We start from the raw sequence: 247073 nt of genomic DNA on the forward strand, positions 1-247073 counted from the left end.
ATTTGTATTTGTGTATACTTTCTTTCTTGTTCCTTTGTTCTGTCTTAATGGTTTAATGTTTTGTACTGTTTAATTATAAAAAAAAAAAGGGAAAAAAAAGATTGAAGTATGATCAGGACTTCTGATCTAAATGAAGTTCCGATCTAAATCAAATGATTCGCGATCGGCGCTCCGAAGTTCCATCTGAATAATGATTCGCGAACCATTATTTCTAATCGTGACTTCGGAGCGGATTGCGAATCATTCATTTCGCAAAATGATTCGCGAACCCGCTCCGAGTTCCGATTTAGCCTACATCAAACGAAATAATTTACGACACGCGTAGTTCCGATCTAAATCAAATAATTCGCAATTGGAAGTCCCGATCTGAATCAAATGATTTGAGATACGGGATCCGATTGGAACGATTCAAAACAGTGAATCATTTCTTGACGCAATGGTTTAACTGATTCGGAGTTTCGAAAAGTTTCACCCATCACTATACGTGCTTTTTAAAACAATTACACGCGATTTCGAAATTCGAAAATGAATGTTTTATAAGCTGGTTTTTGCTAGTGAATCGCTTGAACTGATTGATCGAAGTCCCAAGTTTGAATCAATCGGAGAGGTTCCAGCGTAAATGACTCACTCAATTGATTCGGTTGGTCTGTTCCTCCGCTTTTCGCGTCTTTAGCCATGTTCACATGACAGCGTCAGTACTACTACTGGCTTAGCTTGCTAGTTTTATGACATTAATTGAAATAAGAGAAAAAAGTATTATGTTTACATCAATTTTCCATTCCAAATATAACATTCAACACAAATATAACAACATATTCAGGTGAGGTAACAGGTTAACTGTCTGTTAAATAGTGAAACATTGTGCATTATGATAGAGTTTGTAGCTTAATTCACCATATTTTAAACATTTTGACCACCGCAATTCAGTTGGTGACAGTTCAATAGGACATCAGTTGATCAGTAGTAGCTATAGCATCCAGTCATCTCTCACCAATTGAGTAAGTATTTATTGTAATAAATATTTGAAAATGGTTGTACCTGATTGCATTTGTTTATAAAGAGTGATAGTTAATGTATAAAGAGCAAATGGGAGCAGCAGATGAATACAAAGTAACATAACAACAAAAAGTGGCATTTATGTTTTAAACACTTTGACTACCTTATATGTTCTTACTCTGCCAATGTATTAAATGTGGGCCCTTGAAGGTACACTATTTTCTAGTGTATGTACTCGAACTTCTCAGGTATTATCATTGGACCTATTTCAGATGCGGTTACACATATTTAATTGTTTGATCAAAATTATCGCTAGGGACAATTTAGTAGTTGCTGAATGTTGTTAGGGACATCATAGTGTCTCTATTAAATTCTACACCCTTGTTAATTTGATCTGCAAAAAGTACTTCTCATCAGCACCTTTGTGGAGAAAAGCAAATGAAAAGGGTTCAAGAGCCCATCCTTCATCTTGCTTCTTTCTGTAAATCTGGGACATACATCACCTGCTTTTATAAATTAATTTTGTGCATGTTTATCTGATTGCATGTTTATATGCATATTCACATAGATCATCTCCATTCATTCATTATACATCATTTCTGATTGTGCCGCAAAGATCTGTCTCCCAGGAGTTCATCTCGCATTTCCATTTTAATGCACTGTCAACTTTAAACTACCTGTTTATACTGACAGTGCTTATTGACTTACTCTCAACTAAAAAGCTTTTTATTTCAGATTGATGCTGATCTTCGGATCTTCTTATTCATCAAAGAATCCTGAAAAAAATACTCAACTGTTTTAAATATTGATAATAATAATAATAATAATAATAATAATAAATGTTCCTTGAACAGCATATCAGTATATCAGAATGATTTCTGAAGGATCATGTGACACTGAAGACTGGAGTAATGATGCTGAAAATGCAGCTTTGATCAGAGGAATAAATTACATTTTAAAATATATTCAAATAGACTTATTATTTATTTGAAATAGTAAAAATTTTGCTGTATTTTAGATCAAATAAATGCTGACTTGGTGAACATAAGAGAATTCTTAAAAAAAAAAAAAAACATTAAAAATCGTACTGTTCAAAAACTTTTGACTGGTAGTATATATCCATTATATAATGGATATATTATTAGTATTAATGGGATTCAGTTTTTGAAATAACATGCACTTATAGAGCATAAGCATAACAGTTATAATAGCACTGCAATATGCGATGCAATATAAAACTTCACATTATACCCACTGTAATGAGGCTTTAACATTCCCCAAAAAAGAAGTGATAACCTTTACACAAAAAACATGTATTTCCTTATTATGTTATTGAATTTATATTGAAAATATACAAAATAAAATACTGTTTTACTTACTGTTTTGTTGGTTTTTCCCTCCTGTGTCCTTATTTGGTCTTTCCTGTTCCGTTGCTTGTTATTACGTCATTGGTTAATTGCTCACACCTGTCCTTGTCTCATCAGCACTCCTATATAAGTTTGATTCAGTTCCTTGTTCAGTGTCCGTTCTTATGTTGTCACTAATGTCATTTATGTTAGTTTCGTCGTGTTGGATTGTGTTTTCCCTGCTGTTCCAGTTTGTTCCTGTTCCCATTTGGATTATCTCATTAAACTACATTTTGGAAGTTCAAAATCGGGGGCACAATTGAAGTCCATTATATGAAGAAAAATCCTGAAATGCGTTCCTCAAAAAACATAATTTCTTTACCACTGAAGGCAGAAAGATATGAACATCTTGGATGACAAGGGGGTGAGTAAATTGTTTGTGAATTGTTCTGGAAGTGGACTTCTCCTTTAATAACTTGCAATTGGCAATTTATATTACACAATTCTGACTTCATTTCTTAGAATTGGAACTTTATAACTCATAATTGCAAGTTTATATTATGCAATTGTGACTTTTTCTCAGAATTGTGAATTTATATCACGCAATTCTAAGAAAAAAGTCAGAACTGTGAGATAACAAGCAATAATCCACATTATGTAAACCCATGCACTCATTAAAGATAAATTAATTGGGTGTTACATGCTGTTGCAATGTGCAGAAAATTTCTCAGAGCCATATATACGATATACTATAGCATATATGGAAATGTATTATCTAATATGTTCCATTATAATTTCCAGTATTTTCCCATATAGGCAAACCCCTGTCCCACCAGAACGGTGATCCATCAGTGTGGGCCTCTCTGTGACCGATTCATAAATTCTTAGATTTGTTTCGTCCAGTCTTGATCATTTGATTACACCCTGCTTCAATGTGTCTCACCCAGCAGCCTTCAGGACGCATCCAAGTCACTTGATTCTCACTCATGTAAAATCAATCAAATTAAATTAGGTTAGAAATCAGCGTGAGAAAAGCTTCGAAAGCCACTTCCCAGGAAAAAGTGATGGATTACATGCCGCATTTCAGACATATTTTGAGATAAATGGGGGTGCATTCAGAAGCTTTTTCACATTTTCTCTCCCTGTCATTCTCACTAGCTGCTTACACACACATTTAAGATGTTCACTTGTTTGTAACCAGTTTTGCCCACACCAAAAGTGTGCACCCGCCTGAACTGATTCAGTCATTCCAGTGACTGATGTGGCCTTGGCCGACAGAAAAGAAAAGCACTATTTGATGTATCAAACAGCAGCCCCATAAAAAAGACAAAAGTGAGATATGAAGAAAAACTGCTGCGTCACAGACTCTGAAAGCTTTTCAAGCGCAGGTCAAAGTTATAAACCTTCGAGAGGATAACAACCGCCTATTCGCTTTCCATTGCCCATGTGGCATGCGGCTTACTCTTCCTGGAAAAACACCACATTTATTCAGAAAGCACTGAACGGAGGACAATATCTCAAACACTACTCACAAGACAAGTCCTTTATGTCCGTCCGATTCATTACGAGTCCAGAACAAAGGGCAAACACCATGTGCTTTGTCTAAAACGAGGCTAACGGCCTGACATTCCCTCGTAAATCATCTCATTACAGACTTTCTCCACACACTTCCATCTACCTCCAGTGACTTCTTCAACTCTTCACTCAGTGAGTTAAGACTCGGGCTTAAGGCCTAAATTTCTCCCTACGTTTAAAGGTTAGATTCATTATTAGCATCCCACGAGGGACATGAAAGCTTCAAATATGCAAAAAAGGCCAACACGAATGAGCAGAGGTCCCACAAGCACATTAAGAGGGGGGGAAATAAGCAAAATAACCTCATCGCTAAGTTGCATTAAAAATTAAAAAGCTGCAAAGCAAACGGAGAGGGCTTCACACGGAATCGCTAGTCTGTGTGTTCGAGTGCTAATTGCTACGTTCGATTTCCCACCGGCCGGTCGGCCCGAGCTCGCTTAGACTTTGATTAAGCGAGAGCTCACCGAGCACAAAGGCCATTATCACACTTGACATTTGAGTTGTGTAAATGAAGCATTTTGAGAATTTCCCCTAAAAACCGCCAAAGTCTGTTCTCCAGGGCTGATGAGGGAGCACTTAACTCAGCAAGTCACTCTAAAATGCAATCAGGGGAAAAGACATTCCTCAGCCCTTCCTGTGATCAACCGCAAAGCCGAAACAGGCTCTCGGGTCACTCGGATTTAGCGATAATGGCCCGAGTGATGTTTTTAAGACGGTGCTTGAGTTTGCGACTCAATTGCGTCATTATATCTGTCAAAGTCTGAGAAAAACGGCCTGTTCTACAATCCAGAGAGAAGCTTTCCATCCCATTTAAACCTGACAGCACACCGACTTGGAAACGTTGACGCACGCTCGTGAAAAATATCGATAGACGCAATAATGCCAGGGTGAAAGTTCAGAGAATGTGACGCGGGAGGTTATTGGGAGAGCTTTTAAAGCAGTTTATGGTCCATCAAATTGGTAAAGGGAAATGAGCTCTGGCACCGGTAAAGGTGAGTGTGGAGTTGCACGCTCTGCTGGGAGTAAAGCTGAGCAGTCTGAACCTCATTACTGCAGGGCTCACTGCCAGTCTGCTGTTTTTCACAATGATGAATAATTAAATGCTGGGCGTCCTTCTCTCAACAAGAAAAAAGGTACGTAGGGGGAGAATGTCAACATCTTAATGTACAGTAAGCCACAGAATGATTAAGGATGTTAGGCATCTAAAAGAAAATGAAATGATGTGGATGCATAAATATGAGAAGTTAAAATGTCTGGAATATCATACAACATTTCGACACTGGTAAATTTTTTTTTTTTTTTTTTTTTTTGCACTGTAATACAACAGAATAGCATTGAATTTGGCATGAACAAGTTTAAATAAATAAAAAGTATTTGTAGTTCTCAAAAAGATCACCAAGACTGCTCTTATTTCATTAAAACAGTAAAACTAATATTGTGAAATATTTTTACAATTTAACTGTTTTCTATAAGTTTTTATTATGTTTTATTGGGTTAGTTAGCTGTATTTTTTAGTTATTTTTACTTAATCAAAATAACCCAACTGCACTTTGATTGAGATTAACTGGAATGCACAATGAAAAAAGATAATTAAAAAAAAAGTAAATAAAAAAAATGGAGTTATTACTGTTTTTAAAAATGAACTCTTCATTTTAAAACATAATAAAAATAGAATATTTGATGTAAATATCTTTACTGATACTTTTGACCAATTTAATGGGTCTGTGCTGAATACAAGTATTAGTTTCCAAGTATTAAATTCTTAATTAATGTAAAAAAAAAGAGACTTATTTAATACACACACATATATATATATATATATATATATATAAGCATTTAATTATAAGGTTTTTTTAATGTTTAATGTTTTTTAACAAAGTCTTTTCTGCTCATCAAGGCTACATTTATTTGATTTAGAAAAAACAGTAATATTGTGAAATTTTATTACGATGTAAAATTCAGTTTTTCTATTTTAATATACATTAAAATCTAATTTATTCCTGTGATCAAAGCTGATTTTTTTTTTTTTTGCATCATTACTCCAGTCTTCAGTGTCACATGATTCTTTAGAAATTCTGATATGCTGATTTATCATCAGTGTTGGATACAGTTGTGCTGCTTAATATTTATTTATTTATTTATTATTATTATTGGAACCTGTGATACTTTTTTCAGGATTCTCTGATGAATAAAACGTTAAAAAGAACAGAATTTATTTAAAATATAAATATTTTGTAAAAATATACACTACTGTTCAAAGATTGGGGTAAGTAATTTTTTTCTTTCTTTCTTTCTTTGAAAGAAATTAATACTTTTATTCAGCAAGGATGTGTTAAATTGATAAAAAGTGACAGTAAAGACTTACATTGTTATAAAAGATTTCTATTTTAAACAAATGCTATTCTTTTTAATTTTTTATATATCACAGGTTCCAAAAAAATATAAAGCAGCACAACTGTTTCCAACACTGATAATAAATCAGTATATCAGAATGATTTCTGAAGAATCATGTGACACTGGAGTAATGGCTGATGAAAAGTCAGCTTTTGTCAAACAAATGTATTGTTTAACAGCTGTTTCTAATCAGCATCATGTGAAAAATTCCAGTGTACAAATTCTTATTTAGTCTACTGTGCACATGTGGAAAACAAGATGTTTCCCCTACAAGTGGATCATATCTGTCAACATCTGCAAAAAAAGAAACAGCCATGTGGAGAAGAGTTTTATTCATGCCATAATCACTCTCAGACTTCACAAATGTTTCCAAAAACATCATTCACCTTAGTCTGTATCTCTGTCCTTTTAAAGGGGTCATCGGATGCTAAGTTGACTTTTACATGTTGTTTGAACATTAATGTGTGTTGGCAGTGTATGTATACATCTACCATATAATGATAAAAATCCATGCAGTGTTTTTTAATTAATCTGTAAAAATGTGTGGCGTCATACCAACAGAGGCCGCTCCCACGATAGTTGATTGACATGAGCATCTTAAATCAGCTGTAACAGTCCGACCTCCATTGTTTCGATGCTGGAGCAGGGATGTTAGACAAGAAAATCTCCGATTGAGGTGTTGTGTTGTTGGATGTAATAATGAACATAGTGGTCGTCATTTACTCCCGACATCTGAGCCGCTGAAGATGCAGTAGATTACGTTTGTTTGTGAAGGGAATGAGCCTCCCGATCTACATAAATGCGTCTATGTTCGCACAAATTTGTGATCCAGCTTCACCTACAGCAGATGTAAGTATAAGGTTTTTTTTTTAAATAAATTTCTGCAATCACCTTTCCTAATAACGTGCTAGTTAGCATGTTTCACAGATAAACATGGCTAAAGTAAACAGGCTCGTCACTCCACAGACAGAAGAGAGAGGCGGGGCGAGCAGAGCTCATTTGCATTTAAAGGAACAGTCCCTCAGATTGCGTTGATTTTTGCAGAGCAGATTTTGACAAGGTAAAAAGGGTGTTGTTTTACACAACCATTGAGAATTTTTAACCAAAGTACATTATAGACTTTTCATTAATATCCTAAAGAATCATATCAACTTGTTGAAAATGGGCATCCGATGACCCCTTTACATAGAACATACAAGGATTGTACACTGTAAAAAAACAATTTGTTGAGTCAGCTTAAAATAATTTGTTACCTGGCTGCCTTTACAATTTTAAGTTCAGTCAACTCAAGAAAGTTTAGTCAACTTGAAATGTTAAGTGGTACTAAGCGACAACTTTTATATTTGAGTTGATTCAACTTAAAATCTTAAGGCAGCTGGGTAACAAGCCTAGCTTTTAAGTTTAACAAACCAAATTTAACATTTCAACATTTCAAGTTGACTAAACTTATCTGAGTTGACTGAACTTAAAATTGTAAAGGCAGCCAGGTAACAAATTATTTTAAGCTGACTATGTGTATGTATGTTAGTGTGCAAATCTGACAAGATGTTTAGAATAAAACACAAAACACATAAGGATTAATAACATCTCGTAGTCTTTAATTATTATTTTTTAGAGCTGTCACATAGCAACAGAAAAAGTAATACACATAGCTCCCTGAAAGAGAAGCCTTACATGAAAATATCAATCTTAAATCCACCAAAATAAATACTGAGTTTACAAAAGTTCTACAACTTGTTGGGAGATTTACAACACATTCATGCTTAGAACTTCTGCCTTCAGGCCCTCGAGGTGTTCGATCACACATGTGAGGTTAAGGGACCGGGAATCATTATTTCGCATGAAATCCTGACGGTAATGACTGCCCTGAAGGTCCGTGAAGGTTCGGGGAGAGTTATTTCGGACGTAAATCGTTTCGAAGGAACAACTCAGGGCTCATGTAGGGGTGTTTTTGGTTCTGTCATGGCTATGGAGTACCAGCATTTCCCCAAATCCATCCTTCCTTCCACATCCGTCGGCGCTCAAAGCGGCATGTTAAGCTCCAACCATTGCAAAATCTCCATCTTCAAACAACATAATGACATCCAAAGAACACAGGTAGGAAATTGTGCAAGTTTTACTGTTAAATAACGGCAGAGTACCTCTGAATTTAAAGGTGCTACATAAGTGTACAAATGAAAACCGAAGATGGATCATTTGGACGAGTCGTCGGCTGGTTTGCCTTTGATTGTACATTATAACCTCTTTAAAGGAAACATTTTCAACTACTACCAGCATGAACTTGCACAGTTTCACAATGCTCTGTACATCCGTAAGATGGCTGTGAAGGCACGACCATGTACATGATTGTAAAAAAACAAGTAGCCTGGCGTACAGCTTCAATCTGGACATTGCTTCCGATGGCACGGTCATACACCAGACTGGAAGAAGAAACGCGTTCGACTAAAGCATTTAAAGGAACACACGGACCACTATCAAATCGTTTGCATAAAAATACTCCTATGTACAATAAAATCAAACTAAGCTCTACCTTTAGAAATTAAATATCGGTTGATAAAAAGATGAGAAAGGAAAAGCTAAAGTGGGCATTCCCTGGAGCTAGGTAATGTAGCTAGCTCGGTTCAAACTGGAACAAATAAAGCCAAAATAGACTCGTCCGTCGGTCGATCAAATCTCAGTGTGTTCCTTCACCACGGCGTTTATCAAAACTGATCACGAGAGTCAAATTCGTTCATCAGCTTTCATATTCCTCACACATTAGTTTGGTCTGCGATAACATAACTCGTGACCGGAATACTGAACGACTTGTGGGTGCAATAATCTTCATGTTATAAAAGTGCTACAAGTGCTTTATTTGCAGGATGGTTTTCATTTTAAAATCAGGAAACTGACGCACGAGGACAGTGCTGAGCTCTACACGTTTGATATTTTCAGTCGTCCGCGTGTCGCTGTCAGTACATCCCTGCAAATAAGACCAAACCTGTTTTTCTGATGGCTGACACATGAAATGTGAGATATTTAAAAATATTTACATCTCTTAGACCAATTCACACGATTGGTGCTCCCGAAGGTAATTCGTTTTAGGCACGCTTCAGCCGTCTGGCAAGTGCTGGAGATTGTTCTGGGTCAGGTCTGCTATATCCAGGCTCTCGGAGGAGCATGTTTATTGGGGTCCTCGGCTCTGGAAGCCAGCTTTATTATGGCACATCATTGCTTTGGGAGGTTTTAGTTATAAATGTCAAGGAACGAAAATGCATCTGCATGGTTTTTCCATGAAATTTGTTTTCTCGAGACAAACTCATGCAGCAGCTGTATTTTCCCTCCTCGTATTCTTAAAGGAATAGGTCAGCCCAAAATGAAAATTCTGTCATTTACTCGCCCTCATGTTGTTCCAAACCTCTCTGGATTTCATTTCTTCAATGGAAATAAAAGGAGAATTGTTTCACTTATTTTTTTATGGTTCTTCTGTAATTTTATCCTTGGAAACTTGCTTTCCAAGGATGAGAACACTGTAGAAGTTCAATAATAAATAAAATAACTGTGACTTTTTATCTTAGAATTCTTTATACTTTTTCCCCCCACAATTGCTAGTTTACATCTCACAATTATGACTTTTTCATCAGAACCATGAGATATGAACCCACAGTCGTGAATTATAAAGTCTGAATTATAGGATATGAAGTTACAAATGTGTGTTATAAAGTCAGAATTGCGAGATATAAATCCAAAATTCTGAGAAATTACGTCAAATGTGACATGAACTCACAATTTTTTTTCTCAGAAATGTGTGATATAAACTCTGAGTATAAAATTATTAAATTATAAGTTTCTATCTTGCAATTAAGACTTTTTTTCTTGCAATTCTGACTTCTGAGTTGTAAACTTGCAATTCAGAGTAATAAAGTCAAATTCTGATGGGATAAAGACTGATATTTTGTACAATTTTGAGTGTATAAACTCACAATTCTGACTTGACTTGCAATTATGTTATGAACGCAGAATTGCAAAAAAGACGTTCAATAAATAAAATTAAAAAAAGGTAATTGCAACTTTTTATCTCACAATTCTAAGTTTTTTTTCTCACGATTGCGAGTTTACATCTTGCAATTCTGAGATATAAACTCAGTATTGAGTTAGAAAAGTCAGAATTAGGAGATATAAAGTCGCAATTGCTTGTTATAAAATCTGAATTGCAAGATATAAACTCTTCTGAGAAATGAAGTCAGAAATGTGAGATATTTTACTTTTTTTCCTCAGAACTCTGAGTTTTAAACTAAATCGATAAATTGAGATTTTGTATCTTGCAATTCTGATGTTTTTTCTTGTAATTCTGACTTCTTTTCTCAAAACTGTGAGTTATAAAGTTAAATTATGAGAAAAAAAATATTTAGGTCAGGTACATTTTAAAATACATTTTTTGGCAGATAAATTAGGTAATTTTTTTGTACTTTTTTTTCTGGATGGGAACATCCTAGAAGTGTATTCTGTAACATTCCAAAACATTGTGGAAGTAGTTAGAAAAGAAAAAAAATATCCAAAAGTACAGTTGCACTTCTGATGTTTTGGATGACTCACTTTTGACAAATGTTTATGTTAAACTGTTGTTGTTAGCTCAGAATTATGCATGTAGCATGTCATTTTTATAAATAACAGATTCAGCTTGTCAAACCTTATTTATGAAAATAAAATTTGTTTTTATGATGCATCTCCTCTAATATTTCCACTAGAGAAATTTGGGTTTATTTTCAGGAAAATAGCTTCATTGTCTATTGTCAACAGATTTCTGTTGGTCACTGTGGTAAATTAGCTTGAGCAATGCAAAATTTCTCAATTCCTATTGAAGTGACTGCAAAAATTCACTGCACAACAGTAAACGTGATCATACTTTAAAATCGTCACTTAAAATATTTTAAATACAAATGGTATTTTGCTTTTGTTTCACTAACACAGTTTGAAATATCATGAGGCTGAATAAATAACGCAAGTAAATTGTCATTATTGGATAAACTATCCCTTTTGCAAGAACGACTTCAGCTCATTTCAGTCTTGCAGGAAGCGACGGTCATCTTCGGTAAGGCTGAAACATTTTAAGACACGGCATCTGGGAGAACCGGCCCTGCTTGCTGTCAGCAGAGGTTTTGTTTGGAGTGGCCTGACACATTCTCAGTCAGCAGGCATCGTGTCGTTTTAGCGCTCTCAGAAAAACACTGCGCTGTTTATGCCAGTGAATCACGTCAGAGGAGATCCTTGCAGCGGAAGCCGTCGTGGAAATGGATGCATTTAGTGATACATGTGAAGCGCAGAGCTGACCTGACTGAGAACGGTCACCCGTGGGTCTGAGACATCTGTGTATTCAGAGAGGTTTACACAGAGCCAAATGACATCAGCTAGCCTGTGAGCAGTACGTCTCATTCCACAAAGAACTCCTGAACTCTTAGAGCACATAAATGAGATTTCAGTTCACAATAAGAAAATGGAGACATTATGTTTTCCTCAAGCCAGATTTTATGGCTAGAAGAAAACAAAAACTCATTTCCTGTCAAAATCCTTTGTATATAGATGGAAGTCTTAAAAGTAATGTTTTAATGAAATCATTTTGAAGAATTTTGGGGCATATTTTTATGGAAGGCCCTTTCCGCTACTGAATAAAAAATAAAAAAGGTACTTTTTGTCCATTAGAACTGAGAGATATAAACCTGCAGTTGCAAGTTAAAAAGTCAAAATTACGGGATAAAAAGTCACAATCATGCTTTATGAAGTCAAAGTTGTGAGATATGAACTTACAATTCTAAGAAATGAAGTCAGTTGATGTTAAGTTGACTTTTTTTAGAACTGTGATATCAACTGTGAGTAGATAAATTGCAATTTTTGTATCTTGCAATTCTGACTTTTTTCAGAATTGCGAGATATGAACTTCTTACAACTGCAAGTGTATAACTCAGTTTTGACTTTATATCTCACAATTCTGACTTTATTTCTCAGAATTGCAACTTTCTCAAAATTGTGACTACTTCTCAAAATTGTGGCTTTATTTCTTAGAATTGCGAGTTGAAATCTTGCAATTCTGATTTTCTTGCAATTCTAAATTTATTTCTCAATATTGCAACTTTATTTCTCAGAATTAAGAGTTGAAATCTTGTAGTTCTAAATTTTCTGGAAATTCTGAATATTTCTTTCTTTAAAGTCACAACAGAATTGTGATTTTATTTCTTAGAATTACAAATTGAAATTCTGAGCTTTATTCTTGCAATTCTGAATTTATTTCTCAGAACTGGAACTTTATTTCTCAGAATTGCGACTTTATTTCTTAGAAATAACTTTATTTTAGAATTCAAATTGCGCACAATTCTTAGGTTTTTCTTAGAAATACAACTATTTCACAGAATTGCAACTTTATTTCGCAGAATTGCGAGTTGAAATCTTGCAGTTCTGAGTTTTTTCTGGCAATTCTGAATATTTTTTAGAATTGTGACTATTTCTTAGAATTACAAATTGAAATCGCACAATTCTGAGGTTTATTCTTGCAATTCTGAATTTATTTCTGAGAATTGCAACTTTATTTCTCAGAATTGCGACTTTATTTTTTAGAACTTCAACTTTATTTCTCAGAATTGCAACTTTATTTCTTAGAAATAACTTTATTTCTTAGAATTGCGACTATTTCTTAAAAATACAACTTTATTTCTCAGAACTGCAACTTTATTTCACAGAATTGCAACTTTATTTCACAGAATTGCGAGTTGAAATCTTGCAGTTCTGAGTTTTTTCTGGCAGTGCTGAATATTTCTTAGAATTGTGACTATTTCTTAGAATTACAAATTGAAATCGCACAATTCTGAGCTTTATTCTTGCAATTCTGAATTTATTTCTCAGAATTTCAACTTTATTTCTCAGAATTGTGACTTTATTTCTTAGAAATACAACTTTACACCTCAGAATTGCGACTTTATTCCTCAGAATTGAGTTTATATCATGCAATTCTGACATAAATCACAACTGCGGACTTATATCACACAATTCTGAGAAACAAAGTCATAATTGTGAGATAAGTCACAATTACCCTTTCTTTAAAAAATGTTTTATTTAGTGGCGGAAATGGGCTTCCATATATTTTTTTTTTAAATAGGATGTATTAGAAATGTTCTGCAACATTATTTGTGTTGTACTTAAAAAATGTGCACATAGATGCTGTTATAGTCTTGGAAACAAATCCTTTCATACTTCTTAGAAAAAAAACATAAAGGGTAAATATTTTATGTATAACAAATATTATATATATGTTTATTAAAGGCCTGTTGTCTTCGACGCTTTAAATTTAAATTCATGTGACACTGCTATAACTGTTGATTTAAGAAATTAATGAAACGATTAAAAACTAAAAAATTGGAGAAATCGCTTAGCAATGCTGCCAGCTCTACCTCTTAATACTGTGGTGTGAATTTACTTATTCATTTACGGAACAAAAATAAATCTTTCTTTTAATAAAGTGTCATCTTAGCTATTCAGCATTTGTGCCGTACCTTCAGGAAGCGTTATCCTGACTGCAGAGCAGAAAAAAAAGCCTCTCTGGATAAAGCTTGAAAGTTGTGTTTTTGGTTTGGAAGTTGTATTCCCAGGAGAACCAAAAAGGAACCAAACGCGTTGGGAAAAACCTTAGCAACATTCCTTTGCAATGGAAATTCGTATTCTAAAATACAGACCAGACACCTTTGGCAACATTGTTCTTTCCTTCATTGTTCAGCAGCTCTTTGAGCAAACAGTTCAGTCCAGCTCCCTGTACTCGACTCCTGAAAGGCTCTGGTCGGGTCTGAGCTGCAGGCAGGGCGGTAAGAAATGGCACCTTCCAGTGAAGCTCCTCATTAGAGAACGGCCTGTGTCAGAAACATGACTCCTGGGACTCTGTGTCGTTCTGTATTGACAGTTTCTCCTGTTCAGTGTGGTTTCCATTGTGAAGAACTGAATACCTGTAAGGACAAAAGAAACCAGGACACTGTTTCAATGACACTGTCACAATCTCATATTCATCTCTTTATAAGCTTTTAGATGAATGCTCAAGCAATAGCTCAAGGAACTATCATATAAAGCCACTTTATGAATGCCTCTGATATGTACACTTGATTTGACAGAAGAGTTATTGTTGGTCTTTTCACAAATATTAAAAATGTTTATTTAACAAGGGCACAATCTTTACAGCACCTACTGCTAGTGGTGAGTGACAAAAACAGCACAGATTTAAATGTCAAAATTTAGTTTTTTGAGGCCAGATAGTATGTTTTTTCTTTAAGTTGCCAGCCACTTCCAGCATTTTTTAAAAATAATTTTCACAAATATTTAATGACCCCCAGAATATTCTGTTTTATGAATATCTAAATATGCAACGTACCAAAACAAAGAAATCACATTTTTAAAATTGTGACTTTATTTCTTAGAATTGCAAGTTCTAATTCACAATTCTGTGGGGTTTTTTTTCTCACAATTCTGGACTTATTTCTCAGAATTGCAACTTTATTTCTCAAAATTGCAACTTATTTTTTAGAATTGGGACTTTATTTCTTAGCATTGCACCTTTATTTCTCCAAATTGTGACTTTTTCTCAGAATTGCAACTTTATTTCTCAAACTTGTGAGTTTCTATCATGCAATTCTGACATTATTAATGACAACTGCAAGAAAGACTTCATCTGGATATGATTCAGATTGATGAACAAAACAAAGATGCCGTCTTTTTGTTTATTTTCATTTCATTCATTCAAAATGTACTTTCAGTCTACAAGACTTATGACTCATCTTGCACTCACTCTTTTCATCCAATCAAATGCTTTCTGAAATAAGAAGTTCTCTCCCCTTTTCAATGACCAGTGATAGCAAGCAGATTTGTTTTTTAAAAATCATTTAAAATTTCCATTCAAAAACTCATATACATGTAGTTCAAACTGTGAAGAATGGTGCAAAGGTCAGAATCCCAGGAAATGCAAGGAGTGATAAAATGTATACCGTAAATGAAAGTCACTTCAGATAAAAGTTCTGGCAGATGCATTAAAATGCATGAACAGGAGGGTTACTGAGATAAAGCAATATGTCCAGGCCCAACTTCCTGTTTTAAGCCACTTCATGTAAAACAAGCCTTTACAGATATCTACATTCTGCACTTGCAGAAAAGAAGGTACAAAGCTGTTGCAGTGCAGTATCCTAAGGTACAAAAGCTAAGAAGTACATCTTTGTATCTTATTTACCCCTAAATTATACATATTAGCAGCTTAAAGATAAATATTAGTACTTTAAAAGCCCATATTAGTACATAAAGTGTACATATTAGTAAATTTTGAAAAGACGCCTCCCCATTGACAGTTTCGTATTTTTCCTGAAGGTGTTTGTAGAATTTTATAATTATTTTTATATAGAACAATCAAATATTCAGCACAGAAATCCTCTCGAAAACAAAACATCTTCTGGATTTAAGCATCTTTAAAATTGTAGCCTCATAAAATGGTTTGCAACCAGCCAGAAAAAAACCTGTGCACTTCATGTAAAACTTAGAATTACAAGTTGAAATCTTAAAATTCTCACAAACTTCACTTCTCAGAATTACAACTTTATTTCTCAGGATTGGGACTTTATTTCTTAGAATTGCGAGTCTTTTTTCTGGCAATTCTGAACATTTCTTAGAACTGTGACCTTATTTCTTAGAATTTCAAGTTCAAATGTCAAAATTCTTTTTTTTTCTTGCAATTCTGAGTTTTTTCTTGCAATTCTAAACATTACTTAGAATTGTGAATTTATTTCTCAGTTGCAACTTTATTTCTCAGAATTGTGAGTTTCTATCATGCAATTCTGACATTACAGATCACCATTGTGAGTTTATATCACAATTCTGAGGGAAAAAGTCAGAATTGTGAGATAAATCACAATTACCCTTTCTTTTTTAAAATGGGCTTCCATATATTTTTGACACAGGCTGTATTAGAAATTTTCTGCAAGGTGTTGCACTGAAAAATGCACACTGATACTGGAATAGTCTTGGAAACAAATCCTTTCATACTTCTTACAAAAAAAGCATAAAAGGTATATTTTTTATATATAATAAATATTATATATATATTAAAGCCCTGTTATCTTCGACACTTTAAATTTAAAATTCATATGACGATGCTATATTATAACTGTACAGAAATCCTCTGGAAATCTCAACATCTTCTGGATTTAAGCATCTTTAAAATTGTAACCTCATGAAATGGATTGAAACCAGCCAGAAAAAAAAACCTGTGCATTTGTGCATCTACAGTACAACCTCTTGCTTTGGTAAATTACTGAAGCAAAACACATTGCCCTGCGATTGCTTGAGCCATGAACCCCCTTTTCTTCCAGTACAAAAAAAAAAAAAAAAATTCATTACAATCTCTATTCATAAACAAGCAAACTAAAGTCAATTCCTGCAGAGCAATTGGGCATGAAATTTACCTGAAAAAAAGGAAAACACACAAAAGAAAATCTCTCGAAACCTCACCAATGTTCCGGGATTTAGAAAGGAAACATGCAACAGGTTTTCAATGAAGCAGAACTCAAAATTGCTGCCACATTGGTGCTTTGTAAATGTACTGTTGGCCCTGAACAGCCAGAGACATCTGTCAAATTAACATGATCTAGTGCAAACATACAATACTCCCCAATACACTGCAGTAATAATGTCTTGATCATGCTGGTACATCCAGTCTAGACATTAGCTGGCCGGATTAGAGGCAGAGCTCATTAATTTACATGAACATCATCTTTGGGTCTCTCACACACACACACACACACACACACACAGAGGCAGGATCTGCATCACTCATTCTGACAACTTCATTCTTAATTATGTGTGCCGGACATCAGGGCACTGCAGTGCTAGTCACTAAACAGACCCTGAAGACTGATGGGAGAGACAGCAGCACCACAGGGTTTGTTTTAACCCATGGAATGTATTTCAGGAAGCCATCGGTTTTAAAAGTAGCAATGTTTTGTTGCCTTCACAGAAAACACGTTTAAACTGTGGTCTACAGCAGTTGCCTTTACTTTTCTAAATGACAAGAAGGCTGAAACTTCAGTGTATGTTTATTACACAACATAAACTATTTGAAATATGGCCGAGATCCAACTGTTTGAAAATCTGGAATCTGAGGGTGCAAAAAAATGAAAAGATTGAGAAAATCGCCTTTAAAGTTGTCCAAATGAAGTTTTTAGCAATGCATATTACTAATCAAAAATTAGGTTTTGATACAGTTATGATAGGAAATTTACTAAATATCTTCATGGAACATGATCTTTACATAATATTCTAATGATTTTTGGCATAAAAGAAAAATTAATAATTTCAACCTATACAATATATTGTTGCCTATTGCTACAAATATGCCCATGCTACTTAAGACTGGTTTTGTGGTCCTGGGTCACATATACATTTTTAAAGTGTACAATACTGTTCAAAGGTTTTTAAAAATCATATTCTCAGAGTAAAAACAAAGATAGTGTAAAATATTATTACAATTTAAAATACCAGTTTGTTTGTTTGTATGTTTTAATATATAATTTATTTGTGTGATGCAACACTGAATTTTCAGCAGCAATTACTGTTATTATCGTATTATGTATCAATGTTGAATCAATTCTTTGATTAACTTAACATTCAAATTCACACCATTTATTTAAAATACAGTACCAGTCAAAACTTTTTGAACAGTAAGATTTTTAAGTTTTTTTTTTTTAAGTCTCTTTTGCTCACCGAGCCTGCATTTATTTGATCCAAAGTACAGCAAAAACAGTAAAATTTTGAAATATTTTTAATATTTAAAATAACAGTTTTCTATATGAATATATTTTAAAATGCAATTTATATTTGTAATTTCAAAGCTGAAATTTTAGCATCATTATTCCAGGCTTCAGTGTCACATGATCTTTCAGAAATCATTCTAATATGCTGATTTGCTGTTCAAGAAACATTTATTATTATTATTATTATTATTATTATTATATTTTTTTTTTTTTTTTTTTTTTGATGAATAGAAAGATCCAAAGATCAGCATTTCAAAGACTAAAACTTTAAGGCAGTTTAATTGTATTATTTGTTTATTATAGAAATTAATTAATTTCTATAAGAAATTATAGAAATTAATACTTTTATTTAGCAAGGATGCTTTAAATTGATCAAAAGTCATGACAAAATCATTTATAATGTATAAAAGATTTCTATTTCAGATAAATGCTGTTCTTCTGAACTTTCTATTCATCAAAGAAACCTGAAAAAAAAATCTACTCAGTTACTTTTACATAGTTACATAGTTATAATAAATGTTTTTTGAGCAGCAAATCAGAATATCAGATAATGATACTGATACTGATTCTGAAGGATCTGGAGTAATGATGATAAAAATTCAGCTTCGAAATCACAGGAATAAAAACATTAAAAATCTTACTGTTTGAAAACTTTTGACTGGTATTGTATGTATCTTTTGTAACATTATTAATATGTTTACCATCACATTTGATTCATTTAAAGCATCCTTCTTGAACAAAAGTATTCCTTATTCCCCATATACATGAAATGACATAAATACTATATATATGAAAGTTTTATTCGCATAAATGCCACTGTATATTGCATTGTGGTTTATTAAAACATTTATCCAGCTGGTGTTTTTTCTGCTTGTACTTGCTTTATGTGACAAACCGAATATTTACACGTTATATTAACCTAATTTTTAATACTTGCATTTTAATGACATGCCATTGAAATATCATTTCATAACTGCGATAATCTCTAAATCACCACCTGTCTGCTTGTTGTGCCATCTGCACTGTTTGCTTTGATGGTCTTGCTCTAATTTATTAAGCAATAAATCTCCTAATAAATGTATGCATGCTGTTTGCATTATTTATATGACTTTTTAATTTGCACAATATTTGGCTGTTAGCCAGGAGACACAAAGTTCTCCTAGTTCCCGAGCCATGGGGTTTGCACCTAGACTTCATCCAGCGGTAAACATCTGGAGCAGGATTTCCAATAAGTGTAACAACAATGCGATCAGCAAACGTGACAGACAGATCCAGACGGGTGAGCCACAGCGACAACTTTCAAGGCATCGGCGCTTCTCCACGCTCACTGACGTATGAAATTGGCAGCAGCTTAAAATGCCTATGAATTCAGATCTGAGTCGTACCATTAGCTCAGTCATGAAGAGCCGAGGAACTGGAGTAACCACAGCAACCAGAGCAAAGAAATGACCAGCCAACAGTGACAAAATATGTTCAAGTTCATCACAAATACAGGATTTTTTTGACAGTGATATGTGCATGATCCCACTGTTGGGATGCACGCTTCTGATGCTCCTGCTGCTGCAGACTAGACTAAAAACGGCAGACTCTGAAACCGTTCATTTCCTGAAAAATAGATGGCATTTCAACTGGAGTCCATTTCGACGTGCATTGATTTTCAGTACGGAACTGAATCTGTCAGAAATGTCATGCACGGAAATATGCAGAGCTGATTAAATTGCGACACATCCTAGAACAGAAGTTCACAGAAGCAATAAACAAAATAACAGCCGAATGATAAATAGGTAAATAAAGAAAGGAACGGCCCTGCATTTGATGACTAATATAGAAAGCTGTCGTAAATAGTAGGATAGGCCGGATCAGTCTTGAAATATTAACATTTATGATACTGACGCTGTATTAGGAGGATGTGATTTATAATGATTTCTTTCTTTACATTAATGCATACCATGTACATATTCAATTGATCAAAAGTGACAGTAAATACATTTTTAATGCTAAAAAGATTTCTATTTCAAACAAAGGCTGTTATTTTGAACTTTGTTCATCAAAGAATCCTGAAGAAATGTATCACTGTTTCCACAAAAATATGAAAGGTGTTTCTTGAGCAGCAAATCAGCCTACTAGAATGATTTCTGAAGGATCATGTGACACTTAAGTCTAAAGTAATGATGCTGAAAATTCAGCTTTGATCACAGGAATAAATTACATTTTAATATATATTCACATAGAAAGCAGTTATTTTATATTGCAATATTTTTTTACAATTTAACTGTATTTTTTCTCAAATAAATGTAGTCTTGGTGAGCAGAACAGACTTATTTCCTTAAACTTTGGAATAGTATTTTTAAAAGTGAAACACTGAATCTCTCCTTACAATCAACTGACCACGAACAGAAATACTGGCAAGTTTAAGCAGTTCAAGCAATTACTGGCATCAATATTTTTATCCTGATAGCACTTGGTAACAAATCAAAATGAAAATAAGTGCCCATCCCCATGAGAAATAGATATTGCTTAGCAAAAACTAAACTAGAGGGAATACTGGTCCCAACTGCCCACTCCAAATCTACACTCAAGACAGAGAGAGAGATTTGTTAATTCTCACTTCTATTCCACTGTTTCCTGACATCATTAAAGTCAGAACGCACTGTTTAGCTGTGCAAGTCACAGTCACACCAATCCATGGCCATCTGGAGTGAAGAAACGCAAAAGTGCAAAGCGACAAATATTGTAGTGGCGAAGAAATGATGATCACATCCGTCAAAAGAATTGACTTATTAAAGCTAGACAACACTTGCATTACAAGGTTTCTTTTTAATAAATAAAAGGAAAGTAGATAAAACAGAAATAGAATAGAGATTGATAGTGATAAAGGATCAAGTTTTTTAAAAATGTCTAATAAAAAAAACTAAAATAGAAATAGAATAGAGATTGATAGTGATAAAGGTTCAAGTTTTTAATATATAAAATAATTTAAAATAAAAAAATAGAAGTAAAAAATAGAATAAAGGGTCATTTTTTAAAATATATAATAAATAAAATAGAAACTGAATAGAAATTGATAGTGATAAAGGGTCAAGTTTTTAATATATAAAATAATTTAAAATAAAAAAATAGAATAGAAGTAAAATAGAGATTGATAGTGATAAAGGGTCATTTTTTAAAATATATAATAAATAAAAGAAAAAATGAGAATAGAAACTGAATAGAAATTGATAGTGATAAAGGGTCAAGTTTTTTATATATAGTAAATAAAAATAGAATAGAAATAGAACAGAGATTGATAGTGATAAAAGGTCAAGTTGTTTTTAAAATATATAATAAATAAAAGAAAAAATGAGAATAGAATCTGAAAAGAGATTGACAGTGATAAAGGCTCAGGTTTTTTAATACATAATAAATAAAAGAAAACAATTAGAATAGAAATAGAATAGAGACTGATAGTGATAAAGGGTCAAGTTTTTTTTAATGTATCATAAATAAAAGAAAAAGTTAGAATAGAAATAGAATAGAGATTGATAGTGAAAAAAGGTCAAGTTTTTTTTATATATAATAAATAAAATAAAAAATAGATAGAAGTAGAATAGAGACTGATAGTGATAAGCCAAGTTTTTTTTAATGTATCATAAATAAAAGAAAAAATTAGAAATAGAATAAAGATTGATAGTGATTAAAGGGTCAAGTTTTTAACATAATAAATCAAAGAGAAAATTAGAATTTAGAAATTAGAAATTTTTAAAAAATATATAATAAATAAAAGAAAAAAATAGATAGAAAAGAAATAGAGAGTGTTAGTGTTACAGAGGGTCAAGGTTTTATATAATAAATAAAATGAAAAATTTGTATGTATATATTATTATTTTTATGCCTGATTCAGGGGTTTAATGAATGTAATGGACACCGTTATCATGGTAATGAAGTTTAATGAATGTACAGGGACTCACATGTCTCTTCAGTGAATAATTTTGTTTCTAGGGATAATTCAATGTTATGCGTCTGTTTTTCCTTCTTCAGTCAGTAATGTTGTGTCTGGCACCATACTGAAGGGAGGGTTTTTACTCTTAATTTATATTGTTACTGTAAATTATATAACACATAATTTACACATATTGATAAACTACATTTGGCATTATCATAAGTGACATTTTCACATACTTGTTGCCAGATATACTGGCCATTTTCCAAAGCTGAAATCTGAGCGCATGAGGAATTTATGTAGGCTAATGTTGGCACAAAAAAACAAGACATGAAAGTTTCATCTGACTGCTGATACAACAGGGCCGCTTAATTAAAATCCACTTTTGTCAGAATCACAGGAGCACTGCCAAAAATTAATGCTTCCAATAAATAACAGGCCTGTATCTCCACAATAGATCACTATAAGCAGAGAGCTGAAAGACAAACTATTCTTCTGTTTAAAACACATACGTCTCATGCAGGTCCTGATAACAGAAGACTCATTTAATTGGAGCCCTAAAGCCTGTTTATCAAGCTCCTTATCTGATAAAATGACCTTTCTGTGCTGTAGTTTGCGACATGCGCTGGAGAAAGAGGAGGCAATCCAGGGAAATATCCCCTCGCTGAACTGTTTAGGATTAACCGGCAAAGGCAGGGCAAGATAACTTTCTTTCGTGTCTGATACCATCTGCAATTCCAGGCCACTTCACAGGAAGAGCAGCTAGGCAATCTATTACCAACTTATCTATTCAGACATATTCCAGTTCACATCAGGTCAGGCAGGGCACTGCAAAATGAGTCCAATCTCAGCAGCTCTCATTCAGTGACAGACTGTGAGAGTCCTCACGAAGTGCATTAGAAACACTCTTGATGTCAACTGAACTCTCTCTAAAACTTGTTACCATTCCTTCAGCGTTTATCTTTTACCATTCGAGTAGTGTAGGCGTCAGACGCTTTTTTTCCCAATAAGAATGTACTAAATTAATCAGAAGTGACAGTAAAGATATTTATGTTACAAAGGTTTTTTTATATATGAAAAATGAAATGCTGAAAAAAAGTTTGCATTACAGAAACAAATTGTATTATAAAAATGTAGTTTTTTTTAAAGATGGTAATAATTAATGTTTTTTTCTGTATTTTTAAGTGTTTTAAATGTGACCCTACACTTTTAGACGGTAGTGTGTTTTTCAAATTCCTTTATGAATAAATACATTTTATACTGTTATCCATTCATATAAAAAACTATAATATATATGTATTTATATACTACTATACTATACTATACTATACTATTATATGCTATGCCGTTCAAAAGTTTGGGATTTAATGTTGTTGTTTTTTTAAAGAATTTATATATATATATATATGGTCAAGGTTCCTTTTTAATAAAAGTAGATAGAAATATAAGTTTAATAAATAGAAGTAAATAGTAGAAAAGAAATAATAAATAGAATTCAAATACAAATTCATAGTGATAAAGGGAGATAGTAGAATAGAAATAAATAGAATTCAAATACTGATTCACAGCGATAAAGGGTCAAGGTTTTTTATATATAATAAATAAAAGAAAAATTAGAATAGAAATAGAATAGAGATTGATAGTAATGAAGGGTCAATTTTTTATTATATAATAAATAAAAGAAAAAAACAGAATAGAAATAGAATATAGATTCAAAGTGATAAAAGGTAAATATTTTATTATATAATAAATAAAAGAAAAAAATTAGAATAGAAATAGAATAGAAATTAATAGTGAATGAGGGTCAAGTTTTAAAATATATAATAAATATATGAAATATTAGAATAGAAATAAAATAGAGATTGATAGTGATAAAGGGTCAAGTTTTAATATATAATAAAAGAAAAAATAGAATAGAAATAGGATAGAAATTGATAGTGATAAAGGGTCAAGTTTTTTAATATATAATAAATAAAAGAAAAATTAGAATACAAATAGGATAGAGTTTAATAGTGATAAATACTCAAGTTTTTAATATATAATAAATAAAAGAAAAATTAGAACATAAATAGAATAGAGATTGATAGTGATAAAGGGTCAATTTTATTATATAATAAAATAAAAAAACGGAATAGAAATAGAATAGAAATTAATAGTGATAAATGGTCAAGTTTTTTAATATACAATAAATAAAAGAAAAAATAGAATAGAGATTGATAGAATAAAATTTAAAATATTGGTTTTCTATTTTAACACTTTAAAATAGAATTTGTTTCTGTGATGCAAAGCTGAATTTTCAGCATCATTACTCTAGTTGTCAGTATCACTTTTAGAGAAAGAAAAAAAAAAACAGTCAAGAGATTTGTCTACAAGTGCAATGTCGAAGTTTAAAAGCTATTGATGACCACCAATTAAAGTAAGTCCAAATGTGGATTTCTGTCCAAACATACGCTGCAATGTGAACCAAACGCTACGTCTGAAGTCAAACGTCTGGCTACGTGACTCTAGACCTCTGCTGTCGGCCAGATGGTAATGTCAATCCATGCCAGATCATGCCATTTCCTCTGCCGGCACGTATATGTGTGTGTGTGTTTGTCTTCCCAGAACTGTCTGAGGCTCCTCAAACACACGCGCACAGATAGGAGACCTGATTATTGTGGAGCTGAGTGGCACCAGAACAGGACCATGACCTGATTGTTTTCTAAAAGAAATCAGACACAGATATGCCGTGGAGGAGGTTGGTGGCAAGATCGAGAATAAGATGGACAGAATGTCAAAAAAAAAAACAGTGAAGGAAAGAATCAGCGTCAACATTTACCACACAAGAACAACCTGTACGTGTGCAGACTTTGCCCACATTGTGGAAACCAAATTACATAACACACTAATGATCCTACCAGGACAGAAAACCTATAATCATCTGTGGCCCACAAGAAAATGAGAGGTTTTTTTTTATTTTTTTATTTTAAATATATATTTTTTTTATTTAAAAATATGAATGTACTATATTTTAGTTTCGATAATGTTATTTATTATTTTGTGTTTTAGGGATTAAATTATATTTATCAAATAGTTCTGATCCATTTATTACCTGGTAACCACTTTTTGAACATAGACCTGAAAATGAAATTTTTAACATAAATTTTACTTACGTTTTACTTAATTTTTGACTTACGTTTGGTCTGAAAACCAAAATGAAAATCAAGGGCATAAATCCAAACAAGTTGTGTTCCAAATTTGAGGTTGATATCTCAAAAAAAAAAAAAAAAAAAAAAAAAAAGAAAAAAGTTTTTCTTTATTTCAATTATATATATACATATATATATATATATATATATATATATATATATATATATATATATATACATATTAGTGATTTTATGGTGATTTTACACTAAATTATATTTCTAGAATAGTCATGATCTATTTATTATCCATCATAAACCTGAAAATTAAATTTCCAACTTTTTGAATGCTTTAAAACACTTCAGTTTGGTCTCTTTTTAAAAACCAAAACCAAAATAATACTTTAAACGTTTATATAAAGTATTTTTGTTTTTCTAAAACTGCATGAAAATCAAAATCTAAAGTTGTGTTCCAAATTTGAGGTTGATATCTCAAAAATTAATGTTTTTGTTTATTTCAGTGAAATGACTGTACTATTTTTTAGTCAAATAATGTTTTTTATATGGTAATTTTATACTAAATGATATATATATGGATTAGTTATGATCCATGTATTACCTGTCATAAACCTGAAAATGAAATTTCCAACTTAAACTGGTAAATCTTGAATGCTTTGAAATACAGACTTAAGTTTGGTCTCTTTTTAAAAAAGATCAAAGAAAAAGTGAGATTAGAAAGGTTATAGAAGTTTAAGTTTATTATTATGAAAAATACTATTTTAAAATTTAATTTGACGTCTACATTTTCCAGAAATCTAAACAAGTTGTGTTCCACATTTAAGGTTGATATCACCAAAAAAGTAAGAAAAAAAGTAAGATTTCAACTAGATGAAATTCGATTCCCATTTTTGTGCTCACAGCAAGTTTACCAAGTTTTGTACCATTCCAATGAAGTAAAGGAAAAACCGAAACAAAAAACAAAACATGACATAAAAATTATATAATCTGAAAACGTACAAACAGAACTACATTCAATCGGTATAAAAACACTAGAAATCTGTGTATATTTTAGAGTAAGTCTGTCAAAACTCACTGAAAGAACCAAGACCAGAAATGAGTGCCAATCCATCAAGGTCAAAGTCCGATTCAATTTTCCATGATATAAACCAGAGCAAAATCTGTTAATAAAATTTCAAGTGTCCCTCTGGCTAAAGCGAAGGCTGAATCTAGCAGAAAGACAGCGTCAATGCAGAACTCATAATACCACACTACATGGATGGGATTGATCTCCTCTTCCAATCCCAGCAGGCCTCTCTTTACATACACAGGATTATCCAGCAAAAGCACCAGGTAAAAACGGACGAACAGCGCATGAATAATGGAAACGGCTAGACTAGTGTGTTATCAGTGAGAAAAGCCCTGTAAGCGGGAGAGAAAGAGACAGGAGCTGGTGTTTACCTGTCTGCAGCGTCTCAGGTGATGGCTTATTCTTAGCATTCACAATTCAGAATCATCAACACCAATGTTTGTTCTGCATTTTGTAATGTAAATTAACCAATAAACACTCAATCTTCCATTGTTCTTTATTCCATTTTTCATCCAGTGTTCATTTTTTGCCTGAAAGACCTACTCAGCCCTAGAGATGTTTCTTTCCATTCATTCAATATCATACATGTAGGCACTAAAATAAGACCGCTGCCATATGAAAAACCTCTAATGCAATCGCTTCAGTACCTCAGTTGTTTCTCCTACACGGTAATGAAAATAAATACATTTCTGCAAGTCTCCTGATTTTCCGATTTTTCTCTCTCCAGAAAAATAAACAGCAATCAGATGTGTTTCCTCTAGAGCTTCAGATAAATATTCTCAAACATGTCTCATCAATTCTCTCTAAAATCTAGTTATGCTGTGTGTATACATTTAAAACTCTGTTTGTCCAAAACTGACTCATTTGTTTCTATTTTTATCAGGCCTGTTAAAGTTACTGCATTAATGGTTGGATGTGAATAAAATGTGTTTACAATGGGCATTTATGACACAGTTAATGCATTTATTCCATTAGACATTATAGTGAATCATTCTGTTGTGTGATTTATAAACACTGATCAGAACTGTCAGCGTTGACTGACAATGACCAGAGCCACAGTGCAATGTTTTGTATGTAATCCCAGCTACAACAAAATATGTTCTAGTTTTTAAAAAGTTATTTATGAATGTTCTCTGAATGTTTAAACCCCCACCCAATCTCCCACACCGGAAAGTTCCAACATTCCAAAATGGAACATTCCATTTCATCATTTTGGAAACATTGTAAATGTTACTTTAGAATGTTAATGTTCTCTGAACATTTGCATACAGAACATTCTGAGATCACCATTCCTTGAAAGAAGCATAAATAATGTTTTGAAAACATTATTAAAGGGGTCATCGGATGCCCATTTTCCACAAGTTGATATGATTCTTTAAGGTCTTAATGAAAAGTCTAGTGTAAAAGTAGTGGTAGTGTAAAACAACAGCCTTTTTACCTTGTCAAAATCAGCTCTGCAAAAATCATCCCGTTCAGGAGCGATTGTTCCTTTAAATGCAAATGAGCTCTGCTCGCCCCGCCCCTCTCTTCTGTCTGTGGAGTGACGAGCCTGTTTACTTTAGCCACATTTAGCTGCATTTAGTCGCTAAACTTGCTAACTAGCACTTTACTAAGAAAGGCGATTGCAAAGATTCATAAAAAAAAAACGTATACTCACTTCTGCTGTAAGTGAAGCTGGATCAAGAATGATTTGCGCGAACATAGACGGATATATGTAGATCGGGAGGTGAATTCCCTTCACAAACAAACTTAATCCACCGCATCTTCAGCAGCTCAGATGTCAGGAGTACATGACGACCACTACGTTCATTATTACATCCAACAACACAACACCTCAATTGGAGATACTCTTGTCTAACTTATTTCCCTGCTCTGGCATCAAAACAATGGAGGTCGGACTGTTACAGCTGATTTAAGGCAGGTCTGAGGTAAAACACTCATGTCAATCAACTATCGTGGGAGCGGCCTCCGTCGGTGTGACGCCACACTGACAGGCATCTGAGAAAGGCTCGATTTGAAAAAGGGGATATTATTTTTACAGATGAATTAAAAACCACTGCATGGAGTTTTTTCATTATAGGGTAGATGTGTACATACACTGCCAACACACATTAATGTTCAAACAACATGTAAAAGTCAACTTTGCATCCGATGACCACTTTAAAGCCCAGACAACTTTTCAGTTCATCTGAATGGATGCGCTGCGTACCTCTAGTGTGAAGGCACATGACTAGCTGTTGCTGTCTCACAGACGCAAAGAAAGATACAAAGCGAGAGAGTCTTATACCATACAAAATTAACAAGCTACATGTAAACGACATTCTTTGTTGTATTTCCTGTCAAAATAACAGAGTTCCCTTAGAATTCTTTAACTTTTAAGAACTGCCGGTTACCCTTGTAGTAGGCGGAACTAATGCTCAAACGGCAATCTCATTGGCTGGCGCTCACCTATTATCTTCCCTGTTTTGATTTCAGCAAATCAGTTTGAGCGAACGCAGACATCGTGATTAATATTCATGAACCCAGCAGCTCATTAATCCTTAGTGCATTTTAAATTGTTATTAGTAGTAGAATTCGTAGTAGTTTTGATCTTAGCAGTATTATTATAATTTTTTATAGAAACACTCAATTACAATATCTTAAGTACCACCACCAGTTCTAAGTTAAGTCAACATGACAAATATGCATTCATACATGGTTATTCTAATTACTAAAGTTCTAATTACTAAAGTTTAATGCTAAATTATCAAAAATTTACTAGCCAATGGTGATTCTATTGCCAAGGTGTCCGTAGGGGGATGATAATATGTGACCCTGGACCACAAAACCAGTCATAAGGGTCATTTTTTGAATAATTAAGCTGAATAAATAAGCTTTCCATTGATGTATGGTTTGTTAGGATAGGACAATATTTGGCCGAGATACAACTATTTGAAAATCTGAAGAGTGCAAAAAAAAAAAAAATTCTGAGAGTGCAAAAAAAACAAAATATTGAGAAAATCGCCTTTAAAGTTGTCCAAATGAAGTTCTTAGCAATGCATATTACTAATCAAAAATTACGTTTTGATAGATTTACGATAGGAAATTTACAAAATATCTTCATGGAACAATGATTTTTGGCATAAAAGAAAAATCGATAAATTTGACCCATACAAAGTATTTTTGGCTATTGCTACAAATATACCAAATATACAGTGTACAACGTTGTATAGTAATAATTTATTCCATTTAGCGTCTATTCATTTAACATTTTTAATACTGGGGACATTCAAGTTATTTGACATATTTAAACATTTCTTTAAAAAGTAACACAATAGTTACTTTTCCTTGTAATTAGTTACTTTTATAATGATGTAACTCTATTTGTGAGTAGTAACTAGTACTTTTTTTAAAGTAACATGCCCATCACTGCTGTTAAAGGAAGAATGTTTGTTTGTAGGTTTGAGAGTTCCTGTTAGCTGGCATATCGCCCAGGAGTCAAACACTGTAATTCAGGGAAATGTTCATTTGATGTCTGATCCTGATTTCTAGGAATTTAAGAAGAAACGTTTTAGACAAAACTGGTATTCACATCAAAAGGAGCAACTTTGAAGCGAAAAGGTTTTCCCGTCATATATGAAAATATAAACAATATATTCTCAGTCATAACTCAGATGTAGCAAAAACATTTTTGTAATACAGAATATATGATTTAAGAGTTCAGTTCTATTCTTGGAATTATGATTTCATCAAGTCTTTCTATTCTTGGCCTTTCAAAAGGAATAAAAAATAAAGTGACATCAGAAAAACCTTCACATGACCAGCTCTGTTTCTAAGAAGCGTTTGTGTTTTAACCATCAGTCAAATATAATTTATATGCTATACTGTATGGTATTTCATTCATCTGATGTGAATGCCAGTCTTCGGCTTACACAAAAGCCAGTGATGCAGACGACAAAATTGCTTGCCACTTTCTACAGCGATTTTCATTTATTTAAAAGAAATATTACATGAAAGCAGCAAAAATAATCCCCGTACACTGTATTCTTCTTTTGCTATTCATAAGGCCTTTGAGCTTTATGACTGAATCAACTAAAAAGTCATCTTTATCTAAGATCCCTTTATCTAAAGGATTTGCTTGAGACTATAACATCTATTATGTTTCAGTAAAATAGTTATTAGAAATGCATGCCTTTACAGATTTCCCTTTAAGCCAAATTAAGCTTAATGAATCTATTGTAGCAAACTGAAAGTATTTTTCATATGAGCTCTAATAAATACAAAAGCACAGGATGGAAGTATTAAATACAGCAGCAAAGATTAATCAAAAGAGAATATATAAAGATATTTACTTTACAGTGACCTGCAGGGAGTCTAGGACTCCAAATGAGAGAAACCGAACTAATAACAATAAAAAAAGGAAAATTGGTTATTTGCAGAATTATGCTACATGCTTGTTATTTCCTAGCTTTGAGCTAAATTGTCATCAAACACAGATCATCTTAAAATGGCTTGTTTATTCTGGTTGTGTTTTATGGCACAGCAGGACAGAGGGACTCTATTGACCAACCACCGCCACATTATTACAACACTCACAGACCACAAACCAGTCAGACTATAAACACATCAGCGCTCAAAACTTTATATCTTACAGCTGTGGGCAGAGGGTAAAATAAAATTACTGAGATTATAAAAGTGCAGTGTATGCAAAATGTAAACAAGTTTGGAAAAGCATATTCCAAATGCATATTTTAGCATACGAAGGATCATGTGGCACTGAAGACCACAGTAATGATGCTGAAAATTCAGCTTTGCATCACAGAAATAAATTATATTTTAACATATAGTAAAACAGAGAACAGATATTTTAAATTGTAATAATATATCACAATATTACTGATTTTTTTTTGCATTTTTTATCAAATAAATGCAACCTTTGTGAACATTATTAAAACAAACAAAGATTAGTTGTTTGTAACTTTTCTGTTAGTGTCAAAATATCATGTGGTGAGACCATCCGGCCATAACTGTTGTTTCGGAAACATCTTTTTTGGAAACATCTTTTTAAAATTAGATTAATTTTCTGCATTATTTGGCATGATTTCCAAAGTGTTTTGTAATCTAGTATAAAACTGCAAAGCATTTATATTTATATTTGCATCATAATATAAAAACTAACTTTGTCCGATGATTTCTATTTTATGAAATATCATGTAGTGCGACATTCCAGAAATGACCATTTTGGGACTTTTATGTAGAAATTCATTCAAAGATTGGACTTTGCATCATATAGCAATTTGTCAATGACCCATGATAGCCTCAAGCAGGTTTGTAACTCTCTTTCAAATTTGGAAAAAAAAATATCCGTTTTAATGGTATGCACTGACCACATTTGGATATCGTGTTGTATGACCTCAAAAAAAACAATGAATATTAAGTTATTTTTACAAATATTTATTTTTATTATAAATTTCATGGTGACCTTTTGTGGGGAGCTAGCTTGTTTTGTTCAGGTGGCCAATTCTGTGCTTGTAAATTTTGACTGAATCTGAAATATCACGTGGTGCGACCAAATATCATGCGGTGCGACCACGGTGCGATGTCCCAGATTTTTGTGCTTTTATATTCAATTGATGGTTTATACATATGAAAATACTTTATTTTAGTATCATTTGAAATATGCTATTTTTATGCAATTTGGGCCATTTCAGACAGTTTATGTTTAATCTTTATATAATATGAGAAAAAAATGTGAAAAAAAAAAATGTAGAGCATGTAATATGAGTTTGGTAATTCTACATTTATTAGTATATTTATTATATATTTATTAATTTGTCTAACAAAAATGACGGATCGCCTGTTAATCCAACTTCCGGCGAAGGGTCAATTGAGCAGCCAAGATTGGGCAAATATCAGAAATAACTGAGTCTAAAGAAATGCCTGCAGTTAATGCCATGTGCTGCTTTTTTCACACACATCTCTTTAAATAGGATTTTAATATTATATAGGGCCTTTGTGTCATTTGGAGCGACCACTCATCATGTGGTCCAACCAATAAAAAAATAAAACATCTAATTTCTGTGGTTGAAATATGAATCACTGCTACAGTTTACATAAGTGAATGGTATTTTTAAACCATTTTGATCAGTTTTATGCAATTCACAGGAAAAATAATTTGCTTACAACTACATGTAAAGAAGGCAACTGTGAAGCTGTAGAACAAAAATATTAATCAATATTTACAAAAACTCAAAAGAAATGTAAATACTTTGTTTCTAAACACTTTAATTACTAAGAACATCTAAAAAATGTTAAGCATAATAAGGAAATTAATTAATTTTAATATAAATCATGGTCACACCATATGACATTTTTTAAGGCTAAGACCATTTCATCTAGACGAAAAAACACTAAAATCACTTAATTTAAAATTTTTTATATGAAATCGTGTCTTAATGCTTGAACAATTACAACAGATATTATTATTTTTGTTTTTTAAAACTGGCCTGTTGAAAATCCCTAAACGTTAATGACCCATATATATCTATATATGTATATACACACATATACTTTTAAATTTTTGGCTGGTAGCATATATTTTAAAAGGCTTTAGACACTAAGAAACAGATTGTGAAGTTAAATAGCAGGCGGTGTGATCATGAGAACTGCAGTTTGAAGCAAAACAGTGGTTTACGAGAGCAAGAGAGCACTAAGGATAATGCAACTTTTAGAAAACAAACAATCAGCATTCTTAAAAGTTTGGCTCCAACTCCTTGTGCTGTGAAAAATACTGCTGGATAGAAACGAGGAATGCCGGGCACGGCTGGACTCCTCCAAGTGCCCCATTATTCTCATGCAATGATTGCTGTTACATAACTTATAAGGGCTAATAATAGAGCTACCTCTTTGTTTTTACTTTATGACCTGATATAGAAACAGCACTCCACCACAAAAACTTTATCAGGGCTCGCCTTATTCTGCCGGAGTTAATGGGCTCAGGGGAGACGCACGGCAATGAACATTATCCACAAGTTTACTTTTAACTGCAGAGATTTGAGAACACTTTAAGCTGTTTACTGTGAACAATTGATTCGCTCCTCGAATACTTATTTGTTTGCATTAGGGAGCAAAAGGAAACTTTTTACAAACAGAGGAGGTGCCTCTTTGACTGGTCTAAGTTTTAAAAGGGCCTCTGAGTACGATACATTTGTATATGAGGGAGAGCGGGGTAAGCTGTACCGCATTTTACCTAAGCTGTTGTCTGCCTAAGAAAAAATCCATACATTCTAATTATAAATGCACAATTATACAGTAAGGTGTCTGCTATCAGCATTAATTATGAGAAAGCACCTAGAACACAGGGTCATTTAAGTATGACATAACGTGAGGATAAACAGCAGTGTGTCAAGGGGTAAGTTGAATCATTTGGGAATATGTGAATAATTTACATAAAAATCAGTTAGCTAATCATGTGTGATACATATTTTTAGATGTAGATACATTTCTTTTGTTTTCCCTGAAATGTAGAAATTAGCTTGACCTGCAAAAAAGCATAAGTCTGAGGTCAGATTTGTTTTGTTTGAAGGAAATTAATACTTTTATGTACTTTTCAAGAATGCATTAAATTGATGAACAGTGACTAAATAGCGATTTAAAAGATTTCTTTCAAATAACTTTCTACTCGTCAATTCTCAAAAATATATCATGGTTTCTACAAAATATTAAGCAGCACAGCTGTTTTCAACATTTTCAACAGTTTATTTTATTGTATTTATTTTATTTTTAATAACATTTCTTGAGCAGCAAATCAATATGATTTTGATTTAAAAAATAGAAAATAAATAACTTTTATTCAGCAAGGATGTAATACACTGATCAAATGTTTTTTATTGGTAATAATGTTTCTTGAGCAGCAAATCAATATAATTTTGATTAAAAAAAAGAAATACCTTTTATTCAGCAAGGATGCATTATATTGATCATTTGTTTTTATTTTATTTTATTTATTTTATTTTACTTTATTTTATTGTTAATAATGTTTCTTTAGCAGCAAATCAGTATAATTTTGATTAAAAATGAGAAAATAAATAACTTTTATTTAGCAAAGATGCATTACATTGATCAAATGTTTTTATTTTATTATTTTATTTTATTATTAATGTTTCTTGAGCAGCAGATCAGTATGATTTTGATTAAAAAATGAGAAAAGAAATAACTTTTATTCAGCAAAAATGTATTTTATTGATCAAATGTTTTTATTTTATTTTATTGTTAATTTTTCTTGAGCAGCAAATCAGTATGATTTTGATTAAAAATGAGAAAAAAAACTTTTATTATGCAAGGATGTGTTACATTGATCAGATGTTTTAATTTAATTTAATTTAATTTGATTGTTAATGTTTCTTGAGCAGAAAATCTGTATGATTTTGATAAAAGAAAAATCAGAAAATAACTTTTATTCAGCAAAAATGCATTTTATTGATCAAATGTTTTTATTTCATTTTTTTGTTAATATTTCTTGAGCAGCAAATTGATTTTGATTAAAAAGGTGAAAATAACGACATAATTTTTGCACAAAAAATCTATTACAACTAAATACTCCACAAAAATACACAAAAATATTTTGCAGCAAAAACTCTTAAACTCTGATGATAATAAGAACCATTATTAATAATTAAGCAGCAAATCAGCATATTAGAATGATTTCTGAAGGATCATGTGACACTCAAGACTGAAGTAATGATGCTGAAAATTCAGCTTTGATCACAGGAATCAATTACATTTTAATATTAATATAGAATTTTTTTTTTATAATATTTCACAATATTAATATTTTTACTGTATAATTGATTAAATAAGGTAAAGCATAAGATAATTCTTTCAAAAACATTACAAAAACTGTCCAGCCCTAAATTTTTAAATAACAGTGTAAGTCCATGTGACAAAATTGTGCACATTTTGTGAGATCAAGGGTGCGGCACATCTTACCCCACTTTGTCCTACGAGCGCATGTGCTCATTAGGGAAAAACACAAGCTTTTCCCATGAAAACAAGCAAACTACACAAACACTCACACCTCTTCTAATGGTCAGTTTCAGTGCTGTCGTCCCTGCCAAAATGTTACTGACAAGATCCAGTGGACATGTAATTTTCCTCTGCATAATAAATGTTCAGCCTTTATTAAAACCCAGTTAGAGAAGAGTAACTCCAATTAGAGGGCATCGACTCGAGCTAACAGACATTTCAACTTAACTTGACATTGCAGGAAACTAAACAGTTCATTAAACTAAACTTTTGCATTTTCCGTAGCAAATGTGAGTGGTGTTTGCAAAACTCAGCCAGGGTATTGCTAATGTGCTTAGAGTGGTTGTTAATGTGCTGCTGTGCAGTTGCTAGGGTGATGTGAGCGGTTGCTAGGGTGTTCTGAGGTAAGTGAGTTTATGTTTGCACAAGGCGCTCTGAGAAATGTTACAACTGGATATGAAAAACACAAATTTCAAATGAATAAAAGAAACAAGGACAGTGCTTAAATGAAAGAAGAGACTTACAAAACCTTTGGAAAGAGATAGTAGGAGCGAGATGCTGATAGTTCAGTGCATATGGCAGTACCATTCAAAGAGCTATGACAACCATGATGCTTATAGCTCTGTAAATGGCGCTGCTATCTGCACCACACAAGATCTTCCTGACCCTCTTCCTGTGGGTCTTTGCCGTGTCTTGGCCGTGAAATAAAAACACAAATCAAATACGGGACACCAAGATCGCATTGGCTTTTAAGAGCAACGGGGTAACAGTTGACTCCTGAAAGCTGGACTATTTCCATCTGACGGGGTGGAAGTGAACATTTGTGTTGGCAGACGGGGTTATGCGTACTCCATGTGTTCCCAAAATCCACTCTTTTATCCAGCTGTTTATGGATGTAAACGCACTGAACCGAGTGACATAATTTTCTCAAGGGTAATAATATTCCTGCCAGAAGCCACTCTCAGTGAGCTTGTGTTAAAATAAATGAAACATTAAATAATCAAATAGTTTCAGCTCTCTTACCACTGTATATATATTTATATTTTATCAGGCAAATCCAATTATTTCACCAAACACCACCCACCGTTGAAAGACATTACGGCACGACAGTCATTTTCCCTGTTCAAACAAGAGCGACACGTTTTGAGATTAGTTTAAGCAGGCTCGCTCATTTGAACGAATCTCTCAAAGTAAAGTTAAGCGCAAATAAGAAAGGCATTTATGCTTATTTAAATTTAAAAATATATAAAATAAAAAATGTAATCACTGTACTCATACTTTGTAGTGCAGTAAGAATAATTCCTGTGTTAATGAAAATAAAAAAAACGGGATACTTGTGGAAGAAATGTGCTTACCTGTCATAAAAATAATATCACAAAGCACACATAAGAAAGTCATTTGTGCCTTTTTGAATAAAAGAAACTTATAAAATAAATAAAATGAAATTTCTGAGAAAAATATATATATATACACATGTATTTAGTGCACTAAATATAATCAAATGTGCTTGTCATAAATAATTGGTCATAAAAATAATATTACAAAAGAAAAAAGTAATTTGTGATGTATATATATATATATATATATATATATATATATATATGGCAAAGTCATTTATGCTTAAAGATGTATATAATTATATATTACAAAACTAAGTAGTGTAATAATGTTTTTAACTGTCATAAAAATACATACATAACACAAAAAAAAAAAATATATATATATATAATGCTTTTTAGTACACTAACAATAATTGGTGTAATAATAAAATTAAAAATGGTGATATTTATGGGGAAAATGTGCTTAAATACAAAAAAAAAAAACAAAAAAAACAACATATCACAAATAAGTCATTTATGCTTATTTAAATATATTAAATAAAAATCTCTAATATTACACACACACACATATCTGGCTTATTATCCTTGTGGGGACTCTCCATAGGTGCAATGGTTTTTATACTGTCCACACTGTATTTTCTATCCCCTTACCCTAACCCTACCCCTAAACCTAACCCTTACAGAAAACTTTCTGCATTTTTACTTTCTCAAAAAAAACTCATTCTGTATGATTTATAAGCTTTTGTACCTTTGGACCTCAAGCCAGTCCCCACAATGTCAAAAATTTCAGGTTTTACTATCCTTGTGGGGACATTTGGTCCCCACAATGTAGCAAAAACAAGTACACACACACACACACACACACATATATATATATATATATATTTGTGTTTAAATAAAAAATCTAAAATAATACATATAAGAAATAAAAATAAGACAGATATATCTAAAAATATATAAAATAAAAATATATAAAAATATCTAAGTTTTTATATATATATATATATATATATATCTATATATATATATATAAATAAATAAATGGTGATACTTGTGGGGAAAATAAACAATAAACAAGTAATTTATGCTTATTTAAATATACAAAATAAAAATCTATATGTTACAGCAATGATTTTTAGTGCACTTAAAAGCATATATTTCTTTTTGACATATATATATATATATATATATATATATATCTACTGTCATAAAAACACATATATAATAATATATATATTGTTATAAAAATACATATATAATAATATATATGTTAATAAAAGAGCTTTTTATTGCACTAAAAATCATTGGTGTAACAATAAAAGTTCTATAAAACATGCTTTATTGTCAAAAAAAATTTATATTACAGCACAAATAAGACAAAGTCATTTATGCTTATTTAAAAAAAAAAAAAAAAAATATATATATATATATATATATATATATATATTATATGTATATATATATATATATATATTTTTTTTTTTTTAAATGAAAATGAAAAAATAAAAATAAAAAAATTGTCAAAGATGCCACAAAAGAAGCTGCAAAACAGTGATTGCAGTAATTAGACTGTATTTTGATCATTTGGGTTTTCAGACTCAGTTTTTCACAACCTCAAAGAAACATAAAGTGTAGAGCTCTTGCTGTTTACACTTAATTACTACAGCACTTGATACAAAACACAGCTCCTCTACATAAAAAGATAAAACTATCTCACGGTCAAAGCTGTCTTCATAAACAAGTTTCGAGGACTATGGGTCAAAGACGAGTCAAATAAAATTTACTGAAGTGATTTTATATACACAGGAATCATTAAATGCAAGTAAAGTGTCAACTTTAATGTTTCAAATAACTTTCGTTCCATCGTCATTCAGCAAAACAGATAAAACTGAAACAACATACTTATTCTGACTTAGAAAATATAATATGTGCACATCCAGAAAGTCTTCTGCAAATCATGGTATAAATGTAGGAAAGTCAATATTTTGGGGTCATAAATACCTAATAACACACGCCAAACGTCTTATTAGACGCAGTGGTCTCTCGGCTCCAGTTTAGACCCTTTGTCTTCAGTAACCTGGGCTGCTTGGCCATTGATTTGCTATAATAACAGTCAAATTACCAGAAGCTCAAGGCTCTGAGCATTTCATAGCTCTGGATACATCAGCCCAGACAATTAGAAGAATATTGATGCGTGTTGCGGGTTCACCGACGGCCCTGCGCGACGCTCCTCTGAGGTACGTTTCTGCATGTCACGTTGAACAAAGTCAGCTCGGCCAGCACAGGGAGGAAATCATTCACTCTCAATGCTGAATAATAATGTCGTCTTATGCTAACACAGAACCAGCTGCCCCTGACTTGCTGTTTAAAAGCCGTCTTCTCAATTTATCACACCTATTGATCTTTACAAAGTTGTGAACTGAGAAGAAAGCCTCAAAACTTTCCGAGGTGATGAGGCATCAACGCGGCATGTAAACACGAGCGAAACTGCAATTATTGGCAAAGGATAATTTAGCGAAACCTGCATGAGAGGAGTGCGCTCGTCACATGCTGCTCCCGCGAGCTTGTGCTCATTAGGAGGAAAGCGGGAGTCTGTCTCATGGAAACAAGCCACGAGCATACAGCACCTCAATCATAACACTCAGAGCTGTTTTTAATGCTTTGATATAGAGGTGGGCGATAAGAGCAAATTCTTTTATCGTCACGTATGAGTAATTTGAAAACACGACAGGCTATAGACTATGATATAGTTCTAGATATTCTGCAGGAAATTGATAAAAAATAGTTTGTAAAGTTTGTTGTATTTAATAAATATACATTAACAGTCAAGTTTTTGAACAGTAAGATTTGACATGTTTTTTAAATTAGTCTCTTCTGCTCACGATACACAGCCAGTAAAATTTTGAAATATTTTTACTATTTAAAATAACTGCTTTCTATTTAAATATATTTTAAAATGTAATTTATTCCTGTGATCAAAGTTGAATTTTCAGCATCATTACTAAAGTCTTCAGTGTCACACGATCCTTCAGAAATCATTCTAATATGCTGACTTGCTGTTCAAGAAACATTTATTATTATTATCAATATTTAAAATTTAATTACATGTTTTTTCAGGACAAAGATCCAAAGATGAGCATTTATTTAAAATAAAAAGCTTTTGTAACATTATACACTGTACCATTCAAATGTTTGGATCTGAACTTTCTATTCATCAAAGAAACCTGAAAAAAATCTACTCAGCGTTTTCAACATAATAATAATAAATGTTTTTTTGAGCAGCAAATCACAATATTACATTGATTTTTGAAGGATCATGTAATTAAATTGTGAATAAATTAAATTTCAAAATACATTCAAATAGAAAAGTTATTTTAAATATTAAAAATATTTCAAAATTGTAATGTTTTTGCTGTACTTTGTATCAAACACATGCAGACTTCTTTAAAAAAATATAATAAAAATCTTATTGTTCAAAAACTTTTGACTGGTAGTGTACATTATATTTATTATTCATTGTTAATTTAATTACAAACAATAAAAAAGTGTATAAAACATATTACAACTAAATATGTACACTACCGTTTGAAAGTTTAGAGTTAGTAATATTTTTTCATGTTTTTGAAAGTTATTTAAATTGATGAAAAATACCGTAAAATCTTGTGCAATAGTATTACAGTTTAAAATGTGGGTATATTTTAAAATATAATTTATTTATCTGATGCAAAGTTGAATTTTCAGCATCATTTCTGCAGGCATCAGTGTCACATGATCCTTCAGAAATCATATTAATATGTTGATTTGCTCTTCAAAAACATTTCCGATTATTATCAATATTGAAAACAGTTGCTTCATAGTTTTGTTAAAATTTTTTCAGAATTTTTTTGATGAATAAAAAGTACAAAGGCTTTCACTTTTGATCAATTTAAAGCATCCTCGCCAAATAAAATGATTAATTTAAAAAAAGTAAATAAATTATACTAACCCAATACTATTAAAATAGTTCTGTACATGTAGAGCTACACATTAACAGAAATAAAGAATAATATATGTATTAATGTATATATTAAGTATTAAGAATTGTATATATTATTGTATGTATTAAATATTAACTATTAAAAGCATTAAAATCCATAATATATCTGTAAACACGCATTAATTAATGTTAACAAATTAAACCATATTGTAGTTTCATTAACATTTTATGTATTATTTAAAATGTTAATATTTTACAATAATCCAGTCAATTAAATATTTACAAATGAAAGCCACTCCAACTCATTTCTGAACTTGATGCACAAAACAAAAGAAGATTATTCATAATAAACAAATAAATGAAGTCTGGCATTAAAAACAAAAGATTAATATGAAACAGACAGTGGCAACTCCAAAATCTAACCATCTCATGTAACCATGCCATCATTTTACAGTAAAGCAGGCAGTTCTGATGTTGCTTGTTTCTCACGTGTAAATAAGGTGAAGCAGTCTTACGCTGAAAGCAGTGCACTTACAGCATATTTACTGATCTATAAACACACTTAGAAAAATAGGCTACACCTGTGGAGGAGACATTCAAGGTCTCACATCTTCTGAGGTGTTATTAGCAGTTTGTTCAAATCCCTAACTCTCAGCATCAATAATGTTAGAAGTGATGTTTACCTTTCGTAATTAATGGAGAGTTTCTAAAACGAACATATTATTTCAACCTTTTGAATGCACCGTAAAGAACACAATAACTGGGTTGCGTGATTAGCGACTGTGACACTCGCGTATAAGCATACTGAATGAACCTCCATTCACAGCACGATGGTAAACAAAAAGCTGACTAATGAAAGCGCCACTATTTTCCAGCATGAAGACGTACCTAATGTAGAATAAATCTGCGTATACAAGGACATGCACAAAAACAGACACGTGCATTACAAACCATTAAGCCTTTTAAATGTATGAGGGCACGGTGAAAGAATGAGGCGAAGTCAGACGCTGAAGTGATGAGAAAAGAAAAGAGTGTGTGTGAGTGTGACAAGGACTCACTTGAAAACTCCCCACGCAGCACTAGACAGGAACGGGCCTAGTGTTGCAGAACCAGAGGAGCAGTTTGGAGGCAGAGGAGCAGCCGCTGGAGCAGAGGAGGACAGGGGGCAGCAGAGGGCAGCACACAGAGAGGAAGAACAGGAGGAAGAGGAGGAGAGAAGAGGACAAGCAGGTTATTTCGGTCCTGATTGATTCATTGCATACTTTCAAACAACAACAAACACTGTAGGAGAGAGGATTAGAAATGTTTACAAAAGGTTTAAGAGCCATATATAGGCCATATAGACACACATGCTTGTATGCATTTATCTTCTAACAGTTTCATTTTGACTTTGAGTCAAAGTAAGTCTAAAAATCACACAGTAATCTATTGAGCCATTCACACAGGATACATTCTTGCATCAGTCTGCAGTTTCTCAATGTTTTTCTTGCCACAGGCAAGACTGACTGTTCTTAATCTCAAACGCATTGTGTTTTTGTCTATTCCATTACACCTTGTAAGCGTTTTATGTGTGAACAGCCCCTAAATAACAAGCTGAAGGTCTGCGCTTTTGTTCAGGTGGACGTCTACCATTCAGTAGTTTATCGTCAGTTATTTATTTAAGGCGAGACACTGCAAATTAACTAATAGTTCACCTTACTTACCCAGTTGATTGATTACACTGATAATTGCAAACAATTTTGTACTGCAAGTTTTCTAAAATTTTTGGTTTAAATACGCAAATAAGGCATTATTTAATTAAATATGTGCTAATTTGCATACATTTCTAGTGCAAAAATCTAAAGTCAGTTTCAAAATTCTTAATTTTGTTGACATATGTGACCCTGGACCACAAAACCAGTCATAAGGGTCAGTTTTCTGAAATTGAGATTTATAAATCATCTGAAAGCTGAATAAATAAAAAAATTTTACATAGGACAATATTTGGCCGAGATAGAACCTAAATCTGGAATCTGAGGGTACAAAAAATCAAAATATTGAGAAAGTCGCCTCTAAAGTTGTCCAAATAAAGTTCTTACCAATGCATATTACTAATTAAAAATTACATTCTGATATATTTAAAGTAGGAATTTTACAAAATATCTTTATGGAATATGATCTTTACTTAATGTGCCAATGATTTTTGGCATAAAAGAAAAATTTATAATTTTGACCCATACAGTGTATTTTTTGGCTATTGCTACAAATATACCCCAGCGACTTAAGACTTGTTTTGTGGTCCAGGGTCACATATTAGTCAAATGTTTTTACAGAGGGAATTTTGGGTATCTCATTTTGTCATTCCATAATTCAGAAAACAATATATTTTTAATTTTTTGACAGAATAAATTTGTTTTATAAAATCAAGCAAATTATATTTACTGTAACCAAATCCCTCTGTAAAAACCTTCAGGATATAGACAGGAATCAAAAACAGATGTCACATCTTCCTCTAAACTTTGTACATAAACATTACAATATCCACCCAGGTTCAATAAAACACTATATGTTAAGAATATTAAGAATTTATGGTAGACATTACATAGGCAGATCTCACAAACCCTATCAAAGCATTTCTTTAACCTCAAAACTATATAAAAGAAATAAGTTATTAAGTTAGAAATTATATTTTACCTGTAAATAAGACTAGTTTTGTGGTCCAGGGTCATATATTAGAGTCAAATGTTTTTACAGAGGGAATTTTGGGCATCTCGTTTTGTTACTCCACAATTCAGAAAATACGTAGAACAGACAGAAATCCCTCTGTAAAAACCTTCAGGATAATGACAGGAATAAAAATGTACAGTTTGGTGTGTGTAAGTGCTACTGAAGTTGAGATTTATGGCTCAGTGTAGGAGAAAAAAACTCATTTTGAGAAAACGGCCTTTAAAAATATGTATTGTAATTGAAATCTATTGACACAAATAGATAAAGTGCTATAAAAGAATTTAACAGTGTCTTTTGGATGTTTTCTTTCCACTAGTCTGAAAACACACACACACACACACACACACAAAAAAAAATCATTTCATTCACCAAGGATGCAATAAACCGATCAAACATAGCAGAAAAGACCTGTTACAAAAGATTCTCTTTCAAACAAATGCTGTTCTTTTGAACATTCTATTTATCAAAAAATGTATCACTGCACAAAACAGGGTTGCCAAGTCCATGGTTTTTCAGTGGATTTGGGCTGCTTTTACACTTTTGCAACGTGTTGTTTTTGAAGTCCACAGGTTAAACTGATCTCCTCAGAATGCGATTTTGAAGAAGCGGACCACTGACAGAAGGAAAAACTGTGGAAAAAAACACGATTGGGCTGGTTTGGTCTTGTAGACCTGGCAACCCTGGCACAAAAACTGTTTTCAAGTCAACATATTAGAATGATTCTGAAGGATTATATGACTCCGAACACCAGAGTAATGATGCTGAAAATTCAGCTTTGCATTGTAGGAATAAATTAAATTTTACAACTTATTCAAATAGAAAACAATTATTTTAAATAGTAATAATATTTCACAATATTTCTGTTTTTACTGTAATTTTGATCCAATAAACGCAGCCTTGGTGAGCATAAGAGATTGTTAAAAAAAACTAAAAATATCCTAACCCAAAGTGTGTACATTAACAGTATGAGCCTTTAAAATAAGACAGAGAAAAAGAGTTTTTGACAGAAAACAGGAGATAGAAAGAGAAATATGTTATAATTTGGAAAATCTGTTTCACTGTAACAGAACGCAAGCGTTATTCTTAGGGGCGTCGTAAATAATGTCGTATCGCACGTTTATTAGCCGAGAAAGTCTAAGGTTACTGTAATAAATTAAGAAATTGGCAAGAAACACACAACGAAACACGTGCGAGTTGAGCAATGACAATGAACACATTGGGACAACTTAGACACGTCACCACATGAGGTCAAAACTGAGGTTTTTTTCAATGCACACAAAGAATTTGAGTGCTACTGTATGTTTCAATAAGATACAAGTTTAACCCACTTTATACAAAGTAAACACCTCTCGCTGAATGAGGACTTCAAAACTCACGGGTCACCAGGTTGACAGATTGCCACGGTTTTTATGTACCATGTAAACACAGCTCTTTTCCTGGTTTTAAGTAGGTGACACTTAAAATACACAGTAGGCCTATCTATGGTTCCTCGTTTGTTGGCTTCATAATAGGCTCATAACATAAATTACTCAAACACAGATGCTCGCAGTGGACCCGAGGATGACTGCATGACTCACCGCGCCGCCTCTCATAAAGGTTACGGATCAACATTCACTCTCCAAGCTGGCGATAAGGACACCATTTATATATGTGTGTGTTAAAGCAAACAGTGCTGACGCAGAAACTTGCAGAGCTCTGTAATGAAATCCTAACCCCTGTCCTTAAAAAGTCTGCCGTCAATAAATACAAGTGCAAATCAACTATCCCCGCAGACACCTTAAGTCAGACATAATAAAAAGTAGGCAGATGCACACCGCCAGTCTGAGTATGAGAACCGACCGCGCACTGCGAATGAACTTCTCAATGTCAGACGTCATGTCTTCCGGTAAACTTCACTTTACTGTCTTTGCACTGTAAGGGTGGCTAAATAGTGAAAGTGATAGAAATGATGTAAGGTAAACATTACAGACTGTACATAAATATTACAATATCCACCCAGGTTCAATAAAAGCACTGTCTATTAAGAATATTAAGAATTTATGGTAGACATTACATAGGCAAATCTCACAAAACTTGTCAAAAACATATCTTTTACCTCAAAACTATATGAAAGAAATAAGTTATTAAGTTAGAAATTATATTTTACCTGTAAATAGAGCCTACAATTAGAACAATTTTGTATCGTGATATTTTTTCATGACAATCATGCACATTTCGTCTATATTTTCATTAAAGTAATGGGAACAAAAATAACTATTATTATTATCAATACTGTTAAGTAGCCTATACATTTTTATTTTTAATTTATTGTATACAATAACAACAGCATTACATTTGTTGTTCTCTTTTTTACTTTTCGATTCATTATTTAATTATTGTATACAATAAAATAGCATTATAATATTTGTACTCTATTTTTAATTTTTAATTTAATTATCATATACAATTTTAAAAATTATAATTTTTATATTTGTTGTACTGTATTTTTTATTCTTAATTTAGTTGTTGCATACAATAAAAAGTGTTACAATATTTGTTGTACTCTTTTTTTTATTGTATACAATAAAAACAGTACAATAAAAAGAATGTTATAATATTTGTTGTACTCTGTTTCTTACCCAAATTATTGCATAAAAAAATGGCATCATAATATTTGTTGTACTCTATTTTTTTTTCTCTTTTTAATTACTGTATACAATAAAAATGGCATTATAATATTTATTGCACTTTATTTTTTCTCAATTTAAATAATGCATACAAAAAATAGCATTATAATATTTGTGGCTCTCTATTTTTTATTCTTAATTTAATTTTTGCATACAATAAAAATAACGTTATAATATTTGTTGTAACCTAGTTTTTCTTAATTTAATTAATGCATACAAAAATAGCATTATAATATTTGCTGTATTGTATTTTTGTTCTTAACTACTGCATACAAAAATTGCATTCTTATTTCATATTTGTTGTACTCTATTTTTTTCTCAATTTAATTATTGTATTCAATAAAAATAGCATTATAATATATATATTATACTCTATTTTTTCTTAATTTAGTTACTGTATACAATTAAAATTGTATTACAACATATTTTCTTAACTTAATTATTGTATACAATAAAAATTGTGTCATAAGACATTACTGAATCATTACTAAGAATAATGAAACAATAATGGAACAAAAAGTCAGTAGGAAAATACTGGGACTCATTATGGTAATGAGAATTTGATGGGAATTAGGCTTAATTGTGATGCAGATAAAGTCCTAAAATAGGTCATAACAGAATTAATTTCTTTCTTGTTTGTCTTTTTGGATGGAAAGTGACCACAGTCAAGCTCTTTTCCTAAACCATATTTATTAATAAATCAGAATCCATCCAAACATTTACCAAATTCGGACAAACTTACTGTCATAACCACACCGGTTTAATCATTCACTGTAAAAGTCATAGAGCGTGTGTTAAAGTGTGCGTACAGTTAATCTCAATTCTTGCTAGCGCAAGCACCCTGCCAGCACCAATCAGAATAAAACTTCCTAAAAATGACAGATACTATTTCCTTCTCACTGGGCATTTTGTTTGATCTGCCTGTCAGTCCTTGTTTCATTTCGAGGAAGTTTATTTTCAAAGAGCAAAGCACTCGAGGCATGCCGCTCGCGCTGGTAAGAGCTGACATATGTGCGGTGTTGTTCGGTCTGAGGTTTGTTGAAGAAAACATCCTGTCCCGAGCGAGACAGTGGTGCGAGATCGCTCATGCAAGATAACATATGCTTATCATCAAAATCCAGAGCCAAGAGCGGGAAAGCGCTTCATCAAGTGCAAAACCAATGCGTTGGCCCGAAGATAAGCCCATGTACATGACCCTCTGTGACTTATACAACACTGATGAAGATTTTATGGTCTTCTCTAGTTGTAATCGGTTGAGGGCTGTTCACCCCAAACATAAAAACTGTAACAATAAACTTTTAATAATTGGTCAAATTCTGAGTATGGACAAATCCACACTACAATCGTAATGATAACAGCATAACAGCACAGAACGATATTGCTGGAATCACTTTTAGTGACTGAATAATAAAACCACTGACAGCCATTCAGACCCATCCGACTTTATAGAAATAATTTCACTCTAAAATGAAAATTTGCTAAAGATTTACTCATTCTCAGGCCGTCCAAGATGTAGATGTTTGTTTCTTTGTCAGAACAGATTTGGAGAAATATAGCATTACATCACTTGCCGTCAGAATGAGAATCCAAACAGTTTATAACAACCTAAATATAATCCACAAGTAATCCACACCACTCCAGTCCATCAATTACAATCCTGTGAAGTGAAAAGCTGTGTGTTTGTAACAAACAAATCTACCATTAAAAGAGATGTAATGATATCACGATATGAAGTCCACAATACGATATTTACTGCAATATTTAAAAAAAAAAAAAAACAAATGAAATTTGAAAACATTTAAAATTGTGTACATTTTAAATTAAATTATTTTATCTAATTCACTTTGACAGTTCAAAACCCATGTTCTTAACTATTTTTTTCTTAATTTAATTAGTGCATACCAAAAATAGCATTATAATATTTGTTGTACTTCATTTTTTTCTTAATTTAATTATTACATACAAAAATAGCTCTTTTTTATTTTTTGACTCTTAATTTAATTATTGTACACTATAAAAACTGTGTAATAATATTGTTGCACTATTTTTTCTTAATTTAATTCTTGTATACGAAAAACATTTAAATATATGTTGTGCTCTTTTTTTTCTCATTTTAATTATTGCATACAATAATTAATTAATATCAAATTAATTATTGCATACAATAAAAAGATAATATCACGATATGAAGTCCACATGATATTCATTGCAAAAAATTCTAAAAACAAAGACAAAAAGACAAATGAAGAATTGGAATTGAATTTTAAAGTTAAATTATTTGATCTAATGCACTTTGACAGTTCAAAACAACAGCTCCAACCCAAGAAAACTTAAGTCATAAAAACGTCAGTGATATTCTTTTTAGTTGTGATATACTGTCTCAGTCTATATTACATTCACACTGGTGTTTTAGTAAGCCAAACAAGTTAGAAAATAATAATAACAACAACAATGACAGTAATAGATACATTACTGTTATATTGTAAAGCAATTGCACTGCAAAATAAATTAAAATGAATAGTTTATAGGTATATTATTTTTGCTTTACAATACAGTAGGGAAATCACAACACTCCTTTCCTAGTTTCTACACTTGAAAGAGATATTTTGAAGTTGGACTACAGTAACAAGTTGGACTGTCAGCAATTCATTCTGCACTTTTAAGCTTTTATTTTGACAGAAACTGCAGTAGAGCTAGTGTTGCCAAGTCCGCAGTTTTCCCGCATAATTGGGCTACTTCTACACTGTTGCTGTAGGCTGAGGTGACCCCAATAACGTCATATTTAGTCCCTGAAATGCGAATTTACCAGGAGAGCCCCAACGAAAAAAAGTGTATTTTATCCTCATGAATGTGATTTTTAATGGGGGCCCCCCTCAAAACACGATTGTGCTAGTTTTCAGTAGCAATTGGGTGTGTTTTGTTGTGAAAACCTGGCAACCCTGAGTACAGCTTTTATTTTGACAGAAAACTCCAACTTCAGTGAAAACAGGCTTAAAAAACACATCACTACAAATCTACTGAAATGCTGTAATCATCTGCCGTGAAAATAAAGCATAACTGGTGGCTGTTGCGCTCCTAAACGCACACTAAACTCACAGCACATGCAATAAACAAGTTCACTGCATTTACTGTGAACTGAGACGAGACGTTCTGAGGCACGGAAATCACCGGATCAAGAGCTGATCGCCTGAATGAAGTGTGTGCTTTGCTTTGAAAAGTGCAGCGAAAACAGACTTGATGAAGGGATTAGCCTAAGCCATATTGTGCTTTCGGTTTTAGTTAATTTGACAAAGCATGCTGACCCAAAACACAACTTTAAAGACCTTTCATGTTAGAACAAGAAGTTTAAATATTATATAAAAGACCTATCATTTCATATCGTCATGTGATCACAATAATATCGAGACAGTTTTCTAATGCAATATCACAATATTGATAATATCGTTACATTCTTAATCATTAAAGTTTTTTTTTTTAACTTTTAACTGTCGCTTCTGGCTAAAATGAGAGTCTATAGTCCAATAAAAAACCCATCTTGCCTGAATCAGGAGAGAAATATGCACAGATCAAGCATTGTTTACAAGTCAAAATGGTCCAAAATGCTCTTGAACAGATATGCTGTTTCATTTTGATATGAAAAAAACAGGGGATGGACTTTTTAACTTGAAGAAATGTTATTATGGATTATAGATGCATATTTTAGCTGGAAGCACAGTTTTAAAGTTAAAAAGTCTTAATGATGAATTTGTTTCTTACAAACACACAGCTTTTGGCTTCACAAGCTGTTAACTGATGGACTGGAGTGTTGTGGATAATTGTGGATTATTGTGATGTTTTTACCGGCTGTTTGGACTGTTTCATTCTGACGGCACCCATTCACTGCAATGGTGAGCAAATAATGCGATGCTAAATTTCTCAAAATTTGTTCTGATGAAGAAACAAACTCATCTACATCTTGGATATCCTGAGGGTATGTACTCAACATTCTTAGCAAATTGTAATTTTTGGGTGAAATATTCCTTTAATAAGCTCGAGCATTTAAAGTGGGAAAACTACAGCACACGCTTCTATTAAACAGAACAGCTTATATGGTTATCTTACAGTTATCATTCGTGGTGTGAACAAGCCTTTATGCAATCCACGGCTAAAGTAATCAAAAACACCTTTAACGATTTCCCTTCATAAAATCCATGGGTCATACCTCAGTATTAACGTTAAAAAAATGTACAGGCAAAACACTGCAAGCTGGAAGTTTTTATAGGAGTTGGAGACAAGAATCATAACTTTAAAATATGAGGCATGAGTTTGAACTGGCATTGGTTTGAGCGTAATGCTCAATTAGATCGAGTCTTGAGTTCACTTCTGAACGGCTGATGACGCGCACAAAAGCCGGCTGTCATCGCGACGGCTGCGTGTCGTGCCGTGAAACGCACGTCCATCATTGCCGACAGGACTCAGTCACGCAGACATGCATGTAATCTGTCTCTCACACAAACTCATATATCACTGCAGCTCAAGCGCAGCTAATGTGTAAAACTCCTGTTGGTTTTAGTAGCACCACCCGGGTGTTATCTAGCTAACGTTTGCTTCGCACGCACACTGTGTGCTAAAGTTTGCACAGGAAAAGCTTCTCCAAACTTAAACCTTTGTAGTGTGCATGTGGGAGATTCAACTCACAACCGCTACCAATTGAGCCTGGCATTAGCGTAATGCTAAGCTAACAACACTACAATTATGTGACCCACCATTTGGAACAGCTTTCTACGTAGGAAGTCAATGCATTCTGTTCAAGTCAATGCATCTAAAGCTTGTAGCGTAAACCATTTTGCTCGCTCTAGTTTTGTCATCTAGATAGGTTGTCAGGGTGAGGATAGGTCTAATCTTTAAACTGAAATGTGCTGACTGCTTTATCGTGATGTGCCCTCAGATGTCTGAGGGATTGATATCTCAAGAGAAAACAGCAGACTGCGCTGAGGCCTGTGTGTAATATGTAGGTTTTGTGCCTCCCCAGACCTCATTTCAGATCCAGCTCAATGCCCACATCTCTCACAAACCACTAATGTGCTGAGTGCATAATGTGTTTATGGGTCAATGACAAATAAGGATGTCCAGGACACTAGCAAGGTGAAATCCTTCAGAAATCTCCTTAAAAGCATGCATGTGCCAAGATATCAGGAACTGAATCTTTGTTTTCATGCTGGTTTCATAAATATTAATTGATCACCCAGTAAAAATTAATAAAATATTTTCCATGCACCTTGAAAATATCACCAAACACACACAAACATATTATATATATATATATATATATATATATATATTCCTGTGTTGCAAAGCTGAATTTTCAGCATTTTTTCAGCATTTTTGGAGGTGGGGGTGCAAATTCAACTTTGCACCACAGAAACAAAATTTTAAAGTATATTAATAAAAAATTAATTGCAATAGTATTTCATAATATTGTTTTTTTCTATATTTTTGATCAAATAAATGGAACTTAACTAAACAAATTTTATATATGAATTAAGTTTACTTTCTATGCACATTAAATATACTTACAGCGTGTATAAAACAGTAATATTGTGAAATATTATTGCAATTTAAATAGTGGTTTTCTGTTTTAATAGGCTTTTTTATTTCCTGTAATGCAAATATGAAACATTTGTAATTTTATATATATATAATTTTTATAATTAATTTTAAATATTAATTAATTAATATCTATCTATACTAAAATCTATCTATATCTATCAGCATTTTCTTTTTTGGGCTGATGAAAATTAAACTTTGCACCACAGAAATAAATAATATTTCAAAGTATATTTTAAAAATAAAATTACAAGATTTATATCATAATATTTTCTATATTTTTGATCAAATAAATGGAGCTTAACAAAATTAATTTTAGATATTAATTAAGATTACTTTCCATGCACACTAAATATACTTCAGTGTGTGTGTGTGTTCATTTTATATAATTATGCATTTATATTAATTTTATATATTAATTAATATCTATCTGTACTAATTCTGCCATGTGATAATGAATGAAATGAATATCCATACTGACTATTATTAGGCAGGCAAAAGATTATCATTTACTAATATGTAATATTTGGGGAAAAGAAGTTCTAATGCATTTTTCAAATAAATAAATACAAACACATACATACTAATAATAACATATCATGTCAAGCTATTTTTGCCTATTTATTAAGTTTTTTTTTTTCAGGATTTTTTTTTTTTTTGTGAGATTTGTTTGTTTATTTGTTTGTTTTTTACAAAAGCGTATGAGTTACACCACTCAGACATTTCAACACTAAGCTCCCTAAAAAACAAAAAAATGACCTCTAATTCAGAAACTGAAAACATGTTCATCATAAAAAGACGGCTGTATTCATCTGCCTGTGCGAATTAAATTTTTCATGCATTTTTGAATAATGCAAAGACAAATACAAAATGAGCGTCACATCTCTGGCTCACATAATAGCTCTGCGTGTTTATTTTAGGAGTACTGTAGATTTTGACGCACACTGTCAGTAATGATTGGGCTTCCTCGTTAAGCCAATAATAATTTCACATATAAATCTTAATAGTGGTGATTTATGGCTCGCTGTTAGAGCCAGAGACCTCAGCCCAACACAAACAGCCTCTCTCCGAGCAGCAGATATTACACGCACTTCTCTGCCTGGCCTCCATAAAATCACCCTCACAAAAACTGCAATATGTTTCGAATCAGGTGTGTGTGCCACTGTCCTCAGAGAGCCATACTTAAAGAACAATTAAGAATCCTCTAGATCAAGCATATTGCTGATGTTACATCAGGACCCTGAAGCACTCATGACTCTGCGTTTCTCCAATAGCAAGTGCTAACTCAGTGAATATTTCTGCTTTCCATGTGCTTCATCAGTTTAACAGCAGAATCAAATTTACACAACGGGGGGAAAAACTTTCCAAACGTCATTTCACAAGTAAATGTGGCTGAACTATATGTTTGAGGTCCTTTAAATTTAAAATAATGACAAATAATGATTTCATATCTCACAGGCTATCACATTAAGACAATGCACAATTTCTGAACTTTGCATTTGACACTGTTGAACTAGGATTTACAAACAAAAGCCACTATTAATCCATCAGAGCTCACAGAACAAGCAATAACTGATAAGAAACAGTGGCGTCATGAATGTGATCATTAATGACTGCCCTACATTTTTACTGGTAATCATTTCAAGCAATGCAGCTGATGCCCATTATTAAACATACCACAAAACAATGAGAGCCTTAATGTATGCATACGTACAGTATATATAATAAATTATATGCAATACTGTATCTCAGCATATAGTAGTCTTGTGTGTGTGTGTGTGTGTGTGTGTTTTGTACACTGGATAAATATTCAGTGCCCTCAGTGCATATTATTATAATTCATAATATGCAATGCCTGTTGTGGATTCTTGCATAATGGCAGGATTTGGGAGTTTAAGACAGTGTGAAACAAAATATTGTGACAGTTTTTAACAACCTACCCTAAGGGGATGCTGGGGTGCACTGCTGTATTATTGTTTCTGCACCAATATTTGAGAAGAAGAAAAAAAAAAACAGCTTAAATTACATTTGTCAAGTTAGAAATGGGCTTTTTGTATTCATGTTATTTTCATGTTTTCATTTGTATTCTTATTTTCATTAAAAATAAAAAATAAAAAATTAAATTACATTTGTCAAGTTAGAAATGGGCTTTTTGTATTCATGTTATTTTCATGTTTTCATTTGTATTCTTATTTTCATTAAAAATAAAAAAAATAAAAAATTAAGACCAAAACTTATTTCATTTTCTACACTGTAAGAATGTTTTCTCCAGTTTCAACATAAAAACTTTAAGTTCAGCAGCTGCCTTAAGAGTTTTAAGTTAAATCATCTTAAAAGTACAAGTCATTTCAACTCACTACAATAAAATGTTAAATGACTTGTACTTTTAAGTTGATTTAACTTTTTTAGACAATTTTAGGCAGCTGCTAAACTTAAGTTTTTAAGCTGAAACTGGTAAAAACTTTTTACAGTGTACTTAAGTGTCAAAGTAAATAATATTTAAAAAGTAATAAATTTCTGCTAGATAATTTCTTCATTATAATAATAATAATTATTATTATTATCATCATCATTATTATTATTACTATTATATAGACATTAATAATGATAGTAATAATAATTATTATTATTATTTTTATTTTTTGTTGCTGTTGTTCAATTATTTTTATTATTATTATAGGTAGTAGTAGTAGTAGTAGTTGTGGTTGTTTCGATAATAATAATTGAACAACAACAAATAATAACAATAATAATAATAATAATAATAATTATTATTATTATTATTACTATTATTATTATTATTATTATGCCGGATAATTTCTAACTGAATTATTATTATAATTATATTATATTATATTATATTATAATTTATTTATAATAATAGTAATAATTATTATTATCATCATCATCATCATTACTATTATTATTACTATATTTTATGGATATAATAATAATAATAATAATAATAATTAGGGATGCACCTATACCACTTTTTCCAGTACTCACCCAATACCGATACTTTTATTTTTGGTACTTGCCAATTCCGAGTACCGATACCGATATTTTAAAATTTACCGGTAGATTTGTAAAATATAGGGTACAGAAACTAAAAGAATATGTATAATGTTAGTTGGTCAACTTTATTTATCAAATAGATACAGTCAAACCGAAATGTATCTAGAACCCATTATCATAAACTGTGTCCTGCACCCACTAGTAAAAAATAAATAAATCAATCAATCAAAAATTATCAAAAGATAGTGTATATCTGCTGTATGAATAATTTTTGGGTTGACTATATATCCTTAAATTATTTTTACACTTCATTATGCCCATTAAAATGTGTTTTGTTACTTTCACTGTTTGTTTGTTTTTTTTCTTGCTCTATGGTACATCATCTTCAATTTAATAGCATTAAACTGCTCAACTGCAGCGGCTCAGTACTGTAATCAGGCGAACCACTCATTATGAATCTCCTAACTCTGATATTTTCAGAAATATAAGTCGCGTTTTTTCATCTGAAATATGCTGCTATTTGGGCTATAATCCAAAGCGACTCAAATAATGCAGAAACACTCGTGAAGCAAGCAAAACATGCACAAGTACAGTACTGCCTATGGCATTTCACACGGGCTGCTACAGTTTCACTTTCGCCGGACAGTCGTGTATGCTTAAGGTTGAAAAAAAAAACGATGTTTATAGCGAATGCCCCTATAATTTTTTTTTTTATATCTACGAATTTGTTTGTCTCGCTCTCTCTCTCTCGCTCCCTCTCTCTCTATACCGTTAAATAACTTGTGCATTGATTTACTTCAATTGTTTTTGACATATCTCACCGAACTACAAACTTTCCAGTGATGTCAAGGCGGGATATTAACTCGACAAGCCCGCACATCTTGGCTGCCGCGCGCTCAATCCAATCTGCGTGCTTTGCCTGTCAGCTGACGCGCACCAGTTATACAAGCTTAATACTGAATGTTTAACATTATATTACTGCATACATGTACTTCGTAGACATCCTTAATCTCTAATGACTCCATTCTGCTGACTGCTGTTTTGTTGTCGGTGTTTCTTTGCCTGTGTAACGTGGAGAGGGAGACGAGAGACGAGCGGATCCATTTGCATACTTTTATTAACGGGATTGGACATAGACATGGTCAGGCAGGCAGGGTCAGACAACGGCAGGCAGGTGTATGGACGACGAGACAAGAGTAATCCTAAATCCAGGCAGGGGTCAATACAGCGGCGAACGAAATCAGAGAAGGGCTAGGCAGAGAGTAATCCGTGAAGACAGGCGAGAGTTTAAACAACAAGAAAACAAAACACAGAATGGCAAGGGGAAACGCTTTGTATGAACGATAGTAACAATTCAATACTCGGCGAGGAGTGACAGGAAGACCGGGGTATTTATACTGTCTCTGATTGGACGGGGGTGAAGTGCAATGGCTGATGGGGAGTGTAGTCCGGGGTGTAGTGTGACAGTCCGTGCGTGACAAAAAGGCGAGAGCGACGTCTGGTGGTGAGCAGTCCGCAGCTCACCGACCAGATCATAACATAGCCCCCCCCCAAAGAGCGGCTTCCAGACGCTCCAAACAAACCATAGTCCAGGGGAGCGGTGGGGCAGGGGTTAGACAGAGCAAGGGCCGGAAGGCCAGGTCCCTGCGGGGGACCCGGTGATTGAGGCAGGACCGGCAGGGCAGGAGCCCTCCAGGGCGGAGCCGGAGGCGGAGCAGGCAATGCAAGAGCCCTCCAGGACAGAGCCGGAGGCGGAGCAGGCGACGCTAGAGCCCTCCAGGGCGGAGCCGGAGGCAGAGCAGGCGACGCTAGAGCCCTCCAGGGCGGAGCCGGAGGCAGAGCAGGCGACGCTAGAGCCCTCCAGGGCGGAGCCGGAGGCAGAGCAGGCAATGCAAGAGCCCTCCAGGACAGAGCCGGTGGAGCCCTCCAGGGCGGAGCCGGAGGCAGAGCAGGCAATGCAAGAGCCCTCCAGGACAGAGCCGGTGGAGCCCTCCAGGGCGGAGCCGGAGGCTGAGCAGGCGGGGCTAGAGCCCTCCAGGGCGGAGCCGGAGGCAGAGCAGGCGGCGCTAGACCCCTCCAGGGCGGAGCCGAAGGCAGAGCAGGCGGCGCCAGCGCCCTCCAGGGTGGAGCAGGAGGCACCGCAGTCCTCCGGGGCGGAGCAGGAGGCTGCGTCATGGACTGGGACCTGGGGAGAACAGTGACAGAGGAGGCAGACAGAATGAGAGGAGAAGCAGAGAGTTTGAGGCAGAACGCCGCCTCCCTAGGAGGACCTACAGCCGAAGCTGACACCTCAGGAGGCATTGGCGCGGCTTCTCCAACTGGTGAGGCCTCTGGGTCGGTCTCGTGGTCAGACGAGGCATCGGGAACAGACTTGAAACTAGACGGGACCTCTGGAGCAGGCTTGTGGTCTGGCGCAGGCTTGTGATCAGACGGGAGCTCTGGCGCAGGCTTGTGATCAGAAGGGAGCTCTGGCGCAGGCTTGGGAACAGGCGTGACCTCAGGAGCGCAGTGTGCAGCCCACACACACCAAATGGCGACCGCCATGACAGGAAGAGCAGCAGCTGGGGGCAGAACCTCACTAACAGTTGGTCTAGGAGACGCTGAAGCCGCCGAGATGTTAGCTGCCCTTACTAGCACTGGGGGTGGACCCAGTACGCTGGCCATCATGAAAGGCCGCGACCCAGGGATGTCGAACGGGGCGTGACTTAGCTCTGGACCGTCAGGTGATGCATGGCGGGACTCTGGGTGGTCAGACGAGACGTGACTTGGTCCTGGATGGACAGACGAGTCGTGACTGGGCTCGTGAAGTTCAGTAGTGGGTTGACTTGGTTGGTGGTGACCAACTGTGATTTGGCTGGACTTTTGGAGACCACCTGTGACCTTGCTAGGCGCAGGGACGACGGCTGTGACATTACTGGACTTGTGACTTGGGAGCGTGAGCTCTGGGAGTTCAGAGGAGACGTGAGGAGGCTCTGGCCAGACGTGACTTGGACCTGAAGGAGCGACTGTGACTCGACTTGGCTTATGGAGGTCAGCTAAGGATTGACTTGGCTTGGGAATAACTGTAGCAACTTGACCTGGCTCATGAAGGTCTGCTGTAGCTTGGCTTGATTCGGGAACAACATCTGTGTCTTGGCTTGACTCGTGGGGAACAGCTGTGTCCTTGTTTGACTCATGAAGAACAACAGCTGTATCTTGGCTTGGCGCGTGGAACACAGCTGTGACTTGGCTTGACTCTGAAGCTTGACCGGATTCTGATGCTTGGCCGGACTCTGAAGCTTGGCCGGACTCCGAAGCTGCAGATGCAGCTCGACTTGGTTCAGCAGCTTGACTAGGTTCTGCAGCCTGACTTGACACAGGAAAAGTAGCTGTAGTCTTGCTTGGCTCGGGGGTGGCAGCTGTGACTTTACTTGACTTAGGAAACGCAGCTGCGACTTGACTGGAATCAGGAGTAGCTGCCACTTTTGCTGCCCATACAGCCATTAGGGGTGAGTCCAGCACGTGGGCCATCATGATAGGCAGTGATCTTGGGATGTCAGGCGGGACGTGACTTGACTCAAGAACCACGGCTGTGACCTTGCTTAACTCAGGAACCACTTCAGGAAGGGCGGCCATGATAGGTGCAGACTCCGGGGCAGGAAACACGACGTGAAGAGGCTGTGGCTTGACTGAGATGGCCTGAGCAGGCTGTGGCTTGGCTGACGTGGCGTTAGCTGGCACTGGCTTGGCTGGCGATGCGTTAGCAGGCTCTGACGTGGCAGCCATCTTGTGCTGTGGCTCTGACGTGGCAGCCATCTTGTGCAGTGGCTCTGGTGTGGCAGCCATCTTGTGCAGTGCTGGCTCTGGCGTGGCAGCCATCTTGTGCAGTGCTGGCTCTGGCGTGGCAGCCATCTTGTGCAGTGCTGGCTCTGGCGCGGCAGCCATTTTGACAGTGCTTGGCTCAGGAGTGATGTCTGTACCTTGACTTGAGACAGAAGCGACAGATGTAATTTGATCTAACACAGGAACCACAGTTCTGACTTGACTTGACACAGAAAACACCGTTTTAACTTGACTTGCCTTAGGAAGAGCAGCTCTGACTTGACTTGACGCAGGAAATGCAGCTGTAACCTCATATTGCTCTGGTACGGCAGCTGTGATGTGACGAAGCTCTGTTTTCGCCGCCATTTTGTGAGCGCGCACCGGCGCGGCCGCCATCTTGCGCACGGGTTCTGCTGTCGGCGTCATAGCATAGACGCGCTCCGGAGCGCTATCCGTAGTCGCCGTCATAGCACGAGCGTGCTCTAGTGTGGCCGCCATTTCACGAACGAGCCAGGCGGCCAGTGTGTCTGTGGCGTCGCGCTTCGGCGCGGCCGCCATTCTGTGAGCGGGGTGAGCGGCCGCCGTTACCGTGTTGTCGTGTTCCTCCTCCGCGACCCCCACAGTAAACGACGAGCCCACACACAACAATGCAAAGTCCATAAATGCAGCTAGAGATGAGCGCGGTCCCTTGCGTCTCAGCCTAGCCTTTAAAGGCTCATTTACGCCATCACAAAAGATCTCACATAAGACACAGTCCGGGAGGGAGGAGTGATTTGATACAGCCAGAAATTCACATATGTATTGTTCAAGTGTCTGTGGTCCTTGTCTGATTCTGAAGAGGATGCTATCTAAGTCCATACCTGATGAATGTCCGGATGAAAAGTTGCTGGATCCTTTTGTGGCCGAGTATTCTGTAACGTGGAGAGGGAGACGAGAGACGAGCGGATCCATTTGCATACTTTTATTAACGGGATTGGACATAGACATGGTCAGGCAGGCAGGGTCAGACAACGGCAGGCAGGTGTATGGACGACGAGACAAGAGTAATCCTAAATCCAGGCAGGGGTCAATACAGCGGCGAACGAAATCAGAGAAGGGCTAGGCAGAGAGTAATCCGTGAAGACAGGCGAGAGTTTAAACAACAAGAAAACAAAACACAGAATGGCAAGGGGAAACGCTTTGTATGAACGATAGTAACAATTCAATACTCGGCGAGGAGTGACAGGAAGACCGGGGTATTTATACTGTCTCTGATTGGACGGGGGTGAAGTGCAATGGCTGATGGGGAGTGTAGTCCGGGGTGTAGTGTGACAGTCCGTGCGTGACAAAAAGGCGAGAGCGACGTCTGGTGGTGAGCAGTCCGCAGCTCACCGACCAGATCATAACAGCCTGCATACGCACTTGCCACATGATGTGGTATCGGCATTTGGTATCGGGGCATTTTAATGAGTACGAGTACGAGTACGAGTACAGGAGCTCAGTATCGGGCCGATACCGATACCAGTATCGGTGTATTGGTGCATCCCTAATAATAATGTTTAATTGTAATGAATAATTGTTCAATTAATTAATTAATTATTATTATTAGTTGTTGTTCAATAATACTAATTGAACAATAATAATAACAATAATAATAAATATTATTATTACTATATCCATACATTATTATTATTATAATTGTTTAAAATTATTATTATATTGAGGTTTGACCATTTCTGCCAGATAGTTTCTCCATTCTTTATTATTATAATTAATTACATTATTTATATTGTATTAATTAATTAATTAATTAATTATAATTTCTCCAAGTATTATTATTATTAGATTTTTTAAAAAATGAAATAATAATAATATTTAATTATAATAATAAAATATAAAGTACTATATTTAAATTATACTTTTTTCCACTCGAATTTAAGCCTTTTATTTTCACATCTCACTTAGTTGTGATCTCTGGGTTGGCTGGCACAGCTACATTTTTCTTTTTGATAAATATATTAATCAAAATGTATTTTAAATATAGGTATAAAACGTGTTTTCCAGTCACAGTTTTAACTGTTGACATATTTTTGAATGAACTAATAAGGCATTACATCATTGAATCATTTACCTTACAGTGCTGACCTTTAACAGCAATCATTTTAGGCAAGACCTGAACCCACGTTTGACGCGTCTAATTTTAACCGCAAAGACACGCAGACAGAACCCAGAGGAGTTTTCAATACCCAGATGAGCTGAACATCTCCATGTTGAGCTGCGGGTGAATTACTAAATAATTAAGACGGAAGACAGCAGGCCTGTGTTTAGATGTGTGTGTCGTCTGTGTTAATCCGCCTGGATCCCTCAACTCATCGGCCTGTCCCACAGCTCCTGCCTCCAGCGTCTCCGGCAGAGCCCCGGCTCTCCGAAGCAGCTGCCCCTGAGATCCCAGCATACTTCACTCCAATGTTTATCAGTCAGATTAACATGTTGACAGCCCCACCATTTGGAAACAGTTCCACGATTTATGTCCCAGGCAGGTTTCCAAAGGGCTGCGGAAAACAAAGAGCGGTAGGACACGCTGAAGAGCCTTTACGGTCATTTGCGCAGCCCGATCTGGAGCCGTTTTCAGTGGGACATGTTTAGACAACAACTTCTGTGGTGGAGAGGCCTTTGAAGGCTTTCAAACATGTGCGGGTTCGTTGTTCAAGCCAGGCGAACAGCCTGTGTCTCTGTTCCTGTGTGTTTGTATACTGGAAGGCTATGATATCTTGTTGTTTTAACATCATAGTGAACAGTTTATGCAGAAAAGAGTTTTAGTAAAGTATGAAAAAGTGTGGTGTGTCAGTGCAGTTGATTTGACGTTTGATGAACTGCTTTACTTGTTTATTTAAAGGTCCATTCATGATTTTCGGTTTATAATATGATCAGGGAAACAATAAAAGCTGTTAAGTTCACACATCTCGCAGTAGACCAGCAGTCTCCACCAGTTTAAGCAAACATCCTGTTTGCATTGTTTGTAGCTGATGAAGCAATTGAAGCAGCTGCTTTTACATGAAGATGGATGAACAAGTAATCCAAAGATATGTCTTTTTGATTCATATTCAGTTTAATAAAAGCATGAAGTAATATGTGCATCATTTCAATTGATAGTACTACACTACCGTTCAAAAGTTTGGGATCAGGAAGATTTTTAATGTTTTTAAGAAGTCTGCTATGCTCATCAAGGCTGCATTTATCAGGGTTGCGTACAGATAATGTAAAATGAAATTCCAAAACTTTAAAGGAGTTTTCAAACACTATTTTTTTATTTTTAAGGACAATCAGATATCTCACTTATCGAACAATGACTTCTTTTGAGGTGGAGTATGAAACGAATGATTCGCCATACGTGCTCTGAAGTCCCGAACTGAATCAAATGATTCGTAAACCTGCACCAAAGTGCCAAACTGACTCAAATGATTTGTGAAGCTGCACCGAAGTCCCAAACTGAATCATATGATTTGAGAACTGCACCAAAGTCCCAAACTGAATCAAATGATTCGCAAACCCGCACCAAAGTCCTAAACTGAATTAAATTATTTGCGAACCTGCAACAAAGTCCCAGTCTGAATCAAATTATTTGTGAACCTGCACCGAAGTCCCAGTCTGAATCAAATTATTTGTGAACCTGCACCGAAGTCCCAAACTGATTCAAATGAATTGTGAACCTACACCAAAGTCCCAAACTGAATTAAATTATTTGCGAACCTGCAACGAAGTCCCAATCTGAATTAAATGATTCGTAAATCGCACCGAAGTGCCAAACTGATTCAAATGATTTGTGAAACTGCACCGAAGTCACAAACTGAATTAAATGATTCGCAAACCCGCACCAAAGTCCCAAACTGAATTAAATTATTTGCGAACATGCACCGAACTCCCAACCTCAATCAAATGATTTGTGAACCTGCACCAAAGTCCCAAACTGATTCAAATGAATTTCGAACCTACACCAAAGTCCCAAACTGAATTAAATTATTTGCGAACATGCACCGAACTCCCAACCTCAATCAAATGATTTGTGAACCTGCACCAAAGTCCCAAACTGATTCAAATGAATTTTGAACCTACACCAAAGTCCCAAACTGAATTAAATTATTTGCGAACCTGCAACGAAGTCCCGATCTGAATCAAATGATTCGTAAACCCGCACCGAAGTGCCAAACTGATTCAAATGATTTGTGAACCTGCACCGAAGTCCCAAACTGAATCAAATGATTCGCAAACCCGCACCAAAGTCCCAAACTGAATTAAATTATTTGCGAACCTGCACCGAAGTCCCAACCTCAATCAAATGATTTGTGAACCTGCACCAAAGTCCCAAACTGATTCAAATGAATTTTGAACCTATACCAAAGTCCCAAACTGAATTAAATTATTTGTGAACCTGCAACAAAGTCCCGATCTGAATCAAATGATTCGCAAACCCGCACTGAAGTCCCGATTTTGAATCAAATGATTCACGAACCCGCATCGAAGTCCCGATCTGAATCAAATGATTTGTGAACCCGCACCGAAGTCCCAAAGTGAATCAAATGATTTGCAAACCCACACCGAAGTCCCCATCTGAATGAAATTGTTTGCAAACCATGCTCCAAAGTTCCGATCTAAATAAAATAATTCGCGATCCATGCTCCAATGTCCTGATTTGAATAATGATTCGTGAATTATTTGACTTAGATTGGGACTTCACATCGCGTATCGCAATTTTTTTTTTAGATCAGGATTTCAAATCGCGCATCGTGAATCATTTGATTTGAATCATTTAATTTGCGAAACGATTAATTTCCATTCAAATGATTTGCGATCTGCAAAGTCCCGATCTGAATTAAGTGATTTATGACACACGAAGTCCCAATCTGAAACAAATGATTTGTGATACATGATCTGATTGAAGAGCTTCGAAAGAGTGAATCATTTTGCAATGCATTGGTTTAACCGATTCAAAGTTTCGAAAAGCTCCCTTTTATCAATCACTACATGCTTTTTAAAATCATTACAAGCAATGTCGAAATTTGAAAATGAATGGCTCTTTTAATTTAATTTGGCTTTTGCTAATGAATCACTTAAAATGAATGATCGAAGTCAGTTTAAATCCATAGGAGTGGATCCAGTGTAAATGACTCGGTTGATTGACTTGGTTCATCTGTTCCTCTTTTTGCATCTGCAGCCATGTTTACACAACATTGTCAGTACAACTACTGGCTAAGCTTGCTAGTTTTATGCCATTAACTGAAATAAGCAAAAAAGGCATGATGTTTTTTTTTTTAATTGCACGAAAAAAATATGTGCTTATTAAAAAAAAAAGAAGAAACACTTATTTCATAGCTACATCTTTTTTAATAATTCAAGCACTTTTTCAGGAATATTGTTATTTTCAAGGGTTTTACAGGCAAAAAGTCAAATTCAAGAACTTCAGTCACTTTAAGTACCTTGTAAAAACCCTGATTTATTTGATTAAAATACAGTAAATAATGTAATATTGTGAAATATTATTATAATTTAAAATAACTAATTTCTATGAGAATATATTGCAAAATGTAATTTATTTCTGTGATGCAAAGCTGAATTTTCAGCATCATTACTCCAGTCTTCAGTGTCACATGATCCTTCAGAAATCATTCTGTTCTGCTGATTTATTATCAGTGTTGGTAAAACTTTGGAAAAAATTACTTGCATCCTTCATTTATCAAGACTGAGAATGCCAAAAAATGACACGGAGAAAAGCAATGGCAGTAAATTGCGACATGACAGCTGTGACATGTAAATGACAGTGACATGCCACTCTGTAATTGCTGTTCCTCTAACACCCACACTGTTGACAGCGCAGTGTGTCTCATTCCCATGAATCATTTGGTCAGAGTGGTCATGGAGAGACCTGGAGCAGAAAGGACACTGGACACTGTCAAAACACATTATTCTGACAATCTCAAACTAAGGTGTCACAGATAAGGGAAATGGCAAATTTCTGGGCATACGTATTGTGTGGGCGAATCTCACAAAGAAATGCTCAGGTCATACTCCATCTCAAAATCAAAAGAAAAAACTATAAAATAGATTCTGCACAAGGAAAATTAAGATTCTTTGCACTGTGACATTATTTACATGACATTTCCCTCAGATAATGATAATCAGGAGAATCTAAAAGATTTGAAAGGAGAAAAAAAGCACAAGAAAATCAAATTCAATACAGCAAATTCACTGTGATGCACACTATTATTCAAAAGTTTGGGGTCAGTAATTTTATTTATTTTATTTTATTTTATTCAGAAAGCATGAACGATAAATGCTGTTTCTTTAAATGATCTATTCTTTAAAAAATCCTGAAAAAAAAAACCCCACATGATTTACATAAAAATATTGAACTGTTTTTAACATTGTTAATAATAAGAAATGTTCCTTCATACTGCAGTAATGATGCTGAAAATTCAGTTTTGCATTACAGAAATAAATAATATTTTAAAATATATTATAATAGAAATAGAAATTATTTTAAATTGCAAAAATATTTTAAAATATTGCTGCTTTTGCTGTATTTTGAATTAAATAAATGCAGGCTTGGTGAGCAGAAAATACTTACTGTCCAAAAACGTTTGACTGGTAGTGTATATTGATATATTTTTAGCATTTTTATATTAAATAAAAATAATACATTGAATTATATAACTATTATATATATAAAACAGTATTTACTATTTTAATAATAGTAAATAATAATAATTTATTATTTTAATAATAAATAATTTACAACAACAACAACAACCATAACAATAATAATAATAATAATAATAATAATAATATACTGTATTTTTAATGTACTTTACTGTATTTTTAATTAAATAAATGCAGCCTTGGTTAGCATAAGAGACTTTTCAAGAACATTAAAAAATCTTACTGACCCCAAACTTTTGCTTGGTAGTGTACAAGCACAATCATACTCACAATTCTGTGTTAAATCATAATTACAATCATAATTTACAATTTAAAACTGTATTACAGATTGCCATATTAAAGAGAATGAGCTTTTGATGCATTAAAGTACACCAATTACATACAGTATATAAATGTACTTAAATGTCATGAAAACAATGTCAAGACGCAACGAAAACTTAAAATAGCTTAATTTTCATTTCTTTACCTTAAATAAAATATGAAACATGACCGTTTTCAGACCTGCTGACCAAATTCCATTTAGTCAGGGAACTAATTTCCATTACATCTGGGAACAACTTCCATCTCACTCATCCTCTTTAAAATGCAAAAACTAAATACTAGATTAACAAATGCATTATGGCTGCCTCGCCGCGCCAAAGTGTACAGTGAGATGGCCAAATACAAAGCCATTGTCTGAATGGAGGAAATCCATTGGTGTTTCCATGGAAACAGAATCCACAGATGTCTTTTTGAGAAAGTGATTTAAAAGACGTGTAACATATGATTAGAATGAGAAGAAACAGCACACCAATATTCACAGTGTGCTCATTATTACCGCCACTACAGCGACCGTCAGAACTGTCTGTGAGCAAGAGGCCAAACCGAAACAGACTCAAATTAAACTCTGGACCTGTGGATCTCAAATCATTATTTTTTTAAAAACAATGACAAAAACTCACAGCAGACATCTAAGGTTTTAAAATGACCCCTTGTAATTGGCAGAACAGGCAGTGTTTAATAGTTTCCAGCAAATGAAATATAAGAGAAGCTCAACAAAGTTGAGCTGCTGACATCAGAATATTTTTATTTGCCCTCTGAGAAAGTTTTTCTACTCATCCCAGCAGGCTGCCTTCCACTAAATGTCACCAACAAACCATGCATAAAAGCAGTGTTACTTAAAAACAAAATGCCAAACTCTAAGCATGAATTATTGAAAAAATAAATCATATATTATTGATAACGGCTTTTGCTTTCTTTACACTGCTTTGAATTTAGTCCCAAATACTGCATTGCAAAAATTCACAATAACCGATCAGGACGTCCAGTTAACACATCTGATAATAAAGTAATAAAGTGAAATGAAGGGTTAGGATCTGCAGAGTGCAATTAGCATCACATCCTTATATAATGCTGTACATATTGCTTGAAAAAACAAACAAATGTGTAACAGTTCATGCCAGGTCTGAAAAATCTACTCATAAGAAAAAAAAACATATTTGAAATGAAAAATGGTCAGTTGCTTTCACACTGCCACTATGTGATGTACCCCCCCTTAACAACACAATATGTTACATCATCATAATGTCTATTATATACGCCCTTCGCTCAGCACGTAGTATGACTTTTTTTTTTTCCATGTCTGGTTGCATTAATAACAACAGTCACATCTTTGCATTCTAGATTTCCCTTGAGGGATTTGACCAGCTGGCTTAAATCTTTAATCTCAGCTGTATTAAAAATAACATGTTAGGTTGTGGTTAGAGCCTGAGAGCTGCCCTCCATAGACCACAGAAGTAGTCATCTGAATTAGGAGAGAAATATGCACAGATCAACCACCGATTACAAGTGAAAGCAATCCAAAACTGGTCTAAACAAATGAATCTGTGGATTTTGATGTGAAAAGACAACAGGAGATGGACTTTTTCATTGGAGGAAGAGTTATTGTGGATTACGGATGCATATTTGGGCCGGGAACAATGGTTTAAAGAGCAGGTCATGGGTTTTCAAAAATATATATTTTTTGCCGTTTTTATTTTTCACATAGCTATCCTTCAATGTAAACAGTCTGCAAAGTTGTTCATCAAAAAAGTGCATGGTAAACAATGAGCAGGCGCAATGATATTACACAGCCATCAACACGGCTGCAACTCTGCATCTAAACAAACTGCCGGTCACTTTCAGGCACTGTGTAATATCATTGCGCCTGCTGCACCCATGGTACAAAAAATGGAGTGTTCCTTTAACAAGTTGTTGTATTTTCGAATCATGTCAAGAAGACACTGTGTTCTGCGCTGTCAAAGCGAGCTTGTTTTGTTTTCATTGCAGAAAGATGATGAATCAGTGGTTAAAATTCATTTTTTCCTCAATACCAGAGCAAAACAATTGGAACCTTTTGTTGTGCTCATCATTGTACCAAGGACTGCTTCTCTAATCTTGGCTTTTATCTTCATTGGCTTCTAATCTTCTGTATTTGGACTAACAAGCATCTCTGAATCATAACCTGTACGTACATTTGATACATTATGTGTTCATTTTCAACTGAGTGCTGGAAATAGTTTGTTCTATATGTGATGTATACCCAGTGGAGCTTTAGGTTTCCAGGTAAACCACGATATTACTGCTGAAATAGTTATAATAATTCGCTGTGTACCCATTATTTCCTAAGAATGTGTCGATTAATGTAGACTGTCATTCCAATTACTTCATTTAATAATAGAGAATGTAACTTGTGATATATTTTGGTTTACAAACTATACTGTTTCATCAGTTAGTCACGTTAGCATTTGTCAATGGTAGCTAGGGTTGCCAGGATTTCACAACAAAACCCACCCAATTGCTACTGCGTTTCAAGGGGGTCCCCCAAGTACTGCTTTCTGTACCAATGACAACAGGCTTGGCCAGCTGGCCAATCAGAGCAGAGTATGCTTATGGAAGGGAGGGGTTTACAGACATTATGCTCAGAACTGATCGAACAAATCGTTTTGAAATCGAGAAATGACTGTATAAATGTATAATCTGAACAAATTACAATGTTTTCTGACCTTAGATGCATTTAAACCTGTTGTAGGGGACTCCAACACAATATTAGGACAGTTTAAAATACCATATGACCTACTGTTTAAAGTAAAAATGCCTTGATGGATTTGTTTCTTACAAATAGATGTTAATTGATGTACTGGAGTGGTGTGGATTACTTGTGGATTATTGTGATGTTTTTAATCAGCTCTTTGGACTAACGGCACCCATTCACTGCAATGGTAAGCAAATAATGTGATGCCAAATTTCTCCAAATCTGGTCGCATGAACAAACAAACTCATCCACATCTTGGATGGCTTGATGATGACTACTTCAGCAAATTTTCTTTTCCTTTAAAAGGGTCTTGTTTACTTCTAGTGAGAAAGTGGAAAATGGGCATAAATACTATGAATGGACCCTTGCAAAATAATAATAATAATAATTATGATCCTTTAATAAATGGAACAACTACGAACAACACTTTCAGAAAATATTTACATCAAAATCTTGCAGGACAGACAAACTCTGTTTCAGTGAAACGACAACCCTTCTCTGTCAAGATGTATCTGAAAATAGTTCAAAAATAAAGCAGATGGAAGCAAAAGAGTTTTAAGAGTTCTAGCAGATGTGTAGTCTAACTGAGATGACCAACGCTCGGTTTTATGTTCCCATGTGACACGTAACAGCAGAAGCTTCAATACACAGATGTTCACGGTGTGCTCTTTTCTGAGTAAATGCTGTTAGGTCAAGGAGGTGAGCAATCTAGAAAGGTCAGATGAAGTAGTACGAAGGAAGAAAATTACACCTGACAGTGAATGTAAAAGGTGTACAAAGCAAGACATGGACTTAGGCTTTGCTGCCCGTTGCTCTGAGTACAAATGACCATCAGACATCAAATACAAGTCAAGCAAACAACCTAAAAGCATTAGAATATGAGAATGAATCAATTCTACATTACATAACTGAAAGTGAACACCTTTAGGAAGCTTTCACACTCCTGCTGCTCTTGCTCCCACTGGACTCCTGTTTTTATATTTGCGTCATCAAAAGAAAACAGTCTTCACATCATCTAAACAAAAATGGGTACACACCAAAAGTGCTAGCGTAAATCAAAGATGGAACCAGGAAATTTGTCTTTTTGCATGAAAATATCTGTTGTGTTGAAACAGAAGTAGTGGCAAATTTTTACACCCTTATTGTGATGTACATCCAAGTGTACAGGTTATCGAAAAAGAAAAATGTAGTACAAAGACCTTGTTTTATGCATCGCTTTGTTGATTGGATTTTTAAATTTCCAACAGCAATTCCAAAAATTCCAAACTGCAATTTTTCTCAACAGCTTTACTAAACAACTGCGGTTAAGTAAATGTGCATTTATTCAGCAACCACATTCGCAAACAAAATAGTTGAGATCTCATGACAGAACACAGACAGGCTGAATGACACTTTCATTTAAGCTGAACATCTCATATGGAGATCGCTAAAGTTCAGCTTTTTTGTTTGTCGTAATAAAGCTGGTTGCCAGATTGCACAAAATAAAATACCAGACAGAAAATACAGCATACATACACCTTGCAGAATCTGCGAAATGTTAATTATTTAAACAAAATTGAAAAAAAGGTTTCAAACGGTTCAAACTGATGCTCCAGAAGGAAAAAACAATGCATTAAGAGCCGGGGTGAAAACTTTTGAACAGAATGAAGATGTGCATTTTTCTTATTGTGCCTAATGTCATTTAGTATTGCCCTTCAGAAGCTACAGAAGATACTTACATGTTTGTCAGAAGACAAAATAAGTAAAATTTACCCTGATCTTAATGCACGATTTTTCCTTCTGAAGCATCAGTGAGCGTTTGATCCTTCTGTAATAGTTGCATATGAGTTCCTCAATTGCCCTCAGTGTGAAAAGACGGATCTCAAAATCATACAGTCACTGTTGGAAATGGTTCAAATACACAAAAATGCTAAAAAAAAATCTAAGACTTTGTAGGACCTGAAGGATTTTTCTGAAGAACAGCAGGCAGTTTAACCATTCAGAACAAACAAGGAGCTCATGAACAACTATCACTAAAAAAAAAAAAAAAAAAAAAAAAACCCAGCTGTGGATCATTCAGGTAAAAACACAGTATTAAGAATCAAATGTATGTAAACTTTTGAATGGCATAATTTTAATAAATTCAACAATTATTTTTTCTTGTCTTTAGTATAGTAGAGGCATGTACAGCAGTTGTATGATCTCTATATTGCATGTTGATATAGTCATAGTTATCGTTTATCGACCTTACTGACGCCTCGTCATTGTCTCATTTTAGTCATGGGAAAAAGCACAGTTTTGGTTCGCAAAATTAACACTAATCAGAAACACATTAGACAAAAATCTCACTTACTTCAGGACGTGTGTTGAGCCGTTGATCTGCGTGGCCGTGCAGGTCGTTCCAGGGCCCAGGATGGAAGGTCGGCGGTAGCGCTTGTGTCCGCAGCAGAGAATGATGAGGAAGGCACGACGAAAGGACTTGTTGAGGAAGGCGTAGAGGATGGGGTTGAGCATGGAGTTGATGTAGCCCAGCCAGAGGCAGGCCGCCCACAGCTGCTCAGGAACACTGTAGTCTATGAAGGGGTCCACCACGTTCGTGATGAAGAAAGGGGCCCAGCACAGGCAGAAGCAGCCCATGATGATGCACAGAGTCTTGGCTGCCTTGGTCTCGGTCCGCATGCGGTGGTTGCGTTGGTGGTCCGCGCTGTCCGCGTTTCCCGCTCCTCCGGCTCGCTGCAGCATGCTGATCTGTCGAGCGTGTTCCCGTGCCGTGACGTAGATGCGCTGGTACGCCAGCACCATCAGGATCAGCGGTACGTAGAAGGCCACAACCGAGCAGGTCAGCGCATATGGCTTGTTCACCATGAACACACACACCGTGGAGTTGCCGGAGAACTTCCGCTTCTCTATCTGTCAAGAGGGGGATGTTGACATGTTCAGATTACACAAACACTAAAGAATGTACACTCTGAAAAACAACGTTTCCAAAAGAAGGTTTTCACAGCAGTGCAACAGAGCAACCATTTTTAGTTATCTTATCAGTTGTTAAAAGAACTTTTCCTTGTTTCTTTAAAACTCTTAAAGAGGTCATCGGATGCAAAATTCACTTTTACATGTTGTTTGAACATTAATGTGTGTTGGCAGTGTGTGTACAAATCTACCCTATAATGATTAAAATCCACCCAGTGATTTTTTTTTTAAATCTCTATAAATCATTAGCACTTTCTCAGATCAAGCCATTCTTAGATTCTTGGCTGTTCTGTCACACAGGCAGGCCCCTCCCACGACTGTTGGCCCCTCCCACGACCCGCCCTGAGTGAGCTGTAAACAGTCCGCCATTGTTTCGACGCTGGAGCAGAAGTAGACGAGAATGTCTCCTAAGCGATTGAGGTGTTGTTGGATATAATAACAATCATAACAGTTGTCATTTACTACCGACATCTGAGCCGCTGAAGACGCAGTGAATTACAACATGCTAATCATGCTAGAAACATGTTAACATGCTAGTAACTTGCCAATCATGCTAACAACATGCTAGTAACTTTCTAATCATGCTAACAACATGCAAATCATGTTAAAACATGTTAGAAACATGCTAACTATATACTAATCATGTTAAAACATGCTAATAACAAGCTAGCAACATGCTAATCGTGCTAGAAACATGCTAGTAACTTGCCAATCATGTTAGAAACATGCTAGAAACATGATAATCATGCTAGAAACATGTTAACAACATGCTAATTATGTGTTAATCATGTTAATAACTTGCTAGCAACACACTAGTAAATTGTTAATCATGCTAAAAACATGATAGCAACATGTTAATCATGCTAGTAACAACTAGCTTAAGACATGTTATAAATGTACTAAATCAAGCTAGCAACATAATAATCATGGTGTCAATGTGCAAAAACATACTAAAACATGCTATCAATATGCTAATCATGGTAAAAACAAGCTAACATGTTAATCATGCTAACAACATGCTAAAAACATGTTAATCATGCAAAAAACATCAGCAACATGTTAACTACATGTTAATGATGTTAAAAAATGCTGACAATATGCTAGTAACTTGCTAATCATGTTAGCAACAGGCAATCATGCTAAAACATTTTAGAAATATGTTAACTACATACTAATCATGTTAAAATATGCTAATAACAAGCTAGCAACATGCTGATCATGCTAAAAACATGTTATCACAACATGCTAATAATTTGCCAATCATGTTAGAAACATGCTCACTAGCCTAGCAACTATCTTAAGACATGCTATAAATGTACTAAATCAAGCTAGCAACATGATAATCATGGTGTCAATGTGCTAAAACATGCTATCAATATACTAATCATAGTAAAAACAAGCTAACGCGTTAATCTTGCTAGCAACATGCTAATAACATGCTAATCATCCAAGAAATATATCAACAACATGCTAACTACATGTTAATGATGTTAGAAACATGCTGACAATATTCTAGTTACCTGCTAATCATATTAGCAACATGCTAGTAGCTTGCTAATCATGCTAGAAACATGCTAGTAGCTTGCTAATTATGTTAGCGACATGCTCCTCACATTAAAAACATGCTAGCAACATGCTAGCATGCAATCATGTTAACAAAATGCTAGTAACTTGTTAATCATGCTAGCAACATGCAAATCATGCTAAAACAAGAAACATGCTAACTACATACTAATCATGTTAAAACATGCTAATAACATGCTAGCAAAATGTTAAACATGCTATCAGCATGCTAGTAACTTGCCAATCATGTTAGAAACATGCTAGCAACATGCTAACAACGTGTTAATCATGCTAATAACTTGCTAGCAACATGCTAGTAACATGTTTATCATGCTATAAACATTCTGGTAACATGCTAGTAACATGCTATGTGTCTATCTGTTTATCTATCTATCTGACAGACTGTATTGCCTTCAAAACACTCAAGCTTCAAGCTTTAAAACTACTTTAATCTTCAATCTACTTCAGACTGACAACCGACAAACTTTAAAAATCTTTAAAAACTTTCTAAAACTTGTAAAACTTTCTGGTCAGTCTTTCTCAAGCCAACATCAAAGTTTGTTTCGACGAATTTTTTAATCTAGCTTAAAGTTGCTTTACAGCCGAATTTGTCTCATATTTGAAGACATTTGCATCAGTTTTTTTCCCCAGTTCATTACAGTAAAGCTGATTTGAAACAAAACACTTTATTCTGATAGTCCACTTTAGACATTCTATACTAACAACTAGTAACTTTGCCATAGGTAACTACATTTCAACTAACCATCATTAGAGTTTTAGTAGACTGTAAGGGTTAGGAGAATAAGTTGAGTTGCACTTGCAAAGTTACTTATAGTCAGTAAAATTTCTGTTGATGGAGCAACAAAATAAGGTTCTATCAGATACTGAGCAGACAGTCTTCTAATACACTGAATGCAGCTGCAAAGTAACTTAGTTTGTCTAAAGTGGACTGAAAATAATATTCTATAAAGCGTTACATAAATAACTTGACTTCACTTTAAAAAAATCAAAAGAACCTATTTCCACTATAAAGAACCTTTTGTAAAATAGAATGTTAAAAGTTCTTTCACAGATTCCAATAAAGAACTTTTGTTTTTAAAAGTGTAGGACATTCTTTTACTAGTTTTAAATGCTCAGCAGCTTCTCCCTCTGTGTCCGTTCATTAATATTCAACCCAGTGTGTCTCTGGCTTCAGGGAACAGTCATTTGAGGAGACGTTTTAAGAGCAGAGGTGACTACTTACAATACTTCATCTGGTCAAACACAAGCACCTTCAGGTGTGGAAGAGACCTTAGCTAGAGGGCATGAGTCTGTAAATATCCCGTTCCCAAAATACACCTCTCCAGTTCATATTAATAAAATATGCTTGACATTCAAATCCAGTGACGTGAGGCACTATATTAAGCGCATTAAGTTTGTAACTAGTGAATTAATTACACTCCCCTACAATTAAATTCGGCCTCTGATGCATGATGTCGTCTAGTGTGGAAAGATTTTGTAAAGTCATTCAGGGTGTGATAATGCATTCAAACTATCATGAGTGATGACCTTTGACCTTTACCCTTAATTGTATATGAATGTCATCTTCATGGCCACATACACACGACGGCTGTCACTCATCACACATTTACTAGTATTTTTGGGACTGACATGCACATTCAACTCATTAAATCCACCTAGTGTGAACAGACAGTGACGTCACTCTTTCTTGAACAATGACAGCTTGTCTGAGGAAAATCACAGAGACAGAGCTACGTGTCTTGACTCATTTGCAGTCTGTCTTTCTGTAGCATATAGCTGCTCTCATCAGCTCTAGGCTCTTAAAGTAATCCATACTGTATAGTACAGACCATAAAGTGTCTGCTTTAAAAAAGGCAGCTTTGATTTAGCAAAAGATTGGCGGCAGCAAGATTTATGTATTTATAAAAGAAGTTAATACTTTCTTTTAGCAAGCATGCATTTTGCAGTATTACTGTCTTTATTGTATTTTGATGCCTTAGTGAGCATGAGATGATTTAAAAAATATAAAAATATTCTACTGACCCAAAATTGCACATCTTACACACAAACATTTAAATATAAAGAGCATACTTCATATATTTTGTTATTTTTGGCTGTATAAGCCATAAAAATCCCCACAGAGAACCATTTCAGACTGTTATCCCATCAAAGCATGTTCCAATTAGAAATGTTATTGTATTTAATTATTGTGCAATTAGTGACATACATTAGAAACATAATGGTTAACCCCACAATTAACATGAACAATAGCAAAGACTAAATGGCGAGTCATTGTAAGCAAAGAGAGCTTGATGAGAGAAATTAACACTCATGTTTTTTTTAAATCTCATCTAGAGCAGTGAGCATCATAAATTAAACATATACAGATACATACTGTTTACAAACAGGCTAGTACTGATTTGATCCACAGAGGGAAGTGTCTTGATGAGAGCTATTAATCACTGTTCATTTGCGTCTCTCTCCTGTCTGCTCCTCCCAACACCCTCAAATCATAACGCTGAACCCTCCAAGCTCTAAACCCAACACTATCAATAATAAAAAAAACACTTATGAACTGCAAGCATATTTGGCATCAGTGTAGAGCTTTTTTTTTTAGTAAGCTGGACTTTGGCCCACGCTATCATTGATATTCAATATCAAACCGCTAATTAGTTCCTTTGAGAAGAGCTTCTGGCAGAACGGGAAGCTTGACTCATTCACATCTGTGAAAATGTGAAGTAAAGGTAGCCATTAATGTAATGCCTGTGAACCAACACAAGAGACTCCAGACAGCAGAACGCCAACTATTTACTTTGAATAGAATGCTAATTCATTCTTTTATTATTTTTTTTTCTTGAAAAGCAGTTTGAAGGAAGCTACAAACTTGGGCAGAGAAACCACTTTAAGTCTTGATTATTTCTGACATATATTAGCTCAGGGGTTCCCAAGCTTTTTTGCAAGCTGAACCCCTTAGATGTAAAATTTCTTGGCCAGAAAAATATTTAATTGTTTTCAGTAAGTGTTTTATTTTGATTGTTTATATTTTATAATTATTTATATATAGGGCTGCAAATGAAGAGTTTATTTGCAAAAACTGAGCAAATACTGAGCGTTATTCTCCACACATAGAGCGATATGAACTCTAAACACGTTGTGTCAATAAAGCTGGTATTCTCTACTTCCAAGGCATTGTGAGTTCACGTTTTACTGCAGAAGTCGACAAGCGCCCTTGTTGTTTGTGAACAGAAGCCGATAAGTCCATTTTAGCGAATGTATGCGCTGTATTCAGGTCAGGTGACAAGGCTGCCAATCACTGAAAAGACGCACTAGATGAGAGGAGTATCGTCAAAGTTGACTAAAAGTGATCAAGGACTGATCATTTAGATGAACTTCTTCAGAGCATAAAAGGAAAATGAAAGTTTTTTCATGGAACCCTGCTAAAGCAGTATGTTACAATGGAAAGGGAAAAGCTGCTCCCTGTATTGCATGTAATCACAACCATATAGTCTGTGATCACAACAACAAAGCTTGTCAGGTGTCTACATTGTCAGCTGATGAGATCACAAAGATAAAACGAGTGTTTTTGTTTCAACTTTGAAACTTGAAGTGGAGTTGTCTGCTTTTGCTACAAAACAAACATTTAATACATAAAAAACATACTTTGAATGAACTTTAATTTTGTTAAGTTACCTGTATTTGTTTAAGTTATCATTACTTATTACTTAATTGATATTTCTTGGAATCCACAATAAAAAACATGATTTCTGAAAATAAAAAAAAAATGGAGTTATCTGTTTTTGCAAATAAACTCTTCACATATAACATTGGGCATATTATTATTATTATTATTATTATTATTATTATTGCTGTTGTTGTTGTTGTTTTAACTATTTAAAATATATATATATATATATATATATATATATATATATATATATCACAATTGCCCTGTAAAATAAAAGAAATATATATAGTATATATTAATTATAGGCCTAATAATTGTCATTTTACACTGCAAGTTAGAATATAATTCTTAACTTTCACATTTTTAATCTTTGAGTTGTTATCTCAGTGGAATTTTACTGAAATGCTGTAAACTTCTATCCACAGAAATTTTGAAAAATTGTGCAAACGTGTAAAAAAAAAAAAAAAAAAAAAGTGAATCTAACACACACTGTGCTCCCAAGACACAAGTTAAAGGAGAAGTTTACTTCCAGAACAATAATGTATAGATAATTTACTTTCGTAAAGAAATATATTTTTTTTTTAAGACGACATTTCAGGAATTATCTCCATATAGTGGACTTTTATGGTGTACGGTATGGTAACTGCAGTTTCAAAGCAGCTTCAAAGGGCTCTAAACGATCCCAGCCAAGGAACAAGGGTCTTATCTTGCAAAAAGAAAAGAAAAAAAAGAAAAAAAAAATTCAATTTATATACTTTTTAAGCTGAAATGCTCGTCTCGTTCAGCTCTGTGTAAACTCTCTGCATTCCGATTCAACACAGTTAGGGTATGTCAAAAAACACCCATCTCATTTTCTCCTCCAACTTCAAAATCATCCTACAACACTGCAGATGTAATGACAAAAAAAGTTAAAACAGCGAGGTAGGACAATTTTGAATTTGGAGAAGAAAATGAGATGGGAGTTTTTTGACCTTCCCTAAGTGTCTTGAACCGTAATACACAGAATACACGCAGAGCTAGACAAGATGAGCATTTGAAGTTTAAAAAGTATATAAATTATCAATTTTTGCTAGATAAGACCCTTATTCTTTGGCTGGGATTGTTTAGAGCCCTTTATGTTTAGAAGTCCACTATATGGAGAGAAATCCTGAAAAGTTTTCCTCAAAAAACATAATTTCTTTACGACTGGAGAAAGAAAGACATGAACATTTTGGATGACAAAAGGTTGAGGACATCATCTGTAATTTTTTTGTTCTGGAAGTGAACTACTCCTTTAAATGAGTTTGTGAGGAGCAGCGTTTACTGTGAACCAACCTGCATTAAGATGTTGAAAATCGCATGAAGCTATATCACGATTTAAATTAATTGTGCAAAAACATTTATTTGTTTTAACTTTGTACTAAATTTAAATATTATCTTTTCATATGGGAAAGCCTGTATCAGATACAGCCCATCCTGAAAACAGCAGAGTAAAACAGAAATGGTGTCACATGAAACATTACATTTACGACAAGCACGTGGAAACCACAGAGAAAACCATTTCCTTTCTCCAGCGTGACTTAATTATGGTGCATCAGTCTTCACCCAGGGCCATTTTTGTTTGTTTACTGCTAAGTAATGGATTAAGTTCCCTACCTGAGACTATGGCATTTAATTTTCTCCTCAATCATCCCAACCCTCAAAGCTGGTTTTTATGAGAGCCCCTGTGTACTGCAATTGCTTTCCTAGAAACACGGACAGTAGCTTGGCTTCTATGCATGGATGCCTAATTGCATTTTGTAAAATGTATAGAAAGCCAAGAAGATGCCTGATAAAAACCTTGCATGCGTCACAAGTTTCCCTTATAATCGCTTCCTGCACTTTTTATAGAGCATTTTAATAATCTACGCATGCCCTGATTGCAAGGTGAGAGAGAATGAAAGAAACATCATTATTACAAGAATCAAAGTCAGACTGCCTTCGCAAACCTTATCAGCGCAAACAGTCGAGCATCTGATGGATGTGACTCACCAAATCATTTATACCAATACTGTTCCAGCCTTGCATTATGGGTAGGAAGGAAATAACGGTTGGGATTATCCAGCATCCTCCGATCATTAGAGCCACTCTCAGCGGTGTCATCTTATTCCTGTAAACCAGCGGCTGGCAACAGATGGCATAGTACCTGGAAGGAAAGGTAAAGATGTTGAATATTCATCATTTGTCCTGCCATATAGTACATTCAAAATGATTAACATTAATTAATTGCACTACCAGTCAAAGATTTTTGAACAGTAAGATTTTTAATGTTTTTTAAAGTCTCTTCTGCTCACCAAGCCTGCATTTATTTGATCCAACATACAGCAAAAGCAGTACAATTTTGAAATATTTTTATTATTTAAAATAACAGATTTTTATTTGAATATATTTTAAAATGTAATTTATTCCTGCGATCAAAGCTAAATTTTCAGCATCATCACTCCAGTCTTTAGTGTCACATGATCCTTAAGAAATCATTCTAAAATGCTGATTTGCCATTCCAAAATTTATTATTATTATTATTATCAATATTTAAAACAGTTGAGTACATTTTTTCATCAAATAAATGCAGGCTTGGTGAGCAGAAGAGACTTCTTTAAAAAAAAAAACATTAAAAACCTTACTGTTCAACAACGTTTGAGTGGTAGTGTAAATGTTGCTAGAAATATTAATATGCAACCACAGGTATACATTGTCTTGGAAAATGCATTTTCAATATGCATGTGAAAGACAACAACCTTGAAAAGCCTGAAGGATGTTGACCTGTCAGTGGCCCTGACTGACAAAACGTCAACCTATCAAGCATCTGGAAGACTGAAAAAAAAAACACTTTCTGTCAAGCTGCTATGGATTCTTAACCTTTCTGATCCGCCATTCTAACCAGCTCAAGGTTGTTGGTTAAATGACACTGCTCACATTAAAGGTGCAGTATGGAAAAATGCAGCGGGTTGCCAGATTGAGGACATGCGACAGGAATGCAAATGACAATGGAAGGTGATTTATCCACATTTTAATATTCCTCTGATCACAGAGTTTTTTAGATGGATGCTGAGGCTTTTTAGGTCACACAGAATCTGTGATCTTTGACTCAGTTCATTGCTGGCTTCCATGGCTGCAGATGCTGTGTTTTCTACAAACTGGCAACCGGACTGTTGAAATACTATTTGGTAAACTGGCAGTGGGCGGAGTCACACAGATCAAAACAAAAACAGCCATTCCGACACAGAACGTACATTTTAAAGTAGAATAACTGGCTGTAGTATCGTTTTGGGGAGAAAAAATATATGCAAACATATGGTATTTTTATACTTTAGCACAGTACAGTCAAAAAACTACATACAGCACCTTTATCTATAGCATTCTGAGCTCTGTTCTTATTCTTTATACATTATAAATGTCTGTACTTATACTTCTGATCCATTTAATGCACTCTTTGCTGAATAAAAGTATTAATTTATTTTTAAGTGTATACTGTATAGTCTATGACTGGTCTCTGTAAAAAACATAAATAGGGTTACGGGAAAAACAAAAACTCCTGACTGATAAATAAATGCCACTCACTTAACAAAACTACTTTCAGTTTGAGAGAGGAAAGTTTAAAAGGTGAAGTAATCAAGTTGTAACTTCGTGACTCACAAAAGTGTCATAAAAATTTATAAAAAAATGTAACTGCACAACAAAAGCCCTCAAAGAAACACCTGGCTGCTGCTAAAACTCAAAAGTTAAACTATTTTCTTTGAGAGAAACAATCTCTGACTTGTTGAAGAACAGAAGATTTAAGGACCATGCCCCGAAAGGTCTTTACCCCTTGCACAACCTTTCGCCATTCACTTCCCATCACGTTCTAAGCCTCACACTTTGCCATCGACTGCACATTGTGAGATGAGCCGCGGATGTTGTGCCTTGTGGCTGTGAAGGATGCGTGTTTGGAGATGTCTGGTATTTCAAAGAGTGAGAAAAAGCCACAGAGGACAGACTTTACTCACAATCCCTTCGACTGAACGGGACAGGTCTCTCTTTTTCTCTCTCCTTAACCCAGATGTGTCAAAGCTTCAGTCTGTGTGTGTCGAGGTTCCTGTTTACATCCATGCCTCTGGCCAAGGAGTCTGCTAACCCAACCATGTGTTCACCAAAGCATGTTTAGAGCTACAACATGCGCTACCCCAATGCATTAATATCGCCTGTGCCCCTACAGGTCAGAGTTTGGGTTGCATTTGGCTTGAAGGCATTGATGCTTGTCCAAATTTTTTTTAATTCCATTTGGTGGTGCAGAATTGACACATTTCACCTTGCTGGAAACAAAACAGGTGTCCTGAGTCATCTGTTGTGTCTAATTGACAACACAACTCCACTGAAATGCCTACGTTAGGTCCCCAAATAACATCCTGATGCAATTTATTGACTCTTTATATGGGGGAGTTTGAACAGGAACCACATATCATTCATCTGTAACAAATTTGGAAAGGTTTGGGCTTGGGAGATTTGCAGCAGCGAGAGGGAGTATTGTTAGCAGGTCAGAAGCACTGAGCAAGCATTACTCACAGTCTTAAATCATTCCCAGCTAGTGTCAGACGACTTTGCTGCAATCCAGCACTCTTTGTGAATTAGACATTTGGTCGTTTTTCAGTTGTAGTTGAGTCAGTTAACCAATTTTTAAGGTTCTGTGTTTTAAGATATTTGAATGTTTTTAATGCTACATTTATTATATAAAAAAATACACTAATATTGTAAAAATTACAATTAAAAATAACTGTTTTCTATTAGAATATATTTTAAAAATGTAATTTATTTCTGTGATGCAAAGCTGAATTTTCTGCTTTATATCAGAACTTCGGAGCAGGTCTATGAATCATTTGATTTAGATTGGGACTTTGGTGTGGCTTTGTGAATCATTTGATTCAGATTGGAACTTCGGAGCGGCTTCGCAAATAATTATACTTAGATGAGGACTTCAGAGCGGGTTCACAAATCATTTGATTCAGATCGGAACTTTAGTGCAGCTTTGCAAATCATTTAATTCAGATCAGAACTTCAGAGTGGCTTTGTGAATCATTTGATTCAGATCGGAACTTCAGAGTGGGTTCACAAGTCATTTCATTTAGATCGGGACTTTAGTGCGACTTAGCGAATTATTTGATTCAAATTGGTACTTCGGTGTGACTTTGTGAATCATCTGATTCAGATCGGAACTTCGGAGAGGCTTCGCAAATCATTTGATTCAGATCGGGACTTTGGAGTGGGTTCTTGAATCATTTCACAAATTAAATAATTAACGGTTCAAGTCCAAGTCCAGTAATTTCAATGCTACATTTATTTAATCAAAAATACAGTAATAATTGTAAAATAAACTGTTTTCTGTTAGAACATATTTTAAAATGTAATTTATTTCTGTGATGCAAAGCTGAATTTTCAGGATCATTACTGTCACGTGATCCTTCAGAAATCATTCTAATGAAATTCTTGTGATTTGCTGCTCAAAAAAACATTTCCGATTATTAATATCGAAAACAGCTGCTTAATATTTTTGTACAAACCAAAATTTCTTTCAAGAATTGTTAATGAATAGAACATTTATAAGAACAGCTTTTGTAACATTCTAAATGTTACTGTCACACTTTGTTAATTTAATATAATTTCTTTAAAAAAATAAATACTGACCACCAAAGTATTGAACAGTAGTGCAGTTCACTTTGTTTTTTATTGGTTTGCAACTTTGAAGGTTGTAAGCACCAGCTTCTTTTTGTTTTAATTAAAGTGCCTGTTTTAAATTGGATCAATTTGGCCCACAATAAAAGTCATGCTCTTTTTAGAGTATTCCCATTTCTCTAAACAGCTGAATTGGGACAGCATAACTAAGGCTACGCATAAGCATAATGGGCTTAATGTTCTCTCATTGTTCTGGCTGCATTTACTTCAGCCAGTGTTAATAAAACCAAACATAATTAAAATGAGGTGACACAATTACAGCAATTGCTTTATTGCATAAAGAACAATATGCAAGACGCTCATTAAAATCATCACATGCCCAAGATGTCCTCAGGGACTTGGGCCTTATATTTTAACGTGTCTTTGGCTGATATTAGCGAGCAATAAACAAATTACCACCGCTTGGCCTTTCACACCTACACCCAGTCTGCTGTGAAGAAATTCTGGCTGGAAGACTTGCAATTCTTGGGCTGACTGTCAGCCATGGTCTGTTGCTGCTTATGCCAACCACAGCCCTGTCAATGATGGATGTCACAGAGCCACTTCTGTGTACGTGCTCAACCAGCGTATTGATTTTTCACCGTGGCACCTGTAAGCGCTATCTAAAGGGATGAAAGCAATCGTGGTGGAAAAAAAGCAGGCGAGCTTGAGACAACACCACAGTTCCAACAGTAGTGGCTCTGACTCATATGGTGCCCGAGGCAAGGGATAAACAGCCTTTATTTTAATAACTACACAGTGAGATTCAAAGCACTGTGATAAAATGTAAATAATGGCTTGTTTGATTGTTTTTTTTAACTGATAAATTGAACATTCACTTCTATGTTATGAGGTGGCTGGATGCTTTCAACCGATTTCCCATAGAACTGTCACAAACTGAACTGCAGTGGTCAAACTTTTTAAAATATAGTGAATTAAGCTACAAACTCAACCATAATGCACAACGTTTCCAGATCAGAACTTCATCAAAATCATTTGATTTGATTCAGATCAGAACTCTGGTGCAGCTTTGCAAATCATTTGATTTAGATCGAAACGTCGGTGCGGTTTGGTGAATCATTTGATTCAGATCAGAACTTCAGAGTGGGTTCACAAATCATTTGATTCAGATCGAAACTTTGGTGCGGCTTTGCAAATCATTAGATTCAGATCAGGGTCAGATCGAGACTTCGGAGCATGGATCTCGAATCATTTGTTCTGATTTCTTTTTTTAATTTAAAAAAAATAAAATAAAAATCTGTGTGAGACAATAAGTAATCACAAAGATTACATTATTAATTATATTACAAGATTTAGCCACATAAAACAATGACAGTGTATACTGTACCTTTTACTGGGATAACTTATATGCGTTCCCTACATTAAAAATATTTATAATATTAAAGTCAAATAAAATAATAGAAAAAAATAGTAATATTAATGAAAAATTACCCAATTATCAGAAAACAAACCTAAAATTATATGTTTTTGAAAATAAAAACAGGCTAATTATAAAAAGCAAACTATAAAAAATCTCAGTAAAAACCTTCAGAAAATAGACAGGAATAAAACTAAAGTTTGGTGTGTAAGTAGACTTGAAATGGAGATTTCTGGCTCAGTGCAGTAGAAAAAAACACTTTTAAACGTTTAAAGATGTGTATTGCAATCGAAACCTACTGACGTAAATAGATAAAGTGTAATAAAATAAACACTTAAAGGTGTATTTTGGATGTTTTAATTCCAGGAGCCTGAAATGTTATAAAATCCAAACAGATCTTGCCTTAAGCAATAAATATAAATTTCAGTAATGTCAAACAGCTCAGTGGTCATATATGTGACTGTCTGTAGTCATAGAGTTCAAATTTTTAGGTAAAACATGACACCATGAATTATCGATCATCTGTATACACCAGCAAGTCCCATCAGGCCACACATGGCTTTCCTCTGAAAACACACAGTGAATTTCAAGAAGCACTGAAGCACTGTCCATATGGTGCTCATTGGTTTTCTATTTGATCAGAGACATGAAATCAGACCTGTGATCAGAATCGGCAATGTGCTGTGAGTTTTTGCACAACTCCCGAAGCATGTACGAACGATCAGTCATGCAAACAGGTTTCCCTGCGGGTCCAGGGCCTTGGGTTAAATAGCGTCGTGAAAGTCTGCGTGAAAATCCAATTCCAAGCTTGGCTGGCATCGGACAAGCGTGAGATGTGGGGAAATTAACCTCCAGCCAAATGAAAAGCAAACGTCTGGGCTGAACGGACAGACACACACTTCTAATGACCGTAAGCTCATGAGCGAGAGCCACCTATATCGCTGCTTTCACAGGCTCGTGCCTCCACTCTTTCAAGTTTCAAGCTTCATTTATAAATGGAGGAATATGAATGCAGAGTGGGGCTATTTTTAGTTGGTTTTATAAAGTTTATAAATTACTCATACAAAGACTCTTGCTCGAGGCTGTCAAGAGATCTAGTAGTCTGGACATAAAGCCCATGTGACCCCCATACAGATTTAAACAGCTAATTCTTACTAGCAGTAAAACGAGTCTGGAAAACACACAATCTTTATTGTTGTCATATAAAGTTTAGGACAGAAAAGTGCAAAGTTCTTCGTACTAAAAATGGAAGCTGGGATACGAGCGGAAAGTATCACGCTCGTGCTGTTTTTCCAATAAAAATGACACATACTAAAGGGCGCATTTGTATTTAAATGATTACGACCTCAAATGAAATCTTACAGGAATGCATCCGCTTAATGAGGAATAACACTGCGGTCCCACTGTGCAGCAGTCTACGGCATTTCGTAACCGCCGCTGAAAGACTTCCTGACAGCTCCCCTGTTGCTCTTTTGTTCCCTGTGTGGAGACTGATCAGGTGCGGCACTCCACATTTCATTTCTGTAGTGCCATCTGGGTCTCTTTCTTCCATGCTGCTGAAGTCTGCAAATAGTCGTGACAGCAAAAGCTCCTAGATCAATTTACAACTTGCAGACGTTTTCTTGCCAGGTCACAGGCTCTGTGTTGTCAGTACATCCTACATTAAACACTCCAGAACCATAATTTTACACTAAAATAAATCCTATTTTCAACATCCTTTGTGTTGTTTTGAAGTAAAAACAACTAAAAAAAGCATTGCAACTACGACTTGTTGCAAATGTACTTCTAAAGTCAACATGAAACTGCATTTGCAACCCATTTTAATTCTGTAACAGTGGCACTTCCAAGTAAAAGATTTTTCGGTGAATTGATTGATTGATGTAGTAATTCAAATGGTCTCAGTCCAATCCAAGGTGGAGGATTACATTGCTGGCAAAAACTTTCGGACCAGGATAAGGAGGGCTGAAGGTCAAGTTTTACCCTCAAGATGAATCCCAGTGGTAACGATTCACTGTCAAAACTATCAATATCATTTATTGCTTAACCTTTATTACATAACATAACTGGCAGTACATTACTAGGGCTGTAATTATGCAAGATTTTATATAGTCTGCATTCCTACAGGCCACTTAAAACCACACTGACAGACGCAAACCAACGCAGACAGTAACCAGATTATAGTGGGCCACTTCTCAGACATTACAAAACCTGACAAAGGCTGTTTCAACATTGATTTCAATTGGCGAAAACAAGCAAGATCGATGCCAAGAGATGCTGAAAGGGTTAACGCTGATCCAACAAATCCCAAAAAACATGTGCCTACCACATTTAGCTAATGACAGCTTTAACTTGTCCATGCTGACAAGTGATCATGGTGTAAGCATGACAATCCATGGCTAAGTGCGCAATTAGATTAATGCACATTGTACAAGGGTGTAGAATTTAGTAGGGACACTAGGGACATGTTCCTACTAATATACCAATACCGTAAATACACTAGAAAACTGTGCGCTTTCATGGACACACATTTAATACATGGGCGGAGTAAGAACATATAAAGTAGCCGAAGTGCTTAGAACATAAGTTCAGTAGAATCATAAGGTTTGCCCTCTTTAACTTTATGTTGTTATGCTGTTCATCTGTTTATCCCATTTGCTATTTTTACATTAACTATCACTCTTTATAGACTAATACAATCAGGTACAACAATAATTTCTCAAGTATTTATTACAATATGTACTGATAAATTGAACATTCACTTGCATGGTGTGAGATGACTGGATGTTTTCAAAGGATTTCCTATTGAACTGTCACCAACTGTACTGCAGTGCTCAAAATATAGTGAATTAAGCTACAAACTCGATCATAATGCACAATGTTTCCATCTAACACGCATTTTGAGGTGCAGCTTGTCACTTTAATGGACTGTTTTCACTATTAGCAGTAAACCGGTTACCTTAGCTGAATATGTTCTTAGATTTGTGTAGAATGTTATCTTTGGAATGGAAATATTGATATTTTATAAACGTAAACACGTACTTTTTCGCTTGTTTCAGTTAATGTCATAAAACTAGCGAGCTAAGCCAGCAGTAGTACTAACAGTGTCGTGTAAACATGGCTAAAGACGCGAAAACCGGAGGAACAGACAAACCGATTCAATTGAGCGAATCGTTTACGCTGGAACCGCTCCGATTGATTCGTGGGTTCGTGAATCTTTTGATTCAGATCGGAACTTTAGAGCGGATTCGCGAATTATTTTGCGAATTGAACGATTTAAACGATCCGCGCACCGAGCGGGTTCGTGAATCTTTTTAATCAGATCGGAGCGGGTTCGCGAATCATTAAGCAAATTGAATGATTCGCGATCCGCGCACCGAGCGGGTTCGTGAATCTTTTGATTCAGAACGGAACTTTAGAACGGGTTCGTGAATCATTTTGTGAATTAAATGATTCGCGAACCTGCTCCGGTGCATGGATCGCGAATCATTTAGCGAATTGAATGATTCGCGAACCGCGCTCCGAGCGGGTTCCTGTAAATCTTTTGATTCAGATCTGAACTTTAGAGTGGGTTAGTGAATCATTTAGCAAATTGAATGATTCGCGATCCTGCTCCGGAGCATGTTTCGCGAATCATTTAGCGAATTGAATGATTCGCGATCCGCGCTCCGAGCAGGTTCCTGAATCTTTTGATTCAGATCGGAACTTTAGAGCGGGTTCGTGAATCATTTAGCAAATTGAATGATTCGCGATCATGCTCCGGAGCGGGTTTGCGAATCATTTTGATGAATGATTCTGAACTTCCGAGCGGGTTAGTGAATCTTTTGATTCAAATCGGGACTTTAGAGCGGGTTCGTGAATCATTTTGCGAATTGAATGATTCGCGATCTGCGCGCGCTCCGAGCGGGTTAGTGAATCTTTTGATTCAAATCGGAAATTTGGAGCGGGTTAGCGAATTATTTTGCGAATTGGACGATTTGCAATTCACGCTCCGAAGACCCGATCGAAACTTCGTAGCGGGCTCGCGAATCATTTCACAAATTGAATGATTCGCGATTCAGATCGATCACCGCGCATCGCGAATGATTTGATTTAGATTGGGGTTGTAAACTATGGTTAGTGTAGCAAAACCAAGGTTATCACTGTTAAACTATAGTAACCATGGTTTTTTTCCCATTTTTAACAAGACACATAGGATGAAAAGAGAGATACAATTTTCACTGCTTTAGAATTAATAGAATTGACATCTTAATCAGAAGAATGACAAAATCAGCAATCCGCTTCAATGGCTGACTTAAATTAGAATTATGTCCATAAGCTTTTTGTGAAATCTTTTGTTTGACCTCTTTATATTTAAGGACAGAACTATAGTTTCCAAAGTCAGCTCGTTATGATTTTCAAGGGCGTAGAATTTAGTAGGGACGATTAAATGTCTGTTGTCTGTCGTTATGTCTCCACCAATGACAAAAAAAATCAAACCTACGCCTTCGGCATTGTGCAATCATTTAATGCACATAGCCATGGATTATCCTTGCAAATGAAAAATGAATTGCAAAAGCAATTGAAAACCTGAATGCAACAAAACATACAATATTAAACATGCATGCTGTGAAGACGAAGGTCACACAGAAAGATAGAGTTATATATAAAATAAGATATATTTCCATTTTTGAATGAAATACGTCTTTAATATCAGCTGCAGTTTTACTGCTCAGGTAACTTTACGCCACAAGATAACGATAATGAGAACAATGATTTTTGCCTTTGTGGCATGTTGTTATTGTGTTTTCTGCTGTGACTCCAGTGTGTCATTTTCTGCATGGCTTACTCTGATGTAAGCACAATGCGAGAGCAAAACCTTTGGGGCGGCTTTGTGCATGCTGTATTCTCTGTACCTATTTATAACGCCATAAAGTATATAACCTTGCTTTATCGTGTATATTGCACAAGTCACCCAGAAGACAATGAATTTCTCACCTGCTGATACACACAGCAATTATCAAGAAGAACTACAGAAGTTTCTAAAACATATGTAAGCGGCGGCTCGTGACGCACAAATAACACAGCTAACGAGCACCTACAATTAGTATTCAACCGGAATGAGTCAGATGAGCGGAGGCATAATGGAGAGCACTAAATTAAGCATTAAAATCAACACTGAGACTGCAGATCATCTGAAGAGACTCACGCTGTATCGCAGACTCTAAACACATGCTGCTCGGCGCGTGAGGTTTGTGTGAGAAATGAGAAGAGACTGCTACTAACCCGAAGGCCGGAGAAGAATTACATGGGAGAAAACAGCTTTTAAGAACAAGGCGGAGCGCATTTCACACAGTCTAAATTGAGATGACATGGCTATTATTGCTGTATGTGCTAAGTGAGTGCCTGAAGGACACCCGGCCAGCCTCATTGTCAACACTCAGACGGGCAAATGACTTGTGAAATAGCCGGAATGCGCGCCATTTCCCTTGCACGAGATTCATGATTGCAATAAGTGGAGACGAGCTGACTGGATCCTCTTCGTTCCTTCATCATCAGGAAAACATTACTGCTCTTATGAAATCACATGACGGCACTGGGAGTAGATGCCAGGTGGAGCGTGAATGCAATATCGATAAATAGTAACAGGAAAGACAAGATGAATGGAAACATGGAGATAATGAACAGAGTAGCATAAAAATCTCTTCCTAGGAGTTTTTTATTTTTACAACCCTCAAACAATCACGTACTAACATCTGCTACATCGCTATTATCAATCAGTGGGTTTATGGCAAGGTTTAAAAATAATAAGTCAGAAGACTTCCTCCTGTGGAACGCAAAATGAGTTCAATGAAAGTGTTTCAAAACAAGCTTTTTTTGTAAATAAACTTTAATAGACTTTAAGTCTATTCTTCACACAAACAGCTTCATATGACTTGGTTCACACAGTGCATAAGTCATATGGAATATTTTGTGTTTTTGAAACTTGGTCACACATGCATTTTCTTTATAGGGAAGAAAGAAGTTTGGATTTTCTTTTAAGTTTCTCATTTGGCCAATCTAAAAGGAATCCATTTATTCATTTCTAGTTTGTATAAAATAAAATAATTTTATATTGCAATATCCTTTGTGAAAACAATGCACTTAATTATATTGAATGTGCACTTACGATTCAAATCGTAAAAGTATTAAAAAATGCACTTGCAGACAATATATCAGTAACATAACACATTTGAAAAGTGTACTTTGTAATGTTACATTAAAAGTTTTACTTTTAAATTTTAAAGTACAGTACTTTTACAATACAGTACATTTTAAATACTTTTGTTTATAATAATGCACTAAAGTGCAACTTTATCATTACAAATGTAAATACATAACACACAATGTTCAACAGAACTGACATGAAAGTATATTTTAGTTTAGCATAAATGCTTGTCTGTACATTCAGCAGCATATTTTAACATAAATAAAACACATATAAATATGAAATTACATATATGAGCTGCACTCTACTTAAGTGGTTCAAAAATGCACTGTAAAGTTATATCAGCATGCTTGTTCAGTTGAACTCAATTTAAATTTATTTTTTAAGTTCAAACTTATAATTTAAGCTGAAGACGTAGGCAGAGTTCAGCTAACTGCATTCAATATAAAATTAAACTACTGTACATTTTTATTTAATTGCACTTATAAGTGCATGAAAACATTACCTGTACATGTATGTTCATTTACAGTGTGTTATTTGGAAAAAATGCAGAGGTGTTCTTTTTCTCAAGGAATCTTATATTTAAACTGAATGCTGTGATTATTTAATTTATATTTAAAGGGATAGTTCACTCAAAAATGAAATGTCATCATCATTTGCTCACCCTCTACTTGTTCCAAACCTGTATGAGTTTGTTTCTTCTGTTGAACATAAAGACATTTTAAAGAATGTTGGCGGTAGCCATTGACTCCCATATTATTTTTTTCCATACAATGGATGTCAATGGCTGCCGTCAACTGTTCAGTTACCAACATTCTTAAAAATATATCTTTTGCGATCAAAAGAAAAAGAAACTAATACAGGTTTGGAACAACTTGAGTTTGAGTAAATGACAGAATTTACATTTTTGGGTGCACTGTCCCTTTAAATAACTTTTACGTCAATGCATCAAAAGCAGTTTGATGACAGCTACCAGAAGAAATAGAAGCTATGCACAGACAATAGTTGCATAACCTGCAGTAGGCAGGTTATGCAGCAATTACATCATTATTAGACTATCACGTCAATGGAAACATAAGCCAGAATAAAGTAAGAGAGAGAGTTACACGTCAAACGCAGAAAGAGCAAACCAAATATTACGAGTCCCCTCCTCTTGTGCCCTCACGCCCCCTTTAACAATCGAGGCATTGGAAGGCGGCCTGGGTGACTTCAGGGGCCGAATGACGTAAAGCAGGGAAGCAGCTGAGCACTCAAAGCTCATCCTGAATATCAGTGCAGAGGTCTAATGCATCACTCTGGGGTAAAGGGCCAGAGCTGAAAGGGTGGTTCACGCCAGAGGGAAGTGCAAACTAAGACTTAGTGCTTTATTGAACTGCTAAGTGGAGTAGCTTTACAATGTGCCAGTGTCACACAAGACGCTCGAGATACTAAACCGCGTTCGAGTACCTCTTATTTTCTCCTTTTGTTATTCACGACGGAGCGGTTGCTTCTGACGGGAACAAGGCCAGAAACTAAATAGAATGTCAAAAGCATAAAACGGTTTACAGTTGAATGTCCATTCACAGAGTTAAGACGAATTATCCACTAAAGTTACATGCAGAAAAAATGATAAGCTCAAACCAAGAAAAACATGGCAGGTTTGATAAAAACAGTTTCTCTTGGGGTTCCTGTATTTTTTTGTTGTTTGCTCTTGCGGTTATTACATCAATTCTTTAAAAGCACCAAGCGGATGGAAGCAGACCAAATTTACAGACACTTTCACAAACAACCATAACGCTTCACACAGAGCAACAATCTTTCATGAAACCTACAGCATTTATGCATCGTCAGTCATAAACATGCACAAATGAACATAAGAAATGTTTATCTATACTGTCACCACTGCGCCCTTGAGTAAAGCACTTAACCTCCAGCTGCTCCAAAGGGTTTTGTCTTTAATAGGTCTACTGTAAGTTACTTTGCATAAAAGCATCTGCTCCAGCTGAGATTTTCGTACGTTTTGGACTATCAGATATTCTGATCAACTTCGCTAAAATACAAGTATATATTTTCAAGTATAAAAAACAATTTAAACAGTGTTTTAAAAAAGCTTAATATTTGAAAGAAATATTTAGACGTGTTTCTAAAACTTAAAACAGGTTTATATTTTTAATATTATATTGCATTTTTTTATAATTTAAATTAATTAATTAATTAAAATTATTAAAGTCTTTATCATATACAAATTCTGTCACTGAACTAAAGTAAAAAATAATTAAAAATCTAATTATATATATTGAAACAGGTTTATATTTTTAATATTGTATTGTAATTTTTTATTATTTAAATTAAATCTATTAATTAATTTAATCAAATTATTTAAAGCTTTATCATATACAAATTCTGTCACTGTACTAAAGTCAAAAATAATTAAAAATCTAATTATGTATATATTAAAACAGGTTTATATTTTTAATATTATATTGTATTTTTTATAATTTAAATTAAATCTATTAATTAATTAAATAAAATTATAAAAAACTTTATCATATACAAATTCTGCCACTGCACTAAAGTCAAAAAATAAAAAATCTAATTATATATATATATATATATATATATATATATATATAAACACACACATATGTATTTTAAAATGTGTATAGTGTATTTATGTTGATTTTACGTAATTAAAAATTACATTTGCACCATTTTTTTCTGAAAGTTAGGACTGAATGCACTTGAAAATGTCAAATGGTGAAAAAGAATGAAATATATTAAATATTTTATCCATGTAGATGGCATGTTAGTGTACTCGTAGAAATAAATACTTCATTTTAAAATATCAAATGAAAATTTATTTTATTAGAGTTATCTCCAAATGTAAATTTTATTGTGTTTTTGCAATATTTGGCAGGACACATGCTGAAAACACGTAAATATTGTTTAAAAAACATGTTATAACATTAAACTAGATTTATTTATATATATATATATATATAAATGTATTTATATTATATATATTATATATTAGATATATGTAATCATTTTTAATAAAAAACATAAAATGAATTCTTACTCAGTAATGATGCATTAAATTGATCAAAAATGACATTCAAAGACAAAAATTGTGTATTTCAAATAAATTATGTTCTCGTAACCAATCTATTAATCAAAGTATCCTGAAAAAATAAATTAGTATGTCCAAAAAAATACTAAGAAGCGCTGTCAACACTGATTATAACAAGAAATGTTTCTTGAACACCCAGTACCTAAAAAAAGAGTTTGTTTGTTTCTTGCTCTCAAATGTTCCCTGGACCCATTAGTATCTCTCTGCACTCCTCTAGTAAACCCTGCTGTTACAAGACTATTTACATATTCTAAGATGTCCAGCAACAAGATGTTTCTCAGTCTTCCTCATTTTGCATCTTTTTAACTGTCTTCCCATTGCTCGACTTTAAGAGTTTATTAGGCTCATAATCACAGTGTTGGTGGACGATTTACTTGGCAAGGGACTTCGTGTGGTCGCACGTAGATCGCCATGGAAACAGCATCCCTACACAGTCCGCAGAACTAAACTCTCAAGTGCTCGTCCTCTGTGGCGAAACAATTTATGGCTGCCATGACAACAGCAACTGCAGTCATGTGCCAAGACTTTACGTATATGGAATTTCAATTAATAGCACTTGATTTACACGCAACGAGAATCCTGTAATGAAAAGGCGTTTGTTTTTACCTGTCAAGGGATATGCAGCACAGGTGTAAGATGGAGGCGGTGGTCAGCAGCACGTCCAGAGAGGTGCGGACCAGGCAGAAGGTCTCGCCGTAGATCCAGTTCTGATGGATCAGTTCTATGGCACCAAACGGCATCACCAGCACTGACACCAGCAGGTCAGCAAACGCCAGCGAGACGATGAAGTAGTTGGTTTTGATTTTCCTGCGGGAGAAACAAAAAGCAAAGGTTCATTTCTTTTTTATGAATTCAGCTTCTATAACTGAGGTACACTTCACATCAGGAAAAAGATGTAAAAACAATACAGTATGATTTCTCAATAAAACTGGGAACTCGGTATTGGTTTCAGTTAATAAAACTGTGAAAAATACTGGTTTCAGCTGATATTAAGGCTGTGCAATTTTGCCAAAAAATATATATCTTCATATTTTCTGGGATTTTTTTCTCAATAACGTTAATTAAACAATATTTTTCAGAATAAGTTTTTATTCTGGTACTTTGGCTGGTTTAGGCCTTTCATAAATAAATATGACACTAAAACTGCCACGTCCATGTTATAATAAGTGATTCATTGAATCATTCGTTCAAAAAATTTGTTTAAAACGGCTGATTCATTTTGAAAGTCTTTATAAATGGATCATTGAATCACTGACTCAAATGATTTGTTAAAAAACTGATTAATTCAGGATTAAAACGTCACAGTGCTGCTCTGAGATGCACAAATGTACCATTTTCGTTGGCAAAAGAGAAAAAACAGACAATATTGTGTCTAAAATGTAACCCAGTCAATATGAACTTCTTGTTTGTAAAACTGCTGTATAAAATACGTATTTTTTAGTTAGTAATATGACAGAACAGTGACTAAAATTAAATATTTTCTTATTTGAAAGAAAATTACATTTAAAATCTAAACTAAAATCTCATATATATGTAAAATAAAAGAACATTTGTGCATCTCAGAGTGAAGTTTCAATCCTGAATGAATTTGTTTTGGATGTCAGTGATTCAATGATCCATTCATAAAGACAGTCTTGCTCATTTCTAAATTAATCAGCCATTGATGATTCAATGAATCCTTATTATTTGTTCAAAACATATGATTAATTCAGAAATGAGCAAGGTCTTTAAAAATGGATCACTGAATCAGTGACTCAAAAGATTAGTTGAAAAACATTCATTCAGGAATGAAACACCACAGTGTTTCTCCAAGAGGCACAAATGTTCTTTCATTGTAACCATTTTCATTGGCAAAACAGAAAGAATATATATATATAGTCACTGATTCAATGACCCATTCATAAAGACAATCTTGCTCATTTCTAAATGAATCAGTCATTTTGAACAAATCTTTTGAGTGGATGAATCACTTATTATAACATGGACTTGCCACCACCTACTGGCGGTTTAAGTGTCATATTTATTTTTCCATGCAAAGTGATTCATTTAATTATTCGTTTTATTGATTATTGACTAAAATGATTCATTCAAAAACATTTGTGCATCTCAGTGCAACACTGTGGCGTTTTGATCCTGAATGAATCTGTTTTGAACAAATCATTTAAGTGATTCAATGATCCATTCATAAAGACAGTCTTGCTCATTTCTAAATTAATCAGCCACTCTGAACAAATTGTTTGAACGAATGATTCAATGAATCACTTATAACATGGACTTGCCAGTGTCATATTTATTTATCCATGCCAAGTGATTCACTGAATCATCCGTTCAAATGATTAGTTTGAAACTGCAGATTCATTTAGAAATGCGCAAGACTGTCTTTATGAATGAAAAGAATCATTGATTCAAATGATTTGTTCAAAAACAGATTCATTCAGGATCGGAAAACCACAGTGTTGCTCTGAGACGCACAAATGTTCTTTGATTGTAATCATTTTCATTGGCAGAAGAGAAAGAAACAGACAATATTGCATGTAATTTGTAACTTACTCAACATTAACTTCTTGTTGTATAAAATCCGTATTTTTTTTTAGTTAGTAATATGACAGAACAATGACAGAAACAGAAAAACAAAATATTTTTTATATTATATATATATATATATATATATATATATATGATATTTTGCTAATAAAAATGGTTACAATAAAAACATTTGTGCATCTCAGTGCAGCACTGCTGTGTTTCAATCCTAAATGAATCTGTTTTTGAACAAATCATTTAAGTCAGTGATTCAATGATCCATTTATAAAGACAGTCTTGCTCATGTTTAAATGAATCAGCCGTTTTAAACAAATCGTTTAAACAAATGATTCCATGAATCACTTATTATAACACACACTTGCCATGACTTACATGGGGTTTAAGTGTCATTTATTTATCCATGCCAAGTGATTCATTGAATCATTCATTCATACGGTTCATTAAAAACGTCAGATTCATTTAGAAATGAGCAAGGGACTGTCTTTATGAATGAATCATTGAACCATTGACTCAAATGATTCGATCAAAAACAGATTCATTCAGATCGAACAGATCAAAACACTGCAATGTTGCTCTGAGATGATGCATAAATGTTCTTTGATTGTAATCACTTTCATTGGTAAAACAGAAAAAAAAAACAGACAATATTGCATCTAAAGTGTAACTCACTCAACATTACCTGTATTTAAAAAATCTGTATTTTTGTATTTTTTTAGTAACATGACAGAACACAGTGACTAAAATGAATTATTTTCTTATTTGAAAGAAAATTAAATTTAAATGCTAAACTAAAATTGAATATAAAAAATCTCAATCTAAATTCTCATATATATTAGAAATTTAATATAGATAATCTTGACTTTAACATTTGTTATTCATTAATTTGAACTCAAGATTCATAAATTCAAAATGCAGACATTGCAAAAACTGTAATTTAAAAACCTATTAAAGGCAATTTCAAAGCAATTTACAAAATGATCCAAATGTTTGTTTTCTTTTTGAGAATTTCTAGGGAAAAGAGGAAATGAGCAAAGTGGCCACAAAATTGCATAGTATCATAAAATTTGCCCATTTGTGGGTGAGCTACCTTTTTCAATTCAATAACAAGTGTAAACACAGCAGCTAGACAAGACGTGTTTCCTCATGAGGAGAAATTCATACTATCAAATCAGTTACTTGGAGAAAACAGTAACATGATATCTACTGAACGTGTATGTGCTATGTGTGTGGTACAGAACGTTGCTGATAGGTTGTCATAATGTTCGCTCCCCTTGAGACTCTCCAGAGCTCCGGGCACCCTATTAATGAGTAATAAAACTCTCGCTCGAGCCTCTGAACACACAGATCTATATATAGCTCACAGAGAAGCATTAATAGGCTCAAATCATTCTGTCACGTAACCATAACACGGCATAAAATCCGCATACCATCCGCACGTCAACAATACACACGTCTGAAAGAATGCAGAGAGGGGCACTGATTGGCTTTCATGCACATTTGACGCCAGTTTTGAAGAACAAAAAACAACAGGCATCCGATAGTTACACCATCAGATAGTATGTCAGTATTTACAAATCCCTTTTGGATGCATCATTAAAGCAAAATGCCACCAGATGTTCCATTTGACCCTATGGACCCTAGCGTCGTGACAACATTTAGCGTGTGACTCGCTCTTTGAATCTTCTCAGTGACATTGAGAAATGTAGATTATTTTTCCCATGACTTCTATTGGTGGAGTGGAAACATGCCCCTTGAGTGAAAGAATCTGGATGGTATGAGACAGGGTAAGCAATTTATAAATCAGAGGAAAAGTGTAGGAGGAATGTATGAAGTGATGTGTGGCATGACTTTTGAGGAGATAAGAAGTCTAGCGTTGCCTCCAGGCTGAGAGACATCAAAAAAACAACAGCATTTACAGAGCTCACTAAACGCTTTCTTCTCTCCTTCACTGTGTTAAGGATACAAAACATGAAGGCAACAGCTTGTATTAACTTTTAGTTCACTTTGTTCACTTAATAATTGTAAGCAAATAATGTGAGTGAACTTAAAATGTCAAGCTGTCTTAAAATTTGCTATTATGCAACCTTGAATAAACCTTGAAGTACCCTGAAGTAATGCAATGAACATCATACTGTTCAAAAGATTTTTAATTCTTTTGAAAGAAGCCTCTTACTCTCACCATGTCTGCTTTTATTTGATCAAAAATGCAGTAAAAACACTGAAATATTATTATGATCTAAAACAGCTGTTTTCTATTTGAATATATTTTAAAATGTAATTTATTTCTGTGAAGTAATGCTGAATTCTCAGACTCATTACTTTAGTCTTCAGTGTCACATGATCTTTCAGAAATCATTCTAATATGCTGATTTGCTGATCAAGAAACATTTTTGAGAAAAGCTTTGGTCATTGATAAATATAATTTTTTTAGAAATTTTTATAAATATTTTACTGTCACTTGTGATCAATTTAACATGCTGAATAAAACAATTAGACATAAAAATGACACTACCAGTCAAAAGGTTTTGAACGGTAAGATTTTTAATGTTTTTTAAAGAAGTCTCTAATGCTCACCAAGCCTGCATTTATTTGATCCAAAATACAGCAAAAACAGTACAATTTTGAAATATTTTTACTATTTAAAATAACTGTTTTCTATTTTAATATATTTTAAAATGTAATTTATTCCTGTGATTTTAAAGCTGAATTTTTAGCATCATTACTGCAGTCACATGATCCTTCAGAAATCAATATAATATTCTGATTTGCTGCTATGAAAACATTACTATTATTATTATGTTGAAAACAGCTGAGCAGAATTTTGTCACTTGTCTTTGATAAATAGATTTCTGAAGGATCATGTGACCCTGAAGACTGGAGTAACGATGCTAAAAAACTCTGCTTTGATCCCACGAATAAATTACATTTTAAAATATATTCATATAGAAAACAGTTATTTTAAATAGTAAAAATATTTAACAATATAACTGCTTTTGCTGTATTTTGGATCAAATAAATGCAGGCTTGGTGAGCAGAAGAGACTTCTTTAAAAACATTAAAAAGCTTACTGTTCAAAAACTTTTGACTGGTAGTGTATATTACAGTATGGAAACTATAAAATATATTTTCTGCCTTATCCTGTGATAATAGGAGGGGGAGGGGGAAGTGTATTTGACTTCTTATCCAATTAAAAGTAAGTAAGCAAATAAATAAATAATTTAAAAAAAAAGCCAATTAGAGAAAAAAGGGAATTACATTTGGCATTTCTGTCCCCTTCGTTTCTAAAATGTTGGCTGCGCTTCTGGTGTCATCAAAGACAGTCAGTTCTTAATAGTTTCCTTTTATTTATTTAAAATCATATTATGTGCTTCCTCTCATGTTTCCTTTAATATAATATTCATCATAATATTCACTCATAAGACAAAGTCTGACAAACTCATCTTGACATCACAAGAATGATAACAAAGTCAACAACAATGTAAATTAAACGGGTAAGTGGTCAAACAATGCAACCACATTATTTATTCATGCCAGTGCATGCTGGGAATCCCAGCACTCAAACCTGCAGCAACAGCACTTAAAAATACTTTAAAATACGTTTGGAATTGGAATTGAAAAGCTGCTTTGACACGCATCACGTGCTCCTATTTTAGCTGTCGCAACTTTGTAATATAAGCATAAAAATACAATAATCAAGTAAATATTAGGTTTTGTCAGCATTCAAGGTGGCACACACACAATGGAAGTCATTGTTGTCAATGGTTACCAAAACTGGTTACTAACATGCTTCAAAATGTCTTCTTTTATATTTATTTCACAGCTTCAAATGCGAATCGTGTGCTTCTGATATCCTTCTCTGGCCATATCAGTAGCTTCCTTAAAATTGCACATTTGTGATGATGTTGACACTTTCTAGACAGTCTGAGATGATGGTGAGACAGTGAGATATGATACAGTGTGGGTGGAGATCTGGAGCTTAAGCAAGCAAGCACTGTTGTTTCCTGTCAGACATGGACTATTTCTGTTAATAACGGACTCAGAGCTCCATTCAGCTTTCATTGATGCAAAAAACAATGGCGTAGTTTTCCAAGAACCCAGCAGGACTCCAAAGGAGTAATTAACAGGCTGCTAATTACCTGCTGAAATGAAACCCAAAGAGGCTATGTATAAGTGTTTATGAGCGGGTGAACTGCTAAACTAATCAAAAAAACACCCACTGTTGCCAGAGACACTGTTAAACAAGGATGAGCTTGTACACTCGTTCTTAACAATTAACCATTAACCTGTGTAGTGTGTGTCAAAGACGAGATCACATGCAGGGGGAGTGATCAGATGGCCTATTTTAAGACATTTATCACTACCAACATGACATAATATTCAGTGCATGACTCCCTCTTTGACACTACAAAGATTTTCTTGGTAACCTTGATAAACGTAGATCATTTTTCTTATGACTTCAGAGATTTCATGAAGAAAAAAAAACATACTGGCGCCTCCAGGTTTGAGAGAGAAAAGAAATGTGTCTTCATCATATACACTACCATTCAAAACTTAGTAAGTCAGTAAGTTGTATTTATTTATTTTAAAATAAATTAATACTTTAATTCAGCAAGGGTGCATTACAAGTGTCAGTGAAGACATTTCAAATGTTACAAAAGATTTAAATTTCAAATAAATGTCATTCTTTGGAATTTTACATTCATATTCAAAGAATCCTGAAAAATGTATCATTTTTAAACGTTCAAAATTTTAAGGTCAGATAGTTGTATTTATTTATTTATTTTAAAAGAAATTAATACTTTAATTCAGCAAGGATGCATTAAATTGATCAAATGTGTCAGTACAGACATTTCAAATGTGACAAAAGATTTAAATTTCAAATAAATGTCATTCTTTGAAATTTTCTATTCATCAAAGAATCCTGAAAAATGTATCACTTTCAAAAGTTCAAAAGTTTAAGGTCAGTTAGTTGTATTTATTTATTTATTTTAAAAGAAATTAATACTTTAATTCAACAAGGATGCATTAAATTGATCAAATGTGTCAGTGAAGACATTTAAAATGTGACAAAAGATTTAAATTTTAAATAAATGTCATTCTTTGGAATTTTCTATTCATCAAAGAATCCTGAAAAATGTATCACTTTCAAAAGTTCAAAAGTTTAAGGTCAGTTAATTGTACTTGTATTTTTATTTATTTTAAAAGAAATTAACACTTTAATTCAGAAAGGATGCTTTAAATTGATTAAAGGTGTCAGTAAAGACATTTAAAATGTTATTATATTTCAAATAAATGGAACTTTCTGATCATCAACATTCTAAGTAACAATGGCTTCTTGTGCGGCAAATTCTCATTCCAGAATGATTTCTGAAGGATCATGTGACACTGAAGACTAGAATAATGATGCTGAAAATTTAGCCTTTCATCACAGGAATAAATTAACAAATTAAACAAATTAATAAATTAAATTAAATAAACATTTTACAATATAATCAAATAGAAAACAGTTATTTTAAACTGTAATAATATTTTACAATATTACTGTATTTTTTGAACAAAAAAAGGCAGCCTTGGTGAGCATAAGACACAAAAGTAAACGAGCCCCATATTTTATATTTTGGCTAAAATATTAATCATATTTGACATAATGCATCATATTAACGTTATTTTATCGCAATTTAGTGAACAAAAAAGTTAACAAAAAATTATATTATTAGTTTTGAGTGTATTTTCTAACATAAAAAGCTGTCAATTCAATTTTCTTTCTCTAATCAGAATGTTTAAAACAAAACACTTTTTTCAATATTGTTTCATTTAGTCAATATATGTTTTTTCTTTTTTTTTCTTCAAGGTCATTTTTCACCTTACTAGTTTAACAAAGGACATCATCCTCCAGAAAATGGCATCACTTCTATTCAGAAAACATTATTTAATGAATTTTGTCCTGAGGTATTCACTGGTTTATAAGCATCCCAATTAAAACAAAACATTCCATCTGTTTAACAAAATGACAAAAAAATTATTCACACATGTAAGCGAACCCAATCCCTCACTGAGCACCGAGTAATTTAGCTCTTTATCTTTCATCCAGTTTATTTTCTCAGTTATAATGAATAAACTTTGTCTAAAAACATATTTCTGAAAGTTTGCAACAGCTTATAATAGAAGTACTTGAATTTGTTTATTTTAGTGATGGCCTGTGCTATTCGGCTAACGTTTAAACTCTGGGAAAGCAGAAAAAAATCCATCCAGTACGAATTACCTCGAACACGAATCATGTCAGTTCATTCGAGCTGCACAAATGAAATGCTAAAAAGGGATGTTTTCCCCTGGGCTGACAGATAAGTGGAGAGCAGTGGGCGGAGACGGGCGGTTTCTGACCTGAGCTGCCGGTCCTTGCAGACGGCCACCATAACCAGCAAGTTGCCCAGGACGCTCATGAGCATGACCAGTGACAGGAAGCTGATGAGAGCAATCCTCTTCGCCAACCCGTTGCTGTGGTAACAGAGAGAAGGCACAGACTTACTGAAAATCATTTGATCGTACGGAACGATGAAAATACTGATAAGTGTCATAGTCTTGATGGCGATTCAACATGACTAACAACAGCACAGACATTTCGGTTCCAGAAGGCCGGTGCATAGTTGTGAGTGAAGAAATGCTTTTAATTGTACATTTAATGCATTTCAAGTAAGTTGGATTCACTAATTATTAAATGTTGACATTTAAGAAAGCTTTCGCCACCTCAATTCCCATGGAAACTGCGGCGTAAAAGCACTGCCCAGGAATAGAAAGCACATTGCCCACACAGTGTGACCAAAAAAGACAATTCCTCCTTATGAAAAAGATCATTTGTTTAGGTAACTGGTGACGTAGATCTCACAGACGTCGTTTCTAATCACTGGAGGATCAATAATGATTAGTAATGACGCTTTAAATCTATATTTCTGCCACATGCATTCATTTCTAGTTTTCATTTACATTCAATTGAGATGTTAAATGCTGTTCTTTGGAATGTTTGATTCATCAAAGAATCCTGAAAAATGTATCAACTTGCCCACAAACATTCCAACATTCTTAGCAACACAATCAATGGTTTTCAGCACTGATAATAATCAGAAAGCTTTCTTGGCAAGCAAATTCTCATATTAGAATGATTTCTGAAAGATCATGTGACACTGAAGACTGAAGTAATGATGCTGCAAATTCCACTTTGATCACAGAAATAAATTACATTTGAATGTATATTTAAATATAAAACAGTTTTTTTCAAATTGTAATAATATTTCACAATATTATTGTTCCTCCTCATGAAAAAAAAAAGATCATTTGTTTAGGTAACTGGTGACGTAGATCTCACAGACGTCGTTTCTAATCACTGGAGGATCAACAATGATTAGCAATGACGCTTGAAATCTATATTTCTGCCACATGCATTCATTTCTAGTTTTCATTTACGTTCAGTTGAGATGTTCAAAACATTTTCTAGACAGAAAATTCAAAATCATCAAAATGTCTCTATTCATCAAAGAATCCTGAAAAATGTATCACCTTCAAAAGTTCAAAAGTTGGATTTATTGATCTATTTTAAAAGAAATGAACACTTGAATTAGCAAGGATGCATTAACTTGATCAAAGGTGTCAGTAAAGACATTTAAAATGGTACAAAAGATTTAAATTTCAAATAAATTCTGTTCTTTGGAATGTTCGATTCATCAAAGAATCCTGAAAAATGTATCAACTTTCCCACAAACATTCCAACATTCTAAGCAACACAATGGTTTTCAGCACTGATAATAATCAGAAAGCTTTCTTGGCAAGCAAACTCTCATATTAGAATGATTTCTGAAGGATCACGTGACACTGAAGACTGAAGTAATGATGCTGAAAATTCCACTTCGATCACAGAAATAAATTACATTTGAATGTGTATTCAAATAAAAAACATGTTTTTTCAAATTGTAATAATATTTCACAATATGAAAAAGATCATTCGTTTAGGTAACTGGTGACGTAGATCTCACAGACGTCGTTTCTAATCACTGGAGGATCAATAATGATTAGCAATGACGATTGAAATCTATATTTCTGCCACATGCATTCATTTCTAGTTTTCATTTACATTCAGCTAAGATGTTAAAAACATTTTCTAGACAGAAAACTCAAAATGCCTTTTGTACCTATAAACTCTTGCAATTCTCATCCGACGCAATGTTTTCCCTCAAGATTGACACTGACTATGTAATTGTAGGCTGAAGCCTGTTATTGTGACTGCAGGCTGGAGGAAGAGGTAACCCCCTGCTGCACATTACAGACTAATGAACGGCAGGGAATTTGAGATAAAGAGCCGATAAACCGATAAAGAGTCAGTTCAGCCACAGAACGTTTGACACTTCTGTCGTTCATGAGCTATAAAGCTCTACATGTCAAACACATGACAGAAATCTAAGCAGTTGTGTGGGCAACACTTTGTAAGTATGCAGTAAGATTTACAAATCATTTGCAAACTATAAGATTACAGTTAATTGTTATAGTTAATATATTAATATACACAAATATTAATAATTAATTGTTATTGTTTAATTAGCTCCTATGTAAAGAGTTAAATAATGCTTATTAATTGTAAATAGCTCTTATTTTAGATTAGGTCACGGAAATGCTTTAAATCAACTATTATTGGACATTAATTGCATTAGTATAAAGAGTTCATTAAAATGTTTACAAATACATCAAGTCTATGCCAAAAGCTTAACATTGAAAAAAGGAAAAGAAAATTACATAACATTGACATCAATATGAAATGCATACAAATACTCATTTGATCATGTTGTTAAAATACATCAGTTAGGATCAGGGTAGGATTAGCAGACAGAGCATTTTTGTAAAAATCATTAGTTCTATGGAAAGTCCACACAAAACATGGAAACCCAATGTGTGTGTGCAATAAATGCATTTGTAAACATTTTAAGGAACACTAAATATGAATGCAATTAATGTCAAACAATAGCTGGTTTAAAGCACTTTTCCGTTTTTCTGTGATTAAAGTGAGAACTATTTACTGTTTATGAGTTATTAACTTAACATAAAAATGATCAAATTCTTTACATTGAGCTAATTAAACAATAACACTTTATTAATTACTCTGACAATGAATGAACTGACTACTTGTATATAATCTATTAATACCATTTGAATTAATGATAAACTAATTGTTTTTTTAAATTATTATTTAAATACTGTATATTTATTTTAAAGCCTTACTGTTATGTGTTGATTTTGCTGCAACTTTTTTATCATGTCTAGTCAATTTGTTGCTTACAGAAACAAACGAGTATAAATAACACAAGACTGTGAATTGTATGATCACTTAGATTTGCTATTGTCTGTGACAATATATTATTGTTTGATAAAATCTTAGAGCGAGGCACTGTAGGTTTATTTGATGTGATGTCCATTACGGCAGGGCTCCAGACTACTGGCGTAAAGTAAGAATAAAAATAGACAGAGAATTTAATATTATAGGTGCTTATAAATGAAGCAGGAGATGTGGAGGAGGAGGAGGAGGAGGAGGAGGAGGAGGGGTGGCAGAAGAATTGTCTCTGAAATGAGGTAAGCAGCCCTTATATGTCCTTAAAATATGACTGACAGGATTAAATGAACACACTCATCTAGAATGAAACTTTTATTTCCATATCATTGAACATAAGCCCATAGTAAATCCATAGAAATCCATTCTGCAATCATGCTGTCAGTCTGTGCCACTAAGTCTTTCTTTCTTTGCAATATAACAAACAAAATGGGTCTCTGTTAGTTACAAATTACATGTACTCAAACCAATTTACTAGAATGAATCCATCTTCCAATGCTGTGTACAAAAGAAAGGACATTTCACTGCCGTTTACAGAATGCATTTGCATTAAATTACATTGCTTTTCCATTGTTTTTTTTTAATGTGTACGTGCTAGATAAATATGTTTGACCATTGCACTCCTATCTTGCATCTTTTTCAAAATTATAGTATGAAAGATTGTGGAATAAATTACCTCCAGTTAATTTTCCCCAAACAAAAAGATGCATTGTGAAAGTTTTTCATTAAAATTAGAAATATGTTCACCAAACATTTTAACTGTCCTTAGTCAACTATCAAGTCATGAAGGAAAATCTTTTGACTTTTAATAACCTTTGAAATATTAATCACGTCAAGCTTGTTATTTTCTCATTTATCCATGTTTATTACTCCTGTCAATAACTGCATGCTGCATTTATACATTCACAATACTGTGATATATAAACAATCAAAGGGGGACTTAGATAAATCATTTTCCACAAGTTAGTATGATTCTTTAATGTCTTCAGAAATTTCTGTAACATGGTTTAGTTAAAATTCCTCAACAACAATTTTTATACCATTTCAAAAATAGCTCTGTTTTAAGTGCTGGTTTAAGTGCTTGTCTTTTTAAATGATAATGAGCTACTGCTCACCCCGCCCCTCTCTTCAGTGGGGCATGGCTCAAAGGTGGTCTTAATCGAATAGCCAGCTACCCATGTAGAAAACGGCTGCTAATTGAAACAGTTTGCTGGATGGCACAGTTTCAGACCCAGACACAGTGCTCAGGTTTTTAAAAAAAAGTTCCACTACCCTGCATCTTGTCTTTTTGAACAGAAAACACATTCAGTGTGAATGGCTTTTAAGGCTGCATGCCCAATGAACAGCATATGTGACAAAATATGTGACAAAAACAGTTTTTGTAGTGCTACAGAGCTACACACTGGAAGAAGAAATAGCTTGTTACTGAAAATGCTACTGTCTCTACTATTGTCATGCTACTAAAAATGAGCTAAAATTTGACAAAAGGCTCAACCAGAGGTCCCTGGCTCAAATTTCTGATTTTGCTAATATTTTTTCTTATGAAAGATAGACGTATAGTGATGAAAGCCAAAATATTAAATGTCATGGATGAATATTTACTGAGTAATTCACTGTTTTGTAAAGGCGGATCAGAATGGCAATTTTCACTTGAGATTCAGAGCCAAATTACAAGGGGGTAAAAATTACTTCAGAACGATGGCAGCTTCATAATGTTATTTTTACACAGAGATTGGTAGGTCTGTTAGTAAAATCTGTTGACTTTAGCAGTCTTTGTTGCATTATGCGCCAATGGTGACCATTCAGAAATGGGGAAACAGCACTTTTCAAAGTTCGCATGCCTGTAACTCAAGAAGTTTTAAAGATATCTTAATGCCCATATTAACTGCAATTAACTATGCAATTGTTAGATAGTGGGAAACAGTAGATACAATTCTAATTTCAACATTATTTCTTTTTCAGACATTGTTCTTTAAATAAAATAAGTATCAGCTGTATACAAAGTGACCAACATTTGATTTTCTAAAAATGAGTAATATTTAACAATCTGGACCATGTCTCTGGGACTGAATGATATAGTGCCTTGAATCTAAAATTGTATAGTGATATCTTTAATACTTCTTGAGTTATAGGCATGCACGTTTTGGAAATTGAATAATTATGGCACACAGACAGTAGGGCTGCACGATTAATCGAATGCGTTTATGAGGCATGCTTAGTAAAGCCGGTACTTTGATTAGTAGTAAAGCTCCATCACGTGCGTTCAGCTGGAGCGGCAATTAATACACAGAGCCGTAAATCACTCACAAGCTACACCAAATCGCGCTGATAATCGTAGATGAATCGCATTCGATTATGAGCACGATTTGGTGTAGCTTGTGAGTGATTTACGGCTCTGTGTATTAATTGCCGCTCCAGCTGAACGCACGTGATGGAGCTTTACTACTAATCAAAGTATCGGCTTTACTGACTAAGTGCGCCTCATAAACGCATTCGATTAATCGTGCAGCCCTAACAGACAGGATCACTTGCAGTTGCCTTGTCAGAAGGAAACAAAATATATCTCTAGTTTCAACATTATTTGTTTCTCAGGCATTCCTCTTTAAAAGAAAATAAGTATTATATTTTTGCAAAATGACCCACATTTGGTTTTTGTCCACTGAAAATGTCTACAATTTAATGATTTATTCCTGGAGCCATATTAAAAATCTAATATCTCTGGAACCAAACCATATATGGCCTTAAAAATGAAGATGCCAAAAGGACAGTTTGTTAAGACCCAATATCTAATATTAAGATATCTTTAATACTTCTTGAGTTACAGGCATGCAAACTTTAGAGAAAAAAACCTGAAAAGTGCTGTTTCCCCATTTTTGAATGGTCACCATTGGCGCATAATGCAACAAAGACTGCTAAAGTCAACAGATTTCACTAACAGACCTACCAATCTCTGTGTAAATTTAACATTATGATGCTGCTATCTTTCAGAAGTCATTTTTATCCCCCTGTAATTTGACTCTGAATCTCAAGTGAAAATGGCCATTTTGACCCCCCTCTACAAAGTAGTGGATTACTCAGTAAATATTAATCCACAGAATTTTATATTTTGGCTTTCATCACTATACATGTCTAGATTTCTTCAGAAAGGGAAGTTTTTGAAATTTCGTTGATTTGACACAGAATGACCCAAAAAGTAAAAAAAAAAAAAAAAAAAGAAAAGAAAGAAAGAAAATGTGAACACTACATATTGGTAATATATCAAACCAAGTGCCTGGAAAATACCACGCAACTTTTAAAATCTGATTAGGCATCAAAAAGTACCAGTTCAAAAGAATGATTCACTGTTTGCCTGAGGCTGTGAATCACAGGTAATAATGTTGTAAACAATGTTCATTTTTCTGCACAGACCGATTGTTTTGCATCTTAAGACCTCAATATATCATGCGGAGCCACGGGTATTATTATTGTCTTGCCTGTATATACTTTTTCAACTTTTAAGTACAGGCAGACATTGACTTTTTGTTTTTTTTTTATGAATTTCTGAGAACCTCTTTCAGCTAAAAACCTTTTTTACTGTTCTAATGAATGAAAACAAATTCTCCTACATCTTGGATGGCATGAGGGTGAGTAAATTAACAGCAAACTTTATTTTTGGGTGAACTCTCCCTTTAAGTTCACACAGATGTGCTGGCAGAGTTAGCTGTAGTTCATCAAATGAACTAGGACATGATCCAATCACAATCTGGCAACCAGAAATTGTCATAATACTTTTTGCCTTTATTTTAAAAAGTATACTTAATGTTTTTTTTAAAACCTTAAAAATAACTTGCATATATTTTTTTAAATGCATGAATGCAATGACAATGCAATGTCTGTTCTCCCAAAGCTGTGGAATGTTTAATCTGTATCGACAGAGGAAATTAGCAAAATAGCAGAAACCTCAGACAGACCAGAATCCATGCCTACGGATGTCCGCTCGCTCACCCGGTATCATGCATGTTTTGCGTGTGTGTGTGTGTAATGACTGGTGAAACCTTTGACCCCGAGTATGTAATTGAACTGAGGCCGCAATCAGAACACAGCGGCTCAATCAAAGCACTCAGCGAGCCGACCTCAGGTCATTTGGTACGCGCTGTCCCTTTGGTTGGCTTTCACTGCAAAACACCACATTTCTAAATTTTAGACAGCATGATGGAATGCTTTCTAATTATACATTTAAATTAATTAGCAGCTTTTGCGTCACAAGAGCATATTATATGAGTCCCGTAAAGGGCCTTGATATAAAACTGTCCATTTAACCAAGTTATGACTAACTAAATGCGGAAGAAAATTCAATGCAACGGATAATGTCAATAATTATCCATATCAAAAGCATTGTTCCCTTTTCCACATAAATCATTTTAAAACTTTGAAGATTTATCTATCTCTCATCTCATCTATCTTTAACCCACAATCTCGTCTATCTCATCTATCTTTAACACACAATGTTGAAAGAGATGTTTTGCACATTCTCAGAAAGCAAGTTAATTATTTAAAGCATGCATGAAGTGAATGTCAGTGCAGATATTGTTAACTACAACTAAAACTAAAACTATTAAAAATCATTCTGGTAGTTGAAATAAAGCTGAAATAAAATACAAACATTTAATGAAATGTAACTAAAAATTGAATGTTTTTTATATATATATATATATATATATATATATTAAAATATTTTTATTATACTATAATAAAATAAGTTTGAAGTATACTATAATAAAACTAAAAAAAGAAATAAAAATAAAGCTAAATAAAAAAAAAAAATAGACAAAACTGACAAAAGAACATTATTACTAAAAATTACTAATTACTAAAATTAAAATAAAATATTAAAATATTAAAATAAAATCTAATTCAAAATAAATACTAAAATAAACTACTATTATTACTACTATAATAATATATAAATATTATATAAAATATAGACGTAATGTATAATAAATCTAAAGGTATTTTCCAAAAGCAGAAGACAGACTCACATCTGCTGTGAGTCACTGAAGGGACTTTGCCTTGAATGGTGTATCTGTAATATGATGTCATGTAATTAGGCCAAATGGTACTTTAGTCCTACGTTTCCTTTTTAGTGTGAGAGCCGTGTCAAAAAAATCCAGGCTTGAGACTGAACTCTAAGTGAAAACATGCTTTTTTGTGAGTACAATGGCAGCAGATCAAGTTAAACTCAAGTCCTCCTCATCTACTTATTATATAATAAACTATTTATTATATAATTGTAGGATTCATAAGCACTACTATTTTAACGAACTATTACTTTGTCCAGTAAAAGAAAACATTTAAAATACCAAGGCAGCCAAAAAAGGGGAAGTAACTTTTTTTTGGGTTACAATCTCTGTTTTATTTATTATATACAGAGACGTTTAATGCCAGACAGTGACGTTTTGCAGCCCTGTGTATTATTTCTCCAAAAAAATATATTATCTACCAAAAAAGGAACAAAGGCTGCCGGTGAAAAAGCACAGGTCTCTCAAAGCCCAGCCGTTTCAAGTGTTCGTGTTGTTTGGCACGTCACGCATTCAGCCCTACCTGTTGTTATTCAGTTGCTAGTGATATGAAGGTTGGAAGGAAATTTGTCCTCAATTGCCGGGAAAGTGTCCAAGAGTCGAAGCGCTGACAATCTAAACTTGAACTAAGGCCCTTCATTTTCATTAATTCTCTGTGCAAACAGGAATCAGCGTGTTCTGATTTCACAGCAACACTCGTGAAGGACAAATATGCTGATTAAATGCACGAAGTGCACGGTGTGAATTTACCAAGATCAATGAACAATTGACCCTCGCGGAAGCAGCCATTTGCAATTCTAAATGTGCAACAGCGAAGCAAATTGTCCTAATAAACCCTAATATGGTCAGAATCTGTGCATTTTTTAACTAGGCAAACTAAGTTTAAGATCCACAAACTCTTGCAAGTTAAGGTGTGATTAATAAATTATTTTACAACGTCAAGATCACATGGCTCTAAAATAATAAACTGCTTCATTTGAAGCAATATTGAGTACAACAATGCCTGCCAAATTTTTTAACAGCTTTGGTTCTTTATGTATTTTTTTTTTTTCATTTTTCTAATAGAGATTTTAAAACAGCCTTTGTTAAAGGAGAATCACAACATTACAAACTTTGAATTGAAGCAAACAGGTACAGTTGAGGTCAAACGTTTGCATCCCCCTTTCAGAATCATTAAAAATGTTAATTATTTTACTAAAATAAGACAATTATACAAATGCATATTACTGTTTATTTAGTACTTCAGTACTTTTTTCATAAAAAGATTTACATATAGTCCACAAGAGAAAATAATAGTTGAATTTATAAAAATGACCCCATTCAAAAGTTTACATATACTTGATTCTTAATACCGTGTTTTTACCTGAATGATCCACAGCTGTGTTTTTTTGTTTAGTGATAGTTGTTCATGATTCCCTTGTTTGTCCTGAACAGTTAAATTGCTTGCTGTTTTTCAGAAAAATCCGTCAGATCCCACAAATTCTTTGGTTTTCCAGCATTTTTGTGTATTTGAACCCTTTCCAACAATGAGTGTATGATTTTAAGATCCATCTTTTCACACTGAGGACAACTGAGGGACTCATATGCAACTATTACAGAAGGTTCAAACGCTCACTGATGCTTTAGAAGGAAAAACCATGCATTAAGAGCCAGGGGGTGAAAACTTTTGAACAGAATGGAGATGTGCTAATATTTCTGATTTTGCCTAAATATTATATTTGTTTGTTTAGTACTGTTCGTTTAGTGGCCACAGTAGACAGTTACATGTTACCAAGAAGACAAAATAATTTAAATTTAGCCTGATCCTCAAATTTTAAAAAGTTTTCACCCCCTGGCTCTTAATGCATGGTTTTTCCTTCTGGAGCATCAGTGAGTGTTTGAACCTTCTGTAATAGTTGTATATGAGTCCCTCAGTTGTCCTCAGTGTGAAAAGATAGATCTCAAATTATACCGTCTAACTATTACTTTCTCTTGTGGACTATATGTAAAATTCTTTTATGTGAATTATGTTATTCAGGTCAGTACTAAATTCATGCATTTTGTATGATCCCTCTTATTTTGGTAGAATAATGTGGTAAAATAATTAACATCTTTAATGATTCTGAAAGGGGATGCAAACTTTTGACTTCAGCTGTAAAAGAAAATTGGACAAAAAGACAGAGGTACAAGACTGTTCCTAAAGGTTTAATGGTGGAAAGAACTAGAAAGAAATATGCATATTATATATAGAGAGAAAGAGAGCGAGAGAGAGTGTAAAACTGACTCGATTACATAATTTGTGATACTTTATGGGAGTGGGCGGAACTAAATAGCTCTTTTGTCTCGCTTTGCTCTGACTCTGATTGGTGAAATTTTCTGTACAGCATTATTGGTAGTGTAGTTTTTAACAACCAGAGAGCTCATAACAGGTCTGTTATTAAATGTTTATCAGTTGTTGTTAAAAATCAGTCTTCCTTTGGAGTTTTTATTTCCAAAACTCAACTTTTGCACTATATTGTAGGGTGACCGACTGAGTTTGGCTTTGTTTTCCTATTGTTTTCACACTTGCTGAAGGTAAGGACTGAAAAGTGGTTTGACCAATAGCGTGCATGCATTGTACATATCGACCAACCGTGCGTGAAAAGGCGGAAAACAGTGTAAGCGATGCAAGTATGCGTGCATATAATATATGAGGACTGTAGAGAGAACGTCAATAGGTAAACAAAGCCAAAACCCAGACATTTTAGGCAGTTTAGAAACAGGTCCAGGAAAAAGAGAATGCATGGTCACCTTAGCTGTTGAGAAAATGAATTGTCGCACACGCCTAACACCTTAGAAAACATCTAATGTGTTTCTGGCAAGCCAAATCACTATTCTTCATCTACAGTACACAATAAGCTAAAGTGCAGAGCTAACATTGACAAGATAAACTAAATTATGGCCCACACCAATTGACATTCTTCCACCATGATTCTTGCATTGTCATGCTCCCAACTTGGAAAGCCAGGGAAATTTTCCTTCACCTTGCAAACTTTGCCCAAAGCAAACTTTGGAAAACATCGCAATTTATTCTGACACGCCACCCCAATAAATCATGCGCTGCTAGCCGTGGCCTTTGCTTATTCTTATTTCCTATTTGACAATTGCCTCTGTTCTTTCCAAGACCAATAAGTGAGCAGACACCCTGCAGAATCATGAGAGAAATCAGCAGTGACCATGCTGAACAAATCATCTGTGGCTTTCGGAGCTTCGATAGTGACTATGCATTAGATATATTCCACAGGTCAGTGAGTTTCAGACCTCATTCGGCCATAGCAAATAAAATCATATGAAAGGCCACACACACAATGTACACGACCTTCAGAACCGGGAGTGAGGGCAAATACTCCTGACGTACAGTAAATCAGTGTAGATTCTATATAATACATGTTATAATATATTAAGGCAAAGTGTTTTAAAGGATATAAATTCAGTGCCTTCAAGGTTGTTGATCACATGATCTACATCAGGCTGGTTTCACTGGAGCGACGCGCTATTTGCTGAACTCCTCAGGCGAAGCATTTCAGGTGAATTAGAAAATACACGCGAGACCACGAGCACACTTTTCGAAGTGCTCGCTCTCCATACATCCAAGGTGTGATGTAATTTCCCCAGTTCCATTTGCAGATGAACACTCCGCATCCCTCAATGAATACGGCATCTCAATGGAATTGAATCGCTTTGATTCCATCCAATAGGCTCGCATTGGGAAACATGTTTCCTGATTATTCTAAATCGTCATTTATTTATTTATTTTTTCAGCCCGTTTTTCGGACTGACAGTAATTAAATGGGAAATCTGTTAATAACTTGCACCTGGGAATGGGTCGGGCTACGTGTCATTCGTGCCTTTTCTGAGGGCGCATGTGACTCTTCCATCCGTGAGGACAAAAGCGTCTTTCGGGATGAATGTGAACGAGTGCGGATCTCCAAAGGATGACTGGCATGGACTCAAATGCGGATCATTCAGGGCTTGTAAGCATCATATTTCTGGGTAATTTACAGGCATTTGCAGATGTCATGTCGTCAACGCTAAACGTATTCGGAGGGCTGTCAGAAACCTTTACCCTTGATGAGGTGTTTGAAAACATGTCAAAGCTCAGATTTTCTCCCTCTTTTCACACATGTTAGAGTCATTTGAAACAAGTAAATCTGTGCAGCAGCCTATAGATTTATGTGCTGCTGTAGAGATGTTGGGTCATTCATCTTGTCATGCTGAGTAAAAGCACACTCCATATCATCAGTGTTATCGGTGTTACATATAACATCCATTTAGAGATAAGATGAAGGGAAGCCTTGTTAATAAATCTGTTGTCTGGTTCACCACACATGGTTAAAGCAGTTTAAGCACAGCTTCTAAATTATAAGGCTAGATTCGTTTTGTGAAGTATGTATAATTTACATTTTACCAAAAACGGATTAATTTCACACTGTTTAGCCACTATAACAATCTGTGGTGTATTCTGAGGCAAGCATCACTATTACTTTTGCTCATATTTAACCCATTTAGACCCACATTTGAAACAAAAAAATAGTGAAGGGTCTAAAAGCAGTTGTTATACAAACATTTTTACATGGCTGGTACAATAGCAGGGCCATATGATTTCCGCGATGCCTAATGACACGGAATATAACAATTATATAAACAAAGTTAGTCTGTTTGTGTAATGATGTAGTATAGCGCTCCTAACTTGACAGACAGCTCCTGTAAACCCGTAAAGTGAAAGTAAAAGCTGTCTCACTTTAAAGGTGTTTTTCTCAAATTTCCATTCCTGAAAACCATTGCTATCAGCCAACTTAAGATAGCCATAACTTTGGTTACGTTCAAGCTATGGACAAAATAAAAACAGTTTTGGAAAGCTTTCATATGGTATCAAAAACCTAAAAAAGGTCAAATTTCACCATGTGTTGGGTTTTCCTAGATTGCATCACATTTGTCCTACATCGCTGCAGGAGCACCGACCCAGTGTTTACAAAGTGAACGTGCAAGGAGGGTCAAACACCCTTTACAAAAAAGGTAAAACAGCAATGTATGACAATTTTAAAGTTGGAGGAGAAAATGAGATGGGAGTTTTTCGACATACCCTGTCTTGAACCAGAGTGCACAGAGTTCTAGCAGAGCTAGACAAGACGAGCATTTGTGGTTAAAAAGTGTATAAATATACATTTTTTTAAGAAAATAACCAATCGTTTTGCTAGGTAAGACCATTACTCCTCAGCTGGGATCAAGCTGAACAGAAACTGCAGTTTTAACCTTCAATCCGTTGAGCACCATTAAAGTCCACTATATGGAGAAAAATCATAGAATGTTTTCCATAAAAAACTTAATTTCTTTGCAACTCAACAAAAACTTGGATGACATGGGGGTAAGTAAATTATCAGGAAATTTTTATTCCAAAGTGGAGTAATTCTTTAAAAAATGTACTCTATAGCATGCAAAATACATATCGTGCAGCTCGCATTTGTCCAGAAATGTGTCAATGAATAGTGAATGTTTGTCGTTATTACTTGGAGTTATGATAAAGAATAGAGCAATACGTTGGTGTACAAACTGCAGTGCTTTATCAATACATCTCTGTGTTGAGCTAACGCATATACCATGGCTGCATGGGTGTTAAATGTAATGATAATGGGCGTTCCGTTTCCAAAATGCGCTGCATGCAGTACACCAATCACAACAGACTGGGTCATCGGACCAATCACTGCAGATTAGCATCACGCAAAGGAGAAAATGAATCGTTGAGCGAATCGTTTGGGAGTCGTTGAGCAAATAAGGGAAAAATAAATGCATAAGACAATGAAAGTCTTTGACTTTGCATAACTCCCAAAACCAAAATATGAACCTTTCATAATCCATAATAGGGGCACTTTAAAACAGAAAAAAAACAAATCCAGTAAAATTAAAATGGGAAAAATGGAATTTGGGCAAAAATAAAATGGATTTCATAGGGCCCTACAATAGCCATCATTGTGAGGGGCTCTGGCCATGTGAATATGTCAACGCTCCACAAAAAGAAGTATGCCAAACCTGTTATAAAACATACACAACTTCCACTTTTGACATGTGTTAGGCTTAGGAAGGTAAATGGGTGTATGTGTGTATGCGGTAGCCTGCAGATTTATGTACTGCAGTAGATCTGTTGGGGCATGTAACTGCATCATAGCACTAAAAAAGTATGTGAAACCTGTAATAAAACATAAAACTTCTGCTGTAAACATATAATGTTTAAACAGTCTATAATTAATTTATTGAAACATCTCTGCCACATATAAATCTTGACAGGTCACATGAGTGTGACTGACAGGCGATCCAACCAATCATAATGCCTAATCTGCCATTTCGGCCAAAAAAACAAACCAGACAGGATAGTAAATTAACGTCGGTGAACTTGAACTTGAAAAATGGCGTGTATTGACATCTTTCAACGGTTGAAACGAGATACCTGCTGATGTTTATTCATGTTTATTTCAAGCTATAAACAGTAAGAGGAAGAGCTGACTGGTTCACATGCTGCTTAAACAGAGGCACTGCAGCAATCTTTTACAACACATTAAATAGCCAAAAACTGTATTAATTTCTTGAATTTCTTAAAAAACACAAAATTTAAAGCTTCATACCAAAAGTAACCTGCTCTGTCTTGTCTGTCGGTGTGTTGTCAGTTTCCTCTTTGCTCCAAAATGTATTTTTTACTGCGTTAAAACATGATGTGTTGACTCTGTGCTTAGTTTCCCACAAGATATGTCTGCGACCAGGAATAAACCACATACTTTCACTAACTTCTTAAAACGTTTTTAGAAAAGACATGCAGTTTGTTTTACTGGCCGATCCAAAGACGAAAGACAGCTTACTTAGATGGAAACAATTTGGGATTAAACAGAATTTCAATAATGATTTGAACAAACTCCTAGAGATTTACAGAGCCAAAATATATCATCAAAATATCATCTTTACACCAAGAGCCACTAAGCAAACTCCTAGTTGCGACTACCAAAAACACCCTTGAAATCACTTAGCAAAGACCTGGAAGACACCCAAAACTGCCTCACATCGTAGGCGAACGCCGCACACATTTTCTTCAGAAAAAGTAAAAACATCATCTCAACAGAGAGGCCTACATTAATCACCATGTTGCCTGAGACTATAAAGTGCTGTAACAACTAATCTTTTGATCAGCTAAACTAAATCATTCCTCCAAAACTAGCATCAAAGACTCGCTGCTGTTTGTTTCTGACCACACTATCATTATTTCAGCTGGAAATCTCCAGGGCGAGGTGGACTACGTGCCCGGCTGGATTTATCGCCGTCGAGCAGATCCAGTAGATAATCCAAGAAAGCAGGGCTCCCGTTTGAGCAGCGCTGGATTTCCCTGTCCCCCGAGGCCTCGCTCTGACCGCTCAGGGCCGCTGAAGAAGCGCCAGCTCACACCAAGGTGCTCGATCTCTGGTCTTTCTGCCTCGGCTAACACAGAAATGTACGTAAAACACCAGAGACCGTGCACCTTTAGTTATAGAGATCATATATAAAGCAGGGCTATTCGTGTGTAACGCAATTGTGTTGTATGGAACAAGAGAGTTTACGTGCGGTTTCAGACGGGGGCATAAATTGTGCATGACTTCTCTGGACTGCATCTCGTTAGGAGGGAGTCAGGTCGTCTATATCAAAGACCCGTCGCCCCGCTCATAGCAGCAGTTCACAGGTCGCTTCAATAGTAAAGTTCACAACAGTGGGGTAATTTGCAGGTTGAGTTGCGGAGATCAAAAGGCCGTGGCATCTCTAAAATAGCATGTCTGAACATGTTCACGCAGAGAAAGGATGGAAGAGCATCCTCTTGTCTGAGTCCTTCATTCTCATTTAATGTTCGCTTCAAGGCATCTCTTCTATTGGTGCTCTGGGATGGAAAATAATCTCTACTGAAACACTTTTCACACTGCCATGTGTTATTTAATTTGTCTTTTAAAAGCAACAGTGGACAATATTTGCATTGCAGAAGGACTCATTTTTCTGAAACATCGTTTTCTCCATATATCAAATTACATGTCATGTTTGATATATATTTCTTTGGTGACAAGAATAAAAATTACAGTTTAAAAACTTTGAAGTTAAAAAAAATAACGGACTTGTTTTCACTGGTTTTATGTAACAATAAAAAAGATAGATTTTTCTTTATTTCCTCCTTTATTTTCCTTCCTAATAAAATAAATAAATATAAAAAGTAATTGCAAGCAAGCTAATAAATAAATAAAATGTAATTGCATATAAATACATAACTAAAATAAATGTCACTGTAGGTATGTAGGTAAATAAATAAATAAATAAATAAAAAAGTTATCGCAAGCAAGCTAATAAATAAAATGTAATCACAAGCAAATAAATAAACAAACAAACAAATAAATAAATAAACACATACATAAATGCCATTGCAAAAACTCTCCAAAACTGTCCAGTGTGATCTGGATATAACAAGCGGATAAAATAAAATAAAATAAAATAAAATTTAAAATAAAATAAAATGCAAGCAAGATAATAAATAAGTAAAATGTAATTACAAGCAAGCAAATAAATAAACAAATAAATAAATAAACGTAATTGAATATAAATACATAAATAACTAAACAAATAACTGTCACTGTAGGTAAATAAATAAATAAATAATTAAATTAAAACGTAATTGCAAGCAAGCTAATAAACAAAATGTAATAGAAAGCAAGCAAATAAATAAATAAATAAATAAATGTTGTTGCAAAAAAACTCTCCAAAACTGTCCAGTGTGATTTCTATATAACAAGCATATTAAATAAATAAATACATAAATAAATATCACTGCAAAAACTCTCCAGTTTGCTCTGCGTAACAATCAGCATTTGAAGTGGATCAAAAAACTTTCATCAAAGTTGTCCTAAAACCAAAACGATACGCGTTCTTGTGTTAGGACAACTTTGATAAACTTTTTTGATCCACTTCAAATGTTGACTACTGTAAAATAAAATAAAATAAAATATGTTTTATACGTTTTAACAAAAATCAACCTATGGGAAATAACAGTGCCTCAAAAACACTGAAACACCCATTAACATAGATTCAACTGAAACATCTTGCACGCTGGGATTCACCTCTCACGATGACGCAGGCGACAGGGTCTAACGATAAAATGATGATCTTTAAATTTAATTATGCATTGGTACCCATCATTCTTTCTAAATTTATGCCTGCTCTGATTAACGTTACCATGCGATGATAGTCTCAAAACACAACATCAAAGAATTCCTCGTCTAAGCATGCCAGAGACCCGGAATAACCTCTGCTGTCTTCTTCAGCATAAACTGCAGTCACTTCCAAGACACTCAGGAGAGATTCTTCAAGAAGACTGGTGATCCAGAGCGCCGTACGCAGTGACAGAGGGATAAGGAGTACGGCCTTCCCCAGAGAGAGGGACATTCTGCTGATAAGCTACTCAAAGGAGGAGGATATTGCCATGTGGTTTATTGAGATATCGAGCGCACGGTGATATCAGCGATGTTTGCCGGTATGAATGAGAATGTTTGGAGAGACAATGCGTCCTCCACGATGAAGTGTTACGCTGCGGGTGCAGTGATGATCACACACTCAGACTGCGGTGTTGTGTTTCCTCAACAGGGGATTTGACAGCTTTGTTAGACACGCTAGAACTCCGACTCACCGAGAGCTGGATTGCCGCCGGAGCTCGTCTTGCTTTATCGTACTTTCATTTGGGCTGCAAGAATAAAAATAATTCCTGAATAAATCTCCCTTTCTTTTTTCACATTTCAAATTTAGTAGTGGAATTTAAAAACGCAATACTAACAAAAGAGTCCATCAACAGTGTAACTCTGTATGCAGAACTACTTCCTTCCACCACAGATTAAAATCTGAAGTTGACAGTTACAAACATTGTGTTGCTTCATTGAAATCTTATTGTAATACTGCATAGAGTGTTTTTCATCAAGCGGCCATATTGACAGCACTGTATGTAAACAATGCCACTGAACTGAATCAAACTCGCATATTTTGCTGATTACTGCTGCTGAAAATGGTCAATTATCGTCATGTTTTGGGCTGTACTAAACGGTTGGACAGGGAAAAACATTAGGAGTACTACAAACTCCCAAAAGTTTTGAGAAATCAAGGAGAAGAGTGCAAAAAACTGTCTGAGGAACAAAAGGCGTTAGTGGTTGGCCAAACTGAACCAGGATTACAGTGCAAGGATCTTGACAACATTCGTGTTTGTTCTTATTTTCAGTCAGGTAGGTGAAATATTAGGCTAATATCTTAATTAATGCTTGTATGCATCTTTACCACCTATTAACTACAGTTTGTCAAAATATTGTACCCTTTCCTGCTTACTAAGTCCTTTTCTATATGATTTAGGAGCTTCCACACATTTTTTCCATTGCTTGGACAGCATAAATTAGCAGAACAGTATATTCAGTAAAGCATTAACCACTCAGTCCATGCTGTTGTTCACATCCGAGTATCACCAATATGGCCGTGAATCCGGGTAAATGGCCAAATTGTGACATAAGTGCAATCTCTCTATTAAAGCTTACTGTATTAGTACTGTAGAGTATTATTAGAGATCGAGTGTGATTACCTGCATCTTGTTCAACATTCATTCTTCAGCTCAATGTCATATTCACAATAAAACATTAGTTTCAATGTCCGCTGAGATAAGCGTTATCTTTGTCGTACTATCCTTTCATATGTTAAAAGTGATTTCCGATGACAACGCCTCTCAGTGCATTTACTGGCTGCATTTTACAAACTGTTGTTGGAAGTAAAAATAACCCTGTTTACAACCGTGTTTCAGTCTCTTTCAAAACAAAAAAAGTCTTTACTGCTGACTCACTTATAAAAACAGTCTCTTGTTGCCATTTAATGGCAGAATAATTAAACTATTTCCCAATACTAAATACTATTACTACTTAATACTATCATTTATGTAAAATATTATTTATTGAATAATAACATTTAAAAAAAAACAACAAGGGCTAGGCGATATGGCAAAATATTATAATCTTGAATTCTTCAGAACTTTTGACTGATTTTTTTATTTTTCAACGATTTTTAGCCAGTCAACTTGAAAATGTAACTACAACATGATTCAAGTAACTTGTTTTTTATTAAACCTCTAGTTAAAGAAAAGTCTATTCCAAGTGCACCACACATGAGGTTGTCAACATGATGTAAATGTTAAACAAATCACTTGTTAAATATTTTTGCAGAAAAGATGCAACTACAACTACATCTTGTACAAACTTGTCTTATAAACATTATATACTCAGAAATAATACTTTAAAAAAATCTCAAAAGTCAAAGTAATTCAAATTCAAAACAACTGAAGGTATAACACCAGTAGACTATTATTAACTATTAATGTTCTGTAAAAACAAAGAACAGCAGATGTCATCATGATGCAAACATGAAATATCAGACATACAGTAGTAGTTCTTTGCAGGTTTTTTATTAGATTGCGCTGCTTTTCCATTGTTTGTTTGATGTAAACATGATTTTTAGTTTTTCCACGGTGCATTCGCAATTGTCATTTCTGACCAGCGCATGCACAATGCCAACATCATATGTCATCCGCCCGGAGCTACTTTCATGTACAACCAATTGGCGCAAGCTAGATTAAAGTCATTATTACATTTAAAATTTTTCTTACAAAAATGCATGGATTCACTGCAGGAGGCCTTTATTCACCCCCGGAGCTGCATGAGGCACTTTTTATTATGGATGAATGCACTTTTCTGGACTTGTTTTGGACTGATGAAGAGAAACACCTGTCTATGCCATTCTAAAGCTTGAAAGCATCAGGATAATTTTTTATAACTCCCATTGGATTTGTCTGAAAGAAGGAATACATATACACCTAGGATGCCTGGAGGGTGAGTAAATAATGGGCTAATTGTTATTTTTAAGTTAACTAACCTTTAAAACTACATTCTGTGAGACCAAAACAGTATTATTTATAAAATTATGTTGGATTTGGCTGTCCGCCAAGACACTCACTGAAAGAAATACCACAAGTGATACAAACGGTCATATATACACCTTTACTCAGCACTCTGTATGTAAACAGAAACATAACAGCACCGTAACACTTCACTGACAACAACATGAAGACCACTGGATGCTGAGTGATGAGAAACACCCACTCGGCGCTATTTATAAGTGTCATTACTGTGTCATTTAGTGGCGTGAGACTCAGTGATGTTACAGGATACTGGGGGTTTGTAAGCAGACACCGGAAGGGAGAAAGCTGATGCCAACATAGAAAACCATATTTCCTCTGTCCTGCTGAGCAAACAGGCTCAAATCCCCTGGAGACCTTCAAGCCCTCCGATGTTTGAAGAAGCCTCCCCAGAAATCCCAGAAAGATCACATTCCTGTGATTTCTGAGAGGCAGTGCTTTACAGCAATGACATTTCAAAAAAAAAAAAGAGGTTGTTGAGGTGAACATATGGTAGTATGTCAATGTTGTACCAAGCAAGTGAATTCCTACAAAGGCCTCAGGTGGGGTTAAAACACTTTTCATTGATTTATGCATGAACCAGGTCTATTTATAAATCATCCTGGGCTTTGAGGTCGCCTATAACATGTTAAAGGAAAAGACAGATGATGGTGTTGGTGCTCTAACCTCTCATTGGTATCTACTTCTTCCATCTCAGGCATCTGGCCGGTGGAACTCAGATTCATGTACCCGTAGATGCGGAGCGGCCCTGCAAAATGAGTAGAAACAGAGGTTACGGTGATGGAGCGGTCAGGACACAGCATCTGTTTTAACTCGTAAATCATCTGTTTATTTCACGCAGGTTGTTGTCATGATTTGCTGTTGTCATTTTCTCTGTTCAGATGACAAAAATAGCTGCTCAATGAAATTGGGTCAGTCTAAATTTAAAAGGAAGGAAAATATATCAGTGGATGATGTGTGTTATCTATTAACCCCGGGATCAATGTGAGAGACTGGCTGTAACGTGACAGAGAAAACTTTACAACTGTTGTTGAATGTCAAGTGCCACAGAGGAGGGTAAAATGACAAATGAGCTCAGCAGCCTGCTTATATGAAAACAAGGAACGTACTAGAAAAGTCATTTTTCAGAGGCGAAAAACAATGCATAGTTCCTAGACCTTTTGACCAATGAATTTTAATGTGTTATCCATTATACACAAGGTTTTAAAAAAAACTTCGCAAAGAATGCACTCAAAAGAGAGCACAAAGAATTTATATTCCATGGCCTGGAAATTAAACATAAATGTTATTATATGTTTTGTAATCGCATGGGAACCCTGCTGATAAACTCAGAGTTGTTATTGGTTTAACTTACATGCTCAACAAACACCGCTGATTGCATGGGCGTAGAGAACACAGAGTTAAGGAGTTACCAGTAACTTCAGGTCTGTTATGAACTCAACCCCCACCGCGCCAAACAATAAATTCAAGGCCTACATAAAACCTTAATGGCCATATTCAAAACCAGGTTTTACTCTCCATGGTCAAGGTAAATTAGGTCACCTACAGTATTGTATTGTACTTTATGATGACACATAATCTCTTGAAAATGAATATAGCTATTTTCCTGGATTCTCATGTGGCAGGAAGAGCAATATAATCACATTTAAAGGGGTAATTCAACCAAAATATGTTCAATACACGACATCTAATTTATGGCATATTTGAGTGTACATAAACACAGAGCAATATCTGAATGCAAAATTTTCATGTGAACAACTTTTAGTCGATTAATCACAAACAAGTAATATAGAGTAATATAGAGTATTTAGAAGTTTTTTGGTGCTTTTTGACTTTTTTTCTTAACTCAACAGAATCCATTCCCAATCACATTCATTGAGTAGGAAAGAGTACAAAATGCTACATTTCTGCACTTCTTTGAGGCGGTTTGGTTTTTTAATGCATGTCAAAGAAGACGCTTCAGTGCAATGAAAAAAACTGCTTCTGTGAGGAAAGTCTAAATTTAAGATTTATATATTTGAATTGCATTAAATGTCAATCTATTTAGATTACAAAGCTGTAACATAACCAAAGCAATTAACTTGATGTGATGTATTACATTGTATTACATTACCTTAATGTGGTGTATATTGTATTTGTCAGTCATGCATAAAAGAAACGGAGTACTAACAGTACTAATAAACAATGTTTCAAATAGACAATAACCAGGTTTATATTAATTATCAATAAATCCAATTTGTTTCAATCTCATACAGCTGAACTAATTTTAGCTATCTATATTACATCCACATTTTCACCATGTACATATTTAATAACTTAATAAATAGTGATTCAAAGCAATCTGAATAAATGCATTTTGAAGATGTTATTAAAAAAAGATTTAAATAAAATCAAATAGATGCCCTATTTAGAAACTTAAATGTGTGCTGTTAAAAAGCATAGCATTGATCTATTTTTTGGAGTTTACATCCAAGAAACTGCTGTTTTATGAAAGAAGCTACAATTTTGAAACAGGTAGGATCCCGATTTCAGCACTTCTTACCCTAGTAAAAAAGTAATAGATTTAAAATGCATTTATTTCATACTAATTAATAAAACTTTATTTGGAGTACTACTTGTGCACAATGCACATTTTTTTAATATTAAACCTAAAATATGTTTTAATGTCACTATTGATAAGAATTGCATGACCTTTAAATAACATTGGTCTTTAAATGCACAATATTTTAAGTATACTTGCAATAGTTCTACTTTAAAACAATCAAATATATATCTTTAGTTGGACTTCAGCACTACTTCCACACAATTAAAGTACAATAAGTACAAAATTAGTTATTCCAATTTAGCAGACTTTAAATATACCAGTTTAGTATACTAAAAACACAATTGCAAGGTTTTTTTAAGTACATAATATGTAAATGTATTTGTAGTATACTTAGCATGAAATAAATGTATTTTAAATACATTTAGGTATAGGGTATTCATTTCCCAGGAATCCACAAACACTGATTGACTGTCAACTTTGACAGAAATTCAATGACGTTAGGTCCATAATGTGACTGGTTATCAAAGCACAAGTGATCAAAGTTGACCTTTACGCTTTCACCAATGGAAGAGCCGTGAAGGCTGGTATCTCCCCATAATAAAAACGTGTTCACAGTGGAATGACATGAGGCTGAGATATAAATATTAATAGAAATATAGCCAAGATTAAATAAACATAGCTATTTTCTTCTAACCTAACATGAACATTTATGAGGTTAAGCTCTTAAGACTTCACTCAAGTTCCAAGGGCACTTATGAGAGGTTTGATTCATTCAGCTGGAGTGAGCTCCATGTCAAATGAATCGTCTCCTGTTTTCTTTCACATCTGAAGCAAGGAGATTTGTAACTGCAATAAGTGTCTGGGTTCGGCATATGCATAGACGTATAAATCCATGCTGGCACAATAACATCAGCTCTGCAGATGGGAAGCATGCCCAAATGAAACACACACACACACACGAAAGAAAAAAAAAGAGGGGAGGGGGGTCTGGTAAAGGTTTACAGTAAACGTGGCTGTACTGGTGGGATTCTCATCATCATCATCTCTGCCTGAGAGGAGAATTCCAGCATGAGCCCACCAACATGGATGTTACACCTCCAGACAGGACACAACTCTCCCGGTTAGTGGCCAGTATGTGTTTTACATTTTCCTGAACGTACAAATAGCCACACAAGAGGCTGACTCATACACACACTGACACCCAGAATGCAATGTAATCATCACTGTCAAGTTTAAGTGACTACACACCCACTTAGGGGTGTGTGATATTTATCATACCTGATAACATCTAATTGTTGTTTTAATAATAAACAAGCTGACATTATCAAGTACAGTATACAGTATGCCACTCCCTTTAGAATGAACCATCAAAAACACATCTATCTAGAAAGTTCAAAAGTATTCACTAAGTGATGAAGCCTTTTAGAATGCAGTTAAAATGTCTCTGTAATTCAAGTTACGAAAGCAAAAAATATCCCTGTATGGGTTTTTGTTTTTCACACACGATCACAATTGCAAATGTGATATTAATTTCACACAACAGTTCAACAAACAAGATTGTTTATATTGAGTAAGTTACATTTTAGACACAATATGTTTTATTCTGTTTTACCAATGAAAAAGTTAATACAGAACATTTGTGCGTCTCAAAGCAACACTGCAGCGTTTCCTTCCTGAATTAATCATTTAATCATTAATCAGTTTTTGAATTAATCATTTGAAGTCAATGATTCAATCCATTCACAAAGACAGTCACTTGCTTCGTTTCTAAATGAATCATCAGTTTTGAATGAATCACTTGAATGAATGATTCACATGAATCACACATTGGAAAAGGAAAGGACTTAGTAAGCAGGAAAGGGCGCAATATTCTGACAAACTAAAGTTAATAGGTGGTAAAGATACATGCAAGCAGTATTAATTAAGATATTAGCCTAAAATTTCACTTCCCTGACCAGAAATGATAAGAACAAACACGAATGCTGTCAAGATACTGACATGAAGCAGAACATTTCTGCACCTCAAAGCAACACTGCAGCGTTTGCTTCCTGAATTAATCTGTTTTTGCATGAATCGTTTAAGTCAATGATTCAATGATCTATTAATAAGACAGTCACTTGCTTTATTTGTAAATGAATTAGCCATTTTGAATGAATCATCTGAATGAATGATTCAATGAATCACTTATTGCCATCTATTTTAGTAAGCAGGAAAGGGCGCAATATTCTGACAAACTAAAGTTAATAGGTGGTAAAGATACATACAAGAAGTATTAATTAAAATATTAGCCTTATATTTCACCTACTTGACCAGAAATGATGAGAACAAACAGGAATGTTGTCAAGGTATCTTGACATGGAGCAGAACATTTGTGCGTCTGTGAGCAACACTGCAGCGTTTCCCTCATGAATGAATCTGTTTTTGAATGAATCATTTGAGTCAATGATACATTCATGAAGACAGTAACTTGCTTTGTTTCTAAATGAATTAGTTGTTCTGAACGAATCGTCTGAATGAATGATTCACTGAATCACTCATTGCTGCCACCTACTCGTGGTTTTAATGTTATATTTGTTTATCCTCAATAGAGGGTTTGCATTTGCGTCAAGATTTGGTCAGTTACCCAGATTTGAGGCCATACTGGCGATACTCAGATGTAAACAAGAGCATGGATTGCACGGTTAATGTACTACTAAATATATTGTTCTGCTAATTTATGCTGTCTAAACTATAGAAAAAAGTGTGGAAGTTCAATATAGAAATCTTATAGAAAAGGACTTAGTAAGCAGGAAAGGGTGCAATATTTTGACAAACTAAAGTTAACAGGTGAAAAGATACATGCAGTATTAATTGCTTAATTGCCTAATATTTCACCTACTTGACCAGAAATGATGAGAACAAACAGTAATGTTGTCAAGATACTAATATGGAGCAGAACATTTGTGCATCTCAGAGCAACACTGCAGCGTTTCCTTCATGAATTAATCTGTTTTTGAATTAATCATTTGAGTCAATGATTCAATCCATTCACAAAGACAGTCACTTGCCTTGTTTCTAAATGAATCAGCAATTTTGAATGAATCACTTGAATGAATGATTCACTAAATCACTCATTGCTGCCACCTACTGCTGGTTTTAATGTCATATTTATTTAACAGCAACAGAGGGTTTCTGATTCGCGACCATACTGACGATACTCGGATGTAAACAGCACTGACTGCATGGTTAATGTACTACTAAAAACATAGTTCTGCTAATTTATTCTATCTAAACTACACAAAAAAGTGCTAAATCATATAGAAAAGGACTTAGTAAGCAGGAAAGGGTGCAATATTTTGACAAACTAAAGTTAATAGGTGGAATTAGCCATTTTGAACGAATCGTTTGAATGAATGATTCACTAAATCACTCATTGCTGCCACCTACTGGTGGTTTTAATGTCATATTTATTTATCCTCAACAGAGGGTTTGTATTTGCGTCAAGATTTGGTCAGTTACCCGGATGCATAGCCATACTGGTGATACTCAGATGTAAACAACGGCATGGACTGCACAATTAATTTACTACTAAATACACCGTTCTGCTAACTTATGCTGTCTAAACTATGGAAAAAAAAAAGTGTTGAAGCTGCTAAATCATATAGAGAAGGAATTAGTAAGCAGGAAAGGGCGCAATATTTTGACAATGTAAAGTTAATAGGTGGTAAAGATACGTACGAGCAGTCTTAATTAAGATATTAGCCTGATATTTCACCTAACTGACTGGAAATGATAAGAACAAATACGAATGTTGTCAAGATTCAGTTTTGCCAACCAACAACGCCTTTTGTTCCTCATTTTTTTGCAGTCTTCTCCTTGATTTGTTACAACTTTTGGCAGTCTATAGTACTCCAAATGTTTTTCCTGGTCGGACCGATTAGCACAGCCTAAAACATAACAATAATTGATCATTTTCAGCAGCAATAATCAGCAAAATATGCAGTTTCATTTGGTGCAGTGGCATTGTTTACATTCAGTGCCGCCAACATGGCTGATTGATTACGTGTCTTGAAAACACTCTACAGGCCTAAACCAGCCAAGGTACTGGCACAAAGACACACTCAGCAAAATATTGCTTAATTATCATTATAAAAAAAATAATAATTTTTATCATCCACTAACATAAGGAGGACATGAGTTCTGACATAATCTAATAAACATAGATAGACAAGAAGAAATGGCTAAAGTTAACAGCATCTGAAACAGCTTGCCAGATGCCATTAGTTTTAGCACAACACATGCCAAACATACGCCAAAGTCATAAAACACAGACAAGGTTTGTTCTAACTCAGAGTCCCTTTCGATATTTATTTGCTTGCAAGTGACTTCAAAAGCCATTTAAAATTGGAGTGAATTAAATAAACCGGATGCTTATGAAATCTGAAAGCTACAAAGTGTGCTTGGCCCACAAGGGGCTTTCTAATCAAGTTTGAGTGGCACATAAAAACGGATAAGGAGAAAAAACTCCTTAGTATTTATAATTCAGCTACTTTAGAAGCAAATCTTGACGTCATTGGTGTAGAAAAACAGCAGAGTTTAATTAAAACATTACATGTTTTAACCTTCAAGTAGATACTTTCACAAAGGACGAGCAGAAGACGCACAGGATGCACAGGATTAAGATATGGAAGTGTCATTGCTGCTGATAGGTGATACCAGGCAAAGAATAATATTTCAGTTTTTTGCTTATCTGTATAGATATGCAGGATCATTGTGGTGGTGAAACTTTTCTACTGTCTGCCTTTATCCATCTCAAGTTACACATAATGTTTTTTTTTTTCATTTATTTGTTCATCAAACAAGGTATCTAGTACCTGCATATTTATAAAACTGTCAAATTTTACATTTGTACTGAAATTACCTGTTTAGATAGACTCTTCTGGTCTATGTGGGCAGATCTTGGCCAGAATAAGCTGCAGAATTTATCATATTTTATGCAACACAAGGCATGGCTGTGTGATATAAAGTCAGTATGAAACAGGACCTTTTCACCCCTTTTTTGCCAAAATGAAACCGGATATTCAACAAAGAAAAAATGACTTAATTTTATCTATAAGGAACTGACAGAGATATGAAAAGTAGGTTTTAAAAAGACGGAAAAGTAAGTGGGTTTCACATCAGTCTACAAGGAAAGTTATTTCGGAGACAGAGCAAGTCATTGCATTTTGATTTGGAACAGTGCGCAACAATTTTTTAGCAAAAAATAAAAAGCATAAAAATATTAAGCAGCATTTTAACTGAAATGTTTTCTTTGAGCAGCAAATCAGCATACTAGAATGATGGATCATGTGAGACTAAAGACTGGAGCAATGATGCTGAAAATTCAGCTTTGCATCACATGAATAAATTAAATTTTAACACATAATCAAACTGAAAACAGTTCTATCATGATATTACAGTTTTTACTGTATTTTTGATCAAATAACTGCAGATTTGGTTCAATATCAGCACCGGTTTTTCCAATAGTACAAGACACTAACCAGAGCGATACGCATTCTTTCACGTAGATCACAGATACACGACTCCTCTCAAGATAAACTCAATCTCCTGGCTCAAAATTGAAGGATCTTTTGAATTTGAGGCGCCGACTCAGCCGCCCACTGAAAACTGAGAGGGCCTCTCAAACTTTCCTCCATCTCAATAAAACAGGCCTCGCTGACTCAGCCCTCTCCAGCGGGCAGATTGAATTAACGCTGGAGACCGTCTCCCAGATGTGAGGAGGGTCTCCAGCACCTGAGGTTCTCCTAGCAAATCGCTCTTCGAGTAATGGAGAAATGAGTGCAGAGAAAGGCTCCCCTTTCCAAATGAGTCTCATCGTTATGCCCGAGGCTGTGTGACGCTCTGAGGAATTTCACATTTCATTTAAATGCAAATTTTGGGTTTAATGATGATTTGGGGCATCATTTCATCTTGAAATTTTTGCAAATTTTGTTGGTTTTAGATGTTTTTATATTTACATTTTTCACCCTTACATTCATGGTTGCTCAACGTTTGCTTTGTAAATTGCTTACAGTTTAATGCCATAACTTCAATAATATATCATCATTTTATAGAAACATTTCTGAGAAATGTCAATTAAATAGCTTGTTTTTTTTTATATCACATGCATGAATGTTTTGTTAAAACACAAAGACCTGTGTCTGCTCGATTATGATGTAATTAGGGGTTCGAGTGCGTCCGGTAAAACTGATCGTGCAGCCCAAACCGTAAGGCCTAGAGAGCTGAAACTTGGTCAGATCGTAGTAGTCTTGCTCGCTACTCAGATACAAAGTCTCGCCCAAATCGGCCTAAAGGTGGCGCTACAGCGCAAAAAACGAACTTTTTTTACATTTTTGGCCGTAGCTCGTACAATTTTTGTCGTAGACTCAAAAACTTTACATCGTTGCAATCCTTGGGTCAATACGCACAAAAGTGCACAGGCGCGATTTGTGGTCTGGGACGGACCGTTTTTCCGCAAAATGGCGTTATATCTGAAACCTACTTTTGCGAACTAGTCCTAGGTTTTTCGCCCGATCGGAACCAAACCAGTGCAGAAATGTTCTCTGGACAGTGAATATCAATAATTATCAAAAAAATGTTAAATTTTGACACATCGCTGCGAAGGGGCCCCAAAAAGTTTGTCAGGTGGAGGGCCATCTTTACTAAAATGGCTATAACTCATGAACCAAATGAGATATCTTCACCAAACTCGGTACTCATGTGTATGAGCTCAATCTTTGGTCAAATCAAAAAAAAAATTGCACAGCTCTGCCACTTGGTGGCGCTATAAGCCTGAAAAAACATAAAAATGACTATAACTATACAATCGTTGGTCCGATCGACCTGAAAATTGGTATGCAGTGTCTCTGTCCAATGTGCCATAAGGGTCTATAAGGACAATGGCGTATCTCAAAAAACATGGCCGCCATCGGCCAACAAAGTTTGAGCACCTATTAGACAAGGTTAACAGAGGCCGATAGGAACGAAACTCACTGGGCATGTTTGACTCATGGCCATAAAGGTCTGTAAGAATTTTGAAACAAATCGGCCACTAGTTGGCGCTAACGAATTCTATGGCTCTGTAATCACGTGGTGTTTCACACATCCACACAATATGCATATCATTTGATAGATCTCCTCATGATGAACAACTTTGCCTCAAGAACCATTGCTGTCAATCAAATCGTTCATTAATTATTCACAAATATGTGAAAAACCTACTTTTGCGAACTAGTCCTAGGTTTTTTGCTCAATCTCGATCAAACCACTGCAGTAATATTCTCTGGACTCTCTAGATCAATAATTATCAAAAAAATGTTGATTTTTTTCCTTTGGTTAGCTATAACTGGGTTAATTTACAAAAGGGGTGTGGCCACATATACCCAAAAGCCTATAAAACCAAAACGAAAACTCAAAACTTTACAAAAATTGGTGAAAACATGTGTCAGATGATTCTTAACAAGCATGCAAAGTTTCATGGAGATCGGAGCATAGGTGGCGCTATAAAAGCTAAAAAGGCTTTAAAAACAAGATTTTTATGGTAAATGGCCTCAAATTGTTAAAAAATGCTCATCTATTCACACAAACACTAGATCTTACACTTACATCTGTATGATATATCCCCTCATTCTGAACAACTTTGCATACCACCTAAAAGGCCTTAATGCTCGAACCCCGGTAATTGCTGCTTGCAGCTATATTATCTTTTTGAAGTCGGTCAATAGCGTTGAGTGCTGTAACAGGAAATAAATGATGGGAGATGAATTTCCCACAATGGCAGGTAGAACTTAAACTGCACTCAAAAAACACTCAGCATGCTGTTGCTCTTTAGAAGAGACATACTAAACCACTCCATGCAGCAATTACTAAGCAGCGACCACCAGTTCTTTGAATGGTTGGAAAAGAGGGGGGGGGGGAATCAGACATGAGACCACTCTGATATGTCTGATATATTCTTGATGCTAGTGAGATCAAATTGAGAGCAAAATTAAGAGATTTTTCTTAGAATAATAGACCTAAGTTTTTAAGAGAGATCACAACGTCACACTTCGTGAGAATGGCTCAATGGCTGCATTTACACTGCAGGTCTTGATACCCAATTCAATCTGTTGGTTTTATGTGACCACAAAACCAATTTTTTGAAAATTTTGATCCAAATACTGAGAAAATTGCCTTTAAAGTTCTCCAAATGAAGTTCTTAGCAATGCACTTACTAATCAAAACTTAGGTTTTGATATATTTACGGTAGGAAATTTACAAAATATCTTCATGGAACACAATCTTCATGACTGGTTTTGTGGTCCAGGGTCACATATAAAAAAAATTTAACATCTAGCTTACATCTTCTTTGCATTTAAACTGCATTTTGGAAGCTCAAAATCAGGGCACCATATCAGTCCATTATATGAAGAAAAATGCTGAAATGTTTTCCTCAAAAAACATAATTTCTTTACGACTGAAGAAAGAAAGACATGAACATCTTGGATAACAATGTGTGAGTACATGAGTACATTATGTGAATCTTTGTTTTGGAAGTGGACTTCTCCTTTAATGAACTATGAATTAAAATTAATCAATGTATAATTATTATTTAATAATAATACTTTTATTCCATTTTAACTGTATTTGTTGTAATAAAGTTTAGCACTGTTTTAGTTTTCATTTAAAATTCCTTAAATTCTTTTTTGATTAATCGGTTAACGACCAGTGTGGATATAAATCCACTATTGGTCAACCTATACACAAATATATTAATATTACACTGCTCCCTGAAATACTTGATTCTAACTGATCCTTCGCAAAAACCCGCTCTTCTTAGTTACTGTTGCTATGTTCGACAAACAATGCCGCTCTTTAATGTGTCATGACATTTCAGTGTCTCTTCTCTTTACTTAAACCACAATAAAAAAGTATGAATAAACAGCAGAACGTATTTTGTTTCAACCGCGGAAAGGCGTCCATACACACAATGCTTCAAGTTTGGCCAGTCACGACATTCCGAGGAATATTATTCCCTGATAGGAACTGTTGTCATTAGCAATGCAGAATAACACACACTCAAAAGGGCATTTGATGCTGGCCCTTCTTTTACATCTCTAATATCACACTGCTCTGCTCTCCCTCATTTCATTCAAGTGCGACTGCTATCATCGTGCCTTAGTTATTGACTGTATTTACGTTAAAATGAAACTGGAAGACTTCACTGTTAACAGCTGACTTGCGGTAGTTGCTAAAGTGTTGCTAATTGACGAAAAGTGTTTGTCTTGTTGCTAGAACAAATGTTTACACTCTAATGTGTTTAAGACAATAGACTGGTAAGAATTTAAAGTGCATTCTTCTCAAATAACATTTTATGTCCTCATTGTTATTTATGCTGTGAGCTGAGAAATTAGTGATGTGACTGTACCTTACGCCTTAAATATCCATCTTATCTGAACTTCTAGGCTCACAGCCATTTGAATGATTTTTCTTTGCAGAAGCTTTGTGTTTATTTAAATTCAAAACAGTATTTCATGTTTACTAATTTAATATTTATAATAATTATTTTGCAGAATAAACCCATTCAGGGTGTTGCAAAACCCCTCTACTTCACATCAGAGTCCTGATCACCCTGTCTGCGTTTATCCTGTGATAACATCCGGCTGGATGTACATTATCCTTTACGTATACATAATTGTATATCATTATTCATAAAAGCAATAAATGTTCTGGGGGCCTTCTATAAGCTACGATGGCAAGTATAATATGACTCATCCGCCGAAAATTTGACCTAGATGAATTGAAACACTTGATCTGGATTTCAGAAATGTATGTAAATATCTTCAAGTGTGTTAAATCCTCGAAATTCCCGAGCCAAAGCCGTATTTAACTGAGATATATTCATGTTGATGGGACATAAAAACGCATTTTCCGGTTTAACCACAACTTTGAAATATTAAGCATTATTACATGCCAAAATAAATAGATTACAGTAAACAAACAGAATAAAATGTGTTATAAATAGAATAAAAGATTTAAAACATCCTCTGACAGCATATGCTAAAACGAGAACATTATGTTCATGGGAAATAAATACAGTGCTGCTCACTAACTATATATTAGGTATAAAAATGGCCTGTCAAAAGCAAACAAGGTTCTCTCTTGCTTCGCATAGCGACACTATGCACGGCCCACATCTGAACTTTTCAGTGAGCGAGGTAATTTCTCCAGCCTGTGATTAAATACACCTTCGATTTATCCTCTAGTAAAGTTCAGATAGGGCACAAATCTCTGCTTTAAAAAACTTTATCAGACATTCAGCATGTAGTCTTGGTAAATTATCCAGTAACACTCTGGTGATTTCACAGATCCTACTGCTTTCTGTAAATAGGCCTGTAAATAGCCCTGTCTTGCGCCAAAATCAAGTAATTTCTCTGAGAACAATACAGTCACCGTGTCTAATTCAATTGTGGATGCCATGGTTTTACAATCTTAACACCCGCCGGTATTTTACGACCAATTACCGCCAGTCTGGGTTGCTTGATGTGTCAGAGGCTGAGAGCAGAGTCCAAGGACTCCCATACTGTGTAGCGTTTCCTTTGCGCAAACCACCGTCAACGACCACACACTCTACTGTAGGCCACAAGATGATCTAAAACACAACCGCCGGCTGTGTTTCAAAATACTACCTACCTAGAGAACATACATGGGCAGTAAAGGCATACTTGAATTGTTTTAACTAACTTTTGAAGCATTTAAGTAGGGCATTGTGACGGAATTGAGTAATCCAGTCATAAAAATATAATTTATTGCACTGTACAATATATATATGCATATAAATGTCAGAATTTGGCACATTTTGGATGAATAAATCAAAAGTAGGGCTGTATACTTAATCAAATCATCATTTAGATTTGTATCTGTGAATAATAAACCACACAAACACTGCTGAAATATGAAGTCAGCATGTTCTTTGTGTCTGTGTGAATGAGTGCCACGGTTTGGTCTACTACACATATTTAATCATGCATGACGCTTGTGGTGTTTTCAACGTCTGTCATTTTACTATATGAGGACAGTCCATGAACTACGTCTCACTTCATGAGCATTTCACTGTTTTATTTGAGAAAACTATCATTGTATCAAATACTGCACACACAGAAACTTCACAGCAACCAGTCAAAATAAATGTTCAGTTTCATTTCAAGAAATGGTACCAGAAATGCATTACTAATGCATTTCTCAAAGTAATAATTATAACAACAATAATAATACAATTATTATAATTTTATTTTTAAGGAATACGCAGTTTTAAAGTTTTCCTCGGTTTTAATTTTAACTTTAAACATCTGTTTGCACACTAAAAATTATGATTACATTTTAAATGATGTAATGTAATTATTTAAAGATTTAAAAGATTTTTAAAAGTCGTATGTTTTTTGCCTTCATTTGAACACTGTTTTTGATAAGAAATTTGTATTAAATTCAGGAAAACAAATTTGAAAAAATAAAACATTTCAGATTAAAAATAATTTAAAAAATGGTTAAAGTTTTAACATTTCAATTGATTAGACTTGATTTAGTTTATTTCATTGACTGATTATTAAAATTTATTAAACCATTAAAATAGAATCCAGAAAATATAACAGAATTTTGTGGAGAAAAGAAAACAGAATTTGGAAAACAAATCAAATGCATTTCATAGGGTCCTAATTTAAATTTTTTGCTAAACTTTAAATAAATTGTTATTAAAATGTATAAGTTTCATGATTTCAATTAATTAGACATTTTTGATAAATAAAATTAAATTTAACATTTACTCTTTAGAAAACAAAATTGGGGGGAAAACCCCAAATTGGAATTAAAGAAAAAATAAAATGGAATTTGAAAAAAATTCAAATTTTCAAATAGATTTCAAAGTGCCCGATTTAAGCCTAGTGGGCTATGGAAGCTATGCATTTTTGGGCACCATAACTCAGCCACTTTTGTCACTGACCAAATGTGAATCATCTTTTTTATTAAAATAAACAGCATGTTATGATGCCCAATGTTCAATGCCGCTTAGCTGGAAGTTAAATAAGCTTCGAAACACAGCCACTGACTGCAGGATCTCTGAACTGTATGAATATGACACGATCCAGAGCAAAGAAAAACTCCATGAGAGACTGTAGGTGACGAATTATTCATCACAGCGGCGAGCCATTCTGAAAGCATGTCTTCTCAGTCGGTTTTAACTCAAGATGGACTGTCATCCTGTCCTCAAAAGCCCAGTGAAAAGCATTTCAGAAGTAGAAACATGTTACTTCGCATCTTGCCGTTGCTTTTTGGCTCGGTTGGTCAACACAAGGGAATCCTTGCTGTGATAAACTCACTTTCTCGTGCACAAACTCAAGGCAAGCTGTTTATTTTGATCTGCATCCACTTAAGTAAAGTAAATGCTTTCACAGATTATATTCCTCAAACAGACCCCAAAGAAAAAAACATTAATAATAAAATAAAATAAAATTAAAAGCACAGACAAATGTCATTGTTCCAATGCTGCAGTTGCTGCCTTGGGCAGACAGAGAAAATGAAATGCTGATTTGAAATGAGCATGCTGATTGTCTTGCATCTTAAATTAATAAAATGGATAAGGTGTAGCAAAAACGGAATGCTCTCTCGATGTCCTCTGGCCAGATTATAACCTTGCAAATGTGAGAATGAATTAGTGTCACATTCCTCCGCGAGTCTGTGTAGTCAACAAATTTCCTCTGAGAACACACTCATATTGCTTATTCTGTTAACCAACTGAGACTGTCCACGAGGGAGCTCATCTGTTATTTGATCCACTTATTATTTGCACTAAAGTGTGAAAGCAAGATTGAAGTAATATAATTCATGGAATTGGCTGAAATTAATTTCACAATGTTTGCAGTCATCATTTGCACACCGCTCTGTCTAGGGTTGCCAAGTTTTTACCACTCAAATATGAGACAGAAAATGTAAAATTGACATTATGGATATATTGTTACATAAAGGTGCTGTATGTAATTTTTTTTGACTGTACTAAAGCATAAAAATACTTTAATATGTTTGCAGATATTTATGAAAACATGCTAAGTTCACACACTTGTTTCTCTGAAAATCAATACAGCCATTCTACTTTGAAATGTGTGTTCTGTGTTGGAATTTCTGTTTTTGTTTTGGTCTGTGTGACTCCGCCCACTGCCAGTTTATTCAATAGTATTTTAACACCCCGGGTTGCCAGTTGTTTGAAAACAAAGTGTATTGCAGCCATGAAAGCCAGCAAACAAACTCAAACGAAGTCAGAGATCGCAGATTCAATAAGTTGATTTATCCACATTTTAATATGCCTCTGGTCATAGAGCTTTTTAGATGGATGCCGAGGCTTTTTACTTTAAACAGAATCTGTGATCTCCGACTCCAACAACTTTACCTCAGTAATAGTGTTTTCAGGTGTCAATATCAGCAAAGATCAAGTTTTAGATGCAATGTGTAACGAAAAATCAAGATACACTTCATATCAGAATTTGTTTTTGTGTCCTTCCCAATCAACCTGTAATAAACTGGTTTTAAGATACATAAAATGCTATGAAATTTGTCTCAACTATAAAAAACGTAAAATTTTTAGTTATTTCCACCACATTTAAAAATGTAGTAGGTAATATTAACAACTAGTGGTTGAAATATGAAATGCACATTCCGTGTCGAATGTCTGTTTTTGTTTTGGTCTGTGTGACTCTGCCCACTGCCAGTTTATCCAATAGTATTTTGACAAACCCAGGGTTGCCAGTTGGTTGAAAACACAGCGTACTGCAGCCATGAAAGCCAGCAAACGAATTAAGTCAGAGATCACAAATTCAATAAGTTGGTTTATCCACATTTTAATATTCCTCTGGTCATAGAGCTTTCGATTCACATTTGAAACACCATTCAGTCTTCTAGCGTTTCGCGTTTTAGCGATTTTCTAGTTAATACAATAATAATAATAGCATGATATTGTCGGAACTAAACAGCAACAGCAATGGAAGAGAAAAAACAAATACATCCTGTCCCATTTTCAGCAAGGGCAAGTGTTTGGAAAATATTATATTAATTACTGATCTTTTGTTATTATGGGAAGTATGGGAAGTATATTTTCGGACACATCCTAATGGGAAGTATAAAATATTTTAGATTTATTAGGAAATTAATAGTTAATGGGAAACACTGATTTCTTGAGTCAGGACTACCCACACCACAGACTGGTGTGTTTTTGTACTAAAATACTAATGTGTTTGATGTCCAGTGCGCGCAAAAAATTACATCAAAAATTGTGAATCGTGATTAAAAATTTAAAAATTGTGAATCCTTTTTTTAATCAAATTTTGACCCCAAGAATCGATTTGAATCGAATCGTGAGGTACCGAAAGATTCCCACCCCTACACTCTCAGAAAAAAGGTACAATTCTGTCGCTGGAGCAGTACCCTAAGCTACAAAAGTGAAAAGGTATATTTTTGTACCTTACCCCTAAACAGTACATATTAGTACCTTAAAGGTACATTTTAGTACTTTGAAAGTACATACTGGTACAATAAAGGTACATGTAGGTACCTTAAAAGTACATATTTAGTACTTAAAAAGTACATATTTGTACCTTTTCACTTTGTACCTTAGGGCACCGCCCCAATGACAGAACTGTACCTTTTTTCTGACAGTGTAGTTTGCTTGCTTTCATGGCTGCAATATGCTGTGTTTTCCACCAACTGGCAACCCGGGATGTCAAATTACTATTGAATAAACTGGCAGTGGGCGGAGTCACAGACCAAAACAAAAACAGACATTTGATACGAAATGCACATTTCATAGTTCAACCACTAGTTGTTAATATTACCTACTGCACCTTTAAACGTGGTAGAAATGATTGTGAATGACTGAAATTTTTTAATTATTTGAGCTGAGAAATTTCATAGCATTTTATTTATCTTTTTTTTTTTTTTTTTTTTTTTTTTTTTATGTATCAAAAATACAGTTCTGAAATGAAATGTAGCTTGTTTTTTCGTCACATATCATGTCTCATAATTAATCTCAGACTTTATCTTCACTGACACTGAAACCTGAAAACACTATTAATTAAGTAAAATTGTTGGTTGTAGTGAATCTGTTGTAATACCAAAACAGGGGATCAGTTGTAATCTAAATAAAAACTGATTTTTGGCGCATTTGAAAAAATTCATATGAAATTGTAAACATACAAAATAATATTTTATTATAAGATGTTTTTACAAGACAGATGTAAAGGGGCTAATTCACACCAATCCTGCAAATTAGCACAAATTTGAGGGTTGACTATTTATGTGTCCTTTTAAAAAAGTTTAAGCAATCCTTTATACTTCTTCACCAATAACTGCAATTATTATGAATGTCTTTTGTAATTTTCTGTCATTTCATTTCAATTCAAGGAGGGTTTAATAATAGCAACCATGTTTCTCAGCTCTCCTATCTACCGTGTAGCTGGAAGAGCTGAGATCTCAATTTGCAGGCATTGAAGGTGATCTCCTGCCAGCTTCATATATCAGTGAACGAGAAGAACCACTGACGTCAGTGCAGATAATGCTCTAGCTAGCCTGGCTGGACTGAAATGTAGACTTATGCCACACTGACATATTTTCAAATCAATCCCATTGAAGTTTTACTCAATAGTATTACTGCACGTTTAACATAGAGAATATTTTGTGTAGTGGAGCTCAGAGGTTATATGTATATCCTTCTAAACCCATAATCCTTAACCGAGCGTGACCTAAAAATTCGCTGTTACCACAAAAATGGAAATCACCACAAAAGAGCTCATCAGTGACTGCTCACTCCCATGAAGCAGTCCAAATGATGTCATTCTCCTTACTTTCTTTCACAACTTTCTTTATAACAAAGTTAGTGATGTTGTGATTCATCTCAGAGCTGGTTGGTTTGGTTCATGGCTTGAAACGCTTTACTGAAGAACTTACTGAAATGGAGAAAATGAATGAGAAAAATACTTCCAGAACAAAGAGAGCTGAAAAAGTGGGCAATACCGTAGGCGCTCTATTGTCTGCTCGAGTCTACCTACAAACCTCACCACTTTTTGACTGAAAATGGGCATCTTTAAAAATACATTCTGAAAATGAACTGTCAAAACAAGCAGTGATTGTGGCTCTTTACTTACGCAAATGTGCTAAGTGACACCGGAATGGCATAAAAAATGTGGCTGAATGTGAGGCTCTGACTAAATGCATGAATGCAAGTAGGAACGTGTCTAGAGTTATCAACACAGTTGATTCTCCTTCTCTTGTTCAGGAATAATTGGCACTGATGAAGCTAATTCATTATTGTGGCAGTCATAGTCATAGTCTTAACTATACATTTTTTTCAATGAAGAAGGGTGTAGCAATCAAAGAAGCAGTGCAGATGGCACAATCTATTTTAATGCCTTAGTATTTCTACATGTTAGACCGGAAAATGTTATATAACAATTCATTACTCTTTTGTTTCCTTTCTCTTTAAAATTACATTAAACCCAGAAGAATTTCTATTTTTTTCCCATTTAGATCTGATTAAATTTAAAGAGCAGAAAGTAAAATGGCACAATTAAAGGCATAAATATAAACCAAGGTGGAAAGTGATGCACAAAATTGTAAACACTGGCTTCATTAATTTACAGCATACTGTCATGTATGGAAGCCAGTTTCTTTTTTATCTCACAATCATAAATTATTTCCTCACAATTCTGAAAAAAAAACAAAGAATTCTGAGAAGAAATGTCAGAATTGTGAGAAAAAAAATCAAAATTGTGAGATAAAAAGTTATATATTATATTAAAGTTAAAATTAAGCTCAGAATTCTAAGATTAAAGTACATTTTTTGTAATTTTTTTTGTTCTTTCCTATTTGTTACTCTATGGTCAAACAAACAAACGAAAACAAGAACTGCGATATATAAACTCTGAATTAAGATAAAAGTCAAAATTGCAAGAAAATACTGCAATTATCTTTTTTCCCCCCTTTTTTATTTTTTATTCTGTGGTGGAAACAAAAAAAAAAAAGAATTACAAGATATCTAAGAATTCTAAGATAAAAGTCAGAATTGTGAGAAAAAAGTCACAGTTATCTTTTTTATTTTCTACTTTTTTATTTTTTATTCTGTGGTGGAAACAAACAAATGGAAAAAAATGCGATGATAAAAGTCAGAATTGTGAGATTAAAAATGGAAATATCTTTTTTGCTTTTTTATTTTTTATTTTGTGTTGGAACAAACAGAAAAAAGAAATGTGATATGTAAACTGAATTCTAAGATAAAAGTCAGAATTGTGAGATAAAAAGTTGCAAATATGTTGTAAAAAATCTTTTACCTTTTTATTTTTTATTTTGTGGTGGAAACAAACAAAAAAAGAAATGTGATATGTAAACTCGGGAATTCTAAGATAAAAGTCAGAATTGCGAGATACAAAGTTATAATTATCTAATTCATTTTTTACCTTTTTAACTTTTTTATTCTGTGGTGGAAACAAAAATAAAGAATTACGATATATGTAAACTCGATAATTCTAAGATAAAAGTCAGAATTGCGAGAAAAAAGTCAGAATTATCCTTTTATTTTCTACCATTTTTATTTTAAAATTCACAAAAAATTGCAATACGTAAACTTTGAATTCTAAGATAAAAGTTAGAATTTATTTTAAGTCAGAAGTTATTTTTTACTTTTTTTTATTCTGTGGTGGAAACAATCAAACAAAAAAAGAATTGCGATATGTAAAGTAAAAATTTTAAAACAAAATCAGAATTGCAAAAAAAAAGGTCAGAATTTACGAGAGCAAATATCTTGCGCTTCTGACTTTTTCCCTCAGAACTGCGCAATTACCTTTATTTTTAACTCTGTGGCAGAAACAGGCTTTCACAGTCATGTTTTGAAATATCATCAAATATCAGTTTACAGGGAAAGATTTCAATATCTTTTCTAAGAATCACAGTGATGTACAAGGGATTTGTATAACTGTAAAAGCATCTTTTGGGCGGCTGGATTATTCCATCTTCAATGTAAAACAAATCCTTACTATGTATTTTTCCGCACATTAAACATTTTTGGGAAACCCATTCATTAAAGCAAGTTTGTTTAAATGAATTTGCACAAAGCAAAAAGCCTGACAAAATAGGCCAGTCTGCAAACCCTATTTGTGCTGCACATCCAAATGGATTTAATGGATGAAGCCCAGAGGGGGAGAAAAAAGCTCAGGGGAATCCATTTTCACGTCGTGAAGTGGGCCGTAGCTCTAAGTGTTTATTTTCCGGAGTCGGCGGGCGCGGAGGACGTGGTGGCATCTCATATAGGGGTTATAAAGCTGGCGCACTTCTGCCAGGGTAAACTACGATGATTTCTCTCTTGCCTTTCTTCAGCGGTAAATACTTCACAGTTTGCTGTCTGGGTTTCGTGCAATCCTAGTCTAAGCGTCAGATGTGGAGCTTTTGGATTGCAACAGACCTGGAATTCAGACTCTGTGCAAACTCGTGTGGAGAGCAGACGCGGCGAGAGGACTTGGATGGATTGCGGAGCACTGTTTTTGTTAGGGTTAAAGCCAGTCTCCTTTATCTGAGCTAAGAGGCAAAGCGACGTGTGACGGAGCTGTAAAACAACACGCGGGCATCAGGTACAAGCAGCTGGAGGTGCTGGATTTATCAGCCAGGTGGCAAGCAGCTCCCTAACTCTAACTACAACACCCCGTGGCATGGATTTACATATCACCCAGAAATAATGACTTTTCTTGGAATCAGCTGAGATAATGTCAGCGTGTTTCTCTGCACGCACTAAAATGGCGATGCACAATGCATGGAAAAAAATTCAACTCTCGTCACCTTTGAGAAAGTGCTGCCTGCAGTAAAACTACTTGTAATAAAAACAACAAGCACAATTATTAAGGTCTACTGGTATTATGCAGAGCAAATATTATGCTTGCTGTGTCAATACCCTTACTCATGTCAAACATTGCCTCCTTAAGCGCTGCTTCCCACCCATGCAAATTAAAGAAAGATTTACATTTGCATTGGTTACAGCAAGACAAATTGATCTGATCTAAAGCACATGGAACGTTTTAACATTCCTGAACGCACTTATAAACTGTAGATTTCTTCAATTGCGTCCAGAGACGACAGACAGAGATAGATCAGCGTCAGGGTCGGCCACATTTACGCAAGCCAGGAGAGCATGCGGAAGCGTAAGTGCTTCGTTCCTGGGTTTGTTTTCTGTCCACCGGCAGGCGAAGGCTGACAGCAGCAAGCTTGTTTTTTTCAAGTCTCCTAAATAGTCGGTGCTCGGCAAAACGGCCAGTTTCTTCTTGCACGGTTTGAGTGAGACTAGTTAAAGCTTATTTTCTGATAAACAAATAATTTTGCAACTCTGGAACAACTCCTGGAGTGTTTTACAAACAAACCTTAGGTACATTTCCTAAGCTAATATGTATGCTGGAAATCAATGTCAAATACCTAATTGTTCAATTTTGCATCTTCATTACTATTGATTTCCATTAAGCACACGTTCAAAACAAACTCAAGCCTTCGGCTTGGAAAACAGCCCAGATGCTACCAAATATGTCCTATCGTTCCAGTTCACACAGGGAGACGTTTGCAAGCGAGCGAAGCCAAAATTCAAAACACATGACGCCTTGCAACAGAACAAGAACAATTCGAAATTGTTAAAGCAGCTGCGTAATTGTGTCCATAAACGACCCTGTTTAGCATGTACTACTTCACTGCTGATGTCTCTGAGCCACTGTAAAAAAGTACTTTCTCAGAAATAACTAACTAGAGCCTTTTAGCCCCCCTGAAAGTGCGGCGCTCCTAATAATGGTGCTTTTGCGGCTCCAGCGCTGCAGGAGAGGGTCTGCTGTGATCTTCTCCAATATGCACTGTAATGCTGCTGGACATCATAAGGCTAATGAAGAGAACTCCAGGTGTTTCTGTGGGTTCATGCCACCCGTGAGTCCCACTCTAATACTGTGGCCCATCAGTCGTATGATATCTCGCACTAGGCGCCAGAGCCCCTGGATTTTTTTCAGAGCTATGCAACTGTAAATGACTGTGAAACTGTAATAGGAATCTTGTTCAGGAACATCAATAACCTAAAGGACAAGGACGCTGTTAAGCTGAAGGAAAATCAATATTATATGAATATTTACATGGAGGAATATATGTATACTAAATGTGTAAAATGCATACAAATGCATTAAGTAATAGATTTAAAATGCATTTATTTTAAACTAAGTATAGTTCAAGTCTATTAACATATTTACTCGCTCGAGACTTACTGATATAAAAAATATTTTAAAAAGTTTATTTGGAGCACTACTTGTGCAAAATGCACATTTCTTAATATTAAGCCTAAAATATGTTTTAATGTCACTATTGATGAGGACTGTATGATCTTTAAATAATACCGGCCTTTAAATGTAAAATATTTAAAGTGTACCTCAAGTAAACTTGCAATAGTTCCCCTTTAGCACAATCAAATATACTTCAGTATATCTTTAGTTGGGCTTCATCACTACTTCCGCACAATTAAAGTGCATTAAATACAAAATTAGTTGTTCTAATTTAGCAGACTTTAAACATACCAGTTTAGTATGATAAAAGTACAATCACAGGGTATTTTTATTAAGTACATGATATGTAAATGTATTTCTAGTATACTTTGCATGAAATAAATGTATTTTAAATACATTTTAGTGTATTTATTTTTCACTATTTTTCATAATGCTGTTTAATTACATATTCTAAATACATTTTATGCTGTTCCCTGTGAATTCAAGAACAATGTGTGCTATAGGTTTGTGAAATGTATGACTACATTTTAAATTGTAGCACTGAGAAGCACCGAGAAATCCAAGACCTTGCATGATTTGTTGTAAAATAAATTATTACTCTAATTTAATAATTAAAAATGAATGATTAGTATAATTAGTAATAAAGTAATAGATTGTTTTATTTATATCTAGATTCTGAAAAAAAATCTAAATAAATTATTATTACTAATAACAAAATATTTAGCATCACTGAAAACATTAATTTATACCAACAAAACATCTTCTTCAAATCATCTTCAAATTGTCCCTAGTGAAAAATAAACATACTAAAATGTATTTAAAATACATTTAATTAATGCTAAGTATACTATAAATACATTTACATATTATGCACTTATAAAATACCCTGCAATTGTACTTTTACTATACTAAACTGGTATATTTAAAGTCTGCTAAATTGTAACAAATAATTTTGTACTTAATGCACTTTAATTGAGCGGAAGTAGTGCTGAAGTCCAACTAAAGATATATTGAAGAATATTTGATTATGCTAAAGTGGAACTATTGCAAGTTTACATACATTTTAAATATTTTGCATTTAAAGACCGATATTATTTAAAGGTCATACAATCCTCATCACTAGTGAGATTAAAACATATTTTAGGCTTAATATTAAGAAATGTGCATTGTGCACAAGTAGTTTAATTACAATTTTTATATCAGTCTTGAGCGACATATCAGTAAATATGTTAATAGACTTCAACTATACTTACAATAAAATACATGCATTTTAAATCTATAATTTTTTATTACTAGGGATTCCAAACCTGTTTGAGTGACTTTCTTTTGTTGAACACACACACACACACACACATTTTTTTTTTAATGAATGGTAGCCAATGAGTTACTATGGAAGTCAATTGATACCAGCAACTGTTTATGTTCAACGTGAGAAAGAAACTCATACAGATTTGGAACAAGCTTTTGGGTAAGTAAATAATGACAGAATTTTCATTTTTTGGGTGAACAATTCCTTGTAAACCATGTAAAATCGCTGTTTAACATAACAATTTTACCAATTTTTAGAGTGCATCATAACAATTAAAATACTGACAAACAGACAGTGAACTAAAACGAAACACAACCCCTTGTTTACACTGAGAAAATTGTGTCGGCACCTCATTAAAACCTCCTAAGTCTTCCTAATACTGTGGTAATTTAAACACTGAGACCATTAACAGTACTCTAACATGCTGTGATTGACAGCAGTGAACTGGATCTTCAAGTTCTTTCTCCAGTCCAACCAAGGCACAGAGTACGAAATCACCCCAATCACTTCAGTGACCCAAACTCATTAATCCTCAAAGTTTATTTATGCCAAAATCGAAGCATGTTTAACATGGCTCCCACTGAAAACGGAAAACTTTATTTAATGGATTTACACCTGCGCCCAGAAACCGATTAAACAAAAGAGAAAAATTGATTCGGAAGCTTCAGGAAATGTAAAACAAGCCGCATGTTCGCATCAGCCGAGCTTCACCTTTGTTTTAAGGCTCTACGTGGGGCTCTAATGCAATGTAAAAGAGAGCATATCGATCTTCTGGCCAGAGCCCCCTACTAAGCCATCTATCAAAACACATTCATTCCATGCCAATATTGACCGCTGCACTTGCTATTGCATAAACACAAATTAACCTAGGAGCTCTCTGGATAAGTGATCAACTCCTCCCACTGCTGATGGTCTGAATATCAACACAGAGGATGAGTCTACATGAAGCATCCCACAAGAGCCTACTTTTGTATTCATTTGACATAAAATGAGAGTTTTGACTGAATATATGACAATCCAGCCACATGCATCCTTCATAGGGGGGGTTTCATTCATTTTCAAAATAGGCTACTGATTTGGATATACGGTAAAGGGATGTAAATCATGTTTACCTGCAGCACAAAGTCACAATAAAAAGCCAGTAAAGAGCCGCTTCACGGTTGACAAACGTTACAGGACATTTGCAAGTTGTGTATCCTATTGAACTGCAGGTAAACATCCACCTCACCCAGGTTGTTTTTATTTTCTGTCTCATAAAATATCCTGTACAAATGATTCAATGAATGAGTGAACCATCCAAATATGAATCAGACCATTTTGGAAACCCATTTTGACTAAATTAGTCAAAAGAGTGATTAATTTGTCAATCTGAAATCACCAATTCTGATTCTAAACAGCTGATGCAAAATATGCATGACTTGACTGCTGAAATATTAATAGAGAAAATGTATTTACGAAGTCAGGCTTTGAAATAAAAACCTCAGATGAGCACAGAAGATATTTCTGTACAACTGTAATTCCTTCCCTGTTCAAATACATGCCTGTCTATTTCAGTATCATCTTTATCAAACTAAAAAATGCTTAATATTTAATAACAGTAGCCACAAATTCTGAGAAACCTTTCGTTCTTTGAGAGCTCCTGAAGCATTACGCATTCTGTACTGTGTGTTGGCCGAACGCTAATAGGAAGAGAAACAATGCTGTTTGATTTCCTCATGTGCTCTAGATGACCGTGAATTTATGGAGGTCAAAGTCTTTATTCTTAAGAATGGTTTTATAAGTCATCCTTGCCTTATTAATATCGACAAATCACTTTCTGGAAGTTTCATTTAATCATGGCATGACCGACTTTGTAAACATGTAGTTGGGAACATACTCTCAGATAGCAACAGCCAAAGTCTGTGTTTGTTTTATGGGGAACGGCGCAGAAACTCGCACCTGATTGTCATCTCATTGATTGGAACATCTAACTGAAATTACAGAGCTCTACAGGTTTACACAGTAGGCCATTTCCGGCTTTTACGAATAAAAAAACATGTCTGTGACTTGCTTGTAAATGAAGTTACATTCATAACAGATTACAGTTCACTTAAAGAGGTTTGACTCTTTCTACCACAACTCCGAGAGGTTTACAATCTTTCATATATCAAAAACAATGACAACTCTAAGAGTTCATTACTCTCGCGCTCGCTTCTCTCTCTTTCCGCGTCACTGGAGAACTTCATAATTACAAATCATGGAGAAGGATTACCGCCTGGTGATGGAGAAAGAGCGCTTTCCAAATGTGACAATCATGAAATTACCTTGCCATTAAATTTACCGAACTGTCAGCATCTAGTCAGCACAGCTGATTATTTAAATGCTGATTGTAAAACCCACATCAAAACGAGGTGAAAATTGCTATGCAAAAGCTAAGGGGCCTTCAGATAAAAACAATAACAACTGCATGATAATACCAGGCTCTATTCAAGTGCCTGGTGTATCATTAAAGCCTCTTAATATTTAAATATCACAATGCATCAATATTTAATGCAAGCTTTAATTAATTCACATTTCAAGCACCTGAGTCACGCTATCTGGGTCGGTCAAGGTGCTTCCCGCAACTTTGGGCAAGGTACACTTTGTCAGTTAATGTAGATTACATAATGTTTTGTCAAATGTGAAGTTATGCCTGTTGTATTTATGAATAATAAATGATCTGGGATGCACTAACAAAGACGGAGCTATTTCCAAGCCACTTGTTGAAAAACAATATTTTGTTAAAAATGACCAAAATATGTTGTGTATTTTGATTAAGAACTGTTAAAGCTGTTTCTCATTAGAATATTAATGAAGTAAATATTCCTTCCTAAAGCGCTGAATTAAAGCACGAGTTAATTTATGCTTTATATCATAAGTACTGTACAGAAACTGTCAAATGTAATAAAGTAATGTCTAGCAACGTGGTATGATTTTTCTTACAGCTCTTATTCATATCCAAGCGTTCGTTTTATAAAAGACTAAAAGGCTGTCTGACAAATGAGCGCATAATTTAATATATAACTCCCTTATAAGGACACTTTTCTCTTTTAAGCACCGTGTGATTCACAGCAGTCCAAACATTTCGGTGTATTCATCTTTTGCACTGAAATCCCACAGACTAATGAATAGTTTTCAGTATTTCAGGGCAATTATAAAGCGCGTTAATGATGAATGAATCACTCACCATTTCTGTGAGGAGTGCGCGGGTCAAAACCATGGCACGACTCTAAATCCTCCTGTGGAAATTCACATCCTCGCATGGAACAGTGGCGCTTGGAAAGGAACGGACAACTTCTGGGCTTTTACCGTGTTCGCGGAACGTCCACTGTCGGCGGTGGGCACAGTTGTGGGAGTTTAACGAGTGACGGCAATGTCAGCGCAAACTAGAAACGCGCGGCCAGTTCCGTGGCGCAACGGTCAGTCCGGAGAGCCGAGCGTGAGCGCCCTTCAGTTTCCACAGTGAAGCGCAAACTGAAGTCTCAAGTCCCTCCTCTTTCACACCACTTCCACCTCCAGTGTGTCTACTGCCCTTTTCAAGAAACGCGTGTCCAGTGTCGTTGTCATGTGCACCTACAACAGTGCAAGAAGCGCGCTCGTTTACGTTTCAACTACGCTTGCACGCAACACTGAGCACACAAATAGGGTATTTTAATACTCTTGCTTACAACTACAACGCACAACAAACTTGTCCCACTGTAATGCGTACAATTAGATTCATGCAGCCTATTTGTGCAGTCAGTTAAAACAAATGATTATTAATGATCATTTAGACTAACCTGGTTGCTCTGCGACTATAAGTAACTCTTTAAAGATAAAAACATCTGTTATATGACAGTCTGTTATTTACTTAAACTGCAAGCTGTCATAAATACCCTAGTGAAAAATAAATATACTAACATGTATTTAAAATATATAAGTATACTACAAATAAATGCACATATGTACTTAATAAAAAATACCATTAAATTGTACTTTTAGCATACTAAACTGGTATATGTAAAATCTGCTAATTTTGTACTTAATGCACTTTAATTGTATAGAAGTAGTGCTGAAGTCTAACTAAAGATATACTTAAGTATACTTGATTGTTCTAAAGTGGTATACTCAATAAGTGGTATACTTAAAATAATATCAGTCTTTAAATGCAAAATATTTAAAGATCATACAATCCTTATCAACAATAACATTAAAACATATTTTAGGCTCAATATTAAGAATTGTGCATTGTGCACAAGTTATACTCCAAATAAAGTTTAATTACAATTTTTATATCAGTAAGTCTTGAGTGATATGTCAGTAAATATGTTAATAGACTTGAACTATACTTAGTGTAAAATAAATGCATTTTAAATCTATTACTTTTTTACTAGGGTAGCAATATTAAACATATATATACTTACCACTGCAACTACGTAAATAGCTAATGGAATATAGATTTTATGTTCCTCCATACAATAGAGGTAGTAATACAATAATATGTTATAAAATGTAAATACAAATGTCATTTATTTTTTACTAAGTATAGTTCAATTCTATTAACATATTTACGGACATATCGCTCGAGATTTACTGATTAAAAATGGTAATTAAACTTTATTTGAAATACTACTTGTGCACAATGCACATTTCTTAATTTTAAGCCTAAAATATGTTTTAATGTCACTATTGATGAGGATTGTATGATCTTTAAATATGTTGCATTTAAAAACTATATTATTTAAAGTGTACCTAAAGTAAACTTGCATTAGTTCCACTTTAGCACAATCAAATATACTTAAGTATATCTTTAGTTGGGCTTCATCACTACTTTCACACAATTAAAGTTCATTAATTACAAAATTAGTTGTTCCAATTTAGCAGACTTTAAATATACCAGTTTAGTAGTATGAAATACCCTGCAATTGCAGGGTATTTAAGTACATAATATGTAAATGTATTCATAGTACACTTAGAATGAAGTAAATGTATTTTAAAGACATTTTAGTATATTTTCACTAGGGAATAAATGAGCCTTTCTGAAATGCCTGCTGATGCAACCACATCCTGGAAATTTGGATACCCAGACTTGGCATTTTTAGGGTTTAAGTGTGTCTCACTGCTTTGGCATTGTCTTAAGGTGATTTTTTATATAATATACCTATATTATATACAGTGGGTACGGAAAGTATTCAGACCCCCTTAAATTTTTCACTCTTTGTTATATTGCAGCCATTTGCTAAAATCATTTAAGTTAATTTTTTTTTTCCTCATTAATGTACACACAGCACCCCATATTGACAGAAAAACACAGAATTTTTGACATTTTTGCAGATTTATTAAAAAAGAAAAACTGAAATATCACATGGTCCTAAGTATTCAGACCCTTTGCTGTGACACTCATATATTTAACTCAGGTGCTGTCCATTTCTTCTGATCATCCTTGAGATGGTTCTACACCTTCATTTGAGTCCAGCCGTGTTTGATTATACTGTTTGGACTTGATTAGGAAAGCCACACACCTGTCTATATAAGACCTTACGGCTCACAGTGCATGTCAGAGCAAATGAGAATCATGAGGTCAAAGGAACTGCCTGAAGAGCTCAGAGACAGAATTGTGGCAAGGCACAGATCTGGCCAAGGTTACAAAAAATTTCTGCTGCACTTAAGGTTCCTAAGAGCACAGTGGCCTCCATAATCCTTAAATGGAAGACGTTTGGGACGACCAGAACCCTTCCTAGAACTGGCCGTCCGGCCAAACTGAGCCATCGGGGGAGAAGAGCCTTGGTGAGAGAGGTAAAGAAGAACCCAAAGATCACTGCGGCTGAGCTCCAGAGATGCAGTCGGAAGATGGGAGAAAGTTGTAGAAAGTCAACCATCACTGCAGCCCTCCACCAGTCGGGGCTTTATGGCAGAGTGGCCCGACGGAAGCCTCTCCTCAGTGCAAGACACATGAAAGCCCGCATGGAGTTTGCTAAAAAACACCTGAAGGACTCCAAGATGGTGAGAAATAAGATTCTCTGGTCTGATGAGACCAAGATAGAACTTTTTGGCCTTAATTCTAAGCGGTATGTGCGGAGAAAACCAGGCACTGCTCATCACCTGTCCAATACAGTCCCAACAGTGAAGCATGGTGGTGGCAGCATCATGCTGTGGGGGTGTTTTTTAGCTGCAGGGACAGGACGACTGGTTGCAATGAAAGATGAATGCGGCCAAGTACAGGGATATCCTGGACGAAAACCTTCTCCAGAGCGCTCAGGACCTCAGACTGGGCCGAAGGTTTACCTTCCAACAAGACAATAACGAAGGGGTGGCTTCACAACAACTCCGTGACTGTTCTTGAATGGCCCAGCCAGAGCCCTGACTTAAACCCAATTGAGCATCTCTTGAGAGACCTAAAAATGGCTGTCCACCAACGTTTACCATCCAACCTGACAGAACTGGAGAGGATCTGCAAGGAGGAATGGCAGAGGATCCCCAAATCCAGGTGTGAAAAACTTGTTGCATCTTTTCCAAAAAGACTCATGGCTGTATTAGATCAAAAGGGTGCTTCTACTAAATACTGAGCAAAGGGTCAGAATACTTAGGACCATGTGATATTTCAGTTTTTCTGTTTTAATAAATCTGCAAAATGTCAACAATTCTGTGTTTTTCTGTCAATATGGGGTGCTGTGTGTACATTAATGAGGAAAAAAAATGAACTTAAATGATTTTAGTAAATGGCTGCAATATAACAAAGAGTGAAAAATTTAAGGGGGTCTGAATACTTTCCGTACCCACTGTATGTATTAGTATTTACCATTTTAACTACATGGATAACAAATGGAAATCGACTTCCTCATTTATGTTCCTGAGGTATTAATACAGTAAAACGATATTAAAACAGTCTTTTAATGTGAAATAGTACGCTAAAAGTTAACATTATTTCATATGATCAAATATTAAGTGAGGCTTTTTCTGAAATGCCAGCTGATATGACCACATTATAAAAATACAGATTTAAAAAACAATCAGATACCCACTAGGCATTTTTAGGATTGAAGTGTGTCTCACTGCTTTGACATTGTCTTAAGGTGATTTTTGCATAATATATTTATGCATATTATATTATAATGTGATGACGATGTACTTTTCCAGAACAAGCATTCATTTTACATCTCACTTAGAAGGGGGTAATAAGGAAGATGAAGACGAAAGGGAACCGAAAACACCACACAAGTGAACAGAAACTGGAACTAGAGACATCAATAACACACATGACATGTCAGTCATTTTAAGTTTTTTTTCATTGTTGTGGTAAAACACAGATTTGCTCTCTACTGCCTTGATCCTTTGTATCTAACCTTTTTAATCCGCACGTCTCACAACCTCTGTCAGCATCTGTAATCTATATATAACTTAAAAAAAAGATCCATAGGTGTACAAAAGGCATAGAAAGCTTGAAAGGCCAGGTCCAACAACATATTCACACTATGTGACAAAAATAAGTTGCACAGAAAATACAGCTGTAAAAGCAAATGAATCTCAAATCCAACCCTGATGAAAAGACTAGCATATGCTGTGCTTTGAATGCTGATGTGCTATTGTCTTCCCTGTGGGTGTTTAACTAGCATAATTTAAACTAGACCAGCACAGAAATTCTTATAAGAAGAAACAGTCACCTTTTTTATAAAAACAATTCTACAAAATTCAGAAAATAGAACCAACCAATACTTCTCGCAGTCTTGTCAACAAGACCACTTTGATGTAGTAAAGAGTCAAGAGGGCATGAGAACCGGAGGTCTTCTGAAATTGTTTCCTGGAGGAATTAATTATATTTTTGAAAAGACTTTATCAAGAAAGCATGCACACATTTTTCCTCTTACTTTTCCCAGAGTTCTCTCTTTGAAACCGATATTGCGGTCCAGTCCAGTCATCAGCCAGACAGAACCATTATTATGCCTCTGGAGCTCTGTCTTGCCATACATAAACTGGACAGCACTTTTTACTAAATCAACAAACACAGAGAGGCTGGTGTGTTGAGAGTGAGGAAGCTCTCCTTGCAGTAGCATTCAGTTCACTATATGTTATGAATGGCACTATGAATCAACCTTCACCTTAGACCTGCTTGGTACTGTAATATATCCTTCAGCCCAAAGTATATAATTCTCTTGCATTCAGGTCTCTCTGCTCTGTCATGTGCAGAGCTGAATTACTTAGGCACCTATTCATTGTTCCTGTGAAATCTCACTCCCACTTCTCCAGCAGAGTGGCAGAGAAATTGAAAAAGATTCCTCTTCAAAACAGTCACTTTTCAGTTCGGCATCCTGGTACAATGCCACTTGCGTTACTACAGAAATGTGCAAATGCTGGTATTTCTCTTCATTATGGAAAATAGGTCGACCGCTTCCCTCTAGGTATGTGTAAAGGGTGAATGAACAGCCAGCACATTCAAATGTTAGTCATACATCTTTCATGATTGTGTGCGCACCTGTTTGTGCCGACACAGAGTATATATTTAAAGTTTGCTCTTGAACTACCTTTAAGCCACCAGACAAAGCAAATATGAACTCCTTTACTGTTTTATTTTTTTTTAAATCAATTAATGCTAGTTTAAGGCCTGAAACATTTATGCAATTCTGCGTTCCATTTGTACTCTGATGTTGGAAATTCTGAGTTTTCAGTCAGAGCTTTTGCATTTAAAAATTTAAAATTTAAATTAATTTACGGTCATTGATTCTGATTGGTTGAGCTGCATTCTAAGCTGTTCTAAATTACACTACAAACATACACCTTTGTTTACGTTTGTGTTGCTCGGCAACCGCTTTGTTGCAACCACAACTGTTTCTGAGGAACTACATTGTTTGGTGAAAGAATACTGTTTTTATTAATATCATTACACTGTATTTACTCTGTTTTATTTTGTGAAACCTTACTACATAAGAAGAGTTTAGCTGCAAAATCCTCTAAACCATCAGACGTATTTCTTTAAAAATTGCATTTCCTTCGGGCTACTTTCTATAGGTTTCTGCGTAAGTACTGGTACTTCTGATTGAGCTGAGGCTGGAATTTAACGAGTTTAAAGTAAAAGTATTTGATGGACGTATACTATGTGTCAGGAGCATTTACTCAGTATCATTATCTCATTTTTGACCAAGATGGCTTTTAGCTGGTTTTGCATCTGAACTCTTCATATATGGAATAACTGTTTAAACTCCGCTTTGCGTCGTGCCTAACAACGCCCCTTAGCTGTTATAAATTCACTGTAAACCATGGCTTCTTGGGGCTTATTGCTTTATTTGAACACATCAATAGAATTAATGTTGTTTATTAGCACTTCTGTGTCTTAATAAACTAAGTGGTGCATGCACTATCCAATCTCCATCTGTGGACAGGACACTTCAGCACTATCAGTGCAAAAATCACTATTTTATGTGTTTTTGTCAACTAATGTTGTGAATAATCAACTCAGGTGTGATGTCATTTCCAGCTCCAACTTCTAAAGTAAATAAACTGCAGCATAAGTACTGTATGGGAATGCACAAGTTTATAGGGATGCACAAATTTCTGGGAAAAAAACCCCAAAAACAAATCAACATTTTTGTTTGTTTGTTTCCACTCTACATTATCAGCCAGTGTTAGATATTTAACTGTGCATACTACTTGCAATATTTGGTAAATCTCAAAAACAAATTTTGATATCATGCATTTGACGGTTATCATACTTTGCATGAAAATAATTGGCTTATTGTTATCGCCAAGATTTTATATATCGCTGCAAGCTCAGTTTCATGTGTCATTGCTTTCCGAAATACGCCAGACCATAATTTATACTGCAATGTAAGCAGCACATACTCTATTCCCAGCATTGCTTAGGGTGCTATAACAGTTATTATCATAAAAAAAATGGGCCCAACAGCCACGAAAGGGCACCATAAAATGACAAATGGAACATTTCAGTTTCATGAGCTTCAAAGACAAACAAAACCACCATCACAAGCAATGCAAAATGCATTTAAGTGTACAATTTTGGATGTCTATCACTTTAAGCTTTGTTTTTTTGGGCGTCTAATTAAATATGGTGTTAAAGGAATAGCTCACCCCAACTGTATAATTCTGTTATTATTAACTCACCCTCACGTCGTTCCAAAGCTGTATCTTCTGCAGAATACAAGATATTTTGAAGAACGCTGGTAATCAAACAATCTGGCAACCATTGGCTTCCACTGTATAGAAAAAAAAAAAAAATGACATTTCTCAAATTATCTTTTTTCTTCCTGACATTCAACTTCCAAGGTAAATAAACTGCAATACAAGCCTTAACGCATGTGAATGCAGATGCTTCCAGCAACACAATTTGTGTAAGGATGCACAAATGTCAGTTACATATTGGTCACTGACTTCTAATATCGGCCAAATGTTAATTATTTTACCAAAAAAAAGAGGGATCATACAAAATGCGTGCTATTTTTTTTTTATTTAGTACTGACCTGAATAAGATATTTCACATAAAATATGTTTACATATAGCCCACGTAAGAAAATAATAGTTGAATTTATAAAAATTACCCCATTCAAACGTTTACATACGAATGATTCTTAATACTGTGTTGTTACCTGAATGATCCACATCTGGTTTTTTTTTTGTTTTTAAATCGTAGTTGTTTCACGAGTGCGTTGTTTGTCCTGAACAGTTAAACTGCTGCTGTTCCTTCAGGTCCCACAAATTCGTTGATTTTTCAACATTTTTGTGTATTTGAAACCTTTCCAACAATGACTGTATGATTTTGAGATCCATCTTTTCACACTGAGGACAAGTGAAGGACTTGTATGCAACTATTACAGAAGGTTCAAACACTGATGCTCCAGAAGGAAAAACGATGCATTAAGAGCCAGGGGGTGAAAACTTTTGAACAAAATAAAGATGTGTACATTTTTCTTATTTTGCCTAAATATCATATATTTTTTTATTTAGTACCCGCCCTTCATAAGCTACAAAAGATACTTGCATGTTTTCCAGAAGACAAAATAAGTAAAACCCTGATCATAACGTTTTCAACCCGGGACTCATGAACAACTATCACTAAACAAAAAAAAACAGCTGTGGTTTATTCAGGTAACAACACAATATTAAGAATCAAGCATATGTAAACTTTTGATAAATTCAGGTATTATTTTGTCAGATTTGATGACCTTCTGCAGAACACAATATAATTTGAAGAATGTTGGTGATTAAACAATTTGGTGACCTTTGACCTCTACTGGTAAGAGAGAGAAAAAATTATCTTTTTAATTTTTGAGTGAACTGAAGTATCCATTTAACCCTAAGAAAGATTCAATTTGCTTTCACATTTAGGTCCCTAGAGTAGCAGTGTGTTACAGTTTAACAGCAAATATTCCTTCGTCTCCAAACAGCATTCTTAATGGATAATGAATAATGACTGGCATATTAAAAAGAGCTCTATCTTCAGCTGCTTCCAGACACTACTTAGCACTTGACCCACATGTTTTATTGACTCCGAGTTAAAGACGTCGATATTGATGGCAGGCTGTTCGGTCATGCCGTTCCTCGCAGTGGCCGGTGTCAGAGCGCGTTGGTCTGGTTCAGCGCAATTCCTTTGATGGACGCAATCAGGGGCCTGTGATTTGCTTGAGATGAGAGAAGTTAGCGACTCCCCAGAGAGAACGAAAGAAAGGTCATGGAGAGTAAGAGAGGAGATGAGGCTGAGAAACACACTTCTCTGGCCCTTCTGCCCTTCCACGCTATTACCCGCACATGGCTAGGATTTCAGAGAAAGCGTCTGCCAGTGCTTAAGGCAGCAAATATTCCTCCTGAACCATGAGGGTTTGCTGTACCCAGAGGAATCAAGTCTGATTCAGAAGTTATGCTGAGCAATATTATTGGATTTAAGTTTTCCTCGCACCAGGGACAAACAAGGATAGATTTGAAGCTCAGCCCCTTGAACTTGTTTGGACGGCTGAAATTTTCCATCTCACTGTACTTTATGAGCTCTTAGCTTACAATGCACAGCGAGTGCAAAGTGGAAACCAAACTGGATAATGTATTTGTGTATTTGCCCAGACTATTAAGTGACCAAGTGTTTTTTCTTAATGATATTTAATGTCTCACCCAGACAAATGCACTTAGACTAGTGGATAATGGCTTTTATCTTATCTGCATGACAGCCATTGAACTTTTATGGAGCATCTTTCCTTTTCACAGACTTCACTTGGGAATTTGTAGCAACACTATTTAAGAGGGTCCACCGATATGATCTAAATTAATAAATAAATAAAAAATAGATATTTACAAACAATCATTGCTATAATTTTAAATACTTTTTTTTTGACAATTTGTTAATTTTTGTAAATATATTTTCTACTAATATATATTTTTGGCTGTTTCTTAAATATATTTTTGAAATATTATATTAAATAAATTTTGCTACAATTTAAAGAAGAAAAACAAAATTTAAAAAAATATATATTTAAAAAAATATTTTTATATATATTTATATCTACATAAATATATTGTTTACCTACATACTTACATTTTTTTTTAGATTTTTTTAAATATTATATAAAAATATTTTTTTAGATTTTTTTAAAAAAAAATATTATCTGAAGAAAAAAATATGACCATACAGCACATTTTAATAAAAATCAGCAAGGAATACACTTTAGAGAGATGCAAAAAAAATTACACTATTCCAATATATTTAAAAAATAAACATTATTAAATCATTATGAATCTAGTTTTGATCTCTAGACTATCCATATTTGCATTTGTATCCATATTTGCCAATGTATTTTGGCATATAAAGTTTAAAAACATTAATTTATGTAAATATTTTATTTATTTATTGTCAATTTATTAATTTATGTAAATTATCTACCAATTCTCTACCAATATATATTTGGCTATTTTTTAAATATATATTTTTAAATATTATATTGAATTATTTTTGCTATAATTTAAAGTAAAAATATTTTATATTTTGATTATGTTTAATTATGTAAATATATTGTTTACCTAACTTTTTTTGGCTTAAATAAATTATTTAAATAAAATATTTTTATTTATTTTTATATTTTTTATATAATTTAAATTAAATAAAAATAATATTTTGCCCTCTATATTACATATTTTTTTAAATTTATGTAAATATTAATTTTATTTATTTTTGACAATTTGTTAATTTATATAAAAACATTCTCTACCAATATATTTTTGAAATATTATATTAAATTATTTTTTGCTATAATTTAAAGTAAAATATTTTATATTTTGATGTTTATATATACTGTTTATATATCATTATGAATCTAGTTTTGATCTCTAGTAGGCTTTTCACATTTGCATTTGTATCCACATTTACAAATGTATTTTGGCATAACTATTTATTTATGAAGTTTAAAACTAAACATATTTTCATTGCAAATATATATTTCATAGACCTTCCCAGTTTACAACAAATATACAGCATGTTTAAAACATATTTTGGTCAATATATACAGTTAAACAGGGTGCTCTGAGCATTTTTTTTTTTCCAAGTATATATGAGGACATGCTCACTAATCAACGACTGTAATATTAGGGCAAAGTTTCTTAGCAGCCGTAAATGATATGCATGAGCTCTGGATTCCCACAGTGCGTCTTAGAAAGGATAAATCATGAAAAACAAACTCATAACACTGTACACAAGCCTTCCCGACGAGCCAGACGTGGACTCTGATGCTGGATGTTTGTGTGTTTGTTGTGCCGGACAGCCTAGTTGGCTTTGATCATGTTTTTTTCTCCTGAAGTTCACAGCTGTGTCTGCGTCCAGATCTGTGGTCTTTCAAAGTTAGCTGATCAACATCAAACAAATGACAAAAAAACTGTTTCTCGGCTTCTCAGCTTCCGCCCACACGTCGTAGTTTTGCCTTTGTTTGTGTGTCCGTCTGATCCAAATTGATGCGGTTGCACACGCGGAGTGTGTCTGATACGAGTCTGGATGCCAAATAGACCTTTTAGTAAATTGATGGGGGCATATAAATACAGCTTTTGATGAACTAAGATTACTGTACTTGTCATTCACTCAACATACAGAGGGGAGTCTGGTAGACCGCTGTATTATTTTGCTGTTTGCTGTTGTCAGGTACGGCCTTGGCAGGCATGAGTAGAGGTCTAATTAAAGTTTCAAATGCAAAATGACTTATGCAAATGCAGCAGGAAGGGCACAAGTGAAACAGACGGAGTGTCCTTTTTCTTGCAGTGCCATAGTAACAGAGAGATTACATGAGGAGATTTGTAAACTGGGAATTGAGGTTGTATCATGACATTTAATCCCCTTGTAATCACGTGTGGCTAAATGTTATTTCTCCAAACACTTCATACAGTATGTAGGATCAAGAGGTAATTTATTTCTCATCATTCAAACATCTATTTATATCCAAAATGTGGCAAACAAAACACTCTCCCAGTGGAAAATTGCATTGCTCTCTCTTAACTCAGGAAAATTAATGGAGTTATTAGATAAGTTTCCTTCCAAACATCAAGTATAAACACTGTCTCTTAGTTTCTTCTGAATGTTTCTAAATATAATTTCTCCGATGCCAGAGAGTGCATTGTGAAATAAAAAGGAAGCTATATGTCAGCTATATATTTTCATGTATGCTAGAAAGACCAATTTGTTTAACCAATAAATACACACATTACAAACATCATCACGGATCATCATCATCATCAGCAAATCAGTATATTAGATTGATTTCTAAAGGATCATGTGACACTGAAAACTGGAGTAATGATGCTGAAAATTAAGCTTTACATCACGGGAATAAATTATATTTTTAACTATATTCAAGTAGAAAAAAGGTCTTTTAAATTGTAATAACATTTCACAATATTACTGTTTTTACTGTATTTTGGTCAAATAAATGCAACCTTGGTTCTCATTAAAATATTTAAAAATAATAACGTTTCCAAACTTTTGACAAACACATTTATTAATTTACATTTCTAGCTAAACATACTGTATATAAAAAAACATCATTTAAAAAATGTGATATCAACAGAATAAAACAGAATATAGATAAAACAGTAACAATGACAAATTTTTTAACTTCTTTTATTTTAATATAACTACACTACACTATTTTTCTAATTATTCCACTCACCCCTTAAATCAATTTCAAGAGTCCTGCACTAGGAAAAACAAATATTATGCTGGCAGAGACTATATGTCCACACCAAAAGTGAATTTTTACATTTTTAGCAATTACACACAAAGTCAAAGCAAAGACGCGAATAGATGCAAATTTTAGCCAGGTGAATTTTGAAACTGTTTTTATGTTTTTATTCACTCTAGTGACCTAAAAAAACATCCTGCGTGTAAACTAGAGCGAGTAATGCAATGCAAATATTTGCTTCACGAGGCGAATATCTGCAATCGCATTATCAATCTAGATTACTCACAGGATGTTTTTCGTGTCACTCTCTTGACTAAAACATATAATGTAACACATAATGCTCTCCTCCATTTTCTGATACAATCGGATGTGTCCTTCTCTGATTGGCTTGCGTGACAACGCTGGGGCTAAAATTTTTCAACAACGCGGAAGACGCTATTGAGGCGTATATAGGCCATTTTACAGAATTGGTGCAAACTGCTTTATCACAACCAAAAATCACATTTAAAAAGCATTTAAGTATTCAAATCTTATATATTTATTAAGACCCTTATATCATCTATTGAAACCCACAATAATATTTAAAATATTAGCAAGCTTAATATATATAAAATCATAATTTACTGGGTAATTTCAACTGGGAGACGGCTGTCCCAGTTCAAAAATACATATATTTTATAGTTTCTTTGTAAATTATGAAACTTCATGTGAAAAAAACGTGCACTTTTTTGGGAGTTATTCCGTAACATTAGTTTTTATTTGTATACCACTGTTCAGAACTGTGCTAGCCAACTGTGTGCATCTTTGAGCTAGCTTCAAAAGTATATAAAATTGTCACTACCGAAACAATCACAACCGACACACTTGGTGTTACGGAGTGCGCAGAGATGAAGCGTGAAGCGGGTGGATCCAATTGCATACTTTTACGAGACAAAGACATGGTCAAGGCAGGCAGGGTCAAACAGTGGCAAACAGGTATTTAGACAGCAAGACAAAGAGTAATCCGTAACACAGGCGAGGGTCAATCCACGGCAAACGTTATCCGAAGGGCGAGACAATAGAATAATCCAGACTGGCGAGAGTTCCGATAGGCAGGCAGTGAGACAGACAAGACGATATAACAATGCGAAGGTTCAAGGCTCGGATGACAAGGAACAAGACAAGACTAAACTAGAAAATACGATTGAACTAACTGGCTCCGTACAGTTGCTAACACACACTACAAGTGTTAAATGCAAACCAATACTCGGCAACAACTGACAGGAAGTCCGGGGTATAGTAAACAGTCAGTGAAATGTGAGTGTCAACGCGACCTCTGGTGGCAAGCAGACAGACGTACAGGAGGGGGTTCGTGACACTTGGTGAAGTTTCGGTAGTGACATCTTTGTTTTTTGAGTGTTATTCCATAGAATTTTCACTATCGAACTAGTCACGACCGAAACATTTCATCATTGTTTCGGTAGTGACAAAAAGGGAACACATAATTCTTATATTTAGGGAAAATAAACAAAATTTTAGTACAGTTATGCAATTTTTTTTTATTTTAGTATGTTTTAGTAGTGTTTTAGTGTGCAAGTTACAATTCTGTAATGTGATGTGGTCTCTACCAAAACATTACTGTCACTACTGAATATGCGCAGTCACGACAAAAACATGGGATGTTTTGCCTTTTACTAAGAAAAATTGGATTCAAAATACAACAAATCTCATAAATTACACATAAAATATTGTTAAAAAAAAAATTGTTATGGATTTACCTCTGAAAAAAAAATGTTTTAAAAATAGCAAAAAATATATTTACATATATATACTTACAATATATATTTACAATATATCTAGATGCAAGCAAAATCTTAATACGTCAATATAACCTAAATATAAATATAATTATTACTGTGTTTCGGTAGTGACAAACTTGGGAAGAAATCAAATATTCCAAAACTTTCTGAAAATACAATATGAGAATCAACTAGGGCCCTATGATTTCCACGATGCGGAAAACGCGACGGAATCGCAGAATCTAGTCATAAAAATGGAATTTACTGAATAACGTGGAATGTCATGGAATTTGTCAAAGTTTTAATTAATTAATCAAAAGTAGGTCATTACACTTAAATCAAACCACAATATGGACTAGTATCTGTAAATATTACGCCGCAAAAATACCATTTAAATGTTAATCCTGCATGTTCTGCGTGTCTCTGTTTTAATGAATGAAGCAGACGAGCTGCTCTTTTTTGGGGGGTTTTTTACACACACTAAAGCGCGCGAGACGCTCGTGGTGATTTCAGCGTCTGTCGTCTCACTAAATGAGGACATAAATACATAAACAATATCTGCTGAGAGTCACTTTATGAGCATCTGACCGTTCCATTTTAGGAAAACTAGTGTTATATCATACACACACAGAAATGTAAAGGTAGACATGCCAACCCGTCAAAATAAAAGTCCAGTTTAACTTGAAGACGTGCCAGATATATATTACTACTATTACTACTACTACTAAAATGAAACAAATATTATTTTTTAGGATATAATCAGACAACATTTCTTCCATGTTACAATTTCAATAGTAAATTCCCTTTTGTTTGCTTAATTTTCAATAATTAAAAGATAAATGAAATTAATGTTTTATGCCTTCATTTGATAACCACAACATTTTAAATACACAAAACAGAATTTCTGCTATTTTAAGAATAAATTTGAATAAATTAAGTATGCATTCAAATAATTAGACATGCTAAAACACAGAATTTGATCACAATAAAACATATGGTGAGAAAAAAATAAAACATTTTATAGGCCCTAAACATGTCATTTTTGTTAAACCTTTATTAAATTGATGTGAAATTGTATAAGTTTCATGATTTTAATTAATCAGACATGCTCTTTGATCAATAACATTTTATTTAACCATTAAAAAGGAGTTGAGAAAAACTAAAATGGGAAAAAATGGAATTTAGAAAAAAATAAAACGGAATTTGGGAAAAAATAAAACAGATTTCATAGGGCCCTAGAATTAACTCCACAATTACTATAAATGTGTACCTATGATATTATACAATATCACACAAAATGTTTGGAAAAAGATGTTTTTTTCAAGACGTTTCCAACTCTGAATTTTGGACCAATTCTGTAGAATGGCCCGTATCATGCAATCGCGTGATCGCGTCGCCAAATTTGTCTTTACAGGCTGTGTAATCTACTCACATGAATAATTAAACTCGCTTTTGGTGAGCACACACCAGAGTACAGAGAAAACCAGATGATTTGATTCTTGAGAAGAATTTGATGAGAAATGTTTCAGTTGATAATGAATTTTTTGACTGCCACTGTGAAGAACCTGTGAGATAACCCTGGCGTTTTCCTCATCAGATTTAAGTAAAAGTCTCCATTTGTTCTTCATTTAATTCCACAGCTGTCTGAGAGAAACATCTGAGATATCATAGACATCTCCTTTGAGGTTTTCATGTCTATAGGCTGTTATTTAATCGTTCCACGCAACACTCTTTCTTGATGAGTTTTCACAATGTCAATCAATCACTGACAGAAACTAGTTCAATCTCAATTTCAGCTTCCTCTTGATGCCACTCGATGTCGATTAGGGAGGAAGGCAAAAAACATCCTCTGTTAAATGATAATATGGCGCATTCATTCAGCTGACAAAAATACCAGCACGGTTAATATGAGAGGAGAGTGACATATTTGATTACTCATTCACTGCAGCTGCAGAGCTTGTGTGTTGTGTATTATGAAGTCTGTGACAAACAGAGACTGTCACAGTCTGCCTGTGATAAAGCTAAAATGCTTCAGTATTATTTGTGATCATTTCAAGGTTCTCCCATAACTCAGAACATTGTTTCTTTTTACACGGATTCACAATGTTACTCGCAATTACAGCAGGCGGGTCAATGTATTCAATAAGAAATAACAATCCCACAAGAATAAAATGTGCAAGTGGTCACGTCCGCTTAGTCGTCTAAGTAACCAGAACACAATGTCCAAGCTTCCTGCCTATAGAAATGCAGTTGCCCAGACTCAAAAGCTTTCCCAGTCGTTTCACTGGCACTTTCTGTTGGTGGGCAGCAATGCATGAGGATAATTAACTCAATGATTTAACTGCGCAAGAATGACTAAGATCTGTAAAAATACCTTCTCTTTATGAGGTCTGTTAGCTGCACACTGCGTTTACATAATTGTTTGAGAAATTATAGTCACCCCACATGCACTTTCAAAGACTGCAGGTATATTTTCTTTTGTTTGCTACATCAGTGGTTCTCAACGGCACTGTAAAAAAAATATTTAGAATATTGATAAGGTAATATTACAGGTAATTTTCTGCTCTGAACATTTCCTTTAAAAACTATATGGAAAATTCCTTCATCTCAGCAGTACATTATTCCCCATTTATACTTACTTTTCTGGTTTTGCTTTTCCATGTCTATGGAAGCCCGTTTCCCTCACTAAATAAAGAAAGGTGACTTTTTAATCTCCCAATTCTGACTTTTTTCTCACAATTGCGAGTTTACATCTCTAAATTTTCAGATGTATACTGGCAATTGCTACACTCTAAAAAATGCTGGGTTAAAAACAATCCAACCTATAAGCCGATTTGGCAACCCAGTGCTAGGTTAATATTGGACAGAACACTTCCTGGGTTATTTTGACCAAGTTGGTTGGGTTAAATGTTTTTTACCCAACATGCTGGGTTGTTTTAAGTCAACTGTTTAAAGAAGAAGTCCACTTCCAGAACAACAATTTACAAATAATGTCCTCATCCCCTTGTCATCCAACATGTTCATGTCTTTCTGTCTTCAGTCGTGAAGAAATTATGGTTTTGAAGGAAAACATTTCAGGATTTTGAACTTTTGAACAAAATGTAGTTTAAATGCAGCTTCAAAGGGCTCTAAACAATCCCAGCCGAGGAAGAAGGGTCTTATCTAGCGAAACGATCTGCCATTTTTTCTGAAAATAAAAATCTGTATACTTTTTTCAAGCACAAAAGCTCATTTAGTACAGGCTCTGGGATGTGCGTTCACAACGCTACATACTATTGAATCACGTGGAAAGATCATGCAGAACTACAGACCCAGTGTTTACAAAGCGAACGTGCAAAGACTAAGAAAGTGCAAGTCAGTCAAACGCTGTTTACAAACAAAAAGTTACAATGATGTCAGACAATTCTGAAGTTGTAGGAGAAAATATGATTTTTCGCCACACTCTACCTTTTTGAGCCGGAGTACACAGACGATGAAATTAGACATGATTAGCGTTGTGGACATGCATCCCAGAGCCTGTGCTACACAAGCTTTTGTTCTTAAAAGTATACAAATTTTTATTTTCCAAAAAAAATGAACGATCGTTTCCGCTAGATAAGACCCTTCTTCCTCGGCTGGGATCGTTTAGAACCCTTTGCAGCTCCATTTAAACTGCATTTTGGAAGTTCAGAGATTGGGGACCATATCAGTCCATTATATGGAGAAAAATCCTGAAATGTTTTCCTCAAGAAACATAATTTCTGATCGACTGAAGAAAGAAAGACATGAAAATCTTGGATGTCAAGGGGTGAGTAAATTATCTGTACATTTTGTTCTAGAAGTGAACTTCTCCTTTAAAATGGGCTGGAAATTAAAAATCACACAGAATTATAGAGGCAATAGCAATAATCAAAAGATGAAGCAGGAACACCCATGGACATGAAATGTTCTGGGGTGAAAACAGCATAGTTTACAATATTATATGCATTTAAACTCATTTTAGAAATAACAAAAGCATTTTAGAAATAAAAAAGGAAACATTTAAAAGTACCATTTTAATTTAAGCATATTCAACCTTTATCTGTAATCACTTTTCACTGAAATAGTGATCGGACAAAAGTAGTCAAATGTATGAAAAATTGAAGACTGAAAAATGTATTGATTTTACCATAAATGCACAAACTCAAAAATACGCTAAATGATTAATGTAGCAGTGTGAATAGGAAAACTGCCAATTTGTAGAATATTACATGAATGATTTGTACTGTATATTGGTATTGTTTGATACTTGATATTTAATTATCCATGCTCATTTCTCCTATATAAAAAGCACTGATAATATAATAACACTGTAATATGCATCTGTATAAGCTATCATTTTAATATTGGTTATTTTAATAATATAGTTTCATGGCAATAATTCACTAGACAAAAAACATGATTGCGAACACATATTTACTGTAGTCTGTGTTGTATATTCTTCTTCTGTTGTGATCACATCCCTAGTAAAAAGTAATAGATTTAAAATGCATTTATTTTAAACTAAGTATAGCTCAAGTCTATTAACATAATTACTAATATAAACATTGTAATTGAACTTTATTTGGAGCACTACTTGTGCACAACACACATTTCTTAATATTAAGCCTAAAATATGTTTTTACGTCAATACTGATGAGGTTTGTATGATCTTCAAATAAATATTTAAAGTGTACCTAAAATATACTTGCAATAGATCCACTTTAGCACAATCAAATATACTTCAGTATATCTTTAGTTGGACTTCAGCACTACTTCCACACAATTAAAGTGCATTAAGTACAAAATTGGTTGTTCCACTTTAGCAGACCTTAAACATACCAGTTTAGTATGATAAAAGTACAATTGCAGGGTATTTTTTATTAGGTACATAATATGTAAATGTATTTGTAGTACACTTAGCATGAAATAAATGTATTTAAAATACATTTTAGTATATTTATTTCTCACTAGGGATCACAAAACACTAGCATTCTCTAAACTTTCCTATCCTATTTACTTTTTATTATTAAATTATATATAATAGCTTGAATAACTTGAATAAAAATAATAACTTGGCTCTATCTATTTTATTTATTTTCTATCTACTTTTTATTTTTTCTATTTATTATTAAAAAAAATTATAATAATTTAAAATAGAAAAAATTCTATTGTTCTAATTTGTAGGTAGCTTTGGGTAAAAGTGTCTGCTAAACAAATAAATATAAATATAAAACCTGTTCATGCTGGTACGTTTCTAATTTGGCTGCTTTTACCAAATGACAAATGAATATGTGCAGAAATACTAGACAGTTTGATTGCATTTGATGTCAAGAACAAAAGCTATGGGATGCACTGTCTCCTGTCTTTTAAAAATAAAAACCTTTATTTATATTGCATATCCTAATTATGCGTGATTATATGGTTGCACTTCATTATTTGCACTTACAGCTTTTTTTTTTAAAACCAGTTGTCCGTGACCCACTATTTGAGAAGCATTATCATAAAACAAACTCCTTGGAAATTCCTCCAATTCAATTTATGTTGACTGAACAATGCAATGTGTGTGTTTTGTTCTCTTTGGAAGAAACTGACCACTTTTCTTTGAGAGCAAACCTCTCATCATCCTTTGTGAGATGAGTTGGGGTCAGGGTCAGCACAGACGCTCATAAAGCTCACTGATTTTAAATTGGTTTTTCACTTCCACAGAAAACAGATAACATTTACGGACACAACAGGAGCCATACGGCATGACAAAACGCAACCTTGACAGGGAATATAGTTGAGCGAATATTTATCTATAAAATTATTCGGCGGACAATGTGTTTTGTTCAGCTGAGTTAATTGGGTGTCATTTATCAAGCGTGGACAAACAACTGTGCTGATATAACAAGTGCGCAGTTTTGCCAAAAGACTAACAAAGAGATGTGACAAATTCACATGCAAGAGCCGCGTCCTCACAACAAAAGGCTGGAGTGAGTCCACAGAGGCCTGTGAAGAGGAAACTTTCACACTGATGAGTTTGTGTAACTGTTAGCTAATGTGAAGATTGAATTTGGCCAGCCTGAACATTGAACGCAAGCATAATACGACAATACAGCATCTCCATCTATGATATTGATTGAAGAGCAAGTGCTGTATTCGTGAATGAACAGTATTTCTGTAAGCAATGGAAATGTGTGTTATTCAGTCAAGGCAAGAGCAAAGTCTTGTGAAAGAGCATGGCAATACGGCATGTTATGTATGGGAACGAGAATTACAGCAAAGCTCATCAAACTTCAGCTTTCGGGACAGGAAATGATCTTATAAGAATTCCTTCAAGGAATATATATTAGGGATGTCACAATACTCAATATAATATCGAACCATTCGGTACGACGTTTTTTCGGTTCTGCATTTAAATAACTTCCTTGCTTTATTTCTCTCAGAATTTGCTGTAGGTGTGCCCGCGATTTCACGTGCTGAAATGAGGAAACACTTTCCCTCTTATATCTGAAAAAGCAACACATGCAGAGCATCTTCCATTCTAATGACATGCAACGATAAGCCTTTCTAAACCTGTTGTCTAACAAAAGAGTTATAAAAACAAAAGTTTTTATACATTATGCATTAAGTTTTTAAACATTATGACTTGTTTTTAACTCACAACATCAGTCCAGTGTTTGAAATAACTTCCTTATGTGATCTGATGTGGATTCTTATCACAGAATGAGGCAGACAATAAATTCTATACTCATATTCAATGTATGTCGATTAGCAATGGCTTATGAAAATACACGAGATGGCTTGAAGAACACAGATAAACCATATATTATTGCAGACGAGTGTTTATTGTCCTTACATTTCGTCATTCAAAACGTTTAACGTTATATCTTGTTTTTAATCAGTTACAGCAATAGCGATGCCTTTATCCATATTAGAGAAGCTAGAACGGAACGTAATCAGCGCTGCTACTTTGACGCAATGTGGGTTTTTTTGCACGAGGGCGCCCTCTGGCATCCAGTATGAATGAAACCCATTCTATTTTGCATAAAAATCGAAAAAATAAAACCTCTCTCAAAAGAAAAATTAAGCAGACATATACTAAACCACGCTTTTTCCAGTGTACAGAGATTTACGGGAGTATTTTGTTAATTTGTTGCAAAAAAACCACACTGAAGTGGCAAGCTATCAGAACCAAACCGAAAACCGTGGTTAAAAACCGAGGTACGTATTGAACCATGGACTAACTGTATTGTTGCATCCCTAATATATATTTTGATAAATTTATAGTTAAATAAAAAAGAAAAAAATGGCAGTGGCACTATGTTGATATACCAGTCTAGGTGAACTACCAAAATTCATACCTTAAAATGTACCAATAGCAATAATAAAAGTAGTACAATGGAAAGCCACATGATGAATCAATCAGGTGATATGTTTTTTTTTTTCTAATGTGTCCTAATATTGTGTTATATAATATATCCCCTACAACAGGTTTAAAGGCATCTAAGGTCAGAAAACTTTGTAATTTGTTCAGAATATTCATTTATACATTTGTCAATGATTTCGAAACGGTTTGTTCAAATCAGATTTGAGCGTAATGTCTGTAAACTCCTCCCTTCCATAAGCCTACTCTGCTCTGATTGGTTGGTTGTCCAAGCCTGTCATTATTTGTTCTGATCTATTGTGATTAACGTTATTGTCAGCCCCTGGAATGTGAATTTACCAGGGGTAAAAGGTGTGTATTTTACACCCCGGAATGTGATTTTTAATGGGGGATAGTTTTGAGTAGCAATTAGGCAGGTTTTGTTGTGAAAACCTGGCAACCCTGAGCATGCACCTTTACAAAAAACAATACTATAATGCTACAATGCGTTTTTAAAATAATGACATAACATTTTGTTTAACACTTATGCAAGTGAATCGTGCCCACAGCTAAAGTTTAGCTGCTAAACTGTAAACACTTAAAACAATACCGACCCAGTCTTTGCAAAGTGAACATGCAAAGAAGATCAAACACCCTTAACAAAAAAGGTAAAACAGCGATATAGGGCAATTTTGAAGTTGAGGGAGAACATGAGATGGGAGTTTTGAGACATACCCTAAATGCTACGAACCAGAATTTCTTTACAACTGAAGAAAGAAAGACATGAACATCTTAGATGAAAAGGGGGGTGAGTACATTATCTGTACATTTTTGTTCTGGAAGTGGACTTCCCCATTAATCGACACATTCTTAGGAAATAGTGGGTTCACAGCGAACTATCATAAATATTCGCCTGGAACTACCTGCACTAGGTATGCATCACGCATTAGAAAACTACATATTTTGAGCACTCACTAGAAAATGTACACATAACATATCAATCGTACTTACTTAGTCCAAATAAAGAAGATTAGAAGCAAAAGAAGACAAAAGCCAAGATTAAAGAAGCAGTTCTTGGTAAAATGACGAGCACACAACAAAAGGTATGGTGGAAAAAAATTATTTTAACCACTGATTCTTCACATCCTCATCTTTGAAAACAAATGAAAACAAAACAAACTTGCTTTCACCGTGCAGAACACAGCGTCTTCTCAACATGATGTAAACACTAGGGATGCAACAATACAGTTGGTCCACGGTTCAATACGCACCTCGGTTTTTAACCACGGTTTCCGGTTCGGTTCAGTTCTGATAGCTTGCCACATCAGTGTGTGTTTGTTTTTTTTTTTTTGCATCTAATGAGCAACAAAATACTCACTGATGACGTTCCAGCCAGGAAATCTCTAATATGGATAAAGGCATCTTTTGTTCTTCAAGCCATCTCGGGTATTTTCATAATGATTAAGTATATTTGTAAGCCATTTCTAATCAAAATACAATATAGAATATATTGTCAGCCTCATTCTATAAGAAGCCACATCAGATCACAAAAGGAAGTTATTTCAAACACTTGACTGACGCTGTGAAGTAAAAATAAGTTATAATGTTCTCTTCTGTTGGACAACAAGTTTAGAAAGGCTTATTGCATGTCATTAGAATGGAAGATGCTCTGCAAGTGTTGCTTTTCAAATATAAACGGGTAGGCGTTTCCTCATCTCGGCACATGAAATCGTGGGCACACACACAGCAAATTTCGAGAGAAATAAAACAAGGAAATTATTTAAATGCAAAACCAAAAAAACACAATTCACAAGCGCATATTGAACCGTTGATGTCCTACCAAACGGTTTGATATTATATTGAGTATTGTGACATCCCTAGTGAACACACTAACTAGCCAAAGTGTTTGTGGGCAGGTCAAACTGTTCGTAATTAACAGGGCAAGCGGGGATTATGCTAATGTGTTACGGAGTGACGTAGTTGGTAACAGGCAGAAGATTCTAAAATATGACTTATTTATACAGTCAGGTCCATATATATTTGGACACAGGCTTAAAGTGCACACTCTGAGATTTAAGTGTATTCTCTTCAAAATTGGATGAAAGGTTAAGGAATTATAGCTCTTTAATATGTACCTCTCTTTTTCAAGAGACTATAAGTAATTGGACAGTTGACCCAAAAGCTATTTCATGGACAGTTGTGGGCTTCATTTTTTATACATCAATTAAGCAGGTAAAAGGTCTGGAGCTGATTCTAAGTGTGCCGTTTGTACTGAATCCACATCATGCGGTAAAAGAAGCTCTGCATGCAAGTAAAACAGACAATTGTTCACAGAGGAAAACAGCGGTGGAAGATTGGATGATCCTCTACATGGTAAAGAAAAACGTTTCACATCCAGCCAAGTGAAGAACACTCTCCAGGAGGTAGGCATGTCACTGTCAAAGTCTACAATCACGAGAAGACTCCACCAGAGCAAATACAGAGGGTTCACCGCAAGGTGGAAACAAGGCCACATTAGACTTTGCCAAAAAGACTTTCCAGACCACTTCTGGAAGAGCATTCTTTGGATGGCTAAATTAAGATTAGGGCTTGGAACAGCTCATGATCCAAAACATCATCTGTGAAACATGGTGAATCAGTGTGATGGCATGAGCATGCATAGCTTCCAGTGGCACCGGGTTACTGATGTTTATTGATACTGTGACAGAAGACAGAAGCAGCCGGATGAATTCTGAAGTGTATAGGAATGTATGTTTCTGCCCAGATTCAGCCAAATGCAGCATTGTGCAAATGCAACATGCAAGTTGAAAATGCAAGGTGATTAGACAACGCTTCATAGCATAAATGGACGATGACCCAAAACATACAGCAAAAGCAATCCAGGAGTTTTTGAAGGTGAAAAATGGAATATTATGCAATGGCCAAGTCCATCTCCTGATCTCAACCTGATTGAGCATGCATTTCACTTGCGGAAGAGAAAACTAAAGGCAGAAAGACCCACAAACAAACAACAACTGAAGTCGGCTGGAGTATAGGCCTGGTAAAACATCACAAAGGAGGAAACCCAGTCTTTAATGACGTCCATGAGCTCCAAAATTAAGGCAGTCATTGCCTGCAAAGGATTCTCAACAAAATATTTAAAATGAACATTTTATTTATGATTATATTTATTTGTCCAATTACATTTGCGCCTCTAAATATGAGGGGACTGTCTATAAAAATGGCTGTAATTCCTAAGCATTTTATTTTATATTTTTGTTCAACCCCATGAATTAAATTTTAAAGTCTGCAGTTCAATTTCATCTTGTTTCATTTTAAATCTAATCTATAAATAGTGACATACAGAGTCAAAATTATGAAAATTATTAGTGTCTAAATATATATGGACCTGACTGTATGAATAGGAGTCGACTCCTTTGTTCGACCTCCTTTGTTTCATCATATTTATAATGCACTTTTTTGATTAACAACTTTGCAGACTGCTTATATTGACAGATAGCATTATTACAAACTAAACAAATTATTACAAAAAATATATTTTTTTCGAAAACCAATTTGACCTGCTCTTCAAATAAATTATAATCATACGTCAAGCTGGGTTTCTGGGAATGTCTTTTTTTTTTTTACTGTTTTTCCATAGTGAATTATATGGTCATTCACAGCTTCTCCTTTCACACTGGTAAATTAAAGATTGTTGGAATACATTTCAAAGGGAAAAAATTCAATTTCATTCTTTCTATTTAAAAAAAAAAAAAGTGTTTTATGTAATGTTAAATTTTTCCTGTTTCTTTGTCATTTATTGTAAAATTTACCAGCAATTTATGAGAAAATGAAAACTTCACACCAATTTTGTTGCAATGTTCAAAAATGGCAAATGCACAATGTGGGTAATAACATGGAAAGTCAATAAAACATAATTTGCTCAACTTCACTACAACATAATACTTGATGGCCTGAATTAAATTGAAGTGCATGATGAAATTATAAACATACAATAAAACATTGAAGAAAACATGTCACAGCTAGTTTCAACAACTTTCAAACAACTATAACCATGCCTTTGTTTCTTTCTTTTTCCTTCTCTTCCTTTCTTTCTTTTGTTCTTTCTTTATTTTTCTTTCTTTAGTTCTTCGTTCTTTCATTCTTTCTTTTGTTCTTTTTCTTTCTTTCTTTCGTTCTTTTATTTGTTCTTTCTTTCATTCTTTCTCTCATTGTTTTATTCTTCGTTCTTTCTTTTTTTTTCCTTTTTTTCTTTCGTTCTTTTTTTTTGGCCTTTTTTCCACTTTTTGTTGACAGGACAGTGGAGATGAGACAGGAAGTAAGTGGGTCTCTTTCTTTCTTTCTTTCTTTCTTTCTTCAGTTTCGCTTTGTTTGCTTTCACTTCGTTCTTCACTCTCGTTCTTTCATTCATTCTTTTTTCTTTCTTTTTTCTTTTATTTGTTCTTTATTTCTTTTGTTCTCTCTTGTTCTTTCTTTAGTTCTTCGTTCTTTCATTCTTTCACTTTGTTGGTCACTCTCGTTCTTTCATTTGTTCTTTTTCTTTCTTTCGTTTGTTCTTTTTTTCTTTCTCTTTTGTTTTTCTGTTGTTCTTTCATTCTTTCTTTAGTTCTTTCTTTCACTCTCTTCGTTGTTCACTCTTGTTCTTTCATTCATTCTTTCGTTTGTTCATTTTCTTTATTTCTTTTGTGCTTTCATTTGTTCTTTTTTTCTTTCTTTTGTTCTTTCTCTCGTTCTTTCTTTCTTTCTTTAGTTCTTCATTCTTTCTTTCGTTTGTTCTTTTATTTGTTCTTTCTCGTTCTTTCATTCTTTAGTTCTTTGTTCTTTCATTCTTTTGTTCTTTTGTTTGTTCTTTTTTCTTTCTTTCGTTCTTTCATTCTTTCTTTAGTTCTTTGTTCTTGCATTCTTTCTCTTCGTTGTTCACTCTCATTCTTTCATTCATTCTTTCTCTTGTTCTTTTTCTTTCTGTCTTTCGTTTGTTCTTTTATTTGTTCTTTTTTCTTTCTTCCTTTCTTTTGTTCTTTCTCTCGTTCTTTCATTCTTTCTTTAGTTCTCTGTTCTTTCATTCTTTTGCTTCGTTGTTCACTCTCGTTCTTTCATTCGTTCTTTCTTTTGTTCTTTCATTTGTTTTTTTCTCTTTCTTTTGTTTGTTCTTTTATTTGTTCTTTCTTTCTTTTGTTCTTTTGTTCTTTCATTATTTCTCTTCATTCTTCACTCTCGTTCTTTCATTCATTCTTTCTTTTGTTCTTTCATTTCTTTTTCTTTCTTTTGTTTGTTTTTTTATTCGTCCTTTCCTTCTTTCTTTTGTTCTTTCGTTCGTTCTTTCATTCTTTCTTTCTTACTTTTTCTTTCTTTCACCAGAGTTCCATGTTTCAATACATCAACCACAATGAAAATATAAGGAACAAAACCACAATGTTGTGACAGCTGGTGCTTCATTTTTAAAAGCCCTTTAAAAATCATAACTGGGAAAGCATGAAATCTACATATGGGGGGAAATAAAATCAGAATATGCCGTAACTTTTGAATATGTGCTGTCAAAAGAGATACTGATGGTAGTTAGACCTAGAGCCCCTGAGCTTTGTGACAACTGAACGTTTGCATAGTTTATTACAAGAGCCCCTTCTGCTATAAAAACGTCCTTCATCTAAAAGACGACAAGCGCTACCTGTTGAGATCTCAAGCTAATTGCACTGTCTTTTGGCACCAGCTCAGGTCACGCAGTGTTTGTGTCTTTATTATACGCCTTTGTCAAATTCATTAAACCTAATGAACCACCAGGCTCTCCAATAACAATGACTGATCAAACACATGAGGCCTTGGCAGGTTTTCAAATGAATTTGCATACACATCAAAGAAACTAGAGAAAACTAAATGTGCGCAATTTAAACGATCTTCTCTTTTATTTGTCATATTCAACTAAAGAACACCTGCTTCAAATACAGCTGAAACGACATCAAGACTCTTCACAGTTGAAGTCCTCTGACGCTCGGCAGAGAAAGAGAGAATTAAAAACTAATTTTCACATTAAAAAAAACTTTTAATGCCTCCACTTTACTAGATTAGGAACATGAGGCTTGTACGTCCTCTCCAGCATCTCTTGAAATCGAGCAAACATTGGAATGACTTTAAAGTAGCTAAACATACTGCCAAACTTGTTATCTCAGTGAGCCGGCTGCCGCTACTGACTCAAGTTACTAATTTATATTCTGTGCAAATGTTTCCCTGGAACCAAACCCTCAGGTGACACAGGTCAGGGTGGAAAATGTGAGCTGGAGAGACTCTGGTCTACCTTCACACTTACAGCAACCCAAAAAACAGGTCTAGTTAACAAACTCTGTGGGGGGGAAAAATGGGAACACTTTATTTTAATGACCAGTTCTCAGAATTAACTAGCTCCTTGTTAGCATGCATATTACTAGCATATTGGCTGTTTATTAGAACTAATAAAGCACATATTAATGCCTTATTCTGGATGACTAAGATATTCTACATCCCTTAATCCACCCCATCCCTAAACCTAACAACTATTTTAACTATTAATAAGCAGGCAAATTGGAGTTTATTGATGGAAAAAACATAGTTTATAGCTAGACAATAGTGAAAATTGGTTCCTAAACTGAAGTTTGACACATCAGAGTTATTAGAGTAACTTAAACCATAAAAAAAACATTTGTTACATAAAATAAAATAATGAAATAATATATATTTAAAACATAACATATAAAACATAAATGATATATAAAAATATAATACATAAATAATATATAATATATAAAAAACATAACAACAAAGACTGAAATAAAATTTGAAAAATAAATGTAAAAAAAATATTAAAAAAAAAAAAATATATATATATATATATATATATATATATATATATATATATATATATATATATATATATAAACTACACTACACACACACACACATATACACTTTTAAAAACCTTCTGGTTAGCTTAATTTAAGCTAAAAAAATAATAAACAAAACATTTAAAAAAAAAACAAAAATGAAAAAAAATGACAAAATGACAATCTTTAACTGATATTAAAATGAAAAATATATATATATACATATATATATTACTAGTATATAGAAAAAGTATATACACACACACACATATACATTTTTAAAAATGCTGGGTTAAAAACCTTCTGGGTAGCTTAATTTAACTAACTATTGCTTCAAAATTACTATATTTCTTGCTTAAAATGAATCCAAACTAGGTTGGATTTTTTTTTATTAATAAGTTGAATAAAAATTAAGTACATAATAAACTGTTTTAAAATTGCTTATTAATAAATGTTCACCTTTTGATTTATTGATGTTGATTTGAGTCATTTTGATTTGAGTCATTTTAAGCCAGCCATATCATAATTTTAAACAACAGCTGGGTTAAATAAAACTACCAAGAAGGTTGGGTTAAACATTTAACTCAACCGCTGGGTCAAAACAACCCAGTCGCTGGGTTTGTCCATATTAACCCAGATAGATAGATAGATACTGTGAAAGTTCAGTCTTAATATGTTACGCAAGTTTGCTTTTCATTAAAATACTTCTTGTTAAGGATGTTTAGATGGTTTTATTGGACAATTGTTTGTTTTTTCAATGCAATTTCACAAGATTCTCTCCGTGCTTTAGCTAATACAGACTACATAACATTAAAACTAATGAATCTCTACTTTCCAAATTGTGCAATACGAGCAATAAGTGAAGTGTCTGTGAATGTGAATGAAAAGTTCTGTGTGAGTGTCCTAAGGCATCTCAGAGGTTGTTAGCACTGTTGCTACTACTTGGCAGTTGGAAGTAGATCTTGTCTGTCTCTGAGTAAACAGGATGACAAGACTAATCAGGTCATGCGGCTTCAAACTGCAGGGGAGATGGAGAGAGAAGCCCAGACACTAGGCTGCCTGCATGTCAACCAACTATACATGTGTGGCAAATACAAGCAGGTTATATAACACAATGTCCGGATTACTGCTACTGACCAAGTTCAGAAAAAAGGAAATGAATTAAACCAGGGTCGGTCAGAAACACTTAAAAAACTGACTGGAGCTAATGCATTAAACTCTAAGGTCTGAAAAATGCAGACGAGATGTGTCAGTGGTTAAGATGAATTGCTCCCTTAATCCACTGTTTTTGAATGTCAGGAAATTTTCAGCATGGCATGTTAAATGATTTTAAAATTAAGTAATAATAAACAGTAAAATATATGTGTAACGAGGTGAATGAGACGAGATGCGAGCGGATCCATATGCGAGCTTTTATTAAAGGGACGTGACAAAGACATGGTCAGGCAGACAGGGTAAATCAATGGCAGACAGGTGTATGGACGGCGAGACAAGAATAATCCTTAAACAGGCGAGGGTCAAATTTTCCGAGAGGGGCTAGGCAAGAGAGTGGTCAGACAAGCGAGAGATCAAAACAACGAGGTAAACAAGGAAACTAGACACGGGGAAAACTAGGAGAAACGCTTTGTAAGAATGAGAAACAATTCAATACTCGGCGAGGAGTGACAGGAAGACCGGGGTATTTATACAGTCTCTGATTGAACGGGGGGGAAGTGCAATGGCTGATGGGGAGTGTAGTCCGGGGTGTAGTGTGGCAGTCCGTGCGTTACAAAAACGCAAGAGCGACGTCTGGTGGTGAGCGGTCCGCAGCTCACTGACCAGATCATAACAATATGGGTGTAATACCACTTTAAATTGTTGTTGTTTTTCCAAAAAATAAATAAATAAAAAGTTTTGTTTAATTTAATTGCATTTTTGTTTTTCTGAGCAAAAAATAAATATACATTTTCCCCTAATTTACAGAATACACCCAGTAAAATGTCATTCAGTGTAACAGTCTTGTCAGGCATATTTACAACAAAAAGCAATTTATGACAAATTAAAAGATGAATTACTTTAACCCCAAATACTAATTAGTTGTAATTCTACATTTTTAAATTTTCCTCATCCTAGGTTTTGCCTATTTGTCAGTAAGAATTTTTTACTCATTTAAAACTAAAATTTAATATGCTCACTTATTCTTTTATATATTGTAATATGTACAATTCAGAATAAGCATATTGTTTGAATTTTTACATAAATATTGTGTTACACTGAACGACAACGTAACATTATTTCAATCAAATTTTGACATTTTATTCTCCAAAAACAATTTGAAACTTTAAAGCAGACACTTTACTTACATTTAATGTGCTTTCTATGGACATAAAAACAGTTTTGTAAATTTCTTTTGATGTGGACATCTTAGCGCCTTTGACACATATACAAATTCAAAGGCTTGAGGTTAGTAAAAGACTGCATTTATTTGATCGAAAATACAGCATTTTAAAACTAAATATATTCCTGTGATGACAAGCTGAATTTTCAGCATTATTTTCACCAGTCTTCAGTGTCACATGACCCTGCTTTTAACATAATAAGAAGAATCACTATTATTAACTGAGCACCAACAATAATTGAACAGCAAATCAGCATATTAGAATGATTTGTGTAGGAACAAGTGACATTGAAGACTGGAGTAATGTTGCTAAAAAATCAGCTTTGCATCCTAGGAATAAATGATATTTTAGCATATATTAAAACAGCACATGGTTATTTGAAATTGTAATAATATTTAACAATTTTGCTGTTTTAACTGTATTTTTCCATCAAACAAATGCAGCCTTGGTGAGACTTTAAAACATCTTACCATTACATTACCTGCATCTCATTTAAAGTAAAGGTCAAAAAAAATGGCACAGCTTACCCCACACTCCCCATCTGCACTTCAGACCTGACACTCTCTTTGCATAAAGAACATTGTAGGTTCAAGACCCACAGTTTTACCGTCCCTGCTATTCATACTAGACATCCTGTCCACCCACACTTACCCATAATGAGATCCATAATGTAAGGAACAGTCGCTACTTAACCCTGATCAGGAATGTAAATGCACAATAGTAATGGAGCAAGCAAACTTGCCATCAGATGTACAAAGATGTACAAAGGCGCCTTTGACTCCCTTGTCTCTCCTTGAGGTTTCCAGTCTGAAGCACTCGCTTCTTTACCATCTCGAGGGGATTGAGTTTCCACGATCGCACTTCTAACTCCGACTCTCTCCTGACTTTCCAGCTAGACAAATATTTTGATACGTAGACGCAATCATTTTCGAATAGAATTGCAGGAAATGATTTGTGGAACTTGACGTGGACCAGAAGTTTTCAAGAGTGTCTCAGGCTCATTGTAACATGTGATTAAACAGTCTATTGCTGAGAACTAGTAACATGATTACGCTGCAGATTATTCCCACAGACAAAGACTCAATAGTGTGTGTGGGTAGGTTGTGATGTAGGTGGAGAGAGCGAAATGAAATGCCACCACCTGTAGATATCATTCGGTTATGGTTTGGAAAATGGAGGAAAGTTGTATTATGAAACCTGGTATAATCATGAACTCTGCAGGGAGCGCAAAGACTCATTTTTCACACATCTCTCACACACTGATCTTCATCTGTCCTGCAGCAAATATTCACCAGCGTGTGCTTGCTATCAAAGTCATTTAATTTTTTTTTCTAGTCCTTTGTTGTAGCTTTAGCGATTCAGTAACACTTTACATTAAAGAGGTAGCTCACCCAAAAGTGAAAATTCTGTTTGTCGTTCCAAACCCGTAAGATCTTCATTCATCTTTGGAGCACAAATGAAGATACTTTTGATGAAATCTGAGAGCTTTCTGGCCCTGCACAGACATCAGCAATACGAAGACTGACACTAAAGAAAAGTTGTTAGTTTTGTTTTCTTCGCGCACAAAAAGTATTCTTGTAGCTTCATAACATTATTGACTATTTTAACAATGTCCTTACTACCTTTCTGGGCCTTGAACGTGGTAGTTGCATTGCTGTTTATGCAGGGTTAGAAAGCTCTCGGATTTCATCAAAAATACCTTAATTTGTGTTTTGAAGATGAAGGATGGTCTTACGGGTTTGGAATGACATGAAGGTGAGCAATTAATGACAGAATTTCACTTCTGGGCGAACTATCCCTTTAAGACTTCATTTGTTAACTAAATGGTTAAAGGGATAGTTTACCCAAAAATGAAAATTTGATGTGTATCTGCTTACCCCCAGGGCATCCAAGATGTAGTTGACCTTGTTTCTTCAGTAGAACACAAACAAAGATTTTTAACTCAAACCGCTGCAGTCTGTCAGTCATATAATGGCAGTCAATGGCTACCAAATAAGCATACGCAAGTGCCAATCTGTGCTTATACGTCACTCATTGTTTACACTTTGCACAGAGATCGCTTCGTCACTTGCGTATACTATGCCAGATGCTGTGCAAGCGCTCGGGACAGTAGGACATGGCAGTGAATCAGAGGTAAAAAATGATATAAATACTGTTCAGGTTCTCACACAAACCGATCGTTTCATGTCTTAGGACATCAGTGTATCGTCACGAGTCGCAGGGTTTAATTTGGTTTTGTTTGTGTATGTTTTTTTTTTTACTCTCAAAGATTTGGTAGCCATTGACTGCCATTACATGACTGACAGACTGCATTGGTCTGAGTTAAAAATCTTCGTTTGTGTTTTACTGAAGAAACAAAGTCACCTACATCTTGGATGCCCTGGGGATAAGCAGATAAACATCAAATTTTACTTTTTGGGTGAACTATCCCTTTAAATGAACTAATGAACAATAGTTCTACAGCATTTATTAATCTTATTTAAAGGAACAGTTCACTCAAAAATGTTTACATTTGCTGAAAATATACCCTCAGGCTATCCAAAATGTAGATGAGTTTGTTTTATCATCAAAACAGATTTGGAGAAATGCAGCATTACATCACTTGCTCACCAGTATTTCCTCTGCAGCGAATGGGTGCCGTCAGAATGAGAGTCCAAACAGCTGATAAAAACATCCACAAGCAATCCACACCACTCCAGTCCATCAATTAACATCTTGTGAAACAATACCCTGCATGTTCGTAAGTAACAAATCCATCATTATCATATTTTGACTTTAAACCATTGCTCCTGGCCGAAAGATGAGTTTATAAACTGTAACAATGCTTCCTCCAGTGAAAAAAGTGCATCCCCTGTTGTCGCCTCACATCAAAATCCACCAACATATTTCTTCAGGACTCTTTTGAACTGTTTTCTCTTGCAAACGGTGCTTGATCTGTGCATATTTCTTTCCTAATTCAGATGAGACATTTTTTTTCACTGGAGAAAGCATTATTATGAACAGAGAAGCACATAGAGAAGCAACAGTTTGAAGTTAAAAACATCTTGAGTTTGTTTCTTACAAACACAGAGCTTTACCCTTCACAAGACATTAACTGATGGACTGGAGCGGTTTACTTATGGATTATTATGATGTTTTCATCAACAGTTTGCACTCTCATTCTGACGGCACCCATTCACTACAGAGGATCCACTGGTGAGCAAGTGATGTAATGTGACATTTCTCCAAACCTGTTCTGATGAAGAAACAAACTCATCTATAACTTGGATGGCCTAAGGGTGAGTATTTTCTGCAAATTTTCATTTTTTGGCGAACTATTTCTTACGTTAATTTCAACATCTGCTGATTAATGCTCAATTTGAGTCTTATATCTGTTCATATTAGTTAATGCAATGAATATGAACAAACAAGTGCTTTATATTTAAGTTATTAACTAATTCTAACAAATACAACCTTATTGCAAGAAGGTTACCCAATAATGCACGTACAAAGCATTTTTAACAATCCAGTCTGTCTGCTATCAATATGATGTGGCTCTCATGTGAATGAGACGCAGAAGGAAAACAACCTTGCTGGGAGGCACGAAGCAGAAAAGCAGCGTGGGTTTATGTGTGTGCGGTGCGTGTTTTATGAGCAGAGGCTAAAACTACAACCATCTGAACAAGGGTCATGTCTTTACAAAAGCTACACGCGTCCACCGCTGCAGGGCTAAGTAAAAAAAGTGTTTCTAATGTATCCCGAGCCCTTGAGACAAAGCTATTCATAGTCCATTCAGCCAAATGTCACTGATGCAGGGTTACATACAGGCCAGTCATCTACTAATGTCTCGTTCCTTTGGGTTAGTCAAAGTGAAAAGAGCAGAGTGGAAACTGTGTTTTGATGAGGAACTTGTTGTTTATAAGGCTTTGAAAATGCAGATACCTGCATTGTGCATGTCGGAGGGCGGATTTCTGAAGCAAAGAATATGAGTCAGCCACTATTCTGGGTCTGCGTGCCTTGCTTGTTTTAGGATGCTTTTACATTAGAGCTTATGAGGCGGAGAGTTTGGCTGATGCGAAAGTGGTTTTCTAGTAAAAAGCAAAAAGGTGGTCTATTATGAACTCAAATAGCGAAGTTCCAAAAAGGATGCTAAAGAGAGGAATATTAATATTCATGGCTCAGTGGTTGGTGAAACAACAAGCTGATCAAAAAATAAATAAAGTATATAAAAAATAAATAATAAAAATTACAATTAACAGGTTCAACTCTAAGAGTGTGCGTGTAAAATATACACCTTTCTCTCTCTCACACACACACACAAACACAAACTGGTATGACTGTAATACAAAGCAAATTTTTGCAAATTTTGCACTTCTGATTAACATTTCAAACAAACAAAAAAATCTAAGCTTTGACAAGAAGTAGTCTTTAACAGTGTTGGGGAAAGTTACTTTTAAAAGTAATGCATTACAATTTTGCATTACTCCCTAAAAAAGTAATTACGTTACTTTTTTTTACGGAACATAATATGTTACATTACTTTTGCGTTACTTTTTTAATCTGGGCAGGGCTTACTTGTTTGTTTTAATATAAAAAGTTATATTTTTGGAAAATCTAAAAGCCCGTTTACACCAAAAGCCTCAGGCTGAAGGAAAAGTAAATTCACGTCTGTACAGCAGAATGCATTAGACAAAAGTTCGACACTCTTCAGCAATAAGAAAGAACAAATGTTAGTTTATCTTGAGTAATTTTTGCTTTTTAATATGACTGAATTGGACTTAGCGAAACACAAACTAAAAACAAACAAACATATGTTTAGCATGAGGCTCTGGGTCAGCTGCCGTGCAGCCCACCGGAAGTTTAAATCAGGATTAAATAAATAAAGGACATTTGTATTATTTAACATATTTAATTAATGCAGGGTATGCCTCATGTTCTGAGTTGCATTTTGTTTTTATTAATTTTGAGGAAAACTGAATCTGTTTTTTGTGTGTGTATCAGTGAGATAAATTAATGCATGTTCACATTTATTCTACAACTAAAGTAACATCTTGCTCCCAATTTCTTTCAATATGGGGATGGGGAGCTTTCAATCAATAAATGAGGAAAAAAGTAACTGGCGTTACTTATTTGAAAAACTCAGATATTTTCTTGTAAATTAAAAAAGTAATGCGTTACTTTACTAGTTACTTGAAAAAAGTAATCTGATTATGTAACTCGTGTCACTTGTAATGCGTTACCCCCAGCTCAGGTCTTCAATAATGTCTAAATATACAGTAGTCAACATTTGAAGTGGATCAAAAAAGGTTCATCAAAGTTGTCCTAAGACAAGAACAGGTATTCTTTTTGGTTTTAGGACAAAGTTAATAAAAGGTTTTGATCCACTTCAAATGTTGACTACTGTATATCTAAATGTAGAACTTAACACAATATCTCTAACAACACTGTAAATAGTATAACATTTTTATTCATTTAAACAGAATAGAAATTAAACTTGCGTAATTTATAGGTGAATAATTTAGTAATATGAAATCTCCTCAAAAATATTACAATGAAAAGTACTACTGAACCAAAATTAAATTGAATTTTAAAAAAAATGATTGGATTATTGCCTTCCAAAGCTGCCCTAGTTTAATAGTAACAAACCGAATCTATCTGAGCAACAATCTAGACATGCAAATTTCATGAGATTGAATGATATACATGCACCATAGTATCTACATAATTTTAGTACATGGTAATGTCACTTTCACGTGTTGTTTTGATAGGCCTACTCTACTTACCTGTAGTCGTTTAAAAGCTGCAGGCATGATCGGCATTGGAGGTTTGTTTCACTTGATTGTCGATAAGATGTCTAAATGACTCAGACTAAACTGCGAATCGATTCTGATTTTCAGACATCTTGTTTACCTGTTTGATCAAACAGTTCACTGGACTGAGCTACCTGACGGATTCAAACTGAATCGCGAATCGTTTCAGACTTTTCAGACATTCGTTAACCCGTTTGATCAAACGATTCACAGTGGGACTGAAGTGACGGATTCAGAGTGAATCGCGAATCGATTGAGACTTTTCAGACATTTGTTAACCCGTTTGATCAAACGACTCACTGAACTGAGCTTTCTGACGGAACTTTCTGACGGAATTCTGACTCGAATTCAGACTTTTCATACATTCAGACATTTGTTAACCTGTTTAATCAAACGATTCACTGGACTGGGCTATTTGATGGATTCAGAGTGAATCGCAAATCGATTCAGACTTTTCAGACATTTTGTTAACCCGTTTGATCAAACGATTCACTGCGGGAACTATCTCAGCTGACGGATTTAGACTGAAAAGCGAATCGATATACAGCAGTTCAAACAGTTAACCCGTTTGATCATTCCATAGAAAATAACTGACTCACTGAATCACTCTGATTCATTTCTGAACTAGGCATCACACGTTCTGATTCTAGACAAATATTCTAATTAAAAAATAATTCATAGGTCAGTGAATCCTAATGCCCACTGGACGCAGGCCACACTTTATATATATATATATATAAATATAAATATATATATATATATATATATATATATATATATATTTATATATATAAATTCGTCCCCTGCACTTTTACATTGGACAAGTTTGTTCATGTTTAGGTTTTCATAGGGTAATTCCAATCCAAATTTTGTTGCACAATGTTGAATAATGTTCTACACAATTCTACATAATGAATAATTAGCAAGCTTTGATGGCAATTAAAATATTAGATACCTGCACAAAGGTGCATATTTTTTCAGTGTAGTCTTTTGTGAACAGTATTCACCTCTAAATTATACACCATTTATTTCTATATAGTATAGTAAAATATTAGAAAATTAATATTATATTAATATTATATATTAATCTATAATATTAAATAATTAATAATATTAATATATAATTAATAGCTTGTATAAGTTAAAAATAGAGTAAACTTAGCAAATACAATGGAAGCAGATGAGTGTTTTCTGGTGAAATGGAAATAAATCAAATCAAATGTAATACCAGAGTTTCACCACTAGATGCCTGTTTGTATAGGTTTGCGCAATATAGTTGCTTATAAAAGTGTTTTCAGAAATAATTACAATTTTGCTGGATATATTTAGACATTATCTACTACTTTTTCTTTAGATTACTTTAGTAGGTGGACAATGGGCACTTTTATTCTCAGGTTTGGCAGAAAGTTTAGATTTTTTGTTTCAAATGTTGTTGAGGCTTCTAGTTTAAACACAGCCTTTGATCTCAGTCGTTCTGAAAATTTTATTTCCACAAATGTTATCAAAGCCCCTTATGTACAAACCAGACAGAAAGCATCAAGAAAAAGGTTTATACAGAGCTTGGAAAAGAAGTAATAGCCACTCAAACTTACACTGACCAAAATTATAAACGCAACACTTGTGTTTGCCCCCATTTTTCATGAGCTGAACTCAAAGATCTAAGACTTTTTCTAAGTACACAAAAGGCCTACTTCTCTCAAATATTGTTTACAAATCTGTCTAAATCTGTGATAGTGAGCACTTTTCCTTTGCCGAGATAAACCTCACAGGTGTGGCATATCAAGATGCTGATTAGACAGCATGATTTATTGCACAGGTGTGCCTTAGGCTGGCCACAATAAAAAGGCCACTCTAAAATGTGCAGTTTTATCACACAGCACAATGCCACAGATGTCACAAGTTTTGAGGGAGCATGCAATTGGCATGCTGACTGCAGGAATGTTCACCAGAGCTGTTGCCAGGGAATTGAGTGTTCATTTCTCTACCATAAGCCGTCTCCAAAGGCGTTTCAGAGAATTTGGCAGTACATCCAACCAGCCTCACAACTGCAGACCACGTGTAACCACACCAGCCCAGGACCTCCAAATCCAGCATCTTCACCTCCAAGATTGTCTGAGACCAGCCACCCGGACAGCTGCTGCAACGATTGGTTTGCATAACCAAAGTATTTCTGGACAAACTGTCTCATGGAAGCTCATCTGCATGCTTGTCGTCCTTATCGGGGTCTCGACCTGACTGCAGTTCGTCGTCGTTACCAACTTGAGTGGGCAAATGCTCACATTCGATGGCATCTGGAGAGGTGTTCTCTTCACGGATGAATCCCGGTTTTCACTGTACAGGGCAGATGGCAGACAGCATGTATGGCGTTGTGTGGGTGAGCGGTTTGCCAATGTCAGTGTTGTGGATCGAGTGGCCCATGGTGGCGGTGGGGTTATGGTATGGGCAGGTGTATGTTATGGACAACGAACACAGGTGCATTTTATTGATGGCATTTTGAATGCACAGAGATACCGTGATGAGATCCTGAGGCCCATTCTTGTGCCATTCATCCACGACCATCACCTCATGTTGTAAGGATCTGTACACAATTCCTGGAAGCTGAAAACATCCCAGTTCTTGCATGGCCAGCATACTTACCGGACATGTCACCCACTGAGCATGTTTGGTATGTTCTGGATAAGCGTATATGACAGCGTGTTCCAGTTCCTGCCAATATCCAGCAACTTCGCACAGCCATTGAAGAGGAGTGGACCAACATTCCACAGGCCACAATCGACAACCTGATCAACTCTATGCAAAGGAGATGTGTTGCACTGCATGAGGCAAATGGTGGTCCCACCAGATACTGACTGGTTTTCAGACTTGTTTGTCAGTTCAGTTGCATAGTCTCATTGCAGTAATGTGGTTTGGGTGACTTTATTTCTTTCCTGAGCGATGAACTATAGCTATGCCCCTGCGCAAAGATTAAACTTACGGTGATATTTGACATGAATATAACTGCATTTTTTCATCAGTCATTACGTGGTTAAACTACGAACAGACTTTTAGTGTTCGCTACTCACACTGATATTGCAATTCAGCCCTAAAAGTACTATGTGAAAAGAGACCGGCAGGAGCATAAGAAGGGGCGTAATGGTAATCAGCTTCGCACTGAACAATAGAACCAAAAACAGCCTTAAATCAAATTTGGACACTTCTCTAAGCCACAGGAGAGGCCGATGTCAGGCGTTCAAAGATATGACAAGGTGCCTTTGACATTTCTGGATAAAGATTGTGGATAACCATTCTCAGTTCATCACAAAGTCTATGTGGGAGTATCTGCGCGAGTAGACAAGCCTAAATGTCAAGGGTCTCACATCAAAGCCTCCTACCTTGTCCAATCTGACGGCCCTACTTATACCAGAATTTCATTATGCCAGACGAGGGCTGGTTTGTATGGAAGCCCATTTCCACCACTGAATAAAAAATGTAAAAAAAAAAAAAAAAAAAAAATGTAACTGGTCACTGTGACTTTTTATCTTGCAAATCTGACTTTGTTCTCAGAACTGTGTGATATAAAAGCAATTCTGAGTTATAAAGTCAGAAATGCTAGATGTAAACTCACAATTGTGAAAGTACGAGGAATTACAAGTTTATATCTTGCAATTCTGACTTCATAATAACTTGCAGTTATGACTTTATATCCCGCAATTCTGACTTCTTTTCACACAACTGAAAGTTTACAACATGCAATTCTGTGAAAAATGTGAGATGTAAACTCACAATTGCAAGAAAAAATTGAATTATGAATTAATATCTTGCTATTCTCAGGGGAAAAGTCAGAATTGCGAGTTTATATAAAACTTTATTATAAAACTCAAGTACCACAAGTAAATATCTTGCAATTCTGACTTTATAACATGCAATTGCGACTTTATATCCCACAGTTCTGACTTCTTTTCACACAATTGTGAGTTTCTCTGAAAATTCAGATGAAAAAAAAGTCAGAATTTTGAGTTTACATCATGCAATTCTGTGAAAAAGTTAGAATTGTAAAATGTAAATTCAGAAAAAACTCTTGAGTACGAGTTTATATCTTGCATTTTTGACTTTATAACTCGCAATTGTGACTTTATATCCCACAATTCTGACTTCTTTTCACACAATTGCGACTTTATTTCCTGCAGCTCAAGCTTATATCTCGTAATTCTGACTCTATATCTCAAAATTGCAAGTATATAACACGAAAATCTAACTTTTTAACTAACAAGCTTCTATCACGCTATTCTGAGGAAAACGTCTGAATTACGAGTTTATATCTCGAAATTCTGACTTCAGAACATGCAATTGTGAGAAAAATGTCAAAATTGCTAGATGTAAACTCGCAATTGCAAGAAAAATAGTCACAAGTACTTTTTTATTGTTTTTTATAGAAACGGGTTTCTATAGGTTTGACAGGAGGGTTGATCAAGCATAAAGTTCGGCCTGCGCTCCCACAGTTCCCCAGACGAATTTGAAATCCAAAATACAAGTGCTCATTCTTTGTCCCAGTGAATGACAAGACACAATACAAAGGCAATCTGTGATGCTTGGTTGTTATGAATGGGCCACTTATGAATTTACATGACATCCTGCAGTGCAACAGGGAGAAGAACATTATTGGATTGCTCAGCGAACAATATGGCAGTTGCTACTGGTAGGGGGGGACTTGGCAAAAGGGCAGCCCACTCATGTCTCAGACCTTTAGTCGGCCAGAAATAGCATCAGTAGGAAAGGGATTGAAGGAGGCAATTAATATGCTAGGCGCTAAACAAACATGATGCAGTGGCTTCTAAATGTTGTGTTTAATATCCACAGCAACTGAACACATGCGCCTCAACGAGCCTTGCTCTATCAAATAAACACTGTATCTTTGAAAAAACGCACAATTACCCTTTAAAGGTCTTCATCTGACAGACATTTCGGTTTAATTCACCTCCTCTGCCTTTATCTGCCGTGTTTGTCTCATTAAATGATTTGGAGGGCAAGGGCCCTTCAGCATGGCCTCTTTAACAGCGGAGGGAGTGGGATACTACGAATTCCTAGCGCAGTAAAAACAAACACTTTATCATTAGGCTGTTGTGTCATAAATGGGTTCTTGTGTGCCAGTCATGGACTATCAGGTGGATTTGAACTGGAAGAGAACGGATGACGTGATTTCTAAATTTGAATTGGCTGCACATTGGGTATTAGGGGACGGTTCACCACATTAATCATGTTCCCGGCACAGACTCCTGCACCTCTTTGTCAACAGCATAGCGAAGGCAATTAGGAGGGCAGTTTAATCATTTGCTGAGATAACTGAGGACAGAGCTGCCAGAAACTTGCTGCAGAAGTTGTGGGGAAAAGCGTCATGTGCTTTGTGCAAATTAAAACTTTCACAGGTGCTAAAATGATATGACTAATGCGTCGGATGCAATAATACGTTTACAGGCTCTCAAATGTTGTTCCGCTTTTCCACACTGTTTGCAGACATTAAATTGTCACTATATTTTATGGGCTGAGTTATGCTACATCGTAGTAGACAGCACGCAATGGGTATTATGAGAATTGATAGTGTAAAAACTTTCAAACTGATATTGACACTTCGAAAAACTCTGAAAATCAATGTTGTACCAATCAAAGTTATAAATAAATGCAAAGATTACTGGAGTACGAATCACAAGAAAATAGCCTACTATTTCCGTTTTTCTACTTCAAAATCTTGAATTAAGGTCAGTGTGTTACTTGTCATTTCTTCCTAATTAATTGTGAAATTAGCAATTTTCTCAGTGAAAATAGTTTTTCTCCTTAAATATGAAGAGGTCAATCAACGGATTACTACTGATTTAATTCAAATTTTACAAAAAAATAAAAAATAAATAATAATAATAATTTACTCGGAGGTTGAAGTGAGTTGCTTTTAGTCATTCTCCTCATGAAAATGTCATTCACTTGTTTGACAATGTACAGAGAAGTTTTAGTATTCAAAAAAATTATTTAAAGTTGATCTTGACAAGTACGAAACTATCCAAAGCTCTGTTAATCCTAAAGCAGTCAAAACTTCATTTCTGTATTCATCCTAAGTGTGTCCAAATGATTCGCCATCCGGGCTCCGAAGTCGCGATCTGAATCAAATGATTCACGAATCCGCACTCTAAAGCCCCGATCTGAATAATGATTCGCGAACCATAATTTCAGTTCAGGACTTTGGAGCGCGAATCCTGAATCATTCAATTCGCGAAAAGATTCACGAACCCGCGCCTAAGTCCCGATCTGAATCAAAAGAGTCATGAACCCGCTGCAGAGTTCCGATCTAAATCATTTGATTCAGGATACGTGCTTTGAAGTCCTGATCTAGATCTAGTTGGTGACAGTTCAATAGGAAAACAGCTAAAAACATCCAGTCATCTCATACCATTGAAGTGAATGTTCAATATATCAGTATATATTGTAATAAAAAATTGAGAAATTATTATTGTATCTGATTGTACTAGTCTATACAGAGTGATAGTTTACGTAAAAGGAGCAAATTAGAGAAGCAGATGAACACAACACAGCATAACATATAGTTAAAGAGGGTAAACATTATCATTCATTCACATGTTCTTATTCTGCACATGTATTTCTTAAAAGCATGCAGTTTTCTATCATAATTTCTCAGGTAATATCAATGGTGAAACCCATTTCAGATGCAGCCAAATCATAACAGCAGTGAGTACACTTATTTGTACTTTGCTAGGGACAATTTAGTAGTTGCTGGATGTTGGTAGGGACATGCCTATATAGCATACATCAATAATAATTTGGTATAAGCACTGTTTATTTTTGTTGAGGAAGTCTCTGTGCAGAACTTTACTCACATTGGTGGATCCTCAAGCATGAACTGCTCTCTTTCAGGTCCTGCCACAATTGTCTCTATAGGATTCAAGTCAGAAGCTTGACCAAAGGCCGCTTTCTGAGTTTTGGATCATTGTTTTGCTCCCTAGTTACTCTAGTGTCATCTCACACACTGATGGTCAGATATTCTTTTTAATAGTCTGGTATACAGCAGAGTTCATGTTTCGGCCAGGTCCTGGGCAACATCTCCTAACAATCACACAGTGGAGTGCTGCATTCGCTTTACACCAGATCAAGCCTCCTCCAAAAACTTCCATTTCGATTCATCTGCCCATATAATATATATTCTCAAAATTCTTAAGGATCATCCAGGTGCTTCTGAGCAAACATGAGATGAGCTTTGATGTTACTCTTGGTGGGCAGTGCTTTCAGTAGCACTACACATTCTTGATCCCAATTTTTTTGGTCTTTTTCTTATGAATGAGTCATGAATGCTAGAAATGCAGTTCTCTCAAAAGTTTTTCTTAGATCTTTTGAAACTTTCCAGATCGGGTGCTGCTGCGCCCTTCAAGACATTTTGGCAGATTGGCTACTTCTGCGAATATTCAACACCATTTTCAGGTAATAGCTCACATGGAGTGCGACTAACTGCTTTGTTCCATTTCCAGACAGGGATGTAGGTTTTTTTTTAGCTGTTCATATACGAAGAGTTCATTTGCAAAAACAGATAACTCTGTTTTTAACAATGTTTTTTTTATTGTGCATTCCAATTAATCTCAATCAAACTGCAGTTGGTTTATTTTGATTAGGTAAACATTAACAAAACAAATACAGATAAATAACCCAATAAAACAATACAAACATGATAACATAATAATAAACATCTTTTTTTTTTTTTTTTTTTAATAAACTCTTATATATACACTAGCATTTAAAAGTTTGGAGCCAGTAAGATTTTTTAATGCTTTTGAAGTCTCTAATGTTCATAAATACTGCATTTATTTGATCAAAAAAAAAAAAAGAAAGTAAAATATTATTTTAAGTATCATTTTTTTCTATATGAATATATTTTAAAATGTAATTTATTTCTGTCATTATAAAGCTGAATTTTCAGCATCATTACTCCAGTCTTCATGATCCTTCAGAAATCATTCTAATATGCTGATTTGGCATATTTGATATGGCTATATAAATGGCAAAAAGCAACATAAAACAATTGTAAAATTGTCTAGTAAGACATTTGAATATTTGAATAAGCAATTAAAGAAGTCAAATGTTTTTTCACCGTGCTGTAAATATCCATACTGACGTCTTTAATCTAAGCCTATTAATTGAATCTGAATTTAATTAGGATAACTGCATATGTTTTTTATCATAATTAATCCCACACAGTTCTTCAGAAACACGCTCACTCTCAAATCCTCTGTGTAATCAAAAACACACTCTTTTTCCTACTGAAATGCTCCCAGTTGGATTTTAAAATCACACACAGCTACACATGATGTAAGAAACAGGGCTTCAACAGCCAAATAAAAGCTGCTGGTTTGCCCTGAGGGCCATTCTGTCGTGTGCTCCTCTTTATTAACTATCTCTGCATCGCTCTATAGCTTCAGTAGAGCTCATTACAGAGCATCATAAACCCACTTATAAAACCTCATTCTGAAATTCATTGAACGGCTGACATCCCCACTTGACCCATTTATCATAATACATGTCTGCTGGTGTTTTTGCAATTGTGTAAGTGCACTGTAGCGTGGTTTTGTATGTGAGTGTCTGCATAATTAATCATAGTGCTGTGAAATTCATAATGTACATGATTTGCATTAACTCGCTTTTAGTTTATAAACACGAGGTCAGCCGAGAGCTCGGGGATCGTTGTGACATTTTCACATAAACACATAAGATGAACGGAGGAACTCGCAGCTGAACTACAAGCTTTAATCATTTTAAGGATTTTTAGAAAATGTTTGGTCTAAAGAAGTCTCTTATGCTCATCAAGGCTACATTTATTGATCAAAAATACAGAAAAATAGTAATATTGTGAAATATTATTACAATGTAAAATAACAGTTTTCTATTGTAATTCACAGTTTACATACACCTTGCAGAATCTGCAAAATGTTAATTATTTGACCAAAATAAGAGGGATCATACAAAATGCATGTTATTGTTCGTTTAGTACTGACCTGAAAAAGATGTTTCATAAAAGATGTTTACATATAGTCCACAGGAGAAAATAATAGTTGAATTTATAAAAATGACCCCGTTCAAAAGTTTACATACACTTGATTGGTAATACTGTGTTGTTACTTTACTGTTACTGTGCTTTTTGTTTAGTAATGTTTAGTTGTTCATGTCCCTTGTTTGTCCTGAACAGTTAAACTGCCTGCTGTTTTTCAGAAAAATCCTTCAGGTCTCACAAATCCCATGGTTTTTCAGCATTTTTGTGTATGATTTTGTATGATTTTGAGATCCATCTTTTCACACTGAGGACAACTGAGGGACTCGTATGCAACTATTACAGAAGGTTCAAACGCTCACTGATGCTTCAGAAGGAAACACAATGCATTAAGAGCTGGGGGTGAAAACTTTTGAACAGAATAAAGATCATTGTTGGAAAGAGTTCAAATGCACAAAAATGCTAAAAAAAAACAAAGAATTTGTGGAACCTGAAGGATTTTTCTGAAGAACAGCAGACAGTTTAACTGTTTAGGACAAACAAGGGACTCATGAACAACTATCACTAAACAAAAAACAGCTGTGGATCATTCAGGTAACAACACAGTATTAAGAATCAAGCCTATGTGAACGGGGTCATTTTTATAAATTCAACTATTTTTTCTTGTGCACTATGTAAACCGTCTTTTGTGAAGAAAATCTTATTCAGGTCAGTAATAAATAAAAAATAACATGCATTTTGTATGATCCCTCTTATTTTAGTAAAATAATTAACATTTTGCAGATTCTGCAAGGTTTATGTAAACTTATGACCTCAACTGTATAACAACTCTTTGAAAAAATGTTGCATAATATGCAACAAATTATTTAAAAGTTAAATCTATTTTTATATTAAAGGATGATTAGATATTTTTACCAGAAAGCAAGATATAAAAATATACGACAGTTGGCGCTAATTTGAAAGTATTTATTATCAACACTGAAAAATAAATATTTATGAGCACTTATTCTCATTATTAAATTAACTCCCCCTATATTATTCTTGGGGGGAAAAAACGCATACAAAATAACCCTTAATTTTAACATTTACTGTCCTTTAACAGTCTGAAGCAAAGCATTTTAGGAAAATGAAATCTACCATAACTTATTCAATTTAAGTTCTGCATAATATAATCAGTTATTGAGTTAATGTAAGTGTTTAACACTTTTCTATTAAGCACAATGAACTTTCAGGATTTCCCCAAAATTAACTTGGTTCATTTAGAATGTCTGTAATTTTAGATACATTTTAACATATGTTTGAATATATACAGTATATGTTAACGTAATTTATTTCTGTGATGCAAAGCCGAATTTTCAGCATCATTACTCCAGTTTTAATTGTCACATGATCCTTCAGAAATCATTCTAATATGCTGATTTATTGCTTTTATTATCAGTGTTGTGCTACTTAATATTTTTTTGGAACCTGTGATACTTTTTTCAGGATTCTTTGATAAATAAAAAGTCATGCTGCCAATATGAGCTGCATCTCTTGACTTTGACAGTATTCAGTTCTATTAGATCATTTTCTCGTTACCTTTGTCCCCAAGCATGACGTTTCCTGTCGAGCTCAGACTCAGTGCTTTACCCTTCGGTTGAAGGTCCAATTGACGCTCCATTTCATATGCAGGAGTTAATGGCTCAGATCTGGTGTAATCAGGAAGCAAACAAACGAATGCATAACGTAATGATCTTCCAGTAAGGCCAGGCCTACTGTACACAAGTGCTCTTTAAGAGTGCTGCTATTTATTTGTCACAAACCCAGCTATTTGTATGTACATCTAGTTGAACCTTGAATCACACGGAGGCCTTTCACATTACACCTGCTGTTGGGTGTTTTTTCTCTTTTATTTCAGACCAATGGCACATGTCAGTGGAGATAAGGGAGGCTGAGTCAAGATCTAAGAGATCGCCATCAGAATGGCAGCACTCTGCTCAGAGGAAAAAGGTTGTCTGTAGACATCACAAGGGAATATGATTATACTGGCAGGAAACGACAGAGACTTGGACTATAGCAACGTGGGGTCTTGTGCTTGTCTTTTGAAACTACGGAGATTTGGATGTTTTATCAAACTTCATTGGATAATTTGGTGTTGGGTCAAGCTGTGATGCAAATACTGTAATTATGCTTCATTTTGTAATTATCCTTCTTGCTTTTTCCTCATGGTCTCACAGTTGTTTATTCTTAAATTTGCATTTAAGATGATATTTTGATTGCCGCCGATAAGCTGATTAAAAATCATACTGTTCCCTGTCCTACAAAGATTATTTATAACCCTCATAAAACCAGAGCCCCAAACCCGCCATCACCCCCCATGGCGCCCGGAGCCGGTCGGACAGTATGAGCTGCTTTCACAGCATCCAGTTTGAGGATTAAAGCAGTTCCCCACGTCGCTTTGCTCTGCTCTGTGACTTCCACATAATGCTCATTTGAGCAAGCTCATCTCAGAGCATTCAAAGGAGAGCAGAAGAACAGACTCTGATTCAGTTTATAATTTTTTAAAAGAATTGTATATACCTATTAATCCAGAATGCATTAAATTGATCAAAAGTGACATTAAAAACATTAATGTTACAAATCTTTTTTAATAAAAGCTGTTCTTTTGAACTGTAATAAAATAATAAAAGATTTTAAACATGAAAATCAGAAATGTTTCTTGAACAGCAAATCAGCTTATTAGAATAATTTCTGAAGAATCAGAAAGACACTGAAGACTGGAGTAATGATGCTGAAAATTCAGCTTTGCATCACAGGAATAAATTGCATTTTAATATATATTCTAATAGGAAACAGTAATTTCTAATTTTAATAATATTTCACAATTTTACAGTTTTGTTGTACTTTTTAATGCAACCTTTGCAAGCATAAGAGACTATTTAATTTTTTTTTACCCACCCCAGACTTTTGAATAGTAGTGTACACATTATGAATCCATTACTAATGCAGAGTATTGACTTTAAATTAATTTTAAAGTCAAAAAAGCACCCTGCTTACACATTAATTGATTTGTTTATTAAAATTATGTATAATTTAAAATAAATTAATTTAAAATTTGCTATCCCCCCACCAAATTTATTTTATTTTATTTTTTTATATTTTATTTTATAGTTTATTTTACAGTTTATTTTATTTTATAGTTTTATTTTATTTTATTTTATTTTATTTTATTTTATTTTATTTTATTTTATTTTATTTTATTTTATTTTATTTTATTTTATTTTATTTTATTTTAACAGACATCCAGCATCAAAAACACCTCGGTCTAATGCCAGGAATGTAAACACAAAGAAAACTGATTTATGTTTGTTCTTGGTTTGAAGACTTTAAAGTGATCCAAATTACAGTTCATCCAAAAATTCTATAATTTACTCACCCTCAAGTTGTTCCAAACCCATATGACTTTCTTTCTCCTGTTGAACACACACACAAAAAAGAAAGATATTTTGAGCAATGTTGGTATGCCAGAAGCCATTGACGTACTTAGTATTTTTTCATACTATGAAATAAAAGTAAATGATGACAGAATTTCCATTTCTGGCTAAACTATCCCTTTATGTTTAAAAAAGAATAACATATTTATATATAAAACACACACACACACATAGCAATAACAGATGTCACTGACTGATGAACATAACTGACTGAATGCTTTGTGCATTTGTTCAGTTATGCATGCATGGTTGGTAAAATTCAACATTAATCAGTCACAGCGACTTGTGGGAAAGCAAGTTCATTTCCTGTCCTGATTGTAACTTTCTGTCATTTCTTATAATGTGTTTGCTGGTGTCGCAATCACGACTGACCACTGAAGATCATTTCAGATCTGAACTGAATATTGATTTGTGCCTTTTCATTGCGTTAAGCATTACAGTAATTACTCTACGGTGCTCTGCGGTGTGATTGCTGCGATGGACTTGACAATGTCAGTATGTTTTATCTCTAGCGTGTGGCTAATCTGAGGATGATGTCCATCAGAGAGCACTGATTTGTAAAGCCTCTTCTCTGTCAGTCCCATCAGGGCCGGTTAGCATCAGCCTTTGGCACTCGCCGAGGGTCCCCTGCCCCTTGCCGTCCCTATCAATCACAGCCTACTGTCAGACAAGTCGAGCTGCACTGACGGCTGTCCTTGTGGAGGAGAAGGAGGAGGAGAACATGCGTCCCAGCGTACACTGCAGATCTTAGATGACCTTCCGCTGCAACACGGCTTCATCCTGCTCACTGTAAGAACAGCTTTAAATCCTTCAGGAACTGGAGTCAGGGTCAAGCAAAACTGAAGTATCCCTCGAGATCCGGTATGTTATGATGAGAAATGAAGAAAAGATACAATACATAAAGACAGAAACAGATTTCTGCTGCCACTGTGTAGACCATTTCAACATGTGTTTATCCCTTCCAGCTTGAATCATTAAATCACTAAAAGTAAAAAAAAATTAACTTAAAGGGATAGTTCACCCAAAAGTGAAAATTCTGTCTTTAATTACTCAACCTCATGTCGTTCCAAGACCTTCGTTCATCTTCGGAACACAAATTAAGATATTTTTGATGAAATTTGTTGTGGTACTGTCATGAACACGCATTGAAGACTGACACGATAGAGAAGAAACTGTTGAATAAAGTCGTTATTTTTTTTTTTTTTATTTTGTGTTTTTCTTCAAAAAGTATTCTCATAGCTTCATTAAATTAAGGTTGAACCACTGATGTCACATGGACTATTTTGTTGAGGTTTTATCGTTTTTTTTTTGTTTTGTTTTGTTTTGTTTTTTTTCCATCAAAAATATCTTAATTTGTTTCTCAAAGATGAAACTATGAGGGTGAGTAATTAATGACAGAATTTTCATTTTTGGGTGAACTAACCTTTCAAGATTTTGTTTTGTAAGTTCAAATCTTATTTGGTAAGTATTTTATTTTTAATTTTATTTAATTAATTAATTTATTATTATTATTTATTTATTTTTGTAAAACATTTATATACATAAAATATTGAATGCTGTGAAATCAATGTAAAATCAATATTTATGAGTAATATGACTTTAATTCGATTCACACCAAAACTTAAACCCCTATAAATTCCAAAAGAACAAAAATATATTAATATTTATATAATAAATATAATATATTTGTGTGCAAAAACACACAAAATAACACTTAATTTCAACATTTACTCTCCAGCTTGCTCAAGTTGTTGTTTAAGATCAGGAATATATATATGAAACTGGTAATCACTGTAGTTCATGAAACTGAACAGAATAAATTCTTAATTTTCAATTTTTTTAATTGAAATTTTAACAAATATATTAAGTATATCTGTAAAACATACATTTTTAATCAAATACTTTAATAATAATAAAAAAAAAAGATCTGTTGGATTTTAATGCATTTATGCATTTATAGTATGTGCAACTCAAACAATCACTTTTATTAAGGCATAGTTATATTTTACTGATATTTACAAAGGAGTTTTTTTCCTAACAAAATAAAAACAATTTTAAATGTTCAAAAAGATGAAATAATAAATAAAACTCTTGAGAAATCCCTAGTAAAAAAAATAAATACACAAAATGTATTTAACATATATTTATTTCATGCTAAGTATATTACACTGCCCTCCAAAAGTTTGGAAACGCCCTAGAAAAGTGGGGTTGTGGACAATATTGGCATGAATCCTTTTTAATTTGTGATAATTTTGCACTGATAAGGGACAACATAAACTATGAAAACATATTTTATTATATAAACAGTTTATACATAGAAAAAAACTTTAATTTTCGATTCATCAAAATGTCCACCATTAGCAGCTATTACAGCTCTACATAATCTGGGCCTAAATTCATTGTATTCTAAACTTAATTGGCAATCAATTGTTGAAGCTATTAAGGTGTGCTGACCCAAAAATCTTTTAAAAACCTGGGCCAAGTTTAAACCAGTAACCAGGCATCACAGCTGGCAAAGGGGCATGTCTGACTTTGACATGTATATACTGCCATTATTATGTAATCAAAATTAAAATTATTATTGCTGGTCTTCAATGATAAATGAGGAAATAAAATTGCATTTGAGCATTTGATTTCTCATTTGAGAACCCATTTTGATCATTTGATTCGATATTTTGATCATTTGAACATTTGAATTTTTATTTAAATTTAAATTTCCATAGTAAGAAGCAAAGAATGTGCCTTTTTAAAATCATCTTTGCACATAACAGCTGTTATGAACTTAGAAAATAACACACTAAAATGAATAAATTACACTAAAATGAATAAATCACAAGACACATCTTTTCACTGTAATGGAAACCAAAATAAGAAGTTAAACAAACAATTGCCTTCATAATGTGCAAAAAGATGTGCATATCTGTCAAATAGATTTCAAACTCATCAGCATACTCAAGTCTTGAGAGGATCTAATGTGCGATTATGGAGAAATATGAGAATGAATTCAGCTATTTAACAAGAAATGTATTGTGCATTCATAGGCAGATGATAATAATTCCATTGAGAATAAAACAGTGATCTTTCGGTGACCTCACAGAAAAGGTGTATGGGAGCTTTTGCATGCAAATTAAAGGATATTTTCATATCGCTTTGTGTTGGTTGAGATTATGTGTATGACAGAAAGAGATCCATTAATGAACACCTCTTTATCTAGCGGCTGATGGCCTCCGATCTTTTCTCCAGTGGCTAAATATCCCTATCTCACTATGAACTATGTGAGATAACGTCTGGCCATAGAGTGCCGGTGAATGAAGGGTGAGCTTCTGCAGAAGTCCTGATTAGGAAGCACTTCTGTAGGTATCTGTTCTGAAAGCAGAGCCCCAGCTGCCTCACAGTAAGGGTGATCTGATTGCCACAGCTGTTCATTATTAAAAGCTTTCTTATTTCTTATAAGCCCATTTTTCTCACTTATCTGCATGTGGGGTGTAAAAATAACACCGGCTGCTTTGAAAGTTCCAGAATGATCTGAATCTTAAGTGATTTCCGAAGTGATTTGTGCTATTTCTGAGATACTGACATGCATTAACGCTCAGCCCCGTGAATGAGGCCACTTTGACGGCTGGCCTCAAATAGAAACCGCTGTGGAGAAAAATGACATTGTTCAGGTTAGGGAAGCATGCATTGAAAGGAAGAAAAGAAAAAAAAAACACTTCGAGCTCCTGCCAGCTTCAGACGTAGTATTGGTTGTGACTGCGGGAGGCATCCTTAGAAGGTGTTGAATCTCCACAGGAGAGAGGAAAGGTTGCACCTTTTATCTTCATGACGTACTGGATGCACTTGACCAAGCTCTACCATCACAAAGACTTGGTCCACTTCCCTCACCATTGGAGATCCTCAAACCCAGACTTGACCTTCAGAAAGCCAAACCTGTCTTGTGCATGAATTAGTCAATACACAATCCTACCTGCAACCAGTCACCTTTCAAAGCATTTTGCCATTCTGCCATTAAAAAACAGCCATTCAAATGAATGTATTCAGGACTTAATGCTTGTCTGGGACAAGAGGATTTTTTGAAGAGGCAAGTGAAACTTGCCGACTGGACAACTAATCTGATTAAAACATCCAATTAGGGAAACATCGAAATTTGGGCGAGAATGATTCTGATTTTTCTTACATTCGTTATAAATGGTACTTGATAATATATTGACAGTAACAAGGTCACGCCAGTTGAGGATCATGCAGCCTGTTTGATGTGAATCTCATTATGAAATCAACACAAATGAACTGCACACAGAAGAAACATACTGCAGTAAAAATGTAGTTTTTATATTTATAACATCTAGCCTAGTTAAGCAACATGACACGAGACAGTGCAGTTTTCCCTCAAAACCATGATTGCAAATTTGACATTGATTTTCTACAAGAGTTCAGACGAGTAGTTAATATACATTTTAAAAAGTCCACTTCCAAAACAAAGATTCACATATCATGTACTAGCCCCCTTTTAATCCAAGATATTCATGTCTTTCTTTCTTCAGTCGTAAAGAAATGATGTTTTTTGAGGAAAACATTTCAGGATTTTTCTCCATATTATGGACTGATATGGTGCCCCGATTTTGAATTTCCAAAATGTAGTTTAAATGCGTCTTCAAACGATCCCAAATGCGGTTGTAAACGATCCCAGCCGATGAAGAAGGGTCTTACCTAGTGTAACAATAAGTTATTTTCATAAATATAATACAATTTATATACTTTTTAATATCAAACGCAAAAAAGTTATTGTCAAACCCTGAATGTATTGGTGTATGAATAAATCTTTTTGTGTATGAATTATATATTTATATTATATAGGGAACCCTGGCTGAAAAATATAATTTTTCTAATGTTCCCATTATGCCAGGAAAACCTTTTTTTAATGTTCTCTAAACATTTCAAACATCCTGTTTTTAAATGTTTAAAATTTCTTTCTTGGTGATGCAAACATTAGAGGAAACATTAATAGAACATTTCATTTTATCTTTTTGCAAATATTGTAAGAATGTTACTTTTGAATGTTCTCTGATCATTCTGAAACAAGTAGTAAAACTGAACTGTTTTGTTTTTATTTTTTTGAGAATGGTTATTAAAGACCAGATAACTTTGAACAAACATTCTGCTAATGTCACTAGAAGAACATCTGTCCATAACTTTAAGAGAATTTCAGAACATTAGCCAAAGTTCTGAGAACTTTCTCTGTTTCTCTGTTAGCTGGAACTGTCTTCAGAAAAGTTTTGATGGTGTTTATTATATTTTGACCTCTACCTTCATATAATGTCTAATACAGTGTCTAATATGTGCACTATTTACCACTGCATTTCTGCATTTTTATAATAGTCACCTACTGTCAATAAGCTTTTTTTTTCATTCACCTTGTGTGTCGTTTTTGTTCAGACCAATTATATATTAAATACATAATTTAACATTTTGACTCATCCATTTTCAATGGGAAGTTACACAGGAAAATATTTATTAGATGTTTATTACAGTAGAACTATTTTCTCCAAATGTTGTTGCGGTTCCCCCAGAGAGTGTTTCCACAGGCTTGTTGTTTCACATGCCTGGTTTTTAGTTCAGTGGATAATTACTGGTAAACCAAAGAAAACCCTCTAAGTTTCTCAAGCTAATTGTTGGCAAATGTCCATATTCAAAAGATTTCAAGTGAGCCCAGTGATATATAAGTCCCAACTGGGCTCGGATTTATGATGGGAAGCATTGTTGTTGTTTTTTCACTCTTTCCCAGAAACATTACAGTGTGATGTGCATATTTGGGACACAGCTAATTAACCATCACCCATCACTAACCACTAAGATATGCAAGCAGAAAACATGCTTTTGCAGATCTTCAGTTTGCAGATTTTTCAGAAATATATATATGACTGTCTTCTTTCAGATGAATGCAATCAGAGTTATATCTGAAAATGTCCTTTCTCTTCCAAGCTTTATAATGGCAATGAATGGCTGTTGAGATTTTGAAGTCCAATAATGTGCATCCATCCATCATAAAACATGCTCCACTCAGCTCTGGGGGTTAATAAAGGGCTTCTGAAGTGAATCGATGCATTTGTGTATGAAAAATATCTATATTTTGGCTTCCGCTAATAGTTGTACACACGTTCACGAAAAAGTGGCATCCAGTAGATGACATAGAATGTAGGCGAATGCTTTGTAAAGAAAAATGCCAAAAGGAGACTGGATTTTCTTTGCTTTAAACCAAACTTGGTTCTCACGAGACTAGCTTATTCTCACCGGAGCTCACGCTACGCCTACGTCCTACATCATCCGCTGGAATGCCACTCTCTTGTGAATGCGCGTACGACAGCGGAAGCTAGAGATGGTTTATAAAGTTTTAAATATGGATATTTTTCTTACACAAATGCATCGATATACTTCAGAAGCCCTTTATTTAACCTGTGTGGAACACTTTTTATAATGGATGGATGCACTTTATTAGACTTCAAAATCTCAACAGCCATTCACTGCCATTATAAATCTTGGAAGAGCTAGGACATTTTTTAATATAACTCAGATTGTATTCATCTAAAAGAAGAAGAAAGTCATATATACCTACAATGGCTTGAGGGTGAGTAAATCATAGGATAATTTTCATTTTTAGGTGAACTATCCCTTTAAGGACAGCGTTTGCTAGAGCTGAGGAGTACAGTAATTGAAAACACTTGCCTGTGACAGAGCAGGAATAGTCATTGTGCTCTTTGCCCTCCTTCATGTAAACTATACACATCTGTGATAGAAGTCAAGCACTGTCACAGAAACAATCTGACAGTCCTTTTTAACTGCTCTCACGGGAATCTATTCATGTGCCATCTTGAAATGATTCAGAAGGCTTAGTAAACGGCTGTTTGTGGCACTGCATAGTCTTTGCAGTATTTCAGCTGGATGTATTCCAGGCAAAAGCCTGCAGTGCCCTGATCAATGCACTGCCATTCTATTTGTGGCTCTCTTGGACTCCAGGGCATCATAACATTGATGCCTGGCCAAACCGTGGCCTCTAACAGGTCAATACCTTGACCTGTTACTGATATCTGCCATTAATTATGGAACACAAATCAGTTAATTAAAATAAATAGATTCACGATGGAAAGTCACTGCTAAACTTAATTAGGAAATCATGTTTTAGTGGATGTCCCAGAGTGAACTGAGAATTCCCACCAGCCCGATCTCATTGGTGTTTATATATGTGACCCTGGACAACAAACCAGTCTTAAAGGAGAAGTCCACTTCCAGATCAACAATTTACAAATAATTTACTCACTCCCTTGTCATCCAAGATGTTCATGTCTTTCTTTCTTCAGTAGTAAAGAAATCATGTTTTTTGAGGAAAACATTTCAGGATTTTTCTCCATATAATGGACTGATATAGTGCCCCGATTTTGAACTTCCAAAATGCAGTTTAAATGCGGCTTCAAACGATCCCAAATGCGGCTGTATATGATCCCAGCCGAGGAAAAAGGGTCTTATCTAGCGAAACATTTGGTTACTTTCCTTAAAAAAAAAAAAAAAAAAAAAAACACACAATTTAAATACTTTTCAATGTCAAACGCTTGTCTTGTCTTACTCTGCCTGGACTATTTTTGTTCCTGTTCGTGACAGTTAGGGTATGTCGAAAAACTCCCATCTCATGTTCTCCCTCAACTTCAAAATCAAGTCTTATATCTCTGTTTTACCTTTTTTGTTAAGGGTGTTTGATCTTATTTGCATGTTCACTTTGCAAAGACTGGGTCGGAACTTCTGCAGTGATGTAGGATGATTTTGAAATGATTTTTAAAGTTGAGGGAGAAAATATGATTGTTTTTCAAAATATACCCTAACTGTCTTGAGTCAGAATACACAGAGTTCAGGGAGAGAAAGGCAAGATGAGCGTTTGAGATTAAAAAGTATTTAAATTGTATTATTTTTATGAAAATAACCAATTGCTTCACTAGATAAGACCCTTCTTCCTTGGCTGGGATTGTTTACAACCACATTTGGGATTGTTTGAAGCCACATTTAAACTGCATTTTGGAAGTTCAAAATCAGGGCACCATATCAGTCCATTATATGGAGAAAAATGCAGAAATGTTTTCCTCAAAAAACATAATTTCTTTATGACTGAAGAAAGAAAGACATGAACATTGTGGATGACAAGGAGGTGAGTACATTATATGTGAATCTTTGTTTTGGAAGTGGACTTCTCCTTTAAGTAGCACGGGTATATTTGGGTATGGGTCAAAATTATTGATTTTTCTTTTTTGCGAAAAATCATTAGAATATTAAGTAAAGATCATGTTCCATGAAGACATTTTGTAAATTTCCTACCATGAATATATTAAAACTTAATTTTTGATTAGTAATATGCATTGCCAAGAACTTCATTTGGACAACTTTGAAGGTGATTTTCTCAATAATTTCTCACTTCCATATGATGTATATATGTCAGTTTCAAAAACTGGACCTTTATGGTTGGTTTTGTGGCCCAGGGTCACATATAGGCACCGTAGTAACATTTTTATACATGTGCTGAAACATCTAAATTAAAGGTGTCTTGAAATGCAGATTTTTATATTATTTTTTTCAAGGTTAGTTTATCAAGGTTTTTGCACCAGTAAAGATTCTATATATTTGTAAAAAATATTATTTTCTATCCTCGTTTTCACATCAAAATCCACTGCCTTATTTACTTAGATCTGTTTTGGGCTGTTTTTTTCTTGTATACAGTGCTTAATCTGTGCATATTTCTCCCCTGATTCAGACAAGATGACCTAATCACTGGAGGTTAAAACATCTTTACAGATAGATAGATTTGTGAAGATGCAAACATGCAGCTTTTCACTTCTCAAGACATTAATGGGTGGACTGGAGGTGTGTGGATTACTTGTGGATTATTGTGATGTTTTTATCAGCCGTTTGGACTCTCATTCTGATGGCACCCATTCACTGCAGAGGATCCATTGGTGAGCCAAAATGTAAAGCTAAATTTCTCCAAATCTGTTCTGATGAAAAAACCAACTGTTCTACATCTTTAATTGCCTGAGGGTGAGCACATTTTTAGCACTACTTTGGAACTATTCGTTTTTAGAAATGCAACATCAGAAAAGTGGAATTAGTGACATGCCACTTTTGACATGTGTGTGCCCTTGGCTAATTGTTGCATCATTTATAGATCACTTAAGATAGTCAGAGACCATATCTAATGTCCAATGTCAGGTTCAGTCATGCAGTAGCCCAGAAGCACACTCTTGCACGTCATGTCTATGAACAGTTGCACTCAATTTAACGTAATTATAGGATGCAGTGTCCACGAGTCAGATGACCCAGACAAAGGACTAAGTGTTGCATACTGGCATAGGATAGTGTTTATTGATCAGAGCCACTGATGCCTACTGAGTGGGAACAATGAGGGGGCGGTAGATTGAGAGCTGCTGCAAAGCTTCACAGGGCCTGGAATAACATTTTTATGGGTGGTCCACTTTGCTCCCGGCACCAGTGAGAAGGTTATACCATAGTTGGTCCCTATCTGGATAGATAAACACCATAATGCATAACAATTAAAATACAGACCCAGCACTCAATAAGAATCTATCGCTCAGCATGTAGAGCATGCACCCCCTCAAGGTGGAATTTGCAGTAAAAACCTGAAAAACAGTTTCATATTGCTTCGATTGTGAAAAAGTTATCAGTCTGTTCGGCTGAATGTACTGACAATGAGACATGAGTGTTTAAATACAGGATTTATGCAGCTCCAAGCTATGAAATTACTATTTTTGGCAGATTGACAACGCGCTGTGTTTGCATGATTTGTAAAAGCACATGCTGAGATTTGTGTTAAAAAAACAAAAACAAAAAAAAAACTGGCTTTATTGTTAATCTATCAAAGCTTTCGTTATTTTCGCTTATGCACTAAGCCTCAGATTGATTGTAGCTGCTCCAAATCACATGTGGCACATTTTGAAAATCTGGGCTTAAATACAGGTTCACAATATGGTGAGCAATTACTAGTTAGAGCAAATGGACCAGCTAAAGGATTTATTTGGATCTACTGGGCATCTAAACAAGACCCAGTCTTTTGTTAAATGGAGGTTTGTCGCTCCGTCCTGGAGCCAGAGCAGTCAGACTCTGTCTGATGGCAAAGGACTTTGCCTGTGGGCCATAAAACAGGCTTCTCCCATATGCTCCCTGTCTCCAAAATTCATTGCACATTAAAAAAGAAATAGGTACTATATTGAATTGCTAATTTTGCCAGCAGCATTAAGTTGCCTTTTGAACTCTAAAAGTATTTTTGTATATTTAAAGCACTACAGGACTGAATGAGTCAGATATTCAGGGGAATATGAAAACAATAACAACCACAGAGATGGTCATGTTGTGATTTCGTGATTTGATTTTAATGAATTTTATGTGCTTAGTTGGTACTTGTCAGAGCTTGATGGATGAATTTAAGGTAGAATAACTGTAATGTAATATTATCACAACCTGTGAAGGGAAATCTGGAGGCTGCACAGCTGGCTGTACCAAATGGCACTTGTGTAAGATGAATAGGAATGAGAATCAGGACTGTTGCTAATGAAGTAAAAGACAAAGAGTATTAATTTTTGTATAAATACACACATTTAAATATTATAGACTACTGTTTGGTGTCCTAAATATAATGTTATTAAAAGAAGTTTTATGCTCACCGAGGCTGCTTTTATTTGATAGTAAAACAGTATAGTGTGCAATTTTATTGCAATTTAAAATAATTGTTTTCTATGTTAATATATTTTAAAATGTAATTTGTTCCTTTGCTGTGATGGCAAATCTCAAATGAACAGAATTTATTTAAAATAGATTTTTTTTTAAAAAGTAATTCATCCTTTAGAGTTATTAATTTTTATATTAATTTCTTTAAAACAAGTCTTACTAACCATAAACATCTTATTTAAATATATATATATGGACGTAATTTAAAAAAAAAAAAAGTTTGATGAGAGAAATAACAATAAATATAATTGTTTTTTAAAAGTGAAAAATACAGGCAATAGATTCCATGATTTTTTTTCACATAAATTTGGATTACAGGGACAGATTGTCGATTAATACAGACTTGTTTTTGCGTGGGTCCTTGCATAATACCCAATTATGACTTCAACATTTTTTCCTAAGTGGTGCTATAATGATATGTAAACTAATGCATTTTGATGTTTGAATCACATAATCAATCTTTACAGTCAAGTTGGATTACTTTAATATATATATAAATTAAATAAAAATACAATTATTTTATAGTAAACTTAAAAATAAAATAATATTTACTTTTTTATATGAATTTGCATCATTTTCAAACCTAATTAGCAAGCTTTTACAAGTAAGTATACATGCTCCCGCTGGATTTAGTGCTTCCTATTGAAGAGTGTTCACTGAAGAGCGTCAGTGAATGAAATGTCACATTTTTGCAATGTGCTTTGAAAACAGGAGCGAATAGCCTAGAATTATACTTTCAGTTTGAATAGAAATCTTATACAGTATTAAAGTTTGTCGATCTGAAATGGTTATCGTGCACTAACAGCTGTCAATCATGTCAGTATGCAAATATGCACTCTGAACTTATTTTCACAGTGCATTTCTTATTTTGGTCACGCATGCGGACCTGCAGACCACTTATGTGCATCCCTGTATATATACTTGATGAATAAACCTGTATTGCACATCCTGTCAAAAAGCCTTCACTGAGCTGCTTCTTTAGGTTTTTTCATGCAATCGTATTATAAAAGGCCAGAGCAGATGTCTCTATCATCAGAGACACACCGCAGTGAGTCTGTGATCGTGTGCTTCTGGAGGACCCAGATATGAACACTTCCTTGGGCACAGTGATGAATCATCTACAAATGACTTCACCTCACCAAATACCAGTGCAAATTGCCTGAGGAGAAACCTGTAGATGCCCTATTCACATCAGGATAATACCCTCGGCAGTGAACAGCGGGGATACGCGATTGAGCAGCAAAATCTTCAGGGAGGGACGTCTGACACCCTGTAGTTTCCCCACCACCCACCCTATCCATTACAGGCCATTGTGGACAAGAATGCCTGTCGAATACCTGCGATGATGCTATCTGGCCCTTTCGTAAGATGTCTGCGCAGGATGTTTTTCTTAGAATTTAGATTTAGTTGTCATGGAGACCAACCAAACCGTCACTACCCAAAAAGTGGCATGACGCAGAGGCAATTTTGCTGTGTTTACCCTTGCCTCGCACAGCCAAGGACAATATGACACATTAAAGTGATGGCTCACAATTCAGAGAAAAAGGAACAAATAAACAATAGACTGTGCGGCATAACTGCAGACTCCAAGCCCCCGGGAACCTACGGAACCAAATTAGTTCATTTAAATCATTTCTATCCTCTTATTTCAGACCCACATGGTTCAAACTTGTATTTATAATGTGAATATCACTGCTTCATCATACAGAATAGTCTTTTTTGGTCTAGTTGCAGACTCATTGGAAAAACATACTTCAAACTCTAAAAACATACCTAAACCTATCCATACTTTCCAGTTCAAATTAATACTAGTTTTTGATTAATAAAGAGTTCCTTGCACAATAATAGGTTAGGACCTCAGAGCATTTTTCCATAGAGCATGATTTGTAAACTAATGCATTTTGATGTTTGAATCACATAAGCAGCTCCACACATATGGTTTTTCTGACATAGTAAACTTTCTTGATAGTGCACCCGGTAAACCAGTCCACTTGCAATGCAAAATGCCGTAAAACATAAGTCACACTATAAGTGCTCAAAGCTTTGTTGAAGCAAGTTACAATGGCATCATAAAATGTGTTTTTGTTAACATCTATTAGTAACATTCTGTTAACTGTCAGTTAGGTTTATGATAGGGTTTTGTGTAGGCGGTACTTTAATACAGCATTAATCTTTTATCTGTCTATCATCTTACCATTTCTTTATCTATCTATCTATCTATCTATCTATCTATCTATCTATCTATCTATCTATCTATCTATCATCTTACCATTTCTTTATCTATCTATCTATCTATCTATCTATCTATCTATCTATCTATCTATCTATCTATCTATCTATCTATCTATCTTACCATTTCTCTATCTATCTATCTATCTATCTATCTATCTATCTATCTATCTATCTATCTATCTATCTATCTATCTATCACCTTACCATTTTTCTATCTATCTATCTATCTATCTATCTATCTATCTATCTATCTATCTATCTATCTATCTATCTATCTATCTATCTATCTGTCTGTCTGTCTGTCTGTCTATCTATCATCTTACCATTTCTTTAAGTATCTATCTATCTATCTATCTATCATCTTACCATTTCTTTATCTATCTATCTATCTATCTATCTATCTATCTGTCTGTCTGTCTATCTATCTATATATGTATCATCTTACCATTTCTATCTATCTATCTATCTATCTATCTATCTATCTATCTATCTATCTATCTATCTATCTATCTATCTATCTATCTATCTATCTATCATCTTACCATTTCTTTATCTATCTATATATCTATCTATCTATCTATGTATCTATCTATCGGTCATTATTCAACACATAGGTTGAAATCTATCCAAATAACTCCGTTTTATTGAGTTGATTATATATGTTTCTTTTTCAGTGCTAAAATGTTCTCACAAGCATGTATTTCCAATTAGCTTTGAGGCTGTTTACATACCAGTGATCTAACATGTTTTCCCGTACCACATAAAAGAATTATGCAAAAATGAGATCCCACCATGTCCCGAGTTTGATTACACCTGTGGCACATGATCTTCCAAGAAATGCATCTTTGATTGCTACGAGATGAGTGAAAGAGGTATTCCTTGGACAGCACAGTGTGTGTCATCAGACAAAGAACAGAACATCATGATCCAATGCTCTAAACCCTAAAGACCAGGACCTGGATTTTGAAGAAGTTACGGCTGTAATAGAGAGCCACTTCACCCTGCATCCAGCTTCAGAAGAGAGCCAGTAATGAGACTGCTTGGAGCGACTGCTAATGAGCACTGTGGACTTTCCATTTGAGCTTTAACTAGACGTATAATAGTCCTCACCAGCCAATTCACACAAAGTGCTAGAGGTTAAAGCTTGTGATATACTGGCAACAGCTCCAGCAATTCACTAGATAACTCAAGAGGTGACATGTCATTTCACAAGGAGGAAATTGCATCACAACAGGAACAGATTCCCCCGCATTTAGTGAGTGTAACAGAATGACCGTCTATTTGTTCCTGAAGTGGATGGAGTAAACTTTGGTCAGCGTTTATAAATCAAACTGAACTTTGGAGGAAAGTGGGAAAGACTGTTTTTGTAAAGACATCGAGAAACACATTCCATTATGAGTAAACTAATTATTTAAAATAATAATAATAATAATAATAAAGTAAAATTAAATATATTATTTTAGAATATAGTGTTTAAAATATAATATGAAAAAAAATTAGAATAACAATATTAGAATATTTTTAAAAATACAGCAGAAGAGCTGAAGTGTGCTTTAGTTTGTTTCATGAGCATAATGTTGTCCGTTGTACCAAAAGTGCAATATGCCTAGTATCCTGCTGAAATAGGAGCAAAGGTCGCATTTACAACTTCCTTGATGACTGATTCGTTCCATCACAGTCTCATTAAAATGTCAGGTAGGGAATTATACTGTGTAACAGGGCCTTATAGTGGAGAAGTAGACCTGCAGTCAATTGACAACATAGAGCCACCTGGAATACTTGTCTACAATAGTAATCAGGAAAATTAGCATGTAATGGAAACAACCACATGTTCCTACTCTTATTACTTCTGAGATTTAATTCTTTGTTACCTCTGCTGTATTCTCAGTGGTTCTGAAGCATTTAATTAAGCAATAAGTCAAAAGAGGCCATGCTGTATTGTGAATATAATTTAAGCTGAAAGAGTGTTACTGCCTGCAGACCCCTTTAGCCTTCACTAAACTCAATACAGTACAGCCTCAAGTGCCTTACCGCTTTTAAAACAGACACAACATGATAAAATATTAATAAGAAACATTTTAAATAATTTTTATTTTATAAAAAAATTCTGTATTTTTTGTCATTATTAAAACATTAAATATATACATTTATTTATATAATTTTAATTTATTATAAAATGTATTTTATAGTTTATTTAGTCTGTCACATAACAAAATTAATAATAATATTTTTGCTATGGATGCTGATGCAAATGGTGAACAGGTGATTTACGATACCCGAGTTTTATAATTCCGTTTTATAATTTCAGCAATAAACTGCTCGATTAATAAAATAGTTAAATGTTAACTGAGCACTGCAAATTAAATGCCCCCACTCCAACGCAGCAAACACAATTTGTGTAGTCAAAATGGTGTGATTAACCCGCACAATTAACCTGCTGTACCACCATTTGTAGTCTATAGTGTGCTTAGTCATTGCTACCAGAATAATTTTCTCATTATTGCAAAGCAGAACAGAGTCTGACACCAATTTACCTGATAGAAAAGTTTTTTAAGGCCCTCAGCATGACCCTGCTGTGAAGACCTGAAGTTAACTTTTGAAATCATTATAAGTGAGACTTAACACTGACACTGAAGACACTTAATATCATATATCATATATAGATCATTATTTCTTAAAAAAAAAGAAGGGAGGATTACGTGTAATTATTCGTCAAAATGAAAGAATGAATGAAAAACCACTAAGATAAAAAAAAAAACAGTCAATACAGTAATATTATTATCGATGCTCAGTTATTAACAACGGTTCTTATTATTGTCAGTGCTGAAAAGGTTTTGGTGCTTAATACTTTACTGATACATTTTTTCAAGATTCTGTGATAAAATAGAATGTTTAAAAGAGCAGCATTTATTTGAAAAAGAAATCTTTTGTACTTTTTATCTTTACCATCACGTTTAATCAATAAACATGCATCCTTGCTCAATAAAAGTATCAATTTCCTTAAAAAAATAAATAAACATACTTATCCTTAACTTTTGCTTGGTAATGTATCAGGGATTCGAACAAAATAAATAAATAAATAATAATAAACACATGCAATTTATAAATATATACACTACCAATCAAACGTTTTTGAACAGTAAGTGTTTTGATGTCTCTTCTGCTCACCAGGCCTGCACTTATTTGATCCAAAATACAGCTAACACAGTAAAACTTTTTAAAAAATAAATAATAAATATTTAAATAAATATTTAAAAAAAAATTCTATTTGAATGTATTTTAAAATGTAATTTATTCCTGTGATTTCAAAGCTGAATTTTTAGCATCATTACTCCAGTCACACGATCCTTCAAAAGTAATTCTAAAATTCTGGTAAACAAACAAACAAATAAACAAAAAACATTTATTATTATTATTTTGTTGGAAACAGCTGAGTAGAAATTTTTCAGGTTTCTTTGATGAATAGAAAGTTCAGAAGCACAGCATTTATCTGAAATAGAAATCTTTTATAACATTATATATGTCTTTATCATCACTGTTGATCATTTTAAGGCATCCTTGCTAAATAAAAGTATAAATTTCTATAATTTTTTTTCCCCAAAAAATTGAATGGTATTGTATATAATGTTACAAAAGTTTTTATATCAGATAAATGCTGATCTTTCTATTCATAAAAAAATAATTTTTTAAATACTGATAATAATAATAATAATAATAAATGTTTCTTGAACAGCAAATCAGCATATTAGAATGATTTCTGAAGGATCATGTGATCATGTGGAGTAATGATGCTGAAAATTCAGCTTTGATCACAGGAATAAATTACATGGTAGTGTGTATACGTATATATATATATATATATATATATATTATTATTATTATTATTATTATTATTATTATCATGATTAGTATTACTATTCAGTTTAGAAGAGCACATGCTATAGGTGTCAGCTAAAGAAATTTTGAGATAATTTTTGGATTTAAACTTCATCGACTTAGTACCCATCTGCGAGAGTCATTAATGCAGCGATTTCCTCATAATTAAAATGTTTGTGTGAAGCACAGGCGTCGCATATCCTCACTTCAAATCAGTGTGTAACACCAAAAGTGCTGTGACAGATCTGGCGTCGGCTGTCCAGATCAAATCGGCCTTATTGAGGGGATGGGATGTGAGATTTGTCTTCCCATTATTCCCGTGTCATCTTGGTTCTCGGAGGCAGAAAGCATGTTTTGTAGTTGTTCTGGGATCAAAGACAGAGGCTTCTGGCTGCTTTGACGCGTGTAAAGAGAGCCTCCAATCTAGCAGCTCAGACCACCTGTTAAGGTTATGGATTCATTTCACAGGATGTGATTTTATGAGACAGAGAAGAGGCTTCATAAGACTGAATAATGATGTTTTATATCAGAGCTCTGGCGGTCTAATGGACGGCGACGGTGAGTCATACAACAACATGAGCGCTGAGTGACTGTAACTTTGACCAAAGGATCAGTAATTCAATCACTAAACATGCCATAGTTAGTCAGTTTTGATCTGTGCTCTGTTGTAACATTTGTGAACAGTTTAGAAAGTTTCGAAAATCTATCATCATTCATTATTATTGCCTGTATTATCGCTCTCTGCCAGTCAAATGTGTGTAAGTCAACTGTATTTCTGTTTTTACTGAACAATCTTTTCGTAAAAGACAAGACCAGATGCCTTGGAGAATTTCAGGAGGACAAAACATGTTAGGACATGATATCCCAGAGTGGTCAAACAAATTTTCATTACTGGAACACGGACTACGGGTACCAGTAAACGGTTATAAACTTGATAATGTTAATCTGTCCAACAGCTGCTGAAAAGCTTAGAGCTCAACATCTTCACCCAGCTGATAATAGCTAAAACATCAATACTTCTTCAGCCAATGACCACATTCTTGCCCAAAACATAGCCTGTGCGCTTACGCATGGATGACTTTTCCAGGAACAAATGTTGACGTGCAAAGCTGCTGGATCATGACCGCTCTAATAAAATCAATCTCTCATCCTGATATGAGATTGACTGTTGCCCTTCACCCAAATGAACTGCAGAGAGGACTCAATGTGTGTTTTTCTACATCTACATGATTTAAACCACACCTGGGATGAGGACAAGAAGAAAAAAAAAAAAAAAAAAAAAACAAAAAAAAACAGTGCAGCTTGTTTTGTTTGTTTAATATAGACTACCAAACAGGGAAAACTCCAGCTAAACCAAAAGTATTTAGAAAAACAATAAAAGTAAACTACAACAATAAAATAATAAAAAAAAAAAACCAATAAAACTAAAACAACAAAGTAAACGTAAACTAAACTAAAACAAGCACAAAACACAGTTAAATGAAACTAAAACAAAACCAGTAAGAATAAACCAAAATGGAAATAAAAAAAAACAACAACAGTAAAACTAAACTAAAAAAAAAAATTGAAATTAACGAAAATGGTAAAATGAAACCAATAGCAGTAAACAAAAATGAACAAAAACAAAAACAGTAAAACTAAACAAAAGAAGTAGAAGTATACTAAACAACAGTAAAAGTAACAAACAAAACAAAAACAGTACAATGAAACTAAAAATAAATTAGTAAACAAAAAACAAAAACAGTAAAACTAAACAAAAAAGTAAATGTAAACTAAAACAAACAAACAAACAAATAAAAAAACAATAAATCTAATAAAAACAGTTAACGTACATTAAAATAAAAACAGTAAACCAAAATGTTTTAGTTTGGTTTTACTGTTTTTCTTTTTAATGCACTTTGTTTTGTTTAGTTTTTCTGTTTTCTGTTTTAGTTTACATCTTATTTTTTTTACTTGTTTATCAGTAAAAGAACAAATAAAAAAGTAAAGTCAAGCAAAAACAAACAGTCCATGCTAACCAAAACAAAACAGAACAAAAACAGAACAAACAGTAAAATTAACAGTAAAATGAAATTAAAACAAAACCAGTAAGAATAAACTAAAATGAACAAAAAAACAGTAAAACTAAACCAAAAAGTAAACTAAAAAAAGGAAAACTAAAACAACAGTAAAAGTAAACTAAAACAAAAACTGAAAATAACAAAAACGATAAAATGAAACTAAAACAAAACCAATATGAGTAAACAAAAATGAACAAAAAACAAAAACTGTAAAACTAAACAAAAAAGTAGAAGTAAACTAAAAAAAAACAGTAGAACTACAACAACAGTAAAAGTAAACTAAAACAAGAAAAAAACAGTAAAAGTAAATTAAAACAAAAACAGTACAATGAAACTAAAAATAAATCAGTAAACAAAAAACAAAAACCGTAAAACTAACCAAAAAAGTCGAAGTAAGCTAAAAACAAAGCAGAATAATCAAATAAAAAAAGACAGTAAATGTAAACTAAAACAAACAAACAAAAAAACAATAAAACTAAACAAAAACAGTTAACGTACATTAAAATAAAAACAGTAAATCAAAATGTTTTAGTTTGGTTTTACTGTTTTTTTATGTACTTTGTTTTTGTTTAGTTTTCTGTTTTCTGTTTTAGTTTACATTTACTGTCTTATTTTTTATTTGTTTATCAGTAAAAGAACAAATAAAAAAGTAAACTGAAGCAAAAACAAACAGTACATGTTAACCAAAACAAGACAGTCAGCTTAAACAAGAACAAACAGTAAAAGTAAACTAAAACAAACACCAAAAACAGTATAAGTAAACTAAAACAAGAAGAAAAAAAAAAAAAAACCCAAACAGTAAAACCAAACTAAAACAAAAGCTGTAAATGTAAACTAAAACGGAAAACAACAACAGTAAAACTGAACTAAAAGAACAGAAAAATAAAATGATAAAACAAAATATATAACATAAGGTCACATAGCAGGACATTTATTTTGAAAATACTTTCCTCATCCTAACCACCTTCTTTAACATGGAAAGCCTAAGGGTGAAACTTCCAGTTCATTAGCCGCTACAGGAAAATAACGAGAAGAATAACAATTGTAAAACTGTTTGCACTACAAACCAGTGTACTCATAATTAAAATAATACATTAAAATATGGTAAGACACACCAATTTGCAATGTTGAGCAGCAAAACGAGCTAAAAATAGCTGGATGCGGACGAGAACGGAAGCCAGGCCCATAAAATTTACAAATGGCCACTCCCACTCTAACGGGAAAAAATAAGGTGGACTGTGTTTTTTAAAATATTTAAAACTCCAAAAATAAATAAGCAAGCTGAAAAGAGATCTCCCTTTTTTCCCAGTTACATCTGTGGATAAATTATTTATGCATTACAAGTGCCATGTAAACAAGATAAGAAACAAGTTGTTTTTCTGGGAAAAAAACAACAAAACAAAACAAAAAACATTTGTAATATAATGAGAGGAATTTTTACAGTTCATCATAAGGTGAAATATAATTTTGTTGAAATATAAAACAGTTTGCTTTATATAATTCTCTCAGCAGCTGTTGCGCTCAAGCCAGTGCCAAGAGCAAGCCAGCTGGAGAACTCAGCGGTCACATGAGACCCCCGGTGCTCGTCCTCCTACTGCTGCTGGCCACGGCCTTCTTCACACACAGAGATGAGGGGAATGAGGGGACAGAATGGGAACTCAGATTTGGCCATAATGAACTGTGGGGTCCTAACACAGACAGACGGCAGGAGATCCCAATGGGAAGATGGAAGAGCTGGTCTTGCACCGGCCAAACAAAACTAGTTCATCAGCTGGCCCTCAATGACGAGATAAACAGAATAATTGGCAAAGGGGTGGTCACCTGGCATCTGCCATCATGAGCTCACCCAGACCGCCGGCCAGACCGCCTGCACAGTCAATGGCTTTATCTTAAATTGCTCTGGAGGGAACAGGCCAGATTATTGACCTCGGTGCCAGTCGAAGAGAGGTCGCACTGGGTCTCTGCACTGTGCCACTGCTCAGTCCTATATGCAGCACGCTACAGGTCCCAATTAACTTAAGGGTGTTTCAGGAAATATTACATATGATTAGATACCATATAGTTCTAAGGAAGCCACAGAATAAAAACAAGGTCATCGCAAGTTCTTCTCACACCTTTTTTGTATTGCAAGACAAAGTCAGAATAGCAAGATAAAAACTTAGAATTTCAAGAAAAAGCCAGAATTTATATAAGAAAGTCAGAATTGAGTGATGTAAACTTAGAATTTAGAGAAGAAAGTCAGAATTGAATGACATGAGCTAAGAATTAAGATAGGAAAGTCAGAGCTGAATGACGTAAACTCCGAATTTAGAGAAGAAAGTCAGAATTTAATAATGTAAACTCAAAATTTAGAGAAGAAAATCTGAACTGAGCGATGTAAAGCCAGAATTTAAAGAAGACGGTCAGTACAGAGCAACGTAAACTTTGAATTTAGAGAAAAAAGTCAGAATTAAGCAAAGTAAACTGAATTTAGAGAAGAAAATCTGAACTGAGTGATGTAAACTCAGAATTTGGAGAAGAAAGTCAGAATTGAGTGACATAAACTTACAATTTAGAGAAGAAAATCTGAACTGAGTGACGTAAACTCAGAATTTAGACAAGAAAGTGAGAATTGAGAGACATAAAGTCAGAATTTAAAGAAAAAAGTCAGTTAAGCAAAGTAAACAGTTTAGAGAAGAAAGTCAGAATTGAGCAACACAAACTCAGAATTAAGAGAAGAAAATCTGAACTGGGTGATGTAAACTCAGAATTTAGAAAAGAAAGTCAGAACTAAGCAATGTAAACTCAGAATTTAGAGAAGAAAATCAGAATTAAGCAAAGTAAACTGAATTTAGAGAAGAAAATCTGAACTGAGTGACGTAAACTCAGAATTTAGATAAGAAAGTCAGAATTGAGAGATGTAAAGTCAGAATTTAGAGAAAAAAAGTCAGAATTAAGCAAAATAAACTGAATTTAGAGATGAAAATCAGAATTGAGTGATCTAAACTCAGAATTTGGAGAAGAAAGTGAAGTGAATTGTGAGAAAAAAAGAATTTTGAGTTTATATCTTGTAATTCTGAAGCTTGTTTTCGCCATGGGATAAAAGCATCTTGTTTTTAGAATTGCAAAACAAAATCAGAATTGGCAGATATAAATTCAGAACAGCAGATATACAATTGTAAAAATTAAGCGAAGTAAACTCAGGAATGAGTGATGAATTGTGTAATGAAAAAGTCAGCAAATTTATATATTGTAATTCTAATTTTTTTCTCATATTGTTCTAATTTGTAGTTGTTTTGTTTATTTTTGTCATATCCATTTAACTAAATGACACCATCCTTCAGGAAGTGTGGTCATTTGATCAACAACACAAACATTTAAGTATAGTATTAGCAATTTTTCCCATTCAAAAACACCTAAAGTATATCACATCAATCTAAAATATCACAATGCATAAGTATTTCCCAGATAAATTAAGTAATACTTTCTGAATCGACTGTGTATATAAAAACTCAAACTGACACCCTAAACTCTCACTTAACTCTCAGTCCCCCACTGAGCATGGCTAACTTTAGCTTTCTATTTCCTTTCAGTTTGGCATCCTGTTCATTTCCTTGCCATTGTGTAGTTTAAGTGCCTCTGAGCAGAGCATATTTATTAAAGTTTGATATATCCTTTTATAGAAATGCTGTCTTAACGCAAGCAAATTCACATTTTGAAGTTACAGTTCAAAAGGTGACAGTCTGCACAGAGCAGCATTCATTACAAAGAGGCCCACTGACATTTTTTATGCCTAAAGACAAAGAATACTAAAATGATGTGCTTGTATTTTGAGGAAAAACTCTCTTAAGAAAATAAATGATGGTCTGGCTGTAATGCCACAACACTAAGACTCTAAAGCAGATGGTGGTGTTCCTACAAAGTGGATTATGTAGATTCAGCATTTCACAACAGGAGATGAATAGAGATGCCAATAAACTTTGCTTATCTCAACAACCGGCTTCAGGCTTTATTCAAATATATTTACACCAGCAATGCATACAGAATCTTAAAACAACATCCTTACGTTTAGCCTAAGAACTGCCATATGCTAAGCTGAAAACTGCTAAAACAAAGTGGATCTTTTTCTCTTTATCTTTTTTATAGTTTATATAGCATTTTAAGACAGCTTCTTATTGATTGGAGGAAATGAGGCACAGAGAAGAGCTTTCATATGAATAAATGTGAAATGAGCTCAAATGGAGATCGCAGATGCTTTCACTTATGCCCTGAGGTGGGAGATCTTGGGTGCTGAACTGATGACCGATAATTAATGGCACAATTACACTTCATTAAAGCGAAGAGATTCACAGCAAACCAGAGTCCAATCAATACAGAGACAGTTCTTCAGGATCACACTGTTTATTATAGCACTAATGCTCTCTCTGCCTCCTACCTTTTCCTTTTTTATTTTCATTTTAGTCGTGATTATGAAATTATATCTACAGATAAAGACAATGTGTATATTTTAAATCCTGTTCTCCATGTTAAGTTTGCCACCACGTTATTCACTATCACCTTATTTTCATAACAACCTCATTTGAAATTGATATATATATATATATATATATATATATATAATTTCACACTGCAGGACAATTTCAAATGAGCTCGTTATGAAAATAAGGTAATATTTTATATTTGTATATATATGTATGTTTTTTTTTTCTTTTTTTTTTAAAAGTACAAATGTACTATGTGACCTCTCAGTTCTAAGGAGGTCATAAAAGTAGCATGCATAAATATAAAAGAACGATCAAATGATAATAGATTGTCAAAAATTCAACCGTTTCATTCAAAAACGATTAATTCAGGAATTAAACACCACGATACACAGGGGAAATGGTTGTTTCTGAGTTGATTTTGTTTGGAAATATTTTCACTGGTAAAGAAAAATATCCAATTTACTCACCCTCAGGCCATGCAGATGTAGATGAGTTTGTTTCTTCATGGGAAACGATTTGGAGACTTTAGTATTACATGACTTGCTCAACAATGGATCCTCTGCAGTGAATGGGTGCCATCAGAATGTGAGTCCAAACGGCTGATAAAAACATCACAATAATCCACAAAATGCAAATCCATAAGATGTTTTTAACCTCAAACCATTTGCTACCAGCTAAAATATGAATCCTCTATCCATAATATTACTTTCTCCAGTGTAAGGGGCCTAATTCCCAGAAGCAAAAGAGAGAAAGGATGCATGAAATGGATGTATACACTCTTAACCCGAATTAGTTGACTTTACTAGAAATTTGCGTGGAAACCCGTTGCACTAAACAAGATTAGTTTTTACAAATCTAAAACTAAACGGGTTAAGCTTTATAAACATAAAAATGTTAGTGGGTGCAGTAGACAAATCAGGTTTGCACTAGTAGTCTTTACTGAAAACCATTAGTTCACACTATTTTTTTTGGTGTACAATTTATATTAAAAAATCTTATTGAATATTAATTATATTGATAAATGTTATATTACATAATGCCTTATAATTAAGAAATAATACTAGTTAAAGAAATAAACTAACCGCATTCCAATGTTTTTATTGCTCATAAAAACAGGCAGTACAGTGTATTCATCCATGTATGAACTTGTCATACAAAAGACAAGTAACTTTTTTTGACATACAATTCTTATTTGCTAGTCAACAACTGTACAAATTGCTTACAGTAACATGAACACATAGTATTCAACAATATGCCATATCCCTTTGAATGACTAAACATGCATTAAAACTGGATAAGCATTAAAACTTGAGTCAACTCTTTAAAACAAAGATGACTCCTGTGAATTTTAAACATTTTTACCACAGAAAACTGGTACAATTTAACTCTTTATTTTCTCTTTTAACCTCTTTCTCTTTTTAACCTCTTTCTCTTTTAACTGGTTTAATTTAACTTACAGCAATGACAGGATATTTGAAACAAGAGAATCACCTCAGAGATTAATTGTGCACATCAAGAACAGTAAACAGCCACTCCTGTCAATTAAATTCCAAGCTGGTTCTTTAATGTCTGTAACCTGGGCTTCAAGTCAGTGTGGCCCAACATTAGAAGTACCTGCTGGATGAACTGAAATGTGTTCTTCATTGGTTTGGGGTAGCTTAGATGAAGTGCATACGTAAGTCCAAAGAGAAGCCACATAGCCTTTGGCAAGTCTTTAATGCTTTTCATCACAACTTCTCCCTCTATGACAATCTTAAATGAGGCTGGATTGAGATGCAGAGAGGACAGAGACACAGCACCTTCACGCTCAACAAGGAGGATTCCAAGGTCAAGCTCTTGGAACACATGATCATCAGCAGAGTCCTAACAACAGAACACATTCAAGACATTAGTCATTAAATAACTTTTAATTATGTTAAACAAATAGTCTAATGTATGAATTGGTTATGACTGCTTTTTCAACTCTTCATTAAAAGGGTTAGTAAAAAAAAAAAAAAAAAAAAAAAAAAAAAAATCACTCACACACACGGTCAAAAGTTTGGGATCAGTAAGACTTGTAATGCTTTTTAAAGAAGTATCTAATGCTCATCAAGGCTATATTTACTTGATCAAAAATACAGAAAAAAAAACGTAATATTGCAAAATGTTTTTACAATTTAATATTTTTTAATTTTAATATACTATAAAATGTAATTAATTTCTGTGGTGAATTTTCCTCAGCTGTTACTCCAGTCTTAAGTGTCACATGATCTTTCAGAAGTCATTCTAATATGATAAATTTATTATGTGATTTATCAATGTTGAACACTTGCTCCGTCAACTATTTTTGTGGAACCTGTGATTATTTTTTTCAGGGTTCTTTGTTTAATAACAAGGTTAAAAAAAAAAAAAAAAACTGCATTTATTCAAAATATAAATCTTGCCTAACAATGTAAATTTGTGCTATCACTTTTTATTAAGTGAACACATTCTTGGTGAATAAAAGCATTAATTTCTAAAAAAATATATATATATATATATATATATACTGACCCCAAACTTTTATTTATTCAAAACTTTTTTTTTTTTTAAACCTTGTTATTGAACAAAGAATCCTGAAAAAAATAATCACAGGTTCCACAAAAATAGTTGACGGAACAACTGTTCAACATTGATCATTCGCATAATAAATTTATCATATTAGAATGATTTCTGAAAGATCATGTGACACTTAAGACTGGAGTAACAGCTGATGAAAATTAAGCTTTGCATCACAGAAATAAATTATATTTTATAGTATATTAAAATAAAAAAAAATAAAAAATAAAAATTAAATTGTAAAAACATTTTGCAATATTACTGTTTTTTTTTTTCTGTTTTTTTTTTTTTTTTTTTTTGATTAAGTAAATATAGCCTTGATGAGCATTAGATACTTTGATACTTTGTCACATATAAATTCACAACACTTACACTTCCACTGCATCTTCTCACATGGACCTGTGAAAACAGAGCATAAGTAAACTTTTAGAAAAAGTTGCAGATAAAATTCCACTGTAAAAGTTAGGCACCAAGTAATGATCTTGTATATTCCAAGTTTCGATAAGTTAACAGCTATATAAAAAATCACTAATGCAAAACTTAAAGTAGCATTTTTTCCAATTAGTTTAAAATAAAAAATACACACGCTAGCATTAGCCACATGGAAAGCACGTGTAAGTTACATGGACTCTTAACGTTACGTGCATGAGTGCGAACCAGCAGAAAAAAATAACTAAGTTAACGAAATAAACACGTTGCAGCTAAACTGTGAGCATACAAAAAACACTCTGGATAATGTTACGATATATGAAATGACAAAAAATAGCTGAATTAAAAGTTAACGTTATATCTAAACCATGAACCGACAGAAAAAAAGCGTCTATCTGCACATTAACACTTTGTCATCTTTTTAGAGTTTAACATCGGTCCATATTTTGGGTAAGCACTTTTTTTCAGAAAGATATCTGCAGATAATACTCTTTATAAACACCGATTCACGTTGTTTTCAAAGATGAACCGTTGGCGCGTCTCTTCAGTGAAGCAGCTGCAGCTCTCTGCTCACGCGACCTGCTTCAAAAAGCCCCTCCCCCTTTTCAAAAACGTAACATACTGAGTGATGTCTTCTTAACTTGATCAGTGTAGTCAATTATTTGTCTAAATAGTGCAAACAACTACTATTTTTTAGCAGTGACAACTTTTTTTTAAAAAAACAATAAAGAATACGTAATGACTGCTTAGATTTTTTGGTTTAGACAAAATCCGGGTTAAGAGTGTAGTACTGGAACAGATAAAATCACATTTTTTCCGCTTCATGTGTAGAAACTTTCTTTAGACACTATGCAGCCAAAGCTATATATTCATCCAACTTTGCAAAAGAAAAGGACAGTGTATTTACTGTTTTTGTTTTATCTTTTTTTTATTATGTGTCTAAGTGCATATTTTGTGTATGTGTGATTATCCTGGACAATATTTAAAGGAATATTTCACCCAAATATGCTGAAAATGTAGCACTGAAAAAAAAGGTAGTGTTCACATACTCACCAATGGATCCTCTGTAGCGAATGGGTGCCGTCAGAATGAGAATCCAAACAGCTGATAATAACAAAACAATAATCCACAAGTAATCCACACCACTCCAGTCCATCAGTTAACATCTTGTTAAGTGAAAAGCTTCGTGTTTGGAAAAAACAAATCTATCATCTAAGACGTTTTAACTTTTAACCATCACTTCTGTCCAAAATACGAGTTAATAAAGAACCAACATGACTATGAGTGTGGTATTGCGTTTATACAACAGTTTGACGGCACAAGTATATAAATAAATAAGAAACAATCAAGGAATGTCTTTAAAACTATAGAGTGTTTTCACGACGAGCCATCAACTGGCCATGTTGGCGGCATGAACATTAACAATGCCACTGAACCGAACAAAACTTGCACATTTTGCTTATTATTGCTGCTGAAAATGGTCAATTAATGTCTTATTTTGGGCTGTACTAATCGGTCAGACCGGGAAAAACATTTGGAGTACTATAAACTCCCCAAAGTTATAACAAATCAAGGAGAAGAGTGCAAAAAACTGTCTGAGGAACAAGTGCGTTAGTGGTTGGCCAAACTGATCCAGGATTTCAGGGCAACAATCTTGACAACGTTCGTGTTTGTTCTGACCATTTCCAGTCAGGTAGGAGAAATATTAGACTAATATCTTAATTAATACTCCTCATAATACACCTATCAACAATAGTTTGTCAAACTATTGCGCCCTTTGCTGTTTACTAAGTCCTTCTCTATGTAACTCTATTTGAGCTTTCACACGTTTTTTCCATGGTTTAGACAGCATATATTAGCAGAATAACACATTTCCCCAAATCTGTTTTGATAAAGAAACAAACTCATCTATCTTAGATGACCTGAGGGCAAGCATGTTTTATTTTTTGGGTGAATTATTACTTTTAATTTCAACATGGTTGTGATAACCTGTGCAATTCATTTGATATTCCTTAAATAGCTGTTTTTTTGTAACTGAATGTAAAATCTATTGTAGTAATATCGCATCAGTGTATTGTTTGAGCATTATTCTGTATATGAATGCTTCATAGAAAGTGTCACCAAATGTGTTTATGTAATTGCTAAATTTACAATGAAAACATGCTTATCTGCACTCCAGTGCTTTTTTTGTATTTAAACACACGTTGTGTGTATTCAGAGGCCTCGTCCTTGTCAAGATCCCGATGAAAGAACAGACAGCTGCAGTCTCCTCTGCCATCCCAACACCTGCTAATGTCATTGAGATGCTCCATGTCTTTCAGACATCCTTGCTTTCTGGCTGCCTTGTAGATGTGACAAAAATAAAACACTTTTGACAGGAGACAAACTGGCCATAGAATCTGAAGGCATCATAAACTGCAGATGTGCTGGTATGCGCAGATCTCACGCCAAACTTTCAAGCACACAGTTTCCTATAAAAAATTACCTGTCAGCAGCTGCATAAAACACTGGAATTTTAGGACATTTTCATCTGCATAATACCATAAATTTGGGATATTTTCTCCTCAGCACGTACATGTCAGCATTTTAGTGTTTAAGCAATAGTTCAACATTTTATCATTTACTGAACTCTCATGTCATTCCTAACCTGCACTGTATGACTTTATTTCTTCCATAAATAATATAGATTAGACATTCCTCTAAATATCTTCTTTTGTTTTTTCAGAAGACAGTCAGTCATACAGGTTTGGAACTAGTGAGGGTGAATAAATAATGATAAAATGTTCTTTTTCTGGTGAACTATTCCTTTAAAGACTAGACACATCTGCTGCAGTACAATGCTGCACACTGGTGGTAGCTTTGAGTTAAAGCACCTTTTTTTCAAAGCATGCACTCAGGGAATCTGGGTTTCTTGTTTTAGTTTTAAATTAAAATTATTTAAATAATAAAAACACTAAAAGCACAGAATAAAACATTAATTCAGCAGTTCAGCAGAGGAAGCTCCTGGTGCAAGAGAAAATCCAATTTTGTTGATTTCTAATCAAGACAAAGACAACTTGGCTTTCTGTAAACAGTTTATTTTACATTAATTATAAGACAAATTGCATTTGTAGAAAACAAAATGTCACATTACATGAAAGATAAAGGTTTCCTGCCAATATCAATGATTACAAATAATCAATATGTAGTTGCACAGATACGGGAACACCCGAATTTGTATATAGAGAGAGTTTAATAATATAAATATACTAAAAAAAAAGAAAAAGAAAAAAAACAAACAAAAAAAAACAAAAAACAGAAATAATCCAAAAAGCATAACATAAAAACAATTTTATTTTAATTTTATATGTTTCAGTAAATAAAGTATCGCCATATATTATTAAAAAATAAATTTCTTTATTGGCATTAATGCTACCATAAAGAACCTTTAACATTCATAGAACCTTTCCATTGCACAAAGCTTCCTTTAAAATCTCAGTAAGGAAAAAATGTTCTTTTTTAAGAACTCTTGCCTGAAAGGTTCTTTGAGAAACCAAAAAAAAAAAAAAAAAAAAAAAAGTCACACCTTCTGCCTTCTATGGCATCACTGTGAAAATTTCTTTTTGGAATCTTTATTTTTAATAGTGTAACCACTACATGAGATAAAAACTACATAAATAGTTCCTAGTTAGCCCTAAAAGGCATATGTTTAAAGTCCTATTTCTATTTGTGCTAGCATTCTATCAGCGATATATATGGCAAAAGCTCCAGCGTTTTAGAAAAATCGTCTCATCTTGCCCTGAGCCTGGGTTTGGTATGCGGTCGGATCGTCCGGCTACATCTCCTGTTTCTTCAGACCTGTTCAACAGGTCAGACACAACTCCATAAAAATACTCTATCTGAGCCTTCTTTACGCTCTACCTGGAATGAAAGCTGAGTCAGAGAAAGTCCTGACCATGAACATTTTTATTCAGCTTCTTCAGCAAAGCCTTTCAAGAAAAAAAGCTGCACAGTCACAGTGACAAGGCACACAGACACACTCTCTAATGCTTCTGCGACTGACATAAACATATGATGACTGGGTGAAAGAGTTCAACTCACATTCACCCAGACAACAAGCGCTCAGTGTATCCAAGCTTTATGGTCATGTAAACATGCACAAGTACCCATAAAGCTGGGTAAATGTCACAAATGAGATTATACAACATATAATTCTGACTGAATGAGAAAAAAACTTGAGTGGAAGGAGATAAAGAGTCAATATACAAGCTGGAGCTTGTCTAGCATTAATCACCTCTATTCATGTAGAAAGACTGAGGCCTTAAATACTAGTTTTAACTATTTAAATTAAGTTGTGTAAATGATATCAAAATATTCTTTTTGATATTCTGAAAAAATCTGATTATCTTCCTGACTGGATAAAAGGTCACGACATACATGCAGATTTGCGGTTAACAAAGTTTGAACTTCTATTTATAGGTCCTGCACAACACAACATACTGTTTTTCAATGGCAATTATGTTGTAACATATATAAACACATGATTGTCTATGCATTTTAAGAAACTTTGAAGGGATACTGAAAACTGTCATAATTTACTCACCATCATGTGGTTCGAAACCTGTATGACTTTGTACTTCCAGTAATGATTTTGTTTTTTGTTTTTTTTTAATGCAATTAAAGTCAGTGGGGTCCAAACTTGTATGACATTATATTTTTAGTAATTATTTAGTGTTTTTTTAAATGCATTAGTCAGTGGGGTCCAAACCTGAATTACTTTCTTTTTTTAGTAATGATTCAGTGTTTTTTTAAAATGCCATTAAAGGCAATGTGATGCAAACCTGTATGAATTTATATTTTTAGTAATGATGCAGTGTTTTTTTTTTTTTTTTTTTTTTTTTATGCACTTAAAGACAATTGGGTCCAAACCTGTATTACTTTATATTTTTAGAAATGATTTAGTGCTTTTTGTTTGTTTGTTTGTTGGTTGGTTGTTTTTTTTCCAATGCAATTAAAGCCAATGGTGTCCAAAGCTGTACGACTTTATATTTTTAGTAATGATTTAGTGTTTTTTAATGCAATGAAATTCAATGGGGTACAAAACAACATATTTTGGAACCCACTGACTTAAAAACACTTTTGGTGCATAGACAAACATTCTAGATATCTTCTTTTGTATTTTGCATTTTAAAAAGTGATACAGATTCAGAACGACATAAGGGTATGTAAACGATCATATAATTGACGAAACAAATATCAGATCAATAAATTACAATGCATTACACAACAGTGTCACAATCGCCATTTTGTGACTTCAAGCTTTGGGCATAAGAGATGGCGTCACTAAGAGTGTAAAACTGTATTTCTTTTGTCCCTTTCTCTGGGTCATAAAAGCCTCCGCTTCGCAAAGAATCAATGACGGAGGTGTTGCATTGCGCCAAAAGCACACTGACCCCCAGCTCCTTGTAGTCCTTGCATACCTCTTTCAAAGCATTGACTCCAGCAGTGTCCAGAAACAGCACTGGACTGCAGTCTATGACCAGGGTGTGCACACTATTGTGCTGTAGCAGATACACATTGGTGGACACGTCCATCTCTTGCTTCTGGTCTTTTCCACCTTGTTTCTGATTCCTCTGCTTTTCTAGTTTCCTACGCCTGGCCTTTTCTTTAAGCGGATCCAGGCCCACACTGCGGTAGAGTGACTTCTTAAAAAGAGCTTGGTTGGCATAGTAGATGGGAGCCTCGTATCGGAAAACAGCCACCCCTGGCTGGCTCTGAAGACCTTTGTAGGACGCAATGTCCTCAAAGAGCTCGCGGTCTCCTGCTTGGCCCAGTTGACGGACTTGGGCGGACTGGGTTCGGCCAAGCACACAGAACGCAGAGACCAGGACTCCAACCAAAAGACCTAGTTCAGTGTTAACTAGTGCTGATGTACCCATAGTAATCAGCCAGATGATAGTGTCCACACGGTTGACACGCCACATTTGAGGAATGTCCCCAAACTTGCGTAATGCACCACGGAGGTTGACGACTATTATGACAGCCAGAACACATCTGCAGAGATAAGGACACAATTAGGTGAAGTCTAGAGGAAATTGACACAATTTCAATATGAGAAAGTCATAATTTATACATACTTCTGCAATGAGTAGAAGGCAGGTGCAATAACAAGCATGACGAGCAGCAGCACAAGAGCAGTCACCAATCCCGAGACCTGAGTCTGGCAACCAGTTGACTCCTTCACAAGAGTCTTGGTCAAGGCAGCGCTTGTCGTAAAACATCGGAAGAAGGAAGGAATGATATTACAGAACCCAATAGCATACATCTCCTGGTTAGGGTCCACTATATAACCATGCTTCTTGGCAAACATCTCAGACAAAGACACAGTAATGGCGAAACCAACAATGGCGATTGAGAACGCGTCAACGGCGATATTTGGTATGAGCGACCAGCTGGGAAGCTGCGGTGGCATGAAGCCCGTGGGAATGTTACCGGCTACATCCGAGCCATATGTTTCCTCAAACCGTCCAAAATGGGAAGCTAGAGTAGCAGCGATGACCACAAAGAGTTCAAAGGGAATAGGGGCCTTGAGCTTGGCCTTAAAGCGGTCATTGAGCTCTTTGGTGGGTACGAGCACAAGCAAGCAGAGCACGCTGGTTATGAGGTCACAGAAGTTGGTATGACCTAGATTCTTGAACAGACTGATCCAGGTTTTAATGAGCGAACCCCAGCCTTGGGCACGAGGAAGGTGAAGGCCCAGGAAGTACTTTATCTGTGATGTGAGGATGGTGAGAGAGGCGCCAGTTGCAAAACCACTTAACAGAGAGTCTGACAGGTAGACGGAGACAAAGCCAACCTGTAGGAGACCCATCAACACCTGCAACCCAAGCAGAGCAATTAATGCCATTTGTGACCTGGGACCACAAAACCAGTAATAAGTAGCACAGGTATATTTGTATACAGTAGTCAACATTTGAAGTGGCTCAAAACAAGTTCATCAAAGTTGTCATAAGACAAGAACGGGTATTCTTTTTGGTTTTAGGACAAAGTTAATGAAAGGTTTGATACACTTCAAATGTTGACGACTATATACCTGGTATATTTGGCAATAGCCAACAATACAGCGTATGGGCCAAAATGACAGATTCTTCTTTTATGCCAAAGTGTTCCATGAAGATATTTTGTAAATTCATCAAAACTTAATTTTTGATTAGTAATATGCATTGCTAAGAACTTTATGAAGACAACTTTAAAGGCAATTTTCTCAATATTTTGATTTTTTTGCACCCTCAGATTCCAGATTTTCAAACGGTTGTATCTCAGCCAAATATTGTACTATTCTAACTATACATTCAATAGAAAGCTTATTTAGGTCACAAAAACTGACCCTTATGACTGGTTTTGTGGTCAAGGGTCACATTTAGAGTGTGTTCACACTTGTAGATTGGTTCGTTTGGATTATTTGGTCCGGACCAAAAAGGAAAATGATACATTTGGTCCTGGTCCGCTTAGCGTTCACACTGGCATTTTTGACAGAGAACTTAAAGATACCGAACCTAAAGGGATAGCGATACATTCACAACCTGACTGGTCGGGTTGAATGACGTATATTTTGTGATGGAACGCACCGAACACTCCAAACAAAAGGAAAAGGTGAGTTCGACTTAAAGCGGAGCTTCAAGTGCATGACATCAAAGTGCAGCGCCACTTTAAGTCGATTACACCTAATGCCATCTGCTGGACTATGATGATCTCATTTAAGGCACTTTACCTTCTTGTTGCTCCACGTTTGTCCTCTGCTCATTTTGTTTTGGATACACCGCTTGCTCCCTTTGTGAAATCATGTCGCATAGCGTCGCATCTTGTCATTACTTCCTGGTTTTGGCTCATTTAGAAGTATTTGTCCTTGTTGCGTTCATATTCCATTCGAACCGCACCAGAGTTCGCTTGGAAGTGGACCGAGCGCACCATCTTTTTAGTGGTCTCTGTCTGCTTGTTTGGTGCACACAAGGGTTCGGACGGCAGCGTTCACACTTACTCAAATAACCCACACCAATAATCACACCAGAATTCATTTTAATCAAACCAAACATTACAAGTGTGAACACCTTTAGATATTTAATTAATTTTGATAGAAGCTTGATAGATGAACCAACCTGGTAGATTCCTGCTGTGAAAGTTAGTGTTGCTCCCACCATGACTGCATAGCAGCTTCGGTCACAGATTGGACCAGTGCTGTTGTCCATGTTTCCCAATGTGGTCTGATTGGTGTTCGATGGATATCCTGCCAGAGTAAGTTCCCTGTCCACAACCTGTCCCACCAGAAGACACAATACCCCAAACATCCCAACAGAGATGTGCTTGGAGGTGCCCAGTAGGGCATAGATAATGCTGGCAAAGAAAGAGGTATAGAGCCCATAAATAGGGTCTTGTTCTGCTAGTAAAGAATAGGCGATGGACTGGGGAACCAACAGGATGCCCACAATGAGGCCAGACATGGCATCCCCAATGATCCAGTTTTTGAACTGATATTTGGGCAGCCATTTCACAATTGGGATGGAGTCAACGAGAAGGGCTTTGACTCGGGCAGAACTGCAGGAACACTTTTTTCCCACCTTCCTCCTCAACACATCCTTCCAGGGCACCTTCTCTTTTACACGCTCTTCTAAAAGGAAAGGAACATCAGGCCCCTTCTTAGCATCATCCTCGGCTGAAACACTGTCACAGACTTCTTCAATTGGCATAATGTCCAGAAACTCTCACTGAAAAACGACAACAAAAACATTGTTTTAAAGGGCTTAAATATAATCTTAAGTATGAGAGAGAAATTACAAGCTTCTGTTTCACACATACTAGCAATGTGATTTAAGCCATAAAAACATCATAAATGTAATTCATTAAACTCATGCACCGCACTGGCATGAGGTAGTCATATGGCCTTTTCTGATACTCTTAAAGAAATGGTTCATCCAAAAATGAAAATTGTGTTATTAATTACTCACCCGCATGTCGTTTCAAATCTGTAAGACCTTCGTTCATCTTCAGAACACAAATTAAGATATTTTTGATGAAATCCGAGTGCTTTCTGACTCTGCATAGACAGCAACGCAACTACCACATTCAAGAACGATAAAGGTAGTAAAGATGTCGTTAAAATAGTCCATGTGACATCAGTGGTTCAACCTTAATTTTAATGAAGCTAAGAGAATACTTTACGTGTGCAAAGAAAACAAAAATAAGGTTGAACCACTGATGTCACATGGACTGTTTTAACAATGTCTTTACTACCTTTCTGGGCCTTGAAATTTTTAGTTGCATTGCTGTCTATGTAGGGTCAGAAAGCTCTCAAATTTCATCAAAAATATCTTGATTTGTGTTCCGAACATGAACGAAGGTCTTATGGGTTTGCAGCAACATGGGTAATTAATGACAGAATTTTAATCTGTGGGTGAACTGTTCCATTAAAATTTGTAAGAGATTAGAATAAATACATTTATCAATGTCAGTATCAGCAGACATTATTATACAATCTCTATTACACAATTTACTAAGTCCTTGACTTTTTTAATTAATTTACAAAATCCAACTTCTCATCAGAGAAAACAGATGGCAAATATTATCATTCATTATGACTGCAGAAACAAAAATGTAAGAAGCATCTGGCGCAGTCTTGCTACTTTGCCAACTGTGGGATTCAAAGTCTTCAGAGATCTGCTGCATGATTTGATTCTTGTTACAGAAAAATTCACTTAGAAATAACACACGACGACCATAAAGTATTAACGACTAAATAAAGCAGTAAAATGTGTACTTTAGGTTAATTATCAACTACTTAGGAGTACATAAATGACACAAACGGAGTGCATTAACTACTGAGCTGGACTGTTTCCAATGTCTCTTTATTATAATATTTCTCATAGCTGCTTGACACCAAATACATTTCCTATGGGATACAGCTTGCATTCTTCATATTTTGCAATCTACACATAAATGTGTTAAAATGTCACACATAACGCTGATCATAACGCATGTTTCATTCTAATAAACTGCACCAAATCAGCATATTAAAAATGATTTCTGAAGGATCATGTGATAACTGGAGTAATGATGCTAAAAAATTCAGCTTTGCATCACATGCAAATACATTTTAAAATACAAAAGAAAATATTTTTTTTAAAGTGATAAGCATAAGCAAGTGTAAGTGGGAAAAAAAAAAAAAAAAAAAAAAAAAAACACACACGTTCTAACCCCAAACCCAAACAGACATGTACAGTATACATTTTGAGCCAATATACTGTAGGTGGCCAGTCAATGTACATTAAAAAAAAAGAGGGAAAAAAAAAGAAATACAACATAGATACTCTCTAACTTGTGCCTACATTTTTTTATTGTACGTAATATTTTTCCAGTGATGTTTGATGCTTTATTACTATTGTTCAGTTCATTACTATTGTCTGTTAATATGGTTTTCTTGTTATTTATAATTATTTGTCTTTGTCGAATCACATATACCCTCAAGTAAAGCTTGGAAAGAAACAAGATCATCTTCATTCATGACAATGACTGGATCTGCCAAAGTGATTCCAATTAATACAAATCAGTCTGATCATTAAGTACTTCCTCATTCAAGTAAAAAGCTATAATTGCTGAGGAGCTGCTGAAGATGTTCTCAGAGAATCAAAGGCCTGATGAGTAAAACCACTAGCCCGCATGGAAAATGAGGATCCCTCCCTTCAGCACTATAATCAGCCTTCCCCAGCTGTTCGAATTACGCCTCATCCCACAGAGATACACATCTCTACATTGAGAGGGTAGCTAAGGTGACCAAGAGCCGAGATTCTGGCATTGGTCACACACACCTCAACACACAATGGGAGCTGCAATGACAGGCACCTCGAGGCACTTCACAAGCTTGATGATAATTCAGTCAGGGGAAACCTGTCTTGTCAGCATAGCTAACAGAGTTTTGTACTTGGCTTAAAAAGCCAAGAAAGGTACTGTTAAAGGCCACTAAAGTTATTGTGAATAATGGAGAGCATGCAGAGACTTACATCTGATGATGTCTCAGAAGGACCAAATTTTCTTCAATTCTAAGTTTCTTCAACCAGTCAGCCTCAAAGAGTCTTCAAAACTCAAGAAGCACTCACTGCAGATCAGTTTAGACTGACAGAACACACATACCTGATCCAAACCTCCCACACAGAGAGTAACAGGCCTCAAAAGACTGTCTCTTCTAGCCCTAGCCCTCATTACCATGCCTGGCCACCTTTACTTAATACATTCAGTGTGTACCTGATGTATCGTCTGCAGCTGCCAACACGCGATTCAGACTCAATGGTGCCTTAATATTATGAATGCTTGGTATATTTTGCTGAACTGACTAACATTCATATGAACGACAGAAAATGCATGAGTAAACAGTATATGAATTAATAGTTTGCACATTATCTTGTCAACAGTATTCAGTCTGTCTGGTTTTTGAATATTGCGATTTTTAGTTTTTCACACCACAGGATTGTTTAACTAAAAGAAAGCTTGAAATGCTACTCTTGATTTCTGCAACGTGTCATTTCTGTTTAGCAAAAACAAAACTTCGCTTTGATCATTTGCATTTCAGGGTATCTTTGCAGATGAGATCACGGGTGTATAAAGTGTACACATCAGCATCACCAATTCACACCATTGCTAGACGGTAGAGTTTTTCTGCAACAAAACCAGAATCAGTTTTTCAACAGCATGCTGATATATGTCGAGATGCATCATGCTACAATAAATGGATCACAGAATGCACAAGAAAAATCTAGCTAGTCCATGATGAAAGAAAAAATATCACCTGAATGAAGTGAAAATTAAATGAATGCAAAAATATATAAAAATACTCTTAAGTATCAAATGTTTGAGAAAAGTTATTAGGATATACTGGTATATAATTGCTCTGTTCTACAATAATTTTACTTCCTGTTTTAAAGAGCTGGGGCCAGTTGCATAAACTTAGCCTCTGTGTTAAGACAGTGACTTAAGAACTAGTCTAAACCAACTAGCAATTAGCCAAGCAGTAATCGGTCTTATTTTTGGGATTCAACATCTACATTTTTATGTAACTTAATTAAAAACATATGACACATTTCTTAAAGGAAATAAAAATTAGATAACTAACTTGTAGGACTAGTCTAAATCTTTTATGCAACCAGACCCTGGTCACACCAACACAAATATTCGTTATAAAAATTCAATCTGATTTTTGCATGTGATAGGTCTATTCAAACCAATGCATTAAAAAAAATGGAGAAAGGCTAAATGAAAATGGCTTCAGAAGTATTTTTGCATTTTTTTTCCAGTCTTTGTTAAAGCGTTATAAGTCATGAACCACACCAGCCAGGTGAAGTACAACAGTTCAAACTCATACTTTTTAAGCAAAAAAGATATTTGAAAAATCAGACAAAAAGACAAAGGAATAAGACGGTGTACTTAACGGCTTAAGTGAGGGAAAAAAGTTTTTTGGAGAAACAAACTGTTGATTAAATCTAAAACAATATATATACATATATTTTAAGTTTACTGCAAAATATTAATATATACACAATCATTTGCAGTGCTTTATGGCAGTGTAAAAGGCCCTGCAAAAAGCATTTTGGCAATTTACCCACTGCTACTTTCTGATTGGTGGAATTTTCTGAACAGAATCAATGATAATGCATTTTTTCACACAAAATTAGCTGTTAAATATGATTATTTAAAATAACCTAAATAGTGCGAACTGATGGCTTCAATAAAAGCATTCACCATCAATTACCAACCAACCTATCGGTCTGTCTTTAAAGGTTTGTAATTTATCATTAAAAATCAGTTGCACTCTATTAAGAGTAGTAGTAGTAGTATATTTTTATTTAATGCCATGTCAGCGTCCTAGGCTATTTTCATGGAAAAAAAAACAATTAAAAAAAAAAACAAGTATAGCGAAGACAATAAAAACCAGCAAACAAACAAACAAAAAAAAGAAAGAGAGAGATTATAACACCTCTCTGTTATAATTTTCACACCCAATATTCGTCTAGGTGTGAACAAGCTTTAAGACACCACTTTCTTAATTAAATCAGGGAAAAGCATCATGTGACTTGGTATTTACAGTTTTAAATTTGTTACACCTATTGATCATTAACAACTATATGCAAATATGCCAAAATGGGACCTCATGCTTCATTTTGTGATTTGTTGAAGTGCCCTGTTGGCTGGTACTTTGTGGTCCATTTGGCAGTTGGGGGAGGCAACTTGCGTCACTGTATGATAACGTTCATTCTGAGACAACACACACACACACATATCTGGCTTATTATCCTTGTGGGGACTCTCCATAGGTGCAATGGTTTTTATACTCTCCACACTGTATTTTCTATTCCCTTACCCTAACCCTACCCCTAAACCTAACCCTTACAGAAAACTTTCTGCATTTTTACTTTCTCAAAAAAACTCATTCTGTATGATTTATAAGCTTTTATACCCATGGGGACCTCAAGCCAGTCCCCACAATGTCAAAAATTTCAGGTTTTACTATCCTTGTACAACGTAGCAAAAACAAGTACACACACACACACACACACACACACACACACACACACACACACACACACGGCATTGGTCTAACATAAAAAAAGGTAGTATAACGTTAAATCAGTCCATTACATTAGTAATAAAACTAGCTCACTTGACAGGAAACATCAAAGTCAGAGAAAATGACTGCGCATCATCTTTGCATTACGAATTAGTAAATAAGTAAATAAATAAATAACATTTTCAAACCAAACGGCTTGCATTATTGATGGTGACGTGTACACTTTATACACCCATGATCTCATCTGCAAAGATGCCTTGAAATGCCAATGATCAAAGCGAAGTTTTGTTTATACTAAACCGAAATGACATGTTGCAGAAATCAGGAGTAGCATTTTAAAACTTTCTTTTAGTTAAATCATCCTGTGGTGTGAAAAACTAACTTTATAAACTTCATATACTGTTTACTGTTGCATTTTTTGTCGTTCATTCGTTAGTCAGTTCAACAAAATATACCTAACATTCATAATGCAAAACAGAGATAAACACAGCATGGAGGCTAGTTTGATCAATTCCAAGATAAAGCAACTTTCAAGTAACTTTAAACTTAAATTTAAACTTAAAACCGTATAAAATATATGAAAGACCAGGAGCGGTGTAATATAACAGTAGTTTGTTTCATGCAGTGCTCTGACTTAATGAATGGCACTATTGAAAAGAAAACTGCAACGTGTACAACTGACTCAATGTAAGTTATCAACTAAAGGAAAAGTTGCAAAGATTCAATGTTTTAAACTCACCTCAGACCGGCTGCGCAATGAGATCGGTTCATTTAATCATCCGACAGGACATTTAATCACTTAAGAGTTTCACCTCAGTACATCTACAGACCTATCCTTAAACTTCAAGATCTGTTCCGTGACATTTGAAGCCACTCTAAGTTTGTAATATCACGTGGACAGTGTAAAAAAACATTACGACGGGTCACGTGACTGCTAATTCCTGGTTAGGTCCGACACTTAAAACACTGCTTTCTCAGTATTCACAAAGTTTTCGGAGATCCACCGCACAACCCCTCCAAAGTTTAGCCACAGTCTCTGTGTCCGGTTTGCAAAAATACTACGGCGAGGGTTTGGCTTATGAATATTAATTTTGCGCGCTCAGTCCGTCGATCTGATTGGCCATTAGCAGACATAGGAAAACAGGGCGAATTTACTGTGTTGAAGGCTTGGCTCATGAATATTAATAAGATCGATCGACGCTACAGGAAGGCTTCTAAGCGACGTCAGCGTTGCCTACTTAATAGTCATAAGTTAAACCTTGGCAATAGTAGGATTAGTAGGATACACAATTTATTCAGTCTGAATTAGGCAAAAAATATCACTCATTATGACTTAAGGAATACAAATACAGTATAAGAAGCATCTGGCACAGTCAGATTACTCTAGTTAATTTGTGAGTGAGGGAACGCTGCAACTATAATTTTAGTTGCATGTTACTGGGTTGATGTTACATAAAAATTCACTCAACAGATGGGGATAATAAAGTAGTGATAATATAGAACAAATGCACTTTGGTTTTATTGCGTACTACTTTAGTACATAAACAGTGTGCCAGTAATGTGCAATGTGTAAAGCAAATCTCTGATGTCAGGGCAACACTAAGATTAGACGGCTTTAGTAAACATTCAGTTCAGTTAATCTAAGCTTTCGCCTGTGACTTATCTTACTTTTATAGCTGATTTGATTATTTAGAAAGATCTGATTAAATGCCAACAACCAACACTGAAATGAACTCAACAATGCACAAATTATCAAAATGTAATTTTGAATTTATATAATATTACAGCCGAACAAAATTTGTGATAATGCAGCCTATTGACAGGATGATTATTTTATTATTTTATTTATGTATTTATATTTTGGTGTGAAATATCAGCCAAATGAAATTCACCATGATTGCTACAATTTTTTAATCTTCCTAGACTGATTTTTTGAGCATGTAGAAATGTGTAAGTTAAATAGGTTACAATTAAACCTCAAGTTAGGGCAAAAAAAAAAAGGTTTGTACTGCTGTGAGGCCAATAGTCTTAATCCATATGGACTTCAAATTCTACACAGGCTTGAGGAAATTCAGCCACACTCCCCTGCGAAGAAACAAAGAGCACAGTGTGCACAGTGTGTGTATGAAAGGACACAGGGTGGGATTTGATACAGGGCATTTTTGTGTAATCTTTCCATTGCCCAGCATTTCAGTGACAGTAATTTAAACACTTTTCATTAGGATATATCATTCTTAAGTTGTATCCATCAATGTGTCTATAACAGCGAAAGTGATATGATTCTGTCTATTTCTGTTTTCATATGCCAAATGAATAAATAATTAATAATACTAAAAATGATAGTTAATGGGGACCAGCAACTATTAATCTCACATAGCCAGACCTTCAGACTTACAGCAGAAGGTCTGGGAACCTTTGTTTTGAATGGCCAAGGCCCACCCAAGAGGCCATATGACTGACAGGTAAAGCAACCAATCACATTTCGTTTTGTGCCGTGTCATGTTTAGGGACGTGGAAATGTCCCCACAATAACAGACTGGTGTGTAAAACTGTTGGATGTATTTTAAAGATTTTGTCTTAACTAATGGGTCACTTAATCACTGGATTTGTCCCAAAGAAATGTTTTATTCAGGAACAAAGGAAGTGACTGATCACTGTATGAATGGGTAATTGAATCATTCACTCAACCAATTAGTTCGGGAAGCAAACACGGCTTTGTGTTGCTCGGAGATGCCAATGCTTCTGCTGTGGATATGTTTCTTTACTCTTTTTGCTGGCAAAATGGCACAAAACAGACAATACTGTGTGTAAAATATAAGTCACTTAATAGCTTATTGTTTACTGAATTCTATAAAATCAACATCACATTTGCAGTCATGATGACATTTAGGAAATTAAATATCATGACCTATGATCTCACCTGGATAGCTTCCTTGAAATCCAAATGTAATCAAGGGCTGTTTACTGCTGTTATCGCTCACTGTTAGATGAGTCTTAGTCATTTCAACAGATGAAGTTCAAATAATCAGCTAATTTATGGCAAGCAAAGTCATGCAACGTGATTTAGTGTCAGGTGGTGAAAAGGCTCATCTCATATGCACCATATGATGTTAACAGTTACTGGGCTGTGCCTATGAAACAGCATTCACTAAACACTATCAACAATGCATCAGGTAATAATTATGTTCATAAAGCTAGTATTTATTAAAACCAACACTGTAAAAAACAATTTGTTGAGTCAACTTAAAATAATTTGTTACCTGGCTTTCTGTATCAGGATATAATAAACAATTATCTGGTCCTTGGTAGGTCTTAAAAGACCTCAGATAAACATCATCACATGACATATCACACAGTGTCATTATTTATTTAAGAAAAATACAGCTAAGAGGGAAAGGCCATGTGTGACAAAGTTAGGACACCCTATGAGTCAACTGCCTGTAGATCCACTTTTAGCAGCAATAACATGAAGCATTCATTTTCTGTGTGACTTTATCAGTCTGTCACATCGTTCTGGAGAAATTTGGACCACTCTTCTTTTCAACGTTGCTGCAGTTTATTGAGGTTTGTGGGCATTTGCTTATGCACAGCTCTCACCATAGCATTTGAGTCAGGATGAGCTCTGGACTTAGACTGGGCTATTGCAACACCTTGATTCTTTTCTTTTCAGCTATTGTAGATTTGCTGGTGTGCTTGGGGTCATTGTCCTGTTGCATGACCCAATTTTGGCCCAACTTTAGATGGACAGATGCCGGACAGATGCCCTCGCATTTGACTCTAGAATACTTTGATACACAGAGGAGTTCATGGCCAGCTCAATGACTGTGAGGTGCCCAGGTCCTGTGGCTACAAAACAAGCACAAAATGGTCAGCCCTCCTCCAGCATGCTTGTCTTTTGGTATGAGGTGTTTGTGCTTATATGCTCTTTAGGTTTTCACCAAACTTGGCGCTGTGCATTATGGCCAAACATCTCGACTTTGGTCTCGTCTGTTCAAAGGACATTATTCTAGAAGACTTATTGTTTTGTTCAGATGCAACTTTGCAGACCTAAACTGTGCTGCAATGTTTTTTTTTAGATAGAAGAGGCTTTCTTCTGCCAAGCCTTCCAAACATGCCATTTTCGTCCCATATTTTTCTAATGGTATTGTCATGAACTTTATCATTTAACATGTTAATTGAGGCCTGTAGAGTCTGAGGTGTAGTTCTTTGGTTGTCTGCCATTTCTCTGAGCTTTACACGCTCTGATATTGGGGTGAATTTTCTGAAACGTCCACTCCTGGAAGGAGAGGTTTCTGTTTTAAATGTCTTCCACTTGTGAATAAACTTCAAATTGTTTGGAAATGGACATATTACTCTTTTCAGATTGATGGCAGCAACAATTGCTTCTCTAAGATGATTGCTGATGTCTTACCTCCTTGGCATTGTGTTAACACACACCTGAAGGCTCCAGACCAGCAAACTGCCAAAGCGTATGCTTTTATAGAGGCGCTCAGATTTGCTGATGATCATTTAATCAAAGGTATTTGATTAGCAGTGCTTGACTGTTATTTACCCTCTTAATTCCAATGTTAACAGTAAGGGTGTCCTAACTTTGTCACACATGGCGTTTTATTTTCGAAATTTTAAGACCAGCCAAGGACCAGTTTTTTTAATGATGTCCTGATACAGAAAACCATGGAATTCAATGGGGTGTCCAAACTTTTTCACATGACTGTATTTAAAATTTTAAGGCAGCTGGGTTACTTACCCAGCTTTTAAGTTTAACAAACACAAATATCTAAGTTGTTACTTAGTACAACTTAACATTTCAAGTTGACTAAACTTATTTGAGTTGACTGAACTTAAAATTTTAAGGCAGCAGGGTAACAAATTATTTTAAGCTGACTCAACAAATTGTGTTTTTTGTTTTTTACGGTCTTATCAAGTTTATGCATTTAAGACACTTTTTTTACTAACTGTGCACCTCTAATTTAACGAAGCTGGTGGGAACCAACTTTTTTTTTTCTTTACAGTCATTTTAAGGTAATTTCAATGCAATGTGGAGGGAGATGCAGCATCTTCTGGAACTTTATCCACTGGTGTCAATGATGAACAGTGGATTGCTCTGAATTTATGAATGGCGCTATTGAAAACACGACTGCAAAACTGCAACGTGTACAGCTGAGTCATCATATCTGCTGCTAAAGGATACAGCTTCACTAAAATAAGCTCTAATGTTAGCCATTACTGAAATCCTACATTTCCATATACACATCTGTCAGACACCTTTATTGAACTTATGATATATTCACACAACCCTCCAATAATACTGATACTTGCCTTGGCATTGCTAATGTCTTGCCTGCTACAGGAACTAGAGCTGAGCTACAGGAACACACTCTTGTCAATAAACCGTACTTTGCATTGACTTTACCAATAAACTGCTATTGACAGACTCGCCAATGACAAATATGCTAAAGCTTCAGGAACACACAGTTCATACAACAGCCCTTCAATGACTATTGTTACAACATTTAAAATAAACAGAAAGCAAGTCATATAGTAACGTCATGTTAAAACAATCAAATCACAGACAGTCAAGCTGAAATCTAAAATCATCTTGAAAGCCCTCACTTAACTCTTTAAAGTGCAGTTTGTGTATGAATGGTTATCACAGTCTAGTCTGTTTTCATTCACTGAAACCACTTTTTAATTAGCCCTAAAACAAACAAACAGTCCTGTGGTCAGTTCATACCTGCACCCATTACAAAGCCACTGTACAATGCAAATGTAAACCGATTTAGACATTGCAATTCAAATCTGATGCTGCTGGTGAAGAAACATGTTATATTATATTACTGAATATTATATTATATTGCAGAGAATGCAGAGAATTTCTGGTATCTTGTGTGATACTGTTATACACTAATACTGTTAGACTAGGTCAGTAGTTCTCAAACTTTTTATACAAAGTACCACCTCAGAAAATATTTGGCTCTCCAAGTACCACCATGATGACCACCATTAAAATACACTAACATAGTAGGCCTAACTATTCAGCTACAGCTCTGCACAGTTAAAAAACGAGGCAATTTATTCCTAATATGAATATTTATTGTTGTCGGCCACTTTAACATTGCAAATACACAGTTTGAACATCGAACACCACACTGTGCTTTTTATCAGAAATATCAGAAAAGTCAGATAATGTCAGCAGTGTGCAAGACAAAAAATGCATGCTGAGAAGCACGACTATAGTAAATGTGGAGAGAGTGCTGGTGTTAAGTGTTGTAACTGTGTTGAAGCACATAGTATTGCACACGAAGGTTATGAAATCAGAAAGAGCGTAGTGTAAGTACAACAAGAATGCGCTAAATATAATGTATCTTATAGAGAAGTGGTGAAATGAGGACCAAATGAAAGTAAAAGGAGACTTTGGTCAAAAACATACGTAAACGTGAAGTATGTAAACGTGAACACTTTACCAGTGCACTGTAAGTGGGTGGTACTGTTAATTTGCATTCTTGTGTTACTGTGGTGGTAGCAAAGCTTTCAAATGATAGAGTTAACTTCAAATATTTGCCATGACCTATTGTTGCAAAAACTTGTTATGCATGAAAGTGAGCTTGTTTTACCAGCGTTTGTGTTTACATAGAAGGGGCCTTGGTCTAAGGGCCAAGGAGCCCTCATGGACACAGACTGAGCTGCTTTACATATTATATGAAACTGAGCGCTGTATTTCAAGCTTGCCCTTCTAAATTTTAGCTTTATTTATTACATTTCTAAGAAGTATTTAGCAGAACTTTGGATGAAGCATTGAAAATGTAAAATATAAAGAATCTTGTAACTCTCGGTTAAAGTAAACTTTCCTTTTATTTTATATATATGTATAACACATATTGTCAAGCAGTGAATTCAGGTTTAAACGGAGAGGTAGGATGATTAGGGAAGGAATGGAGGATTATAAAGGACACTTCAGCTGTGGATAAGAGACAAGATCAAAGTTATAGTAAAAGTAGCTGAGAGATACCTGTGTAAATGAGCTGGAGTTACTGACCATGCAATATGTTGTAGTTCAGATACTGGAAGAGGAGAACATCTATGTTATAATTAATTGATAAAAACCCCATTTAAAATTAGTTTTAAGTGATCTAAAACTTTAATGTGCATAGCACTTTATAGGGAGAAGTGACAATGGAGGTAACAATGATAGATTCAGCATTAGTGAATGTAACTTTTCCATGTTGTTCTTTGAGATGGATAACTAATTGGAAACTAAAAAGAACTGTCCTTTGAATAATAAATAATATATATTCTATAAACATTATATAGTTAAATTATGACTTCTGCTGGGATAAGGAGAGTGACCAAAGAAAAGAGTTCATAGAGGTGACAGAAGAGGGCACTATTGAGATAGTTTTCAATAAGAATTTTTTTTTTTTTTATTTCTCTTTCAAGAACAAAAATACAAACATAAAATAAACAGAAATAAAAAGTGGGGGACACATATAACAAGTATGCATCATGGAGGGTAAAAAATTAAATTTTACAAACAACATTTTTTAATATTAGAGATGTTTTTTATACATTTCTTGTTACTAGTACCTGAGATCAATGAGTCATAAAATATATTAAGGTCTTTACAAAAAAAATTAAAAGAGGGAGTAATAGACATTATTTTTGTTTTATGTATATGTAACTTCCCAAGAAGTATTAACACCTTTAAAGTGTTATCTACTACATGTGATCCAGTATTGCAATTAAAAAAAATCATAGATTCATCTATTTTAATTATTGTATAAAATATATCAAAAACCAACCTAGATACCTGCTTCCAAAAATCTTTAGAGTATTTACAATTATGAAATAAATGTGTAAGTGTTTCATTTTCTAAATTACAAAATGAACATTTAGGTGAGACATCTTTTCTAAACTTGTTAATAAAAGAGTTACAAGGATAGTACCTGTGCAATATCTTAAAATGTATTTCCTTTACCTTATTTGGGAGTAAAAATTTATTAGATGCCGACCATATTTTAAGAATCTAAGTTTAATGGAAGTAGTGAATAATCTGATGATAATGCTTCTGGGTGTTTTACTTTTGAAACTTTTGTTTTTGTAATTCCCAGTATTCCAGGAATCGAACAGGAATATAAAGGAATCTTGTAAATAAATTGTGATGTTCAGTCTCATCTTATTAATGGCTTCTCTTTTGTTTGAAGCAAATAAGCTTATGCTAAACCTTTCTGCCCTGTTTGTTGTATTGTTTTGTACTGTAATTGTAATTTGAAGCCTCTGCCATTGTTCGATGTAAAAGAACAAAACATATAAATGTTAATGCTATATATATATATATATATATATATATATATATATATATATGTATATATGTATATGTATATATATATATACACTACTTTTCAAAAGTTTGGGGTCAGTACATTTTTATTGTTTCTTTTCTTTTTTTTTTTTTTTTAAGGAATTAATACTTTTATTAACCAAGGATGTATTAAGTTAATAATTAAAAGTTTATTAAAAGTTAATAATAAATAATTTACATTGTTATAAAATATTTATATTTTGAATAAACACTGTACTTTTTAAACTTGTTATTCATGAAAGAATCCTAAAAAAAAAAAATTACAGGTTCCAAAAAATATTTGCCAGCACAACTGTTGATATTATCCAACAATGATCATTCTAATAATAAATCTGCATATTAGAATGATTTCTGAAGGATCATGTGACACTTGGAGACACTTGGAGACTGGAGTAACAGCTGATAAAAATTCAGATTTTCATCACAGGAATAAATTCTATTTTAAAGTATGTTAAAATAAAAAACATTATTTTATATTGTAAAAACATTTTGCAATATTACTGTTTTTTTTTTTCTATATTTTTAATCAAATAAATGCAGCCTTGATGAGCATAAGAGACTACTTTAAAGACTATTACAAGTCTTACTGACCCCAAACTTTTGAAAGGTAGTGTATATATATGTGTATATATATATATGTACACATATATATATATACACATATATATATATATCGCAAATACAAATACAATCGCATACAAAATAAAAGTTTGAAATTGCCTAATATGTGTGTGTACTGTGTAATTATTAAGTATATATAAATACACATAAATTAATGTATTTAAGAGAAATATGTTATTTATGTACAAAATATTTGTTTTTAAATATATTAATTATATAAATATGTGTGTATTTGTATACATAATTACACATTCAAACTTTTATTTTGTGTGTGTGTATATATATATATATATATATATATATATATATATATATACACACATATAGTGAATCTATCATTGTTACATCCATTGTCACTTCTCCCTATAAAGTGCTATGCACATTAATAATTGTAAATGGTTTTTAACAATTAATTATAACACAGAAGTTCTCCTCTTCCAGTATATCTATCTATCTATCTATCTATCTATCTATCTATATATATATATATTTGCAGTTCTTTATGGGAGTGGGG

The 247073-nt window shown here is 34.5% G+C and overlaps 2 protein-coding genes across 3 annotated transcripts; both read right to left on the reverse strand.

Annotated features, from left to right (window-relative positions):
* Positions 1–12673: 12673 nt before the first annotated feature.
* htr4 (5-hydroxytryptamine receptor 4) lies at positions 12674–149309 on the reverse strand. Of its 2 annotated transcripts, XM_051128358.1 has the most exons (8): positions 149008–149309; positions 122294–122375; positions 101581–101694; positions 93262–93462; positions 78292–78445; positions 70417–70973; positions 41624–41708; positions 12674–14275 (listed from the first exon to the last, which is right to left on the reverse strand). In XM_051128358.1, exons 1-7 carry the CDS (start codon positions 149081–149083, stop codon positions 41645–41647), a joined length of 1248 nt encoding a protein of 415 aa, XP_050984315.1. In that variant the 5' UTR covers positions 149084–149309; the 3' UTR covers positions 12674–14275; positions 41624–41644. The 2 variants fall into 2 exon arrangements, with proteins under 2 accessions (XP_050984315.1, XP_050984314.1); XM_051128357.1 differs by lacking the exon at positions 41624–41708.
* A 78212-nt stretch (positions 149310–227521) lies between these two features.
* slc26a2 (solute carrier family 26 member 2) lies at positions 227522–238604 on the reverse strand. Its single transcript, XM_051128150.1, has 4 exons — positions 238319–238604; positions 232127–232732; positions 230108–230847; positions 227522–230024 (listed from the first exon to the last, which is right to left on the reverse strand). Exons 2-4 carry the CDS (start codon positions 232712–232714, stop codon positions 229250–229252), a joined length of 2103 nt encoding a protein of 700 aa, XP_050984107.1. The 5' UTR covers positions 232715–232732; positions 238319–238604; the 3' UTR covers positions 227522–229249.
* Positions 238605–247073: the final 8469 nt, after the last annotated feature.

Source organism: Labeo rohita, chromosome 14 (assembly GCF_022985175.1).
Source record: "Labeo rohita strain BAU-BD-2019 chromosome 14, IGBB_LRoh.1.0, whole genome shotgun sequence".
In the NCBI taxonomy this organism is placed as follows: Eukaryota; Metazoa; Chordata; class Actinopteri; order Cypriniformes; family Cyprinidae; genus Labeo; species Labeo rohita.

Bases quoted from the DNA above. Each gene is read 5' to 3' on its own strand.
- htr4 (XM_051128357.1), bottom strand. From the start codon at position 149,083: ATGCGAGGATGTGAATTTCCACAGGAGGATTTAGAGTCGTGCCATGGT. The intron at 93,463-101,580 runs GTCAGAAACCGC...TTTCTCCCGCAG, and splicing joins TGCAAGGACCGGCAGCTCAG to GAAAATCAAAACCAACTACT. The intron at 70,974-78,291 runs GTGAGTCACATC...CCCTCTTGACAG, and splicing joins GTATTGGTATAAATGATTTG to ATAGAGAAGCGGAAGTTCTC.
- slc26a2 (XM_051128150.1), bottom strand. From the start codon at position 232,714: ATGCCAATTGAAGAAGTCTGTGACAGTGTTTCAGCCGAGGATGATGCT. The intron at 230,848-232,126 runs GTTGGTTCATCT...CTTGGGTTGCAG, and splicing joins TCACAGCAGGAATCTACCAG to GTGTTGATGGGTCTCCTACA. The intron at 230,025-230,107 runs GTATGTATAAAT...TTATCTCTGCAG, and splicing joins GCCTTCTACTCATTGCAGAA to ATGTGTTCTGGCTGTCATAA.